This window comes from Leptonotus elevatus, chromosome 2, assembly GCF_054856555.1.
Source record: "Leptonotus elevatus isolate MCC_2025b chromosome 2, RoL_Lele_1.0, whole genome shotgun sequence".
Lineage (NCBI taxonomy): Eukaryota > Metazoa > Chordata > Actinopteri > Syngnathiformes > Syngnathidae > Leptonotus > Leptonotus elevatus.
Window position 1 is genome coordinate 15,733,594 of NC_141240.1, and position 276,653 is coordinate 16,010,246.

A 276,653-nucleotide genomic window follows, 5' to 3' on the forward strand; every position below is an offset into this window, starting at 1 on the left:
TTGTGCTTAAAATGAATCTCCCATTTATTAAAAAGTTTTGAGAAAAGTAGGGAAACTTGATGCTGACGATGCTGACGATGCTGACCCGGTCAATCAGCAGCAGGTGGTTGTTGTGGAACGGGAGCCATAACAAACAACAGATAAAATACATGTGTGGTTGGCAGAGGTTGAACTGACGGGGCTACATGAAGACATGCAGTGAGTACCAATTACATTGAACTCTTGCTATTCAAGCCCTGACGCTGGGTTCCTTCCTTCACAATGTTACTCACAATTTGCCTATATTAATAGTTTAAACCCTAGCTATAACTAAGTCCATGTTTCGAAACCATTGTAATATAATGTTTCAAACTCATCTTAAAACATTACCCATCAAAATAAATGGTGTGCAGATTATTTGATTTGGGTGTGTGGGGTGGGGGGGGGGGGGGGTGGGGTGGGGGGCAAGAAGCAGGAGAATGCTGGTGCAAGCTCTAAAATTACAAATCAATACTTTCCTGTTAGCCATTTTATAACATTTTTGATTCAGCGATACATAGTGAAATAACTTCCACTGCTGCCAATAATGACCCGTACTTTTCTCTAAGTCATCTTCAAGTTTACTACCTTGCTTTCTCCTGAGCTTGGCCTGCCTTACTGGCCATTATTGATCTTCCATCATGCTGATGTTTGCTGTCAAGGTGGCAAGTTTCCAGATGGTGGCTAATGCTAGCTTCTCATCCGCTAACATGGCGTTTAGAGTACGCTGTTTACTGAACGAGTTCCAAAATATGCGGATAGGCACAGATGACCCCAAAGTAAAAGCAAAACACACATTTTGAGTTTATCCTTTATATGCTCACTGAACTGAAATCTCACTTGATAAAATAACATCTCACGTAAACTCGAAATTGTATGACTTAAGAAGTATTCGACTTTGGACAGCTCCACTTTATGCGCTATTCCTCAATCTTCTTCCCAGCCCCCAACATCTGTCCTTGCCTCCTCTGTGCTTCAACTACCACATTTGGTTTGATTAATTTTTCAAGGTTCTTGAATATTTTGCTTCTCAGCATGAAACTCAGCCTCGAACCCTTCTTCAGAGGCAGATGCTTAATCATCGCTTTTTCCAAAGGCATTGAAAGATTCATCGTGTACCTACCAAGTCGACAGGTTTTTGTGAAGTTGAGATATCCGTGTAAAAGCCAATGGCGTTTTAATTGTTTTGACTGAGGTTAGTGGAGTCATTTATCCCCACGCTGTGCTTGTGATGAGCCACTGATTCATGATTCATGTCTCTCCTTCCATGTAAAGGAGAGCATGCCTCTCCTCTCATCTCCTCTCCAACCTACATCCCCTCCTCCAAGCTACAGTCCACGGCACAAAGAGACAGAAAATGGAGCACAGAGACATCACGGCCCAGCGTGAGACAGGAAACCAATGGGGCTTCCTGGCGCTTTAATGTGTCGATGCAGCGTGTGTGTTCGTGGTTCCTAACTATGGTTGTTGACCCAGAAATGTAGAAATGTTTCTCTTTACTCTTACTTTACAAAAAATTTGCTCTGTTATTACATGTTCATTCTTCTGGTAGATTCACATCCATGCCTTCAACATTTAGTTACTGAAGAATAGGGATGAGCGAGCCGATTGTCGATTCCAGCCTTATTTTTAGGTATTGGTACTTGCACAAGAGGTCTATGCTACAGGCCTTTCTTTTAAATTATTTGCCATTGTTTTTCTGGAGAATTTTGTGTACTACCGGTATTGGATTTTTAGATCGGTGACTACTCAAGAGTTGAGTACTCGTACTGGTATTGGTCTGAAAAGAAGTGGTATCGAACATCACTACTGTAAAAATATAATCTATTCCAAGTCAAACCTCCACATATTGCATTTCGCTGGCATCAGGTCGAAACCAGAAACAGCATCTTTGTTCAACCATTAACATTACATCATCAAAGAGAACAAGCCATTTTCAACACTTCAGGTTGGTCAAAATATTTTTAAATAAATAAATAACACCCACACAAGTGGACTGACCAATGGTATAGATTTTTGAAGAAATGTTCATTTCACCAAATTGTGCCTTAAGAGGTTTCCGCCTGATGCCAGCAATATACAATTGAATTCATAAGTGGTGCTTAAATCCCTTCAATATATGAAATCCATTGTATACGTACAAAATGAAATATAATGTAATATATTTTATACCAAGTTGTTGACATGGAAGTGGATTGTATTTGTGAACGGTAATGTCATGCGCTACGCTGCTACATGAATTGGCAAGTGGATTTTGCCCACTATGCTGCACATAGCTGGCGTTGGCCCGAAACCTCAAGTCACAATTTGGTAAATTACATATTTTTTCGAAAATCGATGTTATTGTTCAATCCACATATGCGGTTGTTATTTTTTTTACAAATTACTGACCAATCTGAAGTGATGAAAATGGCTTGCTCTCTTTGATGATGTACTATAATGTTAATGGTTGAACAAACATGCTGGAGGTCTCCTGTAAAGTGACTATTTGGGAGATACAAGGTTTTGGCCTAACGCAGGAGATATGATAATGCAATAAGATCTTTATGGGTGCTCAATTTTAGTGTGCTTGATTGATTTCTTGAAGTCAAAAGAGGAAACAGCCAAACACCAGTTAACATTAAGTGGGGCAGGATGAGGGCAGACACAAAGACAGACCTGCCTCTAAAATGAGTCAATTTCACAAAGGCAAGAAATCTGTTGTAAAATGTCTAGAATTATTATTTTGTTTAATCCTTGGGGCATTTTTTACAAGCATGACTTAGATATGTCATTATCATTAGGCACCTGGGAACTGTTTCACGTGGAAATGAATGCATAGCCTCATCACTTTTAAGTGAAAATAAATGCATACTATGTTAAAATGTTTTAAATGACTCCGAATGTTCATGTTGACATCGGACATGTTCCGTTTCTGATTGGAAGTCTTTATATCAATAATGGGTTTCACAATATTCATAGTCATAAAAACATTGCATCCTACATTGAAATCATTTACTGGTTAATTTTGCCCACCAGTTTTGATTTGGTTCTAAACGTTCATGTTACTCATCTGCTCAAAATATGACATTCATAACCCAAAGTATTCAGTAACTTTATATGCCTTTGTTTGATTGTATGGCAATTAGGAGTTCAAAGATCCTTTCATTGCAAATAATGGAGGCTCAGCATAGTCCCATACACACTGAGCAATTTTACTCGGGATGGAAGCATGGCTTCTTGGAGCTTCTAAAATATTTTAGTTGTAGTGTTCAGCCATGTTGTCTCATAAAAACAATATCACTATAATCTGTGGACCTGTCATCTCATAGAGCTTCTGGAGGGAGAGAATTTAAAGCTCATTGTGTGCTAAATCTATTTTTGCTGCACTTTTCCAGACACCGGAAATAGGTGCATCCCTCTGCCCTGAGGCACTGCCAACCCACCTGAAGGAATCTCATTAGAGGCCGATTCAGCTGAACTTGACTAATGCCTGGCAGTCGACATGCTGTTTCAGAGGATTCTCCACGCTGTTGATTTGAAAGGAGCTGCTGTGTGGTTAAAACGAGGATAAGTATGGATTTTAGACTCAACAAAAATAGCATTGTCTACAAAAAGCCAAGCTTTTTACGCCCATTAACCGAGACAAAAGGTGAAAATGTAAAGTGCCCACATCAGCTATAATGAGCTGCAGCACATGCTCCACAGTAGGCACAAGAGCCTGCACTGCTATAACTTGGTTACTGCACTATAGCTGGATGGGGCTGACAAAGCATATAGAGACAGACAGCACAGACACACAGGATAAAGAGAGAGTACAATTAAAAAAAAAAAAAACTAGTAGTCATCGGCTCTGTGGAGCTGAAATCCCCACTCTCAGCTCTGGCTGGAGAACAAGGGAGCCACAATGGCCGGCAGATTTCCCCGGATTTGGAACACAAAGGGTGGGCAGCCGTCCACCCAATAACCCTGGAAATGCCATCCCTATAGCCACATGCGCTCCATCCAACATTTTTTACAAACACACAGGAGGGAGTAGAAAACTAAGATTTTTGGAGGATGTTAGCTGTAAAAGTGTCACAATTACCTCTGCCAAGGATTTCCTATGCTGTGTTTTGTTTGTGTTTTGTTTAAATCTTGTTTGCTTTTTTTTTTTAATTAATGAATACTTAACTGGTGCCCACAGGAGCAAGTCATAGTGCTTTCACTCAAAGTCAACAAATTCTAGGTTTAAATCTCAGCTGTACCTTCTACCCTGAGTGGGTGGGGCTTGTACATTCTTCCCTGTGCTTCTGTGGGTACTTCAGGTACGCTTTATCCCACATTCCAAAAACAAGCATTTTTCATAAGTGCTAGTAGTTTGTTTGCTTGTGGTTGACAAGCAAACAAACACTGAGGACATCACTCTCCTCAAAAGAGGATGCCTTATAATCAGACATTCTCCTCTATCACTTTTTTGGTCAAAAACATATTAAGTCATTTTCTGATCAGAGAGAAATGGCTTAGAATAAAAGCAAACTGTGTAAACTCTCAGTAGTTCTCACGCTACCACAGATATGGTTAGGTTAGGGCATTAAAGTTTCACACACAAAAATGAAAGATATTTTATGGTGACCTCGCTATTATTTAAAAAAAAAACTGAACAAATGTTTAAAATGATAACTCCTGATATTTTATACAGCTAAAACAGGCTTTGGTCATATTGACCACGGAGTGAAAGCACATCTATCAGGTTAATTTTATGTTTACCCAGTTGTCGACTGTAATTAAATAGAAAACTTGAAATATTAAAACATATATTAGAGACGTTAAGCAACAGACAGCAAAGATGATAGGCGTATTAAGGTGTTTGTAGGTTACAAATGCTAATGCTAAAAACAGCGCTAACAATTCAAAAACACCACTGTCAACACACCCATGTGGGGCCCATTAGGGTTGGATATGGGCTGGTGAATGGGTCCCATCTGGGCTGCCCAGCTGGGTGCAAGTTTAATTTTGGCTAGGGATTTCATGGTGGCAACATGTGGGCCCTAGCTAAAACCTACATTGGCTTAAATGTGGGCCTCATATGGGCCCTAGCTAAAACCCACATGGGTATGGAATGGTCTGGTGAATGGGCCCCATCTGGGCTGCCCACATGGGTCCCAGTTAAAAGTTGATTTGATTTGTTTGTTTTTGAGCAGATCAAACAAATATGTCATGTTCCAATAAGCCAAACAGCAATGCAAATCAAAAAGTTGACTCCTAAAAAGGATTATCATGAAAGGGATTTAAACCAGGGAACCATGGAAACTAAGTCAGAGACCCTAACCACTGCGCTATACAGCAACATGACTAACTTGATGTTTTAAATACAGGGTGACACGAAAAAAAACGGTCATCACCTAAACTCAAATAACTTTAGAAATAATTAATCAATACTTTATATTTTTCTGATTTTACAAAGAAGATTTAATGTTCTAAGAGTCTACCAAATTTTACCTTGGAGATACCATGGACTACTGAGGAAAATACATTTATAGTTGAGGCATATTTTTGGCTGAAGTCTATTTACGCAGCTCAATTGCAATTCAAAGGACGGTTTGGATGTCATGAATTTCCTGTCCACTCAATGATCTACAGATGGGTCAACAAGTTCAGAACCCATGGGACTGTGCATAACCTCAATGGTAAAGACACTAACAGACAATCAATCACACTCTGGACGACCGAAATCATCAAGGACACCACACAACGTTGCTGCAGTCAGAGACTCTGTTGTCCGCAGCCCAAGCAAGTCTGTGTGTCAGCGAAGTCAGGAGCTTGAAATCAACCGGGAGTCTGTGCTTAGAATTTTGATGGCAGATCTGTCTGTTTGTGTCTTTACCATTGAGGTTATGCACAGTCCCATGGGTTCTGAACTTGTTGACCCATTTGTAGATCATTGAGTGGACAGAAAATTCACGGTATCCGAATCGTTCTTTGAATTGCAATTGAGCCGCGTGGACTTCAGTCGAAAATATGCCATCCATCCATCATCTAACGCTTATCCGGGGTCGGGTCGCGGGGGCAGCAGTTTTAGCAGGGAAGCTCAGACTTCCCTCTCCCCAGCCACTTCAACCAGCTCCTCCAGCGGGATCCCAAAGCATTCCCAGGCCAGCCAAGAGACATAGTCTCTCCAGCGTGCGCCGGTGGGACATCCCCGGAACACCTCTCTAGGGAGGCGTCCAGGAGGCATCCGAACCAGATGCCCGAGCCACCTCAACTGGTTCCTCTTAATGCGGAGGAGTATTGGCTCGACACTGAATCCCTCCCGGATGGCCGAGCTTCTCACCCTATCTCTAAGGGAGAGTCGAAAATATGCCTCAACTATAAATGTATTTTCCTCAGTAGTCCATGGCATCTCAAAGGTCAAATTTGGTAGACTCTTAGAACATTAATTATTCTTGGTAAATCTGAAAAACAAAAAGAATTGATTCATAATTTTAAAAGTTATTCAAGTTTAGGTGATGACCGTTTTTTTGGTGTACTTTAACATGACATCAGCCTATCACTGATCATTTTAACAGTCCAGTTTTTGGGGAAGTCTCTTCTGTAAGTAAAAATGTCTTCTTTTTTTCAAATGTCAGTGTTTCCTGTGGTGCTGGTTATGTTAACGACAAAGTTGATGTTCCAACACTTTCAGCAAATATCGATGACATGAAAGATCAAATAACAGCTGCAATTAACAACACAGTGGACTGCGACATCCTGAGGTTTGGGAAGAATTCTCATATCGGCTTGATGTTGTCTGTGCTGCCGCTGGTGGCCACATTGAGCACTTGTAAAATGAAATAAAAACGTGACTTACTGTATGTACAACACGTGTGTTCAGGATAGAGTTTTCTATTGCTTTTAATTTTTGAAATATTGTGAAATGATTTTGGTGTATTCTTTGTAAATCACCCTGTACTTTAAACAAATTCTTACTGTGCAGATGGGTGCAGTTGGGCCTCATGTGGGCGCTAGGCGCTAGCTAAAACTCACATGGGCAACCCAGTTATCTCTGGGGCCCACCGGGCTCCTTTCACACTTATGCCACAGAGTTATTTTGTTACAAGCTTTAATAAGAATTAAACCAATAATACGATAAATTACATTTTTATGATTATTGAACGCCAAAGAACAAATGGTCAGTGTTCCATCACTGACAAACTGAATTATTAATTTTCCAACTTAAATAAACCTGGAGCCTGAAGTCCTTGAGAGATGGCAAAATGGCAGACTTCCTTTAATTGGCTCGAAGAGGGAGAGGTTTTCCCATATCTTTTCAGAATGCTGTGCAGTGCTTTCTTCTAGGTTTAAATAATAATCTTGTCCTATCAAACTAGTATGAAAATTAACTCCTTATGATGCAAATGGTTCAATTTTTTTGTATTTCCTGACAAATCTGGGAAAAAATGACTTGGGCAATTATGTTAATAAGGTGTCAATATTAAGCTGAAATGTAAAAAAATGTGTGCAGTTTTTTCAAAAAGAAAATCTTACTTAATTTTTTAATTAACTTAGTAAGCTCTTTCACAGATGCTGTTACTGTACAAAATTAGAATCTTTTGGAGTGAAGCCCAGCCAGAGCAGAGCTCACTTATTGGCCATACATAGTTACGCCCATCTACTGTCCAAGTGTGGCCCAACAACGAAGCCCACTCTAAGCCCATGCCCAGCCAAAGCCCAACTACTGTAGACCAAGTGGTGCTAATATGAGCCCCAACTGTAGGTGTTTTCTGGGATGCTTCATGTATTTGTTCCTAATGTAATTTATATCTTTAACGAAAACTCAGTTATGTAGGCACATATAGACACCGTATTGCCGTCATAATGTGTTTAATACATTTTGCTTGGCCACACAAAAGTCCAGTTCTTCTGAATCAGCTGTGCCAAAATGACTGTCACAGCTGAGCAAATTTGTGACATCGGGCTCACGCGTTATAAGATTAGTATTCAGAGGCTTCTTCGTCTTCCTTTGTTTGACAGTTGCGAGCTGTTTGAAACATGATCCATAACTGCCGTGTACAAGACTTAGTGGATCAGCACCAACCCAAACACGATAGCTAGCACTCAAGTCACAGCAGCAAAATGTAACGTTTTCATTATCCACACTGACCACTCATCTCTACTTCATTTGTGTATGTCTGTATGTATTATATTTAAAGCTGAATTTGCATTGATAATTCATTACATGAAAATTCAGGTCAGCCTTGCCCTTAGTCCAGTAAACGTTACCTGTGGGTGTGACATGTGGGCTCAGCAGAGAACTAGCCCTGACCCATTTCAAGTCCACTTAAGAAACTATTTAGGTAAGTCACATCCAGGTGTTTAGCACACTTGAGTTTGATAAGATCATTAGGTTACTCACAGACAATTAAACAATAAGATAATTAAGCTGAATTAATGTCTAGTCTCACAGGAACGCTGATGCTGGTGCCTGAAGCAAATTTACGGAGCTGGCAGCAGGTGGTGAGTGGTGCTGCTTAGCCAAGTTATAACGATTATTTCTAAGTGTGTGTGGGTGTGTGCATGCATGTGTGTGTGTCAGGGAGTCGGAGACTGATTCTCATCACTCTGATTGTTCCACTTGTGTTTGCCATGACTGATAGTAATTGCAACAGCATTTGGCTCCAGTGCAAATGGAGGTGTGATGAGCCTTCAGCGGTCACTGAGGGCGTTTGGCCATTGAAAGATCTTTAATACAGCAATGATGTGCAGTTGGAAAGTAATGCATGTTTTTGTTTCATTTCATAATTCACCTGAAAAGGGACTATGAAAAGTTTCACTAAAACATGATCAAGTGTGCTAAAAATATGGAAAATTCAGCCACCTTTTCCTGTTCTTGAATCTTATGTCATTTAATGTAAGTTGATCAATATTTGAATTGTTTTTTTTCTGTTGTTTTCTTTAAAGATGTCACTTAGAATGTAGCTTAAATGCATGCATTTAGAAGCACGCACACGTGGCTCAGATAAACCATACTTCGCAAGCCTACCACCTCGCAAGCCGGATATAGCTGGAGCGAGCGGCTAGCGGGAGTTAGTCGGAGCCATAGGAGTGGCTAACAAGAGCAGCTAGCGGGAAAAGCAAGTTTAAAAAATTTATTAATTGCTTGTGAGAGCAAAGCAGACGATGACGAGGATCACAGGACTCAGCTGTGGAAGGTCGAACCACCAGGGCTAACTACGTTTGCGAAGTTGTCTTTAGGGTGTCTGTAGCAGGAAGATGGTGGCGAAACATGGCACCCTCTAGTAAATTGGGACTACAGCCATAGTGATTACTAGACTTACGATTATATGTAAAAAATTACGTTTATGTGATACAACTTTTTTTTTTGCAAACTAATGACATAGTCGGTATTTAAAATGAATGAATTAGTAGTTCACCACAAGAGGGCGTTAGAGATCACGAACTGTACCTTTAACGTTATTAAGGATGCAAAATGTTTTCGTCTTCCTCAAGATGGGGGTGATGTCACAGAAAGTAATTGAGAAGCATGACTTAACCTGAAAAATCCCATGCAAGCAGGGTGTATTTTTCAGGTATCATTAATAGCTCGTTTTTTTCTTCTTTAAAAAAAAAAACCTTTTGCTTAAGTACGGGAGTTGAATCAGCACTTTGACCAGAATCTTTTTTTTTTCTCACACATATACTGTACTTCTACTTTTTCACAGCATGTGAAAGTACGTTTGCTTTGCTTTCCCTTGACTAATAGTATTTTCTTTTTAAAAAGCATTCATGTGCAAAAAAAAGGCCTCCCACATACCAGACATTTCCCTTTTCCCCCCAGTTAAATGAAGGTACCGGTAATGTGTTTTTTTACTCCTACTCCTTCGGAAAAATTGGTGCTCTGCATACATTTTTTATAATTCCTATGTGAGTGGCATATTTATGTGACACCTCCTCAATTTAACCAAAAGTCTAAACTTCAATCACATTTTAAAATGTGTTTAATCCACTGTGGAGGCATATAAAAGAAAATGTATCAACAAAATCAAATACTGTGAATAATAATTCTGGAGCTGAGTAGCTTGTAGGTCTTGAATTGCTGAAGCGCTTACACATAACTTGCCAGGGCACAGATTCTCATTTTGACTCAGATTTTATATGCACCCATTTCATGCAGCTTCAAATAATAAATAGTGTCACACTCGTTCAGAAATGTCACACAATTGATTTTTACTGTGGTATTATCATTCGAAAAGTGAAAGAATACACGTTATTTATGGACTAAACTATTTTATTTATTTATTTATTCCTTATTATTATTATTATAGCACTCCCTTTCAAGGGTGTATAAATACGGAGGGCTGTTTCAGTTTCTCATTCATCATAGTTGAGGAAGCAAGCAAAGGATCAGAGGCTCAGCAGAGCCACAAATTTAAAAATCAGATTTTCTGCTCTGGTGTAAACGTAGGCCTCTACTAAGCGACTCAGAGCGTATGGGCTTGTGAGCTGGATCTCATTTCTAAACAGTTTCTGGGCAGCTGACCAATGCTATCAAAGAAAAAAATGCACTTTAATTCCCATGGCATGTTTATTGATCATAACACTGCCTTTTGATATGTGCTGCTAGAAGGAGCACTCTCCCTGAATATCAATGAAGTCCCACTGACAGGCAGATAGAGTGGGAATATTGCCAAGGCCTTGTTTGTATTGCACATTTTTTATTATAGCCTTCTCACTCGTGTTCTGTTTTGTCTCGCACCATTCATTACATGATGTTTTATTTGTTCTTGTCAATTTGTCACAACCTCCTCTCTCAGTCCTGTTATATTTTGTGTATAATCACATCACAATCAGCCATGGACGTCAACCCTTTTATTCTCCTTGAGCTATTCCAAAATGCTCCAATGCTGACAGCACTGAAGCCTGTTGTTTCTGTGCAGGATGATTTTGTAAGCGCATAAAGGAACACTGGTATGGAAATGTATTCAATCATGTTTTCTTGTTCTTCAAAATGGATGCACAAGCTTGACAGTGAAACTAAAGTAAATTTAGATACATGTATAATATACACATACTGTATATAATTTGTCCCTATTCAATTGGGAAACAATTGATAACATTTATGAAATATGCTTTCATTTCTTTAATGTATTTTGATTTGTATTTTGTCTTCTTTCTGCTCCTTTTCATTAAACATTGATGAATATTGTTATAAATTGCCTTCTCTTTCTTTTACAAATGAATGAAATAAATGATTGAAATTTAAATTGAATTAAAATGAATTTATTTAAACATGGTTTCGCATCGATTAATACCTGGTTTGGGAACAAGGTCTCTCTACTGAAAAATATAACTTCAGAATCATACATATTCTCATTTTAAGACCAAAATAAAATTGAGTAATGGTTTACGCAAGTGTGGATTGTGTTTCTGGCTGATGTATGGCTGGTAGTGTTGCAAATGGTGGCTATTCAAGATTCCCACGGAGATGAATTATATATTATAGTGTTTTGAGTGAAAAATTTGCATATATTTGTGGTTCCGAATGGACCTGCTGGTGATGCCGTCGCTTTCCTGATTAAAAAAAGAAAAAGAAAATGAATGGAATACTATATAGAAAACTGCACAGGGGCAGGTTAGACTGGGTTTTAGTTTTTTCACAGAGACACAAGTTGATTCACCACCAATCAAAGCGGCTCCTCTCATTCCTTTTAAAATGGTCACGCAAGAGGTACATGCATTTATAAGGGACTGAAAAACTGCAGACCTCCACAGGCAGATGACATAAAGTTGACTAGTAAGATCACAGGTCTATGAAGTGGTCACTTGGGGACTGCCTACCACCCCGATCGTTCATGTTCGTGTGACGTTGTGCTATGTTCATTGAAGACTCTAGATCAGGGGTGTCAAACACCTATTAGCTCAGGGGCCACATGGAGGAAAATATATTACCAAAACGGCCGGACAATTGCTGTCAGTTGTAAACAGATGTTTGCTATTTGCAGGCCAGCCCTAAGACTAAATTGTGGGGCTCAACTGTAAATATATTGCTCCCAAAAACGCAAATGCAACGCGGCAACACTTTGCCCGTATGAGTTCCAGGCGTCTTATATCAACCTGTTTTGTATATATGTGTGTCTGTATACAATATATATATATATACATATATATATATATATTAGGAGTGTGAATTGCCTCGTACCTGGCGATTCGATTCGTATCACGATTCATAGGTCACGATTCGATTCGATACAGATTAATCCCGATATAAATCTATAAATTGATTATTGCGATTTTTTTTTTACTCCAATTTAGAAAATACAAATCAGTAAACTTGTACATGTACGCTGTAAGGTTTGTATGAAAATGTATTTATTTATCTGAAAGCTCAGGCTTATAACTGATCCACTGCTTTTGACAAACAGGTTGCAGTCTGTTTCATGTTTGAACAGCACTGAAATAAAATATTAGGACTTAATGTTCCATCAATATAACATTCTTCCGTTCCATCAATATAACATTCTTCCATGCTTAATGTGTGAATCCTAAACCTAAGTAAGAAGTTTTGTTGAATATTTCCATTAAAAAATGTATGTTTAAAAATCAATTCGGCCGCATATTGAATCGATTTCCCCATATATATATATATATATATATATATATATATATATATAATGTCTACACCACATCTGCACATTTTCATGACCTCAGTATTCATTCTCTACTACAGTTAATGCAGCGTGTCCCTTAGAGCACACTGAGCCTGCAATTGAATATCTGTCAGCCCTTGTGGCTTCCGGAGTTTTAACTGGGAATCTCAGACTGATTGACATTATGTGGTTTAAAAGTATTTTTCAAATTTTACACGGATTGATGGTGTGCGCCGTTCCTTGTCAATGATTGGGATGTGAAGGAAAAATTACTGCATTGACTTAGTCATATCCTTTTTTATTCACCCACTCTGTCTTTACATGTAAATCAATAAGAACCATTTGCCATGCATGTGCTTGCTGTGCTCCCCCGAGCACCACAGAGACGTTTCAACTGGACACTTTCGACATCTATTTAAATGTAGCTCTACCGTCATGAGGCTCCTTTGTCATGTAGGCAATTACCCAACAATTCATTATATGACTATTTTATAGCAGCCACATTACATTACATCAGTAATGCCCAACCACAAAGTGAGACCATCAGATGTGCCGCAGGAAATTTCTGTATGTAATCTCTTTTCATTGGTTTGAAAGTGATTATTTACGACAAATCACGTATCTTTGTTCATCTATCTGTGCCAGCAACGTATAGTGAAAGGTAGAACAATTAAACGCTCTTCCACTAGATGGCAGAAGGAACAATTCATCTGCGTAAACTGTGTAGCTCCGCTATATGCAGTGTAGTAGACTGTGCTGCTATTGGTCAAGCTAAAGAAGCTAACATTTGAGGCCAATGGTTTTAATAAGCAATCAGACAACCAATGTGGCTTGTGACTTCAATATATTTCAAGTTAAAGTGCCCCGATGTCAAATGTGCAAGACCTCCTGCTTCTTTTCCCAACTGGCTTCTTCATGGTTATCAACCAGCCTGCGTGAGCACGGCGCCAGTGAAGATGAAAACATGCTGGGCTGCTGACTGAGAGCACACAACTTTGTGTGCGCGTGTGTGTGCGTGTCAGATTTGCTACAAAAGACTCAAACGTTGCACGAGATGATACATCCTATTCATATTTTGGGAGTTGAACAAAGTGATGTTGTCTCTTTAATATTTGTAGTTTTTCTCAATTCCACATCATGTCCCCACATTGTCCCACAAGAACTTAAGAGCAAATTGGACAAAAGATTTAGCTCTATTGCATTTTAAATGGACTATGGGACTTGGCATTTACACACAATGTGTTCCACGAGTCACATGTTGTATTTCATCAAATAGAGATTTTCCTTAGCTTATAGAAAACGCAATGCTCTACTTTTTTTTTTTCTTCCCCCCTCAGTGATGTGCTTTTTTTTTCTGATACGAAACTAGCTATGAAAGGGTTTTATTGTTTTTCTAGCAAGTAGCAAATATTGTACAAACAAGTACTTTCTCGTGGGAAAAAATATGCCTTCTGTCAAAACCTGTACGTAAACACAACTTTAAACAAATTAACAAAATAAACAACATTAATTTAACATCATAAAACGGCATGACTAGGCTGACACATGTTCATTGTCAAAAAGGCACACAGTTTTTGTTCATTAAATTTTTTCAGGGTCATTTCTCATAGAGTTACAGGTGTACAGTACTTGGAAGCACGTGTCCATAAATGATTTTATGTCTCTGGCAGCATTCCACAGGATTGATTTTCCATACTACTTAAGTTGAAGAGTGTCACAGGGCGCTGGACCCTCTCAGCAGACACCCTGGACTGGTTGGCAGTTGGTTCCAACAACCGTCATTGAGTGGGAATTGGACCCATGCTGCCTGCACCAAAATCCATCAAATCTCTGACTCGTGTTGAATCGGTCAACTTTATTAAAGCAGACTGACCAGAACAAATCATCTGATTCTAGAGCAAAAATAATCCTCAATGAGTTTCTTTAATGTTTAGAAAGGGGACCAGAAGGAGTTGGGACGGCTGGCAGGGGGGAGTCGGTTCCTCTCATCTTCCATCCTTCATTTCACATTTTGCTCCACTTCCTTTTTTTGCATCCACCTTTACCTTTGTCTTGTCTATCCCTCCATTTCCGTCTCCTGCCTCCCCTCATTTCTCCCTCTTCCCCTCTCTGCTCCCACCCCTCCTTCTGCTACCCGGCATGACGTGGGATCACATCAAGGAACTGTTGCCGGGAGTTACGGGGATTGAGAGCGACGCGTTGGAATGCAACTCCAGCGGAGCCCCTGAGAGCATTTGGAGGAGGGAGAGGAGGAGGTTGTCGACTATTTCCACTTCATGCCTCTCAAGTGTTTCACCTCAATACTCTGACTGCTCTCTCTCTCTCTCTCTTTAACCTCTTTTTATCTTCCCCATCACATCTCCATCCTCTCTGGGCTTCCACACGGCCTTGCTATCGCGCTCGCCCTTTTGCTTGACTTTTTGTGCTGTTTATTGGCCCTCTGTCAGGCTGTCCAACCAGGCCGCCTGTTTGTCTGTAAGCAGTGTAAATGCCAGCTAAACAGACAGTGGCAGAGGCAAGGGAGGGCAAACACATGGAGATGCAAATGCACACATGCACACACCGTGGCCAAACACACATTCTCTGTCATCAGCAGAATGAAAGTGCTTTCTAGTGTTATTTGAATGAGACAGAAAAGATCCCTATTCAGCCCCTCTAGCCAGCTTTTATTAACACGGTGAGGCGACATGAGCGCACCCTCCTCCCTATCCCCTCCCCCGCCTCACATCCCTTGTGTCTGGCTCTCTCACATACACACACACACACACACACGCGCGCACCCCCACATTGAGGTAGGTTTCCTGCACAGGTATGATCCCATCTCTCCTTTAGTTGGCCCCCTCTTACTCTTTTGTAACCCCCCCCCCCTCTCTCTCTCTCTCTCTCTCTCTCTCTCTCTCTCTCTCTCTCTCTCTCTCTCTCTCTCTCTCTGCGTAAAGGGGCAGTCAAACTCCACACACATCCACCGGTGGTTGAAGCAGCAGCAGCAGCAGCAGCAGCAGCAGCAGCACCCTTTCTTTGGAGCGGACCAGAGGACAGGACAAGTGTTCTCTCAATGCAGCAGCATGGAGTGACATGTGGACACCACGCACGGACTTGTCAGAACCAAGCACCAGCCAGGATAGACCACCCGGCTTCCCCGGCATGGATGCTCATCTCTTCTTTTCCCGTTTTGGTGCCACAAAACATCAGTCAGAAGCCAATGGTGAAGTGGTAGTTTCATGATATATTTAGTGATACTTTTGCTAATACTGTACATATTTTATATGTTTTTTTTATGTATATATATAAACAGCTCTCAGTCTCTTTTCAGCTTGTTTTGAAGCTATGATAGTCTGACAGAAGTTTATAATGAGCAGCTTGAATGACACCCTGGATTCATTTCATATACCTGTCACGTATGTCCATTTTTGTCATTCTTTACATTTTTACTTTTACGGGGTGAAACTGAATGCAGACCCCCCCCCCCCCCAAATGTAATTGACATAAGTGTTTTTCACAGGACAGCAATGATATACTTCTTGACAATGAAGGCGACGTGAATATAATTATTGTAAATACAAAATCACAATAGTCTGACTTGATGCATAGTCATTGATTTCATGCATTCAGCATTCACCAGAAGAGAAAATGTGTCTCAATTTTCTTCAAGTTCACCTTCAGCTCTGGTTGCCACAAGTGGCAGAGCGGAGACGTCAAATCCTCGTTTAAGCAAGTTGTTTTGTTAAATTACTTTTAACTGATCCTTTTGTTGGTTTGTTTGCAACATGTGATACCTTCACCCAGTGGAAGTCACTAAAGTCATTCGTGGGTGAATTGGCCCCTCCTACTCAAAAGAACAGGACAGTCCTTACTTTGATGGCATAATTTTGTTAATTTTAATTTTAATTTATTATCGCACTGGCCCATTAAGTCCCCATGTTTTTATTTGAGCTTTGGGAGAAAGGTATTTTAGAGGTTGACTCTGAAATAAAAAAAATACAGCAAACCAACAAACAAATGTATATATATGCTAATCTTTTCGAGTGCCACAGATACCGTTTTTTGGGCGGGCTCATTTTGGGGTGCTGAGCCTAAAAATGACATCTATTTCCTTAAATTGACTCTAGTTTTAGAGATATTAAATGTTAATTAGGCCTATATTTATGTAAACCATGACAATTTAGGGTAGGGGGGAATGTCATTTTTGGATTCAGCAACATCAAGATGCCTAAACCGTTGAAACTTTCTTTACGTGTTGACCAGTGTAATAATTATAACAACAGTAAATCAATATAATTTAAATTAGAATATGAATTGTCTTTGATTTGCATTTTGAGGATGTTAATTTTGGCAGTTTGACTGATTTAGCATACTGTGTAATTGTATAATTTTCAGCAGCTCAAGGAAATGCTACTTATTAAAATGATAAGTAGACGACCTTGTGATAAAAGTAAATCTGAAGTACAAAGAGGGTGTCATACTGTAAGAACAGCTCAGCTTCATGTGCACACCTTCTTATTTTTATTCATAGTCCTCTTCTATGTGTGCCAGCTTGCCCATGCAGCCCAGTCTTCCCAATGCCCAGTGCGCTGTATGGCTTTTTATTCCTATCTGACTCTACTGATGGTTCATATAGGGATGGAAGCCATGCACCGCGCTGGATGCACACACAACACACTGGAACGCACGCATACATGCACAATTCCATATTGTGTATGCATATATAAGTATGGATTCATGCGTTCAGGAGAAGAGCTGTCACACAAAATGAAATATGGACACACTCACACATTTATGGTGAATTTGTGAACCTTTGCAGCACTTCGTCAACGTACATATCTGCCACCAAACAAAATTGATATTGATCTCAACAAGGAGGACAAGTGGACTCTGATGAATCAGATCAATTTGAACCTGAGAAGCAGAACTCTTTTCAGGGGACCTGTCGCCACAATAACACAATGACTAATCATATAGGTAGGCTACTATTAGTTCTAATCTTTGGTCTCTGTAGTAAGAAGAGACCTGACGGTGTTCAAGGAAACTGGAGTTTAAAACGAAACTTACCAAAAAATGGAGGGACTGTTTTGGGTCATGATGTGGACGAGTTGATTGATTTGACTTATTGAACATATACTCATTAGAAGATATGAAAATAAAAGTTGAAGTTTGAACAAAAGTCTTGTAGCTACCTCAACATTAACATGGACGCACACAATGTCAGAGTCTGGAATGCTAAAAGATCTATACGCATACGCAAGGATCGTTTGCAACATGCGGTAAGACTCCACACTTTCATACATGCAAAAGACTGTTTACATGTCTTGCAAGGTGCTGCTGTTTTGGTTTGCAACAGAGTTAAATGGGCTTAAGCCATTAGTTAATGTTATCTGTGAACTGAGGTAATTACAGTCAACATACATTGTTGTTGTTTTTTTTCTAATGGGAAAAGGGAGGTGTTAATTTGTGTTGATGGGATGCAACCCAATAAATAAAGTGATTATCTGATTAGAAAACAATGCTGTTACTGACAATGTTGAAGTTGAGTATTTCTATGATATTGGGTTCCCTTTCATGTTTATGTTAAAGGTAAAAACTTTTTTTTAAACAAAAAACATTGTCACATACAGTCAACAAATCAGTCGACAAATAAAACACTATAAAATTCTCCCTTGTTAAAAAAAAGTGTTCATAAAAATCACTCGTGTTAAGCCGGGTGTTTTTATTGTATACATGTTCCTTTGTGCATCACATTGTAGTAAATTTACAAAATAGTCATGACAAAAATGTGCAAATGCAGTGTTTGTTTCTTTCTTTTTCTGATGCAAACCGGACAATAAACTTTTGCCATTTAACGTTGACAGTGTTGTCTTTATTGTCGTAGGGATGGGATTACACTGACCCACATGTTCAGACTTCATACAACATGAACATTAAGGTGCAGTAAAAAATATATATATATATATTATACAGCATTGTTGGTTTTAATGGGTATTTGGAGTCTGGAGTGACAACTTTGCTTATCCTCTGGCGCTACCCTCTGGATAAACTCCGCATTTTTGCTCTGTACTGCTAATACAGTACAGTAGTGCATATAATAATCATTAGTATCTCCGCCAGACGAGTATTTCTCAATTTTTTCGAGTGTCCAAAATATACCAAATAATATATCTGCGAAGTCACTAAAGGCCTTTAAAAAATATTTATTTCTTTATTTATTTATTTATTATGGCAAAACCGTTTCAGAGTTTTGTTTTGTATTTTGTGTTTTGTTCTGTTTTGCTTTGCTTTTCAAAAGACGAACAGACGAGTGACTTTTGAAACCCCGCACTTTTGATATTTTCAAATTCACTGATCTACCTATCGACCTAATAGTAAAGGTCACTCTGTTTTAGCTGGGCGGTGGGTAGTTGTTGCCATAGCCTGCAACTCGCCTGTTTCTACGCTAGATGGCAATATGTACTCAAAAGTGGTTGCGAGTCCGCCACAGAGGCCAGAAGAAAAAGAAGGTGACCGGACGTGATGACACAGCCCGCCTTCTTCATGAACAGTCTCACGTTAGTGTTATCAAAGAGGGGTTGGAATGTTAGGTAACTTCTTTTTTTATGACATCCGCCAAGGTATAACTTCACACGGGGAATTGTGAGACTTGTGTACTTTCGTACGTGTTAAAAAAAACAAACGCACAAATACATAATTTAGCGAAGTAAACAGATTATGGCAAAGCGGCATGGATGTAAGAAGACAGATGTCGATACAAAGAAGCTGAAGCAGGTCCCGAAGGCGAAGGGTGGAAGAGCAAAAGAGAAGGCGAAGAGAAAAGATGCAGGTAATCTTTAGCAAACAACGGAGAACTGCATGAGAACTCCCCACTGCAGTTTTCGGAACATGTATTTTATTATTTAATTGTGCTGTTTTGGAGACATAATGGCCATAGAAAGTACAATTAACCGTTCAGTACATTACAAAGACCTTAATTGCTATACATAGCCCTTACGATTATGTTAACTTCCTGTACTGATCTCACATTTCATACTCAAATTCTTATGGTTTTGGCATCTAGCGCACTCCCACCACACACTACCCCTGTCCTGTCCTTTCCCTGTTATGTTTGCTACAATCCACATACAGCTACAACCTCAACCACTATGTTATAGACTAGTTGCCCTAATACTGTACTATTATTGTTCACTGTTTTGCTCTGTGCTCTTTAATCTGTCTCCTTGTAAACCTTCTTTCTCACTTATAAATACAACAAATTGAGTCTAATATTGTTCCGACTTAAAAACCTAGACATACAGATCAACCACATATGACCCAAGCATACAAAACAGAAAAGGTTTAGGAAAATAAATAAATGACTATCATTACTAAACTAAATGGTTTTCTGTTGTCTCTAAGGTGATGACAGTGCAAAAAAAGAAGAGGAGATTCTCAGGAGGATCGCAAAACCACGTCCCTCCTCAGGCCACCGAGTTAGGAATGCGGCTGGCATCATTACCAGTAAACACTTCCGGTCACCGGTGAAGATGGAGATCACACACAGCAATAATGAAAACAATAAAAAGATGAGCTCAGTAGCCCCAGTGACGGATAATGTAAAGGAAGAAGAGGAGGAGAGTGACGAAGAGGAGGATGACTGGGAGGAGGTGGAAGGTGAGTAAAGAAGAATAACATTGTCCAAGTATTTCCTTTTTAATTAACATGGATTTGTGTTTTGTGAGAACTGGCTGAGCCGCTGAGTCCAGCAGAAACACCAGAACCAGTCCTACCGTCTCAGCCTGTAGAGATAGAAATTGAGACCCCAGAGGTCAGGAAAAAGTAAGTGAGCATCACAAATCTTTTTTTTTTTTTTAAAGAAGTGATGTAGAGGAAATCGCTGTCACGACTAGCTTCCTTGTGTGTGCAGCAATACATATCAAACGGCAGTAGGTGGCAATATCACTTCACAAAGACTTTGTTCTCATGCTATTCTGTTCTATTGTTTTAAAGGGTGATAAGTTACACTTTATTATAACTTGTAGTTGCATTTAGTTCTATAATGCAGAAATTAATATATCTTTATTTATTTTACTATATTACTATTATTTAACTGTTACTTAAAACAATGGCCAATGCAATCAGTACAGTATAGATGTAGTTATTATTGGTCATAGTTGCTAATATTCAAACATGAAATTCTTTGTAACAAATAGCAATGCTGACAAGTTTTTTCTCTCGGTAGTCTGAAAACTAGTTGAGCCTCAACCAAGAGTGCTGGTTGCAGTCCAGTAGTGCACTCCATTTTGCCTCAAGTGCTTGAAGGCACAATTAACCAATACTCCCACACAGTCCACCGAATTTTTAACAATCAGTTAATGGACAAATCAATGATTATAGCCTCGCTAAGTGAGAAACTGGACGGGAAACAGTCTACCCCCTGGAATATAAGGGAACCACCCTTCTAGTAACCTGATAATGAACAAACAAATGGAACCATTAATAAAACAATGGGTAAATAGTTTTTTGCACTTTAGTTGATAGCTTGGTCTTGTTACAGATCTGCACTTCATTGAGGGACATCGGTGGCCCAAGCCTTTTTTTTTTATATGCGGAAAAAATAAAGACTATTTAATTTAGTGTGCCTCGGACATGTTGCTAAGATATTCATATTTCAAATCTTTGAAACACCTTATATTAATACCACGTAAACAGTACCTACAGTATATTTTACAATAACAAGTCAAGTAATTTTAGCTTTTTAATCTGCTTACTGACAAACAAATTATGTGTTTAATAATGCTCAGTAATCAACCTTTGTGATTGTCCAGACAGAAGAAAAAGGCGGAGTTTGAGACGTACCTGAGACGGATGATGAACCGTTACAAGAAGGACCTGCTGATCGACACACACAAGGTGAACACTCTTGCATACACTATTGTTGTTTGCATCCTTCCACGCTGCCTTTGTTAGTTATTGTGAGATTCTGTTTTTGCTCTGTCAGGTGCACCTCATGTGTCTCTTAGCCAGTGCGATGTTCCGCAACCGCCTGTGCAGTGAACCTGACCTGCTGGCCATCACGCTGTCAATGCTGCCTGCTCACTTTAGTGCGGTCGTCAAAGAACGTAAAGACCAGAACTACCTCTCCGGGCTGCTAAAATGGTGTGTACACATTAACAGGACTATATGTTGTTGTCACACCCTTTAAATCATTGATTCGACCAAGCAGCCTTTGTTCAATAAAGGTTGTGAAACATTTCTTAAGTAGCATTCATTCTGCATTCAGCAAAACCTCTGAAGTCAAACACCCCTAAAGTTGAACAGGGTTTACCCCAGTGCTTTATAGGCCTGCCATGTTGAGAACAATATACTCCTGAGTTATGTAACTCACATTCATATCCTCAATTTCATTTACTATGAAACGTCAGGTTTTTTATTGTTGTTTGTTTTTATGTTTTATATGGTCATTAAACCTGTATAGCTATTGTGAATGTTAAGACACTCACTCAGTGATTCACTCAATAATTCCACTCACAATCAATCAATCAAACCATTTTATTTCATTAATTTTTAAAAGAAAAAAGACAATAAAAAGCAAAATTCAAAGTAAAGCAAAAAGAATGCATATGTTACTATTGTCTCAGCAGCGTAAAGTATTCATAATGCTGTGCTTGCCTGAAGCAGGTGAAAAGTAAAGTTTTTTGATGGAGATGTGGTGCTTTAAATATTGTAACATGACGAAGACGATATTGTGGCAATTTTAATATCGCAATATCATGATATTGCGGTTATTGTTACATCCCTAATCATTAATTAAATTGAATATATTCATCTATTTGCCGGAATGTTTTTTTGGGGTGCTTTGTAAGCAAAAAAAGACAAACTAATTAATGTTGTCTTTAATGTGTGTAAAAAAAAAAAATAGGAACAGAGGGAACAGTCTTCATGTGTCAAGCAAAGTGTAAATGTCATTGCATCTTCTAGGTTTCAAGCAACGTTCACCCTCAATCCCAATCTTTCACATGAAGAGCGTCCAAACCCTCGCACTCTGCTGGAGAAACGTCTAGCAAGCCTGTCAGCAAAGAACCACCAGGAGATGACTCATGTCGGTAGTTCACCTATAGAATAGAATGATTGAAACGCTGTTGACGTGGTCATGCTCTTTTTGTGTTATCTGTAGTTGTTCATGCTGGTCTTGAGGTCTCTTCAGCTCTTTTGCCGGTTGGTTCTTTCTCTGCAGCCTATTCCTCTCAAACCTCCACCAGCCAAGGTAACATCACCATTTTGTATACATGCAATACCGCTTAGTCTCATTAGGGTACAGTAATATTACTATAATAATAAATGCATTTGCACAGATAAAGGCTTATTCTTCAGTATTTGCAGTTCAGTAAATAAATGGCTCTGGTTAGTATTTTGCAAGTGGAGTAAATCTCTATGCATGGTCAGATCAATTTTCTTCTTGGTCTGATTCAGATTACAAGTAATGTAAAATGTATACTTACCGGTCAGTATGTCTCTGTCACATCAGGTTGTCATTTGTACTCGATTCTACACATGGTAGTATTCATTAGACATTCTGCATCTTTGCCTGTTATTGTGTTCCTGAGGGATATATATTCACCATTTTTTCATCATTTTGTAAATTACTGTCTTGTCTGCAGGGCAAAGGGGCCACAACCTCCTCTATCTCACCAGCGAGGACAAACCAAAGCCTGGAAACATCAACGACCAGCTCACTTGAACAGAAAATCTCTCCAGGCTCTAAGAGGCCAGCTGGCGGAGCAAAGAGTACCGGAGACAGGGGAGGAAAAAAAGCAAAGAGAAAATCGGTAAAGGGAGAGGAAGAAGAGAGAGCTGAGAAGATCATATCGCCAGGTGGCCCAAGACCAAAGAACTCCAAACGGCGCAGCATCGCCTCTAAGGTCAGCTACAAGGAAGAAATCAACAGTGAGGATGAGGAAGAACTTAGTGATGAAGAGTTTCAAGTGTCCAGTGAGGAGGGAAGTGAAGATTCGGAGATTGGGACCAAATCTGTCAAGGTAGTAAAGGGTAAAGAGAGAAGCAACAGCAAAGATAAAAATGACAGGAACAATACAACCCAGAAGGAATCGAGCGGTCGAGGGAAAGATGAGGAGGATCACGAGGATGGAGAAAAAGTACTGGCAGGGAGCAAAGCAAAGCGACGGAGCACGAAAAAGAACAATGGTGTCGGCGCTGACGAGTGGTTGGAGGTATTTGTGAGCAAAACTTCCTCGTGGGTGTGTGTGGATGTGGAACACGGAGTGGGCGCGCCTCACCTCTGCTCACAAAATGCAACGCGGCCGGTCACGTACGTGGTGGGCGTGGACGGAGACGGCTTTGTGAAAGACCTGGGCCGGAAGTATGACCCCACCTGGTTGACGTCGACTAGGAAGAGGCGGGTGGAGGAAGAGTGGTGGGAGGAGACACTGCAGCCGTTTCTGAGACCTGAAGATGAGCGTGACGTTAAAGAGGATAAGGAGGTGAATAATTATCAAATTTTACAAAAAAATGCCTTACTAAATTGGATCAATAAATGCTCAAGATTTATTTTATTGGCCACTCAGATGCAGAAAAAGCTGCTAAACAAGCCTTTGCCCATCTCCATCAATGAGTACAAGAACCACCCGCTGTACGCTTTAAAGAGACACCTGCTCAAGTATGAAGCCATCTATCCTGACTCAGCCGCCATACTCGGATACTGCCGAGGAGAGCCGGTGTACTCCAGGTCAGTTAAAGTATTTGGTTTGAGGAAAGATTGTCAGGGACATCATTCAGGATTACCTCTCACACTTACAATTAAAATGCTCTCAAAAACACTACTTGGCACACGCTCTCTCATTCACACGAGTCTCAACTTCTTTAAACTTAACCATTAAGAAGTAGCATCAATTGTTTTGTGTTTTTTTCCCCTGAGTTTACTTATGGTGGATTTTAGAGGCGTTTCCAAGTGCTTATTCCATTTTGCCCCCCCCCCCCCCTCACAATTCCAGGACAGTGTCCACTTGTCACATTGTTGCCCTTATACGCAATACTGAAACGCTCTCATACACAAACAGAATAAATCTCCAAATAAATAAAAGTTCACTACAGTCGTCTGTATGAGAGCATTTCAGTGTAGTGTGTTTTAAGAGCGTATCAGGCGTGTGCATGAGTGACAGAAATGTATACGACTGCTTTAGTTGTGTGAAGTATGTAAAGTGGAGAGGTAATCCTGAATTACTGTATATCCCTATCGGCCCCTTATAACTTTTACCCATTTTTCATAGATAATCACCGGGTAGTCTTTCCAATTCACAGGCTCTCTACGTGTGTCCAGACACTTTTTTAATGGTGGCAATGTGAAAATGTTGACGACTACAAGGAAGTCTTGGAGAACTGTATCAATGTTTTTGTTGTTGTTTAAGTAATGTGCAATGCAGTTTTTTTTTGTTTTGTTTATATCATTTGCTCAAATGCAGCAATAAAATATGATCTTGTTCCTTTCTGCTAGAGATTGTGTGCGCACTCTACACTCTAAAGACACGTGGCTGAAAGAAGCACAGACTGTCAAAATAGGAGAACTACCCTACAAAGTGAGACGTTTTTACTTTTTAAAATGTATTTTTTACTGTTTCTGGGATAATTGATTCAGATGTAGAAGCTCTTTAACTGGAACATATTCATTCTAAGAATTAATTAATATAAAAGAATAAAACAAGTAACAATGAATCTGACTTTTAAAAATGTATAGACAATCATCTTAATGTTTGTAATTAAAGATGTCACATTTAATTTACTTGCATTGCTCAACAGAAAAATATATATCTATTTTAGTGGCTATGACTTCTTGCCGAGTTTAAAATGGTAAAACACTGAGTTTGAGAGCTCACTAAAGTTGAGTCTGCATTAAAGTCCGTCTTGTTGCTGGATGGTCTTTCCTCGTTTTTATGACTGGTGGTTTATAATCCTTAATTTAGTTCCACCATGGATTGTTAATTTGCTTCAGACTTCAGACGTCATTTTGTGTCCATGTCAGATGGTGAAGGGCTTCTCTAATCGTTCCCGTAAGGCTCGCATGATGACCGAGCAGAAGGATGAAAATGACCTTGCTCTGTTTGGAGAATGGCAGACGGAGGCGTATCAACCGCCAATAGCTGTGAATGGAAAGGTATTCAATGCTAGTTGAATAGGTAACTTTATTTTGTATTGAAATGGAAAAGCTACCTATTCGGGTTTGAAATGTTGAAAAGCCAAGTGCTGCAAAAATATCTTTCAATAGATTCATTGAAATTACCCCAGATTGATTATTGTTTAATTTATTCACTTAGTGGTATGTCATTTACTGCTCATTTGTTGCCTTCAGGTTCCACGCAACGACTATGGCAACGTGTACTTGTTTAAGACCCGTATGCTGCCGGTGGGCTGCGTCCACCTCAGGCTGCCCAACCTGCACCGCGTGGCCAAGAAGTTGGACATGGATGCTGCCCCCGCCGTCACTGGCTTTGACTTTCATGGGGGATATTCGCATGCAGTGTAAGAGTAGACAATTGTTTTGTGTTTGATTCACCTTCAGATTTTATGTTTTGACACTGTTTAGCTACATGATTAATGATTACAATACTCTATGCAGTAAAACTGAGGAGAAACAGTGTACAGCATGTAGCAACTGCAATATGTGCATTTCAAAATGTACATGAATAAATGGATACTATAGTATATTTACAGAAAAAAACACCTTTATTACTATGAGCATTTTATAGGCTAATCCAACAATACTAAATGCAGGAGAACGCTCAAGTAAAAAAAAAAATAGAGTGGATTCCAAGTGCATTATATTGAGCATGCCAGGATATTAGTGTTAGCAAAAATTCACTCATTATTCACTGTGAAGTGTTAAAAAAAACTCCTGTTTCTAATGTTTATCAGCAGTGTTTTTGTTTCTAATTACAACACCACCCTGGACTTGAATATTAGTACAGGAGAATAGTATATTTATTGTTAACTTGGTTCCAATTTGTGCTCCAGCACTGATGGCTACATTGTGTGTGAAGAGCACGAGGAGATCCTCAGAGCTGCCTGGGAGGAAGAACAAGAGCTTCAAAAACAGAAGGAGAAAGAGGTGTGTGGGAGTTCACTTGTGGGAGTGTCATTGAAAAGTTGTTCATTGTTTGGGTAAATGGCCTTTTGGTTTTCATTTTTCAGAAAAGAGAAAAAAGGGTGTTCTCCAATTGGACTCTGCTTGTGAAGAGCCTTCTAATCAGAGAACGTCTAAAGCAGCGTTATGGCAAGAAGGGCCAGGCCGCCGGGAGCCTCCTCGCTGCCTCTGCTGCTGACGGAGACAAATGTGATGGGCTTTCATCAGATGAGGGGGGTGTTGGGGACGAGGAAAATTCCAGAGCTAAAACTACATTAGAGACACTGGCTATGTCTTGGCCCCAAAATAGGCAAGTGGAGGAGGAGAAAGAGGGGGGTTTCAGCGCACCCAAGACAAAGCGGGAGAGGAGAGGCAAAGAGAAACATTTATTTCCCTTTGAGAAAGCATGATACTGCGTGACTTTTACCCTGCATGTTTCTTTTGTACTTTTCAAGTCACGGTTCGCTTAATACTTCTCTGCATACACACCTAGTGCTAGGCATACAGTCAGACATGGGTGGTTATATGAACGGGTAAATAAATACACATTTGACATGGTGAGTTTTGACTGAAGAAAAGCTGAAAGGTGTCTTTGTTATTGTTGTATGACTTGACCACACAACAGTCATTATGGAAACACACTTATCCTCCATCTCTTGTTCTCAATATTGTGTGTATAATGTTTGTTTACTGCTGATGGCACTTGTTTTTCTAAGTGAATATTGGAATACGATTAAAATAATGTTGAACGTTATTTTAAAGTATGGTCATGTTTTCCTATCATCACAAATTCTCAAATGTTCCAGAGCTACTTTTTTTTTAAATACATGAGGCAAGCTGAAGTTTTTTTTTTTTAAATAAACAACTTTATTTAACAAATGCAAATTACAATAAAAAAGAGAATCGCATTTTGCATTTATGAAACTTAGCCAGGCACACTAGTTTTAGTGTGGACTAAACTATACGCCATGACGTATTAACTAACTTAAAAAGTGTCACTAAAGCACACTGCAGACACTGTAAATCTCGAATGGCAAAAAAACGCTGTTTTCGTCAAAATTAAAGAAGACAAATACAGTTCAATTAAGTTTCGCAACTACATAGGGTGACGTAAACATTAAATGCAACATGTAAAACAAAATATATATATATATATATTTTTTTTTTTTTAAAGGCCCGACAAGGCGTAATAATTTTCTGAGCCAAAATATTTCTCAGCCAGCCTACATATTTTTTTTATATATTGTGTCGTTTTGGGATAGAAGTTTGCTCAGGGTTAAGTTATTTGACAAGTGCAGCGTTACATCGCACTCGTATTTTACAATTTTAAGCACTCCCGCAGGTGTACGTTTTTGTTGTTTTTTACTCGTTTAAAAGTTTGCTATAAGTACAACTTATAATAATGCTTTATGTAGTTACATTAATTCGTAGAGCCTAGGGTACATTTTAGTCGCCCTTTTCTTTTTTACCTTTCCCTCGATTTGGAATTTGGAAATTCCGACTCCGTTTGTGCACATAGAACTCATCATATCGTCCGCCTACCAGCTAACACACGTAGCGGCTTTGTAGTCTAAAACACACTTTTGTATGTCACGGTGGACAGGACCGGCGTCTCTCTGAGAGGTAAATATTTCTTGAGGTAACGTAGAATCAATAGATATATATTTCCAGAATTTTATTTGTAGGCTCTCGAGTTGCTGACGGCCTTGTTTACATCCTAATCCACGGGTTTGGAGTGGATAAGGCGTATCATAACGATATCAGATGCTAATAGCAGCTAGCAACTGCGTTAACATTAATATCGTCAACTAGTATACAATTGTCTTGTTTTACTTTTCGTCATTTTTTCCCAAGAGGACCGTTTTGACCTTGTTAAACTACTGGTTTGAGCTTTGTCTCGCTGTGTGACTCAATGTAAATGTTTCAAGGCTAATCCGGCTAACTCAAATTGGCTATTCGATAACTGGATGGACCTCTGTGGCTCCTAAGTACATTTACCAAAGAATGGGAGTATATTTCGATGTTCAATAAATTCAAAGCAGGGCATATTTGTTTCACCTCGTCTAATACATTTCAGCCCCCGGGCCCTCTATCACGTTATTATGAAACTGTGCTGAGTCGTTGTGATACATTAGCTTAGCTAGATGTGTGTCACCCAGTTTAAGAGCCTGTTTTTAGCCCGGACCTGGAGCCTTTGGCTGTTGCCTGGTTGGCACCTGGCAGGTTCGTCTTGGCTCGTCTCTCCCCTTTCTGCGTAGATGTTAGATATTTGATTATATATATTTATTTTAACATTTGAAATTCACTTTACTCTTGAACGTCAGAGGCAGCAAAGTGATCACTGTCCAGTGTCGCAGGGCTCAAGGCCACTTGTGAGAAAATTCTCTAAATCAGTGGTTCTCAACTGGTGGGTCAGGACCACGGAGTCTCTGTAGGTAGTAAAAGATTGCAGGGACCTCCGTTTATTACAGTTCATACAGTGTTACAGATAGTGTAAGAATACATTTTCATGTTGTATACAATAAGGCACACATACAGTCATGGGCACCACTGTGTTAGATAATGCACCACTTATACCGGAAATTTATAGCAATTAGAGTAATAAAAAAAAATAGGTGTCAGTCATGTATGTTTATTCCTTTTGTTTGCATTTGTACAACACACAAAAAAAGAGAGATAAAAGCAAAATCTGATCATTCCATACAGAACTCCAAACATGGATGGAACAAAATTATAGGCACCCTCAACTTAATATTTTCGTTTAGAAAAAAAAAGCACTTCATCAGGTTTCCTACATATCTCTGCTGGAATTTTGGCTCACTTGTCTTTTGACACTGTTCCAGCTCCCATATTTGAAGGGTTCCTCTTACCAACTGCTGCCTTCAGATCTCCCCACAGGTGTACCATGTTCTTTAGGAATTGGATCTGGACTCATTGCTGGTCACTTCAGAACTTTCCAGCGCTTGGCCTGAAGCCATGTTGGGTGCTTATTTAAGTGTGCTTCGGGTCAATGCCCTGCTGTAAGACCCACGAGGTCTGATGGAGTGCCAGCTTTCTGACACTTGGACCCTACATTGCGCTGCGTAGTATTCCGATTTCATGATGCCATGTGCACAGTCAAGCCATCTGGTGCCAGAAGCAGCAAAGCAATCTGAAAATGTCAGTGAATGTCCACCGTGACTGACCTTAGGGACCGTGTTTTCTTTGATGGCCTCATTTAGGTTTCAGCAAACCGTATAGTGATGAGCATTACCAAAATTCTCTACCACAAGAAATTCTCCCAGATGGGCTTTCTTGATGATGTTGCTCACAGTAGACACATAAACTTTCAGATCTCTGGAGATGGGCTATCCTTGCTTTTCCACAATTTTGGTTTTCAAATCCTCTTTGCTCTTGTTTCTTTGGCATGTCTAAAGCCTCGCCCTCCACCCCCGAAAAAAAATAAAAATAAATCAAAGCTAGATGATAGATAACCTATTTAGCATGTAACTGCAAGTGCATATTGTATGTAGGTTTTTGTTGACATTTTCAGGGACAAACATTGATTTGGCTTTATTCATGCAACCAGTGTTGTTCCTATTAATCTCAAAGGGAATGTTTTAAGTGTTAAATGGAAAGCCCAATGTGTATTTGGTATCTGCATGCCAGATCAAACTATTCTTGACATTCAACATAACGTTCTGCATGTCTCAGTGTAACTACACATGAGCAAAATCCTGTTATGTAAATTGTGTGTGTGTTGTTTCTTTAATATATTTTTTTAGGCAGACCTTGACCATAAATTAAGACCAGTGGTCATGTAATCAATTAATCTGTCAGCAATAGTGCCAAACAAGCAATACCTAAACAACAATACCCAATCTGTTTTATACTGTGTGTTGCTATCGCTGTGTGTAGTACACTTCGTTCCAAGTTATTATTTCAACTCTCATTGATTTGGAAATAATGGAAATTTATCATGGCTGCAATCCAGTCTGAAAACTATGGGCCAGAGGCTTGCAGGAGTACTACCCATTATGAACAGCTAGGGTGTTAATCTACTAATTAGAAGATGTTTCAGTCATAAATGGTCAAATAAAAAGGCTATTGTAAAGATATTTTGGGCAAATTGTTACATAGAGCTGCTTTAAACTACTGTCTCAAAACTTGTGCATTTACAGCATATGAAGCATTTGTGATGCAGCTCTTGTATCTGATCTCATATAGCCATGTAACAAAAGTAGGGTCACCAAAGAGTGTATTGCGTGTTAAGACAGTCCAACTTCACTATTTCTGTTTCCAGCGGTTTTTGCTGAGGGAGTCCCCAGGTGTGTCTCTTCCTTTATATCTCCTTTTAAGCTAAAGCATGTTCCAGCTAATCCTCTAAAGCCCCAGACACTAAGACTCAACACATGTCCTTCATCTTGCGTCTGCTCATCTTAACACAACTTCAATCTAGTACATCACCAACGATCGGATAATAGTTGGAACTTAAATGAGTAGCAGTATAGTTATCCTTAAGCAAACTGTCCTAATGCCAGTTACTACTTTGCTATTAGCCAGGGCCTTGGCCCCATCTAGCAGAAATGATCAGAAAGAGCATACAAATATGTGAGAGCTATGTATATTTGAGTTTTTCAGCAATTAAAGGATTCAATGTAAAGATGTGCTTTTGTTAATAGTCAGGGGTTCATTATACTGTATTGTATTGTTCAATATCACATATTTGTAGGGGTGTGAATGCCTAGTAACTGGCGATTCGATTTGTATCATGATTCATAGGTCACGATTCAATTCGATACTGATTAATTCCGATGCGAATCTATAAATTGATTTTTATTTTTTTTATTTTTTTTTACTCAAATTTTGAAAATACTAATCAGTAAACTTGTACATGTACACTGTAAGATTTGTATGAAAATGTATTTATTCATCTGAAAATTCAGGCTTTAAACTGAGTCACTGCATTTAACAAACAGGTTGCAGTCTGTTTCATGTTTAAACAGCACTGAAATAAAATATTAAGGCTTAATGTTCCATTAATATAACATTCTTCCATTCTTAATGTGTGAATCCTAACTCTAAGTAAGACGTTTTGTTGAATATTCCCATTAAAAATCGATTTGGCCGCATATCGAATCGATTTGAGAATTGCGCGCTGTAATATCACGATGTATTGCCGAATCGATTTTTTTCTAACACCCCTACATATTTGATTCGCTTTCTTCACAGTCTTTGTTTCTTGGATGACCCTCAAACTGACCTTCCAAATGAGTGACGGGGAGTGCGACTTCTTCTGTTTCTTCCGCTGCTGCTGAGCACGCTCTCCACGCGGCTCAGACACACCGGACGCCAGGGTGGACGGAGAGGCGGCGCCTATACAAGCCATTCTAGCCAATCAGAACCGCAGAGATCCGACAGGTAGGCGTGCAGTCTACCTGTCCGGGTGGGTTATTCTGTCGACTGGATGTCTGTGGACATGAACAGCCAGGCGTCTGACAGCAACGAGGAAGACTTTGGAGTAAACTCTGAAGAGGATGAGGATGAGGATGACGGAGGGGAAGAGGAGGATCAAGGGGACATCGAAACCTACTACGATGGCGTGGCCAGCGATGTGGAGCAACAGGGCGCTGACTCCTTTGATCCAGAGGAGTATCAGTTCACTTGCCTGACATACAAGGAGAGCCATAGGGCTCTCAACGAGGAGGTGACCATTGTGGCTGCTGCACTGAAGGTGGGCCTCTTCTACTCTGCATTATTTTAACTCCTGCTTTTGTACACAAATAACAAGCCTTAGTGCAGTACCTAAAGGGAATTAAAGGGGAGTCATTTCCCACTCAGCATATTAATGCATTTACATAGTGCCCCATCGAGATCAGGCATGGATGCATGGACTGCCACCAAACCATGCATCCATGCCTGATCATAGCAAGTCTTTGAATTCCATGTGAGCTACAAATGAAAAGCATTTTGCCAAATGAACCATATCTTTTAGTCCAGTAATTGTACCAAACATATGCTTTTTGCAGTCAGCGTTCGTGCACAGCTATTATACAAATAGTGAATAAAGTTGTGATTTGAGTTGCCGCTACAATGCCAGACCTTTTCCTATTATATTTCTTGGTTCAAGTTCACAGTCTGGCTTGAAGAGTGCCTGATCTAGATTGATCTGATGTCATTTGTGTTTTCCCCAAACAAGGCATAGCTTTTTTGTTTTTGTTATTGTTTTTTTGCAACTTTGTAATTACTACTATAGTGGTGGCAGCTAACGGCTACCAACTTAATGCCATCTGGGACATTGTTGATGTGATGTTTAATGACCAAACATTTGAAGGCTGTTTGCATTGTTTTAAAATTTCCTTAGTCTCCTAAATGTGTCACACAAGCCTTATAACACTAAGAAGTAGAAGTGCATTTTCAGATTAACTCCGTGATTGTAGTCTGTGTGTACAGTAAATGGCCGGGTAAGAATTGTGTGGATTATTGTTTATGTAGTACAGATACGCTCTAGTAAATAGGAAGGGCAGATTAGGAAATTTCACACTTTGTTCGGAAAAGGCGACGCCGGCCACTCGGCCAGGTACCACCTACCTATGTTGTGGATGAACATATTTAGCTACACAGTCATGAAGAATTTAGCACCCATTCTATGTCGTTTACTTCAACACTTCTGCATATCAACTGTCAATCCATGCCAGGGACAAACATTAGTAATTATCAGAGGTCTGTTACTAGTTTGGCCTGTAATACAAGATGGTGTGGTCATGCAATGTGTTTACTGTCTAGCTTCCTGACTCACCTCATATTCAGGAAGATGAAATACATTTTAATTTCTCTCTCTTGCTCTCTTTCTCTCTGTTCAGGTTTTACCGGCTGTTGCAAAGCTCATCCTTGTGCATTTTCACTGGCAGGTTTCACATATACTGGACAGGTATTTTCCTATTTTGTAATTTTTCAGTTATTCCAGACATTTGTTTGTTTTCCCCAACTTTTCCTGTAATATTTCCCTTTTAGTGTGAAGCATGCTTGAAATGCTGAAAAAAAGGTTTCAGTTAGTTCATCAGTGACGTTGAATATGGTGTTTCAAAGTTACCCAAAAAAATAAAATAAAATAAAAATCTTGAAATTTAGCATAAGTTGCTTGCCTTGAAATATAACATACAAGTTACGGATGGATGAGGAAGAACACTTTGATTAATGCAACACATGATTTACTACAATAAACAGCCTGCCATGCAACTCTGGAAAACAAAAACCCAGATGAGCTGTTCTAAAAAGAAATGAATGTAACCCACAAATACTAATACATTAAATAAAAAATAAAAATAAATTCACAAGGGCAAGCATACACCATATTTTTTTACCATGTCTGCATCACAGTTGGAAGATTATAATCTTCTTCTGTGGAGTGTGGATGTTCTCTCTGTGCTGCTTTTTGGGGTTTTCACTGGCTAATCAGGCTTCATCCCACATCACAAAAACGTGCACGTTAAGTTTATTAAAGACCAAGACTCTAATTAGGTGTGAATGCAAATATGAAACATCCAGTCCAGGATGTACCCCAGTTCTTTTCCAAGACAGGTGAGATGGGCTCCAGCTCACCTGTCACCTTAATTTCAAGCCATCTGACCTGGGAAAGGTTGCAAGAACCTTCTGTATTCATATGTCGTTTCTATATTTCTCTTTACCATAATTTTTACTTTTTCCGTCCTCATTCCAGCCTCTCTTTTCCCCTTGTTGTACACAGGAATAAGTCCAATTCTTCTCTGGTGTTGTCTGACGCTCTGGTTCAGCCTAGCAGTACATGCAGAGCAGTCATTGTGAGTAACAAATGGACATGGTACCATTGGAGGGAAGATATTGTTTTACTGCTGGAGACCAATTCAAGCTTATAAACTTTGTTAAGGCGTACTTGTACACTTTCTTAAATTGTAGTTGTATGCATTTTTATGTAAATTCATATGCATATTTTATTTTTAAGAACAAACGTCATGAATGCAAATAGAACTCCTTGCAAGCAGACTAGTGCAATGTGTGTTTCTGCAGTTCACGATTTGTATTTGTAAATGTATTCACTTCGGGACAATGATATTGGAACTTAAATTGAATTTGTGTGTTCCAGGGCCCTCAGTCCCCGCAGTGTGGCGTGTGTCTCCAGGTCGTACGTAGAGACTCTCTGCTGGCGCTACCCTGCCAGCACTCTTTCTGCAAAGCTTGCTGGGAACAGCACTGTACTGTACTGGTCAAAGATGGTATAGGAGTGGGTAAGTCATGTGTGTGTACTTAACCGTTGTGGTCATTGTATACAAAATGATCATATTTACCTGTAGTAAATCTAAGCAGAAGTCTGTTTTCTCTGTCACGTGTATTTTTGAAGAAACTGCTTACATGACTGCACATAGAAGCCATGTGGACATATGGAAATATCTCCCAAGTGGCCCAATCCTTCATACTGAATTGGTTTTCATTTTTGAAACTTGTATTCTTGCTTTGGTGACTTGTGTTGCATTTACCAAAGTAAGGTAATGCAGTGGAATCTGTTCCTTGACATTGGTTCACTTCCAAGGGAACATTTTATTTCGCTAAAAATACAGTAATGTAAAGTGAATAAAGCCATTCCAGGCTCCAAATGGCACCATTATAAAACCATTGTTAACTCTGTAGTCTGTACATTCAATTTTAAATTACATTCATACAAGTGTAAAGTTAAGCATTGTCTAATAAAACTGTAACAAAGTAAAACTACCCGGCTTAGATGATGCCCCGGAGTCATCATTTTTTATGCTAGATTTGGCAGTATGCTTTCAGCTGTGCAATACAGTGTAGCATCTGCTTGGAAATTAATTTAATTTAGATTTCATTAGTACATGTTTAAATATACAATTTTGTGCTTGTGTTATGTAGCCCACTATATAAAGTACTTTGTGGCTGTATAAATAATGTGTTAGCTACTTAAAATTAAGGACCTCAGTTAAGAAATGCCTTTGCTACTTCTCAGCTGTCAATTGTTTGTGTGTCTGGGTGTGCAATCAGATCAAATATTTTATTTTTAATGTGCCATATCTATGTGAGAAGAATGTTTTCGTGCGTGCTCATTATTCGATGTGAGTGTTTGGGCTTGTTTATAAGTGCAACATAACAGTAACTTGAAACCTGTTGCTTCTTTACTTATTTCCTGGTGAAAAAAAGCAATCCAACTGAGTCTTTCTATGGTTAAGTGCAATTGCTAGCACACATTAAGGATGATATGGGAAATCTGTTTTTCCAATAATTAATGTATTTGTATGTGGGGTGTGTGCGCTTTTGTCTTTCCAGGCATTTCCTGTATGGCTCAGGATTGCTCCCTGGAAATGCCAGAAGATTTTGTCATGCCTCTACTGCCAGGAGATGAGCTAAAGGACAAGTACAGACGCTACCTCTTCAGAGACTATGTCGAGGTGTGTTTGTCTGTCCTTCTTTAATCTGCAATCAGATCCCTTAATATTCAGACAGCGGCACCATTCTCTTCATTTTGGCTTTAAACACCACCACGATTGATTTGAAATGAATTGAGCAAGATTTGCTTTAGCTGCAAACTTTCAGATTTAATATGAGGGTCTTTCCATCCAATTCAGGTGACCTGTGTAGAAATTACAACAGTTTGTCTGTTACTTCCACATTTTAAACAAGGGACCAAAAGTAATGGGACAAGACTGCTCAGCTGTTTCATGGCATCGCAGTTGCAGAATGCCTTAAAGGAGTTCATTTGCATGTCACTTTGTGTAGGAAGAAATTAAGCGATACTTTATAAAACATTGTTTTATATATCTCTTGTCAGTCTCAGTTGCCAGTCGAAATAATTTTCTAAGACCACTGAATGACCAATGTTTGAAACACACAGGGTTGCCCTGAAGCGCTCAGCTTTACCTGATTTTCATCTCTCCAACTACAGAGTCACTTCCAATTGCAACTGTGTCCGGGTGCAGACTGTCCTATCGTCATTAAGGTGCAGGAGCCACGGGCGCGCAGGGTGCAGTGTAGTCGCTGCAGTGAGGTCTTCTGGTAGGTCCACAACACACACACACACACACACACACACACACACACACACAGATTACAGAAACATACACAGCAAATGTAACAACTGAATTTAATTCCTGATTGTAAAAGTATATGGTGTGCATTAAAGCACGTTATGATTCTGGATGGTCTCAACTTTTTTAATGACTGGTGGTTTAACCTAAGAGGTTTATTAATAATATTTCTAATGCTTCAAGCCTTCAACTGACGATAAATTGTATGCACTTGAGTTTAAATGCTGAATTTCTCTGTTTTGTCTCTTTTCTTGTTCTAAGTTTTAAATGCCGTCAGATGTACCATGCACCCACAGACTGCGCAACCATCCGGAAATGGCTCACAAAATGTGCAGACGACTCAGAGACGGCAAACTATATCAGCGCACACACTAAAGATGTATGAGCCGCCACATGGTTTCTATTTTGACTTATAACTTTGAAAAAAGAGTTTGAAATATGAAGCAACTGTGTGTCACATTTCAGTGTCCTAAGTGCAATATCTGCATTGAGAAGAATGGAGGATGCAATCACATGGTAAGTCACAGCCGAAAAGGCAATTCCTAAAATATATCTTTTCTCTTTTGTTTGAGTCCACAACACTTGAATTTTGCACTGAAGCTCCTCTGTTTTTAGTGTAGCATTTGTATAGCTGTCAAACGATAATTTTTTTTAATCAGATTAATCACATCTCAGAATTTTGAGTAATCATGAGTAATTGCTTAATTAAAAAGGCTTTTCTATCAAAAAATTTTGCCCACCAAATTTAAAGAGCACCTGTTGTGTTAATTTTTTCAACGTGTTATGTGGACGTCTAAATGTTTTGATCCATTGCACACAATCGTCCTCCTCTTTTCAAATCAGTTAATTACTAGCATAATTTAAAATGGGGGGGAAATGACCCCAGTAGTTTGTCATGAACAATAATTCTGAATGTCATTCGCAAACATTTATTAAATGTTTTACTTTAATGCATGCAGTTATGTTTATTGCTCAAACACAACATGCGCTACCTTTATTGTAACCATCCGCTGTCAGCTAAAGGATCATCTGCGGTCAAAATTAATAGTGTGATTAATCTGCGTTAATACATGATTAATGCAATAATTTTTGCAATTAATTAATTAGTTAACGCTTCAACTTTGACAGCACTTGTAAGCTCAAGCACATTTGTTCTTTTTAATTTACTTCATAACAAATGTATCTTGTTTGTTTATTCCAGCAATGCTCCAAGTGCAAACATGGTAAGTTGAATCCTTTATACAATGAAATGTCATGTTCTGACAAATAAGGCTAAAATATTTCTGCAGGACTTTGAACTGTGCAGGAAATAACAAGTGCTATTCATATTCCTTTCTTCACTTTACCATAACAGTCAGTCAAACTGCTTGTGTATGCCAAGTGATATATATGATGAAGCAAGGATGTAGTTAGTACATCCATTAGTGGCATTCACAACTGTGTCTGCCCAAATAACACAAACTGGCCAAAATAAACGCCCACTATAAATCAATAGAATGTAACCTCTATCTACAGCAAGCAAAATAAGAGTGGGCGGCTGCCAGCAGAGTAATGCTGAGTTCACCTTAATTTAAATCAATGGGGGAAGAGTCTGACATGGCCAACTAAACTGTGTTACCTTCAATGTCTGTATTCGTGTATTACTGTATTGTCGATGCGTGTGGTGTTAATTCAGCTGCACATGCAATATTTAATGTATTCCACCAGTGATAATACTATCATATCAAATGTGTCACTTGCTATGTACATAAAAATAGACAAAAAGTCACCGTATAGGTGCTAAATTTGATTCTAAAACCCAGCCCTGCAATGTAACTCCAGCCTTACCATGTATGAATATTTGTCATTCTAATTCAACAGTGCAAAATATACCATTTATTACTAAATCATTGGATGTGAATGACATTGCCTTTCCCAACTTAAACTTTCGAATATGAAATGTAGCTCCTTTGAAAACTATTTAGTAACTTACGAGTTCAACTGTGGACTCTGTATCGGTCTGGTTGTGGTAAAGAAGGAACTGAGCCGAAAGGCGACGCTCTCGATTTATCGGTCGATCTACGTTCCTACCCTCGACTAAGATCCCGGATACAAGCGGCCGAAATGAGTTTCCTCCGCAGGGTGTCCGGACTCTCCCTTAGCGATAGGGTGAGAAGCTCGGTCATCCGGGAGGGGCCCAGAGTAGAGCTGCTGCTACTCTGAGGTGGCTCGGACATCTGGTTGGTTAGGATGCCTCCTGGACGCCTCCCTGGAGAGGTGTTGCGGGCATGTACCAACAGGAGGAGATCCTGAGGATGACCCAGGACACGCTGATTGACTATGCCTTTCGGCTGGCTCGGGGTAGCACCTTGGGACCCCTTCAGAAGAGCTGGTTGAAGTGGCTGGAGAAGGAAGTCTGGGCTTCCTTGGTGAAGCTGCTTCCCCGGCGACCCAACCTCGGATAAGCGGTAGTTAATGAATGGATGGATGGACGAGTCCCAACAGCATAGTAGTCCAACCAGTTAGGTGTGCGTTCAAACCATTGTAGTCCAACCAGTTAGGTGTGCGTTCAAAACTGACCGGAGAATTTTTTAATGAATGATTATAAAAACTGAACCTTTTGTTTTCAGACTTCTGCTGGATGTGTCTCGGTGACTGGAAGACGCATGGCAGTGAATACTACGAGTGCAGTCGTTACAAAGAAAACCCCGATATAGTCAACCAGAGCCAGCAGGCTCAGGCCAGAGAGGCACTCAAGAAATACCTCTTCTACTTTGAGAGGGTGAGTGAGTGAGTGAGTTGTGAATAATTTCAAATATTTATTTAACATATATGTACAATATATTAGACTGTATTGCTCTTGAGTATTGAAGACTACTCATGGTCACGATGTTACATTCACAGGAAAGTATGTGTAGTCAAACATTTTCTTGATCTCACAAAGCACATGAAGTGTATTATTTAACTCATTCACTCTTAGCCATTTTAACAGAAGCAATCCTTCACTCCCGGCTGTTTTACTGGATTTTTGCAAGGCCCACAAAATATTGTGTTCTATTGATATAAAAACATGGAACCTACCAAAAGAAAGATTAGAGGAAAAATATATATTTCTATCTGTTTCCGTTTTGCAGCAATTAGCATTAGAATATACCTAAGTTTCATCATTATTCACAAATCTATTGAGAAATGTGAGTAATGAGCTTTTTTTCAAGATGGCCCCTAGTTGATTTTTTTTGTTCTGCTACCACCTGCTGGCTGTTTGTGTAATAACTACCATTTCTTCAACCGTTCTTTGCAGTTGAGGCAGCATCAAAGCCTTCTGTATGGTCTAGCATAACAAATAAAAAAAATAAAAAATTGTGCCATTTTGCACTTCATATCGTGCATTCTAGTGAATTTTAAGAGTAAAAATGTTGTAACATTACTCAGTGACTCCATATTATTTGCACTTATTTTATATTAAAATAATAATACAAATAAAATAAGGCTATCATATCGGATTAGAAGTATTAAAAAAAAAACTGGATCGGGACGGATCGGACGTGAATAAACAATTCCCAAAGCAAAAACTGCGAGCATTCCATTGCAGCCTGATCATCCTGGAAGGGTGATTAGTAATCACTGATTACCACATTTGTGGCCCAATCTCAAGGTTTCTCATTTTTTTGCCTGTTGGGTTTTTTAAAAATGTTCCCTTGCTCTCTTGCGGTTTGATTAGGGGATGTCGTTGATATTTGTCAACTGTGGGCATGTGAAGCCCTTTGAGACTCTTGTCTGATTAAGAGATATAAATAAACTAGACTTGACAAAGTGCTTTGCGGTGGTTAAAGAGAAAATATTATGGGATAATTCTGGCTGAAATTAACAATGCTTACCTTACAGAGAAGAAAGCAAAACAATGAAAAACATCAGACGTCCACAATCCATTCACATAACGTGGCGTACCTTGTCCAGCCGGCGCTGCCTTCCGTTTGTTTTGGTGGAGTGTGTTCACCTTCTCTCATTGATCGCTCCCATGCTCCTCGCAACTTTACTTTCAAACCCCAGTTTCAATTACCAGTTGGAGTTCCTTCGTTAATCCTCCCGGAATGATGGCAAGCTCCAACTTCGGTTTCTTTCTTCTTCCCCTTCCGAACCATGGATTCATTGATGTGGAATTATCTCACAACTGCTCTATTCCCATGTACAACCGCGTAACTAATAGCTTGCAGTTTAAATTATGCCTCGTAAGCATGTCTCTTAGCTGATGCCATTTTCTGGAGTTTCTTAGCCAAACCGATTTTGTTTTGCACAATGCAAATACCGGCAGTATTTTGTTATCCGCTCCTGCTTGGTCTTGGCCTGGTTTTCGAATTGTCTCCACAGATAGCGCAGGGTGGCTGCACGTCGCCAAAAAGGTGGGGTCCAAATGGGGTAGACGAAATGGAGACAGGAGGTCACACTGCAAATTGATGTTTTATTTTCTCTTTTTATTCACTTTCTCGTTCCATCTCTATTCTCCACATTCAAGTACATACAGCTGCAACTCTCTTCTGCCTTCTCTCCTCCGTCCGCCGCTGTTACAAGCCAGCAGCCAACTAGCAACAAGCGTGAACCAGCCCACCAATAAGAAACGCGCGTTGGCACAACAAAATTTGCCCCCAGGGCTGTCTTGGAGGAAAACGTCTCCGAAACTCGGAGAATACATAAGAATATTTTAAGACTTAAGTATACCTTAGTTTTGAAAACACGGTAAATTGTGTAGACATTAACATGGTGTGGGAATGGCTGAAAACATATAAATACGTCTTTGGGATACTTAAAACATTTAAAATAGAACGTATTTATACGTTTTGGGAGCAAATGAGTTACATTTTGTACATTTATTCCATTTTAGCAAAGGATTTACAAACCATAGTTGACCAACTTCCTCACTTACCAATATTTGAATGCAGAGAAAATTCTGAAGGTGTCCAGTGGGATACATTGTGGTCAATACAATTGTCTTTTTTTGTGTTTCCCGCACCAGTGGGAGAACCACAACAAGTCTCTGCAGCTGGAGGCTCAGACGTACCAGAGGATCCAGGAGAAAATCCAGGAGAGAGTGATGAACAACCTGGGAACCTGGATTGACTGGCAGTACCTTCACAACGCTGCAAAGCTTTTAGCTAAGGTATTTTTTGTTTGTTTAGGTTTTAGATGATTTGTTTTTAGATGGACAAAGGGGTATCTTCTCTATATGCAATGCAGTACTCAGCAGATTTAATTGAATTTAGAGTTTTACGTACAATTAAATATTCTGTCAAAATCTGAAGCCTGCAACCTTGACTGCTCAGGTGGAATTAAAACAATTGATATTGTTCATTTAATTTAGTCTTGAAATGTCCTTAAATGTTAAATATTTATTTAAAGCAGGGGTGAGTAACCTAACCTCTGTGAGTGATACGTATATGTGATCTGGCTCGCCATGCAATTCTTCAGATCAAAGCACTTAACTCACTCATGCGTATAATATATATAATACTAAACATTTCATCGTCACTGCATCATTTATTTTCCATAGATGTAGTATGCAACCTCTGAGTGCCTTTTTTGAAGAAAAAAAATTGTATTGAATGTAACCTTAAAAATAGCCATTCAATTGTCCTTACATTTTCTATACTGTTTCACTGACTTCCCTTATCTGTTGTCTTTTTGCTTCCAGTGTCGCTACACACTGCAGTATACGTATCCCTATGCCTATTACATGTCCGGCCCACGCAAAAAACTGGTGAGAAACTGTACAGTTGCTTGATCCACCAACTTCAGTGTACTTTGTTCTGCTAGGATGCATTTTGAAAAGAGACTCCGAAGAGGGGAAAAAAGCAATATTAAAAGACAACAATAGTAAAATGAGTAGACAGTGAGAGAGTGAAAGGAGGCAAAAAGAAATATCAAATGACAGCAATAGGAACACATTATGCTTAGTTTGAGAGAAGACAGAAAAGAAGAAAGTGGAGAGATGAAAAAGGAACAACAAAAAGCACTAACACAAGTTAATGATAGAAAAATAAGATCTGCCAAGATGTGTTTTGATAGGGGGCAAATGGAGAGAAGAAAGACAAATGCTTGCGTATGTGTTAATTTGGTTTTGCTTTGCTGCAGTTTGAGTACCAGCAAGCTCAGCTGGAGGCAGAGATCGAGAACTTGTCGTGGAAAGTGGAACGGGTGGACAGCTACGAGAGGGCAGTGGTGGGAGGCGAGGTTGATCTCAGTGCCAGCGACAGAGGGGTAAGAAAGACAAGACCTTTTTGATTTATACAGTAATAGGAACAGAGCTCTATTGCGAGTCGTGAAAAAAATGCAAGTAATTGATGCCCCCCCCCCCCCCAAAAAAAAGCTTAGAAAGTGTTGAGATTCCTTTTGTCTGTGAACAGGAGCTGGAGAATCAGATGCACATTGCTGAGCAGAGACGACGCACGCTGCTGAAGGATTTCCACGACACATGAAACGCCATTGAGGCTGAAGAGCACCAGCATCTCTTTCATCCTTCCTTCTTTCCTACCTTGTCTTTCTTACTTGCCCCCAACCCACTATTGCTTCCTTCAATGACCATCCCCAGGGTGCAGTCCCGCCTGCGCCCTAATTCCTTGTCAACGCTCACTTGCTTTTTCTCTTTTTGTCTTTTTCTCTTTTCGTCTTTTTCTCTTTTCGTCTTTTTCTCTTCCTTATCTCACCCCTAAAATGCTGCAGGGTCACGGAATGGCACGATTGTATCTCCCCCCTCTTCTTCATGTTCTTTCACCGTGTGTTGGCTTTAACGCAGTCACCTGAGTTAGATCTCCTGATCAGAGGACACCGTTCGGATCAAATGTGTGTCCCAAATATCTCTTGTTACTGTCCAGCATTATGCTGGTGACACATTAAATAAAAACAACAAACAGAAAAGATCAAATCAATGTCTAGTTTTCTCAACAAAGATGTTGCTACTAATGCTAAGACCATAAAGCCTAGTAGACACTTTGTGGCAGTTGTATCGCTCACATTTACATTTGACATGTATTTGTGTTTTCATTTAGTTGGCTAATTTAATTTATAAATGCAGTAGTGAAATCCATCTGCATCCTTCCTACATGACTTGGACAAAATGCAGCATTTCCTTGTGCATGATACGCGTTCACATACAGATCATACTCTAGATGAATGTATAGTTTTGTTTTCCCCCACAATAAACACACTTTTCATGAGATTTTTGTTTTTGCAATTGCCAAACTTGACTGGCTTTGGCCACAACTGCCAATAAAAAGCTGCTAGTTGTTATGATCTTAGAAAAACTAATTGGCTCTTCGATACAATCTGCTAATGTTACTTCAAATGGGGTGGGCAACCGACAGATGTGCCGCCTGAGCAAGCGTTTATCTGGCCTGCCATCAAAGTCTGCAATCAAAATATCTCAGACGTAATGTTATAAGAAGCCCCCCAAAAAACAATCCACAAATGCTCAAAATAAATGAAGTTATTTTTCAAAATGCACAAAAATCAATTTTGATCCCGTTGAACATGTTCAGTGTATCATGGTGTATACTGGTGGTCAGCACACCTGCCACACAGTTCTCAGGTGATTAAAACCCTTCATTGGCTCAATTTTAACATATACAACAAAAGATAATACAGTAGAGTCCGCCTGTACGCAAAGGAATGGCTTGGCAAAATCTTTTTCTTCCCAGTGTGTTTCCCTTTGCGCTGTGAAGTTTGCCCTAAATTAACTATTGACTATCGGAGGACCTGAACTTGTTATGAAATGAATAAAGGTTGCCCACCCGTGTTTGAAAGTTTTTATGTTTGCTGCAGTTTAACAAGTTATGGCCTTTGCTTCACAAACTGATCATGACAGACAATAGCCAATACCATAGTCTTTTTCACTACAACACACCCCACCGACATACCACAAACACGCATTATGCATTTAACTCCACTACTCATTCATTTTTACTCCACTCCTCTCATTTGGATGCTCTACTCTATTGTGTTTGCCACCGTTTCATCATTTTCGGGCTTTGGGTTTTCTTCCTCTCTTCCTTGCTCACATTGTTCACATTTCTTCTGGAAAAAATGGCTGTTGATAGATGGTAAAAAAAAAAAAAGAATAAAGAAAAAGCTACCAAAAAAAGTGCTGTAATTTTCAACGGTTGTACATTAATACAGAAAATAGAGTTACTGAGAGAGTTTTTAAAACTGAAACCGTGTCTTGTGTGTTCATTGCAATGCTACATGTCACATACACAATCCAAAAAACAGAAGGAAGCCCTGGTCACCATTTTTCACACTGGCACCTAATAACACAGAGGTCCAAAATTACCCCACAGCCAAATGCAGTTAATGTACTTTGGTGCCAAGATGGAATTAACTCAGTCAGACTGTTGATGTGACCCACTTTCAGCCCACAATAAAGAGCATTTGGAGGAAAAGTATGCATTAATAACATAGTTCAATGGGGCATCCCACTTTTGTGCACAAAGTAGTGAAGTGTGAATGCACGGAGCATTATTATATGCACAATAAGAACAATACAGGGCCAGGCAAAGTTTTAACTTGTTCTTGTTAACTTGACCTGTTCCATTCCTTGATCCGGTCCAAACATATCAACAGTCCTGTAATATTTGTTTTTAGCTTATTCTTTTTTCTTCTCCATATAAAAGTGGTTACTTAAAATATGTGTATTTTAATTTTATTTTCTTAATTGATAAATTGCTTTACTGAAAATATTACAAATATTAGTAAAACAAAAACAAACTATTGTATATATTTAACATGTTTTATTTTATTAAATAATTGTTAGTTAAGAGTGAATTCCATCCATTTTCTCAACCTCTTATTTATAACTATATTAATATAAATGCCTTGAATCTTGTTTTTTTCTTTTTTAATGCCTTGAATCCGTTCACTGAATTCGGAGCGGACATGACGTCACTAGGAGCTGTCAGACAGGAAGCACATGGTGGAATGCGTCCCAACAACAGAGGTCTTCGCCACGCTTCTTCACGTCCACCCCGAACCGTTATGACACTTGGACCCTGCTCAAAGCAAAGTGGGGCAAGAAGAAAGTGATCGGTCTTTCCTCGCGTGGTCAATGTGTACATAGCCTTGCCGTTTTTTAAATACTATTTGGTTATTTATTTATTTAGCAATTTTCTAGTTCAGAGACCAGTGAGGGTGTCGTTGGATCTCATGGCAGGAAACCGTTTTAGCGGACAGATCGGCGATAACGTCCCAGAGGACGGACTGACGGGACAACAGTTGGTAAACCGAGGAGATGGACTTACATACAAGTAAGTTCATAAGCCTTGCGCTCCTGTGAGTAGACTCCTCACTAGCCCCTACATCTTCATTGTCATCATGCCTAACCTCGTAGAAACAGGTTGAAGAAGGTCCTGATCTAAACAACTTCAAACACATTTGGGATGAACCGTAATGAAACACATGTCAGATCAAGTTTGTTGTAGTGACCAGTGAGACACGCTGAGTCCAAATGACATAAAATGATGCGTTTACGACCACGCCATACCTTTTAACCGGGGACAGTATACATATAGGTGACATGCCTAGTAGTGAGTGCTGCAATGATCTCAGGGCATCATTCATCCATCCCTACGTCAATATCTTTTCTAAATGGCACTAAGTAGCATTGTTTTTATTAAGCATCACATAAAAAAACAAATTAAAACTCTATTTATAATCGTGGCATGTGAGGGAGAGAGTATTGGATGTTGACGTGAAAGCTGTGTTTAAAGATGAATTTCTGTTTATCTTGAACCCAAGTTATATTCTATTCTAAGGCAATCACATGACAATTATGCAAACTTCGCATGTTAGGAACTAAACATGTTTTTCTCATCGAAATGTCACCACTATACCACAAGTGTGAAGATGGTTGCATGTATGTTGCCAGTACTTCACAATCTGTAAAATATGCTAGTTAATGCTAGCTAATAAGCTATTTTATTATGCGTCTGACAGTTTTTTAAAACCCAATTTTTTGTGAAATTTCTCCGTGTGGAGGTTGCATGTTCTCTCCATGCTTTAACAGGCTTCTTCACACATTTCAAAAGCATTCATACTCGTTTAACTGAAGAATCAAAATTCTCCATAGTTGGGAATATGAGTGTGAATGGTGCCTTGTGATGGTCTGGTGACCAGTTCAGATCTTGCCCTAAATCAGCTCACCCGTGACCCTGATCGGTCGTATAGAACATGGATGGACTGTTGAACATCCTTGGGTTACTTAAAAGGCAATATATAAATCTATCCATCCTCTAGTGTAAACTATTATTATTTATTTGTTATGTGATCAATTGTTTAAAAAAATATATATAATTTTCACCAACATTTGAACGACAAGTTACCGGTAGGTTTAGAAAAGTGAAGTGGGGGTTAGAGCGACAAAATGAAAAGATGATGATTAATCGTCTACTAATCTATTGTCAAATTAATTGATTAAACTTTTGATAATTGATTAGGAGAGACCTTGTTTAATTTAAAATTGTCCACCCAAATCCTTGGAATTCAGTCTACAAGTTAATACTCTCTACTTTCTGTAGTGCTCCTTGAAAGCAGTCCTAATATATTTGTGTTGAATCAAAGTAAAACATTTGCTAATAATCAAATAATCCACAAATGTCATGCAGCAGGCCTTCTGTTCCCTCAAACTTTTGATTGTACAATCAGAGAGGTGTTTGACTTTAGAGCTCCCAAACAGTGCTTGCTGATTTGGAACCTGGGCCTAGTTATATTTCTTCTCCAGCCTTTGTATCACCGCAGTAAAAATAGAAGTGGTGCAATCGAATCCAATGTTTACATTCACACTTTTGACATCATAAAGCTAATGATTAATGCACAATAACAGGGAAATCTTCTTTTTTTTAAACTCTCTATGAACCAGGAAGTGATGGATACCTTCACATGTTACATTAATTCAACCAAGTTCTGTTGTTTGTTTTATGAGTGTCTGAGTTGATCAGTATGAATGGAAATGAATCGCACCTTCAAAACATAAGTCACATGCTTCAACAGACTATCATGGGCATCATGAGTTCTGTTTTTAGTCTTGCCGTCATCATGCATCCATGCTACTTGCGCGATGGGTCCACATGCTTTGAAAGAAGACTCAAGGAATACCGTCATTCAGAAGCGTGGTGGCCTTCGGGAATTTCAGGGCTGTCCATTTCCAGCTCAGGCCCCGCCATTGGCTGGTTTAGGCTGCAGTTCACCTGCAACCACCCTAGTCGGGTTAAATTTGATACAAAATGGATGGATAGATAAAATAAAACATGGAAATGAAGTAACACTACTCAGCCTCTAAAGATCAATAATGTACAGGAAGTTTTTATTAGTGATTGCTGGAATAAGTAAAAGTTTTACGTCAAACAAAAAAATGCAAAAGATGAAGCAAAACAAGCTGACCTAAAGTCTAAGCTTTATTGACATCTGGTGTGAGGTCAGATGGCTTGTTTGATACTTGAAAATTGTGATGATATCCACTTTTGAGATGTTCCACTTTGGATACTCCACTATAGAAGACTATTAAGAGCTAAACCTTGTGTTCTCACTTTCAGTGACTTCCTCATTCTGCCGGGCTACGTTGACTTCACTGCAGATGAAGTGGTGAGTCGAGATGAATGGCCATCGCATGTTTACCAACATGGCAAATCTGATTAACGCAAATGTGGTGGTATTAATCTGCAATAGACTGCGTATGAATTGATGTTTGGAGAGGGAGTAAAGGATTACACTAAAGATCATCATGAATGATTCATTACAAATTACAGCAGAGAATTGTATCATCCCCTAAAACTACTCTCTAATTTGGTAAGAACCTGCCCTGTTCAGTTTATTCCAAGAATTGTCTATGTACCTATCTGCTCTCAAAAGGCCTATTTTAACTTGTGATTGAAGTCACATGCATGCTGTCATTGTATGGACATCAGGGTTGCAAATATTTTAATAATCGATTAATTGATGAATCTGATTAAAATAAACCTTCAATACTTTTATTTAAAAAAAAAAAAAGTCAAATTGACAGCGCAGAAAACACACCGATATAAATTATTATTCAGATTGTGGTTTGGTCCGTAACATGTCAGAAAATTATTTGTTGTAAAAACTTATGGAATTTTCAGCAGTTAGTATGATACCGTACGGAAAACAATTTGTCTTTTGGGTTTCTATATATTTGAAGCTTCAAATATTAACAAGTCTAACAGAGCAGTCTACAAGATAGTGGTTTGTGAGAGAGTGCGCAAAAAGAATCATGGGAAGATTGTTTATGCTGCATGGTTAGGGTTTTTGGGAGGAGAAAGGAGGGTCAAAAGACAGGAAAGCAAGCAGTCTGTTCTGAGCACTGCTTATCGGTCAAGGTCGCTTCAATATTGCTTCATGTACAAGAAATGAAAAACTCATTGATAAAGAAAATACAGAAAATAATTATTTTCCATAACCAAGCCACATTTGTGAACACCGGCTTTTACGTTTGATTTTGAGAAAACTGAAAGATATTCCGACATTTTTCATGGAGGACTACAAAAATATGAGAATACCTACTGTTGAGAGGCGGTCATTCCGTGGATTTGGACAATTTTAAATGAAACAAGGTCTCTACATGATGAATCTGTTTTCACAAATATTTGTCGAATGATTTAATCCATTAATCAATTGACTCATTTAGTTACTTGTCGATTAATGATGAAGTGTTGTCCCTTTATTGGACATGTAATGTAAGTGCACTTGTCAATTCTCCTTCCGTCAACAGGACCTGACCTCGGCGCTTACCAAACAAATCACAATGAAAACTCCTTTTGTATCTACCCCCATGGACACAGTCACTGAGGCCACCATGGCCATCGCTATGGCAGTAAGCTTGGCGCCCAACACTCACTCACTCGGACTGCACTCAACTGGCCCGCACCATTAAGTCTACCTGCACCATCTCATGAGATCAAGACTTATATTCTGCCTACAGAAACATGCCAGAGACATATTGTTTTCATTATTTAACATTATGTTTGGCCCACTTCAAATCACATTGCCTCATCTCCAACCCGTTGTATGCTCTTCTCCAAGTTAACAGGCGGTATCGGCTTCATCCACCACAACTGCACTCCAGAGTTCCAGGCCAACGAAGTTCGTAAAGTCAAGGTATGGAATGGTGACTGATATGTTTGGTGTCACTGATTCCAGTAGAAATATAGCTTGTTATCCCGTTCCCATCCTCGTTTTTCCTCGCCACTGCAGAGGTACGAGCAGGGCTTCATCACAGACCCGGTGGTGATGAGCCCTCAGCACCTCGTGAGGGACGTCTTTCAGGCCAAGGCCCGCTACGGCTTCTGTGGTATTCCCATCACGGACAACGGCAAAATGGGGAGCAAGCTGGTTGGCATCATCTCTTCGCGAGACATCGATTTTCTCAAGGCGGAGGAACACAACCTGCCGCTTAGTGAGGTGGCTAATATTTCATTTTGTAATTATGAAGTTGGGATTAGGTAGGTGAATGTCCTTTTGAAAGCTGAGACAGAACTATCCTTTTGGCAAATCAAATCAGGTTTAGGCGTACAGATGCAAAAATAGAAAATGTACCTCCTGTTACGCTTGAAAGAAATTATGTTAATCAGTAGATGCCTTACTGCATCCAGCACATGGTCTCATGAAACCATGCCGATCACAATGAAATCACAAGACTGTGAGGTCATTCTGACGTGAAATGTGCCGTGACAAGTTACCATATTTAGTTAGTTAATGTTTCTGTAGCTCATTTGTGTGTGACCTTTTTGACAGGTAATGACAAAGCGAGAGGATCTGGTCATTGCTCCTGCTGGTGTGACACTGAAAGAAGCCAATGAAATCCTACAACGGAGTAAGAAAGGTGAAGACAATTTTGGATTTCCTGGTGTGTTTGTCGGTTTTTGTTGGTTGTTGTTCACCTTAAATTTGACTTACAGACAAAATCCCTGATGACAATTGACATGGAGCTGTTGATGCATGGCTGGCCAGTTGTTGTCCTTCGTATAGATTACGCACCAGCACAACAGCTCTTTGTCTTCTTGGATCCCATCCTTGAGTACCCTTTGTGAATGCACACGTGTTAAAGCTCCCATATTATTAAACTTTTCCACATGCTAAAATAGTTCTCAAATGTGTAAAAGACATGTCTGTGACATATATAAAATTGACTTTCCCTATATCAGCAGAAAAAACGCCCTGCTCAAAACAGCTTGTTTTAGGTGCATGTCACTTTTATGTAAATAGCTGTACCAGACCACGCCTAGGCCATACCATTCTCCCTCGAAGGGGCTGTGTAGAGGGCCGACTAATGCCCAGATTTTATCCGAGGTACGCTCCAGCGGCCCTGGGATGCTCGGCCCACGGCCGGTACTTTATTATCCAACCACCGCCTGCGTTATCATATCTGACCTCTTGTAACCAAACAACCTCCACACGACAAATGTAGCTCCCACTTTAGAAGTATATTCCAAATAAAATGTTAAACTTACATCTTTTACGTTTACAGTCATGTCACACACCGCTGGGACCGATCCATTATGTTTGCAAATCCAGCTCTGAACAGGCTTTTCATTAAAAGGAACCCCGACTGTCATGACAAGTTTGCTCTATATTATTAATTTGGTTGTTACTAACATAACGATGAGATTCATTTTTCAAAAATAATTTCCAGTTTAATAAATTTTTTAGAAACTTTATTTGGACGTACTCGGTGCGTAGTGATGTAGAATGGCGGCTAGCTCTCTGCCGAGCAATGTGAAACGCCTATAAAGAAAGCAAGGTAAGTCTCCGTAGCGTTCCTAAAGGGACGATCAAAACTCTTGAGTGCGCCTGGTGAATGACGAGAACACGGCATGGGGGAGGGTGACTCTCCCGATCGCATTTTGTTTCTTTAGGAACGCTACAAGGCTTACCTTGCTTTCTTGGTTGAAGTTTCACATTGCTTGGCAGAGAGCCAGCCGCCATTACGTCACTAAGCACAGAATGCGATGCGACATGAATAACAATGGCGCCGTATGTCCAAATTAAGTTTCTACAAAATGTATTAAACTAGAAATGATTTTTGAAAAATTAATCTCATATAGGTATGTTAGTAACAACCAAATAAATAATATAGAGCAAACTTGTCATGACAGTCGGGGTTCTTTTTAACAAAACAGTCCTTTGGAAATACTGTCGATACGCGTCCTTCAAAAGTTAAATTAATCTACTGTCTTCTCAAAGACTCAGACTTGTTCTTGATCGTTGTTTCCCCATTGCTCTCCACGGAGTGTATGAGCGTATTAAGGGCTAGAGCAGCCAGCTTCTCGAATTTCTGTGGGCGTGACAAACCTTTACCAGTGGCGTTGCCACTAACCCGAGGGGGCGGGTCGAGTGCACTTCCGTGACTTAGTGATGTCAAACGGTTACGGAAGTTTAATCTGCCCGTTTGAAACACAATTTTGAAAAAGGAGGAGAAAGCTAAAGAAGTCGCGGACGAACTTTTTTTTTATACCTGGTTGGATTGTAGACAGTCCGGGGACGCATATTATTGATAGACCATTATCAAAAAACCCACGTAAGTGTATTTTCATACTATGGGACCTTTAAGAGTTTGACGTGTCAATATTGCAACTCCAATGGACGCAGGAGCCGTGTACTTTGCCAGAAAAGCATTATATAAAAACAAAACAGTTCCTCTGCTCTGCCATTGATGTCTTGATTGAACCTATGTTGTCCATTTCCATGGAAACATAAAAACAAACATCTTAATCCATGCTCCTCTTCCAGGCAAACTTCCCATTATAAATGATGACGGCTGCCTGGTGTCCATCATTGCCCGAACTGACCTGAAGAAGAACCGTGACTTCCCTCTGGCCTCCAAAGACTCCCGCAAGCAGCTGCTATGTGGTGCCGCCATCGGCACGCATGATGATGACAAATACCGCCTGGACTTGCTAGTGCAGAGTGGGGTGGATGTGATTGTACTGGTGAGGACGAAGACATTTTAAGCACGCATTTGTTAAACAACAGACTGCCATTTTCCACTGCAAGGCACATACTCAGCTTGTTGTGGTTCAACTCGTTATTGACGCTGTTCTATTGGCAAAAACTGGTACGATTTCCAGTCCTTGTTTAGTCTTGGTTACACGTTTGCAGAGGTGATACAAAGACTAGGCAGTATATAAAGTTCTACCATGTTATTAGTTCCACTTTTGAATATTTTGCAGGATGGGAAATCCTCTAATTTCACTTAAATCGCTGTTGTTGCTGAATCTTACGTTAGCTTACCCTATTGGTGTGTTTTAGCTCAGGATGTAGCATTGTTGTGCGCCACTGCCTTCACATTGCTGCAGTTGTTTATTTTCTTGCTGCCTCCTCATTGATAAAATCTGTCCATATACTTTGACCAGCATCCCCGTTTAAATAAGTACAGTAAATATAGGAGACAGTCATTCTCCACTGTTTGTTGCCATGTCTGGTAACAACTCATGCATTGAATGTGGTGTACAGTAATTTCTGGACTACAAGGCGCACCTGACTATAAGCCGCGCTAGCTAAATTTGTGGAATATTTGTGTTTGTTACACATATAAGCCGCACCTGACTGTAAGTCGCAGATGTTTTAATGTTACCGCACCAGGTTCCTGCTTTCTTTTCCATAACGAGAGTGCAAATTGTCTCAATCTCGTTCTGTGTCTGTCATAGTATTTGGGCTCACTTGGTTTCTTTTGCTCTGCCTGACGCTCTTGCGCTTCCTTTATATAGCGCCCCCTTGTGATCTGATGGATAAGCTGCACCTTTGTATTAGCAGCAGGGTTGAATGCAAGTGAAAAAAGTAACGGTTTATAGTCCAGAAATTACTGTCATTTTTGCAGTGATTTCCTACTGTGCTTTGGTAAGTTGAACGCTGTCAAGGCGTAGAATTGAGCTGATAGTGTGCAGTGGAAAAGAAGCATCAGAATTTGCTTCTGATTTCTAAGTCATTTTTCTTGTCGTTTATTTCAAAATAATGAATGATGTTGCATCCTCCATTTACAGGATTCCTCTCAGGGTAATTCAATCTTTCAAATCAACATAATCAAATATATAAAGGAGAAGTACCCAAATCTGCAGGTCATTGGTGGCAATGGTAAGCATACACATTTTTCAGGATTTCCCCAAAACATATATATTGTTTGATATGAACTTTGTGTTCAAGCTAAATACTATAATGAGCTTTTAGACAGTATTCCTGGTTGTTTGACTAAATGCATCAAAAAGAAGTGTTATCATTGTAATGAACCAAATACTTAAATGAACATTAATTTAATGGTTCAGAATTGGATTTTCTGTAATTATAATTCATTTAAAATATACTTAGTGCCCAGACTGTATTTCTCAAACATTTTTTTGTTTGGTCTTGTCGTTCAGTGGTGACCACTGCTCAAGCTAAAAACTTGATTGATGCAGGAGTGGACGGGCTAAGAGTCGGAATGGGCAGCGGGTCCATTTGCATCACACAGGAAGGTAAAACTGTATAACGCACACACTGTCCATCATGGCAACATTTTCAGCCTTTTTAATTGCTCTCAGTCCTGTGTGTAATAAATTGATGGGGGGTTTGTAGTGGGCCTGCGAATGGACCCTCTTTCATGTAGTCTGACAGACGACAGACTTGTGTAAACAGAGTGTTCAACATTTGTGACTTGCTACCCACCCCCCTTTTGTGTTGAAAGCAAATGTCACACTGATATCGCCACTCATCTAATTATCTCAACGTGCCGAGCTGCAAAAACTGTGTGAGCTTGCACTTTGTTCACCGCAAAATCCTACATCAGGGAGTTCTTTAAAGGCACAGGTGGACAAATCGCAGCTGTACTGTTATGCCTAATGTGTCAACTCAACAGGAAAACACACCTTTCCTTTGTTACCTAAATATAAAAAATAATAATATTTTTAACTCATTCACTGCCATTGACGGCTATTGACGTAAAAAACTAATTTGAACCTTTTCTATTAGTTTAACATTTTTTCCCACTTTTGTTAACAAGAGTATGAAAAAAATGTTTATTGTACATTTAGAACAGATGTAAAATGTGTGATTAATTGGGAGTGAACTAGTGAAGTCATGTGATTAATTATGATAAAAAAATTATTTTTTTAGTAATCTTTTCTTTAAAAAATAAAAGATTATTAAAAAAAAAATTTAATTAAAAAATAAAAAGAAGAAGAAAAGATTGTTAAAAATTGTAATTTTTAGTAATCTTTTCTTTAAAAAAGAAAAAAAAGATTATTTATTTTTTTTTTTTTTAAATTACAAATACTTTCTTTCTTTTTTTTAAGAAGAAGAAAAGATTATTAAAAATTAGGGGCGTCAGGCGATTAAAAATTGTTGTAATTAATGGCATGACGTCTCTAGTTAACTCACTATTAATCATAATTTTTTTATATCTGTTCTAAATGTACAATATTTTTTTTCTAGGTTTTCATACTCAACAAAAAAAAACTTAACAAAAGTGGAAAACATTTGAAACTAATAGAAATAGTTCTAATGAATTTTTGACGTCTATAGCCGTCAAAGGCAGTGAATGAGTTAAGCAGTACAGTACCGGTACTTTAATTATGTGATGATGCAATATTTTTGCTTGCGGTTATCATACCATCAGAATTTAATGTTGGCACATGCTTATTTGAAGAGCAAGTTAAGTTTTATTTTTGAGACATGATCTCCAAACTGTACCACCTTTAGGGTGTTCCACTTCAGAGATTCCACTGTGTTCTTTAGAGTTGTACATTTAGCAGCTAAACAAGTTAGTGTTTGATTGATTTAAGCTTATAACCACCACATCAAAGACTTTATATACATTTTTTAAAAAGTAGTTTTTGAGTTTACAGTATGTATCTCTGCTAAGAACTCAATGTTTCTCATTACCAGTGAGGTTAGTTCACAATTCACAACATGACTCTTGATTTCACATATAACATGCCTTCTTTACAAATAATATTTTTTTTCTTTTTTCTTTTTTTTACCTGTTACTGTAATTCAATATCAATTTAAGGCTTCATCTCTGAAGATGTCAAATGAATACCATTTTATTGTGCAATTTATTTTACATGTCAAAGGCTGTAAACGCTGTCAACATGTTAAGACAGCAGACTGTGTTCACATATCTGTCGCTAAATCCTCCTCCCCTCTTATCTTCCGAACAGTACTGGCCTGCGGCAGACCTCAAGCCACAGCAGTCTATAAGGTGTCAGAGTACGCCAGACGCTTTGGTGTGCCCGTCATTGCCGACGGTGGCATTCAGACTGTCGGACACATCGCCAAGGCACTGGCATTCGGCGCATCCACAGGTAAAAGTCTGATAGACCTCCAGATTCTTCATTTTTAACCATGCTTTCCTTATGAAAAATTTGAATGATTCCAGGCAGCACAGTTGAAAATGTTTAGAACATTGGCCTCACGGTTCTGAAGTTCGGAATTTTAATCTGAGCCCTGGCCTTCTCGTGTGCAGTTTTCATGACAGTTTTCTCCCTGTGCTTGTGTGGAATTTATACAGTTACTGTGGCTTCTTCGCACATTCCAAAAAATGCATCTTAGGTTCATTGAAGACTCTAAATTGTCCAAGTTGTACCACGCTTCTTGCTCAGTCAGCTGGAATCAGCGCCAGATCACCAGTGACCCTAATGAGGATTAGCAGTATAAAATACAAGAATGGATGGATGATATATGAATCCCTTCAGAGTTCAATATTTGAACTTTCCTAACTGTCATACAAGTGTTTAAAAAAAAAAGTTTCTCTCTGTCATGTTTGAACAAAAAAACAATAAACACACAAAAGGCAAAAATGTCTTAACTTTTTGCGAGAAGTGTTTTAAGTGATAGTTACTGTACCGGTAATTATTATTATTATTTTATCGCATTGTTTATAGACTGTTTAATGTTTTCTGCATTGTGACCCCAAACTAAATAAAAATATAGGATTCGGTGGTGCATGTTAGTTTACAAACCACTTTTCTGTCACAATTCAGTTGTCCCTTGCATCTTTGTGCAGTGATGATGGGCTCTCTGCTCGCCGCCACCAACGAAGCTCCTGGTGAATATTTCTTCTCAGATGGCATCAGGCTAAAGAAGTACCGTGGCATGGGCTCTCTGGATGCCATGGACAAAAACCTGGGCTCCCAGACCAGATACTTCAGGTGTGAAAACGTACTCGTCAACCTTGTAGGAGACGAGTTCAGTATGAAGAGCACATCAAGTTGACCACTAGGTTGCAGTAATCAGCCTATGTACTCACTGGTTGTTTGATTTAAAAAATACCAACGTCATAACAGAAGCTTAAAATAAATAAAAAATAATTGTGAAATTGTCATAGTAATCAAGTTATTCAAAACAATACATAGACTTTATTTGAACTAATATTTGTTTATAGACCTCAAGCCTTTCAACATGATATTTTTTCAGCATATAGCCGAGGATAGGTTCCACAGGAAAATCTGCGTGCAAATTTACCTTATGCCACAAAATATTTGCGTTATTGATTTTATCAAAACACGCAGACTCAAATGTATACTCAACAAAAATATAAACAACCCATTTTTTTATGAAATTAACTCAAAGATTTAAACAATATCACCATTTCTCACAAATATTGTTCACGTACCAGTCCAAACGTGTGATAGTGAGCACTTCTCCTTTGCCGAGATAATCCATCCCAGCTCATAGGTGTCATATCAAGATTAGACACCGTGATTAGTACACAGGTGTGCCTTAGACTGCTCACAATAAAAGGCCACTCTGAAAGGTGCATTTTTGTTTTGTGGGGGGGGGGGTTAGAAAACCAGTCAGTACTGACTGGTCGGCAAAGGAGAAGTGCCCACTATCACAGATTTAGTGAACAATATTTGAGAGAAATTGTGATATTGTGTATGTGGTAAAAGTTTTAGATCTTTTGAGTTCATCTCATAAAAAAAGAAGAAAAAAAAGAATTTGTGTTTATATTTTTGTTGAGTATATGTAACCTAACTATGTTGACTTGATATTGTAAAAAAAATAAAAATCCAGACTTTAAATCTGGAGGCGATATACTGCCTCAAATCTCCCGCAGAATGTAGGAAGTGGCAGAGTTGTATGACACCTGTCATTGTCTGAGAGAGTTAATAGATTTGTTCGCAGGTGATTTGAACATGATCAACGTGTTAAATTGTTAATAATGTGTCCCAGTAACAGATGATGTGGAAAAAGACGAATACTATCGATTGGTGAACAAATATGAAATTTACCATATTTAGACATACAAGGCTTCCAACCGACAGTGACTATATTAAAAAGGGTCAATGAATGTCCCTTTAGCCCCCACAATTAACTCTTACTGCCACACGTTATCCAAAAAACAACCCAGACAGTGCCCGCCGATTTCGAGCATTTTAACTCATCTTTTAAGGCGAACAGAATATTGTGTACTTTTACTACATAATCGCGTTCCATTCTTTCATTAGAGAAAAAAATAAGTTTCTACCTTATTCCGTTCTCCAATAATCACCATTTGAAAATGGGTGATATCAGTGACATTGAGCGAAAATTTTAAAAATAAGAAGAAAATAAGCATTTTGTGAAAAGATACATTTTCTGCACAGCAGTGACTTTGACAATATTTTTTGTTTAGTGACGCTCTAGGAATTAGATTTAATGTGACAAAGGCTTTGATCTCTCACGTCATCCTTGAAAACGTTTTATTACATCATGTCAATCTGTTTCGCTGCAATTGCATACACCGGCAGAACATAGAAAAGAGATACAATGCTGCCAACTGCTGGCCATAGTTAGTTTTTGATTTCACAAGCCCATTGACCAGGCAGCGCTGTGCACAACACGTTGCACTGCCCATTGAGAAAAAACAACAACATAGCACACGTCAATTAACGTTTTTGGCGGCATTCATTTGGATTTTAGTCAACGTTATTAAACGTTTTTGGCGGTAAAAGAGTTCATTGTTGAAGCAAATTTAGTAGAATGCCTGTTCTTCCTCTGGGACTCTTCCTTGAAATAGTACCACCTTAAATGATCTCATTGTTGTTTATTAGAACAACTGACCTGTCATGCGTTTGTGCTTGTGTCCACAGTGAAAATGACCAGCTCAAAGTAGCGCAGGGTGTTTCAGGAGCTGTGCAGGACAAAGGCTCCATCCACAAGTTTGTCCCCTACCTGCTGGCCGGCATCCAACACTCCTGTCAGGATATCGGCACCAAGAGTCTCACTCAGCTCAGGTGCACACAGACGGCACCACAGGGAGCAGGGACCGGGGTGCATATAGTGCATGCTGTGACATCATAGTGCTCAACTTTGTGGCGTGGGAAACGTATACTTCTGCTTATTACCTCACAGCTTTCCTCCTTGTACAGAAAGTTTGCGCGGTTTACAATATATGACTTGAGTTGTGAGGTCTTGACACTGGTTAGCTCTCGGTCAAAGACTTGAGTGTGAAAATACTGAATGATTTAGGGCCCAAAAGCATTTCTGGTGTGCTACACAAAGCACACAGACCTCTCCAGTTATCTGAGGACAGATCTGTCAACCTACAAATACACTTCCTGATCGACAAGAGATTTTTTTTTTCTCTTTAAAGTATCACCCCCTATCGTTGTGGTGCAACTATGTGCTGACCAATTGTCTTTTTGTGTCTTGTGTCAGAACCATGATGTATAGTGGAGACCTGAGATTTGAAAAGAGAACGGCATCGGCTCAAATGGAGGGCGGCGTTCACAGTCTGCACAGGTACGAACTTGCACGGGACCGCACCTCAAGCGGTTTGGCAAGAGGTCTCGCCATTTGGGCACAGTACAGTTTCTTCATTTCAGCGGTTGCTCAGGCTTGCTCTTTGAATAAACACCGGAGCCGTCGTTCTTGACAAGAAATGCCGTTGTCAGTCCTGTGATTTGTATCTTTTCTTTTCATGACAGTTATGAGAAACGGCTGTTTTGAAGAAGATCCTTCAGCTCTGGAGACTGTCCTTCCAAAACAATGATGCCAAAATTCTCTGGGGCTTCTTTCATATTGTCTATTAATGTTGTCACACACATGCATGACATCAGAGCATTTCTATTCATCAAGTCTTCCAGTTATTTAGCGTCATCTATGCATCCTCAAATATTGTGTGAAGGACAACTACACCTTATCAGTCAGTGCACATGTGACTGTCCTCTAATGAATGCCTTCCATGTTGTGGTTACATGTCCACTCTAAAGCTGTGTTCATTTTCAAAGAATAAAAGTTCAGCTTTTTTTCACAAAAGGTTCTCATTTACATTTGTTTAAAAAAACGATTTAGCAAATAAAACCCTAATATTGCCTCATAAGTAAGTCTTAATTTGTTCAATGGGTATCTTCTTGCTGTAAAAATTACAAAAGACTTAAAGGTGTGATATAAATTTAAATATGTATGTGCTATTTTAATTTTAAAAAAAAAATTGGGGACACGTGGCATTTACAGCTAAAATATTTAACAAAAGGGCTGGTATAAAAAATGTTGCCCTTGCTAGGCTGGTGATTAAATGCAAAATGAATTAAGATGCTTCTTGTAACTCTGTTATGACATCATTTACCAATAAATTAATACTCAGTGAACTGATGGAGGAATAATATTAGTTTGTCTTCAAAATGATAGTTTGAGGTCAAAATATTATCTCCATGCAGTTTGTTGTGCAATCCGAAATGAAAGTTACATAAACAATTGTATGCCTTTTAATCACAAATAATATATTATCATTTCATATAGGAGCTTGAATAGGCTCCAGTTCACTTGTGAACCTAATGAGGACAACCGCTATAGAAAATGGATGGATTCATAATTCAAGTAATTATCTGTAGTAATAAAACACTTTAAAATGTATTTTTCACATCAAGTAATTGGTCATGTTCCATGACCGCTCACCTGCAACTCGTTTCCTGGAAGGATCAGGTAACGCCGACAAATCCACCGGACTTTCCAGGCCTGACATGCGACAGACCTGTGGGAATTGGAGTGGTCACACTCTGTTGGTCTCACCTGCCTCATGTCTGCTTATATCATTGACACTCACACTCACAGTTAAACGGCATCAAGGTGAGTCCAGTAGAGTATGCGGATTGTATTACAACAACTACAGTATACCATCAACGCTAATATCTAAATCTTATTTAGCTAGAAACTTCCAACTTCCATTCGATATATTTCAACTGCACAAATACTGTATAAAAAATACATTTCAAACATTTGTGTATACATCCGTTTCACCATATTTGACACAATTAGTATTGTTGGTTTCAACGACCCGCGCACGTTAAATTTTTTCAATAAAAGTATTTTATATTATATAATAATGATGATATATATATATTTATATATATATTTATACATAATAAATATATAATATGATATAATAATTCATAAATATATAGTAATATAAAAATACAATATCTAATTATATATATATATATATAATATACATTAAATTAAATTTAGCTGATTTACCTAATATTGTGTCAGATGATGAATCTCTCAATGCAACCTAAAATTAGCAATCATATTTACTAATTATTTGAATACAAAATATTCACAAAGGTGTTTTTTGAACGTTTTCTTAAATCAACGGATCAAGATAAAGTCAAAATGAAAATGTTATATATACACAAAATTAAAGGAAAGTAGAGTATACAAATTTTGTTGCATTAAATGATACAAAATTTAAGAAATTTTGCAAAATATATATATTTTTTATATGATTTTTAATATCTTTGAATTTATTTTTTTATCTCTCTAGTTTTCTTTTTTTAATATATGTGTTTGAAAAATAATATTCATTCAAGTAATAAAAATATTATACAAAATAAATAAATGGGGAACACAGTGCTTAACAAAACAAAAACTGAAAGCAATTTTGTTTACCATAAAATACTTTTTTTTCAAAACATTGTTAAGGAATGTACAAAAAAAAGTACTTTAATTAAATTTCTTCTGTGTGTTTGCTGTATATTTAAAATACATAACAAAAAGAAGAAGAAAAGACTGATGTCCCTCTCCAGCTGAGAGTTGAATCAGGAAGGAGGAGTTTTGTCTTGTGGTTAGAAGTGAAAGTGAAATGAATGCAGAGGACTTATAAAGAGGAAGTTGGCTGACAAGAAGCCACTGCACGAGGTGAGGAGAAGGACGAGGAAGAGCAGAGGGACACTACAGTGCTGGTGAGATACACGACACACATACTCTAATACAATCTCATGAATGTGTGTGTGCGTGTGCGTCATTTAGTTCTTTGTGTATGACTCCTCTGACGTCTGAGCCCTTAACTATATGCTGACTGAATCATTATTTGTTGCTCATCAGCGTCTGAGTCAGAACGGCGAATATGTGTGTTCCCTCATGTGTTCTGGACTTTCTCCTTCCAGCTTCAAATGTGGAGAAGCTCCTGTGAGTGCTCGTCTCCGTTCAAGTCTCATCCAGCTGACATCCTGTGAAGCCTTGAGTTTTACTTTCCCTTCTGCATCAACAGGTTTTTCAAGACAAGGCTGCTCCTAGTATGTCCCCAAAAGAGACACAGGTGAGTGGACAGCATTGTCCTCAGGCTCCTCATTCTTGGGTGTGTGGGTTGGTAATGTGTGCTGGGTTTCGGCTGGATATGGCGGGTGCGTTTTGAGCCGTTGTGCGGAGAGAGGAAGTCACGAGCCAAAAATGAACGGCGGCAAGACAGAGGTGTCCAAACTCTTTCTTCCAAGGGCCTCATACGGAAGAATTAAATGATGAAAGGGCCACTGATTTATTTAACACACTTAAACTATATATGCTAAGCAATCATATACAGTATATTGTTTATTGGTATATATAGCAAGGCAATTAGAGCAAAAAGTCAAAGATTTTTCAGCATAGCGGGGCGGCCCTGTACCCCACGAGAATAGGCCTACCCCTGCACTGAGTAACTGAGTCACAGCAGAGTCACATCTCTACATTGAGAATCAAAACAAGCGCAATCTGTATGAAAATGACCTTGACACACAGCTGAAAATGGAACAAACAATTGCAATCCGGGCAATTTGCTACTAAAACCAAATAGGGTGCTATGAGTATTAATTGTGTTACTTAATATTTTGTGAATCGAGCCCAGCTCTATACAGTATGCACATATTTACTATAATGCTTTTCAAGTACCGAACGGTGTAATTGTTTTCTGCACTGTGGGTTCAATTCGCACTCAGCAACAGTGGCAACGAGTGTCTCTACCGTCTCTACTGTACTTGTCTCGTAACTGATGGTGACCAATCCGGGGAGTACAGTTGTCTGCCTTCCCTTTGCCTAAAGTTAACTTGGATTGGCTCCTGCTCCACTGTGGCCCTGAACAGAATAAACCCTCCATTCTAGCAAATGGTTGGATGGAAAATTAATGAACATGAGTATCAAATAAAACGGGCTTCACTGATTTCTGACGGGGGTATAGTACCCCTTAGCAGCACAATGCCTTTCTCCTTCAAAGAGAAAGTAAACCTTACAGTTATCTTGATAATAATATGTTATATGTGACATCACTAGGCTAAACATGACATTCTGATGAACTCATTCACTGCCATTAACGGCTATAGACGTCAAAAATTCATTTGAACCATTTCTATTAGTTTAACATTTTTTCCACTTTTGTTAATAAGAGTATGAAAACCTAGATTTTTTTTTATTGTTCATTGAGAACAGATATAAAATTTGTGATTAATCGTGAGTTAACTATTGAAGTCATGCAGTGAATTACCATACAAATTTAAATCGCCTGACACGATTTAAAGAAAAGAAAAGGATTATTAAAAATTAGGGGCATCAGGTGATTAACATTTTAATCGTAATTAATCGCATGACTTCACTAGTTAACTCACGATTAATCACAAATTTTATATCTGTTCTGAATGTACAATAAAAAAATATAGGTTTTCATGCTCTTGTTAACAAAAGTGGAAAAAAATAAACTAATAGAAATAGTTCAAATGAATTTTTGACGTATATAGCCGTCAATGGCAGTGAATGAGTTAATATTACATTTGTGGAATATGAGTTATGCAGCAAAATCCGGTCAATTTTATCAGGTGGCGGCCATTTTGCCACTTGCCGTCGACTGAAGATGACATCACAGTTGCTAAGGGCTCAGGTCACGACCAATCACAACTCACCTGTTTTCTGAAGCTGAGCTGTGATTGGTTGTTACCTGAGACCTGAGCAACTGTGATGTCATTTTTAGTTGACAGCAAGTGGCAAAATGGCCGCCTTGTGATATTGATAAAAACAGCTGGATTTTTCTGCCTAACTCACATCCCACTAATGCAATATTAACCAGAATGTCGTATTTAGACTAGTGCGGCTGCATGCAAAATATTATTATCAAGAAATATTGGGGGTTAACTTCCCCTTTAAACGTAAGTACATATCAACTGAAGGTCCAAATTACAGGATATTACAATGACTAATATAGATTGTGTGTTCTGGATATCTTCTCCTTTTCAGGAGTGCTGTCAGGACAAGATGCCAACTGGACTGAGGCTTTTATTTTGGCGTGTGGGATTGTAACGGAACCCGTAATGCAGCTGTGATTGTGACCTCCAGCTGGTTAGGGGCTCCGTTTCCATCCCACCAGGCATAAGACATCTAAACAGTGAACACCTTTAATGGTTTATACCAGTAGGCTACATATAACAACATGGGTTTTTTTTTGTTCAGGGTTGTTGCATTGTAAGTATGTTTTGAAAAGAAGACTAGTTGGTGTTTTTCCTCAATGACACGCTTTCTCCCGGCTGCTTAGCCAATATAAAACAACCGGGAATTTCGTGTCAACCAAGAATGACACCAAAAAAGAAAAAAATACTTTTACTGATGAGTCCCAGCTTTAACAGCAATGTAACTGTGTTTTGCCGTATTTATCTCATGTTATTATTTTTGGGTGGATTACATTCACTGCATTACAATTATTTTATAGATGTCTATATAAACAAGAACCGATCACAAATAAATGTTACATTACTCTCTCCTTGATTGATTTGTGTATTATTATTATTATTATTATTGTTAGTTTCTCCCCGTGCTTGTGTGTGTATTATCCCGGTAGTCCTGCTTCCTCCCACATAAAAATAAAAAAATAAAAAATGCACGCTATGTTCATTGTAGACTTAATTTTTTATCAGGCCTACAGTTGGTATAAGTGTGAAACTGTGAATGTGAGCGTTAATGCTGGTTTGTCTATATCACTGGTGCCAAACTCAAGGCCCGGGGGGTTAGATCCGGCCCGCTGCATGATTGTATGTGGCCCGCGAAAGCATGTGTGCAACTTCCATGATCCTCACTAAAATCTGTACCAAAATTTAAATTGAGATTTTGCAAGATTTTTTGTTGTTGCCCATTTTACAGTAACTTGAACAATAATAATAATTAAAAAAAATCATTATCCTTGATTTATTATTTCAAAACTAATAATCCATAAATTTGTTGTGTACTGTTTATGTAAAAATACAATGAGATAAACGTATTTGGTTTCACTGTAAAAATGGCCCTCTGAGGGAAGCTGTCACTACAAAGTGGGCCGTGGCAAAAAATTTTTTTGACACCCCTGGTCTATATTGTCAGTGTTGGATGGAAACCTTCTATGTTCAAATACGGTCATATTTCCTGCTTTTTTTTTAAATTGCATATTTTTTCAGAAATGTATTATTGGTCACTGCTCGGTCCCTATGTGGCTTCACTATTGTAGCAAATGATTGACCAATCTCAAGTGTTGTAAATAGCTTGCTATCATTGACAATGCACTGTTAATGGCTCAACAAACATGCCAATGACATAGGTTGCGTTCACACTGCAGCTCAATTCCGATTTTTTCATGAGTATCTGACTTTTTTCATGCAGTTTGAACGGTACAATTCCGATTTTTTTCACACGAGACCTGGGCCTCTTTCTTATGTGGATATAAATTGGATATGTATGTGATGCGCCTAGCTGTGAACGCTCATTCGCAAGCATCCGATTCATACATCATCAAAAGCCTGATATGCACTCTGCGCGGGAGGCAGAGAGTGCTCGGAAGGGAGACTACTGACACGTCTGTGAATATATACAAAGCTGTTTTGAGTAACAGCGTTACATTTTTATATGTCTTTAATTTAATCGCACTTGTGTTGCGTTGTTCTTGTAATGTAAACAGTAAATAAAAAGATCGGAATTAACAAAAAATCTAAATTGGGCATCATGCCTTGCAGTGTGAACGAAGCCTTAGTTTCCTGAAAAAAATATGGTTTGGAGGATGGATGGATGATGGATGAAGTATTACATTCATTCATAATCTGTTACCTTTATTCACTTTGTGTGATTTTCAAGAAAAATGCATTATGTGCAAATCTTGACATGACGTTTTATGTAATGTAATTGTAAGACCTTTTTTATGTTATTTTTTAATGTGACAGAAATAGCACAATATGCCGTAATATAATAATAATAATAATAATAATAATAACAAAAACAAAATCGGTCCACCGCGGAAATATAACCGATCGGGAACACGAGCTAGAGCTATTGTTTCCGGTTGATGGGAAGAAGAAAAAAACAGCCACAGCGCCCTTTCCACTTTAGCCAATATTATCGACGAGTACTTGGCTATTCCTGTTTTCTGTCGGCCGCATCGATGCTTGAATGGACCCGGATTGCCACTCACCTCGGCTGCGTATGTATTAGCATAGCGCGGATGTTCTAGCTACCCCCGTTTGTGTTATGATAACGATGGAGAACATCGAGGAGTCGTCTTCGCCCCTCCGTATCACTCCCACCGTCCGGGCGCTGAGCTCCGCACTGCGGGCCACGCGTGGTAATGCCCACGACTCTCGCCGAAGGGACAGCGAGAGGATGTTTCCGGAGCCGGAGAAGGAGAAGCTGTGGTTCAAAGAGAGCAGCGCCAAGAACCTCCGAACCCGAGACTTCTTGTCGCCGAGTACCGTGCTCAACACGCTCTATGCGGACGGACAGGTTTGCTACAGGCTCATTACACGACCTTCTTGTTTGACACAAAATTAACCACCAAACAGCGTCCACAACCTAAATTGACTCAACGTTGATAAGAACTCATACTAACACTCCGTGTCCCATTCGTTTAGAAAATAATATTGTTCATTTAAACCCTCAAAAAGTAGGATTTTGTGGACTAAGTAAATGTGAGTAAAAATTGTGTTAAACTGCCAAATTCCAAAACACAAATATTGTTATTTATTTATTTATTTATTACAGAAAATATAAATTGTGTGTGTGTGAGTGTGTGTGTGTGTGTGTGTGTGTGTGTGTGGGGGGGGGGGGGGTCACCGAGTTTAATACAATTTGAATAAGATTTGAAGGACACTATATTGGTGTCCAAAATTAAAACAGAGAGCCAGAATCCTCATTATTCTGTCAATGTAAGTGAAACCTGGAATTTCAATACATTTCCAATGAGAACAACATTTAAAAAAGAAAAGAAAAAAAGAAAAACTAACAAAAAGAGCTACGCAAGGTCATATTTAAAGGAAGGCCCATCAAGATCGACCATGAGATATTGTGCTTGAGGCGGTCATCATGGAGCCATGAGCGGCAGATCGCAATATGGGTCAGACAGTCACGCACAACTGTAACTCTGTGTATAAATGTGTGTGTGTGTGTGTGTGTGTGTGTGTGTGTGTGTGTGGGGGGGGGGGGGGTGTGTGCGCGTGTATAAAAATCAAACTACCGTTTCTCTACTGTGTCATGTTCGTTAGAGCCTATCCCAGCTGACTATGCGTGAGAGGCAGACTACACCATGGAATCCGGCCATCAGTCAATTGCAGGGCATACAGGATAGCCCAGTGATTCACAATTGTTTTACAAGTACCTCCTCAAAAATTTCATGACAAATGATGCGGATGTTTTTGGATTTGTCTCTAAAAAGTGTATTTAATATTATTATAAGACACTGTAACATTATGTGCAGGTTGAACATTAACACTGCACTTTCAGAATGATTCCATTTAAATATACGTATTATACAAATTGTACCAAAGCAAATGTTTGAAATCAAATAGTTTTTAGATTAAATGAAAATGTACTTAAAATTGAAATACATTCAAAACAAAACATTTAAAAGTTCAAGCTACTGTAGCAGTATCCACACTCCACAGTGTGAACATTTAATCCACCAATTCTTCACCACTAGATGTAGTTAGAGCCCGTGTTCCACATTTTGAGAGTCACTAACAACCATTCACACCTGTGGACAATTTAGAGTGTTTAATGAACCTAACACATATGTTTTTGGTATGTGGGAGAAAACTACAGTATCCTGAAAAAAGGCCCGAGCTGAGATTCTAACCTAGAACTTCTCCACTGTGAGACAGGCGTGCTAAACTCACACTTTGATGACTGGTCTCTATGCAGTGAAGATGGTGAGGGGATTTCTCATGTCAAGCCAGTTTAATGAACATTACATAGCTGCTGTACAGTAAAGATTATGTGCTACTGTTCACCACTATCTTGGATGGTGTGTGTTAGAGCTGGAGAAAAAAAAATCTGATTTGCGATCTTATCTTTTGTTTGCAATGACATTATATGACAATGGCATTTTTCAAAACAAGTTTTTCTTTTAGTTATTTTCCCCCTTCTGGAATTTGTTTTATTTCTGTTAATACCAAAACTATGCAAAATGCTGTTCTTTTTTCCCCCCCTCAGCAAGTGTTTTCCCCAGCATTAGATAGCAGCAACGTTTACAAAAGTAAAAGAAATGAAAATAAAAATACAAATGAGTAAATAAGTGCTTTCCTTTGGAAACACGTCCCTTTAGTCAAATTATAATGTAAACATGATCGTGAGTCAATTAACATTTAAAGTGTTCACCAATTTAACATAATAAAATGAACCATCTAACCGTGTGACTCGGCAGGTTCATATCAAGTCAATGTCAAAGAATTGATGCCACACCGCTCTCGCTCTCTCACACTCTTTTCTCGTGTAAAGTACAGGTGGTGCAAGACGAACCCCTGACGTATACCTCGGACAAACATTTCCAATAAGTCTTGTCAATACAAATCCCTTTTGCAACAATGCTTGTTTATACACCAAATACCATACAATATTTTAATAGTTTTTGTTCCCACTCAGGTCCCTCCGGCGGTGATGTCCAGAATTCTGTCTGTCCGAGGCCGTGGCGTTCTCCCGGTGGCGGGAGGGGAGGTGATGGATGAAGGTCTGAGGGTGAGGGTGGACCGAGCCGCCGCATTCAGGGCCGTCCTAGACGGCGGCGCCGCAGAGTACCTGGCACCCGCTGCTCAGAGGCAGGGCTGCGTGGTGCTCAACTGTCCGGCCCTGCACCCGAAACCCGAACCCCCGACTCCTGATTGCCTCACTCTGGGACAACTAAGGACCATTCTGTTGGCCGACCACATGGGGGCGCTGTTGAGAGGGCAAGGGTGAGTTCCTTTTCATAATTCCTCACATCAGCCCGTTTTGATTGAATTAAATTTTTTTACTTGGGATATTTTTTGTTTAAAAAAACAAAACACTTCTCATTTCAGAATATTGTCCATTGCATAGTATCTCCCGTTTTTTCCCCCCAGTCCTCCTACCACCAACAACATGACCACAAAATATGATGATGATGATTATAAAATAACTAATGCTGTAAATAAAATAAAAAATACATTTACAATTACTGTCCCTTAAGATATGGTCCATCTCAGATTTACAGTGTCCCTGTGCCCCCTGCTGCCCGAAGACAGCAGCATAGTCACCTTCCTCCGCACGCTGGGCATCGATTGGCCGACATTCGCGGCCAACTGGACCAATGAGGAGCGGGAGGAGAAGATCCAGGAAGCGCTGGAGAAGTCGCCATACAGAGAGAGGGAAATTGAGAGAGACAGGAGGACGAACGGAGGGCCGGGCACGAAGAAGGCGGAAAAGGGCGAGAATGAAGGAGCAGTCAGGATAAACTTAAAGCGAGTGTTCCAGGATGAGGGGCTGCAAGGATATGACCCCAGCCTCGGAACCTGCACAGGTAAGGTACGGCCAAGTAACCTCAGTGGCTTTTCTAAGTGGACCACAAATATTGTGAGGCATGCAAACGCGTGATTAAAACTTATTGTCATTTTACAAGATATTAAGGACACAGAACTTTTTGTCAAAATGTGAAGATCATTTTCTCGCTTAACACAACTTCCAGTTAAACAATACATATCAAATAAGAAACTACCTATCTCATCTTCAGCTGTCCTTGTCAATTAAAGGCACCCCCACCCCCAAAATAATGTTGAAATTAATGGTAATTTTAAATTTTTCTAATTATTAGTTCCTGATTATAAAACAGCCACAAGAAGGCTGCCGATGCTTGTATCACTCACTGAGTACCGATACCTTGAAATAAAGCTGTGTATCAGCCCGATACTGCTACCTGGTATCGGTATTACAGCCTCCCTAGTTCTAATTAAAAGGTGGAATTGTAAGTACACAGGGTTATGTTAATGTTTGTAGATCTGGAATTACTCTGTTTTAACAAACAAAATTGCCTTCTTACATAAAACCCCCCAGCTTTATTTTTGTCATGCTTTATTTATTCATGTTACAGACTGTTTCTGTACTTGCATGTTGTATTTAGATTTTGGACTCTATTTTGAAGGGCTTCGATGTTTCTGTGCTGTAAAACGTGGTGGAACTTGCTCGGTGCACTAAAGGGCTTTCCCCAACTGTTTCCACAAAGTTGGAAGTATCCATCCATTTTCTCTATTTTATCTATGTCCTCATTAGTGTCGCAAGTGAGCTGGAGTCTCTCCCAGTGGACTTTTTCTGATGGGTGGGCTACATCATCCTGGACTGGTTGCTAGCCAGTGAATCACAAGACACATATAAACATACAAACATTTGCACCTATGGACAATGTAGAATCTTCATGGAGCTAATGTATGTTTTGGAATGTGGGCGGAAACCGTTAACCTTGCTCTCGCAAGATGTATTTGTGAGTTCACAAACTCCCAAGAATCCATCTTGTACCGCTCCCATTGATTTCCACCAATACGAACCACTGGTGGTTCGGACCAATCACAGAGCGACATTTTATTTGGGGGCGGGATATGCAGCTGTGACGAAAACAAGAAGCGCCGAAGCCGTTGAGAAGGAACAAACCAAACGTGGCAACATTCTGTTCTCGCTGAATTAGTCTCTTGCATCCGCATATGAACATTGCAAAACTGACAACATAAACTCAAGTCACAACAGTCGCATGTTGGTGACGACATTTTCATTCTTTGCCGTGATTGGTCGAAACAAAAGTTAGGTAGGCGTGCACACGATTCTGCTTCGTCCAATCAGCTCGAAGTGTTGTACAGCATGCCCCGCCTTTCCCGAGCAAATCAACGCGGAGCAGTCCCAGACTGATTTTGTGGAAAACCCCCTTGAGTGAAGCACAAATCAATCTGGCTATTGCCAGGCTAGGAAACCGGAGGACCCTGAGGAAACCCGCAATCACGAGGAGAACATGCAATGGAAATGTGCAATGGTCCAAAATGTCTTGGTGATGAGATGCTGATTCAGATGGAATGAAAGATTGATGAAGTTAATTAAGCAGTGTGCCCTTTAGTCCATATTTGCTACTAACAGATTATTGGTGCATGCGCGTTCAGTCCACAGAGACAGCGTTTCCCATCTGGCACAACTGGACCTCGCCACAGCTGACTGCACCGTAAGACAAGCGCACACGTGATCACAGAGACACGCGTCTTATTAAATGGAATGACCTAACGACAGAGCACGAGTGAAATATTTCTACACACCATTTTAACATTGTGCAGGTCGCCATGGCAACAGCCTTGCATGTGACTTCCTGCCAGGATGAGTTCCGCCAGCAGCAGATAGCGATGCTGTGGAGAGCCAGTGGGGCAACGCACACACAGGTAATACACATGCCCATGCGCGCTCGCTTGTGTTCCTATTTTTACCTGCTCTTCTTGGGTGTTTGCAGAGACATCTGGTGTGTGGGCCTGTCAAGACTCCTTCTTCTCAACTCTCTTCTGCACAGTACTTGCAGTAAGACACACCGTCATCTTCAAACAGGGTTTCTCATCCTCGTCCTCCTTCTCATCACATTCTGTCCTTATTTTTTTCTTTCTGCAGTAATATGCGCATGCTGTTCGTTAAAACTCCTTTTACAGGATTGTTGCTGATGTTTCTTTTTCTACATTAAGTTTTTTTTTTTTTGTCTTTCAACAGGCTTAGAAGAGGTCAAATGAAGGAGGCCTCGGAGATGAAGTACGGAGATCAAGTAGAAGGTGCGAGTGTGCGCGTGCGTACGCGTAAGACTAATAACGATCATTTAAACTTAGCTGCAGTAAATTAATTGCATTTTTCCTTCACCTCATGTAGGTCAGACATGGGATGACATTATCAGGGTCATGAGCTCTGCTACGATCAGATTTGAGCTGCTCTCGACAGTCCACACCAGTCCGGTGAGTCTGCAACACGACGCAGCGTAATTATTTTAATGGGCATTCATTAAAAAAAAAAAAATAATCCAGACTTTTTACAATTAGTAGGAGTTTAATGTATTATTTCAATCTGCTCCTCACAATATAAAACATGAAATGTCTTCTTTAAACAAGGTAGTTGGGTAAAAGATTGACAGGTTAATAGATAGGAAAAAAATTATAACTGATAGATACAGTAGATAAGTGTTTCTCAAACTTTTTACATCAAGTACCACTTAAAAGAAATACTTTGCTCTCCAAGGAACACCATCAACACATTAAAATGCAGTAGCATTATAGGCCCATGTGTTCATCAAGAATGAGACGAGGCTTTTTGTTCCCCCCCCCCAAAATATCTATGTAATATTGGTGCAAGCCACTGTAACATTATACACAGTTTGATCATTAACACTGTGCCTAATTATTTTTGTAAAAAAAAAAAAGCTATCCTTAATTAATAATTCAGTTATGATATATTATTGCACATAAAAATTAAATACAGTGGTGTGTAATGCATTTTAAAAAATGAACAGTGAATTTAAAAGTTAAATACAACTTAACCGTACTTTGGCAGTGTGTATTTTGCATACCTCGAGAAGGGAGCCCGCCTTTCACTTTACTCGTTCAGCTAATAATTATCATTGACTGAACAGCAAAAAAAGCAGACTAGTAATGAAAATAATGTGTTGATATTGAGTGGTAGAGTAATAAACCTTTCACATATCATGGTGAAAGTAAGGAACTTACAATTTCACTCGAGTAGACAGTCACACAGAGGTAATCAAATGGGTGGGTGGGGGGTTGTACTATATTTGTTGTTGTTTAAATATTGTAAACTCTATGGTTAATATACATATTATATACTTTTTTTAGCTTGTTAAAAATAACAGTAAAAATATATCTATGTATATACTCAAAATTTTTTGGGGGGGGCTATTTTTCACTTTTGGGCTAAATACGTGTCTGGTTGCCGCCATCTTGTGGCATCTATTGGCAATTACAAACCTTTTTGGGTAGGTGTCAGATTTTCACTATTCAAGGCAGGGGCTCACTGTAGTATACAAACCCCTATGGTTCTTTTCAGGTGACATTGGATGTCCAAAGAGAAGGGGGCGTGTCCACCAAAGGGCCGAGAGGCGGCGTGTTTGTGATGTATAACTGCGCCAGACTGCACACGCTGTTTGACAGCTATGACCGAGGAGTAGAAAAAGGTGAGAGTTCAGACTTTGAATCAATATGAATTAACACTAATACTTACAACTTTAGATACGAGGCCTGAGGAATGATCAATGTTGGACTAGCTGTACTGTAGACTTTAAATGCTGTCTCATTAGAAAACACAAGCAAAAGATTGCAGATAGTCTGATGACGACAGGAAGAACATGACAAACCATTAAAAAGTATATTTTACATAGTATAGCCCCATTGCTATACTCTAATAAAAGCACAGAAAAAAAAATGCTTGTTCTTCCAAATGTATTTGGTGTACTTTCCAACTTGCAGGTCTGTACCCAGAAATCCCTGATGGCTCGGAACTGGACTTCTCTGCCCTCAAAGAAGAAGTACCCCTTCTTTACATTCTTATTTAGTGAAGTTCAAAGTCACATCTTCATGCTTTCACGCTATGAAAAGACTTTGCAGCATTGCGTCTGTGTTTGCATTTGCAGGGTGAGTGGCTCCTCCTCTTCAATTACCTTATTCCCTTCTCTGAGCTGCTGGACCAATCAGGGCAAGTGTTGGACTGCGAAGGGGGAGGGGCAAGAGTTAATCTCAAAACGGAGCAGGTCAGAAGGCACCAGTGATGACATTTTGCAAAGATTCATTTACTTAACTGCTCTTTTAATTTCTTCCCCCCCGACTCAGATTTGTAAGTTTCTGGTGTCTCTCAGTAAAGACTTCAGCTCGTACTACAACAGAGTACACGTCTTGGGGGTGAGGTCATGTTTTAAGTTTTTTTTTTCTTAATAAAATGATTTTAGTGACGCTAGCGTCAAACATATTTCACTCCCTCATTTGTTCATATTTAGCAATAGCTTCAATGATGCTACACAGAATTTTTTTTGAATATTGAGCATGAAGGTCATCGACGTAGCAGGTTCCACTGTATGTGCGATCTGTATTCTTCTAACGTAATGTTTGTCTCCCTTTGCTGTCTTTCCTCCTAGGAGCCGTTGCCTCATCTCTTCAACCAGATGTTCTGCCGCCTGTATCTTTTGAGAGCCTTGCGGGAGCTCTACCACAGCGCCCTGGAAACCCTCAACCTTCCGCCCATTCGGCAACTATAGCCTCCGTGTTGTGCCAATCACTCGGCCCCGTCTCTACCCGCCCGCCATTCACCTCGTGTTCCAACAGGACACAATATTGCACCCCTGCCCTTTTTTAAGGATCAAATGAAAGTTAGTTGAGAGTGGCTCCTGAAGCCCGATGCCGCTTAGTTGTGTGCCTAAACACACATTATAGCTGTTTAAGTCTCTTTTTAATATGATGCCAAATTTCTTCCCTAAAAATGTATTGTTTTTCAAATCCTTCTCCCTGTGCCAAGTATATTGTATAACCATTCATTGTCTCAACACAACACCAAACTCTGCTTTTAATGAGCCGTATTCCCAAATTCATGTGATTTATCTACCTTCTATTTATGAATGCCGTATAAATATTTATTACAACTATATAAAAAAATGCGTGTACAGAATAACTATTCACCATAAGAGTATGAATCATATGATTTCTACTGGTCAAATCAGGCTGTTAAGATAATGCACGAAATAGCATGAACATATTGTATATGAAGATTTTTCTTTTTCAAAATAATTCTTTATAAATGTTGGGAGGGGAATGTTGTGATTTATTATTGATCTGTCAGTATTACTGATTATTAGTGATTGTGTTGCCATTTCACCTTGGCTCAAATGTGCCATTGCTTGTTTTCAAAACGACACTGCAACTAAATGTTGATTGTTCCTACTTGTTCACTCCATCTTTTTTTAAATGACCTTTTCTCGTTTACATGACGATGGGGGGATGGAGGCAGGGAGGGAAATGACCAAAATATGCTGATTCATTCACAGTAACTATTGGCCTCCACAACTATTCTCATATTATTAAAAACAGGTTCTGTTTTATTTTCATCCAAATGTTTCAAAACAGATTATTTCTTATGTTTATAAATGCTCGCTCAATATTTTTCCTTCACAAAATTGCTGTCTTGTGACCGACCTGCCTTAACTGGGAGTTGAGGTTAACTGTAGTGTGCCACGTTCAACGTAAGGGGGCGACATGTTTTCAAGCGGATGGCAATAGGCAGGTAGGATTCTGGTTCTTCAATTTTCACCCGAAGTCAACGCAACCTGGCTGGGGTGAGTTCCAGCTCCCCGAGTGACCCTGAATATGACACATGAAATAGAAAATGGATGAATGTCCCACTATGGATCAGTTAAAGTATTACCCCTTTGGTCCAACACTTCAAATTGTAAACATGATTTAATGGCTGACATATGTCTTTTAAAATACATGATATAAAACGCAGATCTCCTGCATTTGCTCACCTGGCTCCCTTCAAATTTCACAAATATAACGACAGTGTTTCTTTCTGTGTGACAGTGGCTCCACGATCTTATTGTTCTTAGTGCTCCACATTGTAATTTTGTCCATGACGCTTCAAAAAACAAACATACAAAAACTACTGCTACTAATGCTACTGGGGGTAGGGAAGGTTAAAAATGGGACACAGAAATGCAGTCACGCAACAGGAAGTAGGAAAGAGTTGTGAAAAAGTTAACACCTGTGGGGTGGGAACACACTTGAAGGTAGCATGCTGAAGATTCAGAAATGGGAGAGGTAAGTCATGTGGCAATAACTTGAAGAAGAAACTAGAGAAAACATATTCCAATTAGAGCTGTCAAACGATTACATTTTTAAATCAGATTAATCACATCTTAGAATTTTGATTAATCACGATTAATTGCTTAATTAAAAAGGCTTTTTTTTCCAACAGTTTTTTGTCTGCCAGATTTAAAGAGCACTTGTTATTTGTTAATTATTTTGACATGTAATATTATGAGGATGTCTTCAGTCTGTCGGGCTGCAGTAAACATTTATCGCTCACTGAAGCAGCCAAAGAACCAAGCTTTTTTTTCTTTTTTTTAAAATGCCGAGTTCCATCCAGTGCTGCCCTCCACATTTCCCAAACTGCACAAACACCTGCTCTAAGAGTTTGTTGTTTTCATTAGCTGTGGCTGTAACAGGCCTTGTGCCGCGTGGTTTGTCAAGAACAGATCCTGTTTCAAGAAAATGTGATGGAACGTGTCAATAGTGCATGATGGAGCAGTGTGATGGCTGTAAACGTTTCGCCGTAAAGCCTCTTAGATTGGTGCTGAACTTCAGTCGGGTACCGAGTACCTCTTGTCAGGTTGCAATTTTGCAATGCAGCTCAGTGTCAACTAGTTACCCACGGGCAAGGGAATGATATGGTATGCTTACAAAAATAAGAAGCGTACATATTTACTTTTGGGACTCCTTATGTAAGGTATGTGTCTTGTCTCATATATATGTTGAATGAAAATATAAAGTGTACTGTACTTGGCCTATATATTGTTTGTATATGTGTGCGAATACATAGTGTCTGAACCACCAATCAAAAAGTCCTTTTTTACAAGCCCTCTCTCTTGCTTGTCAATCCCTCCCCTCAGGCGATAGGTTGGAGCGAGACAAAGGGGGAGGGGAGCATAGTGAAAGGGAGTACAAAACGAGGAGGATGAAGAGAGAGAGATGTGATGCTGGTGGGGGGCCGTGAAAGTGGTTGAAATAAAAAGGGGGGGGGGGGAAACAAAGACAGGAGAGAGAGAGTGCTGCATGTAGAGTAATAGCCGATCTAGTGTCGTGAAGAGAGATGAATGAATGAGGTCAGGGCCACCCCTGAGAATAGAAGAAGCAAGGTGGGGTGGGGGGGGGGGGTGTTGTAGAAAAAGATAGAAAAGGATGAGGAAAGAAGTTAAGATGTGGTGAAGGAGAAATGAGTGGGCAAAGGGTGCAAGGAGGAGTAACAATGTTTAGCTTTGAGGTATTGATGTATAATGTCATGTTGAGAGGTAACTTCTAATATTCTGTCTGGCCCTCTTCTAGCTGAATATTTAAAACCTTCTTTTCACGTTTTAACTATTTCCAAAAGTTTTTCTAAATTATACAGACAGACTTGTTTCTCAGTCAAAAATAACATCTATAACAATTTAATCACAGTACAACCATCCATTTTGGGACAATGTTGGCTTCTTTACTGCTTTGAATGAAGTGGTGATCCAGGCATTTGTTACTTGGGTCTTCAGTCCAGTACTTTACCTAAGTGGCAGAGAATTGGTCATTTTATCATTTGTATTTTTCAGAAGTGTGTATCAAACTGGTAACCCTTCACATCAATCAGTACCCAAGATGTTTTTGATTGTGAAGGCCCAGGGCAGATTAGATTGATACACGACAACATAACGACTGAATCTGATTGGACAAACAGTAAAGTCAGGAAAAGTGCTATGAAATGAAGAGATTGACTGTTGTGAAAAAATTCGGACAATTCCTGCAGCAAATATTAGAATTCAGGTTATAAATGTAGGTCGGTTCTTTTAATAATGTTTAGACCAGCAGAGAAGGCATTCGCGGCCCTGATGATCCGACACGGTTAAAATGTGATTTAGTTAACTTCACAGGATGTGGGGGACAAGAAAACAAATGAGGGCGAGGGGCCGAGGATCCTGAAGCGAAGCCTGCGTTCTCCATTAATGGAATAAATTGAGAATTTAATTAAATGAAGTCATTTAAATTAAGAGTCCATGTATTCCTAAATGCAATCCACTGCTGTGGCGTGTTCAAGGCCAGACTACTCGTTTTGGACACGGATGCTATTCTCTGCCCTTGGGAGGAATTAGCCCTACAATTATTAGTTCTTTTACAGACATCATGAGGAACAATGAATACCCCCAATGTGTATTTCACTTTTTTTTTTTAAACATGAAATTTGACCTGTAGAATGAAATAGCAGTTTTCTTTTTCAATGAAATCAATTTTGGTGACTAATATTCGAATGCAGAGCAGCTTGCAGAAGTCTGGCAGTCCGTTTGGTTTTTGTTTCTTTACTAAACCTCCCCGGCCTAATCTTCAGCAGATGTTCCGCTGTACTTCATCAGCCAAATGAAACAGACCACTCATGACTGCATCAGTGCTGTGAGATCGCAAACAAATACAGGATCAGGTGCTCCTCCCTGTTTTAGGAACCTTTTTGACCCATAAAATGTGTTACTGTCAGTCTTGCTATTTGGAAATGAGTCAAATTTGGTTAAAGGCGTTTAAGGCTGAAGTTGAGATTTTATTTAATTATATATTTTTAAATGGCCACTGCTACTTTTACGACCACTATAGGTTTATATACCGTAAGCAGTGGGGGTCACCAAACGTTTTGAAGCTTTGAGCGACAGTACTTCTTGGGTACAGAAGATTGATGCGAAGGGCTACCAGTCATACATAGCCTACTTCTGAAAATAATGCATTTGCTTCATTAACTAGACTAATTACCTAAATTGAAAGATAACTTATGTGAAAAATACAAAGTATTAATTGTAGTTGAAAGATAAATTAATAAAAAGAACACTTGAACCCAGGAGGCGTGAATTTTTAAAGTTGAAATTTATATGGAAAAGGGTTATCTGAAAGTAACCTCCATTCATTTAGATAGAAAAGTGAAACTAATGATATCCAACGGAAAAATGCAAAAAGAGACAAATTCACTAAATAGCGCCACCTAGGCATGCAGTACCCTCCATTCATTTAGATGGAAAAGTGGAACTATGATAGTCAGTTGGTATACATGTATATCCCCTGGCATATTTGCCACGGATATATTTGCAATGTACAGTCGGTGGTGGGATTCGAACCCACAACCTCCTGGTTACTTTTTTCAAATGCGCCACTGAGCAGTATCAGAGAGCTGATAATGATGATCAGTTGTATGTATAGAAGTGGGCGTGGAAAGTGGGACTTATTACTTAAGCATTCCCACAATAATATATGCTCTTAATTTATGTGCAACAACTGATCATGATTTCTCCAAGTAACTAGGAAACAGACGATAATCAATATGCAACACTTTATTTCTAAAAAGCAGCCGTTTTTGCCGAATAAACTACAAAAAGGGTGTAAGTGTGTGTGGAGCCTTTCATATAATCTAAAATCTGCTTTATTCAGCAGCTGTCATCCACGCTCACTCTGTGTTTTTTGTCCAGAACACCATTTACACCCCAACTCTCCCTCTGCCACTCATTCCCCTTTTCTCTCTACCACAGCGTTTCTCCCCAGCAGACCTCTGTGTGCACTGTTGCATGTCTTTCCTAAAAAATGACATTTCTTTTGTTTTGCTTTGGCGCTCGCAAACAAATTGTTGTCTTCAACCTGGCTGGCTTATTGCGCTTGTGAGGAAGGTCTGATGTGTTTGTAGAGTTTGGTGGCGTCAGGATGGCTGTCATGACAGTTATTTATAGGCGGGTTACAGGAGATACGTGTACGATTTCAACACTGCGGGACTTTTTGAGATGTCGGAAAAGGACTCAGGGAATGCACGGAAGTGTCAAGCTGAACTGCCAACTCTTGCTTTTGTGGGTTGTCTTCGGGTACTCTGGCTTCCTTCCACATTCCACATGCTAGGTTCATTACGACCCTTAAATTGTTCATAGGTGTGAATTAGGGTTGTAATGATGCACTAAACATGTATGTATGTATGTACAGTAAGTATTTTATGTCTATTAATAATTTATTGAATCTGTCATGGCCCACTTTCAGGTTGGTGTCTTTGAAGGTACATTTACATGTTTGACGTGAGCCAGGGCCGTTTTTTTGAGAGCAAAGTCTTGAGTTTTGTGAGCTCCAACAATTTCCATCTGTATTCTCAACCGGGTAGCTGAATGCTCTCATACTGCTGGCCTAAATGTGATTGAGCGCCCGCAATTTCAGGGTTATTAGATATATTAACTGTGTTTCCTGCTCTTCTCACGGTGTCGAATTACCATTAGCGTTAGCGGTAGCCCCAGAAGACCGTCACCGTGAAAAGGCAACAGATTTACTGTATGTCTTATTGCTGGGATTTTCGGTTTTGTTATTGTATTGTTCCAGGCTTATTGTGGACTGTTGTCTATATGCGTATGTGTACTGTGATTGACTGACTCTTGCTCAAGGGCAGCTGGGATAGCTCACAATAACAAGGATAAGAATTTTATAGAAAAAGGATGGATGGATAAAAAAAAAATCTGCCATGCCAAGCATGTAACCACTGGCAGAAGGGCTAGAATTTTTTTTTAAAGTCAAATAAACATTTGAAGCAGTAATTTAGACAGACTTATCCGACAAATAGAAATGGTTGAGGGAATGTAACACACTTTTAGTTGTTGAAAGGTGGTAAATGGTTCTAATTGAGGCTTCTTCTCCTCCTCACTGCATTCAAGGTATATAATCACCTTCCTTGAAAGGCTTTTTACGATAACATGATCATCTTTTTGGACGCTCACCAATCCCGCTGACTGCACTTATGATAAGTGGTGTCGGGCTGGAATGCAAATGCAGAAATGTAAATGCCGGCACAACGCACGGCTGTCTGCAGATATCCAATAAAGAATACAAGGTGGAAACGTTCCTAATGTTGAGCGCTTTAAAAGCACGTCCCAAGGCCGTGTTCACTATTTTAGCGATTATGTTCAGAGGTCTCGTACGACACGGAGCGACTGCTGGGATTAACTCTAATTACACTGTCAAGACGGCGCTTGCCTTGAATTGTACAGTACTTTAACGGACTGCTTGAAGTGGCTTAATAGGCTGAAGTTTGCATTAATCGTGTGTGCTTCATTCCCAAGAAAGAAGCTGAAGGTCACGGGGCCTTACTGTGACAATGATGTTATAATCCAACACAGCCGTACAGTTAAAAGACACGTTGGCACTTCTTGTTCTGTCCTTCAACACAGCGATTGAAAGCTATATTCGTTTTTGGGAGGACATTATTGCATTTTAAAATGAAATATTGAGCTGCAATAAGAAGACCATTTTCCTCCTGCTGGCCTCAATATTGATCCAATTTCTGTGAGTGTGTGAATTCAGACTCGCCCGGTGCCAACCAGACAGACTGCGTGACAGCCGAGGCTCCCTTCAAACAAAGATGTGCTTTTTGAACATGAATGCAGTTTGACAGGAGTCCAAATCGAGAGAGAGAGAGACATCTCAACAGGGTCCAGTCATAAATGTCATTAAATCCAGATTTGATTTAGACCTTGATTACCAGTTGATTTTTTTTTTTTTGTCCACTGGTAGCTTTTAGTGCGCTACTGTACTTGTAACTAGCAGAGGTGCTGTTGAATCAATCTCAAATCCTTTGATAAGGATGCACAGAAACGGAACCAAATAAATAAATAAATATATGTTTAATTGATCATCAGACTCGGAAAGAAGTTATGATTTGAAAATCAGATGCATCCTCCTGTCATGATCGATGTGTTTTCTTTTCTTTCCAACATATTTTTGCATTACTGAAATAAGACTTACTGCAGCTTGCCGAGAGAACATTATTTATAATGAAAAAGGCAAAAAAATGCTGTGACACACCATAATTCCATCGTAATGATACATTTCCATCCCATACGCAGACGTACACGAGATCGTTATTTAATGTTTGTGGTGAAATGAAAACAACATTACATTTGTGTTTTTCACCATTTTCATCCTACAGTGAGAAATTGAATGCAGGAAACTCTCATCTTCTAGACCATTCTTCAATAGTGTAGGTCTGCTATACTGTATGACAGTTATGGATGGAGCCACACTGCTGGTATTATATCATTTTTACTCAGTGGTGAATTTATTATTTATTTAATAATTTATGGGTGGGGGTGAATCCTAAATTGAAAATTGCTATTCTGGAAATTTTAAGAGAAAGAGTAAATAGTTAATTTTCTCTTCTTTAGTTACATCTTACTTACTTACTGGATAATTCAAGTATTGTGAAATCCTCAGTTATCAAATATACTATCAGACTTGAATAGCTCCTGTGAAATTCCAACCCGTACTTTGAAAGAGGACAATACTGTTTATGTAGATGAAGTTTCCGTGAAAATGCAAAAGAGGCTAACAAGCTCCGATATTTATATCTCGATAGCTGCCTAATTTCTGCCCCGCTAATATCATCCAGCACCCTCGGCCCATATCCAGCCGACGTTTGTTATGCTTTCTTCAGTCGTGTTTCGAAGTTGCCCCCTCCCTCCCAGGTTGCTCTTATTCTTACCCCGGAGTTGATCTGCTCACCCCATCATCCCCCTTTCACACTCAGGCGTTTTCAACCTCTCGCTCTTTTTATTCAGTGATTTAGGTCAGTGGCTGAGTAAAAGACGACACACATCTGGCCTATAAAGCGCCCCGTCCTCCTCCCCTTCCCCCTCATTTAAAGCAGTCAATTCTGAGTGTGTTTACTTTGGACCACGGTTGTGTCTGTGCGAGGCGACAACCACCAGTCTCCCCCGGCGATGCCATCTTTATTCTCCTGCTTCTTCTTATTTTTTACGACTGCTGCATTTTCCACTTTTACATTTTTTTATGTGAATCAAATTTTTGTTGTTGTATTATGTTATGCATCTTCATGACTGAAAGATGTATTAACTCATTACTCTTTGGAGGTACAACAGTGGAGCATAAAATGTTACATCGATTCCATGACGCTGGTTGACTATTGAAACAATTTCTTCCAGCGGATATGTAAATTGGATTAAGCCCCAGTGAGTGTGGGTGGCCTGGTGGGGCATGTATTTAGTACAGCTGCCTCACATAAAAAAAAGAAAAGAAAGAAATCCAGTTTTGAATCTCTGCTGAGGCCTTTCTGAGTGGAGCTTACATATTACACAGTTTTCCTACATTTATTTCTAACAAATTTAATTCACAGAAAACACTGACAACCACGCCTTTAAGTACTCAACAAGTCTTTGTTTTATAGAATAGTTATTTTTTTGTGTGGGGGGGGGGGGGTCTAATCTCTGTAAAAGGTGAACAAAAATAGCAATTTTGGTAAAGCATTTCACAGAACAATAAAAATATTTTACAGATGCTAACTCTTAAAAAACGGGGGGGGGGGGCTAAACTCATCTTTTCTGTTCTAAAAACCTAATGTGACCCTTAAACAGTAAATTATGCCCATGCCACAAATGAATGTCTCTTAGTGCCTATGGTGTGAGTTTGCAGCAAACGATTGACACCTCATAGGTCACGCCTTCCGTCTGTGATTGGTTGTTTTTCCTTGGGCACAGAGGTTTCTCAAATCAGTGGCACAAGATGGGGCCAGACTGACATGCTGATGTTTTCATAGATCATTTAAATTATGCTGTACTAGTTCTGTCATTTCATGCACACGTACATATTTATATGTGAGTTCCAATAAATATGTAGTGATTTTGTTTAAATAAATACATTGCCACCCTTTATTATTCATGCATAATACAGCGAAACATTAAAGAGGATCTTAATATACCTAGCAATGACGACACAAGCAAGAAAAACTATCCAGAGTGGAAATATTTTACATGGTGGCTAATCCTGAAAGAAACAAAGCAAAATCCGTTACTTTTTTAATGCAAGACATGATTCCATTTAATTCTGTTTGCATGCATGCTCTCCAATCTAAATCTAATCAAGGGGCCACAAGGAAGAGCGCGGAATAACACATCGACATGTTCTACAGGGCGAGTTTAATCACATAATCTCAAATCTCCCAAATAATTAATGACATCATTTTGACTGAAGCTGTTACAATGTCAGCCAATTGGGCGCCAGTAGTAATGAGCGAGCGGAAGGGAGGGAGAGAGAGAGAGAGAGAAGGGAGATGGTGAACAAAGAGTGTGACTGTTAAAAAAAACAGATGATGAAAAGATGCAATTTAAAGGGACGGAAAAGGGAGGAAAGTATTACATATACGAAAACATGTTCATGTTCCATCACTTTAGGCTCAATGCTCCCTTTTCATAGATTTTTCTAAGCTTTTGCTGAATCAGACAAAAATGAGCAGAACTAGGCAAGAAAGCAAATGTTGGTGTGGTACGCGAAGATTTTAAAGTCCCTCATGAGAGCTCAATTTCAGTGTGTGTGTGTGTGTTTTGCCCTGGAACAGATCATTTGTATTCCTTATTTCCAACGGGAATAAACCGTTTGAAAATACAAACAAGGTTGACTTGCATTCTGGAAAGGATTCTGTTCCAGTTTGGAGAGTCCACAGTGTTGGTCTCAATCCCACAAACAAGAAAAAAACAAAAAAACGTCATACTATCATACTAATGCAATAACCTAAACGTATTCTCAATGGATTATTGAAGAGAAGATTGACATACTGAATCGACTCCAACGGTCAAATGGAACACCTCATATGTTGGAAATGTTGGACTTTGTGACCTCGCTTCTTTCCTCTCCATCATTCTTTCGAGGTGAAGCGAAGGCTTTTTAATCGCTGGTTTCCAATTTAGACTATCACGGCACGCGCCCGTCCTGCTGCTGACGCCGCCATATGTCGCCCTCACACTCCGTGGCTGCATGGAGAGATGGGTCGAGGTTGGGAGGGGTGGGTGCGAGTGGTTCTTCTGTCATTGACTGCTCCTCCGAATGGAAAGGGAGGGGGTGTTTGATGCGCACACTTGAATATGCATCACTTAGAAAGCGGACAGATGAGCAGCAAGCCAGTGACCACCTGCTGGCCTGCCGCTCACGATCTCCCCAGGCTTCTCGTGGTGGGTGTCAGGAGGGGGGTATCAGGGTTACAGACAGCCTGTGGCAGCATGTTCCTTCCCCCCCATCAATCAGGCCCTCCCCCAAAACCCCACCCGCCACCCTGTGGGATAGAGCAACAGAGGGGCAATTAGAGGGGGCTACTATATGCATGCACTGGGAGCACACTATGACGACATAAGCGTGTGTGTGTGCGTGTGTGTGCGGGGCTCTGTCAGCTCCGTCACAACCTTTGTACTCATCTTCTATCTTTCTAACCTTAACACACACACACACACACACACACACACACACACACACACACACACACACACACACACACACACACACACACACACACACACACACACACACACACACACACACACACACACACACACACACACACAGCAGTGGCCATAATCCGCCAGTGCCGGTGTACCCTAAAACACACACACACACACACTCGCACTCTCTCTGTTACCATGGAAACCAACACTGACAGAACGCACACAGGCCCATGCCTGCAAGGCTCAAGACAACAAGGAGACTTCCTGTATAAGGAGTCAGCCAGTTATTGATCTTCTGAGTGTACAAGTCCATATGAGTAGACCACCCCCCACCCACCACCCCCACCCCCACCACACACACACGCATGTAAGGGCGAAAACATCCACTTGCTGTCCTTTGCTCTCTGTTCTTCAGTCAATCAGCAGCCCTTTTGACCACAGTGACTAAAGGGCCCTAGGTTTGATTCCCTCAACTTCCATAGCAACACACGGGTGCACAGGCGCAAGTGCTTGAGTGGGGACATCTAAGGCTGCCAAAAGCACCTGCGGCAGAACCACACTTCCAACCCAGAGGGGGCAATTCACCCTTTAGCCACTGAACACATGGATTGGTCTCTCAAAATCAGCTTTAGACACGATTAATTTTTGTTGTTTATTCTATTCCTCATCCTTAGCAAACGCTGAAGCCCACAATTTAGTGAAGCCATCAGGACCACATAAGAATTGGTTCTCGTAGCCTGTGTTGCATCCGGGACGCCCTTTGGACTAAACCTGATGGGCTGTTTTTGTTTTTAGGCCGTCTGCTATCCAGCCTTTGAGGGGGAGGTACTGTTCTGTCTTAGTTATGTAGGTTTTTTTTCCTGCAAGCTTTTCATATGATCTGTTAGTGGCCTATATGTGGGGCAGCTGAGCATGGAGGTGCACACCTGTGGGCAATTGGTAATTGGTTCCTAGTTTTAAGGCTCCCCCAGCATACAAGCAGGATGCTGGATTGTCAAAAAAAATCATCTACAAATTTATATTAGCCTGTGTTTTTTCTTTTTTAAGACAAAAAAAGGTTGTGCTTTATCTACGCCAAAGAACACCAAATGAAAAAAAAAAAAAAGAGCAGGAAAGAAAAGGGCCACACAAGGAAACCTAAAATCCGCCATATCAGATCACTGCAAACGAGAAAACCACATCATGGACTGGGACAAGGCAATCATTATTGGGAACAGAAGAACAAAAATACAAAAGATGGATAAAAGAAGCAATAGAGATCAGGAAACAGGGATCGGACATACTAAACGGGGACGAAGGAACTTTTCAACTTTCCCACACATGGGATCCACTTAGTAGGCGTAGTTGGCGTGGAGCGCCACATGATAGCTCCGCCACGCCGGCTACGCCCAGGAACATCAGCTGATAAGACGCGTCACAACTGTCAGTTTGACCGCTTCTGCCGAAACTAGTCAAGGTAAAGCACAACCTTTTTTTGTCTTAAAAAAGAAAAACTACAGGAAGGTTGCTGGATCATTCCTCTGTTTGGAGTGTGCATTATGGTTTTCGTCTTTTTGGGTTGCAGTCCAGTCCTCCTGTTTGTGGCAGTGAGTTTTGTCTAGCATTATTAATGATTTGTTTTATTTTGTAATTTATTCTCCTACCCAATTGGTAGCACCTTTTTGCTCCACAGTTTTGTTCGTTTGTACTTTACAGTTTTGTTTGCCCCTTTTAGAGTTTTGTAATAAAGACTATTGGAGTTTTCTGACATCTTGTTGCTGCTTTGTGGTCCAACTAGTCAAAAACCCATAACATTTTGTACCCATTTTCTAGTCTGCCTGTCTCTATACATCACTGATACTGATGCAATCTCTTTTTGTGAGCAGTGTAGACAAACAAAGATGCCTTATTTGTGGTGAGTAAACAATCGTTTTTAGACCAATCAAAATAATGTACCGCATCACAGTGTTTGGGAATCACTGCTCTATAGTTGGAGCAGACCATCGAGTCCACCTTCCCAATAAGTAACGGCATCCTAATTGGCACATCTTCTGTATAATATGTACAGCACTGAATCCAGCATCTTCGTCAAAGGAACTGACTGGAAATTAAATTGACATCCTTTTGCTTGTGAGGGAAACATGGTGCACCCATATAAAACCCACACACGTTAGACATGGGGCGACTATACTGACAGAAATAAAGAACCCCATAGAGCTAAGCGTGCCGAGCCGGAATTGAGCCTTGTTCCGCTTAAACTCCATTCATGCTTGCTGTCCCTGACTCCCACGAAACGTAGAAGATACAGACGTGTTAACAATGACAGCAATACCTCATCGAGAACCTTGAGATATTCTGTGTGAACCTCATGCAACAATGGGCCCTGTCACCGAGACATTTTGTAACTACCGCTGCGAGCGAAGCTCCAGCCCGTCTGCTTGCACAATCCTACTTGTCAGATCATCAGTCATTAAAAGATGACGTTTTGGATTCAATAATCTGTCCTTTTCAAAAGTGTTCCGAAAAATGGATTGTAATGCAGATTGCAGCTGAGCGGATCAGCACTTAACCTGGACTAGACTGAGAATATGATTATCTCAAGAGATCCACGCAAGTCTGATTGTGACCTCCACGCCAATCATAAAATGAATTGCAGTCTGAAGTTCATATTTTACGATAAGCATTTAGAACAAAACTGCTCATTCTTTTATTGAAATTAAAAAGCAGACCTAGAAAACATTTTCATAAGCAGATTGTCTACAGCCCTAAGAGAATGCTAAGCATACATTTGGTCTCATTTTCTGTCCTTTGTCTCCGCCCTCTTCTACAATTAAGGAGTCCCTCTCTGATGTCAACGCCCTTCGGGGTCTTCCCCTGACTGTCAGTCAGTCACTTTCGTTTAGTGTTTGTACTCCGTGGAGTCGCTCTGATCCATTATAAATAGCGCTAAGTGGCACAAAATAGTCTCAGTGCTGTCACTCAGCACCTCCTGTTAGATTCTCCCACTTGTTATCCTGACCAGGTTCTCAGAACGGAAATGAAGATGGGCATGAAACATTTACTACGTGTCATAAACAATTTTGTACATCGTTACAGAATTACAATGATGCTGTTCTCACGAAGAGTTGTAGGATGATTTCACTGTCCGATAGGAAAAACAAGTACCGGTATGTCCAAAATTTAAGGCCTTCTTGAAATTGCTGCATTTCATCATAGTTATTATTTTTAGGCCAAAATGTTTTTTGAGGTCTTTCTCATACTCAAAAGGTTAATGAATTTTATTCATGTGAGTTCAATTTTTACATTTGGTAGGAGGACCCCACAAACAATTTAGAATCCCGAGAGCAATTTTTTGTACTTTGTGCTCGACTTTTTACGCAGGTTTGTAATATATTATCTTGAGAGCACATTGGTCTCCATGACGTCATCTACATATGGTCATCAAAAACAAATTCATTGAATTAGATACAGTAGCTGCAGCAAATATAGATTTCCATGAAAAAATATATATATTAAAAATAATATTTTATAAAAGATAAAAATATTGTTATTGAAAAAAATTCTGACATAGCTAATGATTTTAATGAGTATTTTGTTAATGCTGGCAGTAATTTGGCAAAAGAAATCCCTAAGCCAAGAAACAAACATGAAATAGATAAGCATATCAAAAAAATCCATCCACTATGTGGCTTAGTGCTGTTAATGATACAGAAGTATTAAATGTTGTTAAAATATAAAAAATAAATAAAAAGTCCACTGACTGCTTCAATATTGATATGACATTAGTAAAAAGTATTATAGAATATGTTGTGCAACCTTTCACATACATATGTAATTTGTCGTTTAAAGCCCGTATATTTCCATCAAAAATGAAAATAGCAAAAGTTATTCCTATTCATAAAAATGGAGAAAGACACATATTCACTCATTATAGACCAATAACACTGCTGCCACAGTTCTCTAAAATTTTAGAACAATTATTTTCATACAGACTGGACAATTTTATTGCAAAACATAAGCTTTTAAGCGAAAATCAATATGGGTTTAGAGGAAAACGGAACACCTCAATGGCAGTCATGGAACTCAGAAAAGCAATATCTACTAACATAGATAATTAAAAAAATACTGTTGGGATTTTTATAGATCTAAAATCAGCTTTTGATACCATAGAACATTATATACTAATGAATAAATAAGAGAAATATGGCATAAGAGGTTTAGCAAATAAATCGATGAAAAGTTATTTGGACAATAGATATCAGACTTACAGTTTAACAATATACAATCAAAACACTTGATGATTACTCATGGAGTTCCCCAAGGGTCTGTGCTAGGCCCGAAACTAATTTATATTGTATATAAATTATATATTTTGTGTCTCAAAAATATTCAAAAGTGTCTTATTTGCTGATGGCACAACTCTCTACTGTTCAGGAGAGAACTTGAAGGAGATTCTGACTACTGTGGAGTATGAATTGAACACATAAAAAATCGGTTTAATATGAAAAAACTATCACTAAACTTAAATAAAACAAAGTTAATCGTTTCTGGCACTAGACAAATCACACATCAAGTCAAAATTATGGTAAATTTATTTGAAATACAAAGAGTGTACGAAAATAAATTTCTTGGAGTAGTTATTGATGAAAAATTATGTTGGAAGTCACACATAGATAATGTCAAAAGGAAAATGTCTTTCGGAATGTGTTTCTGTTAAAGGTGTTAATTTGTGGAAGGATTTTGGAACTGACCTGAAAAGATGTCAGTCACTTGCTGAATTAAAAAAATTGTTTAAAAGTAAAGTAAAAAAATAAATAAAAAATACTTACATCGGTCATAAGCTGTTAAAAATGTACATATGCTGTAATTTCTTTAGATGTATCGGTATGAGTGTAATGAAAATTCTATATGTGAGTATGAGGATGTGATTTATAGATGCATTGTGTTATATGTCTGTTGATTTTGTGTGCATATGTCACTGGCAAATGTGCGTATGTGCACTTGTATATATGATTAGGTTTATACATTTCCTTTTGTTGACATACATTACCTTATTATTTTATTAACATAAAACGAATAAGGGGTAGGACTAGATACGTTTTTAAATTCCTCCTACCCCTTTTGAACATATAAACTCTTATCTTTCTTCCTTTTCTTGTTTTCTTTTTTTACTTCAATTTATATTTTCGACTTGTAATGTGTTTTCTTTGTGTTTATATGTTCAATAAAGAACCAAATCAAATTAATCAATGATTAGGATAGTCATATTGGCTCTTATTGTTTTTTATTGGCCCCTCGTGTATTATTCAAGCAGAATGCATACTCCCGTCCTAGTTCCACATTTTTTATTATTATCTTAGATTAGATCTCATTTATTATAATCTATTTAATTAAACTTCTGTATTCCAGAATTGCAGTCAAATGACTTCATAGAAGGAATGTCGTGGTATTGGAACATTATTCACCATAATCAACCAGAGGTCAAAACTTTCAAGGGAAAATCTGAATTAAGCTTTTCAATGTATATGATGTGAAGCAGCTTCTTTTTTTTAAATGAAACTTAAGGGGTATTTAAAATATTAGTCTTTATTTAACACATAGAGCATCCTGCTTTGGTTAACAACATATTTTGCTTTTGTTTTCCCAATGAAAAACTACCAGTTAATGAGGCAAAAAGGAAAAGTGTAATGATAACTAATAGAACCAGAAATAAAACAAAAATACCAAAAACAAAAGGGGAAGTCAACCTCCAGATTTTCTTTGCAGTGTTGTTGGTGGCCATTTTACCACTTTTTTTTTTTTTTTTACTAAAAATGAGTTCCTCAGGGCTCAATGACCAATCATGCTGCAGCTTGAGAAAACAGGTGTGCTGTGATTGGTTGTTACCTGAGCCCTGAGCAACTGTGATGTCATTTTCAGTCAATAGCAAGTGGCAAAATGGCTGCACTTGGATGGATAAAAACGGCTGGGTTTTGCTGCTTAATTCACATTCCACAAACGCATTAAACAGCAGAGGTGGGCATTCCATAAAATATTGACGGAAGGTCCGTCAATGACGGACGCCCATTTTGTTGATGATTCACGGGAAACTTCTAAAAATTGACGAATTTAGCATTGATGAAAGTGAGTTTTCAATCAATTCAGTCAATGACGGACGTCCCATTTTGGTGACTAATGACAATTGACGTAACACTGGCGGACGCTGTTAATCAGAATACTGTGTTTAGACTGGAGGGACTTCATAGAACATATTATTGTAAAGAAAATCTTAGGTTGACTTCCAATTCAATGCAACGAGGGGTGTGTCCGCTCAGTACAACATGAGCAATTCAAAACATAATCAATGTCGTCTCAACTACCTTTTAAATGCCTTGTTCATCATACCAACAAAAATAATCACAAAGATCACAGCTTACAAAGACACACACGCACACACAAAGAAGAATATTTTTCACAATTTATTTTGTGCTTTTGAGTGCAATTTCTCTCAAATGTTGGTGTTTTTTTGGGGGATGGAACACTTTAATCGCACGATTGTTGGGCGATACGAGCATGGTTGCAAAACCAATTAAGTACATATGTCATCTCAAGGCATGGCTGTATTATGAATGACATTACCGTTGCAGCAATACTTTTAGTGCTTTACTAAAAGGCAGTATTGATGTCTGGTCGGTGCTGGATTTCACTTTCCTTTCTTTTCTTTGATCCTTCCTCGGGTCTCCTGACAACCTCACGACTCTAGCTGGATTCTGAAGTATTCGGTTTAGGTGAACGGTATGGGATTTTTAATAGGTTTTAGGTGAATTAATGAGGACACACTCACACGCACGCACAAATGCACACACACATCCGCACATACAAAAAAAAAGAAAAAGAGAGAGCAATGATGATGACATGTCGAATCGTAAGATTACCGAATGAACAATACCGAGCTCTCTCTAGAAAAAAGAAAGAAACAAAGAAGGCAGTATTACATACATTTCCCTCAAACGTTCAAGGATGAGTTATTGTTTTTTTACATTTTATAATACAATGGTTAACTTCCTTTTTACACATTCAGAATGTTAAAATGTTACTTACCTTTTATGACCCTGCAATGGATTCATTCCCATTACTTTATTGCCTATGGAAAATGTGTTTTGAAGTTAGAACAGCATAGCACAATAGCACATACAGATTGTGTTCCACTATGAAAGCAAGCTTCTTCTTTTTTAATGAATTCTGGTGACATAGAAATTATACTGAACTTTTTTGCAAAAGTCTCACTGAGCTTGTCTGACAGTTAATGAGGACACCGATGAAGGGAAACTTTAATTACTAATTTATTGCCTTCACTAAAACCGAGAATACTCGTGTTCATTTTCCATTTTTGTCATTCGAGTTTGACGGATCTCGTGGTTAGCGCGTCTGTCTCACACTTCTGACCTTTGGCGTTTGAATCTCGGCTTGGGCTTTCCTGTGTGGAGTTTACTTGTTGGAAGGAAAGTAGGAATAGTTGTTTGTCGACATTTGTCCTGTGGTGACAAGTCCATCACGTAAAGTAAGTGCGGATGTTCTCCAGATCACTAGTAGTGACCTGAATGAGGACAAGCAGTGCACAAAATGGATGGATTTACATTTCGGAACACAGAAACACCTTCCACTCACCTTGAGAAATTTCGGTCCAGGCAGTGCACCGTCCATGGCAACAATCAATCATGATCAAATGACCTCATGCGTGACATTGAATGCTGCCGGAGGAAGAAAAAAGGGACAATTTGCCCTCTGACTTTGCACACCTTTGGTGGCAACGCTGAGGAACGTTGGCTTCTTCTGCATCTCAACTCCTTCTTGGACCAGCAGCACACAGTGTGTAAAGATGCGATATAGATATTTTTACTTATTGATTTGAAATAAAACAAGCAACCAATCTCTACTCTAAAGCGTGTGTGCGAGAAGAGAACAACACTTGGTTTTACAGTACATGCGAGCTTGTCACACAACTTGACTAGACATCCTCCGACGTGCTCCCTCGACACGCACCCAATCCAAATCCTATTAAGGGCACCAGCCAGTGCCAAGTAACCTACATTCCACTGTAATCACACTGTGTGACCGAGGCATGCCTCGCTGTTGCATCCACATTGGGGAAAAAAATGACAACAAATCCTGTTGGCGAAGCAAAAGGCTGCAGGCATCCCGAGGCCGAGAGAGGAGAACATTATCTTTTGTGCATTTAAATCGTCTTTAGAAATGGAAAATGTGCTTTTGGGAAGGGCGTATCATTGGTGATATGCTCCAAGTTTCTATTAGTGCTAGCAGAGGATAAAAAAGGGGCTGTGGTCCAAGGACTGCTATTTTGTTTAATCTTAGTTAAGAGTAAGTGAAAGGATTTGGAAACGCCTTATAATATTGCAGATGATATTGGTCAGTTTTGATTAACACTATCAATTAACACTATTCATATAAAAAAACAAACACTCATTTAGTTTTTCCCCCCCAATGTTCTACTAATTATAAAACACACACACACACACACACACACACACACACACACACACACACACACACACACACACACACACACACACACACACACACACAAGTTGGCATTTCCTAGCCCCTTCCCCTAACCCCAACCATCAAAAATGATTGCCTACCCCTATTCCTTACCCTAACCTCAACCATAACCCAATTCAAACCTCAACTCTAAAACCAAGTCTTGACCCTCAAAAAGAGGTCTAAAGTTGTGGGGCCCAGCAAAATGGCCCCACATGGACGGGTGGGCCCCACAACTCTGTGAAATCCCGAAATGTTGGCTCCACTATGTAACAAAAACAAAACCACAGACACACACAGCCTATTCAGATTTTAGTTACTGATGGAGGTACAGTGGTTTACTTACCTGATTTCAAATTAGTTCTTTCCCACAGTGACCATGTGAATGACTGTTGACAAGACCATGTGTAGACTGCCTTTTGCCCAAATGAATGGGTTTATTTATTTATTAGTTTGTTTTTTTTACTTTAAAAAAAACAAAAACTTTTTTTATGTATTAAAGTATAGTGAGGTTTTAGGCTAGCACCTAATTGTTTGAAAGGTTGACTCCCCCCCACCGTCATTCGGCTGCATGTTGTCACGTGGCGCTCTGAACCCCAGGTGACATCTTGTGACGACATACACATACACGTACACACACACACACACACGCTCGCACTCATGCGCATGTTTGGCTACTGCTCAGCTTATTAGCGTTTGGCACACGTTGTGTGTTTTCCTTCCCAATCATCCACGCAAGAAAATATGCGCCATCCCACCTATGTCCCATAAGGGCAAAAAAAAAAAAAAAAACCCCTGAAAATATTATTATTATTATTATTATCCTACCCACGCAGCCGGAAGCATAAATTGGTATTGAATGTGGGATGGTAAGCGATTTCCTGCAGAATTGTGCAGTTTGCGTAATTTGCATAATGTGATTTAATTCCTTTCTCAAATAGTCAAGAATGGAATGCGCAATTTGGTGTTAAATTGATACGTTGCGCGCAAACACTAAACTAATTAATGCAAGTACTACAGTGACAAACGATAGTATAGTCATTTACATCTATCTATCTGTCCCTATCCATCCAGCCATCCTTACTCATCATGGTCAATATAGACGATGACGTCACTCGCGAGCTGCCTGACATCTCTGAAATTACGTCACCCTACTGGAATTTACACTGTGGGTTTCCTGAAAAAGGCACATGATATTTTAGCGAATCGTGGACGAGCAGATTGGAATTAGCATTAACGCATGAGCACATGCGAACACGCACATCACATCACAAAAGCTTTTAATGGGCAAGGGCGCGTTTGTGAGATATTATATATATATATATAAATAAAATAAAACAATGCAATGAAAGGGAAAAAAACAAAAAACTAATAGAATTTTGAAAAACTGTGATACCAGGGGATGTTTTATAAATTACAAAAGTCTAAAATAAAAAAATTAATAAAAATTAATAAAATAAAAAAAAGAGAGCAATGATGATTACATGTCAAATCGGTAAAATTACCGAATGAACCATACTGAGCTCTCCAGAAAAGAAAAAAAAGTTACAAAAGCCAAGGAAGCCAGGAAAATACTCAAATTAAAATAAAAGCATATAACAACAACAAAAGCATTAACAACGGAATACTACGCATGTTTAGGCTACTACTTCTAATAATTTACAAACAACAGTAACATAATAATAATCATAATAATAATAATAAATAACTACAATCATGACTGCTTTCCATTTTCAAATGTTTCATTAAACCAGTTTGTAAACTTTCAGTGCAATAGTCTATACATAATTATGTCCAATATCCATCTAATTTAGGTGATATTATATTTCCCCTTCAATGGAGGGAAACGTGCCGGTTGTTGCAAGGAGTTTACAATCACCTGGTCGAGCCATGTAAAGACGCTTTCCGTAAGGGGGAGGGGAGAAAGTGGAAAGAGGAGAGTTTGATTGTGTGTGCATGTGCGGATGCTGGAGGCGTGCACCGACGCCAGGGGTGTGTGTTTGTGGGAGAGTGTGCCTGTGTGCGTGTGAGTGAGAGAGGCAACCAGTGAGAGTGTGAGCCATGTTGGATGTGAGTGAAGGTGTGGAGAGATGCTGCTGCCGCCGCGCAGCTCCTGACGCACACAGCCTCAGCATCACGCACCACAGCGGGTAGATGCCAACTCTCCCGGCCGAGGAAGAGACGGGGGAGCCTGGGGGAAGGGTTCGGGCGGTGCCGACACTCCTAGAAGTGGAGTGGGGAACAGAGAAGTGACCGGGGAAGAAGGAAAGACGGTCTCTTTGCCGAGATAGGTGGAGGAGGAAAAAGGAGGGGAGAGACCGAGAAAGGAAGAGACTAAATGGCTACACGGCTGCCGGGCTTCTCCCCGCTCTCGCCTCTGGGTCTTCACCTGCTTTTCTTCCTCGGTTCTTTGTTCGCCCTCACCCCGCGGACGGTATATGCAACGGGGACTTCCGACCTGGGCACCCCGGGCCCATGCCACAGGGATGCCGGTAAAGCGAGCGTGCGCTGTGAGCGAGAATGGGAGCCGCCGGGGGACGGCAGGACACAGCTGGAGGGAGGAGGACGACCAGCTGCGGGAGGGATGCCGGGGCCAAGGAAGCAGGCACCGGAAGGAGTCGGGACGTTTTGGAGTAGTGGAGACGAGCCACCGATACTTCCTTCTCCTTATCTCCTCCCCGGCGTGACACACAGGAGCCGCGCTGGATGGGGGTTGGAGAAGGGCGTTGTTCCGCCTTCCACCTCGGCCGCTTTCAGCTCTTCGCCGGTTCAGAGTGGTAAGAAACGGACAGTACAAAGGGCTACCGGAGCGTGCGCGCTGTCACGGCCACACCTAACTCAACGTGGCGCAGCCTTTGTGAGAGCATTTGGCCTGCGCGACGCACCCGGAAGTGGAGGAAGATGTGGCGGAGGGGTGTGGGAGAGGGATGGTAAGGTGAGCGGACTTGGTGCCCCCTCCACGTTTTGCAAACCATCACCGGACCCCGTGCCTTCTCGCATCCTTTCTCGTTTTGGATACAATCCAACGTGGACAGAGGCTTCTAATCCTACATTTGAATCACACTCTTGTTTCAGCAACAATTCACTTTGGATCCAAGCATCGAAATTGGGTGACATCTTAAATCACCCAGCATTCAATGTTTTCCAACATTCAACTTATCTGCTCCAAAACGCATATGATGATGATGACGACGATGATGATAGGGATAATGATGGCGGTGGTGGCAGCATGGTCAGGAGGAGAGCTGGTAATTGTTCTTATTTAGGCAGGCACAGCATTATCGACCCAAGCGGCATTCGAGTGGGGGCTAAGGGAGGCTGGACCCAGCGCGTTAGGGGGGAGAGGGAAGACTGGTTGGAGGGGCAAGAAAAGGACAGATGTAGTGCACTGGCAACGTTAAGGTGCCGAGAAAAGGGTGAGAGGAGAGCTGGAAGAGGAGGAGGGGTGAGCCAAGGCAACAAATGCATTAACTTATCTAATTATGCGGATAATGATTTGGCTTTTGCGAGTCTGACTCGACAATGTAGGGCTGATAATGAGGATAATACTGCACCTACAACCGAGAGACGGAGCAATGAATTGCTGGTAGAGAAGCGGGATGCTACCAGTGGTTGTTTTTGCTATTTGAAGGGACGACTAACCTGTTTTGGATTGTTAGCTGACTTAATGGGTCTCTGGGGAGGGAGAACTCAGGGAAATCCCATCCTCCAATTTAGACTAGGCAGCATAAGAGAGGCACTAGGTCAGCGTTGTATATGTAACCAAATGCATCAAAGCTCACAAACAGGCCATGATTCAGAAACTGAACCCACTGAACTTTTCTTTACGTCTCTTGAAAATGTTAAAGCAACTTCAGAGGCAGCTGAGTCAGCATTTTCTATGCAAGAGAAGTTTCCTGTTCACCCAACCAAGCTAAGTCCTTTTTTGCAACATGAGCTAATTTTAGCAAAACATCTCCCTTACCCTTCACAAATCAACCTGACTACTTGGTTTAGTGAATCTCCTATTTTGCCCCTCTCTGAAGGTGACAAGGAGGATTCAGTACTTGGGACAGCTCCCCTGGATGTTGGAGTATTTTTGTGGCGGGGATTCAACATGAACAGTAATAACAACAATGAAGAAGAGGAGGGGGAGAAGGCGATAGACGCTTTGGGTGAATCAGAAATAACTATGTCCAGTGAGCAATGGTCGTTAGATGATGTCAGACCATTAGAAAGGCAGCAGATGGGGGTTGAGGGAGGACAGAGAAGGGAGGGCGAAGCTGAAAGGGACGGGCTGGAGGGCCCTGCTAGGGGAAGAAAATTACAGGTGGGGGAGGGCGAGTTAATGGGAGGGAGAGGACCGTGGGGAGAAGAGGAGGATGAGAGACTGAGCGAGAGGGGGACAACAAAGCCAGGCCAAGCTGGGGAAAGAGAGGTAGAGGGAGGGAAGGGTCAGGATAGGTTCAGTAGCACTGCCACCATCACACAGTCAGATATGGAAAGATGGAAGAAAGAGCTCTGGGCTGATGAAAGCCACGATGGTGAGAAGGAGCCAGAGGGGCTAGTCGAGGAGAGGCACAGTTCAAGGGGAGAGAGGAGCCTGGAAAGGTTGATAAGAGAGCCAGATGATAAAACCTCCCTGGAAGAAAGGGCGGACAAGGTTTTGATGCCGTGGCCTCGCTCTCGACGGGCTGCTAACAGACATCCTCATTTCTCCCTGTATAACTACCAAGTACAAGTGGCAGAGAACCAGCCACCTGGGACCTCTGTTATCGTCATGTCCGCCACAGACCCCGATGCAGGGGATGCAGGCAGAGTGAGCTACAGCATGGCTCCGCTGATGAACAGCCGGTCGTCCGACTACTTCCACATCCACCCTGATACTGGTCTGATCACCTCCACGCAGATTTTAGATCGAGAACACATGGATCTGCATTATTTCCGGATCACGGGAAGTGATCATGGCTCCCCTCGTCTCTCTGGCACCACAATGGTTGCCATTACTGTTGCAGATCGCAATGATCACTCTCCTATTTTTGAGCAGACAGAGTACCGGGAGACCATCAGGGAGAATGTAGAGGAGGGATACCCCATCCTTCAGCTAAGAGCGACAGATTTAGACTCCCCGTCCAATGCCAATATTCGATACCGCTTTGTCGGCGACTCCATCACAATTGGGAGATCTGCTTTTGAGGTAGACCCACGATCAGGGCTCATAACAACCCGTGGAGTTGTTGACCGAGAAACAAACGAGCACTACACACTCCAGGTGGAGGCAAGTGACCAGGGCAAGGAACCAGGCGCACGCTCAGCCACAGTTCAAGTTTTCATCGCCGTGTTGGATGAAAATGACAATGTGCCACAGTTCAGTGAGAAGCGTTATGTGGTGGCGGTCAAGGAGGACGTGAGACCTCACTCGGAGATCCTCCGTGTGAGTGCCACAGACCAGGACAAGGACAGTAACGCTGCAGTTCACTATAACATCATCAGCGGAAACAGCCGTGGCCAGTTTTCCATCGACAGCGTCACAGGGGAGATCCAGGTGGTGGCGCCTCTGGATTATGAGGCCGAGCGGGAGTACACGCTCCGTGTCCGTGCGCAAGACAATGGCAGACCGCCACTTTCCAACAACACTGGCATTGTAAGCGTGCAAGTGACAGACGTCAATGACAACCCACCCATCTTTGTCTCCACACCATTTCAAGCATCAGTACTTGAAAGTTCACCCGTCGGAAGCTCTATCCTCCACATCCAAGCCATCGATACCGATGCTGGCGACAATGCGCGTCTGGAATACAGGTTGACTGGCACCAGTTCCGACACACCGTTCATCATTAATTCTGCGACGGGCTGGGTCACTGTCAAATCCATTCTTGACAGAGAATCTGTTGAACACTATTTCTTTGGTGTGGAGGCCAGAGATTATGGAATGCCACCTCTTTCTGCCACAGCAAGTGTTACCATAACAGTTATGGATGTTAATGATAACCATCCAGAGTTTTTGAAAAAAGAATATTATGCCCGCTTGAATGAGGACGCTGTGGTTGGAACAAGTGTGGTAACTGTAACAGCTATGGATCGGGATGTCAATAGTGCTGTGACTTATCAGATAACAGGTGGGAACACTCGGAACCGCTTTGCTATCAGCACCGCAGGGGGTGCCGGGCTGCTCTCCTTAGCCCTCCCACTGGACTACAAACAAGAGCGGCGCTATGTTTTAACTGTCACGGCCTCAGACCGCACGCTCCACGACACCTGCCAAGTGCACATCAACATCACTGATGCCAACACACACCGACCTGTGTTCCAGAGCGCACACTACTCTGTTAGTGTGAATGAGGACCGGCCAACTGGGAGCACTGTGGTTGTCATCGGTGCGACAGATGACGATGTTGGTGAAAATGCCCGTATCACATACTTCCTGGAGGACAATATCCCTCAGTTTCGCATCGATCCTGCATCAGGGGCTATCACGCTGCAGGCGGAGCTTGATTATGAGGACCAGATGACCTACACTTTGGCTATAACAGCTAAAGACAACGGCATACCACAGAAATCGGATACGACATATGTGGAGGTGAATGTCAATGACGTGAATGACAATGCACCTCAGTTCCTCAGTCCCAGATATCAGGGAACTGTGAGCGAAGACGCCCCTCCCTTCACCAGTGTCCTCCAAATCTCAGCCACCGATCGGGATGCACACGCCAACGGCCGCGTCCAATACACCTTCCAAAATGGCGAGGATGGAGATGGAGACTTTACCATTGAACCGACATCTGGCATTGTACGAACTGTTCGCCGGCTGGACCGCGAGAGTGTGCCATTTTACGAGCTCACAGCATATGCCGTTGACCGAGGCATACCCCCTCAGCGAACACCTGTCCACATCCAAGTGACGGTTCTTGACGTTAACGATAATGCCCCGGTCTTCCCAGCTGATGACTTTGAGATTCTGGTGAGGGAAAACAGTGCCGTGGGCTCCGTGGTTGCCCAGATCACCGCCACGGACCCAGACGAGGGCGCCAATGCCCAAATAATGTACCAAATTGTGGAGGGTAACATTCCTGAGATATTCCAGATGGACATTTTCTCAGGGGAGCTGACATCACTTATTGATCTTGACTACGAGGCTCGCAACGAGTACGTCATTGTAGTCCAGGCCACCTCAGCTCCTCTCGTCAGCCGGGCTACTGTTCGGATCAAATTAGTGGACCAGAATGACAACAAACCTACCCTCCAGGACTTTCAAATTATTTTCAACAATTTTGTGTCAAACCGTTCAAACAGTTTCCCCAACGGGATTATTGGGAGAGTCCCCGCCAACGATCCTGACGTGTCGGACCGACTGTACTACACGATCGACAGGGGGAACGAGCTTCACCTGCTGCTGCTCAATCACACCAGCGGGGAGATCCGACTGAGCCGTAAACTGGATAATAACAGGCCGCTGGTGGCTCCCATGCTGATCACTGTCACAGGTAAGAGAACACGAATGGGGACACGGGAGGGAAGTGTGGGTGGGTGGGAGGTATAATCGTCCACTGTGACAAATACCACGAAGAGAACTGACTACTCCACAGGTTTGTAAGCATGGAGGGGAAAAGCTTAGAATACTTTTTTTTCGGTCTTCATCTATTGAATGGTGGAATGGTGTGTGAATGCAGTTGTTTCATTGTTGGCTATAGATGGAATAATTCCTTAAATATAGTTAAACTGCGCTTCGCGCTAGACTGGTGCAGGGTCTGAAACAGGCCCCACAGTATTCATTTTGCTGTGGTTTGAGTTTGAGATGAGTGAGACAATCAAATGAGGTATTTAGTAGATGAATGACTACAGGTCAAATAATGAGTAGGTTGTTAAGTGAATTGTTACATAGTGCTTGAATTATTTTACCAGCAAAACCTTTGTTATTAATGTTACAAATTTGACCTTATAGGTCTTTGTAGGGAACCCATTGAAATGCTATGAAATTCAAAAATATAACATTTTGAGTGTTATTGGGGGCCATAGCCAGAGTTTATTTCTTTTTTGAATATTTTCAAAAATGTTCTATGCCTTGCAGAAAACCATAGTAAACAAAGGTGCCATATTTGGTTCCTCGCCCTTCAATGGTAAAAACCCTTCGGGTATGTAAACTTATTAGCACAACTGTAAAAAAAAAAAAAAAAAGCAAATAAACGTCACTTAATGACGCAAAAATGCTATGAATTGTCACCAAAATTTACATGCGCATCTCTTTTCATGTCAACCTCTGAACATATCAAAAACAATTGCCACAGTAAATTGTATTTTATGGGCATTAAGCTTTTGTCTTACCGTACAGTGCACTGATAAGTTTACATACCACTAGGGTGTGTAAACTTTCAAGCACAACTGTATGTAAATTGGTCAACAAAAACACCTCTTTTGTGAAAAGAACATGCACGTTTCACATTAGAACATAAGTGCTGATACTGATTCCATTCTAGATAAATAACAGTATAACACACAGTACAACTTTATATACTGTCTCTGAACAGAAACGTCTTAAAGACACGGTCGTTGGTGCCAGGGATCTGAGTGTTGACATTGAAGTGTGGTCATAGAGCAGACTTCCCCAATCCTGGTAATTGAGTGCTGGAGACCTGCAGCTTTTGGAAGTTTCTGTCCTCCAACACACCTGATTCTAAATATCAGGATCGTTATCAGGCTTATGCAGAGCTTGCTGATGAGTTGATTATATGAATCAGGCGTGTTGGAGGACAGAACATTTCTACACACTGTCTCTTTAGTAAATTCAGAGGTGCACATAATATAATACTTTATAATAAAAAATATACTGTAAGGCCATCCTTTATGATGAAAAATCGTAAGTATTTCAACGAGTGCCTTATTTCCCTTTAGCTGGTGTTTGTCATTGCATGTGGTATTGTTCATATTTCATTCATAAGTGGCATGAGCTCATTTATTGTCTCCTGTCCAGTGGAAAATGTGAGGAAGCTTCATTTAGAGATACTAAATAAGCATGCGCGTTGTGGACTTTTAAATGTGCCAAAACGCTGCCCCTCTGACTTGTTCCACAGAGCATTCAGCTTGCTTGAACTGACTCACAGTGTGTATTCATATGAGATTCTCCCACTATCTTACCCCTCCAGGATGTGACAGTTATGAGATTATAATGAAACTACAGTCAGCGCCAGTCAGGCTCGGAGCAAAGCTGTCACTTTTTCTCTCTCTCTCTTGCTCTGTGTGCGTGTCTACGACTCTCGCCTTTTTTTTTATTCTATACACATACACAGTCTTCACTCTGCTCTTATCTCACTCACCATATATATATTTTTTTGCTCTCATGCATAGACCAACTCTGCATCCTTCCTTCACATTGAGCCATGCTTCCGACTTTCATTTGAACTCACCTCTCACTCGTCGGAACTTCACTGTTCTTCTCCAAACGACTCCTGGGTAGCTGCCTTCTCCTACATGACACAACTTGGCTTTCCATACCACTTCCTAGATGGGTTGTGCATATGCTTTGAGTTTATGCAAGAGTTGTGTGCGCTGTGGCTGTGAGCAGGCAGAATTTCTGCATGTTTTTTTTTACATTATGCATGATATTTGTGCATGTTTTTCATTTTTAGATCACAAGTGTGTACTCTCAGGTGGCTGAAAAGCTTTGTGCTTCAGAGGGTATTCATGTCTTTTTAGTCAATAGTATCTGTGCATGGCAGAGAGCGCTCGGGCTGCGCTCCCCTCTTTTGTCTTGGCCGCTCCTCTAGTTCTTTCTCTCAGCTTCTACTCTATTGATTGTCTGCATAAGTCCCATGTTTTTGCTTCATTGTAGTTTAAATGTGTTGCCCATTTATGTTTAGACAGTTTTTACGCACATGATTATGCTCAAATATCTTGCTGCAGGGCCAGCCATTGTACTGTAGACGAATCATGTTTTTATTGCAGTTTGGCACCACAAAGGAAGTCAGCTCAAGGTGACCTTGATCAAAGCAAAAAAAAAAGAAAAAAGAAAAAAAATATCTAGTGGCCAAGAACGGCTTTGGTTGTACTCGCCAACTCTCAGGGGCAAGGCTCTGCTGGAGGACAAAAAAAAAAATACAATTTGTTCTGTGGGACATCAGTACTAATAGTGTTAACTCAGAGTGGTGAAGCACAATTTTGCCTGATGCATAAGGAAACAACGACAAATGCTCACAACAGCGTATTTACAATATAAAGGGTGTCATTTATGATGAATAGTTTGCACATGCCAATACATTTTTTAAGTTGTCGTTCTGGGGAGATTCATTCCCTCAATACAGTAATATTTGTGATTCAAAAAGAATTATCTAAGTTTAAAAACAACTCATCTCATTTGCATTGCACAGATTAGAATCAACACACTTAAGTAAAATGATTTTATACAATATCATATATCCTAAGAAAAAAAAAATCCTGTTTTGAAAAGTACACTCCTCATGCCCCTAAACATGTTTGCATGGAGAAATGAGCATTTAAAACAAACAGCAAAGAAGATGCCACCGCATTACAAGCTGCAGATTCAGCATTTTCCTTTTTCCCCCCATTTAAGTTTGTACTGTGAGACTTTTAGCAGTTCTCGATGCTCATCCAAATAAGCCTTGATGGAGGTCTATGCTATGCTTTGTTCCATTCTCGTTTAACATGTTGAGTTTCATTCAGGGAGAGGAGACCATAATGTGAAAGCAAAAGCTGAAGCCTCATGGGCATGCTGACTCTGCAACCACAGCCGCCCGCATGCATTGACTGACTATACTGTATACATACTGTACAGGTCAAGCCACTATAGAGCGCTTTTACCAGCCCATTAGAAGCCATTAGGTGTGCTCTTGGACCACAGTTGCTTGCCAGGAGTTAAATGTTTCAGGTGGTGCACAGAGAACCAGATGGCCTTTTTTTTTTTTTTTTTGAGTAGTTAGAGTCCAGCAACCGTGCCAGAGCCTGAGACCTGTGACCCTGTCAGGAGCTGCAATGGCCTGCATACTCCCTCATGTTGCTCAGCGGCTCACATTCTCATTGCGTGCTTCAACGCAAGCAAGCAAGAGTCGTCGCCGCCGCTGCACTAAAACGGCAGCTAACAATTCAGATTTCGACATGCGGCAGGAGGGCTTCACGATACAGTCCTTGAAAAATAAGTACTGTAATCAAGTATTTTTACTTTGTTATTTCCCACCACTGGTGGTTGCACATTTGAAAGAAAAGATTTTCAGCAGAAGAAACAAGCAGGATGTTGGCAGCTGCCTCAACCCAGCTGCTAACTGCTGTCACGTGCAGGTCAGCGAGGTCAAAGTGGCGCGGATTTGTGCGAGGCTGCAGATCAACTTATGAAGTACAATAGACGGCATGTGTGTGTGTACGTGTGATACGGGCTAATGGGCAGGGACTTAATAGGCGAGATGGCTTTTGTGTCGGCGCAAGTATCCGGTTTAATGTAAAGGATTAAAGCTTCTGTTGTAAAAGGCTGCTTTGAACCCGAATGTTGCCAGGGTCGCTCCGTCTGTGTGTGTGTTGCTGTTTTTTTTCAACTGAGTTCTACTTTTAGTATAATGACTGACCTGAGGGCTTGAAAGGCTTTCAAAACAAACAGAGCAGAAATCAGCAATCCAGCCAGTGGCTGAGCTGGTGGTGTGTGTGTCTGCGTGTGTGTACATCGACAGTACTTTGACTAGAAATTGATACTACCACATAAATTGCATTTTCGTGTTGACGAACAAAAAAAACAAAGCCCCCATAACGTTGGATAATACATCACAACATATATTACTCCTGTCCGATGTGTTTGTATTCCAAACAATTTTCCGACAGAAAATGAAAAGCAGAAATGATCTGTTCCAGGATCAAATAATAAAAAATAGTTGACTTTTATTAATGTACAGCCAATGATTTCAAACAAGTTGACCATAGTGTCAAATGAAGAGCTTGCGTAAGTTGTCTCTCTATGTATTTTTGTTGGGAAGGAACTGTCACAGCAGTCATTTATGAGGTCAACCTGCTTGTGCACTTGAGGGCTTTTCCGGCTGCAGAGGAAAATCACATACAGGCCCAACAAAACCATGTTGACAGCGCAGTGTGAAATAGGATTGAACCCATCCGATGGCGTTGACATGGACTGTACACTAATGGGCTGAAGGCACCATGACAGACATTTTGTGTATTTCTGAGAAGCAGCAAATGGCTTTTGTTCACCCTAAATCCAATTTTGGCAGATTTCTTTTTTTTTTTTTTTAAACGGTTTGCATGCTATTTGTAATAAATCTCCCCCTTTGGGCTTTTTACTTTTAATCCCAATCTCTTAAATGAGCAAGAGAGCAGATACTCAGCCAGACTCTTAACCACAACAGTACCAATGAATATGAATGAAGCAAGAGGGGCTTTTAAGCATTTAATCCTGTCAGACGTGTCTGCTATATCTACATCCTATGAATTTGTGAGCATATGAAGAGATATTAATTTACAAAAAATTGATTAACACCATAGTAACTTCAGTGACCTTATCTTTGATTGTAGTCATTTTATTCTGATATTTGGTACATTAATTGAGTGCATTTGTTTTAGTTGTCAGTCATGTATAGGTGTCCACCTGAAAGTGGGGGAATGGCTGCATTTTATGCAGCACAGGTAATCAAGGTGTTTTGTTGACTCAAGGATGCATTTACTTGCACTGTATTCATTGTTGTAGCTTTGTCACCATGCATTATTTACAATACAGAACTCACTGATCAGTTGACCGTTTGAATTGCTTGATGACTCACTGCATCATTTCGCACGTGTCAGTTTTACCACACTACGAAATACCTTATATTGCTGTATGTATGTACTATATGTGTTTATGTCTAAAACTTATTTTAATTTTTTTAATAATATGTTCTATGCAGCCCCACTAGTCTAAATATAGCATTCTGGTTTATATTGCATTAGTGGAATATGACTTAAGCATAAAAATTCAGCCATTTTTATCCATCTCAGGGGGCGGCCATTTTGCCACTTGCTGTCTGAAGATGACATCAGTTTTGAAGTGTTTGTCTTCTTCGCTGATTCTTCTTCTACGCTTTCCGATAACTAGTGATAGCAAAATCGAAACTGTGTTTTGGTACGTACCGGAACCCAGGCGGATTCGAATCGCGTTCCTAAATCTGTCTCAGAATCAGGATGTCATGTGACAGTTGCTTTTCGCGTTCAATTACGCCTCCAAACGTCAAGTGCCTTTTCTAAAATCAAATCAAATCCGACCATTGCCCTATATTAAAATGTCTTGAATCTGAAATAAATCCAACCTAAGTATACTTCGTATGTAAAATTGCCCTGCTGATTCATCGCACATGATAAAATATCAACATCCTCTTGAACGCTTTGAACGCGGTGGTTGGTTTAGTGGTAACGCACCCGCACAATGGGCTGAGAAAAAAGTCCGTTATCCAGCTATAACCCAGGTTCACTTTGTGCTACGGGTGTCATGTTTTTCCTCTTTAATACTTTCTGTCAAAACTTGATGCCCTGTCGCAAAAAAGCCTTTGAAATGTAGTTTTTGATGAAATGTGATAGTACTGGGGGTTTCCTCAGAACATTTCAGTCTTGTTCAGAGGCAAAATTAAAAACAAACCAAGTATCAGCAACAAAAAGCTCATTTGTACTTCTATACTTATTTTGACGGGGTGGGGGTTATTCCGTTTTTGTTTCCCATGATATTATTTCTCTCTCTTATGGCGTCCAGTACAATTATAGCCCGATTGCTCGTTGTGTAAATGTTCCAAAAGATCAAATATTTTTGTGAATCAATCGTTTCAATTGATTTGATCGTTTCAATGTTCAATTTCTGCCACTCCTACCGTTAACTCCCTGTGGCTGCGCTACAGCGCCACTTCAGATTTGGCATATACATTACAGCCGTTAAACATCCTCAGCGTCTTCTTTTGGACTTACGCAAGTCTTGAAATACTTCTCATGGGGGGGGGGGGGGGGATAAAATAAAATGGTTCTGCGTGTACAAGATTTGTTCGAGAAACAAAAGCTTCCGTCTGGACGGGGCCTAACTACACCAACACTAATTGACAAGATGAGACACACCTGGGTAAGACACAAGTGACAGGGGGCACTGATTGGTTGACACACGAGGAAGGTCAGGCAAACACAGGTGGATCACATGAAGCTTGACGAGACAAGGGAAAAACTCAGGGACAACATAACAAAACAGATGACACAGAAGGACACAAACACCCAAAACTAAACAAAAAACTCAACCCCACAAAACCGAAACATAACGGAGTGTTTGCCCACTATTTTCTTATTTTACCAGTCAAAATTATATCCTTAAGATACTAAAGTTGCTTTTGTCTATTCGCAAACTAAAAAGTGCGGCGTTATGGGTTTTAATACCAATCTACAGTGGAATTTTTTTTTTTCCCGCATCAGAAATAATGGAAATCAGTTGTAGGGCAAAACGCTTTCCATTATAAATATTTATTATCTGTAACGTTTGAAGTACCTTTTTCTCCATTCGCCACAGCCATACAAGTATAAGGATATGAATATTCGTAATGTGTAAACAACAATCAACATTTCCTTATGTAGGCGGATTTATGATTTGCATTGCTCACGCATGTCATTTATAACATTCTTAATTGTCTTAGATGTGTAAAACAAATTGACCACTGTAACAGCAAAATAACAACCAGAAAATACTTTTAACTTGATGCATGCTGGGAGTTCGAGGCACAAACTTGGAGCAGCAGGTGACTTGGCATCCGGGGAGCAGTTCAGGGTATCGGTGTCTTGCTCAAGGACACCACAGCCGGGGGTCTGGAGGCTTATGGGGGTTGATGGTCCCTTGCTGCATCCTGTCAAGCTCTGTCTGTCCACACTTGCTGAATCGGATGTTTTAGTTGTTGCCCACAATTGTCTCCCGGTCGATGACTTGACCGGGATCCCTGCAGTTTCAAGCTGTGATCTTAATCACTTGGTGAAGGTGGCCCCACTTCATTCCTTTTCAGATTTCTGTTCAGATTTCTCTTAACTTGACATACCTTGTTAGGTCTACTTCTCTTTTGGAAAACAAGTTCTAAAGGTGAAACCACTACATGCAGAGTTCATCTCATTCTCATTCGTTCTCGGAAATTTTGGTTGAATTTCAAATGACCTCAAGGGCATTCAAATGTGCAATTTTTTTTTTATAACCGTATTAGCTAGATGTTACATTTTCATGGCGGCCTAGTAAAAATATATTCCCATGTATGCTTTCAGCTCGAGCTTCCGTTTTGCACGACTTTGCAGACTATTTGCATCCGGCTTTCCTGGATGTGAGCTTGGAATGCTCTGACATTCAAGAAGCTTTCAGTGTCCTATTAGTCAGGCTACCTGGCAAAGTGAGATAGCGGAGAAATCCCCACTTGTCTACCCACCAAGCAGACCCACTTAGCGGCAGAACACTCATCGGTTCTTATGTCGAACTGGTGTTCTGGCACCAGCGGGACCTCACTGGTGATTCCGCATCAGCATGTTCATTCTTTAAAGGCTTTATGAGCGCTCGCCCCGCTTTTGAGGGGGGGAAGATGATGTCGTCAAGTCCACAGGGGTTGAGAAAGCTTCTTCCGAGTTATTTACAAAATCCTTTGTTCTTCCGTTGTGCAACAAAATAGCAAAGTAACTTTCCATTTGTGGACTTTGTGAGATATTAATGTTTTATTGTTTCCATGCATGCTAAAGCGTCAGAAAGGCTGATACAATATTTATGACTTGGATGCTTTATTAGGAAGTTATATGCAACATCACCTGTCCTCACATCACATCACCGCTCAAGAGTGTTTCACGAGGGTTGCATGGCTTTCTATTCCAAAGCCGGATGTATATTTCTGAATAAATAAATGATGGTATCAGTCAACAGTCATGTTTTTTTGTCATCTCTTCTCTACAGCTTGTGTGCAGGCTATTCTTTGTACTTTCACATTTGGAGAGACGTCTGTTGCTCGGCAGGCACACACGTCTCCACTTGAGATGGATGTTTGTCTGACCTTGTTTGTTCAAGGGGGATTGTCCGACTGATGGTGGATTTGCAATGTGTCAGTCAAAGTCCCATGTGCTCCTGAGGCAAGCTTAGACTTCTTAACCTTCATCAGAGTGAGATAACTGATTGTTGTGTTAAGTCAGAGAGCAAAGTGGAGGACATTTTTTATCTCATTATAATTCCAGAAGATATTACCTATGGTGGGCGGCACGGTGGCTGACTGGTTAGCACGTCCGCCTCCCAGTGCAGAGGATGTGAGATCGAGTCCGGGCTTCGGCCTTCCTGGGTGGAGTTTGCATGTTCTCCCCGTGTTTGTGTGGGTTTCCTCCCACATGGCAGGTTAATTGAACTCTCCAAATTGTCCATAGGTATGATTGTGAGTTCGTCTCTGTGTGCCCTGCGATTGGCTGGCAACCAGTTCGTGGTGTGCCCCGCCTACTGCCCGAAGCCAGCTGGGATAGGCTCCAGCGCCCCCCGCGACCTTTGTGAGGAAAATGGATGGATTACCTATGGTTTGTTTTTGCTATTCTGTGCTATAGCAGAGGATTTCGCTCATGATTTTATAACGTGACTACAATGAATGTCCAAATAAAAACGCAAATGACACTTTGTTGTGTGGTGTGCTGAAGATGTAATAAAATGACAGGAAGGTATTATATTTTATTCCATGACAGGCAGTACGAAGTCTTATCACTGGCAAAAAGAGAAAATAATGCAGACAAAAAAGTGACAGAACTTGGTATTGTAAGCAGGATGCTTCTTGCTTTTGGAGAAAGACTCAATAGGGTAGATGGGACTCGGCATTCTGACTGTGGCTAGGGGAACAATTCCATAGTTTTCTAGCACCTAAATGAAACTTAATTACCAAACAAAACAACTCAAAACATTTTACGCTTGGCAGTGGTTATGAAAACAATCAGTCTGCTCAATCAATACCACCAATTGTCCTTGGGAGAAGAATTTTTTAAATTGTGGCTTGGAGCTTTTTAAATGACCTCCCGACAACTTCAAAATGTAATAAATAAATGTACTTTATTATTGGAGCGTGAGCAAAGTACCATTCTGTATAATGTAGGAAAAATACATCGACAATCAAGAGCGGTGTCAGGAGATTTGTAATTACACTGTGTTCTGTAAACACGCTGGCGTGAAATGTATACACGACGTGTGCGTGCGCGCGCATGTGTGTGTGTGTGTGTGTGTGTGTGCATGAGTGATTAAACCCTACTCCAGCAGATTATCCACAGTCATTCCCAAGATTTCTGTCATTTAAATGACAATAGGAGATCAGCTTCAATTTGTGCTACATGATGTGCAGTGATGACAATAATGGAATCATGTTGCCCTTTGGCCCTCGGAAGTTGACGATGATAAGATGCAGTTTATTGAATCATACTGTATGCAGTGTCATCAGTTTGTGTATCAAGACTACGTAATAGGTCTATGTCGTCTGTAAGTGTTCATCCATATTTTAGTGACTTACGCCTTAATGTCCTTCCTCCTTCTGGCTCCTTATTTGTCACCCTCGTCTGTGTGTGTGTTTGTGTGTGTGTGTGTGTGTGTGTGTGTGTGTGTGTGTGGGGGGGGGGGGGTGTGTGTGTGTGTGTGTGTGTGTGTGTTAGAGGTCAGTAGGGAGTGAGGCTCCTCATAATCCGGTAATCAAACCAGCTGCCACCCCACCCAACCCCCTCCTCGCTTCCGCCTTTCTCTCTCTTTTTTAGCACACTCTCCTTCTCTTGCTTTTGCTTATTGTTTTTCTTACTTACTTGTACTGTATACATTAATGATTGATTCTCAGTTCATCATTTTCTCGTGATTAATTTTTTCCTATTCATATTTAGGAAGACATATTTTATTTTATATTCTAATGTGCTGTTTTTAATTAAAAAAAAGAAATCCTACATTACCCTCCATTGTCTTTTTCTTCCTTCCGATGTCTACAAACTTCCTCTTTCACCCGTCAGCTTCTATTTGTCTTATTTTTGCAGTCATGGTTGACATTTTGCACATTTTAAACACTCTGGGCCTGATTTACTAAAGGTTTGCAAACTTGTCAGTTTTCAAACTAAATTGCGCATGCAAAATGTGGTGACTGTCAAACTCACAAAATTGCCATGCAGTTAAATTGTCACGTTGTGGGAGGTGTATAATCAAAAGTAATATGTGCGTATATGCAAAAGTGTATATATAATATATAAAATCAATATAACCTAAATATAGAACAAAACAAAAAGAACGATGTATTTCAAGTCAAGGTGTCAGTTTGTGGAGCGATCTGGATTATAAAACAACATCTTCTCAGTCTATCTGTAGTTTTCAAAAATGTATAAAAGCACAATTACTGGAAAAATATATATAGCACAAGGACATGCTGTTGAATTATTTTTTATAGAATTGTTACATTAAAAGCGACTTGACCGCTCGCTGTCATTCATTTTGTGTTTATTTTTTTTATGTTGATCAGGGGCTAATGCAAGTTGTCACTTCTTTCTGTCCCCTTTTCTTTTCTTTTATTTTAAAGAGTGAAATACATTTGAATTGATTTTTTTTTTTAAAGTAGTGTATATGCAAAAGTGGTGGCTGATTTTGATACTCTTTTATATGGCAAGTCTGAAAGGAAGGTACAAAAATCGGTGCCAGTGTAGGGCAAACAAAAGGAGAAACTTTTTTGCTTGTTTAAACATTTTTGCAATGCCCCCAAAGATCTCTTACAACATATCGTCCATTAAGAAATTAAATTCTCGAGCGTCATAAGGATGTAAGCAGGGCTGACTTGGAGCAAGTCATAAGAAGGAGTCACGCTATCTCACCTATGACTAAACGACTTTCAAGTTACTTTGCATTTCTGTGCATGTGGGTCATTTTACATCACTAGCCGCATTTTTAGATATTCCGAATCAATTCAAATCATTCTGAATGAAGATCTCCGGTCACCCGTTTACATGTGACGTGATCCATTCCAATCTGCCGCTTACATGCTCAGCTCCTTTAATCAAATCAGCTCCGCATCAGATGTTGATCACATGATTTATCAAGATTGAGTTCATGCGTCATTTAGCACCGTAGTGCTAATCTTGATAGTTCCAAGTACTTTTAAAACAAGTTCTCCCCTCGAAGAAAAGCTCTTGGAAAGATGCCGCCATTTTTATGTACGGAAACGCCGACATCGCGATGCATTTACGTCAAGCATACCGGATGCAACCTCGCCATTTCGATTGAAGTTTTACATGACGCTCATTCGGATTGATTCAGCCTTTTCATTCCGATTGAAGTGTTTAAAAGGAGCATTTTCCTTCCGTGTGGCCGTTGGGATTCATTCTAATTGGAATACATGGCTCCATGTAAACTCGGCTATTGTGACAATCAGTGCTGCCCTGTGCCAGAGCAGTTCTCCGAATGTGCTGCCCCATGTTGTTGGACATGGTTACAATGGCTGGTGATCAAACCCACAACCTCTGGGTTGGGAGACAACCACTCTACCACTGAGCCATGCCACCGTCTAAGTGAGGGATCTGCAAGTTCGGTTCATAATTACGTTCTGCAGAAGCCTCTCAGCTGTGTTCGAGGGGGGAGACATCCAAAACATGCAGGACTGCGGCTCTCTAGGACCGAACTTGCCTACCCCTGCGCTAAGTGTAGTAAATAATTGTAACTGTAAGTGCAATACTATGCAAGATAGGCTCCATCCAATTACCACATTTTCAGGACCAGTGAAATAAAACAATATATGTATTTTATGTAGTTGCCGTTCTCAAAATTATCAGTGTTATTTATTTTCTTTTGCCTCCACGAAGACTTCCAATTCCATCACTTCAAACTTAATTTTGCGCTTTTGGTGCTCTCGCAAATGTGCCGTGTAAAAAGCATCAGAGCTTCCTAAAGAGCAAATCCCTCTTTTAAATATTGTCTCCACCACTTTTACAACTGTTGCCAATGGTGCGCACATCCTATCAGAGTGAACACACAATTGAGAACTCACTATTTGGGATCTTAAATCAAGTAAATCAGCCCCCCTCTGTGTCTTCGGTCCCATGCAAAATGGCTTACCTTAACCAGAATCCTGCATTGCATTGTAGCCAAAGGTACAAGAGCTTTCCCATTCACACTCTTGGTTTTTGTAAAACAAATTTCCTCTAAAAAAGAAAAGAACAAGAAATTTATTTTTGTTGACTGGTCCTACTTAGAAGGAAGAAAAATGGCAAGAGATCCAGAAAATAGCGCGGTACGACGACAATAGTCGAAGTTATGGTCAATTGAAAACCTGCAATATTGAACCACAAAGTAGCTGTTTTTCCTCCCCCAGTTGTATTACTCATTGTAATCCATGGGCAGATATGTTTTTGTTTAGAACACATAGTCACATTTTGTATGTAACAGTACTTGAAATCTTAACATGGACCAAGAGTGATATTGCACTCTCCATGTTTTGCTGATGAGTTAATGAAGGGGAGTCCTTCAATCTAAAAACAGAATTTTTGAACCGATTTAAGATTAACCAGAGAATTGGTGACCAACTTAATAAAATTGCTGGTAACATACGATTGAATTAAGTTACTCCATAGTGAATATATTAAGCTTAATTAATTATGAGTTTGTTAAACTTGGCGTGGCGGCCGTGGCTCAGGGTGTAGAGACGGTTGTTCAGTAACCAGAAGGTCATCTGTTCGATCCCCGCTCTCCCCAAGTCATGTGTCGTACAAGGCACTTCACACACATTGCCTCCAGTGCTACTCACACTGGTGTATGGAAGGTGCGAATGTTTGGTGGTGGTCGGAGGGGCCGTAGGCGCACACTGGCAGCCACGCTTCCGTCAGCAGTTTGGATGTGTAAGTGCATGAATAATGTATCCGTTCCATTGTAAAGCGTCTCTGAGTATTAGATAGAAAAGCGCTATATAAATCCGATGCATTATTATTATAAACTTAATATACTCACTTTGGATTAACTTTCAATTCAATTCATTTGTGTGTGACCACTTGAAGCAATTTTATTAAGTTGGTCAACAATTCTGTTAAATCTTGAATTGGTACAACATTTTTCTTTTCAGAGTGTGAAGGATACCTTGTGATTATCTATGAGCGAACATTCCTACTTCTTTGTGGTGTATTTGACCCGTCAAATTCTGCTAAGGCCCTGCTAGCACCATCTTATCGTAATATTGTTGTTATTGTTTGTTTTGTCATTTTTGTGACATAGCCTATTTGTAAACCATGTTGCACGTTGCAGTAATTACCAGTTCTACATTTTCATTCCTTCCAACATTTTAATTCATTTTCTTTTTCTTCTTTTTCTTCTTTTGCTTACAGATGGTGTTCACAGCATTTCTGCGCACTGTGTCCTTCGTGTCCTCATCATTACCGAGGACATGTTGGGCAGCAGCGTCACCGTCCGCTTGCAGAACATGTCCCAGGAGCACTTCCTCTCACCGCAGCTTGGTCACTTCCTGGAGGGCGTGTCGGCGATTCTCTCGGTGCCCGTCGAAGATGTTTTCATCTTCAACATCCAGCCGGACATGGACGCGGTGCCGGGAGGGATCCTGAACGTGAGCTTCTCCGCGGCGCTACCTGGCGGACACTTCTTTCCTTCCGAGGCGTTGGAGGAGCAACTGTACCTGAACAGGCCGCGGCTGACCTCGCTCACACAGATGGAGGTTCGTAACCTTGCAAGATACTCCAAACCTGGTTGCTTCTGTTGTATGTTTACTTTTGTTCCAGTGGAAACGTAAACCCTAATGGAACGTATGATTGAGACGAGCATAAAAGATGTTTAACCTTGAAGGAACAAAGGCGCTATTTGAATGCAACCGATTTACGTTAGAATGCATAGGCTACGACAGTGCGCGTGTACTATTGTGTGTCTAAAACAATACAGTCCATATAACAATATTATATACTGAGAGACGTGCATTTATCAGAAAATAATGAAGAAAATATGGGATGAGCATTCACTCTAATGCTGTTGTGCATCAAGCATATTTTCATCAACCTATTCATTGTTTTTCTTCCTTTAGGTGAATATTCAAAATAGAGTGGCAGCTTTTAACAATCTTGTTATTCTGTCATATGACATTATTGCCCCTGCATTTGATAATTATTTTGATGATGGATAACCAGTTTTGAACAGAAGTCAAGGAAAAATTCTGGCAAGCTTTCGCAATGGAAAGGCTCTATACTGCCCATGGCCGCGTAGGGGCATATCTACATAATATCTGAAGATGCCTTGACATGCTGTGATCAATTTCTTTCTTTCTGTCTTTGACACTTTCTGGCCCTTCAGGTCCTTCCATTCGACGACAACGTGTGTCTACGTGAGCCGTGTCAGAACTACATGAAGTGCATCTCCGTGCTGCGTTTCAATAGCTCCGCCCCCTTCATCTCCTCACCATCCATCCTGTTCCGACCCATTCACCCCATTGCCGGCCTGCGCTGCCGCTGCCCCGTGGGCTTCACCGGTGACTACTGCGAGACGGAGATCAATCTTTGCTACTCTAACCCGTGCCTGAACGGAGGCGTGTGCGCCCGCAAAGAGGGAGGGTACACGTGCATCTGCCGTGAGGACTACACTGGTGAGTTGTCATGCATTCTATTTGTATAAACAGAATTAAAGAGGAAGTCAAACTTACATGGCATTCTGATTAATGTTACATTTGTGGAATATGAGTTATGCGGCAAAATCCAGCCCTTTTTATCCATCTCAGGGGGCGGCCATTTTGTGACCTGCTTCTTTTTTTCTTTTTTTTTAAGAGCTCAGTATTGTTCATTCGGTAATGTCATCATCATTGCTCTCTCTTTTTTTTAAAATTATTATTATTATTTTTAAATTATTTTGTATGTGGGTGAGTATGTGTATGTGCGTGCGTGCGTGCGTGCGTGCGTGCGTGCGAGTGTGTGTGTCACTTGCTGTCGACTAAAGACGACATCACAGCTCAGGGCTCAGTCAATGACCAATCACAGCTCACCTGTTTTCTGAAGCTGAGTTGTGATTGGTTGTTACCTGAGACCTGAGCAACTGTGATGTCATTTTTATTCGACAGCAAGTGGCAAAATGGCCGCCTCCTGTTATAGATAAAAAATGCTGTATTTTGCTGCTTGACATATTCCACTAACGCAATATGAACCAGAATTTCGTATTTAAACTAGTGGGGCTGCATATAATATATTATTGTCAGGAAATTTAGAGGGGGGGGGGGGGTTGACTTCTGCTTTAAGCACTTTATTATGCTGCAGCTTCTTAAACGGCAACTCAATATGGAAGCTATTCAATAAACTGTTTTAAACTGATTAATTGTCAGGGTAAGAGCATAGCCTGGGTGGGTTGGTAGAAGAAGTAGAAGCTCTGGAGTGTTTTTCCGCACAGGGAAGATTCACACATTGGAGCTGCTTATGACGGCCATGCTGTATAATTATTATGGTTTTTCATTTTCATATAATTACTCTGGAGCTGGTCCAGATCTAAGACTGATAAAAGTGTGTTAGGCCACTCATGAATTTCAAATCCGGATCACCTCCAAATAAATGAAATGGTGGCCTCGGATAAAATATGTTTTGTTTATTGTTGGAACGAGCTTATGTGAGCTGAAGCCAACTGTCTCTTTTGTTGGCGTCCCGCATTGACATTGTTTTTGATCTGCGGTGTTTTCCCTCTTTTGTCATGTTGAGCCTGACAACATGAAACAAGCACCATTGCGTCGTGGGAGAATTTCTCCTTTGCAGTCATCTACCTGTTACTTTGTCATTTACACACACAAAAAATGCACAGCATGACTTCTTTATCCTTCTGCTTTGCTTTAGTCTATAAACTGCTGTTTCTTTTTTTGTTTTTGACTTCCTTTTGTGTTTGAATTGAAATGGTGCCGTGCAGCGCCACATCAGAGAGGAAAAGTAGTTTCAAACTCCCACCGAGACATTCAGGAAGAGTCAGAGAGAGAATAGAATGAAAACTGAGCACAATTGGTTGGAAAGACATGATATCAGTGAGGCAGCCAAGAGAAGCTATGTGGGTGACTGATCAAATAAATTCATCCCACCAAATGATAAAGAAAATTCAGGGCACACCTATTACTGTTTTATACCTTACAAGGATAATCAAGGGAAGGGTTAGGGGAAAAAAGAGAAAACATTTATGTTTTTGTCTGGACATGTAAATGTGGTTGGAACTCTCCATTATGAGCTGAAGAAGTTTGAAAATGCTCCAAAGTTGGATATTTTCCATCAGAAATAAAGGAAGTAAAATTGGGGGTTATTTATACTCATATACATTATATACACTATGTCTTGTATGCCACGTACCATACAACAATAGATATGAACATTATACTGCGAAAAAATATTGTTTTTTTTATGCTCTAATTTTGTAACTCCAACTGTATTTGAGGTTCTTTAATACGCAAACCATGAACATTGAACTATATTATGCTCTATTATACTTTTTGTTTTAACCAGGATTATGAGCCTTCAATTATGCAAATATCCATTGTACTTCTTTTAATTCACTTGGATTGCTATATATTCTTGTGAATTGTGACGGAATCCTTTTACTTTGCACTTTTTCATTTTTCTTCAATTATTTTGTCACCTGCCACATCATACAAGGCACTTGGCCCCTGCAATTTGTACATTTTGTTCTTTTTGGATCCCAAAGAAGTTCTACACATGGATAAAACCTTTCATCCTTATTCTACATAAGATCCCACATAAAAAAATAAAAATAAAAATAAAAGATTAGAACCTGATCTGAGGAAATCTGGCTGGCATATCTGAATCTGAGCAACATGGCTACCAAATGCAAAAAAAAGGAGAAAAAAAAAGTGTCGGACATGTCACTGACCAACCCAACAAGGAAACATTCATGTTTGCGATTTGCTCAAGGTCATTTTTCTTTTCAAAACTAGGGCGGCCCAAGACTGTGGATGGTGCCCGTATAGAGGTGTAAAATAAAGTGATAGATGGGACAGATGAGGGAACACACGAGATCAAAGATATGAAAAAATTTGGAGAGAAGGATATATTTATGGAGGAAGCACTGTAGGCGAAAATGGGTTGCGAATGTTTTCAAGTAAGTGAAATAAATCCAAAGGAGTCTTGGGGTGTTGGTGTGTGTGGGCGTAAAGAGTTGGGTTGCGGCGTGAATAATCAGGGACTAATTGATTTCCCCCCAATTCAATGTGCTTAGTTTTGCATTTATTATTACCACACAGCATATCTTTATTATTCTTAGCAAACAACTTAATGGCAAAAATGAATGGCCTTTTTATAAAGTACAAACACCATCCTCAGCAAATTCAATTCACTCACTGTAAATGCATTGCGCAATATACACGGTGGAGCGCGTGGCCAGCACATCTACTTCAAAATCATGGTTCGAATATCCCATCACACCCTTCTCTGTGGCGTTTGCATGCCTGCTTGGGTTGTAAACGACTACTGCAGTTTATTTCCACGTTCCAAAATCAGTGAATTGAGGATTCTAAATTGTGTAAATGCGAGTGTAACTGTTTGTTTTTCTACGCCGTACAATTGATGCCGACTCGTGCAGTCCTCTGCATCTTGCTCAAAGTCTGCTGAGATTCCCTTTAGCTCAAATCCAAATGAGGACATGCCGGCATTGAAATTGTATTTGTTATCCTTAAAAATGATTGAATGTCCCTAAAGTAGATCAGACATTCAAAAGGTATACTCTACGAACAAAAATTAAGACACCTCTTGAGAAAGAAAAAAAACAAAACTTTATGGTCCTGGCTCGGCTCAGATGTACTGGTACATTTGTGTGATTCTGCTGAACTCATCTGAATATTTAGCCAAACTGTAGTGTGAATGTGGATCCCAAACATTTAATAACTCTAATGCCATGAAAAAGATACAAGGATGAAGGATAATGATCTAATTTGACACTTAAGATGGTGATACATAACGCGGTAAATGCACCTTTTAAGGGAGTGCTTTGAGCTGCAAAGAGGAGACGAGACACAAACAGGGATGCAGACTAAATTACTTTGTGAGGCGAGCGAGAGAAGACGCAAATAGAATTGAAATCTCGTGGTGGTTGTGCAGCAGGCTCTATTTCATACACAGAGTAGCTGAGGCAAAGCTAAAGAGAGACGGCAAGGAAATACAGTATAGGAAAAGATGAGATTCGTTTTGGCTGATGTGCGTGTTAAAGTGAGAAATGTAATCCATCTGACAGAGGAGAGAGAATAAATGTATTTTCTCAATTGTTTGGTGTGTTATGAAGCTAGTCGATTGTTTCAAGTGTTTGCATAGTGGAAATAAAGAGCAGCATACATCTAGTGCAGTATGTTTTGGTGAAATTGAAGCATGTAGTACAATCCCACAATTTACAACTGGATGGAAGAGTGCTTTGTTTGGAACAAAGCAAGGTGGTAGCTGATGAAGGGAGGATATTTGAAACGATCTTTCAAAAGGGAAAACTACTGCATGCAAAGACCGGAGGGATGGGAAGTACAAGCACAAGACGCTTTGAATGTCTCAGGGCACTCATCAGCACACATCATCATTATTGCTCAACCATCTTCCGCGCCATAGTCCTCAGTCATGTTCCACAAACGTTTCTCCAGTATCCACCCTCCATTCACAAGTCTCCACTGCGTGTGATGTCATCATTACGTCACGGCGAAATGCCGGGTTTTTCAGTAAAAAATATGCTGTTACTGTCCCTGAGCAGTTATAGAATGCAGTGATGTGCCAGGTTGAATGGTTGTCTATTTCTCTAATTGCTAATATTGCTGACTATGAAAATGTGGTTTGGGTAAAAACGGTTATTTTTAGGATTAATTGGTTTAGGGGAGGGGCCTGCGTGTCTAAAAAGGGGCCATCGTCTGTCTCTCGAGTGTGAGAGTACGTACTATAGAGCACTTTTTTTTTTTTGTATGTGAGTTTGACATTTCTGATTTTAGGAATGTTATTTCAACATTTTTGTAAATAAACTGAAAAAGCCACAACATCATTTGGCTAGGCCATACTTTTAATAAAGACATTCAAAGACCAACTGCACACAAATTTCTTAACAAGTAACAGCATATATGATCAAGCTGGACAATCACATTGGGCCGCAAGGGTTCTATTTTCTGGAATGGCATAAATGGCCTGTGGCGTGTGGTGTAACTCTGCCCAGAGGTGTGTTAGACCCAGTGTTGGTCATTTCACAAACAAGCACAGGCCAGCAAGAGAGGGATATCTGCACCATTGTAGAATCATGGCATGTAAAACAGCTCATCTCCCTATCTTTAAATGTGTCATGCACGGACAGTCTCAACATGGGCGAAGTGGGCATATGGGGTCCAAAACATCTGCCCATCTGCCCCCCGTAGTTCTACCAGTAAGTGGGTTGATTTGGAAAATATAATAATAATAGTGTTGTAGTTGTAGTAGTAATGTTAATAATAACAACCATAACAATAATACACTCATCTATGGAGCTTAGTATGCCTGTGCCCCAATCAAATTCACTAAAATCTTGTTAGAGCAGAAGTCGACACAGTCAATTCTGTAGAGTAAATTTTACTCTGAAAAAGACTATAGGCTACTCTGTCCCAGTCTAACTAGAGTAAACCTTTACTCGCAAGAGAGTAAAATATTCAACAAACAAACCCAAAAACTCCGCAGTTGATGAACAATCACAGAACCTTCAGGTTGGGAGGCAGCCAACCGAACCACTGACCCATGCCACTCCTACGAGGTGTTAACATATCGCAGGTGTCAGGTGGAATCCTCGTATACCTCCATTTTTAGTGTCCTTTGGGACATATCAGCAACATGTTAGCTAACAATAACTCTAGCGTAGCTCAAGTGGTAGAGTTGCTGTCTTCCATGCTGAAGGTTGTGGGATCGTTCCTCAACCCTTGAACATTTTATTGTTGTTTAAAAAAGAAAAAGAAAAAAAAAAGAAGGTATTTTACTCTCTTCCAAGTTTAAAAGTTCACTCTTTTTAGAGAGGGACTAAATAGTCTTTTTAGAGTAAAATAACTCTACGAAATGTACTGTGTACCCTGCGCCAGCCCTTAGACATGTAAGTTTAGATCAGAAGAACTTTCTACCACCATAGTGTCACTCTGCCAGGTGCATCTCCAATGACACTCATTTTTACTGCGACGGCATGCCCAGCTTGGTGGACACGTGTCTGCCGGTGTTTGTGTCCTACTGCAGATACACTGTCTCAGAAAATGCTCTCCCCCGCCAAAGTTTTGTCACTGAGAGACCACTCACAATTGTGTCCTATTTATTTTCATCATTTTTTTCCACATTCTTCTTCTCTTAACAACCAGCTATTGAGGCTGGCCCATTTATAATAAGTATATAAAAAAAATCCAGAGAAAATCAAAACATGCAGATTTAATCATTTTATGGCCGCTGATGTGAAAATGAGTGAGATATGTTGAAGGCTCATGTGATGTCATGCACAAAGCCAGTTAGAATTTCATGATGTTTAGTGTCTTTCAAGTCAAAATTTCCTTCCCAGTACTTAGTCTGTTGTTCCACTTGTTATTAAATTGTGATATATTGTTTACTGTTGACTGTTTGCTGCTAAATCATCTGCAAGTGGTAGTTAAAAGACTTATCGTAATTGTAAGTTTCAAACCCAGACAATGCAGCAAGTGGACACATTGCGGTTAAATCCACAGTTCATTGGGAGGACTAAAAAAAGGATCAATCAAAGTATGAGATGAAATAAAAAAGATAAATATTTCAAAAGAGATAAAACGATTCATTTTCCCTTTGAACAGCTGTTGTCAAGTCACCCAACCCGGCAAATGGAAACTGCCTTTCACCATACAGCTAGTCCTTGTCGAGACTTAAACGATGACAGCAAATATTGTTTATTTATGCGAAAAAGTCCCAGATTAAGCAAATTGGGAGATTTGGGGTTCATTATGCATTTCTTGAGGGGCTACAAGAGAGAGAGAATGAGAAAGAGAGGGTCGATTTAAACAGGCAGCGAGACCTACAGAGGGAAGACAAGAGGAAGGAGAGAGGGATGCTGCATGGAGTGTAGTGGCCTCCAGGGATGTACCATGTGGTCGGGAGAAAGAGGAGGGAGCGACCAGGCGGTGGGAGGCGAGGCGGAGCAAACTAAGATGCCGAGGGGTGCTTGAAGAATATAGTGGCTTTGATGAATAAAACATCTGCATGAATGAAGGAATGGTGTGAATACATTAAGCCAAGAATGGAGGAGGAAGAAGGGATGAGGAACTAAAGATGAGGCAAGATGGATAAAGATCTAGAGGGAACACAGGTGAGGAAAGGGAGGCTGAAGCAACAGACTGGAGGCAGGCAAAGTGGAACAAAAACAAAACTGAAACAATTAAATGATGATTCAGGTCGAAGTACAATATTTCCCAACTTCTCAAAATTGTATTCACAATCCACGATATAAACGGATACTTCAACACTTGATTTACAGTGCGACAGCAAAACTAAAAGAATACATTACTTAGCCTACTTATAACAGCTTTTGACTTTTAAGCTTTCATTATCATCCTGTAATACACTTTTTTTTCAGATGGCGTGCATTCTTCAGCTATGTTAACATTTGGCTTCTATTTAAATCATTTCTTATAACCTAATAATAATAACCCAAATCAGGTTAAAATAATGGGCCGACCCAACTTTTTGAGTATTTAAATTAATAATTCACAAAGCGACCTATTTTTTGGCTTTTGTTGGTTATTTGTTCACTCAACTTGTTGGGTAAATTGAATAACCCAATTGAATTTGGTCAAAAACGAACCGACCCAACTTTTTGAGTTATTTAATCCAAAATGTTGGGTCAAATTAAACAATAGCAACCCGATCTGTTGGGTTGTTTTTTCAGTTATTCATTTGTCCCAACTTGTTGGGTAAATTGAATAACCCAATTGAGTTGACTGAAAAATTAACCAACCCCATTTTTTTAATTATTTAAGCCAAAAAGTTAAAATTAATTTAATAACCCACAAATTAACCACATTTTGGGTTGTTTTGTGGGTTATTCATTTGAACCAACTTTTTGGGTTAAAGATAAATTGGCATGAACATACAGTCCATGTCACTAAGCGCTTGTAAATGTGGTTAATCCTTACATTTGCCGTGTTAAATTGAATAATTTTGCGGCCAAATGTTGAATAGAATACAATTCAAATCTATGGATGCAAAAAGATGCATGTGTAATTATTCCAATTTGGGGGAACAAGTGCTTTGAGATCATCAATATTGTATCATTGACATGTGAATGTTTTTTGACTAAAGTACTGAGAATGAAAGTGTTGTTCTTTACTTCTTCTAATTGGGGCGTGTGTATGTTTTCTTTTTTTTCTATTCATTCTACAATTTCTTCCCAGCCTCTGCCTTTCCACCTATTCCCAACTGTGTGTGCAAAATGAACCAGACTCTGTATTTGACTTATGCACGTGCGTGTATTTGCAGGTGTGTTATGTCTCGCCACACGCATGATTCATGAGTATTAATGTCTATTTGTTTATTTTAATATTAATGAGTCTGTGAATAAAAATGGTCCAAGAGACAAAAGCAAGACAAGCAAAAGTGTGTCCTTGTTTAAAAGGTTGCCTTGTGCGGACGCACTTTTATGTTTGTGTTGTGGAGAGCGTGACAGCAGTACTGGAAGACGTGCTAAGATGACAATCATTCCGTTTTTGTCTCAAGACCTTTGCGGCGTGTGTTCACCTGTCCTTCCTTCCTCATGGGGGTTTGGTAGTGTGTGAGAACACATTCACCAGACAAAATGGTCATCCTTGTGGGAGCGATGATGAGGGTAGGACGATGGTGAAGACTTAAAAAAATAAATCAAAAGTGGTCATGAAAGCAAAGTGGTGGTGGGAGAAACCACAAGCATAACTCAAAGACCACTTGTCATCAGATCCAACCATATACAGTATACAACATACTTGATATCTACTTAAAACAAAAGCAATGTTAAAACAATGATGTAATTACAATGCCTGAAAACACTCACAAATGCTCCAAACAGATTCCTCTGCAGACAGTCTCTATGCAGGTTAGAACCACTTGGAGGGAAGAATGTGTGCGTGGGTGTGTGTGTGTGTTGGGGTCCTTACTTGCCCTCTAAACATGTGTGGCTGTTGTTTGTCTCAATGTCTTTTGTGTCTGATGATATTTTCATCCAAACTATCATGAGGAAAGGCGAAGGTTTCTATTGACTTACAAATGTGCATGGGAGGGGCTTCTTGCCAGTGGGCTCCTGCTAAAAGCAGCACAAACAAAGTGCCAACAGAGACAGTTACACGATCAAACCTGACAGCCTCGAGGGCAAGGGCGATGATTCTTTGTGATTGTGTGTGTTTGTGTGTGTGTGCAAATAAGAGAAATACTAATAACACCATTAGATATACATTGCTTATGTATGTAATGAGAATGCCTTTCTCCTTGCCATCTTGCGTAGTGTGCACGTTTGAAAGGCCGTCGTCAGGTTCTAAAGAGAGTCCTTAAGGAGCAATCTATCTGGAGGCCTGTTTGCTCTTTTTTTTTTTTTTTGCCAAGGGTAAAGTGTGAGTGTGAGCAGCTGCTGTGTCAGAATATATTTGTGTCCAAAAGTGCTCTAGGAAAGGCGGAAACTGAACATCGATGTGCTTCATTCTGTGTGTGGTGATAGAGGACTTGCGTGGGTGTTTCTTTTCATGGGTGTCTGGAGACGTACTGGCAGATAAAACTCTATTTTGATTTGTTGCCTCCACCATGGAGACTGTTTTCATCAGTCTGTTTGTCTGTGTGCAACTTCCAAGCGCATGGCCATTAAACTATAGCAACGCTGAGGGTGTCATAAACACTCATCGAAAATTCAACTACTTTGAATTAAATAGTCATGTCTTACCAAGTTTGTGATCCGTACTGAACATTCATAAATCTAATACTTAGGCTAGTTTGCACCTAACCGTGAAGCCCAAACTTTCCAAAATGCGACACTCGAATGAGGACACCCTGTTGGAATTTTTACTTGCAAAATTGGCTACAATGCTGTACAATGGGTGGTGGTTGCTGCTACATTACGTATGGTACATACGGTACATAAAAATAAGGGTGACATTTATTTTTCTTTAAATATATCGAAATCCAACATTGTCAGTCATTTTGTAAGATGAGGTTGTTTTATACGGTTTTCTCAAACGGAGGCACTCGATCTTTATCGAATCTAATCAGATATGGTAATTTGTTGTGCTATTAAAAAACGTCTAACCCAATTGCTCCTTTTTGGAGGTCATATTGCCCATTACATTTGCCATGTTTTTCCATAATATCCCGTGTTTGCTACATTTGATCTCCTATAAAGGTCAGTCCTCTACAAAAGAAGCTCTTACACCTCCTTACGGAATCGGCATCCTGCTGCTGTGCTCCATAATGAAGGAGACATTTGCATAAAAAGGAGAGTGTAATTGGCTGCCTGATTGGGAAGAAAAACCACCAGTCTATGAGTATGCTGCATAATGGCGGTACAATCAGTGCTGTTTATTGCACTACTTTTAGATCCTCAAAACTTGCAGGTAAAACTTTCTGAAGGTTATAGTGCAACAATACTATAACTAATTACGGTTATTACAAAAATAGGTGAAAAGCTGTGCTGTATTTCAGTTAGCGTATATAATATTCACTGCAGAGGTGGGCGCGTCAATGAATTTTGAGCGTCCGTCATTCGACAATCGTCAACAGTCTGGACACCCTTCCGTCATCATTAATCCATCAATATTTCAAGCCGAACCGTCAATCCGTCATTCGTCAATTGCACAGCAAAATGAGCATCCGTCAATGTTTCCGTCATTTGAGGTGGGCATCCATCAACGTCCCGTCAATCGTGGTTCATTGCCAGATTGATGATTACATTGACGGACAAAAGCCTACTTCCGTTCAGAAGTTTCCAGTCAATCGCCAATCGTCAACAAAATGGGCGTCGGTCATTGACGTCAATATTGACGGAATGCCCACCTCTGATTCATTGTAACTCTTACATTCTATTTCTTATTCCCAGAGTCTTTATATAAAAAATACACAAAGTAAAAATAGAGAGATGCTGAAAAAACACTTGACAAAGAAACCTTGACTTAGAAACCTCGATTAAGAGAGCAGGGCTGGATGTGTGGAAACCCTCAAACACATTGATGAACAGCATAAGTGGAAGAAAGCTTGCATCGAACCTCGACATACTGACAAAAGTGTCATTCAGTAGCTCTCGCTAGGGCAAGGCACAATTCTATATGACAAAATTAGGGCCTATATGACAAAACAAGAGTGACTAAACAAACTAAGAGTGACCAATACAGGAACGGCATAGCAACTACAAAATAAGCGTGACTCAACAAAATAAAGAGTGATAAATACATCATCATCACAAGAGACATAGCGACTGCACAACTGACAACATCATTATCATCAGGGACATAGCAACTGTATAGCAACTGACACCATCATTATCGTCAGGGGCATAGCGACTGCATAGCAACTACAAATTTCATCAGGACATTATAACTGCATAGCAACTTAAACCATCATTATCGTCAGGGACATAGCAACTGCATAGCAACTACAAAAAAGAGCGACAAATACAACATCATTGCATAGCAAATACAAATATCATCAGAAGGGATATAACAACTGCATAGCAACTGACACCATCGTTATTGTCAGGGACATATCAACAGCAAAAAGAAAGAGTGACAAATACGTCATCATCATCATCATAAGGGACATATTGACTGCATAGCCACTGACAACATCTACACAATAATCCCATGACCCAACCCAAAGCACAGTCTTCTGTGTTCTTTATAGGGAAAAATTGCTGAACGTATGTCTACAGTTAAGGGAAAGCTACAAGATAATTGCTAGCAAGCTTGACAAACATATTAACTCACCGTGCCAAGCTGACTTTCTGTTTGGAATTTGCATATTCTCCCTTTACTTTCCTGGGGTTTTCTGTGGGTCCTCCAGTGTCACCCCGCATTCCAAAAACAGGTTTCTCCAAATTGTCCTTGAATGTGACTCAAGACTCAAGTGAAAGCAATTTTTCTGATGGATAGACATTTACGTTCACTGTACTGCATCTTTGTATCTTGTTTTTGTTGCAAAGGTGCAATGGTACAGTTTCACATAAAAAGCGATGCCCATGTGCATTTCCTCCCAGGTGACCAATGTGAGTTCGACCGGCGACACGGCGGCTGCGTGCCGGGCGTGTGTCGTAATGGCGGAACGTGTCGGGAACTCTCGGGAGGCGGCTTCCGCTGCGAGTGCCCTGCCGGCGGGTACGAACGACCGTACTGCACCATCACCTCCCGCTCCTTCCCCCCGAAGACCTTCGCCATGTTCCGGGGCCTCAGACAGCGCTTTCACCTCTCCATCTCCTTAACGTAAGTAGATAAGAAAGGCTTCTTTCTGTTGCTATCGTGTTTCCTTGGGCTCTCATCTTTCAAAATCCAATTTTGCTCATCTAGACATCTATAATTACACCTCTTTGATTCTCATCTCTCACTGTTTCAGTCTTTTTATTTCATATCCATCTCGTAGATCGATGCCACGAGCTTTCCCTTTCACTTGTCTCCATCACATACTCTGGTAGACAGTGTGATTTCTCCTCTCTCGACTTTCATCTGTTCATCTACAGGTCTCATTAACATGTCTTTTTTTCATCTTTGTGATCCCCTTCTCAGTCTTTCTTTCAGTTTCAGGTGATCTTATTCTTTCTTTGTGGGGCATCGCAGTAACTTACTTTACCCTCGTGACGTTTATGGTTTTCATTTACGACATCGATCATAATGTGGGGTGTACGGGGGCAGCATGGCTCAGTGGTAGAGGGGTTGTCTCGCAACCCTCAGGTTGTGGGTTTGATCCCCAGGCCATTGTGACCATGTTGAAGTATCCTTGAGCAAGACTCTCAAATGGATATTATGATTGGACAAATAATACACATTATACGTTCAACCACTCTACTATTCTTTTCTTTTGCATCTTGAATTTATAACGGTGTCCTTAAGGAGGGGCCTATTTTTTCTCTGTAGGTGTCCATAAATAGTCACACATGGGAGTTTTTCACACCAGTCAATCTTAAATCTTGTCCCTTATTTCTAGGGAAAATATTGATGAGCTCGACAGTCAAATACGTTGTGAAACTTAAATATGACTGATTTGAGTGTCTTCACTCTCCACTGACATCGTTACCCTAAATCCCCATCTTTTATTCATCACCCTTTTTGCTTCTAGCAAGAATGTTTGGCCTGATTTTGCAGAACACAGCATTGCAGAACTCTTTCTCAAGTCCCCCACCCCTACCCCAACAATTTTGTATCCCCTTCTTCATCAGTCACCCTCAGAGGTACACGATTTGTCATTGCCACGGGGCCTAAAGACAGATAGTGGGTAAATATGCCGTGTTCCCTGGGGCTGCAGCATGCAACTAGATTTGTTTGTGTGTACAGCCCAGCTGGAGGAGGAGAGTGTGTGCTGAGCAAACATTAGTCGAGAGAGTCTAAGGGCGAGTACATCAATATGTTTCGCCATCAGGATAGACAAATGTGAACTAAAACATGTTTTCATGCTAAATTTGTACAACTTATTTACGTAATGTCGTCCAATGACATCATGCACTAGTAATAGACATATTGGGCACACAGTATAGTGTTTTCTACAACCTTTCCTATCTGTCTGAGCTTTAGCTGGCTACTGCGCAACTGCTGGTTGGTTAGCAGAAACTTGATAGCTCTGCATAATGCTGGCAAGCATGGTGCAGTACTGCTGCACTGACTGCGGAGAAATGCAAACAATAGATACATAAAGCAATATTTGCACGATTTTAAGACATTCTTATTGTCTTCCTTATTCACTCATTTACAAGAATTTCAGATCATTCATCGATTATGTGAGTGAGAGTGTGAGAGAGAATTTGTTGAATTACAAATGAATTACAAAAAAAAGAAAAGAAAAAGAAGGTCACAATAATTATTGTGGTAGTAAAGTAAAGGACAATTCCCAAACAACTGTTCAACCTTCCTTGTCTGTATGGCCGAACACTAATACTGAAATAAGTACACAGTAAATTCTGTAGAGTAAATTTTACTCTATTTAGAATAGGACCAAATAGACTTCGTTTTAGAGTCAAATTTACACTTGGAAGAGAGTAAAATAAAGCATTGGGGAAAAAATGTAAAGTCACTCAAGGGTTGAGGAACAAATTGAGCTATGCCACTCCTACTGTTTGCTTATCTCCATGAGGAAACCCCCCCCAAAAAATTGGGCCTTGGAGTTAGGAAGATTCCAGCTGACACGAGCGATATACTAACACATAGCAAGAGCTGCGTGGCTCAGGGAGTATAGACTGTCTCTCAACCTGAAGTTGTTAGTTTGTTCCTCAACCTTTGAGTGACTTTTTGTTTTTACTCTCTTCCAAGTGTAAATTGTACTCTATTGACTCAGTTTAGAGTAAAATTTACTCTACAGAATTTACCCTGTGTAGATTTTAAATAAATCCCCAAAACTCACATTTGAAATTATTTTACACATATCAAAAACGCAGGAAACTTTCACTATAATTACAGCTTAGTTGGTTTTATAATGAGAAAATGTAGTTTGTTAAATTTTCTTTCTTTTTATCTTTCTTTCTTTCTTAAAAAACACTCAATTTTTAATTGTATTTGATTAATGAAAATGCTTCGTCAGTTTTAATTATAGTTCTTTCATTGTTTTTTTTATTAACTATAATACCATTGGTGGGAAAGTTAAGTCCAGGTTTAAAATGATGCTTTTTTTTAAACTCACAAGCATTTTAAAGCATTTTTAAATACATTTTTCTTGCACTGCATTCTTTTAGTAATCTATGTTTTATTTCTGCACTTTGTTTTTAAATGCCTTAAATTATTTTCTTTTTTTTTAGTATTGTACTTTTACCCATGTAATGCACATTGGGTTACTTTGTGTGTGTGCTGTATTTCCCTAAAGCAACATTCGGAGTCAGCAAAAAAAATGACTTTGAATTTATTAAGTTTTCAAAAGAGAGCATAAAATAGCAACAAAACAAAACAAAATCACTGCAATTCACAACTTTTTTTTGTCTTCAACTGTTTTTGTAATCACACCAAAGCTGGGAAAAAAACTAATACAGTACAATAAAAGTAACAACTTAAAATCACAGGATATAAAAAAAAAAAAAAAAGAACAACAACAAAAGAAGCAACAACAGATCACAGCAAAAACAGGAGGCAAGAACTAACTAAGCAAGCGCAAGAAGCAAAAAAACAAAAAAAAAACAAAGCATGGACTCTTGGTAATATGAAAGAACGGTCAAGCTTACAACACAGAAGTCTCCCTGACAAGGCAGGATACAAGGTGAGCTGAAAAGAGGACACGACGAGATGCAGGAGGAGACCATTACCATGACGAGGAGACACAAGGACAGGAAGTCAAGCTTCTGAAACAACATGAAAGACAGGACTAAAAACTGACAACTTCATATAAACGACGAGACGTGACATATAAATAAAGCTTCCTTGCAAGCCCTGCCTTGCCTTCTGTCCGAGACGGATGCCCCTTCCTAACATTTGATGACCCTCCATAAATGATTGTTGACTGGAGGGCGGATGCTGTGGATGCGCCCCTCAGGTGGATTCCCAGTTGCCCTCCCCATCCACCCCCTGTTTTGCACACCACAGGGTGTATTCCTCTTCTCCAGCCCACTCACCACCCAAGTGAGGATAAGCGGCATATAGAAGACGGATATACTGTATAAACTTGTTCAGCTACATTAGTGGTGGCAGTAGCTCATTCGTAAGCGCTTCCAAATTGACGGGGGGTGGGGCTCACTGTTTGATTGATGAATTGCAGCTCGTTGTTGGAGAGATGCTCGGACAAGTCTATTACTCTGACATCCCTTCTTGCATGCCTACAAATAGTGTGCGGTGTGCAACAAAATGATTGAGCAGTGTAAACACAAAGCAAATTGAATTTCTCCTTGAAAGATCATAATAAAAAATAATATCAGAATAACAAGGCAAAATGGATCTGTTTTGAATTCTTGCAATGAGAAAGGAGACAGTGAAGGAGAGCAGCAAACATTTTGAAAAAGAGAGTTATACACATTGAATCCAGGCTGTTTTTGTGCTGTTGGCCAGAATACTTTCATATCGTCACACTCGTAAAATAATTGCCTAGTCACGTTTTCAAACTTTATGACTGTCATTTTCCTGGAACGTCATCTGAACATCTGATTTTGTGCTAGTGACAACTAGTCAGGTTTACTAGCATATGCTACCCAAAGCTGAAATACTATGTTTCTACGTGTATGTCTTTTGTAGTTTTGCAACACTTGAGAGCAACGGTCTTCTGTTCTACAATGGACGCTTCAACGAGAAGCACGACTTTATGGCTTTGGAGATCCAAGAGGGACAAGTGGTGCTCAAATATTCCACAGGTATGTTCGTCAGTTGGATTCAGACTTAGTACAAACACCGAGCACTCCATATTGAACACAAAGAAAAGACAAGTGCGAGGTGTTATCTTTAACTTTTTGCACAATACCTGCAGGTGAATCGTCCACCCAGGTGAGTCCTTTCCTGCCTGGAGGTGTGAGTGATGGGGAATGGCACACAGTTCACATCCACTATTACAACAAGGTGAGTTTATCACAAAATCTTTATACAGTATTTCGTTGAACAATTATGCTACTTTATTGTTCTCATTCACGCTTCACATTTAATTGCATAATGACTTCATATTATTTGGCTTTCTTCCGAATTTGAGTTGCTTTTCTGGCGTCTGCAGAGTTGATTTTAAGATTTCATGTCAACAAACGTTTATACCATCGCGTGGGTGTTTGCTTGTCATGCTGGCCGTGCAGAATGAATGCACATCATCTTTAATTTTCTTTTGTTCTTTTTATTTTCCTCAGCCAGCTTTACGCTATGTGAGTATGACTGTGGCAAAGTCCATATACATGCTGTCTGTCTTCCTTTCTTACCCTGCAGATTGTGTGTGAACTATCAGTTTACCGTGTCTTGCCTGACCAATAACTCTTTTCCTCTTTCCCTGCTATGAGATATGAGAAATGTATCCCACTGGTAGGCTACATGTTGGACTAAGAGTAAGACTTTTAAGTGCAGATCACAGGTCACAGTTTTATTTGAAACATGCTCTCTATACGTGTGTGAACCAAAATGGTATGCTCTTACATTTTTGCAATTTCTACTATACATTAATTGCTATATGTGGTTAGTGGAAGGGATAACAGAACTAAAATGTAGCTTCCACATCTGAGAAGTAAATACAGCATGCTCTAGTCCTCCATCATTGTTGTTGTTGTTTGTTACTGTTAATGTTTTATTTCGTTTTGACAACTTCCCACTATTTTAATAATTTTCAACTGGAAAATTGATGAAAGTAGAGATGAGCTTGAGCAACTTTGCAACATTCAAACACACAATTCCTATAATAATAATAATAATAATATTTGTATCATTTTTTTCCAGAAAACATGAAAAATAGAACAAATGACTGATTATATTATATTTATTACAAATTTTAATAATAATTAAAAAAAACTTGTCAAATTATGACTTTGGCCATTATTTTAATGAGAAGATGACAATATGCTATCACTGTTAGCAACTAGCCACAGTGACAAGTAGCTATTCTATCTATACTGACAAATAGATGAGCTATAGCAATTAGCAACACACAATGGAGGCGACCAGCTACATTGTCACCAGTATCAGCTAGCACAGGTAGCAATTAGCCATGGAGCTAACTAGCTACAGTACATGACCACCTACTTGTGTTGACCCAATAACTTGCCAACTTGCTTAAATGGCAATTAGCTACAGTAGCAACACGCACTACCAATAGCAATTGTGGCAACCATCTTATTTTAGGTAATTAAACATTATTTTTTATTTTATTTTATTATGGTTCACACTTGTGTCTTGAATTTGGATGTACAATTTAACTGTCCAGTCATCCTTGATAGAGTATATCGCGAACTGTTCGACTCTATTGCGGAAATGCTGCAGTCCATCCACTTGCATGCATGCAAAGTTTCAGACAATATCCAGTGGGATACACAGTAGTCAACAAAGGCTATGCATTTCTAGTTGATCATTTAATTATTTAATGTGGTCTGTGTATTGTGTTGTACAACAAAGTTTAAAAATAAATAAATAAATCCCCTTCAGTCTTTAAATTTTTCTCCTTTGTGTGTTCAGCCCAGGCGCAGCATGGGTGGCGAGGCTCAGGGTCCCTCAGATGAGAAGATTGCAGTAGTGAGCATTGACGACTGCGATACAGCCTTGTCACTCCGCTTTGGCACGCAGCTCGGAAATTACAGCTGTGCTGCTCAGGGCAAGCAGACCAGCAGCAAGAAGTGAGTGTGTCTTTTTTTTCATACGAGAATGTTATGTTTACACTTACTGGGCCAATATCAGATATATGCATGTGTTTTTAATTTTTTAAATCATGTACTCCTGCTCCCAGAACGAAAAGAGCTTGAAATGAGGATATTAATTCGCCTTTCATGAGACCCGACAGTTCACCAGTTGACTGCATGCTCCCTGGTGATTAGCTGTATCTCTCTAATGATCTTATTACCCGTTTCATACTTCATCTTCATTTCTTTCAGCAATGCCTGCTCATATCGCTCTCCTATCTTTAATAAAACACCCTAAAGGGCCATTGTGTTGTCACCAGAAATTTGCAGGGAATTGTATGAAGCGTTTGAGCACAATATTATTATCATTAATGAAGTATTTTCCACAAATATGCCCAAAACACATTTGAAGTTCCCCATGACAAATAATGGAAATACCTTACAAATAGTTGTGGGGGTACATTAGCCTGACTGGCTTCATTTCCAATTCAGTGATGTGGTGAATGTGATGAATGCGTGTGTTTTCCTTTATGTGCCCTGCAACTGACTGGCGACCGGTCCAGGGTTTAGTCCGCCTTTCCCCAGAGTCAGCTGGGATAGGCTCCAACCCACTGTGACCTTGAACTAGACAAGTCAGCTCCAGAAGACATTGAACGCTATTTTCTTGCCCAGTGCAAGTCTAGCACCAAGTGCAGTCTAACTATGCACATTGATGAGATTTCTTTCTTTTGGTATTTTCGTAGATGGGAAAAGGGTCTTTGCACCGTTGTGGGAGTAAACACAGCTGAAATAGACTCGCTGGAGTCCATGCAGAAGATTTAAACGCACAAAGTACTTTTATAGCTATGCCACGACCCAGGGGGGTGTTTTAATAAATATAGTATAAATGATGATATTATGTTGTGTTCAATGAATTGATTTCTACAATGATTCAGAGGGTTTGATGCACATTGTCATATTCATGAATGAAATATGATGGCATCCACCACACATACAGTATCATCAGAGCGCAGAATCTGTCACACTACATGCACCACAATTTAGACCTACTCTGAGCTGATCTCAAATCTAGTTCACGTTAATCGAATTGCTCGAACGGCCAGCATGGCGCAGCACGGTTTGCAAAATGAACAAACAAAGTAACTGAGACTTGCTCCGGCATGAAAATGAAGATTTTTACACGAGTGCTCTGTCTACGAAAATAGAGCCCAAAAAGTTGAGAAACATTCTGACCTTTTCAAGTGTAAAAATTGTACAACATGTACTCAACCTGAACATAAAATCAGTGTAAGACTGCTTAGACTCACTTCATGCATGTCACTCTTTCATATTCACAAACCACTACTTTTTACTGTCTTATTGGCAGCTTCACCATATTGTACTAAGCAGCCACATTTACACCTTGACAATTTATAGACTTCATTCAACATAACAACATGCATGTTTTTTGGAACATGGCAGGAAGCCAAAGATCCCAGAGAAAATCCACGCAAAAATGGGGAGAACATACAAATTCCGCGCAGGAGGGTTGGGGCCGAGATTCAAACCCAGAACCTTTCGACTGTGGGCCAGATATGCGAAAGCTAAACACTACGCCACCGACGCTTAAAAAAATGTCTGCTGTAATCACATTGGCTGCGTCACGTAAGCATGAAGAAAAGCCAAAAGGATCAAAGAAACATTGTCGAGATCTCCTCCATGGCATGTCTTATCGTCTTTTACTCACCGCTAGCTTCCAATGATGCTTTTGTTGTTGTTAATGTTTGTCAAAAGTACATCTTTTGTTTGTGCTTTAATGTCATTCTTCTGCATTTGATTTACGGCGTTTTAACAAAAGCCAGCGTTCAAAAGAAAATAAAGGGGGAAAACTCACACTGGAGGGCAAGGTTGCAGCAGCGACAGCGCACGAATGTCGCATTTTTTTGTAACGTGACATCTTCTTTTCCCCCCACACTCTCTCTGTTCACCTTCTGTCTTTTCATCCACCTCTACACTTGTACTCTCTTGATATTTGCTGTAACTCACACTTAATCTCTGTTTATTCATCTGTGTCCCCAGCTGCCTCCTGTCGTTCTTTTATCATATTTATTATGATTATTATGATTATTATTATTTTGTTGATTTCTCCCTAGTAATTTATATTCTGTGTTTGTTTCACCGCTTTGTCCCCCCCCCGCCTGCCTTATAATCCACTTGATGTTTAATGTCGCTCATATTCAATCTCTTGTTCCTTCATATATCTCCTTGTCTTATTTTCTGTCTCCTCTTTCAATTTCTCTTTCTCTGAGGTTTTTTTTTTTTTTTTTTAGAGACCACCATTATCTTTTGATTTTGCCCCAAAAGCTTTGCTTATGCTGCCACTGTTATTTCTCCGACAAGATATTGAATGGATTTGTTTAATCCCTATCTCCTGTCCTTTCTTATTACTATCTGACAATGGATGTATCCAAAAAATATATATTTTTACACATCACCTTTACTCCATATCTCCTTATTTCTTAGATCTCTTGACCTGACTGGTCCATTGTTCCTGGGTGGGGTTCCCAACGTTCCGGACAACTTCCCATTTGGCGCCAGGGAGTTTATCGGCTGTATGAAGGAGCTGCACATTGACAACAAGCCGCTGGACCTGGCCGGGTTTATTGCTAACAATGGAACACTGCCAGGTTAGCGATACTATTCAACCATAGCTAACTTTAGCGACAGCTATTTTCACACATGGTGTATTTAAAAAAAGGGCAGTTTTTGGCTTTGCGGGTGTGAACTCAGCCAATTTGCCTCCAATCAACACATTTAAATGCTACAAGAAACATCAAGAAAATTCGCGCGGCAGTGGCCAATGCGGCAACCGACAATGTAAGCAAGTCATTAAATCATTAATACTGTACAGAAGGAGATGTTGAATTAAATAAATATGTCCATAGACTTCATGTATCTAGCCCCAACACCAATTGTTCATGTATTCACTTCACCCCACCAAAAGCTGTATACTGGCCAGGGGGATGATTTAAAAACTTTAATATTGAAAATAAGATTAAAACATTCATTGAATCGATTTCTAAAATGATTCAGGGGGTTCAATGACTGCTATTCTCATATTTATGAATGAAATACAATGACATCCACAACAATGTCCGCAGAGATCAGAACATGTCTGCAAGTGCACTGATCAAATTCACCAAAACCCTTTTAGACCAGCATTGTACCTACTACACTGGATTTAGACGTGGTCCCAAATGGTGAGCAGTTATTATGACTTTCTGCCACCAAATTGTCAGATGCTTTGTGTGCATGTCAAACAACACAGAATACACCCTTGCTATGTTAGAACACCCAGCTTGGCGCAGAACAGTCTGCCAAATTCCCAAACAGGCACAGCGAGGCTTCCGCCTTCTTGAAAATCAGGATACGCCAGCAGTTCTGCATGCGCCGTCTATGAAAATACAGCCCTTAGATTTTCTTGTCTCTACAGTATGTGTCATCAACATTTTTTTAATCATAGTCCGACTCCTAATGATGCCAAATTGATTATGACCAGGATAGATAGATAGATAGATAGATAGATAGATAGATAGATAGATAGATAGATAGATAGATAGATAGATAGATAGATAGATAGATAGATAGATAGATAGATAGATAGATAGATAGATAGATAGATAGATAGATAGATAGATAGATAAATAGATAGATAGATAGATAGATAGATAGATAGTGTTTTCTAATAACATATGATGTTTACCTATGTCTATAATAGGCTGCAGCGCCAAACTTCCCTTCTGCAAGTCCAATCCCTGTCAGAACGGAGGAACCTGCCGGGTAAGCTGGGAGACGTTCTCCTGTGACTGTCCTCTTGGGTACGGAGGGAAAGACTGCAGCCATGGTGAGAGCCCATTTCACTTTCATATTTAATCCATTTTGCGATGTAATTCACAGTATAAAATCTATTAGAATTGGTTATCAGTGGGCTTTTTTTTTTAAAGCAGGCTTTTTAGTGGGATGAGCAAAAGGTCAAATAGGTGCAGCATTGGTGAATTTATTAATAAACGGATCATTGAAAAATTGTTACTTTCTACCAAAAGAAAATTGAGGCTGATGGTTGAGCTCGAGGGTGGAATACATCAGAGCAGTGAAGAGACCACAAGGGATTCTGAGCAGAACATGAAAAGCTGTTACAAGGATGAGCAGGGGCGGAGTGGGGGCAGAAGGCAGGCTGGAAAATATGATCAGGGTTAGCAAAATGTGTTTATAAGTAAAGAAGTAAAGAATACATTGACAAATGGTAAATGCAACTGTTTGAATACTGTAACAAGCTGTTTGATAAACGTTAGGTGGCTTTTTTAATGTACACATGTGGACAAATTTGTTGTATCGTGTCATTACATACTGTACAACAAATTTCATGGCATTCTAAGTCAAATTCTGGGGCATTTACAGTAAAAAAAGGATTTTAAAAAGTTTTAGAAAAGTGGTTCTTTCAACTGACGTTGCCAAGGGTACCACATTTTCCCACTGTATAATTTAGTATTATTTAGTGTAGCTTTCATATCGATTGTTTTTAATTAGATTTTCTATTTTTCATTTTTGAAACACAACCTGGAGTTGCTCCCAATTTCCTTGTAGCTGCTCACGCAATGACAATAAAATATCTCTATTCTATTCTAAAACATACATACACATAATTAGGTTATAGTGATAATGTAGTTAAATATGTCACATCAAAAGTCAGTCAGTGGACTCCTGAAAGACTGTTTTTTAATATAAAAACAATTATTTATATTAAGTCAAAAAGGCTTTCATTATTTAATTTTAATAAAATCTTTAATCCTAAACTTCCAATAAAGTATTGTCAAAACCAGTCGTCATGTTAAGTCAAGTTACCAAAGCATGTTGTAATCTATCTTAGTTACTTTTTCAAATCAAGTCATCAGTAATTAGATTACTTTCTTAAGGTAACTGTGGCAACACTGGTGATGACCTTCCATGTAAGTTACTGTTTTAGAAAGTGTCATTTTTAGTTTCTGTCTAAAGGTTAAAAACGCTTGTTTGTCAAATTAATCTTTGTCTCGAAGTCTTTATTTACGTAACAAATAACAATAACAATGTTGCGTTTGAGTGCCGTGCTATCGCCAACTACTGGCCTGGCATTCAAATTATAGTATCATCGTTTTTGCAAGTGTTGGCTTGTTTCGTATTTACTCTATGCTGACCCTCCCTGACTGCCCGGACAATCATTAATACATGTACTGTATTATTCCCGCGCTTCTGCGATTATTCCAAACACACACACACAGTAATGTTGAATTGCATCATATTTCTCCTCAAGTCCAATGACTCACCTGATGACTCATCATCATTATCGTCATCCGGACCATCCGTAACCATCCATGCATGATTCTTTCTCATCCTTTCTGCAGTAATGCCACACCCCCATCGCTTCCTGGGAAACAGCGCCCTCTGGTGGGATCTAAAGAACGACGTGACCATCTCCACACCCTGGTACCTGGGCTTAGTGTTCCGCACCAGAGCCCGAGATGGGACGCTGCTTCAGGCCCAGGCCGGCCAGTACACCAGCTTGCTATTCCAGGTTAGGAAACAAGTCTTTCAAAGTTGTTTCATGTTTTCTTGGCTCGCCGATCATTTTTGCTGATATGTTCCATTCAATTCCAGGTGACAAATGGTCAGCTAGTGTTCTCCGTGACCCGGGGTTCTACCAGACCAGTGAGGTTGAGGCTGGATCAGGTTCAGGTGGCAGATGGGCGGTGGCACGACCTCCAACTAGAGCTACGGGACGTTCGCAGTGGCCGGGAAACTCGCTATGTCGCCACACTTCGCCTGGACTTTGGACTCTATCAAGTAAGAGATGTGAAGCCAAAACAGATGATCACTTTCATTTGACATTTTAAAGCTAAGCCTTGAATCTTGATAATGAAATGATGGTGCAGACCTCCACCAAGGCACAATCCATTCCAGCTACAAGTTCTGGTTGGTCTTATGGTGTAAGTGAAAATAGATTAAAATAAAGAGTCACCTCACCTTGCATTTGCACCAAATTCAAATGCTAAAATTTATCTTACCAAAACAATTACTAAATTGCATTGGCATCACATAGCATGTATGATTCATTATGAATTTTTAGCTATGTTTCAGCAGAGGTCAACAGAGGTCTTTTTCCTGCTCCACTTGGTTGCTCGGTCGAGTTCTTAAGGCTATATTTTAACCAATGGATAGGCTGAGGAAAAGTATGTTGGCCACGCCCACAAGGCTGTTTGAATGACAGACTTGGAGCTAATAGGGCAACAACTGTCACCTCTTCTCATGCACTGAACGAAGCAAACATCGGAGCTCTTTGGTAGACATACTGCTAAACTGTCTGGCCCACACCGAAGGGGAAAATTGGTAGTTTGGGTTTGAAATTCACCCGTCCTGGAACCTTTCTGAAACATGTTTTTTAGTGTACAAGCCAAGGAAATTAACGATTGACTATATATAATACAAAATTGAATAACCAAACTCTGTAAAGAAATAAAAACATTGTCTATGATGATGCTCTGCTCCAAAAAGTAGCCTTTTTCAAAAAAAAATCTCCGAGGATGATTTTTCAAACAAGACCACTACGAATGATCAAAGGTTGTATCAGAAATCATCTATGTGTGTTGATGTTTGCAGCAGTCGAAGTTTGACATGATGACACACTGCCTCCATTAATTAGACACTGATTACCTTTGAAATTGTTTGGCAGAGACTGTCGGCAAAACATCAATTCAAAGACTAGCACTGTAAATGGTACTCATTGATTTATATTTCATGCTTGATGTTTAATGTTCCCATCCACGGCTGCTTCACGACCGTTATTATTCGAGCATTGGCCCTCTGTGGATCGATCTTATTTGATTGTTTTCTATTTTATTTGATCAAGGCAATTGTTTTGTCTGCCCTGCCTTTAAATGCTACTCTTTTAAACTGCCACAAAGTCGATTACAGTACTTGGTAATACAATCACACATGAAAGTATACTTAGTTAGGACAATTCTATTTTAAACATTTTTTAATTCATCTTTCTTTCTTTCTTTTATTTTTAATTTTTTATTATTTTTTAAATATAAATAATAATATAATAATAAAAAAATAATAAAAATCTTTCTTTCTTTTTTAGACTTGCATTAAAAGAAACTGCCAGCTTTGATTTCTTCATTACTAAGACATTTCTGTTTTACAAGGTTAAACACTGCTATTCAAATGAAGTCCTTATCTGTCATTGTTCAAGAATTCACTTTCCGTCTATTATTAATGATGATCTTTTGCCTTTTCTGTCCCACTTCAACCTCTCGCTATCTTTTCCCCTCCATTAGGGAACAGCAATAGTGGGAAATGAGATTCATGGATTGAAGGTGAAACATCTGCATGTGGGAGGAGTGTTGGGCTCAGGAGAGGTCCAGAATGGGATCAGAGGATGCATACAGGTGAGACTGTACGGATGAATTATTGATGAATGGGTGAGCTCATAAGGAGAAGGTTATTTGTTAAAAAAATAAAATTAAAATGTGGTCTTTCTAGGGCGTTCGGTTGGGTGTGAGGCCAGATGCCCCCCCACTGCCGCGCCCCTCCAGAACTGTCAAAGTGGAGATCGGCTGCAATGTCGGGAACCCTTGTCTCTCATCTCCTTGTCCCGCCCACAGCCGCTGTTCGGACCAATGGGAGCGGCACACCTGCTTATGTGAACCTGGTGAGTGGCTGGGATAACCTTCACAAACTTAAATGAATCAAAGTTGGATATCCTCCGCTTCCACACGGATTCAGCCAGACATCTGTAAAAAGTGTACTAGACCACTCAAGCACTTAATTCTGGTGTTAAACGATGATGTCAATTTTAGGTTAGCTTAGCAATTAGCATTGCTTCCCTTTCTTCTGTGAAATATGTCTTGTCATCCCATCGTGAGAATGATACTGTGTCACAAATGCCGTTTATTTGTCGCCCTGGAGGCGATGATTACTGACTTAAAAGTCCAAAGTAACGAGCGCATATAAGTAGAAAACATAGATATCTGTTTTCAGATGTGAGGAGCGATGGTAAAAAGTTTGCTACAATGCTCAATTCAAGTACATATACAGTGCCACTACTGCATGTGTCTACCTAACCCTGAGGAGCAGTTTAAGTTCTCATCCACATGAAAAACAGAGGAAGAAACTGGAACTTCTGACAGCCTTCTGAATAGGCTCCATCTCATGAGACAGATGAGAAGAGATTAAAGGAGAAGTAATCACAACAGCGAGAGCAAATACAAGAAGAAATGAGCCAAAAAAGAGAGTTACAGAAATGTGAAACAATGGGAGAGGAGGAGCAGACGGTTCAAAAAAAAGTTAATGCTTAATTAAGTGAAAGTGATGGCAGATGGAAATAATGTAAACAGCAGCGGTTTGGGGCGGTGAAACAAGAGAAGAGAAGAAAGAGAACTTGAGAAAGTTTAATCAAATAGCCTGGAAACACAGGCGGCACATTTCATGAATAGATCTGTTGGGGGGAGCAGAATACAATCATTAAATAATTAAGCAGAATATGTTGTGGGTGAACCGTGTCAGGACACAACTGCCACTCTCAGTTCTGTTTAGGATTGTTTACATGCAACATTCTGTCAGCACATTGGTGAAATTTAAGAAGACAAAGTCATTGAATCAAGAAAATAAAGTCCGAATTTAAAAAAATACTCATACCATTAAGTTGTATAATGGAAATATAGTCAAATCATGAGGATTACAAAAATGAATCAGTGGGGGTAACATTTTATCTTTAAATAGATATTTTTTTATTCTGTGCATGAATTTATCTGTGTTATGTGTTGTTATCAGGGGCGCAGATACGATTTTGGAACTGGTCAATGTCTAGGAAAACCAGATCGTCAGTCTTTGATTATGTCACACTACACGAGGCATCAACGCTAACTAAAAAAAATAAATCGGCCACGACAGTGATAGTTTATTTGCGACGTGTCTGCCGGGTCCAAATCAGGCTACAATCGTGTGCCTGTGCTCTCAGCATTAGTAGTAAAAATTCTGACATTCTTATGTCTCAAACATATTAGTAGTTGTAGCACAACATAAGTCCTCTCTTTTACTGGAGATTTTTTTTGTCACCATACCTGGCAAAAGATTGTGTGGTCATTATAAATCTGGGTGGGACGTGTTAAAGCAAGAAAGTTGGAGGGGAGTTGCGAAACAAGGAAAAGTTGGGAAATGAGAGCATGTCTTGAAGCAAAAATGGAGGGAGGGAGCAAAAGAAGAGTGAGTGTATGTGTGTGTATTGCATGCGGGATGGAGAGGATACATATGTGTTTAGATGCCTTGGGCCTGGCAGCCTGAGAGAGGAAGCACGGATGCAGTGCTGTTCCTGTAGCATCCTTCACTAGCCCGTGAGCTAATGCTAACACCTTGGCTTCTTTGCATGGAACACCGCACACACACACACACACACGCACACAAACAGAATCATACACACCAAACATTTGTTAAAAAAAAAAAACAACAACAAACTTCCAGCGCATGCTGTTATTTTAAACTACAGCTCTCATTATCTTTCATCAGCACGATCATTAAAAATGAAGAATGTTGTACAATGAGTGCAAATCAAAGTTTAATAACAGCATAGAGGGAAAAAAATAAAAGAGAGAGGTATGCAGCTGCTCAATAATTCCCTTTCATTTGAGAGGCCAACATGCAAATTGACTGTGTATGCAATTGGGCCAATACAATACAGTACACCCAATTTTAAACAGGGAAAACAAACTTGTTTACTTTACTTTACTTTCATTTACTTTTGTTTACTTTTTTGATTTTGAATAAATGACAAACAAACTAATATAGACAATAAATTAAAACCAATCCAAAACATACAAACAAAATCAACATGTAAGGGAAGACTTTTATTTGAGGTTTACATTAGTGAGCAACCTGTGAACTCAATAAAAGGGCCTTATTCTATCCCAAGGTTCACCAAATTATTTTTTTTATTATTATTTTTTTTTTATACAGAGGTGGCAAATCCAGGTCCAGAAAGTAAAAACCCAGCTACAGTTTGGGTTTAGCCCCAGGTGCTAGCTAGCAAGCTCCCTAGCTAGCTCCCCGGGTGCTTGTTTACCTGCTAAAGCCAAACAATGGCAGGGTTTTTACTTTCTGGACCTGGATTTGCCACCTCTGGTGTTCAACATAGCCCACAAACCATCCCCAAACTCCATGGACCATCTCCAGAGTCTCTTTCGAAATGTGAAAAAAAAAAATATGTACAGAGATAATTCTTTAAACCGTTTCATAATGTTCTGCTTCTGTATGGCCATCACTCTCTTTGCTTGTAATTTATACATATCTATAAATAAATAAAAAATGCAAATATTTTCTTATTTATGCTCAGCCGGGTAAAGACTGGGCAAAAACAAAAGTGTCTACTTTGACAGATTACTTCTGCACATGAACAATGATTGCTGTTTTATTATTTTAACTAATACAGTAGAAAAAAATAAAACATGAAACCTAAATAGGAGTGTGACATCTTAGCAACATGCTGCAATAACTGCAACCCGAGCTCGAGAAAAAACTGATATGGCAATCACTGATAGCTGCATGGACTCTAATTAAAATGTCTCTTTAGAGTTTTTAATAAAACTGCTGCCAGTCTCCGAGCGAGCATTGCCGCTAGCATAGCAAAAGAAATTAGCCAATGCTGCTAGCTGGATTTGATCGATATCAGAGGACAGCCTGAATCTGAATTTTTAATAATATATATATATTTTTTATGTCTTTCGTAATTATACATTATCGACTCGTATTATGCCCTGCTTCTTTGTTTGCATAGTCACAAATCGGTCCACATCTGTGAGCGAGCCCTCTCTTTCTTCTCCCATATTGTTGTCTCAACGCCCGTGTGTCATTAGAAGTGCGTGAACAAAGCCAAGGCCGTCGTCACGGTACTCTGTCAGTTGCCATGGTGAATGAGTGGAGATGTATAAGGCTGATAGCGTAAGTGTGTGTGTCACTTTGCACGTGTGTCTTTGGATGTGTTTGTGAGCGCTAAAGCAATACAGGTAGTATTAAATAAAATGTCTGACCGGCAGAATACCGACATTGATTGTAGGCATGTGTATTGCCAAATAATCTTCTTCTTTTTTTTGTCTCCTTGGAATTGTGGTACAATTAAGTAAAATGTGAAAAGAAAAAAGATAAATATGTGTACATTTAGGTGTTTTTGATTTTTTATGCACATCCTTTCTCTCTTGCAGGTTACTATGGGAAAGGCTGCACTGATGCTTGCCATCTCAATCCTTGTGAAAATGAGGCTCGGTGCCACAGGAAGCCCAGCTCGTCACATGGATACATCTGTGACTGTGGTGACAATCACTATGGACAGTACTGCCAACACAAGTAGGTGTCTCATTGCATATATTCACTGACAGGATTACGCGACAACTGCGGGACCGATTTTTGTCAAACTTTGTGCAGGGTTCTCAGAGCCCAAGGTTCAACCCATTAGATTTCAGTGCTTTAATAACCGTGGTGCTGAGTGCCATTCATCTCTTTCTGTAATCGTTCTCTCAGAATTTCAGAGAGAGAGAGAGAGAGAGAGAGAGAGAGACACTGAGAGAAAGACCAACATAAATATTGTGAAAACTTTTACAGTTAACCCCTGTCCCCTAAACACGTGACGAAACACTGCTTATCACCAAAATAACACCATACTTAGAGTGAAGCTTGGTATTTTCTTCAGCTGGAACTGGGGCCTTGTAAAGGTAGAAGGAATTATGAACATTTCCAGATAGTAGTCAGTTTTAGCATAGGAAAAGTCTACTAAAATATGTGATATGTATTTGGAGTAGGAATTACGTTACTGCATGCTGATTTTATTTAACCTAAGTTAGATTGTGGTGGTATAATTCTGAAAACGGACACATCTCTAGTTGTGTAGACCAAGAAAAATATAGCTGATGAAAACTAACAAAAAAACTCAAATTGAAATAACGTTTTTGTTGATGAAATAAAAAAAAATGCTAAAAATTCAAATAAAATTGAAAACTAAGTGAAACTACTAAACCTACTACTATATATATATATATATAACTATAACTATATTTATATATTTTTTATATTCCTGTATGTCCATATAAAAGGAGGATGGTCATTAGAGAATTGTAGTTTCCTTTATTGTCTTACATAATACTTAGTGACGTCTTTTTCTATGGCTAAAACTAATAATAATAAAAAATAACAACTGTTCTAAAAACGAATTAAAACTAACTGCATTTTTTTTTAAAGGCAAAATGAAATTAAAAAAACTGTAATTAAAAACTTGGTGCAGACCTGTATAGCCACACTATTACAGTTGTGCATTTTTACCTCATTGCTCAAAAAGATTCTATTTTTTTAAAGGAAAAAAAAATGGCGTTCATTCAAAAGTGTATGACTTCTTATATCCACGACAGTTGTCCCACCCCCAAAGTGACTGTCATGTGTGCATATTTAGGATTGACCACCAGTGTCCCAGAGGTTGGTGGGGGTCTCCCACCTGTGGGCCTTGTCATTGTGATGCCAATAATGGCTTTGACCCCGACTGTAACAAGACAAGTGGACACTGTCGCTGCAAGGTAGGACATTCACATGTGGCGTCTACAGGCCATTATACTGTAGGTTGGGGAATATACCATTTATACATGAATACACACCTTGTAAATCACTTTGGTCTACTCTTACCCAAATACCCTAAAAGCTTTAAACATAGTAGCCTATGCTGTTTTCCCTGTTGAGTGAAACACATGTAAATGCCATGATGTCCATGTCTTTTTATGTTCCTAATATAGTGCTCAAATCTTCTTACAATGTCCTATTACATTTGCATGAGAAATGTATTGCAATCTGACAGACTCAGAGGCTTATGCAAAAATGCCACCGACAAGTCAGGCATGATACAGTATTCCTACCTGTTTATGTTGTATGTGTGTGTGTGTGTGTGTGTGTGTGAGCAGTATTTCTATCCTGGATATAATCTCTTCTGTAATCTCTGTTATTGACCTCCGGTCTATATCTCTCGGGAACTGTGTGTGATATCATGGGAAAACTTTCATGTTTTATTCATGTCTCTGTGTCTGCTTAAATGATGTGTGTTTATGTGTGACACAAATCATATATGTAGACACAGACACATGAATATCATAGTCATTATTCTGTCAGTTGTTAAGAGGTGACATATCTTCCTATTCCTGTCAACTTTCTGTCCCGCAGGCCGACACTCGCAGCCCCGAGGTTGTCATTCAAATTGCCTTGCGGGCATATGGCTATTTACAGGTTATTTGTGTGTGAAAGTAAAAAACAAACAAAAAACACACATTTAGACAATAAGAGCATGCAATAATTTTCCTGATCCAAAAGTGGTTGGCGACAAGGTATGGAAGAGGATTAGGGCCAGCGAAGAGAGGGGGAAATTTTTTTGGCAGAATTCTGACTTTATTCTCAGAATTCTGACTTTAATCTCAAAATTCTGACTTTAAAGTGAAAAATCTCACTTTAAAATTCTGACTTTAAAGTGAGAATTTTGACTTTAAAGTGAGAATTCTGACTTTAAAAATTCTGACTTTAAAAATTCTGACTTTAAAGTGAAAATTCTCACTTTATTCTCAGAATTCTGACTTTAAAGTTTAAATTGTCACAATTCTCACTTTATTCTCACTTTAAAGTCAGAATTCCGAGAATAAAGTCAGAATCATGCCAAACTTTATTCTCTCTTCACTGGCCCTAATCCTTATAATAGTTTAGGATTTTTCATTATAGTTAGTTTTTATTTTGGTTTGCCTTTTTTTTGTCCCAATTTCAGTTAGTTTTCATTTGTTTTAGAGTGGTTTTGTACATCTTATAGAAGCGTCCATTGTTATATATGGATATGTGTTGTTGTTTTTATTAGGATTTTTTTTGCTTGAGTTGAGTTTTTATTAGTTTTACTTTTTTTAAATGTATAGTACAACATTTTACTGTGTGTGTATTCAGGAGTTTCACTACCGTCCGCGGGGCTCAGAAAGCTGCCTGCCATGCGACTGTTACCCCGTCGGCTCTTTCTCACGAACATGTGACCCCGAGACCGGCCAGTGCCCATGCAGACCCGGCGTGATTGGTCACCAGTGCAACACGTGTGACAACCCTTTTGCTGAGGTCACAAACTCAGGGTGTGATGGTGAGGGCCATGTTTTAGTTCTCACATGGTTAGGAATGATTTCAATCAAAATCCAATATACTATACCTGTATATATTTCACTCTCTAATTAGATAGAATACATTGTACATGTAATGTGTTTAAATAGCCCAGGATGCAGAAAGTCAAAATTTGCAGACAGCAAAATGTCCAATTACAAAACAATGTGTACCATAGACTCACGTCTCTATTTTGTCTTCCAATATTTGAAGATATCTCCCTTTTAAATGATTGTCACTGGTCCAAAGGCCTTCATCTTCCATATAAGGCAAAACAAGTTTTCTACATCATTCGTGAATTCACGCTTTGCTCCCGCTCTCTTTGCGCAGTCATTTATGATGGCTGCCCAAAAACTATCACTCAGGGGATTTGGTGGCCACGGACCAAGTTCAACCTGCCTGCTGCAGTGCCCTGCCCTAAAGGTTCTGTGGGTAAGCCCATACTCATCTCCATTCAATCCTTGCAGGTTTGGATCGCAACAACAACATACAGCAAAAATCCTTCCGTTTTTTGTTTTTTTGTTTGTCTTACAGGGGCTGCCATCAGACATTGTGATGTTGAGAGAGGATGGATGGAACCAGATCTTTACAACTGTACCTCACCTCCATTTGTGGAGCTCAATGCTGCTGTATGTCGACAAGTAGCGCTTAGGATATAAAAAAAAAAAAAAAAAGCATACAACATTTTGTATCTAACTGTAGTTAACAGTGCCATATTTTTTTGTTTTCATCCAGCTGGATTCACTTGAACGCAATGAGACAGAGCTAAACACGATCATGGAGAAGAAGCTCGCACACCAACTCCGTGATGTCACTGAGGCGACCGGCCGCCTCTATGGGAACGATTTGCTGATCGCAGAGCGTCTGCTGTCACGCCTCCTCACCTTCGAGACCCTCCAAAGTGGCTTCGGACTCACCGCCACTCAGGATGCGCATTTTAATGAGGTAGGAAATGTCAAGTTTTTGTCAAGTTTAAGGTTCAATAGATAAATAAAAGAGGAAGATAATGAGTGTTGGAGGTGCATAAAAGTGTGTTGAAGAAAAGCATGTGTCAATAATGTGCTTTTACAGGTTCCGGATATCCAAGTCTGAGCGCTAACAAGCTTAGTAGAATTAAATGTATGCACGGTGTATCATCATTGCTTGCCTTGCTTTGTCAGATACAAAAAAATTGATGGACCAAATTCAAATATTAGGTGCTCGATTCTTGGATAGAAATATTTTGATGTTATTTTTGGTTGAAGTTCTGTCTATTATTTGGCAGAGCTCAGGAAGGACGAAAACAAGCCACATTAGAAGATCCGAGGGAAAATTGATCTCCAGTCTCTCGTAGTGAAGAATCAGTTTAATTAAATTTGAGATTTGGTTATTCAGGGATGTTCGATACCACATTGAAGATTCGTAGATGTGACAAACTGCCGCCGTATAGCGCCAACTACTGCCAAGGAGGATGTACTCGATGCTAGATTTTCTTTGCCTTAATTAGCATTGTATCAGCACAGAGTACCTGATTTATCGGCCAAATGCTGATATCTGGTACTCACACATCCCTAATTTTATTATTAAATTAGTTTACAATGGGTGTATTTTCTTTTTATTGTATTATTGATGTTTTAAATGTTTAGCACCTTGAGTTGCATTTTAGAGCTGTCAAACGATTAAATTTTTAAATCAGATTAATCACATCTTAGAATTGTGATTAATCACGATTAATCGCTTAATTAAAAAGGCTTTTTATAACCATTTTTTGCCTGCTGTTACCTGTTATGTGTTAATTATTTCAACGTTTAATGTTATGAGGACGTCTTCAACATTTTTTGATCCATTGCACACGCTCATCCTCCTCTTTTTCTAAACAGTTAATTAATTGCATAATTTAAAATGAAAAAAAAAACGATAGTTTGACATGAACACATATTCTTAATGTCATACACAAACATTTATTAAATGCTTTACTTTAATGCATGTAGTTATGTTTTTTGCTCTAACACAACCTGCTCTACCTTTAACGTAACCATCCGTGTGTGTAATGTGTAATGTGATTTTTTTTTTTTATCATAGCAGTCCGCCTGTTTTTATTGTTTTTAGGGTTTTTTCTCTCGACGTGAAGCTCTTTGTAAGACATGCGTCATCTCCTGTCTCCTGCGTCACTCTCCTCTATGACACAGCCCTTCTCCCTCCTCTACACATGAAAATCTGCTAGCTACCGTAATGTATGTAGAATCAATGCAAAGCGCTACTCCTCCGCTCTCAGCAACCGTTGGAATTACATTGCTAGCACAAATAGTTCTAGAGTTACGGTACTTTGAAGTTACTCTTCTCTATGACGCGGGACTTCCCACTCCTCCACACGTGACAATCTGCTACCGTAATTTATGTGGTATCCACGTAAAGTTCCGTTTCTCTGTTTTCAGAAGCCGTTGGAATTACGTTGCTAGCGCTAGCGGTTCAGGAATTATGGTGATTTCAATAACAAGTGTGTTGTCCTATCGCCGCCGACAGTTTAGGATTTTGACAGCACTATTTTTAATGTATAAATAGTGCTATATAAATAGTTAGTATAAAGTTTTTAGTTATAAAAAGTTAGATTGATCGATCGATTAATAGTATAAACAATCAAAGAATATCTATCATATTGCACCCGTTCTCTATTTTGCATCTCCGCTCACAAAGAAGCAATTGAATTCATTCTGTCAAAAAACATAGCCACAAGGAGCTTTTATGTGTGAAAATGTAAATACGTTATGAAATTCCGCCCTGCCACAGTGCCAGTTATGCCTGCCGGCATTGTGAACCGTGACAATTGTATTCCAATCTGACTGCATCATCAACCACTGTACAGTAGATTGAAGCAGCATCTCTAATCCATGCAAACGCAATTTGTGTTTGATTTTGGTTTCGCAAAAGGGATTACTGCCATGCTACTGATACTTTCGTGTTGACTGTACATGGTTACACTAAACCTCTGTATTAAATAGCTACACATGCAACAACAGCGCTTACGCTTGATGCTCAAGACTAAAGTAGGCAATGTTGCTATGGCAATCTAGTGACGCTTGCCCATCTAAAATTGCAAATGTCATCCCGCTGTAGTACGGAGTCTCATTTTATCATATATGATAAGAACTTGTTGGTATTTGAACATGCTAACAGTCTTTCCAGACATGCAAACATTCTGCGAGTACTTATCTTCCTCATGTTATTGAATGATTGTTGTGTGTGGCAAGGTGGATTTTTTAGCGGGCTCTTTTACTTGCTGCTGTGGCTACACCCTGTGCTGTTAGAAAGGGCTCCATCATTGTTATACCACCAAAGATGTGTTGCTATAGAAACTGACATGGTTGAGGAAGTAATATATTATCATCAGTGAAGCCCTTGTAATTACAGTGGTTTGAATTATACTTTAAGGAAATGCTGACCTTTTAAAGGAGGAATATTCACGGTTTTATAATGTGTTGATGCATACACATTTTCTCCTTGTTTTTCATATCTCTATTTTCATACAGTAATGTCAACAATATTTAGTTTTCTCTCTCACAGTTCTACACACACAATAATAACATTCATGTTTATGGATGGAAATTGTGTGGTTTTTTTTAAGGGGTGCTATTAAATAACTATTAAATTATATTATTATTAAATTAGTGCCATTTAATGTGATTCTCTTCTTCTATTTTCATAAACACTTGTGGCACATGCTGAATACTGTGTCACTCCTTCCAAGAAATGAAACAATGGAAGACGGATACCAACATAATGATGAGGGATTTATTGTTAGTTTTGGGATTTGTGAGGTTTGGCCATCACACTTCAAGTAGCTTTCATTACCTTGAATGATCAATGGAGACTATACAGTTGTCATGGCAACCCAGTGCCATCTTAAATGAAATCCTATAGTGAGTGAAATGAATGGCCACCTATGTCAGAACATGTGCTATAACAATAATTCCAAATGGAACACTTTTACTTATACTGTCTGAATAAACTTAATGACTTCTCATCTATTTTATTCATCATTGAACTTTTTCCCCAAAATCGACCATGTGCATGTTTTCAGTGCTTTTGTCTATGTATGTGCGTTTGTAAGCAAACAGCACTGTAGTTCACATAATACTGCAGTATCTTTTTGTTAACTTCATTCCCAAGTAAGATATTCATGGCATGGGTAATTCCATTTTACGTTAGATATTGTTTTTGCAAATGACTCAAAGGGATTCTGTTATGTCCAGAGATGTATTTATTTTTTAAATAAAACTCAATATTGATCGATTGTAACCTTAGTTTTTTTTCTTCTTCACCATTTCCTACTTGTCACTCCCTCCGCAAATATATTCAGCCAACCTTTGTCTTTTTCTTCTTCTTTTTTTTTTTTTTACAGTTTATTGCTTTCCCCCTCCACGGCACTTTGTTGCTGCCTTCTCCCCTAAGCATCATGACGCTCCAATACTTTATTGAATCTGGAGCAGTATTATGACTCTTCGCCCCCTCCACGCTCATATATGATCCACAAACAGAATGAGAAAAACAGCCAAACAAAAGTCTCTCTTATAGTGTCTTTTTACACACATTAAACTATATTTCTTCTTCTTTCTATCCACTATTATTGCATGTCATGTACAAACCTTGTCAGTATTCATTCAAATTTTACACCAAAATGCACTTCTTTCTTTGCTGGCTCATTCCAGAACATCCTGCGAGGCTGCAGTGTGCTATTGGGTCCTGGGACAGAGGGGCTTTGGCGTGCCCTCGCCCAGGGTCAGAACCACATTCCGAGCGGTCCGGCTGAATTGTCGGAGTTGCTGGAGCAGTATACGCAGAATCTGGCCCAAAACATGAAGCTCACCTACCTCAACCCCGTGGCGCTGGTGGCTCCCAATATTGGTGAGTTGAGAATGACACACATACAGTACAAACATGATCCAGCTAACCGTCAGTCAAACACGGTAACGTTGAGTACTAAAGCAATAAGATTTAAATCCTCACAGATGACCTGCTATGAAATGGGCTCCAATGAATCCTTTTACAGCAAGGGATGCAAATGATAAGAGCTGGCAGCAGCATAAAGATGGCGACGGACACACGCACGCTCACACAAACATCCATAAATAAGAATGGACGCTTCCATAACATGTACAGCCCCTGAAGCATTTTAGCACTAGCCTGCATTTAGATTTAAAGCTGCCAAGTGAACAAATTCACTCAGAGAGAAACTGATGGCTAGGCGAGGCAAGGCAACGCACATTGCATACACAAGGTAACTCAATTTCACATCATTAAAAATACAGTACAGCAGTTAAAAGCATTTAGATTGATTTCATTCTCAGGGAAATTAATCGATCGCCTGCTCTGTTTGTGGCTGCCATGCTGAGCGATGCACTTAACACTCGCACAGGGTGGGGTTGGGGTTGGGGTTGGGGTTGGGGTTGGGGTTGGGGTTGGGGTTAGGGTTGGGGTTAGGGTTAGGGTCTGTCATTTTCTGTGATGCTCCGGTCCTAGTCTGATTCTGAAGCATTGTGCAGTGTGCGGTGGCCTCGAGCATCACTTATCACTTATCACACTTTAACACAAAAACCTGTTATTCTACTGGGACAACTGGGTTGAATTGTACTTTGATATTAAAAATATTAAGGTACAATTATAATTGTTAGATTCTAATTTGCGAATTTTATGTGACAGTGGTTTGAGGCATGTCTCAGGTATTCAGTGGATATGCAGAAGTTTGAACAAAATTATGAAAACAAATATGCATAAACACGCACACGCACGCACGCACAATCAAACGAAAAGTGAAATGAAGTGGTTTGCTGAGTATAATGAGTGAGTGCCCATTCACTTCTGTTTGCAGGGTGAAGTATTCACTCATGGACACTCCGCATTAACTTTTTCTATAGCAGGACATTCTGTTTGCTCTTGTGTTTAGTTAATGGATTTTATATTGGCTCCTCACATGCAATACATATTTTTTTTCATATATAGGTTACAGCTTGTTTTTGTCATCTAGTGTGTGTGTGTTTTTTTAGGAGCAATGTCGGAAATACTGTGACCTGACGCACCAGATGGTTTATTGAGCAAAACCTATTTTAAAGAATTAAGTAAGGCAAAGTTTGCATGTCACAACCACGAGGGTCCATGAAGTGCTACCAAGGAGTGGTTAAACTACATACATTTAATAAGATCCCAAAAAGTGGACGATAAAGTGAGTGTTCATGCTGTTTGTGCCGCGTGATCTATTAAGATCGCGGTGCAATTGGCGACGGCGTGATGGAATTGGAAGTGGTAGTGGAAGAGGCCTTTGTTGTGACCCTTTTTGATTGACACACAGCTTGCACGTTCAAAGGAAGTGTGTGCTTGCATGTGATGTGTAAACTCCACTTCTGAAAGGGGTCATTAGATGTACATGAGTGCAATCTATTGCTCTGATCATTTTGAGGAAGTGCAAGTGGCATGTTTTGTGTGACTTATCCTGACTTTGTGGCAATTGGATGTCTTCACCCATCCAGCGTAACATTGCGAAAACCTGTTCTGGGAGAGGACAACTCCAATTGTTACAGTGTACTGAAATCACCCAAATGCAGAGTTACACGCGTTTTGTAATACCTGATAAAGCCTGACGCCTTCTTGTGACTGCCTACTTGTCAGTCGTCAGATCATTCAGAAGCTCCAAAATTGCATTGCTAAATAGCCATTCTGCTCATGTGGCTGTGCCTGGTTAATACATGAGCTTTCATATCTGTTTGGACGAGCAATCAAGTTGAGTAAATCAGACCCATAATGCTAATTATGTTGACAAGCAGATTCCATTCCACTTGCTTGTACCATCGCTGGCTTCTAGAGGGTGGAGCTACACATAGTACTGTCTGTTGGTTGGTCAAAGAGGATTGCTTGAATGAATTGGTGACATAAGTGGTGACTGTGTGGGATCTGTTTTTCTTCTCTCTCTTTCTCTTTCTGCACTTTAGTCATGAACCTGGATCGGGTAGAGAATCAAACCCATGTGCGTCGACGTTTTCCACGTTACCAAACCACACTGTTTCGCAGTCAGGCCGTGTGGGATCCCTCCACCCATGTGATACTGCCCCCTGCTGCACTGATGCCACGACAACAACACTGGAAGGAAAAGGAGCGCACAGAGAAAGAACGTAAGTAATGATTAAAACGCGAAAGTTCCTGACAAAGAGAAACTACTAACACAGAGTTCTCCCTTTCAGTTGTCCCTCCACCTAACACTGTTCAAGCGCCAGGCAGCTCCTCCTTAGCCAATCAGACAGAGTACACGGCAGCGCGGCGCACAGTTGAACCTTCCATCACCATCGTCATTTTGCTCATCTATCGAAGTCTGGGCGGAGCGCTCCCTCCCAAATATCATACGGACAGACGCGGAGTGAGGTGAGAATCGTCAAGTTTCACAGTCTTTTGTGGACTTTTTGGTTACGGTTAATGAACCGGCCTGAAATGCTCTGCCTGTGTCCCCCAAAAATGCTCAACTTCAAAATCTCTAAAGACCATTTTTAAATGGATCTTTCAGGTCTATTTTTTAATGTCATTTTAGAGAGAACCTAGTAAGTTACATAATTGGCATATGAAGTTTAAGGATAAAGGAGAAAGATGATCTTGGCGCATTATGGGAAATGCCTTTGTAGTCTTGGCCTATCTACCGTATGGTAGAGTAACTAAGGAAGTCTTATTATTTATTTACATATTATTAATCATTTATCAAAACAATACAATAAAAACCTTTAAAGATGTTACAGTAAAAGATGTGCTAACTTAATGAGGCTCATAATTAACCCTACACTCTCTCGTTTCCAGACTTCCCAGACACCCAGTCATGAACTCCCCAGTCGTCACCATCTCTGTCTACACCAATCAAACTTTTGTGGGCGGACATTTGGACCAGCCCATCCTACTGGAGTTTAAACTACTGGAAACGGCCAATCGTAGCAAGCCGCTATGTGTGCAGTGGAACCACAGCAGCCAGTAAGTTCGGAATTATGTTATCTGTGCAGTTCTGTTCATTCATATATTCGGTCTTTAACCTTTAGCGCAGTGGTGGGTTTTGTGCTCAAGGGCTGCTGACTTTTAGAACAGACAGATGTGCCATTTGTGGATGAGGAAAAAAAAAAAAAAGTGTACCACAGCAATTACCACATTTATTTATTTATTGATTGGATTTACGTGTCCAGCGCCTCGTATCTTCATTATTAAAATTAAAATTGTCCGCCTCGAGCTCTAGTAGTGCCAGTTGAAGGTTCAGCGCGCCATCCGCCACAGCTCCACGGCTCACGGGCAGTCTCCGGCCACGCAGCAATGCGCTCTCGGTCAAAATGGATTTCTAAGCCTCGTATCGTCATCATTAAAATTAAGAGTGTCATCTCATTTCTAACAGCTGTTGTTGATTTTGTAATTATTATTTAAAAAAAAAAAAATTTGGGAAAACATACCGGCCCGGAAAAAAATGGATGGATCACCATTATATTTTTGTTTCTTAAATAAATGTTTTGGATGTTAGTTTAATTCGATTTTATTGTGTACACACACTGGGTCAAAAATAACCCAACTATGGGTCAAAAATGGGCCGATTCTCTACTTGGGTCGATTTGACCCAACTTTGAGTCTTTCAGTGTAAAACAACTCGTAAATATTGGTCAGATCCTTTACTTGGGTCAAATAAATTGGGTCATTTTGTATAAAACAACCCTTAAAGTTTGGTCAAATTGACCCATAAAGTGGATCGGTCCTTCTTCTTTTTTTCTTTCTTTTTTATCCATAATTGGGTTACTTTTGACCCAAATGTTTTTAAGAGTGTACAGGCCTACTGTATTTAAATAAGAGATACAGCATGTGAGAAAATGTTCACGCCTATCGGAGGAAAGTGCATGTATAAATTGTGTGGTGAGGTGTTTTACAGCCTTTACAGCCTGTATAATAAATGAAAAAATATATAGTATGAACGAAAAAACATTTAGAATAAATGAAAAAAATATATATGTATATTAAAAAAAAACTGTATTCAGAAATGACCTGATGCACTAGGACAGCAGATTCATGCCTCCTAGACAAACAAGAAAGATAATATTCATGATATCATGTTTAGCTTCTCGATTTATTGAGATAATAATGTGTTTGCTAATGCGGATGTGTTTGTTTGTAGGTGTGAGATTGGAGGCTGTTGGACAGTGAGGGACTGTATGGTGGTGTACAGGAACACCTCACATGTCCGCTGTCAGTGTCAAAGGCTTGGCACCTTCGGAGTGCTGATGGACAGTTCGCAAAGAGAGGTTTGTCATACGTACACAGTACTCAGTCAGATGGCGGCGGAGTGGTATGCAATAAGCTTGGAAGCAACACTTAAAGGCTTCCGGCCATTGTTTTGAATTAAAAACTAAAGCAAATACTGTACAAAGATAAGATGGGCCACCTTGCCTTTTTACTAACCCACAGATTTCTCTCTTCTTCCTTCCACAAGCAGCAGTTGGAGGGTGATTTGGAGACGCTTGCACTTATCACCTACTCCTCTCTGGTGCTGTCCATGCTGGCTCTGCTCCTCGCCGTCCTGGTGCTGTCCTGCCTCCGAGGGCTCAAGTCCAACACCAGGAGCATCCATTCCAACACGGCGGCGGCCATGTTTTTGTCTGAGCTCGTGTTTCTGCTGGGTGTCAATCAGACTGAACAACAGGTTGGTACTTGAGTTTTTCTTTTTAGATCACCTTCCCGTGTGATGCCATTTTAACCAACACTTGCAGGCACCAAATGTAAAATCTGTGGAGACATTTCAGTTTGTGTTTTTTGCATCGGCGTTGTAATACTTGTCAACTTTGGCATCATTCCTATAAGTTGACTTGCCAGATGGTTTGTTTCACAAATCCGGCTGAAAAATAGACTTAAGAAAAAAATGCTGGCAAATGGCGTGTCTGTCACATCCACTAGGGGCCAATCCAAGCATCAAGTAATGTACACAGTGTTATGGCATGCATGACAAGTGGCACTTGCTGAAATCACTCGGAAAGGAAAGTTATTAAATCCATGTATCATTCCTTCTTACCAAACGTCTTGGTTACGTAAAGACCACTATTTAAATATTGAATTTAAATTCAGTCCTGTGACCTGTTTTCCGATTTCACATTTTGACCAGAACCTAAAAAAGCTTTCTTTTTGGTGTTAAATTAAACAAGTCAAATAACAAAACAACCATTACGTTTTTTATTTTTTGATCAATAGCCTATTGAAAATGAAAACAATCAATGTTACACTGCTTTCATTGGTCCAGTATTTTTATGCTATACTTCTTCTATAATGTTTGTATATTCTTGCAAAAACACGATTACAGTATCACTCACAGCCTAATAAATCTTACAGCTCTAAAACTTTTATAACATACATTATTATCGTTTTTTCTGTTTGATGGTAAATTCCACATGCTTTCTTAGACCCAGCACCACGTGTGCTGTGCTGTGCCTCCATTTTCCCTTCTGGCTACTTCTCATGTCATTTTATTAATCTCGTCGACGCATTTGTGTGTGGCGAGGTATGTCTTGCTTTCTTACAGAGGAAACGCTGCACATATGTGCTCAGTCAGCATGAAATCTCATTAATTAAAGCACATCCTTACACAGTCGACTGTACATTGTGTATGGTTACCTCCAGCTGAACTACTCTATGTGCTGTCGCTATTAATGTATTTTGTGCATCACGCTCAGCAGAGCATGTTAGTGCTCATAGCCATTTTGCTATATATGCTATTTCTCTCACTTCTACTGTTACGTTTGTCGTGTGTGTGTGTGTGTGTGTGTGTGTGTGTTTCTAAGTATGTTGATGCACAATTAACCATCTGGGTATATAATCTTGACAACACATACTATTATGTTCTAGGTGTAGTTATTCTTTTTACGTTTAAATTGACACTTCACAGCCAATGTCTCTTATCTTTGAATAGCATCCCTTGCATCTTAATAAACAAACAGTGCACATTGAGACTGACCACTTCAATTCAGATTGTACATGTAAATGCAAGTTTTTGCTGCAGTCTAGCTTAACATAAAAAAAAAAGATAATTACATATGTTTATCCAGAATGTGAGGCCTAATATTTTGGGAATAATTCCTATGTGTTTGTGTCGGAAAAAGACTAGTCTAATTCCCCCCTTTTCTACAAAGTATTACAAAATCAATGAGTTGCAAACGCTGTGGTTTAGTGCCTCTCGCCTCAATCATAACGTCTTTGCACACCCCTGTACATTGTTCTCTTTACTCTTATCTGCTTGTTCTTCACTTATTTATTTATTTATTTATTAAATTTGTAACTTTAAGCCATCTGTCTCGACCTTGCTTCGGAGTCACCCTCTTTGCTCCTCTCCACGTTCTCTTGCAGTTCCTGTGCACGGTGGTGGCCATCCTCATGCATTACTTCTTCATGTCCACGTTCGCCTGGATGTTTGTGGAGGGCCTTCACATCTACCGCATGCAGACTGAGCAACGCAACATCAACTTCGGCGCCATGAGGTTCTACTACGCCATCGGCTGGGGCGTGCCAGCCATTATTACCGGTAATGCTTACAGTTCCAGAATTATATAAATATGTTTTTTCATTCTCGCATGAATCAGAAAAGGCACTTGTAGTCTTTGTCTATGTGATTATTATTTTTTTACTTGTTTTCTTGCAAAGGCAAAGTTATAATCATTGGTGAGTCATTCTAAAAATACATCTTAATGGGCAACAAAAAATACATTTCTTGGATAGCTCACAGCAATTGTCTCCATTCTTTGCATTAACTAAAAAAAAAATGTAAGTCTGAAAAAACGGTGCTATCGAATGGTTTTAGTGTGCTGTAACATTGCTCTGCATCCACACGCTGACAGACAAATCGCAAGCTCACACCTGTCAGACATCAGTGTCAATACGCTGCCAATATCCTACACATGCACACAGCTGTCTGTGTAGATAAGGTGTCCTATTGGCATTTGGGTGGAACGTGTTTCCCTGACATTTTTATCTCAGCAGTAGTAAGATGAAACCCGAAATGGGCACATACTCACAAGGAAGATTTTCTTTATGACACATCCTGCATGCAGTTCATTTCTGTCTGCCTTTCTAGCTGCCAATTATTTTCCATCAATTTCCATTACTGGTATACACATACACATATACATACACGTACAGACATGCAAGATTCAACAAAAAAATAATACATCCATTTTGAAAAGTGACCAATTCCTTAATGAATGCAAGAACAATTTTCAGAATGCAGGGATTTAAAAATGTATTAGAAAATTATAAACATGCTTGTGTACTCATTGACAAATTCTAATTTGCAATAAATGGTCCAATTCTGCAGGAGTATATTGCAGTCTTGTATACCATAGGAAATGAATGACTTGAAAAGAAAGAATGTGTTGTATAGGTGTACCCATTTTTTATGTTGAGCACTGTTCTTATTCAAAACACATCTCCTTGCAGTATGTAAAGTTTCTTCCAGCCATGACCATGAAAAACTCCAACCCAAAAACCCAGCTGCAATTGCACCAAAAATTTAGTGATGCTAATAAAACAATGGTGTTTTTTGAGGATATGTATTTCTAAAAAGCTTCGTATGTCTACATCACCATTGTTATTGCATGAGTTTCAATTATCTTCTTACTGTCCTCAGAAAATCAACATACGCTGGTGTTAATACCATTTCTGTTCATTAGTTTGCCAGCATTCCTCCTCCTCAGAACTAATTGAATTACATTCATTGCATGCATCATTTAATGAAATGTGAAATGATGTGCCCCGCCCATGGGAAAATGATGCATATCCACAGATCAGAAAGACTTCTCCTTATATTTTTTTCAGTGTGGTGGAGTTCACTTCAAACGTAACAGTAATAAACATTATTGCATACAGTACGTGAAATGTTTCAGTATATTTGGATAGCTGAAGCAATTTATGACTACTAGAAATGTGTGCTACTGAACAGGTAATGGGGGATTGTTATTTCCAAACTCATTGATAGGTGCCCATTTCTACTTGTGTGTGTCTTTATGGAAGGTCTGGCTGTGGGCTTAGATCCAGAAGGTTATGGGAACCCAGACTTCTGTTGGATCTCCATCTACGATAAGCTCATCTGGAGTTTTGCGGGTCCAATAGCCATTGTCCTACTGGTAACTTTTCACTTATGTCTTCTTTTTTTCCTGATATATATATATATATATATATATATATATATATATATATATTATCTGGCTGCATATACGTGACTCCATGTGCCTTCCTGTCCCTCTGTCCAGATGAATGGAGGTATTTTCATGATTGTCGCCAAGATGTCTTGTAATACATCTCAGAAGGAGACCAAGAAGCTTCCTGTCATGTGTGTACTATTTTTCATACAATATCGCATTGTCATGTATTAAATTGTATTTTTTTTAATTACATTTTTACATTCTTTTCTTACCAAATTTCTGAGCATGGCACCATAGTTGTGACACTCAGGACAACACTGTACTTGAACCACATTTATATTCAGTCAGTCTGTAACTCTTAGGGCCCTATCAAATGTACCTATTGCACAAATGTATGTAATATTATTTATCTTATTATTTTAATCAATCAATTAATGAAATTAACTTTTTTTGAGTGTGTTTCAGCTCAATCAATATCTATCAAATTAGCTCTTGTATTGCTCCATTACAGCTCCGATTCCTTTCTTGTTGCATTGCATGTAATATCTCAGCCATTTTCCTTTTCCAGTGCAACCATCCGCAACGCCTTCCTGCTGTTGATGGTGGCCACCTCTACCTGGCTGTGTGGTTTAATGGCTGTGAACAACAGCATCGTGGCTTTCTACTATATATTTGATGTCCTCTGTATAGTGCAGGTATGAGCGTTTTGCATGATCAGCAAACTGGGATCCCGTGTCAGACCGTTGCTTTGACTGGTTGCGTTTTTAGGGTCTGTCAGTGTTGCTGGTTTTCACCGTGTTCAACTCTGAGGTGAAGGAGGTTTGGAGAGTGGCCTGTTTAGGGAAGAAGAGTCCTGGAGAAGAGCCGCCAAGACCGACATCGAATGCTGTGAGTTACACACACACAGGACTGTATGATGAGAGGTGTGGCTTTAAAGAAAATGTTTCTGTACCTAATCTCCCTTTGCGAGCTTTATATTGTGGTTGTAATTTGGTACAAAATTGCACTACATCATATTGGAAGGGTTTCTTAACTCATTCACTGCCATTGACAGCTATAAACGTCATCAATTCATTTGAACTAAATATTATTTAGTTTAACATTTATTTAGTTTAACATTTTTTTCCACTTTTGTTAACAAGAGTATGAAAACCTAGAAAAAAACATTTGTTTGTACATTTAGAACAGATATAACATTTGTGATTAATCGTGAGTTAACTAAAGTCATGCAATGAATTACGATGAAAAAATGTTATCAGCTGATCTTTTTAATAAATAAAAATAAAATAATTGTAATAATTTATTTCCAATTTGTAATCTTTTTTTTTTTTTTTTTTTTTTTTTTAAGAAAAGATTATAAAAAATTAGGGGCATCAAGCGATTACCATTTTTAATTGTAATTAATCGCATGACTTCACTAGTTAACTCTCAATTAATCACACATTTTATATCTATTCTAATACAATAAAAAAATTCATACTCTTGTTAACAAAAGTGGGAAAATGTTAAACTAATAGAAATGGTTAAAATATTTTTTGGACGTCAATAGCCGTCAATGGCAGTGAATGAGTTAATGTTTTGGTCGCCTTACTTAGTTTTATAAGGAAGTCAAAATTTTAGAAACACTATTGTGAATGGCAACCACTATAACAATAACTTTTAAATGAATACCAAATGAAGAAAACTGAGCATTATCTTTGTAAAGACAGGGTTTCCATATTATCATTAGATGATGCAATTATACCAGATGATGCGCCCAATGAGGTTATATACTAATATAATATCTGTGTAGGCTAATCTCATCAGCTGCATTGACTTTACTGTGCTAATTCCCTCCATCAATTCTTCCATCCATCTTCTGTCCTCTCGCTCTCCTTATGCCTCCGGGATTCTGTTTTGACCCAAATAAAATGATATAGGGCCCATCTTGCATTGTAGTGACTATGTAGTTCAACCTTTTAACCTCCATTTCCGACGCAACTCGCTCTGTCAGATTTGAAACGACTGTACAGTACCTCTCACGAGCTATTATTGGATGCACAAAACTGACCGCATTTGAAGCGCTGCTCTGTCCAACAGTATATGTGCATTATAAATGATCTGCTAGCGCTCTGGCTTATTAAATATGAATGCAAAACATACTGTATAGATAGCTGAGGTCATGTCAAGATTCATCTGTCAAAGCTCTTTTAGTCCCATAGAAGTGGTAACTGAAAAGGGATTTGTTAAAGTGTAAGTACAAATAGGAGGTTAAGTTACATCCTGATTAATGTGCATTCACATCTTACATCTAAATGACATCCCAATTGTGTTTCAAATTGTGTTATTTTCTGTTATTGCTACAGTACAACTGCTCATAGAGTATTTTCACTTCACGCAGGTGAAGCCTCCTTGGCAAGGTATCATGAATTGTAGCCCAGTTTAGTTAACTTGTAAAAGGAACTGAGTTACTTTACTGATTACTTGCTTAAAAAAGTAACTTAGTTACTTAGCTGATTACTTGCTTTAAAAGTTATATTACAAGTTACTTTAATACCACCCTGCTTAACATAAAAATGACACCCACTTTGGCCACTTAATTGGAAAGTGTTTTTTTTAACAGTGACATTTAAGAACAAAGTTTGTTTTTAATAACAATGAAATAAAGCAGAAACCTTTTAGAGTTATCATAATTAGTTTAATTCAAGCAAATAATGTGTCTTTTTCACGATTTCACTTAACAAATTCGCCACTTTTTTAAATAAAGAACAAAATAAAATAAAGACAACAATAATTTAAAAAAATAATTTCTAGAATAAAGACAGTGTTATTCACTTGACATATTTAACTATTAATGTTTTAATTGCAAAAGCTCAACATTTAAAATGTAAATTTTTTATAAATATAACAATAACAATTGTGGACCTCCTCTTGTTTTTGGACACGTGAGTCTCAATGCACTGCAAACGATGATGTCACTCCCTCAGACGTGACTTTTACCGTAATTTGAATACTCCCACAATGCATTTCACTGTGTTCAATCCGAGAGTTCCCCTCTCTTATGTGTTCTATAATGTATAGTTATTTGCTTAGGGAATGCGTACTATAGTGTTATGAAACATGTGTCGTCCTGTATTTTATTATTCATGAATTATTAGTTTTTAATAAGAGAAGCACTGTGGCTGAGAAGTGAAGCGCAGGCTTCTGCAGTTGACGGCAAGCAGTCAGCTGCAGCTGCTTGTATTGGTGTAAAATGCCACACTCTGAAGTGCAGATGTTGCGAGCATACACATTCTAAAAAGTAACTCTTAGGGAGGTTTGAAGAATAACTTTAGACTGATTACTTGTGTGCAAAAAGTAACGTATTCGTTACTCCGAAATGTGCTTATTTCAGCGGCCTTCTAACAAAGCCTTTTTTAAATGTAACTTGATAAGTTTGTGTCTTTTTGACAGGCACAGAATCCCTATCACAATGCTTCGCTGCTTGAGCAGAGTGGCCTGCATCGCATCACCTTGGGAGCATCCACCATTTCCTCTGTCAGCTCCGCCAGGTATAAGAGCACATAAATACATCATGTGGTGTACATACAGAAATACATCCCAAAAAAAAGATGAGACATCAATCATTTAGGAGGAACGAGCACTGGTTCCTTGTGCCACTGGATATGGGGGCAGTGTTGCTTTAGGGGGTACTGTAACTGCAGCCATTAAAAGCCCGTTGTCTGTTTTGTGGGTCAGTGGGGTAAAGAGAGAATACACGTCGGATAAAACAGTGTACTGTAGCGAATGTAGAGCAACGCTAATGTTGCCGGGAGTGACTTTTTCTTTGGCTGTGGCTCGCTGCTTGTCTCCTCGTTTGTAAAGGACATGCTGTATCTGTGCGGATGTCCTCTATTAGTCAGCATGAGTAAACATGCAGTGCATGCATCTCCAAGTGTGTTGTCACTCCTCTCCCTGTTTGCCTTTTAGAGAGAATCTTTTAGCACGTCAAACTCTTGAACAAAGCATTGTTCAAACCGGGGCAACCGACCTGGACGTCGCCATGTTCCACAGAGATGGAGGTAAACAACCCGAAAGCGCTTCAATAAGTATAGGTCAGCAAATTCCATTTATCAAGTACAGAAACACACATGTACCAGGTTTGAACATTCGTTTTTGCTACAAAACTGGAAGTTACGATTACTTTGGAAGCTAATCATTTTCTCTCTCCCACCTCCCTGAAAGGTGAGGATTCCGACTCTGATTCCGACCTCTCCATGGAGGAAGAGCGCAGTCTGTCCATCCCATCATCTGAGAGCGAGGACAATGTCCGTCTACGCGGGCGCATCCAGCGACGTTTCAAGCGCTCTAATCACGGCGAGCGCCTGCTCACTGAGCCAACCCATAATGGTACCAAAGGTAGACAATTGTCCAATACGTACAGTAATAATCATTTTCCTGTTACGGTGTGTGTAGGGTGGAGGATCCAAATGCAGGAAACAAGGAGGCGAGGCAGGCTTTCAGGAGGTTGGAACAAAAAAGGGATTTTATTTCCCAAGGAACAAACCAAGAGGCAAACAAAGGATGTGGAAAAACTACTGTTAACCAAAAGACCAAAAATCTGAAACAAAGTAACAAAAAAACTCACTAGACTAATCAAGGGAAGGACAGGATGATTGGCAGACTCAGAACCGCAAACAAATGATCCAACAAAGGCCCTGTCCAGACGGAAGCAAAGCCGGCTTTGTTCCTCAAACAAATCTCGTACACACAGAAGCATTTCAAGACTTGCGTGCGTCCAAAAGAAGACGCTGAGGACGTTTAACAGCTGTAATGTATATGCCAAGTCTGGAGTGGCGCTGTAGCGCAGCCATAGGGAGTTAACGGAAAGCGTAGAAGAAAAATCAGCGAAGGAGACGGACACGTAAAAAAAACCCCACTTTATTGCAATCTACAGAACAAACATGGCTTTGCATGTATCAAAACAACAAAATAGGAATACTGTATCAGAAAAGTCCAGTGAATTCGTAAAACATTAATGATCAAAACAAAACATAATGTATGAGCATGATAGAAACAACTATGCAGAAATAAATTCAACCAAAAAAGAAAAGTATTAGTGAATCTGTGTCTTACATTTATTTTTGCATTTGCCAACTTACACTTAAAGGACATACAATGGAAATATTTAAAACAAGCTTTCTACAAATGTGAGGAATGAGAAAAGGCCGCAGAAAAAGGAAAAGCACTCTACACATTTATAAAGTAAATCAATTGTTAAGCCTAATAAGCCAACGGGGTTCTGTAGACCAGAAGCTGTCAACTGTGTAGAAGAGAGCAACATGCAGGACAACGTGGATCCAGGAGAATTTCAATCAATTCATCAATGAGAAGGACCACAACATCGTTGACCGACGCAGCTTTTTACTGAAAGGTCAATTCTTTGAAAAGATCTTGACGATTGACATAACATGAAAGCTTCCATTGATTTAGGAAAGACATTGAATGGATACCATTCGAAGACCACAGAAGGAATACAAATTATGGACAACCACATCTGTGACAAAGAACATAAACATGAAATACTTGTCCTCGTCAATACACAAATTGTGACATTTCATTTTAAAAGCATGTATTTAGGTGGTATATGTTCAGCAGTGGAATGGTGTTTTAAGCTTTAATTTCATTGTTGGGTTTCCCGTGAGTTGCGTTTTCGAGGTTTGAAAAGTCAAGTAAAAAATAAATACTGGTTTGTCTAAATCATATGTGCATATACTTGTACATGTTGTGTATATGTCTTTCATTTCTTCTCGCCCTACAATGATTAAGTTTGTATATACCATCTCCTTCACTATGATAAAGTTCAATACTAAAATGCAACATATGTAAACGTAAATAGAAAAGGATTACATTTGATCCTGAAAGTGCTTTTAAAGTGCTAAATGTTGACTTAACAGAAAGTGTATGATTAGGAACCCTCATTGTTTTACTTCTCTTGGTAATTATGCGAAATCTGTGTTGTTTGGATAATGTAAGCAAATCCTGACTGGTCTTTTGTGGCGTGTGACAGATCTGGACGGCAACGACCTCCTGTCCTATTGGCCCGCGCTGGAGGGATGCGAGAAGCACACCCTGCAAAAGTGGGGCTCCGAGCGCCCACTCGGGGCCGATTACAGCAAGGACGCAGCCAACAATAACCAAGCCGACGCAGCGCTCACCAGCGGAGACGAGAGCGGCCTCACGCAGCCGCACAGGCACCGCAAGGGTGAGTTCGCAGACACCGTTGCGCTCATCAAATGTGTAAGACCCCAGCCCGATGTCAGGCTCATGACACAGCTGCACAAAATAAACAGCTTAAGTAATTATCAATATCATTTTATGAATGTGGAAGCTCTGATAAGACCATGACACATTTGTTAAAAAAAAAAAAAAAAGTGTAAAATGCCCGGATTGGCTGGCAACCAGTGAAATAAAGCCACACTGCTCTTAGTCACAGTTCGCTATTCACAAATTTACTTAGTTGTGCTTTTTACGAGGCTAGTCGCTGCAAAACTAACTCTAATACAATTAAGCACTGTTAAAATTAAAGCGTTAACTAATTAATTAATCACAAAATTATCACATTAATCATGTATTAAAGCAGATTAATCACACTATTAATTTTGACCGCGGATGATCCTTTAGTTGACAGCGAATGGTTACGTTAGCGGTAGCACAGATTGCGTTTGAGCAATAAACATGCAAAATGTTTGCGTATGACATTCAGAATATTTGTTCATGCCGAACTACTGGGATAAATTTTTCCCATTTTAAATTATAATTAATTTGAAAAAGAGGAGGGTGAACATGTGCAGTGGATCAATTTTTTTTGAAGACGTCCTCATAACTTTAAATGTCAAAAAAATTAACACATAACAGGTGCTCTTTTAATTTGCTGGGGAAAAAAGCCTTTTTAATTAAGCGATTAATAGTTATTAATCAAAAATCTAAGATGTGATTAATCTGAATTAAAAATGTAATTGTTTGACAGCTCTATTGTATATACACAATGACTCACACACTGTGTAAGAAACTGTCAAACAGCATGGAAGCCCCTGTCCTTGCACTCGGCCGACGCAGTTTTGCATCATTAATATATTTACTTGTGTGACGATGTCACGTGACCGAGACAATTCCTTTCAACACATGACAATGTGGAAAGCGAATCTCCCATGTTCACCCATTTCCTTTTAACAGTTAGAACTTCATTTGGGAGTGCCTCACCTTGGGTGTATTACAAAAACCCAATGCGGTGATTCATAAAATGTTAACATTGCTAAGAAAAAAATTGTTACAAAAGTTTCTTTCCTCTTTTCTATCTTTGCTTCTTCTTCCCTTCCGTTCTCATGGCTCTGCTGCCTCCTGATCTTTTCTACCTTTTGTGTCATGTTTTGATGTAGGTATCCTCAAGAATCGTCTTGGCTGTCCCCCCGCCCTCCAGGGCCTTTCTACAGTGGGCCGGGGTGCCAGTGAGCTCAACTGGTACCGCACCTCGACCCTGGGCCACCGAGGTGTTCCTGCGGCCTCCTACGGCCGCATGTACTCAGCCTCAGCCGGTGCGGGAGGGGGTACGGGTTCCCTCTCGCAGCCAGGTTCCCGCTACTCATCCAGGGAGCATCTGGACTCGCTGGCCCGGAGGCAGCTGTCTCGGGATCCTCTCGGGAGGCAAACCGTCGGGGGCTCGAGGGACCGGCTGGACTCTCGGGGATCCAGGGACAATCTGGACCTCTTACCCAGGAGGAGAGAACTGGGCCAGCAGAGCTTGGGGCTGGATCACCAGCGAGTGTCGTCATCCAGGGAGAACCTGACCTCCTCCAGGGACAGACTGGACAACCATCACTCTGGCGCTATCCACGCCTCGCGAGAGGACTTGAGGGGAAATGGGGGCGCTACGGGAGGCGGCATGGAGGGAACCCTGAGCGGGTCCCGATCGCAGTTGAACATGCAAACTCGGCGACAGGCTTCATCTCGGGAGCACCTGGCAGGTGCCCTGATGAGCAGTAAGTCGAGGGAGCAGCTGGAGGCCAACGGAGTGGGAGCGCAGTCCCAACCTTGTCGGGAGTGGCTGCGCTCCCTGCCGCCCCGCCAGCCCGCGCACCCCGACCAGGCTCCGCCGTCCTCCCCGCCTCCGCCCATCTCAGAGGAGCCCCAGCAAGATCACTTCCCCTCAACGCCGCACGGCCGAGGGCGCCTGGACTCTGCATGTAGGTACCCCGGTCAGACGGCCGCGCCCGGCACGGGTATGAACCCTCTGGGGAGACAACCTTCTAGTGAACACCTGGATATTCTCTCCTCCATCCTTGCATCCTTCAACCCATCTGTGCTCACTCCTCCAAACGCTGCCTCCAACTCTGGGCCCAACGGCTCGGCCCACTGCCCCGCCCCTTCCCTGCCGCAGTCTGCCACCTCCCACAGTATATCTGAAATGTCACCTGACTCGGAGTAAGTGTCCTCTTCGTTTGTCCACATGTCCTTTTTATCAAGTAAATGGCATCTTATTATAATTGCACACACATTTTATTTATTTATTTATTTTAGTGCACAGTACAAGTTTAGCACAAAGCGCAGTCGACCTGCGCTCATTAGTGGAGTTTTCTTCCTTTTGTTATTTTCTAGGACTGGCACGGGTAGAAGTGAGTGGAAGGAACGCAGCCAACTCTGGGACAATCGAAGCGGCTCCCCTTATTTGCTTTAAATTATGCACAGATGCAGGAGATCAGCAGGCACCAATATATAAAAATATATTTAAAAGGAACTGCGTGAAGATGTCCACTTGTGGATGATGTAAAGTAGATCGCTGTTTTCAAACTTGAGCTAACCCTGACATGAAATCAGCAGAGCTGGTAATTCCATCTCAAGTGAAGGGAGCAAATTGTATCTTGTGCCCCTTTTAAAATAAACCTTCAAAAATTGCTATCATACCTTCCAAGATGTTTGTTTTCTGATTTTTTCAAAATATTTATAATGACGTCAAAGTTGCATCAACCGGTGCTAGACCAGATGTACTTGGGTTGCCAGATCGACTCGGGGGGCCTGCGCTGGTCGATGATGTCACTTTCATCATGTGCATGGCAGCACAATGGCCGAGTTGTTAGCCTTGAGGTTTGGGGTTCGGATCTCACCTCCGGCCTTCCTGTATGGAGTTTGCAATTTTTCCTCGTATTTGCGTGGGTTTTCTCTGGGTTCTCCAGCAACCTCCCACATTCCACACATGTATGTTAAGTTTCTTGAAGACTGTAAATTGTCCATTGGTGTGAATGTGAGTTTGACTGCTCATTTGTTTATGTGCCCTGTGACCTGTCTGTCCTCTCAGCCGGGTCACTCTAATGAGGATATGCTTTAAATAAATTGGTGATTATTTGTAATTTAAGTTTAAGCATTATATTCGATTTATTTCTTTTATAGAAAATCTACTATATCTGTGTGGCTTCAGCATCATTCAGTATTCATTGCTCATTTTTAACTCATTCACTGCCATTGACGGCTATTGACGTCAAAAATTCATTTAAACTATTTATATTAGTTTAACATTTTTTTCCACTTTTGTTAACAAGAGTATGAAAACCTAGAAAAAAATATATTGTACATTTAGAACAGATATACAATTTGTGATTAATCGTGAGTTAACTATTGAAGTCATGTGATTGATTACAATTCAAGATTAGCAGCGTCGGGCAATTAGCATCGTAATTAATTGCATGACTTTGTGAGTGAACTCATGATTAATCACAAATTTTATATCTGTTCTAAATGTACAATAAAAAAAATCTAGGTTTTCATACTCTTGTTAACAAAATTGGGGAAAAAATGTTAAACTAATAGAAATAGTTTAAATGAATTTTTGACGTCTATAATCGTCAATGGCAGTGAATGAGTTAAGGTAGACTATCTGTTCAAATTGTATGCATGACCTCATCTCCTCATTTTAAGTGCATTTTTTTTTTTAAATACAATTATTTGCAATTGAAATGAATCTTATCTCGTCTCCATCTCAGAGCCAACAGAAGCGAAGGACAGTCTTGATGACAGCCCCGTTATGCATACCGAGGATAAGGTGAACCAGCGAGGCATCGCAGGACTAAAATACAACTTTGGACACAAGGTGACATTGTGTGGAAAAATAAGAAGATGCGGACTTTGATGGTCCAGCGGACAAAAACTGTTTACAAAATATCACACTCAGTTCGATGCAGACAGAATCCATCTAAAAGACTGTACATACTAAAACATTTTTATACATTTTGTATCTTTTTCATTGGAGACAAAAATGTCTCTTGTGAGGTTTTCTTTTTTGTAACGTCCGTGTGAGTGACGTTGGTACGAGTGAGATGTATTTAATTCACAGGAAAAAACAAAAAACATTTCTCTTCACATGTGCGTGGTAATTGCAAGTGGCATAACATCTGACGACCGCAAAACATAGTTGGAGGGAAACCATCAACATATCGATGGCTGATGTGTAAATAGAGGGCCGTTATTATTATTATTATTATTATAAGTGAAGAGATTTGAATGGAACGAGATGATTGTAACGAGGAAGACTATGTTGTGGGTGCCACGCGAGGTTTCAGGGTTTGACCATTAAAGCTCCGTCACAAGTTGTCATGAGATTGTGATGTTTTGTGATCTAAGTTCCTCCGTTAAATGAATGTGACCTTGTCGTCTGTCTACCTCCCGTGCCTGGACCGTGTCCGTGTACGCACGGCGTCATATCCTCAGTAACACCTGCCTGACTCTCTTCAATGGGGTTACATCCACAACCGTTTTAAAGCGGAAGTCAAGTCAAACATTTCTTTACAATAATATATTCTTTGTGCACCCAAAAGTCTAAACATGGTATTTTGATTAATGTTGCATTTGTGGAACATGATCTTTACCTTTTTATCCATCTAATGGTGTGGCCATTTTGTTTTGTACTGCCACTTGCTTGCCTAACAAATGACCAAACCCAATTGGCAGCAAGTGACTAAATGGCCCCTCTAAAACGGGGAACCGAAATGCAAGTGAAGCCAGGGCTCTTCTGAATCTCACAAAAGTGAAAGAACAGTCAGTGTGAACTCTCAAACATTATTCCAACATACTGTTTTCAACACCTGCTGGACGTCTACCCTGAAATCAAATCACTACTGACTGCTACAGTAAATTTGAATGACCATGTTTGGCGTAAACAAGTGTACTTCAGTTTGGCCTGTCAGTTTAAGTCGATCAGCTGTTGCCAACAAGTTGAGAGTGATGAAGTGTTCCTCGGCAGTATATAAATTTAGTTGCAGTTTGAACTGCTGTTTGAAGGCCGCTTTAGTTTCCCCGCCTGGCGAATTCTGCAGTGCGGCTGCACCATTTCGCACAGGGGATGATGTCAGGTGTGTCTCTACGTGCTTTTCAGTTGCAGCTCTCTTTCATCACAACAGCTGCTGCCGTTCTCACTCCTGCTGGAGGAAGCAATAACACTCAGATGTCAACACAAAAGAACCTCTGGAGTGCAAAAGGTACCATGTGTTTAAAAAAAAAAAAGACAAATTATCATGGGATTATTGTTGAAACAGGAAATTTTCTTTTATTAGGTTGAAGATGTACGGAAGAGGATTAGGGCCAAGGAAGAGTAAAAAAAAAATAAGGGTTGGCAGGATTCTGACTTTATTCTCAGAATTCTCACTTTATTCTCAAGCATTCTGATTTTAAAGTCAGAGTTCTGAAAAAGGCGCTTTTTATTTATTTATTTATTTTAGAGGATCAAGGCATCTTTTCCAGAATAAAATGTATGGTATTACGAGTGTAGATTAACAATATCGTATTTTGACTTTAATGTCAAAATATTGAAAAATACTACTTTATTCTTATAAATTCCAACAAAAAAAAATCCATCTTTGTTCTTGTAAAGATATTTTTTAAAAATTCCTCCTTGAAAAGCCAGGACATAAATGTGTGCAGCATCGTTATCACAGTTTTCCTCTTTGATATCATTGGTCCCCTCCTGTGGTGGCATTACACACACACGCACACACACACACACACACAAGAAAAATTCAAACATGTCACAGATGTAACCCAGATTTACAATATTGGCGGATGCATCATGATGGAAGTTTTTGTGCAGCTTTCCACTGTATTTGAATACACAGGACCAACTCAACCGCTCATGTCCTCTTAAATCTGAATAGATTAAAATCTCTTGATTGTTCACTGACAGTGATCAATTATGTAGAATGTCATTTTTTTCTACAATGATGTGTAACATTTGTACCTGTGACGTCTCTCGCAAACCAAATTGCCCAATCCTCATTTACACCTAGAATTAAAACTACCAAATCAAAAATAATCAAATAAATTCATGACAATAATATTCAGAGTATTTGCGTCCATGCAAATTAAACATTTTTCTATGATTATTTTTTTTATTTATTATATATCCTCATTAATAATGGATGGAAATATATTGTTTTATGTTTTTTTTTTACTCCCTCTTGATTTCATACAGATCCAAAGTTGACACTGAATCACATTTGTTTTGTTTTAATGCAGTATGGTTAGCATTAAACAATTACAGCAAGGAGGCAAATTGGTTGAAACAACAGAATATCTAGGAAATAAACAAGAATGAGGCAGTATAATAAGTGGCAATGTCATTGATTTATTTGTGTTTATGATGGGATGCCACTTTCCCAGCACTCAGCAAGCGATTGCAGCATGACTATGGATACAATAGAAATGTTGAACTTTTTTTTTTATGTATTACTACACAGTTGTTTTTATTTTGTGTGTGTGTGTTCAAGACATGAGGATCCCATACGATAAAAACTGCAGTAGCTGAATGGGGAAAATGTACATACAGTATATATATATATTTTTGTAGAATGGCTGATCCATTACATGAATACTGTACAGTAAAAAAAAAGTGTCTGAAATCTAATATGGCTAAAGCACGTGAATGTGATGACATACAAGTAATAGTATAATATAATAGTATAATATATATTATTATTAATATCATATATATATATATATATATATATATATATATATATAAAATATGTAAAATAATATAATGATATATACTTAATCATATATATATATATATATATATATATATATATATATATATATATATATATATATATTATATAATAATAGTATAAATAATGGGTTTGGATGTAGTGGTAAAATGCCTTTAAATTTGTCTCAATATTTACAGTAAGGTATGAACTTCTTTTTTCTAACCACATAACATTTAGTACATTTCAAAGTTATACATGCACATACAAGCCGCACTTTGTAGCTAGATTGTCCATAATAATATACAGTAAGAATGCTGGCAGAAGCAAATATGATGTCAATACTGCAGTCACAAATGACAAAACAAACATCAACTGCCATATAAAACTTGAAAAGCTGTTCACTTTCCTTTTTGGTTGTGCAATGCAAAGGAGAATAACACACATCAGAGACAGCTTACAATTGTCATTTTGATAGCTTGGAATCAACTGCATGAGTGCAAGCAGTTTGGTCCCTTTAAAGAGCAAAACTGGTCATCCAAACCTTCCTCTTAACTCATTACAACGGAGCTCATAGCTGTTTTGCTTAAATCTTATTAACAAGCTAGCATTAGCAAGCTTATTAGCATGATGTCATGTGAGTTTAGTTGCTTCAGAAATTGCTGAGACAACAGTTCGCATCTTAGCATTCGGTTTATTATTTTCTATCGGTAATAATTAGTACTAGAAATCGTCTGTTCCAGGGTCAAACTGTCAACACAGACAATATTTGAAGAAACAATGAACATTTAATTCATTAAATTAACCAATAGCCACTAAGTTGAAGTTCTAATTCTAAATTGTAAGACATCAGGGGCAGATTCCGATGTATCTACCGAATCCAGAAAAAAAATGTTCATTTTATGTTTGAGTTCGAGGACTACTTGGGTGCCAATGTCAAGATTGACCCAAGGCAGTAAGCTGATCAAGTGGTTAGCATGTAAAAGCGCACAGTTCTGAAGTTTGGGGTTCAAATTTTGCTTCCGGGATACCTCTGTGGAATTTGCATGCTTTCATGGTTGTTTTTCTAGAAATTCCATAAAAATGCATTTTAAGAGAAGATGCTACATTGGTGTCCAAAAGTGTGAATACGTGTTTGTTCTTCAATTAGCTTCCTTTTTTCTTTCTCAAAAGTCAGCTGGGAGAGGCTCCAGCTCATCTGTGGCGCTACTGAGGATAAGCAGGAAAGAAAATGGATGTATTTTTACCCCTATTAACTTCTGAAGTCTGAACTCTTTTTTTGGGGGGGGGGGGTTCTTATAAAGAGCTCAGTATTGTTCATTCGGAAATGTCATCATTGCTCTTTATTTATTTATTTATTTATTTATTTTTATTGTTTTTATTATTTTTTTGTGTGTGGGTGAGAATGTGTATGTGCGTGTGTGCGTGTGTGTATTTGTTAGCTCACCAAAAACCTATTAGAAAAAATCTCATACCGTTCACGAAGTCTGAACTCTTGAGACTTCTCGACCTTCTGGAATGCAGATTAAAAGGAGCTATGAATCTGTCGTCTAATAGCGACAAATAATGTACTGGTAATCGGTGCCTTCTAGCTCACTTAGAAAGTCAAGTAAAAAAAAAAGTGGGCCTAATGTCGTACCTTGCCCTACTCTAGCAAATGTTCTTCGTGTACAAGAAAGGCTGATGAGGCAAAGGACAATCAGCATTTAGGTACAAATCCATGTATGAAAATAGTTCAGTGGCATGTGGGACAAGCGCTAAAATGGCTAATCGTCAAACCTTGGCTCATCCCGTGGGATCGGGGCCACTTTCTTCATCGCTGCTGGAGGACGGCGGTACATGCTCTCCCATCCTCTTTAGCTTGGCCTTGTAGTAGTTCTTCTTCATCCTGAAGGCTTTGGCTTTCTGGCAAGCGGCTCGCGTCTTCTCCCTCGCCAGCTCCTGCTCCCAGGCCAGAACCTTCATCCTGTTCTCCCACTCCAGCAGCCTCATGTGCTGCTGCTGCTCCAGGACGTCTGCCCTCTGCTGCTGATCGGCCGCTTCATGTGATCGGCCGCCTGACGGGACGAGACGCTGGGTGAGGAAGCCCGAGGTGCCTGGGGAGGGGACGAGTATTCAGGATCGGTGTGAAGCTGTCGCTTAGAAAAACTGTGAAGTTCATGTATACCTTTCTTTGTGGATTTTTAATGATGAATAAAGTTAATGTCTAGTTGCAAACGCCAAATAGCATCTGATTTGGTACCTGCTGCTGTGAAGTAGGCAGCAGGGAAGGATGAGTCCTGCAGCTCAGTATTGTGGAGGCTGGAGTTTGACGCGGGGCTGTGTTGCAAATCTGACCAGTCCTTCCCTGGTAGCCTCTCCAGGTCGTGACGCTGCAGGCAGATGGCCACGTGGTCCTTGCTGTCTTCAGCCTGTGCATCACACCGAAGTTTTACTTCCAGGTGAAATAGGACTTCATGTATTGTTATCGTTTAGAGCGATTGTTGTGATACCTGATTCAAGCTGCCATTCATTTGCCCTGCAGCATTTATAATCCTCAAGCTGCCTGTTTGACAGAAAAAGAGGGGAGGGTCTGCTGGTAGAATGAGCACATCCTGCTTACACATAAACTAAAAGTAATTAAAAATAAATGGCTTACAGATCATCGATTTCCTAAAATTTTACCAGACGAGCGCACGCACATGCAAGTTAGAATATGCATATCCGTATCACTTGAACAATACTTCTTTGACACCAATTATGACTTTACTTTTATCACGGACTTTGGCGCCATCTTGTGGCACCTTGGGACATTACAGAATGTGCATGTAGGTTCCACAGAACAAACCGTGGTGTGAATAGTGTAATTTGTTTATAAAACAAACAAGAAATGCAGCTTTTCCTTAGTTCTTGATTATTATAGTATTTTGACAAAAAAAACGTGGCACTATGTTAAATTGTACGTGTAATGCAACTACCGCCATGACCTGTGCATGGCACATAACGTTGTGATCTGCTATTAAGAAGCACTGCCTTGATGAATGTGGACATTCCATTGACGGCATCTCTTGCCATTCATTAATGCACCATTTCTGAGATGAATAACAACTGAAATGTACGCCTATTTTGCAGTGTAAACCTTATTTCGCAGTGCTTTGTTGACCTATCCCAGCAATAACAACGCTAGTTATAACGCATGGTACGGCATACTGTAACACAATGTTAAATGTGTCCTCCCCGTCAGTTCCGTAGTTTGACATGTAAAGCTGATCTGTACCTTCCACAAGCTTGCGCACCGCCGCTTTGTGGCCAGCTCCCCCTGCGTGGCTGGTAAGAGCAGCCTCGCCCATGGTCTGAAGTTTAATGGATTTGCAACAGGCCCGACATCGGGCGAAGTGAATGTCCTGGGTATCCTTAACCAGCCAGTCCTTGTATACCTCCTTGGAGAGCCAGGACTCCTGGAATTTGCACTTCCCAGGCATGGTCGAGGAGAAGTTTTAGCTGGACCGCTATTCCACGCAGCCTCACCTTCCACCGGTACGTTCAGGTTGACTCGGAAAGGGGGATATTATTTGATTCACTGCGCCATTCGTTTAATATTTGTAGAGTTTTATAAACCCCCGCGCTATTATTGCAGCAAATCGGCCCAATAACGTCTACTTTTATTGCTCATTAAACCACGGATTTGCTCCTCAAGTTGAAAAGAATGCAAAAACGAATTTGTGTTTTGTACGAACGTGCCGCATCATGGATACAGTCGACTGTACCGTTTTAACCAAATTTTCCTAAAAGCATCACAACGCTGTTGAACTCTTGCACGTGACTCATTGTGCCCAATAGAAATTACGCTCGATTTTTTTGTCAGCCAATCAGCAACCAGAAAGTCCTGTGAGAAGTCTGATTGGTCAGAACGGAACGGAAGACGGAACAGACTCACGTTTCCTCTTGTTGGAAACTTGTAAATGGAAATGTTTTGAAACGTTGCATAGTTTTTATTCAAGATTATACTGCATATTCTATGAAGGTCCCGATCACTCAGACATGGAGACAGCAGCATTAGTAGCCCCAGTCACAGCCCTGGAGTTCCTTCAGGATACCTTTCTACTGACAGGTAGGCTTTGTTTGTGGTCAATGGTCACAACCTTATAGATCAGTGGTTCCCAAACTTTTTTTTTTGGCTTGTCTATGTACCTCGAACCTTTTTGTCATACATGAGTGCCCCCCAACCCGTTCACTCATAATACGTCTTGAAGATTCTTCAAAAGTCGAATTTAACACAAATCTTGTTGTTATTTTGCCCTTGTTTGAACATGTAATTATTAGCCATTGTTTTCTTTTTAACTGCCTATAAATATAAATGTGGCCTTGAAAATCATATAATTAAAAAAATATGAACCAAAATAGAGAAATTAATTTCTCATAAATCTTATAACATTTGCTGTGTGTCCTGCCAGGCACATATAGACAAGCAACCATTCACATTAACACCTAGGGACGATTTAGAGTATTCAGCCAACCTCCCATGCATTTTTGGAATGTGGGATGAAACCGGCATAAACCCACAACGGCCCGGGGAGAGCATGCAAACGCCACCCAGGAAGACAAGATTAGAACCCATCACCTCTGCACTGTGAGGTTGATGTCCTAACCATTCGGTAATTGTGTTCCTGGTTAGGAAACACTTTTATATATCACAATTTCTTGAATTACACAAGTTCACAAGACATTTTGGGTAATTATATCATCACCATCATCAGCAAACAGGTGGGGGGCGCTTTTCTGTGCCTACTGCTCAGCGTGCACGAAGCAATAAAGGCATGCTAGAATCTGTTTGTTTTGGAAGAACACCACCTAACACCCTAGGGATTAAATAGAATAGTGGTTCTCAACTCAAAAGTGGATCACAGTCACACAGCCATTTTGTGTGGGTAATAAAAAATAAAATAAAATACTGGGTGTCAGCAGTTTTCAACAGTATATAAAGTTTCAAGGTTGAGAATGGCGTACAATCAACAAATTTGCTGGCAAGCAAATTGCTACACACGCTCACTAATTTCAGTTTTTCATGTGATTGTTTTATATTTATGGCCTATTCTTCTGCCATCTTTGTTATCAGGTGAGGGTCCAGTGTTGACGGTGTACAGTCTTCAACCTGAACCTAAAGCATGGGCCTCAGTACCTGTCCTCCAACAGCACCGCATCCATGGGATGAGGCCAAGAGTCTTGTCGACTGCTTCGCGACAGAGTTCACTCACAGAAAGTTGCAAAGAAACCAAAGGTAAACTTGATGTTAGCACGCATTTGGCTGCCTCTAGTGTATGTCTACGTATTTAGTTTTCACATAGTGCTGTGATGCATTGCATCAGTTATCTGCTTTGTTTTATTCACCACAACTGATGAGCATAATCCCCCTCTCCTCAATCCCCAGGCCTGAGCTCCAGCCCTGAACCCAGCTCCTATGACCTAGCTGTGTTTGGCGGGAAGGCGGTCACACTGGTGAGACTTCATTTGGATGCCTCTGGCCTGGAGTTTGCACGCTTGGAGAAACGGAGTCCCCTGGTGGAGCTTCAGGACTGGGTTCTGGATATCCGCTGGCTATGCGACGACAAACAGCCTCTCCTGTGTGTGGCGGTAGCCCACAACGGTGCCCTTCTCCTGGACATCAGCTCAGGGAATGTCTTGGCTCAGCGCTCGTGTCTGGAAGGGTGTCTGCTGTACTCTGCACTCCTTGTGGTGCACAAATCCTGGGCAGATACTGTTCTGGTAGGGGGGACTGTTTTCAACCAGCTAGTCCTCTGGAAGCCTGGAGGAGAAGAAAGTAATGACAAAGCTCCAGTGGAAAGGCGTTTGCTTGGACACAGTGGTGTTATCTTCAGCATCTCTTACCTCCAGGAGAAAGGATGGCTGGCATCAGCATCAGATGACCGCAGTGTCAGAGTGTGGGCTGTCGGCGCTTTGGGGGGCTCTGGAGGGAACTGTGGGGACTTAAAGCCAATTTGCTTAAGGGTGCTTTTTGGACACCAAGCAAGGGTCTTCTCTGTGTGCCTCTCCCCAAGGAGAGTGTTTAGCGCTGGGGAAGACGGGGCTTGCCTAATTTGGGACTCTGCTGGAGTTGGGACAGTCCTTCGCACTTTGAAGGGACATCGAGCGGGTGGGATTCGAGCGCTGGCGATCAGTGCAGAGAGAGATGTCACAGGCAGATGGGTGGCAACCGGGGGTGCGGATGGAGGGGTGAGGTTGTGGAAGGTTGAGGACAATGAAAAGGAAGACACTGTGACAAAGACGATAAAAGACCTGGAATTTTCCGGCAAAGGCGTACCTAAAGTGGTTTGTGTCGTAGAAGGCGAAGCGCACAATCAAAAGTGGAGCCAGTGTAGGATTGTGGTTTGTACTGACCAAGGATTTGTTTACCAGTATGGTGAGGGCCACTGGGACTTGGTGTGGCAAGGTTCTCCTGAGTTTCAGTCCTACTGTGTGATGGAAACTGTTGGTGTTAAAGTGAAAGACTCGGCGAGCGGAGCTAACTTATGTGCTGTTGGGAGCCTCAGTGGAGTCTTAAACGTCTTTCACATCTCTCATCCCCAGAATGGGATTGTCCTCCAAGCTGGATCAGGAAAGATTCACAGTCTTATTTGGCAGCACTGTGATAAATATGTGTATTTGCTTGCATCAGGTGCCGAAGGACGCGTCCATCGCTGGTGTATTGATGTGAGAGTGAGTGAAATGGGTACTTTGTCTCTCTGGGTAAAACGCTGCCCTTCATTTGCCTTGCCTGCTTGTGCAAAACGTTGGCTGACGGCTGCAGTGCGCCTCCCCTCCAAGTCTGAGAGGGCTCTCTGGGTGTGCGGGGACCGGAGAGGGTCTTTGCTTTTGTTTCAGGAAGACCCGGAGCAGGGGTACGAGGACGACTTAACTGGCTTTATGCAAGCATATAAAACAAGTCATGAGACTGATGGAACCCTGAACGAGAAAGTGAGGCCAGAGGAACAAAAAGGCTTGACGTTGTCTCCGCAAAGCTGCTTGTTTGGGGTGCATGGAAAACAAGGTGTTACATCAGTCTGTGACTATCAGGGACTTCTCTACAGTACTGGGAGGGATGGATGTGTGCGTGTTTTCAGAGTGCATTACACACAGAACGAAAAACATGAAGCAAGTGCTAAGGGTCTCCTGCAGCTGGTGGTTCTGAGAGTCCAGCGGGCTTGCAAAGGCATGGAATGGCTGGAGAGGGCTTTGATTATCAAGCATAACAATTCGGCAGTGAATGGCGTTATAAATGAATTTGAAAGCCCAAATACCATACAGGAGTCTTTGGCAGAAAGTCCCAAGGACCAAGAAAAAGGGTTAACAATCGAGAACAAGGGAGCAGAAGCTCGGTTTGTCATCTTTGGCTTTCATGCCACCCAGTTTGTGGTTTGGGACCCGGTAAGGCAGGAGAGGCTGTTAGCGGTGCCTTGTGGCGGTGGCCATCGCTCTTGGAGTTTCTGGCCGAGCCACATTGGGGCGTGGCCCGGATATGGCGCTCTGGTTTTCATCAGGCAGGGCTCCGTCCTGGCTTCTGAGTACCCGCTGGAGTCACCAAGCTGCTCAGGCAGGGCAGCATGGAATGAAGGATGGCGCCTAAGGGAGGGCATACATGGGAGGGGGATCGGGTGTGTTTGCCGGCTGGGGAGCATTTGTGTTCAGAACGACATAACAGCAAATGTAGCAGGAGTATTGGCGCCGGATGGGATTCAAGTTGAAGGCCCATGGGAAGTAATCGTGACGGGTGGGGAAGACACAAGCTTAACTGTTTTGGCCATACGTCCCAGTTCTGGTAGCGTCACCGTCCTCTCCGTTATTACCGACCATATCTCAAGTGTACGCACCATGGTGGCACTAACTCATGCGAACGGACAGAGATTTACGGCCCCATCCCAGTCCCTCTCTGCCCTGCTGATATCAGCCAGCGGGCGAGCTCAATTACAGTGCTACCGGCTGTGGATCGGTTGGGACAAGCAGAGACTGGCCCCCTTCTGCCAGGTGGTGCAGGTGGCCAGTCACCGATTGGACGAGCACTGGGAGAAGAGGCGGAACAGACACAAGATGGTGAAAATGGACCCAGAAACAAGGCATGTCAGAAGACTGATTTGGCGTATCAACATAAATTGTAAATACTTTTAAAAAGTGTTCTCATCATGGCTGTGTGTTTTCAGATACATGTCCATGGTAGTGGTTGACCACAATTCGGACTGTGTTCTTGTGGCTCTTGCATGCAGTGATGGAGCTGTCAGGTTAGTGATGTTCCTGCCAGTCTTTTTAGGTAATATTGACTGATAAATGATTACCGTGCAACTGTGTATAATACACCCCGACTGCCCTCAAACGCAGCTTTTTTCCTTTATATGTGTGTGTAATACCTGATATGAGATAGTAGCATTAGTTTTAGCAAAACCTGAATGACTGGTGATGTTCATGCATTAAAAAATATATATATATGTTTAACTCGCTGATCGCCTATCGTGATCGGTCCCAAAATTCCTGATTGTGTAAAGTCTAATTTGGATCATATTCTAATTAATTATGAGCTCATTTTGTCATATGTATGCAGGATCAAAGACTGCAATGTAAACCAAGGTTCTGATTCTGATTGCACATTAGGTCAATCTTTTTAGCAGGTATTTACGGTAGCCGTTCCGGCATCAATATAACAGGTGTTTCAACCCTGTCTTTTTGTTTCTCTGCTCTCATATTTGTTTTGCCTCAATAGCAGTTGGATCGTTCCTCACTGTATTGATGTCTCTTCTAGATTGTTCTCTGTCAGTGAAATGAAACGCCATATAGGTTTGCTGTGGGAGACATTTTACCACCAGCGCTGTGTGCTCAGTGTCGCCACCTGCAGCCTCCAGGATGGAAAAGGCAACAGGTGAGAACATCATATATTATTTATGTGTATATTTAATTTGTAGAATTTAATTGTGGGGATTTTTTTAGTTTGTATTTTAAATAAAAATATCTGTTCCGTATGAATGAAATTGTAAACTGTATAGCGATAATGGAAGGAATAGTCATGACAATTCGCATTTGTATGAATAAATTCATTGCAGCATTCTAGGGAGTACCTTGCTATGTAAACATTCAGTGTTGTGGAGAGTAAAGAGACATGACTCACCTTTGTTTCTCGTCTCATCATTTACTGCATCTCCACAAAGCGATTGTTTTTTTTAAATGGGTTTTTACAGTATACTTAATTACTGCACTGCGCTTGCATGAGGGAAAGGAGAGCCACAGTCGTCGCCCATGCAACTTTTAGCCGTTTTTGACTGCCAGGCGAACAGTAAATCACAATACGCCACAGCTCACGACCAGCGAATGAACTTGCACGCAGACTTACTGATGTCACATGCCATCCGACACGCCCCGCCTCTTAAAGCCACATGCGTTACACGCTACAATATATACAGTATTTTCTATACGTGTCATGCTTGCACTTTTGTTGTTGTTCCAATATGTTTAAAATGTGTTTAAAGGTATATTCTAATCAGATTAATTGTGGAAACTTGATTCACTAAATTCATAATTCCAAATGTATTTCTGCAGGTATGTGCTGCTGTTCAGCGCTGCAACTGATGGCAAGATTGCAGTGTGGGATCTGACCCATGCAATCTCTCGCTCTCCGAGTGGCGCTCCAACGCCACCAATCCACTGCCTGACCATTGCCGCCCACCAGAGTGGTGTCAACTCATTGGCTGTTTGGACTCAAACACAAGGGCCCCAAGATGGCGGTTGCCTCATAACGGTTCCGAGCGGCGGGGATGATGGACAGCTGATGGTGTCCACCCTCCGGGTGGACTACCTGGAATGTCGTGGCAGGACTGCGGGCTTTGCGCAGGGCCAACCACAAAGCCATCTTGGTGTACATCTCCTCTCCCAGTTGAATATCCCTTTGGCGCATGCAGCCCCTCTGACTGCCCTGAAGCTCCTCAGACCAGGCCTGATCGTCACCACCTCTTGCGATCAGAGAGTCTGCCTGTGGGAGCTCTGCAGTACTGCCATCAAACACAGAGGGGTGCTGTGCTCCCATGTTGCCGATGCTGCAGGACTTGCCGTGTGGGAGGAGCAGGTGGCGGGAGATGGAAGGAGAAAGGCCGAGCCTGAGGCTGACAAGGTTGTTGTTTATGGAAGGACGGAAGGTCAAACAAGCTTCGAACAAATGGGAGGGAAAGTGGGAGGGCTGGGATGTCAGGAGCAAGAAGTTGCTGATGGGTCATGGGAAAAGACAGAAGACACATCAATTACGGATGAACAGACAGAGTATAGCGAGAAAATACACACTAAGGACCGAGCTGGAGATGAGACGATCACAGAAATTGCTTTGAGGTCTTCCTGTGAGAAAAAAGAAGGGAAAGAAATGACAGGATGGGTGCTGGTCTGCGGTCAAGGCTTCCAGCTGCTGCAAATTCGAGATGAAGACAATAATGAAGCCATCCAGATGCATGAAAGGAAGAAAAGCGAGGAGGAGAAGAGCACACAGTAGCTTTTAGTGCAACAAGAAGTGGTTTTTACAATCATGTCACTAAAGACTCATTTTTGATCGCACATTGCCGCAATCAATAAAAGCATCTTGTGTTATATTTACAGACCTTTAAAATAAAGTTAATTTATTCTATCTCTTTATTCATTCATCATCTGACTGTGAGGTAGCTCCAAAGGATGTTTATTACTTGAGTGGCTCAAGACCTGATAATAATCAAGGAAGCTTGTTTTTTAAGTGCTGTATAAATGTATTTGTTTTTGTTTGCAAAGAATGTTGACAGCGTTAAATTTCTGGTCATAAAATGACATTTGGTGCACTTCACACGCTGTTTTGTGAGACAGGCCTCCCTCAGGAATTAGATATACATTGTTTAAAGGGGAAGTCAACCCAAACATTTTTTGGGATAATAATCTGTTTTTCTGTGTTTGCTCTTGCGTTAATGACCGGCGTACATCACGTGATCGACGGCGGTCATTAAACCGAATAAGGGCATATTGCGCGTGTTTACATGGCCTTTCAAACCCCGAATATTGGGAATGTTCTGGTTTTAAAAGGGTTATTGCCTGCATGTAAACGTAGTCATTGATGTCATCTTCAGTCGACAGCAAGTGGCAAAATGGCCGCCCCCTTAGATGAATAAAAACGGCTGGATTTTGCTTCATAACTCATATTCCACAAATGTAATATTAATAAGAATGTCTAGACTAGTGATGATATTATTGCCAAGAAATGTTTAAGGTTGACTTCCACTTTAAAAATAGCAAAATATAAGTTAAAAACATTTCTTATGCTAAGCACTTGACTTGGCCGGCAATGACTTTTTATTGAAAGTTGTGCAAAAAGTACTGAAACATTGAACAACTGGACGTGCCTCAGAAGTCTAGAGAAGATCAAATTAAGTGTAAAGGTTCTAGTCTAGTGCATTTTAGGCTCATCCTGATATTTACCATCAACCCCAACTCCCAAGTATATGTACTGTAAAGTGTGTGTAGGGCAACTGTATGGTACTCCGACTGAATGCACCATTAATATTTTAATGTATTAATCTCGTCTCGTGTTGCATTTTGTCTTGTGCCGATCTCACAAGCTGTCATCACAAAGAGAAAAGAGGAGGAGGGCGGGAGGAAAGTGAAAAAGGTAAAGATAGCAAGGAAATAAGTCAACAGGTGTGTGTACAAGTGCTGCTGTGTTGCATACAAGTGCATCGCGAAAAGGGGCGTCAGCTGACTGAAAGCATTGTTGCTGTGCTGACACGGTGAAGGTCAGGTGAGCTGGTGGGGGGGGATTGTGGGAATATGAGAAGCTGGCCAGCATTGCTGTTGATGTTCATTGTGAGGTCACATGAAGGTGTGCCGTGAGAGAGCTGCGAGATGTTTACACCTCTTGTACTTTTTCATCATGTGTCGTTCCACAGATAAGAGAGCATCATTTGAAGACTGACTTGTTTCATTTAGCAAGCAGCAAAGGTAGAACTACTGTTATGCATTTAGTTTGATAGCATTTGCTTGCTTTGGTGTGCCTTGAGAGCTCTTTGCCAGTTGATTGGGGTCTGTTCGTTCTTGTCTCTACAAATTGAAGCCTCCTCAGCAGATGATGTCGCTTAAATGATTAGTATTTTTGATTATGTACATATCAGACAAATATAACCCAAGTATAAATATAGAATTGATTTTGTTCCTCCTCTCACATGCATTCCCTTAAACCAACTCATCGTGCCACATTATTTCCTAGAAAACTTGTCACTAAAGGAATGTATCATTAACCCAGGAATAAGGATAACTGATGTTTTTTCAACTTCTTCCTCAAAACATCCGCGGTGATGCAGCACAATAAAACAATGCTCTAATATGACACTGCATTATTTGAGTTTGAGTAACTCATTAACCACACATTAGTGTTTACCATGGATTAATTTAAAGAAAGAACATACATTATGTGCATCAATGTCATAGTCTTTCGGGGCTTTTAATTTGTTTCATTTCATGATCGTGGTTTTCCAAGATATATTTATTATACAAGTATCTTCAATTAACAAAAAAACTGATTATTGGTAGTGAATACAAAATAATTTTTGGACCAGTTAAATGGAATAATCCATGTAATGAGTAATCTATCCACTCCCATGGTAGCCGACATCCAGCACACTTTGCATCACTGCAATTACGCATTATTTGGCTGACTTTATGTTTATTAATACCAAATGCCAACTGACAGCAAGCGACATTTGCTAATGTTCTATCAATTGCAGTCTTATTTTAGTGATGCCGCGGGAACGCTTTCCTCTCATTGGCTCTTCCGGGAATAAAACAGGTGAGTCACGCACAGCGCAGATTTTTCTAATAGTTAAAGCTCCACCGGGAAGTTATGTGAGATAATGTTTGGAATGACCCGAGTCAGACCCATTTCTATCTTGGTTTCACAGCCAAGCCTCATCTCCCGTCACGGACCCCCCAGCGTAGCAAACGCAGGAAGCGCAGCCATCAGCAAAGACCCTCTGCTCATGATGGGCCGCTTCCACTCCTCTCTGACTCCACCATGACACCCTGGAGAGCCCTCCTTCTCTCCGACTCATCTTTCACATCCATTCATGGAGGCCCTTCTCCAAAACCGCCTCCGGCGACCCCTTATCATGGGAATCAGAACAAAGCGTTAACTTTAAGTTTCAGCTCACAAGGTATCATTTAAGAACCGCTTTTTCCTTGAAGAAATCACATACATACTTGCGTATGTAAACCTAGTTATATTGATACTGGCGCTCAATCTCTCTCTTTAGATGGAGAATGCATCGAACTAAATACACAACACAAGATGTCTGTGACACCTCGCCCAACTCGCCTCCCTCCAATGCGTCCCATCACCGACCTCAACTTCTCTCGCAGCTTCACCTTCTCTTTCTTTGAGCTTCCCCTGCACCAGTCACCCCGATGGCGTCCCGAACGCATGAGAAACCTGATGCAGCTTTTGAGGGAGACGCACTACTGATTCAAAACAACAACAAAACCATTGAGTGTTGTTATCGCTTTCTGAATCGACCAAATTTATACGATACGAATATTCACGTACTCTTATTATGTGTGTTTTCATCTTGACCCATCAGTTAATAAACCAGCAGGATGAGCAACTTAAATGATGAAGGGGCCACAATTTTTCATAAATTTCACTTAACTTGTCTGACAATTACAGTACAGTGGTAACTTGGAGGAAGAACATAATTGGTTCCTGCGAAGTGTTCAAAGTCTCAATTGTTCAATCTCAGAAACATTTTTTCCCATAGGAAATAATGGAAATGCAAATAATCCGTTCCCAAGCTCCAAAAACAGAAAATTCCTATTTTCATTTCTATTTATGTTTTTTACATGTATACCCTGTATAGTATTTAAACAATAAAAAAATACCTTACCTTACTTACAGTATGATGGCATCAGTGGATGATAAACGCTATGTTAATGCTAGCTTTAGTTCAGTGCTGAGTTTGTGTATTTTACATTGGGCATATTGTTAGAAAACTAGTTACTTGCGTCCTTGCGTGCATTTTTTAACGTCAGGCACGTTGTTGAACAGTTAAAGGGGGGTCCTCGTATTTACAGAAGTAGTCACGGTAGTTACAACTGCACGATAATCTCCTTTCGTATTCCACTGTGGTTTGTAGCACTGTATGTTTTTCTTTGCTGCCACTGGCATTGTTGTCTTTCTTTGGGCCCATGACAAAGAAAACTGTCGTGGAAAAATCAAAATGCGCTCGCGAGTATGGAGCACCTCCGGGAGTATTCACGATCTGACTGGAAATGAGCAGTGCATCGTCTCAACTACCGCAACGTGAGCATTCGGCATCGCTCGGCTTCACTCGGCTACCAGTTTTCAAGGTATGTTCAGCTTAGCTTGCTTTGCTTGGGTGTTCGAACTTCGAAAGTGAGTTGAAGTCCGAAAATGTACGAGTTCCGAGACGTTCAAACTCTGAGGTTCCATTGTGTGTATATATATATATATGTATATACACACACACATATATATATATCACATATATATATATATACACATATATATATATATATATATATATATATACATATATATATATATATATATATATATACATATATATATATATATATATATATATATATATATATATATATATATATATATATATATACATATACATATACATATATAGACTCTGAATCCTAGCCTGTAAGACAAACCAAAATCAAAATGAGCGTTTATGGGTTCATCAGTATCTAATTGTGTTCACCAGTGGAAAAAGCTGTAGTCATGTGTACTGAAATGTCATTGTGCCAAATTGGCTCAAACATGCAATCACATTCATCAATACAATATGTGTGTGCTCTCTCTAGCATGGCATAGCACTTGGCCAGGTCATAATAGTTTGCTGTGTGTATGCTTGCTTTATTGTAAATGATGAAATTCGATGTGTCATTAGGCGTTGCAAGTTATATTATAATAATAGCTGCCTTTTATTGCAGTCAGATGTACATGTAACTATCAAACACGTACATGTAGGAAAGGATATCGTACAGGTCTACTGAAACATACCCGGTCACTTGCAATCCTCTGGGCTTGGAGATTTTGGACTCTTGCTATGGCGTCCTGAGACAAATTTCCTCGGGAAGTCACGTTAGTTGGCTTGTATTCAGAGTCAGACTCAGAAGTCTCATAAGTCTCACCTTCGAGGCTCTAACAACATACCAAATATTGCAAAACGTGACAATCGATATGCTGTTTATGTAGAATAATATAATAAAATATAACTACTACAGAGCAAAAAAAAAACAAATGCAAATGGTAGCTTCCGTAAAGCTAACTTGTACGTTAGCATCACAACATTATATGCTATAGCTAGTTGTAGAGAGTCACAATAATAGCATAGCTTCATGAGCATCCTAAATAAGCGATTTTTAGTAACAACTGTAGGTAGATACCAAAGAATAGTACGACATGTTAGATGTACAAAAAAATAAAATGTTATAGCTGCAGCAACGAATCAGACCACTGGTTGTAAACAATATACGAGACTCCTGCGCAAGTTTTCAGAGATTAGAGAAGGACCAAAAGGCGCACATTTGAGAAAACCACGTTCGCCGCAGAATCCTCTCTGAAAACTTGATTTTTTTTTTCCCTTTTCCTTAATACAGCTGCATTAGTGGCACGAAGCTCAGGTGGTAGTACATCTGCCTCAGTCTGAGGTCAGAAGTCCGGACTCTGACATTTTAATGTTCTCCTCCGGCTTATGTGTTTTTTTCCCCATTGAACTTCATCCCACATTCCATTAACAAAAACGTGCAAGCTAAGTTTTTTATTTTATTGTCCTTATGTGTGTATTCTATTAATATACCCTTTAGTCACGGTTACAGGCAGAACAATTAAATGCTCTTCAATTAGATGTCAGAAGAAGGGTCAATAATTTTAGGTAACGTTGTCATACAACAGAATAAGTAATGATGGATACCTGCAAGTATTTGTGTTCAATTAAACACTTCTTTTAAATTATTATTTATAGGTAAAAATAACAATCACATCCTTAAAAAATAAAGGTATATATTTCTAATGTAAAATAGGTGACTTGGCTCATTGAATGTTAATGTCAAATGACCCCCCCCCCCCTCTCTCTCTCTCTCTCTCTCTCTCTTTCTGGAAACGACCGTTTTTCTCCACGAACGCCTTCTATTGCAGTGCATTCTGGGACTTGTAGTATATTTTATATACTGTCGGGCTCGTTCTAATAGATATGTTATTTGTCCCAAATAAAGTAGTATCGCATCGAAACTCTAATGTTTCTCATGATTAGAAGGTAATATTCAAAATAATAATAATGGTAGGGATCTCTTTACCGTGTCAGTGCCACGTACGGCTACCGCTACTGACAGGCTTAGCAGCTGGCAAAGAAGTGTGTGTGTCGGGGGTGTTAAAGAAGTGTGAGGGAGATTTTATTTTTATGTTATTTTATTAATAGTCTTCGCCACAGATACTGTAGCCTACTGTACTACTCCAATTACAGTATACTTGTATACTTAATATGTTCTGTTTTATTGGCGTGACGACTCGCCACGAACCTTCCTGAACGTCTGTTTGTTGTTTTGACCAGTCTCCGAAGAGGCGGAACAAAAGGTCGCACTTACTTTCGTAGTGTATATTTTGTATTAAGTATTTTATCTGTTATGCAACGCTATAACTTATCCTAGCGCATGGGGAATTTGTTATTCAGTTCCCTAATTGTCCCGATGTGCTCGTTGTTTGTTTTTAAGATGATTATTTTATGTTACAGTATTTTATTTTATTTTTGACGGAGTAGCCGTGTTTCAGTGGGGAGCGCGACATAGATGACATCACTGAAGAAAGGTGCGCTTGTAACCCACCATTTTTGCGTTCTTTAGTTAAGTAACTAAAGTGCCCCCCCCCCCCCCCCCCATTCATTTCCACACAAACCATAATCGAGTCATCCAGAGCAGGATAATGAGTGTGGTGGGGTAAGACAAAAGGGGGGTTGTAAACTTTGCAGTGTCCAGAGTTCAAGGCTGTTGCCCACCCCCCTCGACTCACGTGTGCTTTGCTCCCCACTCTCACTTTGGCATGTGAACTCTTCAAGATACCGGGAGCACTCAAATAGGTCATCCTTTCTCCCTCATTTGCTTGATTTGCAAAGCCTCCCATTTCATTTATGTGGCCTCTTTGCAGACAGAAAAGTGCTTAGGACACAATTGCAAGCACACTTTGTTAAAAGTGAAAATCCTTTTTTTTACCAGAAAGCCCTAAACTTGGTTCTAGATGGATGACACGCAGCAAAATAGCCATCCTAACAACATGCGTTGTCTTGTTGTGGCCCTGGATGAGGCCCAGCTGGAGGTAATTGGACAGCGAGTAGACACGGCCATGTCTTTTTTGGAGAGGGTCAAGATGCAATGTCGGTGAGTCAAATAAGGACGAGTTTGCTGCATGCTCTCAACTACAACTAAACTGCGGGTTTGCATTCCGTTCAGGTGTTCAGTCTCCAGGTTAAAGAGCAATCTGCTGGGCTTTTTTCCCATCCTGTCATGGCTGCCACACTACTCCATCAGAGAAAACACAGTGGGAGACCTGGTGTCTGGGCTTAGTGTGGGCGTCATGCATCTGCCACAGGGTGAGCAACGTTTAACAGAACAGGAAAGTACCATTAAAAATTGCATGTAAGCATGGCACTGCGACGACACACTGGTGGTTAGTAGTTCACAGATTGAAAGTTCCAGTTTTGAATCTGAGTTCCAGCTTTCCATCCAACTGAGATAGACTCAAGTCCTTTCCCACTGCAATGTATTGTAGTGAGCCACGACTAGGTAGGCATGGGCCCGATGTTAGATTCTGACATTATGATAACTGTGAGCAAAAATATTGTGGTATTACGGTATTAAAATCACATTTTCTAAAATGAACTTTTTTTGAAATATTTGGGTGAATAAAAACATTTCCCCCCATTTAACACAAGCTGTTTTATTTTAAAGCAAAATATACAATATTTAGTACAGAAGACATCACTTGTGAGCTATTTTGAGAACAGACCTGTGAGCTGGCCCTTGCTGCTCATGTCATTGGGGCTAACTAGTACCCACTGGCACTTATCTATTTACCTACTGTTGTGTGTAATTAAGTATAATGCTCTTTTGTGGATGTGACCATATCTGTTGGCAAAACTTCACTATAAAATTAGATAATAATGATTGAGTAATTAATCAATAATGAACACATTTACTCTATGCAAACAAACACCTGTACGAGTGGAGACATTTTGCATTCATGTTCCATTCCCTAAAAGGCATGTGTCCCCTTTCTCTTTCCTACCCAGGTATGGCCAACGCCATGTTGGTCGGCATTCCTCCGGTGTTTGGCCTCTACACGTCTCTCTACCCGCTGATCATCTACTTCATATTCGGCACATCTCGACATCTCTCCTTGGGTGAGTGTCACATTAAAACCAAAATGGCCACAAAGTATATGTATATCCTCCAGGTTGCAGGTGGAAATGTGTGAAATGTATTATGTGGATGAATGTGCTTAAAAATATCAATTTTGAATGTTAAACTTTGATCAGCCTCGTGTTTTTCACCACCATCCTGCCTGGATGGCGTACATACTTGTCAGTGTGATGTCATCAAATCAGCGATACCAAAAATGATGCAACTTTTGATCATGGAAAGCCGTAAAAATGGCACAGTGCCAAACTAATCTCCTCAGTGGACATGTAACTTTTAAAGTCACCTCAGCAAAGGGTGTGTTTATGTTTCAGGAACTTTTGCTGTCCTGGCCATCATGATCGGGTCTGTCCCTGCCATTGCGGAGTTGCCTGACGATGGTGCTGATGTGGTGGCAGCTAAAGTAAACATAGCTGTCCAACTTACCTTGCTCTGTGGTCTCATACAGGTACACACCTTGATGATACATTTTCATCTATTTTCTGACCCCCCCAAAATGCCTTTTGAAATTTTTTGCACATTTAAAAGTCTGATACTACATACTTCAAAACCTTTCACATGCTGTATGTCAATAAGTAATATTGTTTTGTAAGAGATCAACAGCTCATATTAATTCCAGGTTTGAAAACTGCTAGCAGTGTTTATGTACTCGTGCATGCGTGTACTCATCCAGCTCCTGCTGTACCTGCTGCGCTGCGGAGATGTGTGCCGCTGGTTGTCCGATCCGCTCATCAGAGGCTACACAACAGGTGCCGGTCTTCATGTGGTTGCCATGCAGCTGCCCCTCATGACTGGAATAGTTGCACAGAGACACACCGGACTGATGGCCGCCGCTTGGGTTGGTTGTAAAAACACACACACTAGTAGCACGCTACTTGGAGCAGTGGCAAATTTTGCTAACAATATATACATACTCAGTTTAGTGCAAATCTGGATAACTGGTGCAAATTAAGCGAATATATATGTATATATTTTTCATTATTTTGGTCCACTTGTGTTGGGGCCAGTGAGGTGTGAGTAGAGAGAGAAGTGGGTAAGATAAATAAATAAATATATATATATATATATATATAGGGGTGTTAGGCGATTACATTTTTTCATCGTAATGAATCGCATGACTTCAATAGTTAAAGATTAATCACACATTTTATATCTGTTCTAAATGTACAGTAAAAAAAATTATAGGTTTTCATACTCTTGTTAACAAAAGTGGAACAAAATGTGAAACTAATAGAATTAGTTCAAATGAATTTGATGAATGTACAATTCTAAGTTTCATACTCTTAACTCACTCACTGCCATTGACGGCTATAAACGTCAAAAATTCCTTTTAACTATTTCTATCAGTTTAAATTTGTTTCCACTTTTGTTAACAATTGTATGAAACCTGGAATTTTTTTTATTGTACATTTAAAACAGATATGAAATTTGTGATTAATCGTGACTTAACTAGTGAAGTCATGCAATTAATTACGATTAAAAACTTTAATCGCCTGACGCCCCCGAATTTTTTATTATCTTTTCTTTTCTGTTTTTTATTCGTTCACTGCCATTGACGGCTATAAACGTAAAAAAAAAATCATTTGAACTATTTCTATTAGTTTCAATTTTTTTCCCACTTTTGTTAACAAGAGTATGAAAACCTATATTTTTTTTACTATACATTTAGAACAGATATAACATTTTTGATTAATCGGGAGTTAACTATTGAAGTCATGCGATTAATTACAATAAAAAAATGTAATCGTCCGACCCCTAATTTTTAATAATCTTTTCTTCTTTTTTTTTATTAGGGGCATCAGCAAGATTTTTTTTTAATTGTTATTAATCACGACTTCACTAATTAACTTACGATTAATCACAAATTTTATATCTGTTCTAAATGTACAGTAAAAAATGTTCTAGGTTTTCATACTCTTGTTAACAAAAGTAGAAAAAAAAGTGAAACTAATTAATAGTTCAAATGAATTCTTGACATCTATACCCATCAATGGCAGTGAATGAGTTAACATAAAAGTGAAAAAAAAATTAAACTAACTAAGAAATATAGCTGCATCTTTTAGTCATTGAACCAGTAATTTAATAATAATTCATAAAATTAAGTTAAAATTAAAAATATGTACTGTACTGTAAAAAACGAGTGTGATATTGATTTGTTTCATATTTTTTTCTGCCACCAGATGGCATAATAGCATTTGTAAGATGTTGGTGACAGCTCAGTGCATAAGAACTATCTAACCTTTGCATTATTATTAAATGTATTACTGCTAAATCTTTACGTGGTCATGTCTGCTGATGATTGGAATCCGCCCAGTACAGGCTTTCCAAGAAAGGGCCGTTGATTTTGTTGGTTGTATGATGTGACATTTTCGGCAAACATGGAACATCCAGGAGCTTGTTTACAAATTTCAAACCTGTGACAAAGTTATTTTTTTTGTTTTTTTTGGGGCAGCAGTGGCTTCCTCTGTGGTGTTCTCTCATGACATCCATTCTTTTTTTTAAAGCTTTACTTATCATTGATTTGTCAGCAGAGATGTTAGCTTGTGCCAGAAGTCTCTATAAGATTCTTATTTACCTCACTGAGCATTCTGCACTGTACTGTGCCTGTTATCTTTATAGGATGGCCACTCCTTGGGAGAGTAGCAAGAACCATAAACGTTCTCCATTTCTTAACATCAGGAACGATAAACATCAAGGCTTTGAGGTGTATTGTACAGTTTTTGAAACACTTTCCAGTTCAAGTCGTCTTTTTGTGCAAGGCATGATTCACATCAGGCAATGCTTTTATCCTGACTCCAAGTCATTAGCTGAGGAGTTCACATACTTTTTCCACCAAATTCAGAAAAAACACACTATGAAATAAATGCACTATAAAACCATCATGAGAAAAGTTTAATTTGGAGCTTTGAAGTACTCTATATTCATTTTAAAATACATACAGAAAGTTACATGCGCGTGTATGGCTTTTAAATGTGTTGCCTTATTGATTATGTCCTCTTCCCTAAGACTGTATACGATGTCTTGTGTGGGATGACCAGCGCGATACCAGGAACTCTGTCAGTCACCGTGGTTTCCATGGTGATTCTCATCAGCGGCAAAATGCTGAATACACGTTTTAAAAGCAAGCTGCCAGTGGCCATACCTTGGGAAGCTATATTGGTGAGAACACATGCAATCACCCATGTGAACGAATGCGCCAATGACAAATTAGTTAAATTAATTATGCGTAGTACAGTACAGTAAGTACAGAGCATGTTAGAATGTATGAGATTCATGTATATGTATATATATTTTTTATTGTATTTTTTAACATGACTAATTTAGTAGGTGTAACTATATTCCACTCACTATGGATGATTTTTTTAAAATGTTATTTTGGCAAGCTTGCCCCTCAATTAATTTATTTTCTTTGTTCCATTACTGCATATTTTGACGAATGTGTTTACTTTATAATGGAAATATAATACAGCACTTCAGTTCATAATGTTTATGGGGGGGGGGGGTGCTTACAGATTGTCCTGGGAACTGTGATCTCTGTACAGATGGACCTGGCTGGACAACACAGAGTCCAGGTGGTTGGAGACATTCCCTCTGGGTCAGTAGAATAGTCTTATTATTGCGAAGCAAGCAGGCACATATTACTATCCTAGAAAAAGTGTTTATTGTTGTTTTTTTTATATCATCTTCCACGGATTTTTCCGCAAAAATGCGGCCCGTACCGTAGATCGCACCGGGACAAATGAGGTATCAAACGATGCGGCTCGATCTGACTCACTGCGCTATTATTTTTCTAGGAATTCCCAGTTACCATGGCGACGCTATTCCCAAAAAAATTCCCTAAAAAGTCCCATAGGAATGAATGGGAAACCGAAAGAGATCAACTCCAATCAAGCACCTTTTTCCAAGACACGCTGCGCGCGCATACGTTTCCTGACCGATATGAATTTTAGCTCATTTTGTTGCAATTTTTCTCATCTTTAGCTCAGTGTCAAAAAAAAATTTAAGGAATGAAAGCTCTCTCCCCTGTGCGGGTTCAAAGACAGTGAGTGAAATAGCCTTATAACATTGGTGTGTATTGCATGGGCTTGAGTGGAGCAATTAAGCTTTGAGTGGCGGGAACCAAAAAATCTATTTCCAAAAGTTTCACTTCAACTCGTCACCATGGCCACAATTTTATTTGGCTGAGGTGTCATTTAGTACCTTTATTTTCACTTTAAGCGAGGAGAAGTCGGACTATTTCGCCTCTTTTTCAATGTTAATTTCGCCGTTTTTACCTCTTCCTTTTCGATCAATCATAAGTTTTCAACCTGCTCTCATTTGGTCATTTTTCATCCGATTAAAAAACTGAGAACATGCTCGCGTTCCCCAAACCCTTGCCGTTCTAACGAGCCATGGAATTCTGGAATCTACATCTTCAACCGTTAAGTCGTGAGAGGCTTTTGTTTGAGGTGTGCGTATCCTATACAAAATCAATGGAATGTTGGTGCGTGACGTCTCCCAACAAGTTACAATCAAACGTCAGACCACAGCACACTTTTCCACTTTGAGTCCAACCAAGAGAAGAGAAGCCAATTGTGTGTCTGGGTGTTCTTTGATATATGGTTTTTGCTTTGCATGGTTGAGTTTTTACTTGCATTTATAGCAACAAACTTTGCTAACTGATAATGGTTCCTTAGCCCAAGTGTATCCAAGATAATATAATATATCACTATGCCGTTGTTGTTGTTTTTTTAATGCAGTGCCAGTTGAGAGATGAAAGGTACTCACGGGCATTTAACTCATTCACTGCCATTGACAGCTATAAACGTCAAAAATTCCTTTTAACTATTTCTATCAGTTTAAATTTGTTTCCACTTTTGTTAACAATTGTATGAAACCTATAATTTTTTTTATTGTACATTTAAAACAGATATGAAATTTGTGATTAATCACAACTTAACTAGTGAAGTCATTTAATTAATTACGATTAAAAACTTTAATCGCCGGACGCCCCCGAATTTTTTATAATCTTTTCTTTTCAGTTTTTTTTATTCATTCACTGCCATTGACGGCTATAAATGTAAAAAAAAAAAAAATCATTTGAACTATTTCTATTAGTTTAATGTTTTTTCCCACTTTTGTTAACAAGAGTATGAAAACCTAGAATTTTTTTTATTGTACATTTAGAACAGATGTAAAATGTGTGATTAATCATGAGTTAACTAGTAAAGTCATGCAATTAATTACAATTCAAAATTGTAATTGCCTCTTGCCATAATTTTTTTTTTTATGAATTTATGGCAGCAAATGAGTTAATGTTAATATTTTTTCGCCTGGCTGCTTGCAAGCAGAGATTTCTCCTGGTTTTCTGAATCTTTTGCTGATATTATGGACTATAGATGATGCCTAAATTCCTTGCGCGTTTTTCTTAAACTGTTGGACTATTTGCTCACGTAAGTGGTGAAGCTCGCCTCATCATTGCGTGTGAATAATTGAGCCCTTCAGATTACATTGCTGAATCTAAAAGAAACCCATAGCTTTCAATGGTAAGAGTATTGATTATTGAGGTCAGTGATAAAATGACGTTGTTTCAATGACATTCTGAATTGAATTGAACTGTCATTCAACGGGTGTTTTCTGTTGTCCTTCCTCTTTTGCAGGCTGTCGGCACCCGTCCTCCCGTCTCTCTCAATGGTCAGGGAACTTTTCATTCCGGCTCTGTCGGTCGCTCTGGTGGGCTTCAGCTTCCTCTCGGCCATGGGCTCAGTGTTCGCCCACAAACATGGTTACCACTTTGACTCCAGCCAGGTGCAGTAGTTCTTCAATAACAACTGAACGTTATTCTTACTGATGTACTTTGCACCCGTGTTCACCCGAACCCAAACGAAGTGTCCAGGCTGGTCAATCAACTTTAGGGTATCTCTATTATTTCACATCATGCAATCAGTAGATATTTGGGTCATCTTCTGCTGGTGTTTCATAAGCTGCATTTTTATTTGTTAGGTAAGGTAACAAAAATCCCCTTAGATACATCACAGTATTTTTGAGTACATTGAGGATAATTCATTTCAAGGGACAGCAGCATATCAACATTTGATCCATACAGTACATTACATTGGCATCAATATTTTTGTTACACCCCAAGTTACAAGTCATTTTGGAATTTCGTCCTGATTTGACCTAATACCACTTCAATTGCAAAGTGGTCTCTTCCATTCACACCATACGGACTCAAATAGAAGATTTCTGGACTCGTTGATATCCAAACTGAACACCACAGCAGTTTTCCAAACACCTCTTGAAACCCTCTCCGAACCTGCGCTGATATTTTTGAAAGATTATCTGGATATTATATATTTAAAAAACACAAACTATCTTTGTTCCTCCCTCCTTAGGACCTGCTGGCTCTGGGTTTGTGTAACTCCATAGGAGCCGTGTTTCAGTGTTTTGCTGTCAGTTGCTCCTTCTCACGCAGTATGGTTCAAGAAAGCATCGGTGTCAAATCACAGGTATTGTTCCCCTCAAAGACTCTTTTTGTTGGAAAGACAACATGATCAATTCTAGCTTTGACGATTTTCATTACAATACACTTTTTTTTCTTTTTCTTTTTTACAATTCTAATCCTCATGTTTGTCATTGTTCATTTTAATCTTTGGTTTTGCTGTTTAGATGTCAGGCTTGATATCAGCCCTGCTGATTTTAACTGTTTTGCTGAAGATTGGTCATCTCTTTGAGCAGCTGCCGAAGGTAAATTCAATTTATTTGTAATAATTGCAGCTATTTTTATTTCTGGAAAATCATTTTCTGTAGTCATGCATTAATATTCAGGCTCTGTTGAAAACAACATGCAAGTGTTCACTTTTGGCTTCCTCGCACTACCAGTACAAATATCGACATTTTAGTTTAATTGTTAGAAAAACACACACAAAGTGAAGCATTCAATAACATAAGACAGAAAGAAGACAGTACAGAAAGTCACAGGGTCACTGCTATACTACGCAAATATGAAAATATAAAGCTCGGTAAAATGCTGGAAAGTCTGTAAGGATGCTGACATTGGACACTTTATGTTACTATGGTACACACAATTTCCTGGACAAACTGAGTCGTCACCAAACTATTCTCTATGCCGAGAGGATTCGTCGACGCTCACCCATAATCCTGACCAGGACAAGTGGTAGAAAACGGACGGAATTATCACGTCACGGCAATGAATGAAACTTACTGTGTGTTCCAGGCAGTGTTAGCAGTAATCATTGTGGTGAACCTGCAGGGGTTACTGGCTCAGTTTAAAGATGTGGTTTCGTTATGGAAGTCTGATCGCATCGATCTGGTAGTATACAAACTGCACCCGATTATCATGACACTACTCACCAGTGCCTTCCTGACCATGAACTTTTGACCTCTGCTCTACTCAAGCTTGTGTGGGTGGCATCACTGATCTCAACCCTAGTCCTAAACCTGGACCTGGGACTGGCAGTGGCCATACCTTTCTCTCTGCTTATGCTCATCTACAGAACACAACGGTCAGTGTTTTTATTTTTTCCTACCTTCTACTACTTCAGTTTTTTTCTCTTAAACTGCTGTCATTTTTTTTTGCATGATATTAATTATGACTGAACTGATCACCTCACAACTGAACACAGCAAATGACCTTACCCTAAAATAAATACAGTCCTGCCTTGCAATACATGTGACCCGATTTACTAGTTAAAAAAAATATATATATATATATTTTTTTTTTTTGCTTTGACCTAAATACAAGCACTGTATGGTGTCCAATTAACTCAGTCAACTTTAAACCAAGCTGCAGTTTGGCAAATTGTGAGCACTTCTTCAAAAAAGAGGCTTCAAGATGTTTATTGCTACTCCTACTTATACTTTACTGTCAAAGTAAATATTAAACAAAGAGAAATACATATACCGGTACATGTGTTTTTAAAACAATCAAACATGGAAAAGTTCGCTTAATGGTATCAATGCAAAATGCCTTAGATGGACTAACAAAGAGCATTTGTGTTGCAAACTTGCAGTCAAGCAACGGATGTTCAAGCACAAAAGTTGTAACAAAAAAAAAAAAATAATAAAAAAGAACACTATGGCAGCTTATTGAGTCAGTTGTGAAATTCTTCTTCATGTGTTCTCTATGTCTATATAACACTCCCTTCCAGTGGTCAAGGTTTGCACACTAGGAGGAGCTGCATATCTATTGATATGAAGCAAAACTTGTCAAAATGTCTTTTAATTAAGTACATTACAGGGTGCTATTTTTCTTATTGGAAAACACGCTACAAAAAATTTTTGTTTATGGGGAGAGGTGGGAATATCTTAATGGCATTTTCATTAATTTCAGTGGAGAAAGAAATGAAATGGTTACGGATTATTATTATTTTTAACTCGTATTTCATGGTGTAATTGTATATCAATAATGATAAAGTATATTCATATTGACATCAGTTTAATATGCTTGTACAATTAATAAAATAACCTAAGCCGTTAATAGGATTACATATGTTTGTAGAAATTTACAAGTACGTTGTACTATTATTTTAGTTGTAATTAATTGTGTGGAACAGTTGACATAAAAATGTTAATTGCATTTGCATTGTGTTGTTTGAATTATATAGTAGAGCTTTTATACCTTTTTAGCTTCTCTCCCCAATTAGCTGTGTGGTCGTTTGTGTCATGTTGTCCTGATGAATATTTCTCTCATGTGTCCTTATCTTCCAGCTTCTCCACTTCTGTGTTAGGTCAAATTCCTGGTACAGATTGTTACAGAGATGTGCAACTCTACACTCAGGTGTTTTCACTGTTTTTTTAATACCTGTTTTATTTTTTCAAAGACCTTTTTCATCTTTGACCAGTTATATGTTTTGCTTTTGTTCTATGGTTGACTGGATACCATCTTAGCCAATCAAGAAAAAAATAATGGCTAAAAATGGTATAAATCTGAATTTTTGGTTCGACACGTGGGCATAGAAAATATAGGAAGGAATGTCCATGATATCTACTGTATGTTGGATCAAGGTTGCATCCTTCTTTCTTGAGCAGAAGTGATTATGATGTGTGTATGTTTCTCAGGCAAAGATGGTTCCCGGAGTTACCATAATCCTTTGTCGCAGTCCAATTTATTTTGCTAACTCTGAACTGGTCTTCACTGAGATCACACAGGTGGAAAACACACACAAACAAACTCAGCGTCATGGAATTGTCTCCAACTTTTCCCTTCTCCGCCCAGATAGTGCGTCGAGCTCAGGAGGAGAACCCGGCAGGAGTCCGAACCCCCTTGATGTCCTCCTCTGCCCAGGCGCCGACACGCAGCCACGCCTTGATTCTGGATCTCAGCTTGGTCAGCTTTACGGACTCGGTGGCCATGACAGCACTCTGCGAGGTGATCCATCAATTGTTTCCATATTGATCTTGTAAAAGCACAGTGGAGGCAAGATGACGCGACTGACGTCAGCCTTCTGGGTCAACAAACCGACACCTGTCACATTTGTGGACCAAGATTTAGAGAGCACTGAGATGTGTGTTCTCACAATTGGTCTTTATTCATAGGTTATATGACTTAAGACTTGATGTTTACGAGCGGTGGAGCATGATTACAACATGTATCCAATTTAATTTGAGGCAATTAGAAGCAATTCATTGCATATTAATTTAGGATATTTGATACCACTTTTTTCAGACAGAGTACTCAACTCTTGAGTAAATACCGATAACAAGCGCGATACCACTTTTGATACATAACATTTCCAATAAAATCAATAACCAAAAACTGCATGACATTAATGACAATTTACTGTGTTCTTTTGCTATTTCTTTACATACTGTTTGCTTACAGAAATGGCATCTTAATGGGCATCTCTCAGACGTGCATGCCTTTAGTTCCCGTTTGTAAAACAGCCACAAAAAGGCAGCCAATACTAGTACCGGCCGCCATCATGAGTACCGATGAAATAAGGCCGAGTATCGGCCGATACCTGATATCAATACTCGCCCAGCCCTAATTTTAATCATTGAATTGACACAATAAGTATGGTAACGTCCTCTGAACAATGTTTGTTTGTTTTTTCTCAACTCATTCGCTGCCAGTGACAGCGGCTATAGACGTCAAAAGATTGATTTTCACTGGGCTGGCAGTGAATGAATTACAGATCCCAAAATTTCCCGTATTGTACATGGTTGATCAAATTTACATTTTTCTTTGCTTGAGCTGGGGTCCCTACGGTGGCAGGGAAAACAATTGATCTGCAGCAAACTCCATTAACTCCTACCTCCTATTTGATGAGTACTTTCAAGGTATGTAAGTAATGTTGTCAATATGTCCTTATATGGTGATGCAATAAAAAAAATAAAATAAAATTAATCATGTATTATTTCCTACCGCGTATCCTGTTCAGGGTCACGTGTGAGCAGAGCGTGGGCTGGACTGGTTGCCAGCCAATGGCAGGGTATCAAAATAATACCCACCTCATATTTAATTTACAAATAAACACCGTATTCACTGTAAAAATTCTTCTTAACTTTTTGAAAATGTTATTTTGAAATCAGACTAGCAGGCAACAACTTGAATTGAAGTGTCCAACTTGGTGATGTGTAATGATTTGATTTGTGGAGCACAACTTTGTTTTTTCTTCCCTTTCAGAAAATCCTTTCAAATGTTCAGTGGTCACATGATCATGAACATATGACACACACCCTGTTGATTGCACACCATCTTAGATTTCACGGCTTTAGATGAATGGCTAACCAATCTTACTGTTACAACTTTATCACCTCTTTGACCTCACTGATAAGCAAAATAAGAAATGCACAAATAAACCAAAAGCTATCTATTCACGTCATCCTCTCAGGGTTTGTGTTCTTTTGTGTGTCCAACAGCTTGTGGAGAACTTTGAAGCTCAGAGTGTCCGTGTTTTCCTGGCCTCGTGCCCAGGTCAGTTTTATTGTATGTGTTGTTTTTTTTTACTTACTCATTGTGACACGTGCTCAAGATCGCACACACCCAATTCGGACATAAAGAAGTTGCCGACACCCGCATGTGTGTGCATGATTCTTTTTTTCCCCTGCATAGGTCTCAGTGGAGTCACAAACATATTTATCTATAAATGTGATTTTTGATGGCATGACCATATGTGAAGTAAACTTGAGGTGCGCTGTGTGTCGATAGAGAGCCTTTTATCCCAGCTTCGGTATCAGGGTTGCATCCCCAACAGCCTGCCCCGCTCCGCCATCTTCCCATCAGTCCATCATGCCATCCATCGTTGTGTCAGCTCTCCGCCTGCGCTGTTTGAGGTGTGTGAATGTTTCGGAACATATGTTACTCTTTTTAATTATCGGTGTGTGTGACTTTTTTCTCCTTAAACAAATGAAAACAGTTCCCACATGTTTTACACTTCGATAATATAGAAGACAACTTGCCTGTTTTAGCCTATCACGAAATAGGTTTGATTTTTTGTATTTGTCTTTTCTCAGGAAATGACCTCGGATGCAATCTAAAGTTGAATGTACAACTTGGACTGCTGTACATCTCAAAATTATGGTGCCATTAAATGTGGATGCTGGAAAAATAAGTTTATATGTTATAGTACAACAATGTATTCATAGCATTTAATTTTTTTTTTTTTTTTTACAAAATGTTAATTATTAAGTGTGTGTTGTAAGGTGTCAGGGATATATTAGAGTTTTTGAATTTTGATAATGTTGTTTCCTGACTATTTTCTTAAGAATAAATAAATAAATAAATAAAACATTACTTCTGAACTCATGTTTTATCGTCGTACAGCAAGTGTTTGACAATATGTGCCACAGCATCTTTGGATGCCCGCCCCAAAAAATTATAATCTCTTCATATCATTCTTTATCATGATTAGAAGTTAATTGAGTGCAGTCATGAATTGTGATTGCACTATCAGTTCCATTATCGTGTGCTACTTATTCCACTTAGTGTAACAACACTTTCATGTTCAGTCTCAAGAACTACAATATATTTTGATCAGGGGGGTCAAGTTATTTATTTAGAAAACAAAACTCAACAAATCTCTCTCTCTCTCTACACACACATACACACATATATATATATATATATACAATATATGATTATAGTATAGCAGCTATACTGTAAAGGAAAAACTGGTCATACACCACTCTCTGAAAATAAAACTAAAATGTGGCTCAGTTTCAGTATTAAAAAAACTCCATCAATAAACACTTCCCACATTAAAACGTGACTTTGTTTACAACCAAATAAAGTGGACATGCAAGTTGATAAAAGGCATCTGATCGTTAAAATATAGAGCTGAAGAGAAGCAATGAAAACGACATGCTACACAATGAAGGCTGTCATCATCAAGTAGGAAAAATGGAGAACCACGCTGACTCCGACACCTCCACAATTGATTAAAAACAAGACGATGTGTGGCAACAAATAAGTGGCGAAGTTTGTTTATTTGAAAAGCTTTGTTTTATCACTCATCAGTTCATCACGATAATAACAATGATGGAGTGACAGCGGTGAATTTTACTGACAGTCCTAAAACAGTGGCTGTAATTTAGTAACGACAGAAGCGTTGTTAACATAATGTTGATGGATTGATTACAGTTTGGTTCGGCTTAAAATAATGGCAGATTGTCCCGGCAGTTGACGAATGACAAATAACAGACCGTCAAAATTCATTGATGCACCAAAATACATAGGCTACTATAAAGTGCTAGCTTCCTTATTAAAATAATTTTATGAATACGTTCTCTTTAAATTTGATTGGAATTTTTGGGGGATGTTCAACAGGATCTTAGATAGTGAGAAGATACCTGAGGAATGGAGGAGAAGTGTGCTGGCGCCCATTTTTAAGAACAAGGGAGACGTGCCGAGTTGTGGCAACTACAGAGGAATAAAGATGATGAGCCACACAATGAAGCTATGGGAAAGAGTAGATGAAGCTAGACTGAGGGCAGAGGTGAACATTTGTGAGCAGCAGTGTGATTTCATGCCAAAAAAAGAGTACCACAGATGCAGTATTTGCTTTGAGGATGTTGATAGAGAAGTACAGAGAAGGTCAGAAAGAGCTGCATTGTGTCTGTGTATATCTGGAGAAAGCTTACGACAGGGTGCCCAGAGAGGAACTGTGGTTTTGTATGAGGAAGTCTGGAGTGGCAGAGCAACATGTTCAAGTGGTGCAGGACATGTATGAAGACTGTAAGACAGTGGTGAGGTGTGCTGTAGGTGTGACGGAGGAGTTCAAAGTGGAAGTGGGTGTACATCAGGGATCAGCTCTGAGCCCCTTCTTGTTCGCTATGGTAATGGGCAGGATGGCAGACGAGGTTCGACAGGAATCTCCATGGACTATGATGTTTGCAGATGACATCGTGATCTGTAGTGAGAGCAGGAAACAGGTGGAGGAGAAGCTAGAGGCGTGGAGGATTGCCCTGGAAAGGAGGGGAATGAAGGTTAGCCGTAGCAAGACGGAGTATCTGTGAGAGAAGAGACCAAGAAGGTGGAGGAGTTTAAGTATTTAGGGTCAACAGTCCGGAGCAAAATTCGAAGATGTGATTGATTAAAAATGTAAATGTTGGAATTAAGTCATTTCAAAGGACTTTTTATTTTTGGAGTGTTGCGCGAGGCTGTGAGAAGACAGTGGTGTAACGGTAACCTTTTGACTGCTTTACTGTTTCTCTCCGGCTCAGTTAATTGTTATCTGTTTTGAAAGTAATTCAGCTGGCATCATATCTTCTTCCGTGTGGTGTAATCATTGGACAAGAAACAACCCTCACTGCGCTCCAATGGTTGACTAATCTAATCTCTCGCGGATACAAGATATAACAAAGAGCTCGGGTTAAAAGAGGGACGAAGTGTGCTCGGCTATTTCTTGTGAATGAAGAGCTGCCCCACTTGAATCTGATGGAAGACTCTTCAACAAATTGGACTGAAAGCCTGGGGGACTGCTTTGCACATAACGAGGAATAATTTGTCATCAAGTGGACCTCATAGGACAAACTTTATTTTATTCAGTTGGATGAGTTCATCAAGCACCCATGTAACCTGATTTGGGAAAAACAAACTGAAGACTCCTTTTTTTTTTATCATTTGTTATTTTTCTGGATACAGCAGGAAAGCACAAGGTAATTGTTGCTACGTACATGCTCTCTGTGCTTATTAAGTATGGAACCATAATGTGTATTTTTAGGAATCAAGATCCCAGCAGGTGTTATTGTAAACCTTCTTTGTTGTTAGTCATGGAGCAGAGGAGAGAACTAGTCAACAGAGTCCACAGGGAGATCATGGATGAAGAAACTGTGGAGAAACTGGCCGGGGTTTTGCCACCAAAAGCATCTGTGTGTGACCGGGTCAAAAAATCACTCAGGTACACTTTATTCATCCTCATGTTGGCATATTACCAAAACTTTTTTTTCTATTTTTTTGGTCCACAAACAAATTCGAGAAACCCCTATAGCCGCGTTTCCACCGCAAGACGTTCGGGTATGGGGAGGGGGGTAGGAACTTTCACAGAATCCGTCCTCTCAGCCGGCCCGCTTGTGGCTGTGTCTGCACTGCGGAGTACGACCCATTTCGCGACGTTTCGATCGACACGTAAACGCCGTGCGACGGTTTCTCGTCTGACGTCACCCAAGCACTGCGCGACGAAAATCACGAGGAAAGAGAAAAACTTTAGGTGGTTGCTAATTTTCTCTGCTTTTTATTTATGTACTTGGCGTGGATGGATGGTTTGAGTGAGAGGAGACGGCGTTTGGATGAAGAATTTGAAAAAGCTGACTCGCAAGTCGACACGTAATCGCCTTGCGACGGTTACTGTGACGTCACCCAAGCACAGCATGTTTCATAAAGTTCAAAGAAATCCTAATATTGTGATTGATTGGAATACATGTAACATCTTTAAAAAATGTCATCTGATTTGATGTTCATAATTTCTTGTTCATACTGTTTTTCAATATGTTATTTATTTATTAGTTATGTTGACAAAACAAAAGCACATTCACAATAATGTCTAAAACTACTGAATTGGAGTGATTATTAATTAACATTTTCACAGTATACCCACTTGTTTACAAAGGCAGGTTTTGGTGGACTTCTAAGGATTTTCAGATTTCCAATTGGGCTCTGGCACTCAAAGTCTGGAAATGCCAGGGGTTGTCTTTGATTCAAAAAATGTCCGAAAATGGGCGAAAATGTCATTGATAATTTTTCCTAAATCCAAGTTGATAATCATCATGCAATTTGTTTACTTTCATGGAAGGCTATAAGGAAAGCAGAAAATATTCATGTTTGATATTTCAAATGGGAAGATTTTGAAAAACTGTTTTAAAATCCAACCATCTATTTTCTATACAAATGATCTTGTCATTGTGTTTTACCTCAAACAGACTTTGACACTTTTACTTAGAGTATCTCTTTGGCCTCATTGGAGAGGAGTACTGTTGTTAAATGTAAAATAAAAGTTTCCTTAATAATTTATCCAACACAATAATCTTTTCAATACTGTAAAACTAAAGTTTGCACAACAATAAAGTAATACAGGCTGCTACCGGTATATTAATATTTGCATTAGAAAGACACATTGTTTTCATACGTGCATAATTGTGTGTGTGTGTGTGTGTGTGTGTGTGTGTGTGTGTGTGTGTGTGTTTGCATGTGTGATGTATGTAATGTGTATTTGTAGAATTCATAATAGTATAATATGAAAAAAAAATTATGCACTTTTTTCATTGGATTATTTCAAGAAATTTGAAAACTCCCTTACTGTTGATTATTGTCCAGTACATACTGTACTCGCATGAAAGGAAAATATTTACATTCGCCATTTCACATCTGCTGCTCCACACAGAGACCACAAATTAAAGTATACAGGTACATGAAAACAAATGAACCATGTCTGCCCCCCAGGTCCAATCTTCGTCTCAGGTCTTTAAGTTCCTGCATTAAGAGCTCCCTACTGGGTAGCATCCCTATTCTGTCTTGGTTGCCTCGTTACGCCATCAAAGAAAACGCACTGGGTGACCTCATCTCTGGACTCAGTGTGGGCATCATGCAGCTGCCCCAAGGTCAGATATGAATACTGTATAGAAACATATTGCAGGCATTTTTGCGCTTGCTGAACGCGTAAAACTTCAACTTGTCACTTTAGATCAACTAGATACATTTGGTCTTAAAAGGAACCTCAACTGTGATGACAAGTTTGCTCAATATTATTTATTTGGTTGTTACTAACATAACTATAAGACAAATTTTTCAAAAGTCATTTCCAATTTAATACATTTTGTAGAAACTTTCTTTGGACGCCATTGTTACTTACGTCGCAACGCAGTGCGTAGAATGGCGGCAGGCTGTCTGCCGAGCAATGTGGAATGCCTATAAAGAAAGCAAGATAAGCCTCATAGCGTTCCTGAAGAAACAACCGGGAGAGGAGGATTGGGAGAGTCACCCTCCTCCACGCCGTGCTCTTGCCATTCACCAGACGCATTCAAGAGTTTTGATCATCACTTTAGGAACGCAACGGAGGCTTACCTTGCTTTCTTTATGGTGTTTCACATTGCTCTGCAGAGAGCCTGCCGCCATTCGACGTCACTACGCACTGAATGTTTTGCGACGTAAATAACAATGGCAGCGTATGTCCAAATAAAGTTTCTACAAAATGTATTAAACTGGAAATTATTTTTGAAAAATGTATCTCATAGTTAGTAACAACCAAATAAATAATATAGAGCAAACTTGTCATGACAGTCGGGTTTCCTTTTAACAAAGTAATCGGTTGATATGCTGATTGTTTTTTGTTTGTTTTTTGTGGCCCTGAAGGTATGGCCTATGCCTTGTTAGCGGCCGTTCCTCCCGTTTTTGGCCTTTACTCCTCTTTCTACCCCGTCCTCATCTACTTCATCTTCGGCACCTCCAAGCACATCTCAATAGGTTGGTAATTCGCCACTCACAGTGTCTAACGACTTTTATTGAGCACATATTTTACATTAGAAAGATCTCATCGGACACCACCACACAAAAATGTCACAAAAAGTATAGTGTACACTCAATTTACTCACAATTTTACAAATCCCAATTCCAAAGAAGTTGGGACATTGTATAACATTTTAATAAAAACAGGATAACATGATTGCATATAATTTTCAACCTATATTCAATTGAATACGCATAAAAGACAAAATACTGTATTTAAAGTACAAATGGATAAACATAAATGTTCACTCAAATTTACCACTGTGTTACATCACTTTACCTTTTATTAACACTCAATAAACGTTTGGGAACTGATGTTCTTTCCCATTCTTGCTTGATGAACAACTCCCAGGGTCTTCATTATCATATTTTGCCCATCATAATGTCACACATGTTCTTTGGGAGACAGGTCTGGACTGCTGGTAGAGAGTGCTCACACTGTTTTTTGTTGTTGTTGTTTTTTTACTACAAAGTCACGCTCTTTTAAAGCTGCTGAATGCATAAAATTCCATTTGGAATCACTACTGCCATGTGTTGCTGCAAAATGAAACTGCACACTCCCTTGTGCCATAAGCACTAACAAACACCCATTCTGTCACAGATGCTAGTTTTTCAACTTTTGCACTGATTATAATCCGGATGGTCCTTTTTCCTTTTTGGCCACAATGTCCATGATTTCCAAAAACAATTTGAAATGTGGACTCGTCAGACCACAGCACACTTTTCTGCTTTGCATCAGTTCATCTCAGATATGGGCCGTAGATTATGAAAAGCCTAAATTCCTTGCAGTGGTTTGTTGAGAAATGGGCTTCTTAAACTCTCAACTGGTTGGATTATTTGCTCATGCATTCGTTCAGGGGGAATCATTTGCCTAAAAAAAACTATCGCATTCATCAGTTTGAACACTGAATATCTTGTCTTTGTAGTGTATTCATTTAAAAATAGGTTGAAAAGGATTTGCCAGTCAGTGTATTATGTTTGTATTTACGTTTTACACAACTTCCCAACTTAAGTGAAGTTAGGGTTTGTACTTAGTGTGAAATCTGGGCCCGTTGAAGACAAAGCTGATATACTCCCAGGAAACTTAAATTATTTGGTTGTAGGAATCAGTGGCGTGCAAGATTTTGGGGGGCAAGTGCTCCGGGGGGAAAAAAGGGCACTTTTGTGCACAAGGAATGAACCTTACTGACAATTCCGAGGTAACGTCAAAGGTCAAGACAGCCGTCAATTTTGGTGAACAAAATCTATCTGCTCATTGAAAAGCGTTGGACTTTAGATTGTTGTAAAATGTGATGAGATGTCGTTTGTATGATAGTCACAGGAAAAAGCATTACAATCTGCTGTTTGTTTTCACCGTATAAAGGAAGTATTTGCATTTTGTTGCATTGGGGACAGAGAAATGCTCGCATGTTCGGAAATGTCAATATAAGTTTTTAAATAAACATTACACACACATAATAATAATTAATAATACCCCACAGCTAGTTTTAATACCAGCCTGTTAGGGCAACATGACTGCAAGACTTGTAGCATAGAAGTAACTTACAGTTATGGTTTGTACTAAATAATAGCTAATAATTTAGCTAATAATAGCTTTATGTCTGCTGATTTAGTACAAATTACTTAAAAAAAAGATGTTTCAATACAATTAACCTTAAGGAGCAAATCAATATTAAAATGGGATCGTTAAAAGGTGCTAAACTCTAGTCAACATGACTCTCTCTGGCCTTGACTCTGAGCCTGACCTTTCATCTTCATATGTCTTTGATTTTATCCAAGAGAGCAGAGAGATGATTCCCCTGACTTCTTTTTTTCCCCCTTTTCAGCCTCTCCTTTCTAGGCATTATGTTACAATTACTAAATAAATAGACCAATTGTAACCAAACAGACCAATGGCATGAGAATGAATACGACTGACTTGTCATTACAAGAAGGCAAAGGGTATTTTTCACAGGCAATTGACAATTCCAAACATCCGGGCATTTCTGATATTTCCACAATGCAACTCAATGCAAATGGTTCGATCACCAATGACGTATTGGATTGTTTCTGCTTGTGACTACTAGCATAATGCAAACCAGACACAAACAACAGTTCATCACATTTTAAATCAAAAATAATCCCCACAAATCAAATTTCAATGATCCAAAGTCCAATGCTTTTCAATGCATGGATCACAGAGAGCTTCCATTCACCGTCATTAGTCTTACTATGTGGTGGTTATCATGTTATCTATTATTGAATTAGCATATAGCATTTTAAACTAGGTGGCTAATATCGGCTAATTTATGCTTAGTTGTTTGTGCTGTATGAGACATGCTACTTCACAACAAAATGATTACAGGTAGAGAATAGAGGGCAAGCAAACAATACCATTTCACTGGATTCATAACACAGTTACCTGGCTGGGGTGAAGCAGCAGGGGAAGGAGATGCGCGTGTGCGTCCCACACCGCGACCGTGGGTAATTAGCGGTCACGTGACAAATGAAGTGAGCGAGAAAGAGATCTAGGTCGGGTGCGTGCGCGCAGAGGACGCATATTGTTTTTGTTTTTTTCCCACACGCGATTAATCATACAGCTTTTCTAAAAGATTGTATCAATATTGACCTGTCCTCAGTAAAGTGTTCATTAAAAAAAAATTAAAAAAATTAAAAAAATTAAAAAAACGAACTTTCCAAAGGGCACTTTTTTTGAGAGAGGGCAGAGGCTCTCTGACATGCACATATTTTGCACATTTAAGTACAATAAATTTAAAGTCTGATTGTTTGAGCAGAAACTATTGATTAACATAAAACTAACACTGTCAAATAGCAATAGTATTTGTAGTTGTGTAAAACAAACAAACCAGGAGCATGCAAATTACAAAAAACAACAACACTCCTCCAGAAGAAGTTGAAAGTGAAATTATATCACACGGCTAATAATTGATAACCTTTTTCTGAATTAGGTTCGACTGTATTTTCATGATATGCAATTGCGAGCCATCCACATTTTGTTGTTTCTCAGAAACAACTGTTTTTTTTAAAGTTTCTTTTTTACTTTCTTTAAAATCTTTTTTTGCACTGTACATTATGTCAGTAATATACAGTGTAATATACAAGATAAATATGATTTCTATATAGATATATATAAGGTATATAAGATATAAGTTAGCATTGTATAGTATAACTATAGAACGAATAGTACAAACAAATTGACAAGATCACCTGGACAAGACACTGAGAAATATGTGAGACCTTATCGAGATATCATCTAAAACTCCAAAGGAGACTAATTTGAGATGAAGTGCATGCCATTGCTCCTGAGAAAAAGGTGAGACACAGGAGCGACGCACTTTAGTCGAAGTTTGGTCTCACACCAATCTCATTGTTATCTAGGAGAAGTAAATGAGACATGATTGAGATCTCAAACAAGCACCACTAGGGGTCTGCCTGTGCACGCCAGTGGTAGGAATGTCAATAAGTAGATTTACTGTCGAGCAGGGTTCACCAATTCTAGTCCTCGAGGTGCGGAGTCCTACAGGTTTTAGATATATCCGCTCACTAGCACACCTGATTCATATAATCAGCTCATCAGCCTGCCTGATAACGATCCTGGTCTTGAGTATCAAGTGTGTTGGTAGGCGGAAGCATCTAAAACCTGCAGGACTCCGGTCCTCGAGGACCGGAATTGGTGAACCCTGCTGTAGAGGTTTAATATTACTTTTTGACATTTTATCTCGGAAATGTACAGTATTTGGATTATGAGTTGTACTCTTCTGTCCTTCAGGAACATTTGCAGTGATTAGTGTGATGCTCGGTGGGGTTACGGAGCGATTAGCTCCAGACTCGGACTTTATGACTTCATGGGACAACGTGACCAACACGAGCGTGTTGGACATCCCTGCTCGCGATGCAGAACGGATCCGAGTGGCGACTGCCGTTACCTTCTTAACAGGATTATTTCAGGTGCACTATTTGCTTCCATGCCCAGTTGTAACGAAGCCTGCATTTCTGAGTTCACATATCTTGTTGTCCAATCCACGTAGATCGCACTCGGCCTGGTCCATTTCGGTTTTGTGGTGACCTACCTCTCGGAGCCGCTGGTCCGAGGTTACACCACAGGTGCTGCAATCCACGTTATCGTCTCCCAGCTCAAATACACCTTTGGAATCAGTCCCTTGAGACACAGCGGGCCACTCTCCTTGATATATGTATGTTAGGTCATCGTGCTCATATGGAAACATGTTGTGATTACAATTTAGAAAGAAAAAGTACCACCGTCTAATGAGCCTATGCTATGTAACATTCATAACTACTATTATCAGAAATGTGATACAAATTAGTGCTGTCAAAATTAAAGCGTGAACTAATTAATTAATCACAAAAAATTATCACATTAATGTATTAACGCAGATTAATCACGCTGATAATTTTGACCACAGATTATCTTTTATTTTGACAGCGGATGGCTATGTTAAAGGTAGCACAGGTTGTTTTTGAGAAATAAACTTGTACATGCATTAAACTAAAGCATTTAATAAATGTTTACATATGACATTCCGAATATTTATTCATGTCAATTTATTGGCGTAATTTTTTCCCCATTTTAAATGATGCAAGTAATTAAGTGATTAGAACAAGAGGAGGATGAGTGTGTGCAGTCCTCATAACATTAAATGTCGAAAAATTTAACACATAACAGGTGCTCTTTAAATTTGGTGGGCAAAAAATGTTGCTAAAAAACACCATTTTAATTAAGTGATTAATCGCGATTAATCAAAATTCTAAAATGTGATTAATCTGATTAAAAATAATAATAATTTGACAGCTCTAACACAAATGTAAACAATAGCATATAACGTATTTAGATGACGTTGACATATTTTTCCTCATACTGAATGTGATTCAAAAGTTTCATTTGAGTTGATTTTAGTTTGAGTTTACTGACAAACTTTCATAGTATTGTACATAAACAGGGACATAGACATTCACTGAAACTTACATTTTCAAAAGTTGCAAAATGTTTTTTCTTGCCTTTGCTTATGCCACATCACATACTCTTTTTTATCTCCTTTATCATTTTATTACAGACAATGGTGGAGATATGTTATCTCATTCCAAAGACCAACGTCGGGTCTCTGGTGGTCAGCATTGTCGCCATTGTTGGCCTCATCCTTGCCAAGGAGCTCAATTCATACTTGAGTCAAAAAATACCTATCCCAATACCTGTGGAATTGCTTGGTGTGAGTATAAAGAACCTCAGCTCACACAAATATATCCATTTATATCAATTTTAATAAACACCTCCGCATCAGATCACCATAGCTACGTTGGTATCCTGGCAAGCCAATTTACAGGGGAAATATGGAGTGGATGTGGTTGGAGAAATTCCGTCAGGGTGAGAAACAATGTTTTTAATCAGCATAAGCATATGTTACGGTGATTTTTTTTGTCTAGATCCTTGTCTTTTATCGAGCAGCCTCCAGCCACCTGTTTTCCCGACCACCTCGCACTTTGGTCAGGTGATTGGGGACGCCTTCGCCCTGGCTGTGGTTGGCTACGGCATCGCCATCTCGCTGGGAAGGATCTTTGCGCTGAAATATGGATATAAAGTGGACAGTAACCAGGTAGGACACAAGCATGAAGACCAGGGCCTTGAAATGACCAACTTAAAATGTATCCATTTTATTCTCAAGGAACTAATAGCCTTGGGGCTCAGTAACTCCATTGGAGCAGTGTTCCAGTGTATCGCCGTCAGTTGCTCCATGTCCCGCTCTATGGTTCAGGAAAGCACGGGAGGGAAGTCTCAGGTGGGCAGGATATTTTATATCAATTTCATTTTGCTCTTATGCCTTTTTCCACTCTGTTTAAAACTGTTGACGACCAGCAGACCTGCCTTATATTAATCAAATATGACAAAATATTAAACTTATACCAAAAGTCGAACTTGACAAGATTCTCAACAATCCTCAGCTACAGCACTATCTTTATGCTCATAAAATTAAGCGCCTTTCTAGCGAAATTAATATTTTATTATTGTAATACCTCAACTTTACTTTTGTAGTGTTGCATTGTTACCTCTGCTCATGTCAATATCAAACTTGATTTTAAAAAAAGAATAATGTTTTTGTGTGAGAACTCAATGTAGCCCAAAATGTTTTTCTTCAATTTTGATGACGTGTTATTATAGCACAGCATACAATGCAGTATAGGGTACTCTGAGCAAATTCTGGGTCAAAGTGAATTTTTTATTTAAAAAAAAAAAGCTGGCAAATGAATCAACATTAAAGGACAGCTAACATTTTCAGTGGATTTTGACAAAAGGTTCAATGTCTAATCATTCATACTCTTTCTGCAAACAAGCACATCTAGTAATCTGATTTCATAATTAATTAAAAATGCTCTAGTCCACATTATCTGAGAACGTACCAGGATTGTCTATTGTGGTGCAAAATGTTGCAAAAAGTCCAACAATATCAGGGACATTTATCATGTTGTTTGCCTCTTTCGATTTGTTTATTCAATAATTTAAAAAAGCATATCTAGTAGGATAGATTTTGTCTGGCTACAACCATACATTTGTAGAAATCCACAATTATACCTTTATGAAATCTTGTTTCTGTTGTCTTCTATCTTATTGCAGTCTGTGTAGAAAATGTGTCTCAGGATGAAATGTTACTTCCGTTTATCTATTAAGATGTCAGATGTATTGATTTTTCAGTTGATGAATCTCAAAGCCTTGGCGGAGGTCTGCAGTTGAGTAAACTTTTCAACGTCACACAGTACCTTAAGCGCTAAAAGGACAAATGATCATTTAGCGTCATTAAAAGAAGAAAGGCAGGGCCTGATTGATGTTGCGTCCCTCTTGCATGCAGGTTGCCGGGGCACTGTCAGCCATTGTTATTCTTTTCATCACCCTGTGGATTGGAGCTCTGTTTGAAGACTTACCCAAGGTGTGTGTGTGTGTGTGTTTTTATCTTGTGCATGTGTAACAGAGAAGTGAATGAAAATGTTTTATCTCGAGAGCTCGAACTCGAGCCCAAAATCTGCGTTCACTATTCATGTTGAATATTAACGAATGAGTTCTGGATCAACTCAAATGTGCTCAGTTATTTAATAATCAATTGACCCAATTTACGCTAGTGCTACTTATTGTACTTTTGCTATAAAAAAAACAAAAACAAAACACATCAGTACAAGAAATGAACGGCAGAACCCAGGATATTATTTTGGTCCAATTTTAAATCTGTCCGCGTTGTCGTACCAGCTGCTGGCTAGCCTAGCACGAAGCTAACCTTGGTTATTTGATCTCGAGTCTGCCGTCCAATATCGCAAGTTCCCTGTGTTTGTTGCTAGGACGGCTTGAGAGGCCAACAGCAAAGTAACGGCCAAGGTGATGATACTTTCTAGCTGGGCTTTATCGACTGATGGCTAACAGTTGAATTTAACGCCCATTGCTACACTGCTTGAGTGGCTGACATTTTGTACAAATACGTAGACCCTTTTATGTCTACACAAATACAAACAAACCACAGCGTTCTCATGGAGAGAAGATGAGAGCACTTTGATAAAGGTACTTGATCAACAACCTTCAAGTGTAGAGGCAGCCACTTGACTCCACACAACATGAGTCACACGCAAGCTGGTCATTCTGTTGTTTTACAGTTCAAATCATATTCAAGGATCACATGCAGCATGTGTGGCGCATCATGAATCACCATGCTTCATTATTTGACTCACTGTTTGTGCTGGAGAGACAAAGACAACAAATCTTGCGGGTACTTCTGTTTTTATTGTTTTGTTTTTATTTTTTTTATGCAGGCAATGCTGGCTGCCATCATCTATGTGAACTTACATGGTATGATGAAGCAATTCATGGACATACCAGCATTGTGGAGGAGTAATAAAACAGACATGGTGAGTTGAAAAAAAGGGTCGTCAGTCAGGTAGAGTGAATGACACATGTTCACAAAGTAACAGAACTTGAGTGAACATTTGAATTGGGACATAAAGAAAACGGACTCTTTCCGATAATGTGTCTGTAAACGAGCCGTTCAGAATTTTAGGTGCTCATTAACTGGCTAACTATTCCCACTCCTATACCAAGTTTCTTCGCATATGACTCGGCAGCTAGGTTGGGCCAAATGTCTGCCATTTCAATGCTACTACACTGCACCAAAGCAAAGATAAGCAGAGCTGCGTTGGTAACAAAATCAGTAGAGTTGCCTATGTGTGAGCATGATGTAATTTATTAAAATATTAAACATAAGACTTTTGTTTCTTTTTTAAAATCTTGGTCTGAAGGTCTGGGAAAAGGTGCATGGTGATAAGTGCGCAAGACCGTACAATACACAACCAAGGCTATGTGATATTAGCATTTTGTTCCCAGGGTAGAAATAAAAAGCTGCCTTTAATGTCTTCTTTGCAGGTGGTCTGGATAGCCACTTTCCTCCTCACCGTGCTGTTGAACCCTGACCTGGGACTCGCTGCCTCCATTGGCTTCTCAATGCTTACTGTCATCTTCAGGACACAGTTGTAGGAAATATAATAATCATCCATTATTTCTGCAAGGTGGAAATGTATGTAAAGAAATATTGCAGTTGATTGACATTTTCTTTGTTGTTGTTTTTGTTTTTTCAGACCCAAGTACTCCAAATTGGGGCAGGTTCCAAACACAGAAATATACAGACCTATGGAGGACTACACTCAGGTAAAGATTCTGATATTTCAGAGTCAATGTAGTACAGTGTAGTAAATATTTGTAGAGCACAACGTTCCAGCTCTACACTTTACATAAATAATCAATGTATGATGTACATTATAAACTGAACCAACATTTGTTGCGTTTTGTCAGCGTAAGAAGTAGGATTTAAGAGATTTGACGTTCAATAATCTTTAGCAAAAACTATAGGATGAGCTGAACCACTCACATTTAGATTTTCTTAAAGACACAGTGTGTAGGATTTAGCGCCATCTAGTGGTGAACTAATAATTAATTTGGGAAGGGGGAGGCGGGGTTAGTAGTAATAGTAATTCAATTACGCTTCAGATAATTGTACTCTACGATTACAAAATTGGCAAAATTGTAAAAGAAGGATTAATAATAATTTTGATTTGTTTTTGAGGTATGCGCCCACGAGTTCCTCTGCCACGCTAGCCTCTCAAAGCTAGCGAGCTTGCACTTTTTTTTTTTTAAATATCTAATTTTATAAATGTTGTTTGGTCCAAAAGGAACTTACAAAAAATTACAGTATAGTGTTTCAAAGAATTGTATTTGTCTTAATGTTTTTACATTTAAACATTTTATTGTTTTGTACCAATAAATAAAGGATCCGTTTGAATATGGTAATCATGTTTCCAATTATTAATAATTGTGATCAATATTTTTTCCATAATCGAGCACCCTTAGACGGGAGTTAACTCGATATTCTTCATTTATTGTGGTCATAATGTTGTAGCTTGTCAGTGTATATTGTTTAAAATTGGAGAGCATTGTGAATGTCTTTTTTTCTTTTCTTCTGACTGCTGTTAGTTGAGAGAAGTGCCCGGTATTTTGATATTTCGATCTTCTGCCACGCTCTACTTTGCAAATGCTGAAATGTATCAAGATGCACTGGCCAAGAAGGTGAGTACACGCACACACACACACAAGAAAAAAATAACAAAAAAATCTGCAACACAGAAAGTTTATGATAGGTGAACGGCAATACAATGGTAGTTAACTGTATTTGTGTTCATATGGACACAGTCCCCTCACAGTCATTCACACTAAAATGTCCACATTCTTACAAAAATGAAATCTCCAACATTGTTCAAAATGTCAGCCAAGTCTTTCCTCCGCATCACTTTTGTTTGAAAAAGATGAAATCCGGATCTAAGAAAAACATGCTTGACAAAAGATCATAAGCTTCTAATTCATTTACATGTCAACTTGTCAATGAGACAAGCAATGGTGAGCTTTTTTTGCTTCCCAATCTTTGGAGCATGAATAAGCTTTCACAGAAATGTCACTCACTGTGAAATGACTGCAGATCTCTGTTCTTGCAATATTGCAGTTACTTTATTATCGGGTGCTTGCAGGAAGGATTGTTTTCAATGAGGAAGTCGATGTTTCTCGGTGCATAAAGCCATCATTCAGCCGCAACATACAATAGACTGCACTTGTTCCCAAAAATAATTGCTTTACGAAACTCTTTTCATTTCCTCATGCAGTTTAGTTGCAGTTAATCACATACGTAAATAAACTGCAGTTAATCACATATGTAAATAAAGTGGCACCCGCCCCAAAAGTAGAGGGGAAAAGAATAAACATTACAGTGCTGAGATTTCGTGTTAAAAACAAACAAAAAATGTGATCAAAAACTAAAGTGAAAACACAGCAAAACATCACCACATTAGCTTCCCAGGCTGTAAAACGTATTTTTATTTTTTACTTTTTCATTGTTTATCTATGTATCCTCACAATTGTACATTAGATGTCAATGTGAGTGTGAATGGCTGTTGTGGACTGGAGACTAGACCAGAATGTTCCTCCTACCTGAAGCTGGACTTCATCTTCATAGTTTTATCAGTCTTATTGGTGGATGCGGTTTTGTGCAAAAGACATTGAGAGTGCTCAATGAGCAAACAAACAAAAAAGGTTAACAAGTGTTTTTGTGTATTTCATGCTGTGTATTTTAGTTCGGCTTTGACATTACCAAAATTCTGTCAGCGAAGAAGAAACTTGAAGCCAAAAGGAAGAAGAACGAGAAACAAAAAGCCAAAAATGCTGCAAAAAACAATATGGTGGACATGGTGAGAATACCACCAACAGAATAAGTCCATCTCATACAGAATTGCATTTTGTCATCCCACTCGCATAGGAAACCAAATTGTCCACATTTACCCTTCGCTCTATTTGGAAATAACTAAAACATGCCTTGCATTTGCCTTCTCCTGCATAATCAGGAAGTAGAGCTGGAGGAGCACGAGAAGAAAGTAGCCACCATTGACGCGCATGCTGAGCCTGATCCATCCCTGCCCAGAGCCATCATCCTGGACCTCAGTCCCGTCAACTTCTTAGACACTGTGGGAGTCAAGACCTTGCGTAGTGTAAGAAAATAACACATGCGCACTCATCAGGACAGAACCTGGTAGGAGATAAACGTAAAATACCGTATTTCCATCAATTAGAGGGGCAAACTCATTAAGGCTATGATCATGTGCACCATCAACTTCAAATAAACATTGCCTTCTAATATACACCTCATTTTCCCCATCAGAAAAGAAAGGGCAGTAACTAAGTATATCATTCATAGACACTAGAGCAGTGGTTCGATCGAACCCCGGGGATTCGGTGAGTCAGTCTCAGGGGTTCGGCGGAGGGCGAGACACACACCCGACTCCAATATTTCGCGATGACACGCCCTGCTTGGCAATCATTGACTGCAGGTGATCACGCTCCATTGCTTGGCATATCTGTGCTGCACAGAATTTGGTGCACTCACTTATCGACTTGCGGCTGTTGTGATTGTACGTCGTTTGGTTTCTTTATTATTGTAATCCCTTTATACTATGGTGAGCAAAAAAAGAAAAAGTGGTCAGATGATTATGTGCAATTTGAATTCACAAGTATAACGAAACATATGGTGTTCCACAGGGATCAATTCTGGAACCCCTGCTGTTTTCATTCAATCTGCTGCCTCTGCGCTCCATTAAAAAAAAAAGAGCAGTGGTTGTTTTAAAGTGCTTGTAGAGTTGAGTTGATGATGGGAGTCAGCATCCAAACTGCATGAGTTGCAATGCAAAGTTGAGCAATTCTAGTCCAGCACAATTAGCTAGCAAGCAAAACTGAAGGAGCACTTCCTTAGAGTTGCATGGAGATGAGGAATACAAGAGCACAACACTTTCTGAATTCAAGGTGAAGAGAACCAGATTCCACAGAAATAGTTTTTTTTTGTCTGTCAGTGTGGAAACTACAGCTTGCACTCGTACAGTTGGACTGTGATTGATTTGTGCTCCATTATTTTTTTTTGGGGGGGGGGGGGCAAGGTATGTGAGGTTAAAAAGTCTTCATTTTAAATTTAAAATAACCCTTAAAGTTGCTACTTTACTTCCATTTATTGCAATCCGCAAGACATTCAATCACTGCTAATTCAATTAGTGGACTACTAAGCAACCTCATGTACGAACCCCTTTACTGTTTTTGTCTTTTTCAGATTGTGAAAGATTACAAGGAAGTTGGTGTGGAGGTAGCGCTTGCGTCTTGTCAATGTAAGTTTCCCAGCATCACTCGGAAAGCATCGAACTGACCGGCCAGCAACAGATATTTTTTAAATGCAAACGATACTTTTTCCATTCAGTCTTTCTTCTTTCTGTTTCTCTCTCTAGCTGGCGTGATCGCTAATCTGCACACCGGCGGGTTCTTCAACGACAAAGTGACGTCTCCTGTCTTCGCCACTGTCCACGACGCAGTGCTTTACTGCCAGTCTGAGCAAACGCACATCTCTGAGGTGATGTAGAGCGCAATGACACACGACCAACGTGATTGTTTTAGGCAGTGAAAAATGATTATATTAAGATCATTTTTATCATGAAAGTGCATTCAATTATATAAACGTGTATGTTTAAAATGTAAAAAAAATAATTCAAACACCCTTATGACGATAATGACAAATGAAGGTTAATAAACATTGTGCAGCTAAAAGCTAGTGTCGCCACTAGGGATGTAACAAAAACCGATAGGAATCAGGAAATCTGTTTTGATTTGGCAAACTGAATCAAATCATTACATTTTAAAATTAACACATCCTTGAATCATATACCCCATGTACAGTGAATCATTTTGAATTGTGTTTTGTCGAGCACACCTCTAGTCACCACACAAGGTGAAATGGTCAGGAGTCTCGGCCATTGATTTTTTTTTTTTATAGGCACTTGGTGCAAACTTCAACGAACCACACTTCTATATCTAAAAACGGAACTAATGAGAAACATGCAAAACTAAAATATCCAAATTGCTGACTCTTTCATTTGGAAATGTTTTGGCTGGAGAGTGTGCTTTTCAAAGCAGTAGTCAACGTTTAAAGTGTACCTGTGGGGGTCAGAAGGAGGAATGGATATATGGATTATCAAGAAAAACTGCATCCAAAAGTGTGCTTTGTTACACTAGCAAGCTTTAGCTCCCGGAAGGTAATTTGTTTGAGACACCATGACAGCTTCTGCTCGAAGCCATATTCACTGGCGAGGAGCGAAGCCGTGACATCACCTTGTTGCCACCTCGGCTCAACCGACTCCCCCGATTAAACGTGACATTTTTTGACAAATCCGAGTCGTTCTTGCAACGCTCCAGAGTCAATACTCACAGAAGGTCCATCAATCAGTGACTGGCAATGCCCGTTTGCTAAAGGCCGAGATACACCAATCCGACGTTGGGAGTCGGACAGCGTTGGGCCGACGGCATGCGCCGTCTAAATAGTGTATAAATTACTGTCGTGAGGTCGGATCGAGTTGGAATACGTCGAGGGGGCGGGGGGATTGGGGCGTGTCCAGCAATTCGACATGCTGAATCGGCGTCGGGGGCATTTGATCACTGTGATTGGCTGTTAGCTAGTGAATCAGCGCACGGGGCAAGTGACAATGCGGATAAACAGTACTCAACTCAACTTTATGTTTTTTCAAGACAGCACATTTGAAGATTAAAGTCCCCCATAAAAAGGATATGATCATATTTCAGCATGATTTCGGCAAGAAGATTTGCAAAGTCGTTTAAAAAGTCCTTGTATTGTATTTTGGAGGTCGGTAAATCACACAGCACAGCAGTGACAGTTTGGCCGACTTCAAAGAAAGTGGCTTCAAAGCTGTAATCCATGTGGTAAATGAGACATCGTTTACATTTAAATGTGTTTATTATATTTTTTTAATAGTCGCCGTTCCTCCACCTCGGCCTGACGTCCTCGAAGCGTCCAAGTAAGAACAGCCAGGCGGTAGTAATTCAATTATAGCAGTGGACTCACAAGCGACAGTCCAGGTTTCCGCAAGGCCGAGGAAATCCAAGTTGTTGGAAAGGAAAAACTCCCTCAAAGTAAACGTTTTGTTTGTCAATGGCCGCAAATTTAAAAGCGCAAACCTTGTGAGAGCAGCAAGGGTGCATGGCCCTTCCGTCCGGCAGTCTCGAGGAAGCTCCTTTTGAAGCTGGAGGTCGGCACCGCGTCCAAAACGCGGAAGGCAGCACAGCCGAAGCTTTTTGGGTGAAACGACGATCGGTAGCAGCCAGGAGTCGACAGGGCCCAGGATACGCCACAACGGAGTACATCCACGCGTTTGGGAACGAGAAGGGGACGAAGCTTGTTCCAGTGGCCGTTTTCGCTTCACCAGCTGGCCGCTACGTTTACCCCGGCGCCGCTGTCAACACCGGTATGAGTTGTTTACGTTTTGATATCCCGCCCCCGTAAAGAGGTTGCCGGTTGCCTTTAGGAATAATGACTACCGCCGCCGATGGTACGGAGAATTACTTCTCGCGCATGCGCTGAAGGTACGTAATAGTCGGTGCGGTGTGTATTTATGTAATTTATCTGCGGACGTTGGATTGGTGTATCTAGGCCTTAACAAACAAGATGAGACAGGAGGAAGCGCTGTCGTGTATGTCAATATTCTCATGCTGTTTGTAAACCGGAAGACGGGTCAGGTTATATCATTTCCTTTTAAATAACATAGTAAATAAATAATCGATTCTGGATACCAGATTTGCATGCATAGACAAGCGATCTGGCATCTCACGCAATAGTAACTAATGGGTGCAAGTGACGGCCTGTCAACGTGGTGAGTCGTGACGTCACATCCGCCCCAAACATGGTGACAAATATTAAAACTAACGAGCCAAATTATTTTGGCAAATACAAAACTAGACACAAAAATGGAAACACCAGGTATTAATCAAACTTTACAATATATGCTATGTTTCCCTTGAAATGTTACTCCACTGGTACACTTTAATTTGCAACAATAGCATATCCTGTAAGCCAAAGTTGACCCCCAGTTGCTTATCTCGCTTACACACGAGAGCATTGTTGGTATATCTCTCTTTTATTGAAAAAAAAAAAAGATCAGATGTCTGCCTATGGCTGACGTATCTACATGGGGAGTGCACATGCTTGAAAACTATACGTACAATATTCAAGCAGCATTTATTTTTGATTTCTTATTACTTTTGGCAGATTTAAGTTATTTCTGACCACTGACCACCACCTTAGAGAGGGGTACCAACAATGTTTGGGGGGAGGGTGGGGGGGGGGGGTGAATTGGCTTGTCCCCAGGCATCTAGTCCACCTTTTTGACTCTCCGCTGGCAGACAAAGCAAGCTGTACTTCCTAAGGAACTTTTGTAGGCTACAAATACCACCACGTGCTCCTGCTAGTAGCAATGGCATTGGAAAAATGCCAAACTAGCCAGGAATGAACAAGAAAGAGGAGAGAAATTATAAGTGACATCAAAGATTTTAGTTAGTACATCATACCCATCATTTTCTTTGCTTATTTTAAACTTAATTAATGAATTAACCCTAATTAATTTAACCCTAATTGGCAAATAAGTGAGACTACTGTTGCACGGAAGGTAGCACAATACAATTAAAGTCATGCATAACAAATTCAGATTAGGAATAAAACGAAAATTCTTACATTGGGTAGTGTGTATCTAACAGAACGGTTCATTTGTTTTACAGGCGATCACAGGAACACATTTGTGAGTGCTGTGCGTGATTTTATCATATCATGAAGATGAAAGACTGCAAGAGGTTTGTCCTCACTGGACTCAGTCGCATAAGTGGGACTCATATGCACAGCCAAACCTATTTAGAGGACCCAGTGAGAATTGATTTTATTTTTTTCGTACTAACAGGCCAAGTTGGGAGGGGTTATACATTAGAATAAAATGACACATGATGGATCCTCAGACAGAATAGTTCTTAGTCCAATTGGTGTATGCATTGCCATTAAGAACGAATGAATGAATGAATTTATTTCGAACATGTATAAAATGAAAAAACTACAGTACTTAGAACAAATCAAAACAACAAAAACATCAACACTGCTTAGCATTTACCCGTTTGGAAGGAGTAAGAAAAAGTATACTCTTTTTTTCTTTTCTCACTACCCCTTAACACATTTCCTCTTCTCTATACTTATCTATAAATGCCTTCTTTCTTGTACTTCTTTTCAAACACATTTGTTTGTACTTTGTTTTAAATTCATCTTCAAATTATTCCACAAATCCCCCCACCATACCTATATGCATATGCTTTTCATTCTTTGAACTTTAGTTTGTTGACATTTATATCCCCTTATATTATACCCTCCCTCCCTCCCTTTCTCAGACTATTCATGCGACAGCATTGTTAAAAACGGTTAGAAATGGCTACTTTTAAAATATAAAATATACATCTACAAATGTGGATGGATGGGAAACTAAATGTCAACGTTATTTTGGGGCAGGAAATGAGCTTCATACCTAAACAAGTGGGTAAACAAAAAGAGTAAGGCCAGGAAATCACACCACAAAAATAAACAGGAAATACTGAAACCTTCTGGACTGCTTTGAATTTTGTTATCAAGATGCCAGCCGTTGTATAACTGAAAGATAAATGATTTATTTTTTACTTTTTCCTACTCCTTTTGGGACTAGCCGCATATGATGTTTCATTTTGGGATATTTGAATTGTAGATTTTTTTTCCAGTTCTTTTGTACGGTGTGTTAGAAATACATTTTATCAACCCCACCCCCCAAAAAAACTATTTTTTTTTAAATTGTTATCACCAATAAACGTGACAAAATACAACTAAACCATGATACTCTCCTTATTGACCAACTGTGTTTATTTTAAATTCTGTTAATGGATTTAATGTTGAGTATGCCTCATGAAATGTTACTTTTAATTGTTACTCAACTGGGTTTATTAAGATTTGTGTGTGTTTTTAAACCCATCAAGTTGAGTTTATAAAAAAGAAAGGGCAAATCATTGGTTTCATGGCTTACAAGATTGTATCTAAAGCCAATCTCTGGCAGGGTTTTGACTTTCTGGACCTGGATTCCCCAACCCTGCACAAGCGTCAGCCATGGCACCTTTCTGGGAATTTAAGAGGGCCAATTTTCAATGCACTTTAGCATTGCAAATGTAAAGGATAATTAGTCCGCATAGGCAGTGCGGGGGTGGGTGCGTACCTAATGATGTCAGAGTGAGTACCCACTCCTTTTCTCAGGTTTGGGAGGTGCTGGTGCATGGAGAGCAGAATGACCTAGAATTTCTCATAGAGGGGGGGAATGGAGGAAAACACCACTTCAGTGATGTTTTTGGTGAGGAATTAGCCTTTTAACATGGCTAAAAGCTCCAAAAAGTTGATTTTTTCCCCATTACTGTCCCTTTAAAAAGTGTGGCTTTTGAAAAAGTGGGGGAACATAAAAGATGGGGACTCCCGCTACTACTATTAATAAAGATTTTTTAAATATGCAATGACACAAATAAATGTACAGTTAAAACAGTAACAATTTCTGTGGAGAATGTATAATACAGTTTCAGTAACAAAAATGGTTTTCTACACTTTCTCCCTTGTTTCAAGGTCTTATTTGTGACCATATCACATTATTGATCCTGAAGTATGGTCACATCTGACTACAGATTACTTTTCATTTGATCCTGAATGGAGAGATGGGATTCAGCTGCTAGTAAGTGGAGGTGGGTGCCGATCTATTCTAGTGGTATGCAGGGGCCGCGGACCACTAGCCTGGCAAGCCACACCCACTTTCTTGAACGAAAGAAAGTTGGTCTGGTACTCGGCCATATAGATCCGGACATTTTGGCAGTATAGAAAACGGGTCTGCCACTTTGAGTAAACGGCAAACGCCACACTTTAACAATGATTGGTAGTTGTTGTGGATCAGCTGCCACAAAGAGAAGAGGTAAAAAAAAGGGTTGACCCTTGGGTGGAAAGTTGACGGATAAACGCTAATTTTATCCCTCCTCATCATTGTAGTCTGTAGCGCTGTGAGGGCGTGTTCAGAGAATTAGTCACGTGACGTGACGTGACATCCGGATCGCTATTGACCATTTGCATCGACGTCACGTGATCACGTGACTGCCCTAGGACGGACGGTGGAAGGAAATGATTGTTGAATGGAAGTGGACGTGACCCGGAGCGATTTACTGACTTAGCGACTGCTATTTTACAAATTAAAAGTTATTATTGCCCATAGAGCCATGGAATCTATTACTTCAACCGAAGTTCTCTCTGTCAGTCGAAGTTACAGATTTAGTCGTGACTCATAGAGCACGATATTTACTTTAGTTGGAGATCGCTAGTTTGAAAACAGCACTTACCTTCTGTTGCGTGCTGTTTTTACCAAGTTAATCAAATCGCCGACTTTGCCGGAATTCACAGCGCACGACCTATATCATTATGTAGTCAATGCCGTCTCTTTTCCTTACACCGGGGCTGATTCAAAAGCTTGTCGCTGGCTGAGTCTCTGGGACGAGATGCTACGCTCACACCGGGGGACAATATACCTTGTAATGCAAAGGTAAAACTTGCTAATCATGCTAACTGTCTTAGTTTTACATAGTCGGTTCTATGTTGAAACGCTGTGACGATGTTATGTTACTACGTTTACTAGCATGGAACGAATGACTATCGTAGTGGCAAGCTATGCGGTAATTTCATGAATATGACTCCGCCTCCAGAGTGAAAAACACCAAGCACAAAGACGAAATCCCCCATTATTAAATAGTCAAATGCACTTAATAGTTTTAAAGAAGGTGCATTTTAAAACTAAGCTGTGTGTCCGTGCAGTTGGAGTGGACGTTAACTATCTGGCTCGTTACTGTGATTTGAAACACGCAATTCGACACCTCTGTTACAATCTTTGTTAGAGTGTTTGTTTACTAGTAAAATGTATGAACATGTATCTACTAATTACAACATGTATCTACTGTTAGAATTATTAACATTGTTTTTCTGTTTTACATATATATTCTTCAAAGTGTTTTTGATTTTAGTTAGATAAATACAACTGTGGTAGAATGTGGTCTGTTTTCCCCCTAAGGAAGTGAGGTGTCGGAATCCACAAGGCAGGTATGCGGGAATCTGGGGTGCAAAGCGCTACAGAGTTCAATAGTTTATCTAGGAAGCCAATTGTTTACCTCACATCTGTTAAGGACTGAAATAACTCAATAGGAGATGGCCAGATTGTATTCCACTCTGCTGACAGGACAAGATCAAAGGGGGGGGCACAGTCTCTTCCTCGGGGGCTGTGCTCTGTGTGGAGTTTTAGGGGGGGCCAAGGTGTTTGCACACATCCTTTTAGGAAGTGTTTAAGATAAGAAGAGGGGGTGTGTAGAATTGTTGTGAGAGAAAAGGTCACATGTTCGGATAGACCAAAAGGTACTTTCTTTGTCAATGGAGGGGGAGGGAACGATTTCGGTATATATGCATGCATGAACTTTGAGAAGAACACATTTGTGGGTGAGCTGCGATGATTGAGCAGTAGCTCCAAGTGACTTTCAGAATCTGAAATAAAGCTGGCAAACTTGTTCACAGATTTCAACTTTGAATTTATTTGAACACGCAGAAACAAAAGGAATGATTTGCAACAATTGGTGACGCCCGACGCTGGAAGGAGGTAAGAGGATTTCGAGCTGCAGTGATTGATGAACGAATGGAACTTCTAGGCGCCTAAATAATTAATTACAGTAAGTGGAGACGTTGATCCACGTAGAGGAGTTCTGTCTGTTTGAAATCATTGCAACTTGTTTTCGTCTGCTAAATTGTGTAAATTTGTACATGAGATCTGTTTGAACAAGTTGTAGTTTGATGTCGTTCTAAAAATTTCTGCGACATTGAACTATAAACACGTACGTGAGGTGGTGCATTTTGTACAGCAAGGTGCAGGCCTGGATTGCGCATGTTTTGACAGGAAGAAGCAGCGTTTTATTAATTTGTTTGTTTTGTTTTTGCGCTGTGAAGGATTCGATGGACTATGATATTTATTTTTTGAATATAAGGATAAAGAGGTTACGGGGTTTCGTGGATATTTGAAGATCCATTGGTAAATCTGAAGATCATAGTAGACGCGCCTGCCCTTGGCAGTTTGGATGGTTCAGGATTGTTCTTTCAGGTAGGACATGTCGCCTGTATAAGAACGTCCATTTTCACGTAATAAGTTATTTTAAAAGTGCGCGCGCTGTTGAAATTGAACAGTTGGGGGAGTCAGGTCGATTGCAACGGACATTGGGTTTTAAACGTTGTATTTGCGATCGCTAGATTACGTGTGATTTTGTTTTGGTTTTGCGCTGAACGAGCGCCTTGAAAAGAGAGACAGTTTTGACACTGCGGAATTGGATCACGTGATTCATTGTGTATTCGTTGTCTGTGTACGTTATATGTTGTGCTGTGCGTTCTGTGTGTTTTGTGAGCTTCTGTGTTGATTACCCTATTTGAACTATCATATTGTAAAGTGAGACGTCACTGCATTGATAAATATTAATACTAAATGCGTTAAGTAGAAACCGAAAGTAAAACTGGCCTATAAACAAAATGGAGGCGATTTCGACCCGGATACAGTATGGTTTGTCCTGAATGCGCTTCCAGTTTAGAGTCGGGACTTGTGAGTCGCCGTGCGGAAAGAAAAAAAACGTCGATATACAATGAACAAACAAACTATGGATCGATTGTATAAAAAGCTTTCGCTGGACAAAATGGTATGTCAGACGTTTGTATTTTCTTTGTTGGTAATGAAAAAAGGCTGAATTTGGTGCTAAAATGACTCCAGCATTATTGGAGCAGTTTACGGGTGGTTTGTTCGTAGTTAACCCATTTACTGAAATCACCGTATGGAACTGCGGTTTAAATGCTATAAGATTTGTGGACAACGAATTGATAGAATAACACCGTTTATTATTATAATGACTAAAGAGTGTGTGCGTATGCATTTGAGTGAGGGGTAGAGAAGTACGACGAAATTGTAGACATGTGGATCAAATGATGAGGAATGCTAGAATGTTGGCGATGGGCAGTTCGGTTAAAAAATGAGGGTTTGGTAGTGAGAAATGTGCATATGGGGATTTTGTTTGATTGTCTTCAATATTCTTAACTGTAAGTTGGTTTTGGGTGAGTTTAGACTGGTGAGATGATGGCAGATGGAATAAAGTAATGAAAAGGAATGTGGTAAAATGGGTTTTGCGATGTTGAGGGATGCTAAATGAAGAAATTTTCTCTCCTCCTCTGTATGGAAAAAGAGGGGGTTTGAGTGTGAGTGGGGGATTAGTCATGTGTCCTCGTATTGTGAGTTTTTCTCTTTCATAGGTAAGAGAAGGATGATAAAACAAAATAAGTAACAGTTTTTTAAAGCTGTTGCTAAGTTCTTGTAGGAAAATATTAATTTAGTGTTTTTATTTTTAGTGACTGCATTTGACAGTCTTTTATACTATACTATTTTTGATAAAGACGAGCCAGGTTAACTTTTTCTTTTTTGGGCAATTGCAACAAAAGGAATAATGATGAAATGATAGCATTTTGTATTGAGCTATGTTGAGTTAAAATAATTATCCCTATATCCGTACAGCTGTGGCTGGATTTAGGATAGTTGAATGAGAAGTTATAAATGTTTTTTTGTCAACATAATGATTATGATGTTTAATATTTGTTTTTTTTTCTGTGTGTCATTTCAGAAACTGATGCTTAAGTTCCAAAGCGGATGGGGTTTGATGACTATCTGCGAACGGGATGCGCCCAGCTCTACGGATACGTTGTATTTGCAAGTATTTCTAGTGGCTGTTTTTGAGGGGCATTCTAAAAAGAACAAGTTTGAAATAAGATAATAAGAAAACTGGAAGTGAAATATCTTGCTATAATCCCACATCCTCAATCTGGCATTTTTAATGCATTGCATCAACGAGTGTGCTTTTTTTGGTCAGGTGAGCTCTCAGAAGGACTATGTGTCATCGAGTCCGCCATTGCAGACAGCAATTTCCAACGTTTGGATTGACTTCTCCCCTATGGCTGTTGTGCATCCAGAGGAAATCTAAATGCCTGCTTTGAACATTGCTGACACAACAACCGCCGTCCTGACATCTGCTGGCCAATTGTAAAATGTCACAAGGAGTCAGAAAGCAAAGCAGCGATTGGCTGCCGTTGAGAGAAATCACATCAAGAAAAGCAGACTACTGTTGTCCTCATAGTGTTGGGCCTGCCTCCTCACCTGGCTGGGAAAAAGGACAGAAAGGAGCCTTCAAAGACACGCTACGGCAGGACTGCATGTTAGACTCGTCACACAAGGAGGTTTGGCAGCTCCGACGAAGGCTGAAGTGGCAGCTGAAATTGTCACCAAGTGGAACAAGGAAGCGCCGGTAGCGACTGCAGAACTGGAACATTGGAATCGTTTGGAACAATCGATTGGCAAAAAGAATCCATCCTTTGGAAGGTTGCAAATGGCAACCTCCCCACAGCGACATCTGCTGGAGGACTGGACAAAGACTAAAAAAGATGGAGGTCCGAATGGGGTGTGATCTTGCTCAAAGAAATGCTACACGAGTGGTATGCAAGGCATTTTTAATGTGTTGGATTGGGGAACTGTGATCTATAGCAAGGTATTTCAGGAAATTGAACACGACATATGTGAATTTGGAATGAGGGATTGGAAAAAAATTAATTTCAATCTTAGTTCCTCTATTTTATTGTTGAGAAGGGCCTACTAAATGTCTGCCTATTTTCTTGGGATAATCAGTTTCTGAATTGGTACAATGGGAATTTAACTAATACGATACGATTTACTTTTGTTTTCCCTGTGGGGAATTTTTTTTCCTGGGCTCCGTCCAGCTGCAGTTAGAGTTGAATACGAAGTGCAGCATTAAGTAGAAGTCTTCCCAGAAGTCTTCACAATAGTATATGTTATAAATATGTATTATCTCAGTATATGTTCTATAGACATAATATTGAAACTTACATCTTATCATACTGAGATATTGTTATTCAACAAATAACTGATAATTTGATGATTCATTTTCGATTATTATTTTATTATTTATATATAATATATTATTTATTATTATTTTTCTCACAGCACTGTGATTTGTAAATCCCAGAGATATTTTTTGTGCTGTGTTTTTACGAGCCCCACTAATCTGTAGAAGAGGTGTGCTAATTATTTGCAGTGTCCTGCGGCTATCTCGGTTGCCTCACAATCTGATTTTGAGAGTTGTGAATTTTACGACGTCTTTTGCGGGGGCTGTGGTCTGGCAGTCCTTCTTTATGAGCTAACGGGGTTTTTTGATGTGTCTTCCTTTGAAGTGCAATGCGTGTTTGTAAAGATCTGTAGATCTTTGCCAAAATGAGGGAGGAATGAACAGAGGGACAGTTCATGTTTAAGATATTAACCAATGTAGATGAATTAGAAAATTCAATACAAAATTAAAAGGTTGTGGGTTAGAAAATTAAAAACAAACTTAAAAACAAAATTAAAAAGGTTGTGGGGTATCGGCCTGCACTCCAATTGACAGGGTGAGTTTGAAAGTGATAATCCACAGTTTGAATATGAAGAAATCTACCAGAGGAAATCGATCGCAAAGTAAGTCTGAAGCAAGCAAGGACAATAATGCATATTCGCCGAATGAAGGTAATTATATTATATTATATCTTTTATCTCAGAATCACATGTGAAAAATGTAATGTTTGGAGCCCAGTGTTTGCAAAAGAGTATAGATAATATGAATATATGTGAGTTTTTCCCAGCATGCCAGGATTCGGCCGATCATGGGATTCTGGGAAGAGAATATATGATATGAAAGGCAAAGTTATGCAAATTTAGAACGAATTTAGTCGTGGTAAAAAATTACCTATTATTGAACAAAACCTATTTGAAAACTAAATATTTACAAGCTCTGTCTTATATTAATGAATGAGCGAATGTCATTCACCTCAATCAAAGGCTGGGCTCTATTTTAATGTCACAAAAATAGATATTTTCTTGTTCCAACAGTGCAGGACCTACAGATCTTAATCAAATAACATTTACTAATCCCAACTAACAAAAACTATCAGGGTTTTTCCTCCAAATTAAATTTATGTGAGTTTATGAGAGACTAAATGAAAATGTTCTGCACTCAGGAGAACGGCCCCAGGGGGTGACGGAGAGGAAATCTTGTGCAGTTCGCTGCACAGAAAGGAGGATGGAGACGACATTCCACATCTGGTCTACAAGGCTGCCGGAGACGTGCCAGGCTCAGCTATCTTATCAACTGATGATCATCAATCTCATCAACTCCAACTGGGAAAACAACGTCAGCTGATGTCCCGATGTCCAATTCCGGAGCTGGCGTTTGAGGACATCATTCAATCTTATTGTACGAGGATCAAGAGCAAGTGCCTTTTCTTGGGCAATCATTCCTTGAACAGTCACATTTTGGGCAGAATAATCCCAGGTGGCAAATCGAAGAATTTGGGTAGTCTACCCCAAATTCTTAAAAGAAGAGACGAACTATTGCGACACTCTTTTCATTCAAAAAAGACCTTCAACGAGCTTCATCACAAGATGGCTGAGAGAAGAGAAAACATCTACAAAAGCTGTGACATCACGACACTTCTTTCAATGTTAATCTGATTTGGTATTTTCCTTTAAAAACAATGTCTTAAGGTGTTGAACTATAGAATAGTTCAAATGAGGGAATGTTAGAATTATTAACATTGTTTTTCTGTTTTACATATATATTCTTCAAAGTGTTTTTGATTTTAGTTAGATAAATACAACTGTGGTAGAATGTGGTCTGTTTTCCCCCTAAGGAAGTGAGGTGTCGGAATCCACAAGGCAGGTATGCGGGAATCTGGGGTGCAAAGCTCTACAGAGTTCAATAGTTTATCTAGGAAGCCAATTGTTTACCTCACATCTGTTAAGGACTGAAATAACTCAATAGGAGATGGCCAGATTGTATTCCACTCTGCTGACAGGACAAGATCAAAGGGGGGGGGGGCACAGTCTCTTCCTCGGGGGCTGTGCTCTGTGTAGAGTTTTAGGGGGGGCCAAGGTGTTTGCACACATCCTTTTAGGAAGTGTTTAAGATAAGAAGAGGGGGTGTGTAGAATTGTTGTGAGAGAAAAGGTCACATGTTCGGATAGACCAAAAGGTACTTTCTTTGTCAATGGAGGGGGAGGGAACGATTTCGGTATATATGCATGCATGAACTTTGAGAAGAACACATTTGTGGGTGAGCTGCGATGATTGAGCAGTAGCTCCAAGTGACTTTCAGAATCTAAAATAAAGCTGGCAAACTTGTTCACAGATTTCAACTTTGAATTTATTTGAACACGCAGAAACAAAAGGAATGATTTGCAACACTACTAACCTCGCAAACAATGACCGCTGCAAATCCGTGAATACTTTCTGGGCTGCCAGTCCTTTCTGTTGATTGCTGCTATCAATCGACGTCTTTTGTCTTCATTAGTAAGTATGCGATAAAAAGCAACATTTGGTTTACTCCTTTGTCTGTCTGTACAACCGACCGCAAAGCAAGATATGGCCATTTTATAAGATAATCGATTAGATAAAGGACTTGACGCTGTATGAGATTCAATGGTCACAATACAGGCAAGTGGCTCTTTTGCCGTCCAGTGTCCCGTAGAGGGCGTTCTCATGAGGGCTGTGACGTCACGTGCAAAAGGTCAATTGAAAGTGATTTCAGCCCAGCTCAAAACGAAACATGAAATCAAATCGGTTTATTTGCTGTGACGTATTCTCCGTGAGCAACGTCACTCTTCACACGCACAGCAATGACATAAGTCATTCACTATTGTCTCTCTTCAAGTAGCCATGTTGAATTTACTACCCACCACTACAATATCCGTTCCAGGAAAGGTAATAAATCGATGACATCACACTGCCCAGTGATGTCACCACCTCAAACCCATGTGGTGATGCCACACCCTGTGTGTCTACAGCTGCCGTGACACAATGACTGTCATCATCGGGGAAGGCCTCAGAAAGCCATTTTTTTATTTTGACACTGCTCGGCTCTCCTTGCAGGAGGCGATTCAGAGTGGTACATGTTTAAACAAAGCAGATGAAACCATCTCAAGGAAGCTAACATCACATATATATATTTTTTTATAAATGGATTCCAATAATCCTTCGCCGTATCGTACTAACAGCCGAATTGAAAGTACGTCTAGATCAGTCATAGTGGTTGACTCTGAAAACGGCCCAGAATGTATAGAAACACATATGACCCATACGACACAAATTGAAGGAGAGGACTTAACAGATATAAAGAAGGTTTCCCTTCACTATGAAGAGCAATTGGGTAAGTCAGTGTGGTTACTGGTACTAACAAGGGGGGTGGGGGTGGGGGGGTGCTAGAAACAATGCTACACTGCCCTCCATAATTATAGGTATAGGTACCCCTGGTTAAGATGTGTTCTTTAACATCTAATATATATATATTTGTAACCCAAATTTCGACTTAAGTCGGATTTCCCCGTCGATCTTTACATTAAAATATTTTGTACAATAATCTTAAAAAACATAGTTGCGCGACCCGGAAGACGCTGGAACCAATATTTCGTGTTTCCGCACGGACATTCATAACTGACAGACGGCGGAGCGGATCTAATTCAAACTTAAACACGGAAATGTGACGTGCCTGATGGCGAGCCGACCGGCTGATGGACGTCCGTTGCTGGAGGTAACAAGACAACTTTAAATAACTTTAAAATGCCGTGATTACTGTGGGAAATTAACGAAAAACTCCCTGTATATATATATATATGTATAGACTGTTAGCACTTCTTCGCATGGAGCAAAAACATGACATGACGATGAATGCGGCCTTTATAATACACAGACTTTCATATCGCTTGTTTTGCACATTCTCACCCTTTGCATTTGAAGAAAAGATTAATTCATCAGCATATGATATATCACACAACTGGCTATATCAGGTAGGATTTACTTTTTTAATAGTCAATACTCTGTAAAGAGCATGAGGTTGTGCTTCGCGTGGGAATTCATAGTGAGTATGCATTGTTTACGTTTTAATATCCCACAAGATTATTCCGGTTGCCTTTTTCTAACTGAGAAATAGAGACTATTGCCGCCAATGGTATGGATGGGGATTAGTTCTCTTCCAACGCGACGTGCCGACGGCCAGTGTCACATTTGGTCGACATCGGATTGGTGTATCGAGGCCTTTACACATCACAAGCCCCCCACGCCCGTAGCATTTAAAAATGTATTTCGCAGCTTGGGAACTTGTTATGCTGTTGGCGGATGTACTAACAAGAAGTTGAGCCTGTGGCGACGAAGAACAATATTTTTTACGTGCACACCGGCCGAGGAAAGAATCTATAGTTTCCAACACCTACTCGGAGATGAGGAATATAGAGAATATAGTTTGAAAATGACCTCCTAGACTGTACGTGCGCTCCTTTCATTTTGTGGACAACATTCGTATTGAACTTGTGTTAAGCACGACAAACCACCGAAGAAGAATCAATAAATGAATGAATGTCAGGCATACAGGCATAATACATCATTAAATGATTCAGTACTGTTATCTTAATCTGCATTAAAATTGTTGCTGTTATGTTCCAGGTTTTCCTTTGTTTTTTTGGGGCATGTTATATGATGTGTTTGCCATGCAGTGGGAAAATGTGGGTTTCATATAAGATTAAAGGCTTTGGCTGGGTCCTAAGACTGTTTTAATCAAAATAAAAAAATAAAAATAAATTAATTAATTAATTGGTACTAATAGGTGTTAGAGCCTTTGAGATTCCTTATCGCCGATTCCTTATCGCCTCACCGTCACGAGTTGAGAAAGTAGCAAAACTTAAGACTGTACGCTGTTGCTGGACACTTTTTTGGGCATCCTCCGACCCCGTTACATTAGTAGGATGCAGAATGTTTTTTTTCTTTTAAGCTACAACAACAGATGTCAGATACATTTGTATTATAGGGGGGAAAGTTATCGGTTATCAGTATCAGTTTGGAGAAGCAGTAAGTTGTCGGTTATCGTATTGGTGGAAAACAGTTATCCGTCCTCCCTAAGTTTAAAGCAACACTAAATACTAAATAATTTTTGAACGTTCAATTCATATTTTCATAATTCCCAAAATTTATTTAGCTAGAATAATGTCATGTCATTTTTACTTGCACTAAACAACTTTGACGAGGATGGTGGGGACATTGCCACACACACACACAAATACTACATATGTGCAGACTGCTTTACAGCATACGTTGCGTCCCCTTCCCCCATTTGTTCCAAAACATGATTACTGTTGTCATGGACAAGCTGCAAAACTACCCAAGGAAGGATGAATTTTGCGTAAGGAGACAAAAAAAATATATATATAGTACAGTACAAGATTAATATTGGCTCCGCTTTCACTCGCTGGCGTGTGGTCAAAGACGAGGGGCATTTCCAACCGACGCTGCCTTTGCTCTTTTCCTGCTGGATGAGTAGGTAGCTTTCCATGCTCAAATCAAAATGACTATGCTAATTTTAGCTATCAGAAATGTGTGTTGTAGTCATTAATGGCCAGCAGCTTGGTAGTTTGCCAGTCAGGTCATTCTTCGGTCTGCTACTGGTACCCTGTAACCCATTACTACCTGCCGTAGGGTCGAGTGGCCGGCGACTAAACCGGCTCCTCCCCACTAGCTCTTGCAAGAGGACTGGTGAGGTTGGATGGCTAGACGCCCAGTAGAAATAAAAACTAAATCTATCAATGGCCGCCGGCTCAGGAGAGCCTTCAGCAGCCATCTAGCACCCCCAACCATGTATAAATGGTCCCACTGCCTTGCGGGACTCCTTGGGAGAGGAAAAAGCTAAGGAGTAAACCCTACACCAATCCGGAGTGGTGCCCTAAGGCAGTTGGATGGTGTTCTGCGTCACCTTCTGGCAACTCCTGCAGCTGCGCTGGTGCCAACTGTATTGGCTCGTTCCTTTCCGTTGGATCCAACCGGCAATGCCGAGAGGGCGAACCTGTCGTTTGCTCATAGCGCCCTGTAGAGGACACTCCAGCAATGTTGCAAGGTATCGGCACAACACGGGAAGTGGCACTGGTTAAAATCTCGCTCTGATTGGCGTAGTTTATGAGTGACTGGTGTCACTTCAGACAGTGGGAAAGATCATCGCGTCTCACTGGACAACTACTGCCCGCCTTAAACTGGGCAGCCCCCAGCCGTAGGGCTTAGAGATTGCATAATCTTGACAAGCGAGCTCTAAATCCCTGCACCGGGCAGAAAAGAAAGAAATAATAAGATTCCAGCTCTTCGACTAGCAAGCTGGAACGTCCGGACCATGTGCCCTGGACTCACAAACAACCCTCAAGTGATTAACGACACACGCAAGACTTCAGTCATAGACAAGGAACTGGCAAGACTAAACATTGACATTGCCTGCCTGCAGGAGATCCGCCTGGCTAATAGTTGCTCCATCAGGGAGACCAACTGCACCTTCTACTGGCAGGGCTTGCCACAGGCTTAGTCAATCTATGTGCCGACAGTCTGCTCCACCCCAGAGGCCAAGCACCAGTTCTGCGAGGCACTAGATGAGGCAATATCCACGACCCCCACTACTGAAGGACTATACCTCCTTGGAGACTTCAATGCTAGAGTGGGAGCCGACTGTGACACCAGGGCCTCCTGTCTCGGCCACCAGGACATAGGCAGGATAAATGCACGGGAAATGCAAGATGGCATCAAGACAGCTAGTGGCCCCACTGCTGCGCCGCTGAAGTCATCACAGACCAGTGTGAGCAGCTGGATCGCTGGGTGGAACACTACCTGAAGTTGTACGCAACCCAGAACGCGGTGGCAGATGCCGCCCTGGATGCCCTACCCAACCTTACGGTCATGGAGGAATTAGACACCCTGCCCACCCTGGAAGAACTCGGGACAAGCCATCGACTCCCTATCCAGTGGGCAGACGCCCGGGAAAGACGGTATCCCCCCAGAAGTCCTGAAGAGTGGAAAGCCGACTCTTCTACAACATCTCCACGAGCTCCTGTGCCTGTTCTGGGAGAAAGGCCATGTACCCCAGGACATGTGCGACGGCAATATTGTCACCCTCTATAGGAACAAGGGGGAGCGCAGTGACTGCAATAACTACTATGGCATCTTCCTCCTCAGTGTCATGGGCAAGGTCTTCATCCACGTCATCCTGACATGCCTTCAGAGTCTTGCCTCTCGTGTGTACCCAGAGTCCCAATGTAGCTTCAGGGCTGGGCGATCTACAGTGGATATGTTCTTCTCTTTACGTCAGCTCCTGGAGAAGTGCCGAGTGCAGCAGAAGCCCCTGTACATCGCCTTTTAGACCTAATGAAAGCCTTCGACCTGGTCAGTAGAAGCAGATTCCTGAGGAAGATTTGATGTACCTGAAGACACCTTCAGATGGTCACATCCTTCCATGAAGACATGCACAGCACAGTCTGCTTCAACGGTGGTACATCCAAAGCCTTCCCTATGAGCAGCGGAGTAAAGCAAGGCTGCGTTCTTGCGCCAACCCTCTTCGGGATCTTCTTCTCAAATGCTGCTTCAGTATGCCTTTGACAGCTGCATTTAAGGCATCTACATCCACACCATAGCCAACGGAAAGGTTTTTAACATCACCTGTCTGCATGCCAAGACCAAAGTGCAGGAGGTACTGAGCTTCAAGTCTACCAGGCCTGCGTTCTCAGCACTCTCCTGTACTGTAGTGAGTCCTGGACTACATACACCATTTAGGAGAAGTGGCTGAACAGCTTACATCTCCGCTGCCTTAGACGTCTCTTGCAAATCAGATGGCAGGACAGGATAACCAACGCCGAAGTCCTCCAGCATGCCGGCATTCCAAGCCTGTTCGCCCTCCTCAGCAAGAGACGACTGAGGTGGCTGGGCCACGTTTGTCGCATGGCTGCCGGCCGCATCCCCAATGACATGTTGTACGGGGAACTGTATGAGGGGGCTTGCCCTATTGGAAGGCTGCAGCTCCGCTATAAAGATGTTATTGACCCCCAACTCATGGGAAAGCACAGCAAACGTCCGTCCGCTCTCGGAGTGCCACAGTCATTGACGGGGTCAAGAGTGCAGAGGAAACCAGAAACAAACAAAACTGGCATCCAAGAGAGCCAAGGGGAAGGCAAGGGAATCATCATCAGAATCAACATCATACATGTGCATCAAATGCTCTAGAGTGGGATTGCACAGCCACTCCAGACGCTGCCATTCTACATTATAGAAAACTTCTATACCAAAATTCAACACCATCATCACCCGAGATGAATGGATGCCAGAAGAGAGAGTTAGTTCTTCCACACTAACCTGACCATCCATGCAACACTCAAAAGTACTGTAAGGATCCAGGTTGTGTTGTGTGCTTTCTTCTTGTGAATGCATCGCGGGAAGGAAGGGGGAGCGCAGCCGATTGTGTGTTGACAATAAAGAAGTAAAACCAACGTCTGCTGCTAACTTGAAAAATGTTACAGTACTGTATAAAGAAAAACATTCGCCAATATGAATAAAGGTTGACAGATGTCCAGAAAAGCTGTATTTTGTGTGCAAGTTAATATTTAAGTGCGCGCAACATCATACATTATGGTACAGAATTGTACTGTAGTGCCCATCTCTGCCACAACCCCGCCGAGCAGCACCGCGACATACCTCTCTGTTCGGCGATGAACGGCACAGCCTGGAGACACGGCCAGTGGCCACGACGCACGCACTCTTCATGCACTTAATATTGGTGCCACACTCTGAGTACATTTCAGATGCTCTCCAACTGGAGGATATTCAAGAAAAGCAGCCCTTAGTCGTCTTCTTTATCGGCGTAGTAGCAAAACGTACAATATCTCTTCAGCTTCGAAATCAATTGAATCGGACTCGGCGGTCGCCATCTTAACTCATCATATGCGCCAATCACATTCATGTGCACTTCAGGGACAGTCGGAAAACATAGTTTCCTGAGACCGTTACACCCAATACGTAATGCGTTCCACTTCAGCAGCCTCACATGAACTCAACTCAATAACTCCTACACCATCTATGTACAGTAGGCCTAAGCATATATATTTTGTTTTTATTGCATTGTTCTGTGTAAAAATTGTATGTACTGTGAGGAAAAGTGGTTCAGCTAATGGATGGATGATGTAATCTAATGTATGTTTTTTAATTTAATTTATGTACTGTATAGAAAGCCACAAATGCAGGTTAACAACTTTGTTCTGAAAGGAAAACACGTGTTAAGAAAGGGTATGAACAAGCATTCAACTAGCTCAATCACCAAGAGTTTTTGTTGTGGTAGTTTAAATCTTTGACAAACAAGCAAAAATAGAAAGCCAAATCCTCAGAGGGAATTGATTTAATTCTTTATTTTGTTGTTGTTCATGTCTTTTGATAGAATTGCGCACGGAGGAGTCACCCTCATTCTCTGTGTCAAGTTCTTCGAGTGTATCAGTGATATGGAAGAAAAGGAAGGAACTCCAACTTGAAGAGCTCCCTGTGTTTGATAAGTATGACCTCTCCAGACCAGTCACACCACCACATGAAAAGACACAAGTGGATGAAACGGAGGGTAAATATGGTATTCAGGATTTATCTGGATCATCAGCATCCAATAGACCTGGTATGTCTGGAACTGTGCCACCAAAACACAATAAGGTCAGTGCAACTGGTCGAAACTACCTATCCAGATCAGTGACAACAACAGTAAAACTATTTGGACCACAGCCTCAGGGTGTGTCACACAGAAAAGGCATATCTGAACTGGAAACTCAACCACATGGAAAGATTAATGTGTCTGTTCTCGAGGAGTCATCTGGACTTGGAGACAAATCAAATACAGAGACACCACGTGAATCAGTGCCAGAATCTCATGGCATAACTATTATGGACCAATCTGATTCTGAACCTAGAGCGACCATTTCATCTATTAGTGAGGAGACATCTGAATCTGTGTCACTACCACACAAAACGATTTCCTATTACACAAGGAATGTGTTTGAACTCATGCAGCCACAACACAAACAGGATCTACCTCGTCTTGTAGTAACAACAAGAAAAACACCAAAAACAGAGACTGCTAAATCTGGTACAGTAGACGTACCTGAACTAGGCACGCCACAACAAACCACTGTGAAAGATACAGAGAACTCATTAGAAAATAGTCCAACACGCCATGGAAAGGACCTTTCTGAACCAGTGCAAAATCCAGAAGACATATGTGGAGTAGTGTCATTACCTCTGGAAGAAATCATTTTGCCAGATATAATGGATTCATCACTGTTGCAAAAAGAGTCCACAAAGTTTAACATAAATGACGTAGAACAAAGGCCACCTGCATCAGGTGCAAATTACATTCCTGGACCTGTCCCATCAACACTCAGAAAAATCACTGTATCTGATCATGAGAGCCAGTCAGAGCTAGTGCCAGATACAGAGATAGTATCAGGTACAGAGGCATCACCACAAAAATCTTACTCTGAATCTGGGTCAGGTTCATCACCACTCAAAGACACATTTGTGACTGGTGTGGAGAATTCACATGAATCAGGTTCAAATGTCAGGTGTACAGATGGATTAGTCCTATCCCCACATGGAGGCCCCACTGAATCCTATTTGGAGGACCAGGCTGAACCAATGCTGATTGTAGAAGACATATCTAGACTAGAGACGCCACCACCACACAAAGAGGCTGTATCCGATACAGAAGGTCTGTGTAAGTCAAAGCAAGTTACTGAGAACTTATCCAAACTGGTTTCAAATATAGAAGAGTCATCAAGACCGCTGCCATCATTTTTCGAGGCAGCAACTATATTAGACACAAATGTCCTACAGTCACATGGACAGATCTCATTGTCTAATGTAGAGGATCTAGCCTTACCAGTGCCAGATAAAACAGACATATCTGGACCAGGACCGCCAACACTACATAAGGAGACCTCTGTGTCTAACATAAAGGATTTATTTGCCTCGCTGATATCACCACTCAAACATTCCATTGTGTCTGATATAGATGGCTTATCTGGATCATTGACACATGAAGGTATCACAGTTTTGGATCTTGACAATTTTTCTGGATCACTGCCATTACAACTTCAAGAGGCTGATGTGTTGAATAATGACAACTTATCTGAACTACAGCCAATTACTGGTAACATTTCCGGACCCGTGTCAACCCCACAAAAACATTGCTCTGAGTCTTATGCAAGACCTAGTAAAGAGACCAGTTTTTCTGAAATAGAGGACTTACCAAGACCAGAACTACTAACTCATAAGGAGGCTATTGTAGCAGATAAACAGCAAAAACATATACCTGTGTCTTCTATTGAGGACCTCATTGAGCAAGGACCTTCACAAATTAAAGCCAGTGTTGTACCTGATACAGAAAAACATTCCTATATAGCCCCCAAACCTGAGAAAATATCTGAACCAGTGATGTCACAAAACATAGGTGTCCCTTTGACGGATTCAGAACCCGCATCTAAAGTGGTTCTAAAACCACACAAATATACTATTAAGTCTGATACAGCAGAATCACACCAACCAGCACCTGATACAGAATACATAATATTGGTATCACCACAAATTGAGAACACAGAGATTAATACAGAAAGCGAACCTACACCAACATCACAACACAAAGAGCCGATTGTTTCTGATACAAAAGTCAGGACAGTGCCATCACCACAAAAAGAAAACATTGACGTTGACTTTGGTGCAGAAGGTATTGCTGGAAAAGTGCCATCACCACAAAAACAGACCCTACTGACTGATGCAGATGACATGTCTGGACTACTTCCTTTTCCACAAGGACAGACCCTTGACTACGATAATGACGTTACAGAATATGTGCCTTCAGCACATATAGAAACCATTGAGTATAACATTGAACAAATATCTCAACCAGTTTCTCAACCACATGGGGAGACAGTTGACTCTGATACAAAGGAACAAATGGAAAAAAACAAGTCTGAAATGGAAGACATAACTGGAGCAATTCGATCACCACAAAAATACACATTTGACTTTGATACAGAAGACATTACTGAACCAGTGCATTTACCACAAATAGAAAGCCCTTATTCTGAAATGGAAGCCAGGGCAAAACCAATGCCATCATCACAGGAAGAGACTCTTGACATTGCTGGAAAAGTGCCATCACCACAAAGGGATACATTAGCTCCTGATACAGATGGAATGTCAGAAGCAGTTGGTTTACCACATTCTAAAGAAGGCGTCAATGAACCAATGTCATCAACACAGAGAGGAACCATTGAAAATGAAACTAAAGATATAACTGGACCTATTCAATCACCAAAAAAAGACATGGACTCTGATAAAGAAGACATAACTGGAAAGATGCCATCACCACAAAAAAAGACAACAGTCCTTGATGCAGAAGACATATCTAGACTAATTCCACAAGGAGAAGCCATTAACTGTGAGACAGAAGTTATGTCTGGACCAGTTTTGTTACCCCAAGAAGAGTTGATTGACTCTGGGTCACTTCCTTTACCACAAAAAGAGACCATTGGGTTGGATACAGAAAACATCACTGAACCACTGCCATCAATACAAAGAGAAACCACTGATTATAAAATAGAAGATATAATTGGACCAATTCAATCTCCACAGAAAGAGAACATCAACTCTGATACAGAAGATAAAGCTGGAACAGTACCATCCTCACAAAAGTGTACCACAATGCCTCACGCAGAACACATATCTGGACAATTTCCCTTACCGCACGGAGACGAGGCCATTGGTTCTGATGAAGAATACATATCTGGGCTTGTTTCTTTACCACATGGAGAGACCCCTGACTACGATGAAGATGACATCACAGAATTTGTGCCTTCACCACAAATTGAAATGTTTTTAACTGAAATTGAAAACATATCTCAACATATCATACCAGTTTCTCAACCACATGGGAAGACAGTTGACTTTGATACAGAAGAAACCACTGAATTAGTGTCATCGCCACAAATGAAAACCATACGGCCTGAAGTGGAAGACATAACTGGAGCAATTCAATCACCACAAAAATACAAATTTGATTTTGACACAGAAGACATTACTGAACCAGTTAAATTATCACAAATAGAAATCACTGATTCTGAAATGGAAGACGAGACAAGAACAACACCATCACCACAAAATGAGACCATTGACTCTGATATTGAAGTCTTTGCTGGAAAAGTGTCATCACTACAAACGGAGACCTTAGATCCTGATACAGAAAAAATATCAGAGACTGTTCCTTTAGCACATGGGGAGACAACTGCCTCAGATACAGAAGATATGACTGAACTAATTTCATCACCGCAGGTAGAAATAATTGAAGGTGAAACTGAAGATATAACTGAACCAATTCGATCGCCACAAAATGAGCACATTGACTCTGATACAGAAGACCTTGCTGTAAACATGCCATCACAACAAAAAAAGACAGCAGCACCTGATGAGGACGACATATCTGAACTAGTATCTTTTCCACACAGAGGGGCCAATAATTTGGATGCAGAAAGCTTATCTAGACTAGATCATTTACCACATCGAGGGACCTCTGACCACGATGCAGACAACACTGAATCTTTGCCTCCACCACAAATGGAAACCGTTGAGCCTGAAATCGATGAAATATCTCAAGCAGTTTCTCTACCGCATCGGAAGACAGCTGACTCTAATACAGAAGAAACCACAATATTGGTATCATCACAACAAATTGAAGCAATTCAGTCTGAAATGGAAGACATAACTGGAGTAATTCGATCATCACAGAAATCTACATTTGATTTTGATACAGAAGACATAACTGAACCAAGAGCATTACCACAAAGAAAGACCACTGATGCTGGTAGAGAAGGAATATCAGAAGCACTTCCTTTATCACATTGGGAGGCAAATGACACAGATACAGAAGACACCACTGAAGTAATTTCATCACAGCAGGTAGAAACTAATGAAAGTGAAACAGAAGATTTAAATGGACAAATTCGATCACTACGAAAAGAGAGCATTGACTTTGATACAGAAGACATAGGTGGGAAAGTGCCATCGCCACATAAAGAGACTGCAGTGCCCAATGCAGAAGAAATATCTGGACTAGTTCCTTTACCAGAAGGAGTGCCCATTGGCTATAATATGGAAGACATATCTGGATCAGTTTCTTTAATGCAAGAAGACACCATTGACTCAGGACCACTTCCTTTACCACAAAAAGTGCCCATTGATTTTCTTAAAGAAGACATTAGTGAACCAGTGCCATCACCACAAACAGAAACCACTGATTCTAAAATAGAAGATGGAATTGAACCAATTCGATCACCACAGAAAGAGAGCATCGACTCTAATACAGCAGACAAACCTGGAACAGTGCCATTACAGCAAAAGGATACCGCATTTTCAGATACAGAAGACATATCTGTGCTTCCTCCTTTACAACATGGAGAGACCGCTTACTATGATAACGATGACATCACAGAATCTTTGCCTTTACCAAAAATGGCACCCGTCGAGTCTGAAATGGAAGACATAACTGGAGCATTTCAATCACCAGAAAAATATTCATTTGACTTTGATACAGACATTACTGAACCAGTACAATTACTACTAATAGACACCAATGATTCTGAAATAGCAGACAGGACCAGATTAGCACAATCACCACCAAAAGAGACCATTGACTCTGGCATTGAAGACATTACAGGTAAAGTGCCATCACTGCAAAGAGGGAGCACGAATGCTGATACAGAAGACATTGCTGGAAAATTGCCTTCACCACAAAGGAAGACCTTAGATCCTGATACAGAGGAGTTATCAGAACCAATTACTTTCCCACATCAGGATGCCAAAGAAGATGTCAATGAACATATGTTATCACCACAGGTAGTAACCATTGGAAGTGAAACAGAAGATATAACTGGCCCAATTCGATTGCCACACAAAAATGACTCTGATACAGACGACATAGCTGGAAAGGTGCCATTACCACAAAAAGAGACAACAGTACTTGATGCAGAAGAAATATCTGGACTAGTTCCTTTTCCAAAAGGTGAGCCAATTCGCTGTGATATAGAAGTGATGTCTGGATCGGTTTCTTTGACCCAAGAAGACACTATTGACTTTGGGTCAAATCTTTTACCACAAGAAGTCAATGATTTTCAAACTGAAGTCACCCCTGGACCACTGCTATCAATACAAAGAGAAACAACTGATTCTAAAACTGAAGATGTAATTGGACCAATTCAATCACCACAGAAAGAGAACATAGATTCAGATTCAGAAGACAAAGCAAAAACAGTGCATAAGCCTAAGGCAGAATACATATCTGTTAAATTACCACATGGAGAAACCACTTCTTCCTATGACATAGCTGGAACAGGGCCATCATCACCAAAAGAGACCACAGTGCCTGATGCAGAAGAAATAGCTGGACTCGCTCATTTACCACAAGTACAGAGCATTGGCTTTAAGAAAAATGACTTATCCGGACAATTTCCTTTACCACAACAAGAGACCATTGGTTTTGATGAAGAAGTCGAGTTTGGATCAGTTTCTTTAACCCAAGAAGAGACCATTGACACTAGACCACTTCATTTACCACGAGAAGAGACCCCTGACTATGACAAAAATGTCATCAAAGAAACTGTGCCTTCACCACAAATGGAAACCGTTGAGTCTGAAATTGAAAAAATATCTCAACCAGTTAATCTACCACATTGGAAGATAAATGAGTCTGATATGGAAGGAGTCACAGATTTAGTGACGGCACCACAAATGGAAACCATTGACGACTTTGACATAACTGAAACAATTCCATTGCCACAATATTCATCTGACTTTGGCACAGAAGACATTACTGAACAAGCTCCATTACAACATGTAAAAAACACTGATACTGTAATACAAGAGATGACTACACCAGCACCACAAAAAGAGATCACTGATCCTGACATTGAAGACATTGCTACAGAAGTGCCATCACCACAAAGGGAGCCCTTAGATCCTGATACAGAACTTGTTTCTTTACCGCATGGGGAGGTAATTGACTCAGTTAAAGAATACGTCAATGAACTATTGCCACAAAAAGAGCACATGGACTCTGATATAGAAGACATGACTGGAAAGGTTCTATCACCACAAAAAGAGACTACAATGTCTGATGCAGAAGAAATATCCGGACTGGTGACTATGACTACTGACTGTAAAAAAGAAGAGACCAGTGGTTTTGAGGCAGAAGACATATCTGGACTTACTCCTTTACCACATGAAGAGACCCCTGACTATGATAAAGATGATGTCACAGAATATGTGCCTACACCACAAATACAAATCATTGAGTCTGAAATTGAAAAAATATCTAAACCAGTTAATCTACCACATTGGGAGATAAATGAGTCTGATATGGAAGGAGTCACAGAATTAGTGACGTCACCACAAATGGAAACCATTGACTTTGACATAACTGAAACAATTCCATTGCCAGAATATTCATCTGACATTGGCACAGAAGACATTACTGAACCAGCTCCATTAAAACAAATAAAAACCACTGATACTGTAATACAAGACATGACTACACCAGCACCACAAAAAGAGATCACTGATCCTGACATTGAAGACATTGCTAGAGAAGTGCCATCACCACAAAGGGAGCCCCTTGATCCTGATACAGAACTGGTTTCTTTACCACATGGGGAGGTAATTGACTCAGTGAAAGAAGACGTCAATGAACTATTGCCACAAAAAGAGCACATAGACTCTGATATAGAAGACATAACGGGAAAGGTTCTATCACCACAAAAAGAGACTACAATGTCTGATTTAGAAGAAATATCCGGGCTGGTGACTTTTCCACAAGGAGAAACCATTGGCCATGATACAGAAGTCATATCTGGATCAATTTCTTTCACCAAAGAAAACACCATTGATTCTGGACCACTTCCTTTACCTCAAGAGGTGTCCATAGATTTTCATACAGAAGACATCACTGAACCATTGCCATCACCACAAAGAGAAACCACAAATGCTACAAAAGAAGATATAATTGAACCAATTCAATCACCACAGAAAGAGAAAATTGACTCTTCTACCTATGACATAGATGGAACAGGACCATCATCACCAAAAGAGACCACAGTGCCTGATGCAGAAGACATAGCTGGACTCGCTCATATATCACAAGTACAGAGCATTGGCTTTAAGAAAAATGACTTATCTGGACAATTTCCTTTACCACAACAAGAGACCATTGGTTTTGATGAAGAAGTCGAGTTTGGATCAGTTTCTTTAACCCAAGAAGAGACCATTGACACTAGACCACTTCATTTACCACGAGAAGTGACCCCTGACTATGACAAAGATGTCATCAAAGAAACTGTGCCTTCACCACAAATGGAAACCGTTGAGTCTGAAATTGAAAAAATATCTCAACCAGTTTTTCTACCACTTGGGGAGAGGGTTGACTCCGATACAGAAGAAATCACAGAATTAGTGTCATCACTACAAATGGAAACAATCAAGTCTGAAATAGCTGGAAAGGTTCCATCACCACTAAAAGAGACTACAGTGTCTGATGCAGAAGAAATATCCGGACTGGTAACTATGACTACTGATTGTAAAAAAGAAGAGATTAGTGGTTTTGATGCAGAAGACATATCTGGACTTACTCCTTTACCACATGAAGAGACCCCTGACTATGCTAAAGATGACGTCACAGAATATGTGCCTACACCACAAATAGAAATCATTGAGTCTGAAATTGAAAAAATATCTCAACCAGTTAATCTACCACATTGGAAGATAAATGAGTCTGATATGGAAGGAGTCACAGATTTAGTGACGTCACCACAAATGGAAAACATTGACGACTTTGACATAACTGAAACAATTACATTGCCACAATATTCATCTGACTTTGGCACAGAAGACATTACTGAACCAGCTCCATTAAAACAAATAAAAACCACTGATACTGTAATACAAGACATGACTACACCAGCACCACAAAAAGAGATCACTGATCCTGACATTGAAGACATTGCTAGAGAAGTGCCATCACCACAAAGGGAGCCCCTCGATCCTGATACAGAACTGGTTTCTTTACCACATGGGGAGGTAATTGACTCAGTGAAAGAAGGCGTCAATGAACTATTGCCACAAAAAGAGCACATAGACTCTGATATAGAAGACATGACTGGAAAGGTTCTATCACCACAAAAAGAGACTACAATGTCTGATTTAGAAGAAATATCCGGGCTGGTGACTTTTCCACAAGGAGAAACCATTGGCCATGATACAGAAGTCATATCTGGATCAATTTCTTTCACCAAAGAAAACATCATTGAGTCTGGACCACTTCCTTTACCTCAAGAGGTGTCCATAGATTTTCATACAGAAGACATCACTGAACCATTGCCATCACCACAAAGAGAAACCACAAATGCTACAAAAGAAGATATAATTGAACCAATTCAATCACCACAGAAAGAGAAAATTGACTCTTCTACCTATGACATAGCTGGAACAGGACCATCATCACCAAAAGAGACCACAGTGCCAGATGCAGAAGACATAGCTGGACTCGCTCATTTACCACAAGTACAGAGCATTGACTTGGAGAAAAATGACTTATCTGGACAATTTCCTTTAGCAAAACAAGAGACCATTAGTTTTGATGAAGAAGTCCAGTTTGGATCAGTTTCTTTAACGCAAGAAGAGACCATTGACACTAGACCACTTCATTTACCACGAGAAGAGACCCCTGACTATGATAAAGATGTCATCAAAGAAACTGTGCCTTCACCACAAATGGAAACCGTTGAGTCTGAAATTGAAAAAATATCTCAACCAGTTTTTCTACCACTTGGGGAGAGGGTTGACTCCGATACAGAAGAAATCACAGAATTAGTGTCATTAGTACAAATGGAAACAATAGAGTCTGAAATAGCTGGAAAAGTTCCATCACCACTAAAAGAGACTACAGTGTCTGATGCAGAAGAAATATCCGGACTGGTAACTATGACTACTGATTGTAAAAAAGAAGAGATTAGTGGTTTTGATGCAGAAGACATATCTGGACTTACTTCTTTACCACATGAAGAGACCCCTGACTATGATAAAGATGGCGTCACAGAATATGTGCCTACACCACAAATAGAAATCATTGAGTCTGAAATTGAAAAAATATCTCAACCAGTTAATCTACCACATTGGAGCATAAATGAGTCTGATATGGAAGGAGTCACAGATTTAGTGACGTCACCACAAATGGAAACCATTGACTTTGACATAACTGAAACAATTCCATTGCCACAATATTCATCTGACATTGGCACAGAAGACATTACTGAACCAGCTTCATTACAACAAATAAAAACCACTGATACTGTAATACAAGACATGACTACACCAGCACCACAAAAAGTGATCACTGATCCTGACATTGAAGACATTGCTAGAGAAGTGCCATCACCACAAAGGGAGCCCCTTGATCCTGATACAGAACTGGTTTCTTTACCACATGGGGAGGTAATTGACTCAGTGAAAGAAGACGTCAATGAACTATTGCCACAAAAAGAGCACATAGACTCTGATATAGAAGACATAACTGGAAAGGTTCTATCACCACAAAAAGAGACTACAATGTCTGATGCAGAAGAAATATCCGGACTGGTGACTATGACTACTGACTGTAAAAAAGAAGAGACCAGTGGTTTTGAGGCAGAAGACATATCTGGACTTACTTCTTTACCACATGAAGAGACCCCTGACTATGATAAAGATGATGTCACAGAATATGTGCCTACACCACGAATAGAAATCATTGAGTCTGAAATTGAAAAAATATCTAAACCAGTTAATCTACCACATTGGGAGATAAATGAGTCTGATATGAAAGGAGTCACAGAATTAGTGACGTCACCACAAATGGAAACCATTGACTTTGACATAACTGAAACAATTCCATTGCCAGAATATTCATCTGACATTGGCACAGAAGACATTACTGAACCAGCTCCATTAAAACAAATAAAAACCACTGATACTGTAATACAAGACATGACTACACCAGCACCACAAAAAGAGATCACTGATCCTGACATTGAAGACATTGCTAGAGAAGTGCCATCACCACAAAGGGAGCCCCTCGATCCTGATACAGAACTGGTTTCTTTACCACATGGGGAGGTAATTGACTCAGTGAAAGAAGGCGTCAATGAACTATTGCCACAAAAAGAGCACATAGACTCTGATATAGAAGACATGACTGGAAAGGTTCTATCACCACAAAAAGAGACTACAATGTCTGATTTAGAAGAAATATCCGGGCTGGTGACTTTTCCACAAGGAGAAACCATTGGCCATGATACAGAAGTCATATCTGGATCAATTTCTTTCACCAAAGAAAACATCATTGAGTCTGGACCACTTCCTTTACCTCAAGAGGTGTCCATAGATTTTCATACAGAAGACATCACTGAACCATTGCCATCACCACAAAGAGAAACCACAAATGCTACAAAAGAAGATATAATTGAACCAATTCAATCACCACAGAAAGAGAAAATTGACTCTTCTACCTATGACATAGCTGGAACAGGACCATCATCACCAAAAGAGACCACAGTGCCAGATGCAGAAGACATAGCTGGACTCGCTCATTTACCACAAGTACAGAGCATTGACTTGGAGAAAAATGACTTATCTGGACAATTTCCTTTAGCAAAACAAGAGACCATTAGTTTTGATGAAGAAGTCCAGTTTGGATCAGTTTCTTTAACGCAAGAAGAGACCATTGACACTAGACCACTTCATTTACCACGAGAAGAGACCCCTGACTATGATAAAGATGTCATCAAAGAAACTGTGCCTTCACCACAAATGGAAACCGTTGAGTCTGAAATTGAAAAAATATCTCAACCAGTTTTTCTACCACTTGGGGAGAGGGTTGACTCCGATACAGAAGAAATCACAGAATTAGTGTCATTAGTACAAATGGAAACAATAGAGTCTGAAATAGCTGGAAAAGTTCCATCACCACTAAAAGAGACTACAGTGTCTGATGCAGAAGAAATATCCGGACTGGTAACTATGACTACTGATTGTAAAAAAGAAGAGATTAGTGGTTTTGATGCAGAAGACATATCTGGACTTACTTCTTTACCACATGAAGAGACCCCTGACTATGATAAAGATGGCGTCACAGAATATGTGCCTACACCACAAATAGAAATCATTGAGTCTGAAATTGAAAAAATATCTCAACCAGTTAATCTACCACATTGGAGCATAAATGAGTCTGATATGGAAGGAGTCACAGATTTAGTGACGTCACCACAAATGGAAACCATTGACTTTGACATAACTGAAACAATTCCATTGCCACAATATTCATCTGACATTGGCACAGAAGACATTACTGAACCAGCTTCATTACAACAAATAAAAACCACTGATACTGTAATACAAGACATGACTACACCAGCACCACAAAAAGTGATCACTGATCCTGACATTGAAGACATTGCTAGAGAAGTGCCATCACCACAAAGGGAGCCCCTTGATCCTGATACAGAACTGGTTTCTTTACCACATGGGGAGGTAATTGACTCAGTGAAAGAAGACGTCAATGAACTATTGCCACAAAAAGAGCACATAGACTCTGATATAGAAGACATAACTGGAAAGGTTCTATCACCACAAAAAGAGACTACAATGTCTGATGCAGAAGAAATATCCGGACTGGTGACTATGACTACTGACTGTAAAAAAGAAGAGACCAGTGGTTTTGAGGCAGAAGACATATCTGGACTTACTTCTTTACCACATGAAGAGACCCCTGACTATGATAAAGATGATGTCACAGAATATGTGCCTACACCACGAATAGAAATCATTGAGTCTGAAATTGAAAAAATATCTAAACCAGTTAATCTACCACATTGGGAGATAAATGAGTCTGATATGAAAGGAGTCACAGAATTAGTGACGTCACCACAAATGGAAACCATTGACTTTGACATAACTGAAACAATTCCATTGCCAGAATATTCATCTGACATTGGCACAGAAGACATTACTGAACCAGCTCCATTAAAACAAATAAAAACCACTGATACTGTAATACAAGACATGACTACACCAGCACCACAAAAAGAGATCACTGATCCTGACATTGAAGACATTGCTAGAGAAGTGCCATCACCACAAAGGGAGCCCCTCGATCCTGATACAGAACTGGTTTCTTTACCACATGGGGAGGTAATTGACTCAGTGAAAGAAGACGTCAATGAACTATTGCCACAAAAAGAGCACATAGACTCTGATATAGAAGACATAACTGGAAAGGTTCTATCACCACAAAAAGAGACTACAATGTCTGATTTAGAAGAAATATCCGGGCTGGTGACTTTTCCACAAGGAGAAACCATTGGCCATGATACAGAAGTCATATCTGGATCAATTTCTTTCACCAAAGAAAACACCATTGAGTCTGGACCACTTCCTTTACCTCAAGAGGTGTCCATAGATTTTCATACAGAAGACATCACTGAACCATTGCCATCACCACAAAGAGAAACCACAAATGCTACAAAAGAAGATATAATTGAACCAATTCAATCACCACAGAAAGAGAAAATTGACTCTTCTACCTATGACATAGCTGGAACAGGACCATCATCACCAAAAGAGACCACAGTGCCAGATGCAGAAGACATAGCTGGACTCGCTCATTTACCACAAGTACAGAGCATTGACTTGGAGAAAAATGACTTATCTGGACAATTTCCTTTAGCAAAACAAGAGACCATTAGTTTTGATGAAGAAGTCCAGTTTGGATCAGTTTCTTTAACGCAAGAAGAGACCATTGACACTAGACCACTTCATTTACCACGAGAAGAGACCCCTGACTATGATAAAGATGTCATCAAAGAAACTGTGCCTTCACCACAAATGGAAACCGTTGAGTCTGAAATTGAAAAAATATATCAACCAGTTTTTCTACCACTTGGGGAGAGGGTTGACTCCGATACAGAAGAAATCACAGAATTAGTGTCATTAGTACAAATGGAAACAATAGAGTCTGAAATAGCTGGAAAAGTTCCATCACCACTAAAAGAGACTACAGTGTCGGATGCAGAAGAACTATCCGGACTGGTAACTATGACTACTGATTGTAAAAAAGAAGAGATTAGTGGTTTTGATGCAGAAGACATATCTGGACTTACTCCTTTACCACATGAAGAGACCCCTGACTATGATAAAGATGGCGTCACAGAATATGTGCCTACACCACAAATAGAAATCATTGAGTCTGAAATTGAAAAAATATCTCAACCAGTTAATCTACCACATTGGAGCATAAATGAGTCTGATATGGAAGGAGTCACAGATTTAGTGACGTCACCACAAATGGAAACCATTGACTTTGACATAACTGAAACAATTCCATTGCCACAATATTCATCTGACATTGGCACAGAAGACATTACTGAACCAGCTTCATTACAACAAATAAAAACCACTGATACTGTAATACAAGACATGACTACACCAGCACCACAAAAAGTGATCACTGATCCTGACATTGAAGACATTGCTAGAGAAGTGCCATCACCACAAAGGGAGCCCCTTGATCCTGATACAGAACTGGTTTCTTTACCACATGGGGAGGTAATTGACTCAGTGAAAGAAGACGTCAATGAACTATTGCCACAAAAAGAGCACATAGACTCTGATATAGAAGACATAACTGGAAAGGTTCTATCACCACAAAAAGAGACTACAATGTCTGATGCAGAAGAAATATCCGGACTGGTGACTATGACTACTGACTGTAAAAAAGAAGAGACCAGTGGTTTTGAGGCAGAAGACATATCTGGACTTACTTCTTTACCACATGAAGAGACCCCTGACTATGATAAAGATGATGTCACAGAATATGTGCCTACACCACGAATAGAAATCATTGAGTCTGAAATTGAAAAAATATCTAAACCAGTTAATCTACCACATTGGGAGATAAATGAGTCTGATATGAAAGGAGTCACAGAATTAGTGACGTCACCACAAATGGAAACCATTGACTTTGACATAACTGAAACAATTCCATTGCCAGAATATTCATCTGACATTGGCACAGAAGACATTACTGAACCAGCTCCATTAAAACAAATAAAAACCACTGATACTGTAATACAAGACATGACTACACCAGCACCACAAAAAGAGATCACTGATCCTGACATTGAAGACATTGCTAGAGAAGTGCCATCACCACAAAGGGAGCCCCTCGATCCTGATACAGAACTGGTTTCTTTACCACATGGGGAGGTAATTGACTCAGTGAAAGAAGACGTCAATGAACTATTGCCACAAAAAGAGCACATAGACTCTGATATAGAAGACATAACTGGAAAGGTTCTATCACCACAAAAAGAGACTACAATGTCTGATTTAGAAGAAATATCCGGGCTGGTGACTTTTCCACAAGGAGAAACCATTGGCCATGATACAGAAGTCATATCTGGATCAATTTCTTTCACCAAAGAAAACACCATTGAGTCTGGACCACTTCCTTTACCTCAAGAGGTGTCCATAGATTTTCATACAGAAGACATCACTGAACCATTGCCATCACCACAAAGAGAAACCACAAATGCTACAAAAGAAGATATAATTGAACCAATTCAATCACCACAGAAAGAGAAAATTGACTCTTCTACCTATGACATAGCTGGAACAGGACCATCATCACCAAAAGAGACCACAGTGCCAGATGCAGAAGACATAGCTGGACTCGCTCATTTACCACAAGTACAGAGCATTGACTTGGAGAAAAATGACTTATCTGGACAATTTCCTTTAGCAAAACAAGAGACCATTAGTTTTGATGAAGAAGTCCAGTTTGGATCAGTTTCTTTAACGCAAGAAGAGACCATTGATACTAGACCACTTCATTTACCACGAGAAGAGACCCCTGACTATGATAAAGATGTCATCAAAGAAACTGTGCCTTCACCACAAATGGAAACCGTTGAGTCTGAAATTGAAAAAATATATCAACCAGTTTTTCTACCACTTGGGGAGAGGGTTGACTCCGATACAGAAGAAATCACAGAATTAGTGTCATTAGTACAAATGGAAACAATAGAGTCTGAAATAGCTGGAAAAGTTCCATCACCACTAAAAGAGACTACAGTGTCGGATGCAGAAGAACTATCCGGACTGGTAACTATGACTACTGATTGTAAAAAAGAAGAGATTAGTGGTTTTGATGCAGAAGACATATCTGGACTTACTCCTTTACCACATGAAGAGACCCCTGACTATGATAAAGATGGCGTCACAGAATATGTGCCTACACCACAAATAGAAATCATTGAGTCTGAAATTGAAAAAATATCTCAACCAGTTAATCTACCACATTGGAGCATAAATGAGTCTGATATGGAAGGAGTCACAGAATTAGTGACGTCACCACAAATGGAAACCATTGACTTTGACATAACTGAAACAATTCCATTGCCACAATATTCATCTGACTTTGGCACAGAAGACATTACTGAACCAGCTCCATTACAACAAATAAAAAACACTGATACTGTAATACAAGACATGACGACACCAGCACCACAAAAAGAGATCACTGATCCTGACATTGAAGACATTGCTAGAGAAGTGCCATCACCACAAAGGGAGCCCCTAGATCCTGATACAGAACTGGTTTCTTTACCACATGGGGAGGTAATTGACTCAGTTAAAGAAGACGTCAATGAACTATTGCCACAAAAAGAGCACATGGACACTGATATAGAAGACATGACTGGAAAGGTTCTATCACCACAAAAAGTGACTACAATGTCTGATGCAGAAGAAATATCCGGACTGGTGACTATGACTACTGACTGTAAAAAAGAAGAGACCAGTGGTTTTGAGGCAGAAGACATATCTGGACTTACTCCTTTACCACATGAAGAGACCCCTGACTATGATAAAGATGATGTCACAGAATATGTGCCTACACCACAAATAGAAATCATTGAGTCTGAAATTGAAAAAATATCTAAACCAGTTAATCTACCACATTGGGAGATAAACGAGTCTGATATGGAAGGAGTCACAGAATTAGTGACGTCACCACAAATGGAAACCATTGACTTTGACATAACTGAAAACATTCCATTGCCACAATATTCATCTGACATTGGCACAGAAGACATTACTGAAACAGCTCCATTAAAACAAATAAAAACCACTGATACTGTAATACAAGACTTGACTACACCAGCACCACAAAAAGAGATCACTGATCCGGACATTGAAGACATTGCTAGAGAAGTGCCATCACCACAAAGGGAGCCCCTTGATCCTGATACAGAACTGGTTTCTTTACCACATGGGGAGGTAATTGACTCAGTTAAAGAAGACGTCAATGAACTATTGCCACAAAAAGAGCACATGGACTCTGATATAGAAGACATGACTGGAAAGGTTCTATCACCACAAAAAGAGACTACAATGTCTGATGTAGAAGAAATATCCGGGCTGGTGACTTTTCCACAAGGAGAAACCATTGGCCATGATACAGAAGTCATATCTGGATCAATTTCTTTCACCAAAGAAAACACCATTGATTCTGGACCACTTCCTTTACCTCAAGAAGTGTCCATAGATTTTCATACAGAAGACATCACTGAACCATTGCCATCACCACAAAGAGAAACCACAAATGCTACAAAAGAAGATATAATTGAACCAATTCAATCACCACAGAAAGAGAAAAGTTTCTCTTCTACCTATGACATAGCTGGAACAGGGCCATCATCACCAAAAGAGACCACAGTGCCTGATGCAGAAGACATAGCTGGACTCGCTCATTTACCACAAGTACAGAGCATTGGCTTGGAGAAAAATGACTTATCTGGACAATTTCCTTTACCACAACAAGAGACCGTTAGTTTTGATGAAGAAGTCCAGTTTGGATCAGTTTCTTTAACCCAAGAAGAGACCATTGACACTAGACCACTTCATTTACCGCGAGAAGAGACCCCTGACTATGATAAAGATGTCATCAAAGAAACTGTGCCTTCACCACAAATGGAAACCGTTGAGTCTGAAATTGAAAAAATATCCCAACCAGTTTTTCTACCACATGGGGAGAGGATTGACCACGATACAGAAGAAATCACAGAATTAGTGTCATTACTACAAATGGAAACAATCGAGTCTGAAATAGCTGGAAAAGTTCCATCACCACTAAAAGAGACTACAGTGTCTGATGCAGAAGAAATATCTGGACTGGTAACTATGACTACTGATTGTAAAAAAGAAGAGATTAGTGGTTTTGATGCAGAAGACATATCTGGACTTACTCCTTTGCCACATGAAGAGACCCCTGACTATGATAAAGATGATGTCACAGAATATGTGCCTACACCACAAATACAAATCATTGAGTCTGAAATTGAAAAAATATCTAAACCAGTTAATCTACCACATTGGGAGATAAATGAGTCTGATATGGAAGGAGTCACAGAATTAGTGACGTCACCACAAATAGAAACCATTGACTTTGACATAACTGAACCAATTCCATTGCCACAATATTCATCTGACTTTGGCACAGAAGACATTACTGAACCAGCTCCAATACAACAAATAAAAACCACTGATACTGTAATACAAGACATGACTACACCAGCACCACAAAAAGAGATCACTGATCCTGACATTGAAGACATTGCTAGAGAAGTGCCATTACCACAAAGGGAGCCCTTATATCCTGATACAGAACTGGTTTCTTTACCACATGGGGAGGTAATTGACTCAGTGAAAGAAGACGTCAATGAACTATTGCCACAAAAAGAGCACATAGACTCTGATATAGAAGACATAACTGGAAAGGTTCTATCACCACTAAAAGAGACTACAATGTCAGATGCAGAAGAAATATCTGGGCTGGTGACTTTTCCACAAGGAGAAACCATTGGCCATGATACAGAAGTCATGTCTGGATCAATTTCTTTCACAAAAGAAAACACCATTCATTCTGGACCACTTCCTTTACCTCAAGAGGTGTCCATAGATTTTCATACAGAAGACACAACTGAACCAGTGCACTCAACACAAAGAGAAACCAATGATTCTAAAATAGAAGATACAATTGGACCAATTCGATCTCAGCAGAAAGAGAAAATTGACTCTCATACAGAATACAAACCTGGAACAGTGCCATCACTACTAAAAGGGACCACAGTGCCTAACACAGAACTCATATATGGACTAGTCAATTTAAGTTTAAATTTAAGTGAGACCATTGGCTTTGATAAAGAAGGCATATCTGGACCATTTCATTTACCACAAGAAGAGACCCCTGACTATGATAAAGATGATGTCACAGAATATGTGCCTACACCACAAATAGAAATCATTGAGTCTGAAATTGAAAAAATATCTCAACCAGTTAATCTACCACATTGGGAGATAAATGAGTCTGACATGGAAGGAGTCACAGATTTAGTGACGACACCTCAAATGGAAACCATTGACGACTTTGACATAACTGAAACAATTCCATTGCCACAATATCCATCTGACTTTGGCACAGAAGACATCACTGAACTAGCTCCATTACAACAAATAAAAAACACTGATACTGTAATACAAGACATGACTACACCAGCACCACAAAAAGAGATCACTGATCCTGACATTGAAGACATTGCTACAGAAGTGCCATCACCACAAAGGGAGCCCTTAGATCCTGATACAGAACTGGTTTCTTTACCACATGGGGAGGTAATTGACTCAGTTAAAGAATACGTCAATGAACTATTGCCACAAAAAGAGCACATAGACTCTGATATACACGACATGACTGGAAAGGTTCTATCACCACAAAAAGCGACTACAATGTCTGATGCAGAAGAAATATCCGGACTGGTGACTATGACTACTGATTGTAAAAAAGAAGAGACCAGTGGTTTTGATGCAGAAGACATATCTGGACTTACTCCTTTACCACATAAAGAGACCCCTGACTATGATAAAGATGACGTCACAGAATATGTGCCTACACCACAAATAGAAATTATTGAGTCTGAAATTGAAAAAATATCTCAACCAGTTAATCTACCACATTGGGAGATAAATGAGTCTGATATGGAAGGAGTCACAGAATTAGTGACGTCACCACAAATAGAAACTATTGACTTTGACATAACTGAAACAATTCCATTGCCACAATATTCACCTGACTTTGGCACAGAAGACATTACTGAACCAGCTCCATTACAACAAATAAAAACCACTGATACTGTAATACAAGACATGACTACACCAGCACCACAAAAAGAGATCACTGATCCTGACATTGAAGACATTGCTAGAGAAGTGCCATCACCACAAAGGGAGCCCCTCGATCCTGATACAGAACTGGTTTCTTTACCACATGGGGAGGTAATTGACTCAGTGAAAGAAGACGTCAATGAACTATTGCCACAAAAAGAGCACATAGACTCTGATATAGAAGACATAACTGGAAAGGTTATATCACCACTAAAAGAGACTACAATGTCTGATGCAGAAGAAATATCCGGGCTGGTGACTTTTCCACAAGGAGAAACCATTGGCCATGATACAGAAGTCATATCTGGATCAATTTCTTTCACCAAAGAAAACACCATTGATTCTGGACCACTTCCTTTACCTCAAGAAGTGTCCATTGATTTTCATACAGAAGACATCACTGAACCATTGCCATCACCACAAAGAGAAACCACAAATGCTACAAAAGAAGATATAATTGAACCAATTCAATCACCACAGAAAGAGAAAATTGACTCTTCTACCTATGACATAGCTGGAACAGGACCATCATCACCAAAAGAGACCACAGTGCCAGATGCAGAAGACATAGCTGGACTCGCTCATTTACCACAAGTACAGAGCATTGTCTTTGAGAAAAATGACTTATCCGGACAATTTCCTTTACCACCACAAGAGACCATTGGTTTTAATGAAGAAGTCCAGTTTGGATCAGTTTCTTTAACCCAAAAAGAGACCATTGACACTGGACCACTTCCTTTATCACAAGAAGTGAGCCTTGATTTTCATACAGAAGACACAACTGAACCAGTGCACTCAACACAAAGAGAAACCAATGATTCTAAAATAGAAGATACAATTGGACCAATTCGATCACAGCAGAAAGAGAAAATTGACTCTCATACAGAAGACAAACCTGGAACAGTGCCATCACCACTCAAAGGGACCAGAGTGCCTAACACAGAAGTCATATCTGGACAAGTCAATTTAAGTTTAAATTTAAGTGAGACCATTGGCTTTGAGAAAGAAGGCATATCTGGGCCATTTCATTTACCACAAGAAGAGACCCCTGACTATGATAAAGATGACATCAAAGAAACTGTGCCTTCACCACAAATGGAAACCATTGAGTCTGAAATTGAAAAAATATCTCAACCAGTTTTTCTACCACATGGGGAGAGGATTGACCACGATACAGAAGAAATCACAGAATTAGTGTCATTACTACAAATGGAAACAACCGAATCTGAAATAGCTGGAAAGGTTCCATCACCACTAAAAGAGACTACAGTGTCTGATGCAGAAGAAATATACGGACTGGTGACTATGACTACTGATTGTAAAAAAGAAGAGATTAGTGGTTTTGATGCAGAAGACATATCTGGACTTACTCCTTTACCACATGAAGAGACCCCTGACTATGATAAAGATGGCGTCACAGAATATGTGCCTACACCACAAATAGAAATCATTGAGTCTGAAATTGAAAAAATATCTCAACCAGTTAATCTACCCCATTGGGAGATAAATGAGTCTGATATGGAAGGAGTCACAGAATTAGTGACGTCACCACAAATGGAAACCATTGACTTTGACATAACTGAAACAATTCCATTGCCACAATATTCATCTGACTTTGGCACAGAAGACATTACTGAACCAGCTCCATTACAACAAATAAAAACCACTGATACTGTAATACAAGACATGACTACACCAGCACCACAAAAAGTGATCACTGATCCTGACATTGAAGACATTGCTAGAGAAGTGCCATCACCACAAAGGGAGCCCCTTGATCCTGATACAGAACTGGTTTCTTTACCACATGGGGAGGTAATTGACTCAGTTAAAGAAGACGTCAATGAATTATTGCCACAAAAAGAGCACATAGACTCTGATATAGAAGACATAACTGGAAAGGTTCTATCACCACAAAAAGAGACTACAATGTCTGATGCAGAAGAAATATCCGGGCTGGTGACTTTTCCACAAGGAGAAACCATTGGCCATGATACAGAAGTCATGTCTGGATCACTTTCTTTTACCAAAGAAAACACCATTGATCCTGGACCACTTCCTTTACCACGAGACATGACCACTGATTGTCATACAGAAGAAATTGTGCCATCACCACAAAGACAAACTACTGATTGTAAAATAGAAGATGTAATTGGACCAATGACATCACCACAGAAACAAAACACTGATTCTGATACAGAAGAAAAAGCTGGAACAGTGTCATTACCACAAAAGGAAGAAGACACGCCTGATGCAGAAGATGTATCAGGAATATCTAATTTACCACAAAAAACGACCATTGGTTTTTATGCTGAAGACATATCTAGACTTGTTCCGTTACTACATGGAGAGAACCCTGGCTATGATAAAGATTACATCACAGAATATGTGCCTTCACCACAAATGGAAACCATTGAGTCTGAAATTGAATATATATCTCAACCAGTTGCTCTACCACATTGGGAGATAGATGAGTCTGATATGGAAGGAATCACGGAATTAATGACGTCACCACAAATGGAAACCATTGGCTTAGACATAACTGAATTAATTGCGTCGCTACAATATTCATCTAACTTTGACACAGAAGACATTACTGAACCAATTCCATTGCAACAAACAGAAACCACTGATTCTGTAATAGAAGATAGGACTACACAATTACCACAAAAAGAGATCACTGAACCTGACATTGAAGACATTACAGGACAAGTGCCATCACCACAAACAGAGACCACTAGTGCTGATACTGAGGTGATTGGTGGAAATGTGCCATCACCACGAGAGACCTTAGATCCTGATACAGAAGAAATATCAGGGCCAGTTCATTTACCACATCGGGAGGTCAAAGAAGACGTCAATGAACTCATGTCATCACCACAGGTAGGAACCATTGAAAGTGAAACTGAAAATGTAACTGGACCAATTCTATCACCACAAAAAGATGACATGGACTTAGCTGCAAAGGGGCCACCACCACAAACAGAGCCTGATGCAGAAGACGTATATGGACTAGTTCCTTTACCACAAGGAGAGGCCACTGTTTTTGTTGCAGAGGGCATATCTGCACCAGTCCCTTTATTTTATGGAGGGATCCTCAACGATACAGACATCACAGAATATTTGCCTCCTCCACAAATGAAAACCATTGATTCTGAAATTGAAAAAATGTCTGAACCAGTTTCTCTACCATATGGAGAACCCCTTTACGCAGATACACAAGAAATCACCGAATTACTGTCATCACCTCCATTGAAAACCATTGAGACTGAAGTGGAAGACATAACTGAAGCAATTCAGTTTATCCAAAAATATGCAATTGACTTTGATACAGAAGACATGACAGAACCAGTTCAATTACCTCAAATACAAACGACTGTTTCTAAAATCAAAGACGGGAATAGACCAGTATCATCTCCACAAAAAGCGACCATCGACACTGATATTGAAGACGTATTAGGAAAAGTGTCATCACCACAAAGGGAGACTATAGATTCTGACACAGAAGGAATATCAGAACTGGTTCCTTTACCACATGGGGAAACAACTGACACAGCTAAAAAAGACATCACTGGCCGAATGCCATCACCAAAGGTCAAAACCATTGAAATTGAAACTAAGGATGTAATTGGACAAATTCAATCACCACAAAAAGTAGACATGGATTCTGATGCAGAGGACATAACTGGACTAGTTCCTTTCTCTAGACTTGTTCCTTTATCTCATGGAGAAACCCAGAACTATAATACAGATGACATCACACAATATTTGCCTTCACCACAAATAGAAACCGTTGAGTCTAAAATTAAAGAAATACCTGAACCCATTTCTCTACCACATGGCGAATCAGTTTACTCGGATGTCACCGAATTAGTGTCATCACCTCAAATGAAAACCAGTGAGTCTGAAGTAGAATACATAAGTGAAGCAATTCAGTTACAACAAAAATACAAATTTGAATTTGACACTGAAGACATTACTGAAGCAGTTCAATTACCACAATTAGATACTACTGATTCTGAAATAGGAGATGAGACTAGACAAGCACCATCACCACAAAAAGAAACCATTGACTCTGACATTGAAGACATTGCTGAAAATGTGCCATTACCACAAAGGGAGACCTTAAATCCTGATCTAAAAGCAATATCAGAACCAGTGCCTTTACCACATGGGGAAGCAATTGACTCAGCTAAAGAAGACATCATTGAAATTACATCATCACAACAGGTAGGTACCACTGAAAGTGAAACTGAAGATATAAATGGACAAATTCAACCACCACAAAAAGTTGACATGGACTCTGATACAGAAGACATAACTGGAAATATGCCATCACCACACAAAGAGACAACATCTTCTGATGCAGAAGAAATAGCTGGACTAATTCCTTTACCACAACCAGAGACCATTAGTTTTAATGTAGAAGACATATCTCGACTTGTCCCTTTATCACATGGAGAGACCCCTTACTTTGATACAGATGACATTGCAGAATATTTGCCTTCACCACAAATAGAAAATGTTAAATCTGAAATGGAAACTATATCTGAACCAGTTTCTCTACTACATGAAGCCACAGTTTATTTGGATACAGATGAAATCAATGAACGAGTGTCATCATCACAAAAAGAAACCAATGAGCCTGGAATGGTATACGTAGCAGGAGCAATACCACAAATGTATACTTTTGACTTACATACAGAAGATTTTACTAAACCAGTTCAATCATCACTAATGGAAACCACAGATACAAATATGGAAGGCAGGATTATACAGGACATGCAGGACATATCTGGAACAGTGCCAGAAGGCATATTTAGAACAGTTCCTTTACCACGTGGCGAGACCACTGACTCAAATACAGAAGACATATCTGAACCAGTGTTATCATCACAAATAGAAACTTTTGAGTCGAAAATGTTAGACATAAATATACCAATACGATTAGAATCCAATACGGTGGACTTATATGAACCTATCACATCACCACACAGAGACAGTGCTGAGGTTGAGGACTTGTTTGAACTAGTTCCTTTCCCAAGTGAATATATTGTGTCGGAGGACATATATGGCATTGTTACAAGTAAAGAGGAAGTATTTGAACCAAGTACATCACCAAAGAAAAAATTGGATATAGAAGAAATAATAGAAGAAATAATAGGACAAGTGCCATCGCCAGAAGAAGATACTACTTCAGAGGACATATATCGACCATTGTCGCCATCAGTCAAAGAGATACCTGAACCAGTGATACCAAAGAATGATGATGTTGTTGTATATGATACAGAGAACCCATCTCATCCAGTACCAACCACAGAGGACCCACCAAGGTCAGCAACACTGTCAATATCTTACAAAGATATAACTTATTCTAATATAAAAGACCTATCTGGACCACTGCCATCAGGAATTGATGAAACCACTGAATCTCATGAAAATGAATTATATGGCAAAGTCGTTGTATCTGATATGGCGAAACTCAATGAATCACAAAACAATGACCTTTATTTGTATGATACTGACTTCACACATGAACTTGTACCATCACCATGGAGGGAGATGGATAATCAATGTGAATCACTCCCATTTGCGTCATCAGCAGTAGCAGCAGGCAATGAGACCTATGTGTTCAATGTAGAGGACCTTAATGGATTAGTGTCTCTACCCCATGCAACAGATCTATCTAATACACCCCAAAACATAGATGAAATATCACTATCACCATTTTCTGGACCACCACATAGTGCGATCACAGTATCTGACATATTGGAATTATCCCAGTCATCTGGACTTGTAACATCACCAGAGAGAAATGCTATTTTATCTGATACCGATGACCTCTCTCAAGCGTTCCCAAATGCAGCAGAACTTATTGATACTGGGGGCCCATCTAAATTAGTTCCACTACATTACAAAGAGCCCACATTTTCTGATGTAGACAAGTTATCCATATTAGTTCAATTGCTACAGAAAAAGACCACTCTGCCTGATACAGTTAATGTAGCTGAACCTGTCCTAAATCCAGAGGTTTCTACACCAATATTGTCACCAAACAAAGATATGTTCGTATGTGATACAGACGGATTTTTCAGACCAATGCCAGCACTACCTAAAGAGGACTTATTCGACCCATTGCCAGAGGATTTATGTGAACCTGACACACTACCAAATGAAGAGATCTCTGTTTTGGATCATGACTATCCTCTTCAACCCGTCATTGAATCCTCTGTGTCAGATATTGAGCACCTATCGGGAATGGTTCCTTTGGAACTTGTGGAAAAGACCACAGCATTGCAGGGTACGGAGGGAATACCAAAACCCATGCCATCACCACCCAAAGAGGCCCCTTTGTCTGATAGTGAGGATTTAGCTCAGGGTTTCCCTGTCAAAGAGTCTCATATGTGTGATGTTGAAAACATATGTGGACAAATTCCACAAATACAAAGCAATTTTACTGAGTGTGAAAGAGAGGACACATCACCATTCCAAGCAATCTCAGTATCTGACAATGAGGTCCAACCTCGACTAATATTCTCACCAGAGAAAAACATACTGCTGGAGGGTGTGTCTGACATATGCCCAAATGAAGGTAACATATCTGGATCAGCGCCATCTCCGGTCAAAATAATGACATCTGATACAGAAGACACATGCAAATTTAGAGCTATCACTGTATCTGATGAAGAAGATCTGTTCAGCATGATGCCATCAGCACACAATAAAAAGTCAGTTTCTGATGAGGAACTATCTAGACTAATGCCACCACTAAATGGAGGGATCAATAGACCTAACATAGAAGAGCAATTCACATTTGTTGCAAATATGGAAAGGGTAACAACAGGAATGCCATCACAGCATCATGGTGAGATCACTGTATCGGATGCAGAGAACAGATGTGAACCAATGCCCAATCCTGAGGATGTACTTAGACTAGTACACAAAGATGGAGAAACCATTTTAAATTATTTAGAGGATTTAAATGGACCCTTGTCACCCTCATCAGAGGAGACTATTGTATCTGGTACAGAGGTTATATTTAATCCTTCCTCATTAGTATCAAATAAAACATGTGTGCCAGAGACAGAGGACAAACAATTGCATCCGCAACAGCAAAAAGAAACCACTGCATCTGATACAGACAGCAGTTCTAAAGCATTCCCAAAGTTTGATACTGTGTCAGGACAAGTGCCATCACTACACAAAAAGACCGTGGAGTCTGATACTGAGGGCTCCACTCGTATTTTTTTACCACACAAATTGATTAAATCATCTGATAGTGGGTCTGAAAGGTCCTCAATATCATCCAAAGGGGATCTTTCTGAACATGTGCTATCATCATTAAAAGAGACAACCATGTCTGATGGAGATGACTTACTTGGTCTAGTCCGACTATCACCAGGAGAGAGTACTAAATTTCACATACCTCGACCGGCGACAATGCCACCACCGCATGAAGAGAGGCGAAAGAGAAGGCGGGCATTTTGTCTGAGGATACCTGATCAAAATAAAATAAAACTCTCTCTGAAGTCTATAGTATCAGATATACAGTTATTCCCATGCCATGATCATCAGGGACCAAAACCAGAGGGTTTATGTGATGATTTGCTTAAAATGGAAAGCAAGGAGACACCGACTCCTGAACAGCCAGACCAAGAATGCTCATCTGTCCTGCCCAAAGCCTCTGCACAAAAACAGCTGAGAGGGAAAATATCAAAAAATGTCAGTTCTTCATCATCACCCAGTGACCACTTTTGTTACAAACCAAAGAAGTATCAAGGTATTAAAAAAAATGAGGCAAGTCCTAAAACTGAAATAAAGTCTCCTTACAGGCCTAAAAGAAGGCACATTGTTGATCAGCATCAAACGTCATCTTCAGCTATTAAAACATCACTATCATCTAAAGAGTACAATACTAAGAGTTCTTCTGATCTATCCAAAAAAGAAACAAATGTACAGGACACATCGAGCTCAGGAACCCCACCACACGAAAACATCCCTGTATCTTGTATACCTCAACCAGAGCGGCCGCAAGGACCACTTCATGAGGTAAAAACAGTACGACGTGCATTTACTTTCAAGATACCCAATCAAAAGGAGACACAGCTTTCTCCATATGCTGTAAGCTCAGCCATCCTACCTAAGGTGCGCAAAGCGCCTTTTCAGGCACCAAAATCTGGGGATGTCTGTAGAGAGTCCCTAGAAAATGAAGGGAAAAGGCAATCTGTGTCTAAAACAGTCCACCAACATGGGCCTCAGCCACCACCACCGAAAGAGAATACTGTAGTTGATAGAACTCGACCTGGACCAATGTCTTCCACACGAGAAAGGAAAAAAACAACAAGGCCATCATTTACAATCCGAGTTCCTGATCAAACGTCCACAGTTGTCCCCCAGGTCCTGAGCAGAGCTGATGTCTGTGGTGAGCTAAAGAAAGAAAGAAAAGGGTCTCAAACCAGTGAAAATTCATGCCCAGAACCCTCAACAGCTTCACAAGCTTCACAAAAGCAAGTAAAAGGAAACAAATCAGCGGTGAAAAGTGTCAACTTACCACCAATTAACGATCTATATCACAAACCGAAGTCTAGCGCTGACAGCTGGTGTTCGGATACCAGAATAACAGAGGAAACGCCAATGCCGGAGATCCATCCACTGTCTCCATATAGAACCAAACGAGCAACTTCTCTCCCTCCAGTGGTTGACAGCAAAAGTCTAGATATTAAAAAAAGTGACTTAGAGCTCAAACCTGAGATCCAGGCTTCAAACGGTCCTGGAGAAGGACTGCTTGTTGATCAAGACCTCAATCCGCTCAAAGCCAAAAAGTTCACTATTCTGGCAGATAAAAGAAAGGAAGTAGGGTCTAGATATGAGATACGGGGTCAGTACAAACCCAAGGGAGGAATGATTATTGATAGAGAACTCGAACCCCTTAGGCCGAAAGCAGATTTGAGACAAAATATGGCAGGGCATGGATCTGCGATACGGGCTACATACAAGCCCAAAGAAGGACATATGGTTTATCATGACCTCATTCCACTAAGAACCAGGGCACAATCAAATATGGGTTTAATACAAAAAGGGCTAGGGCTTGGATCCATCAGATGTGCTCCTGTCAAGCTAAGAGAAGAAACCATATCTGACCCACTGAGATTTAAGTCAGAATGCCGGAGTCTGGTAATGAGACAAAATGAGTCTGTATCTGTGATACAGCCATATAGACAAAGGGAAGGTATGCTTTTTGATAATACCATGCCACTAAGAACCAAGACAGACTCCTTCAAAAGCTTGACCACTGATTCAGTAAGACTCACACTTAGCACTGCCAATAGGAATGCCACCATGCCAGAATCTAAAAAAACCCTACAAATCACCAACATATCTCTTCAGGCCTCAACAGTCACGTGCTCTGACTGTGGACATAGTGCCTCTTTGATTCAATGCAGACAAGACATAATGTTGGGATGTCAAATGCAGATTCCTTGGCCAACAATTTGTGGAGATGCTGCTGTGCCGTCAATGAAAAATATAGCCACGTACCCCCATCAAAGACTAATAACATGCAAAATGGGTTCAGTGGAGACTGACACTTTCAAGCAACTTAAGTACACTCCTGCTCGCACTTTCTAATGCTGATGTTGTACCCTCGCAAAAAAAACTCACAGACAATTTTCTATGCACCACTATGCCAAACTGCCAAACCTCTATAGTAAAAAGTATTTTTGTAACTTGATATACAGAACAATTTATTTTTTTATTCATTCATACTATATATTTTTATATGTGCACTGTTGCTAGGCAAAGAACACCATCTACACGATGTGTAGTAATTTTTTTAATACATTTTATATGTACATGTTCAAACTTTAGGAACTTTTTTTTAACACGTTTTGTTAATAAAGCATACCTAATTCTTAAAATTAGTACTTGACTGAAATTGCTTGTGTGTGTGTGTGCATTGTTGGCTCCATTAAATGGAGGTAGATGCCATTTTTACACAAATTTATAAGAAATTTGCTCCCTGAAGCAGTCATCTTCATCAAACCTTTGTTTTTATTTTGAGACTACTTTTATTCTGTCTGGCATTGCATCTTCTTTGTATTCAATCCTCCAACACAATGCCAGACCTCAAGTCAAAGACTTATAGTATGTTTTGATTTAGCAGTGAGGAGACACAGAATATGACCATCCAAGTCAAGTCAAGTTTATTTATATATCCCCTAATCACACAAGAGTCTCAAAAGGCTTCACATACCCACAGTTGACAAATATTAACAACATCCTCTGATCGAGCCACACAAGAGGGCAAGGAAAAACTGTTTTTTTTTTTAAAACCTCATCAGGGGAAAAATAAGAAACCTTAAGAAGGGACCGCAAACGTGGTAATCCCCCTTCAAGGATGCCGAATGGGAAACAATTTACCTGCTAATTTTTTATTAGTTAGTAATGTAATCCAAGTACCATAATATAATGTAACTGGATTACTTTTGGATTACTCCAATATTGAGTATGTTCATGAAGACAAAATAAAAATAAATATCACCACAATATATATTCTATACAATGTGTCCTCGCTATTTGCGGGTGATAGAGACACGGGCAGCCTACAAATAGCAAAAATACTTGTGTAATTAAAAAGCATGTAGGATAGATAGATAGATAGATAGAAGTTTAGACCTCTTATTGAGGGTCAAGACTTGGTTTTAGAGTTTAGGTTTGAATTGGGTTATGGTTGAGATTAGGGTAAGGAATGGGGGTAGGAAATCATTTTTTATGGTTGGGGTTAGGCTAAGGGGCTAGGAAATGCATTATGTCAATAAAATGGGCCCACAAAGATAGCACCGTGAGGATGTTTGTGTGTGTGTGTGTGTGTGTAGGGGGGGGGGGGGGCAGTAATCTCCCCTCATCTGGCACCTTTCACCAGGTGTTTTGGCCCACTCTTCATGTGCAAACTGCTCCAGTTGTCCCAGTTTTGAATTGTGCTTTCTCTAGATGGCATGCTTCAGCTCCTTCCCCAGATGTTCAACAAGAATTAGATCACGGCTTTTGCCGCCCATTGATTGGATGCAAGACTGCAGTTCCTTTTACAGTTATCCATCCATCCATTTTCTTAACCGCTTGTTCTCACAAGGGTCTCAGGGGGTGCTGGAGTTTATCCCAGCTGGCTTCGGGCAGTAGGCGGGGTACACCCTTAACTGGTTGCCAGCCAATCGCAGGGCACACAGAGACAAACAACCATCCACACCCACAATCACACAAAGGGAAATTTTGGAGTGTTCAATGAAACCTGCCACGCATGTTTTTGGAATGTGGGAGGAAACCGGAGTAACCGGGGAAAAACCCACGCAAGCACGGGGAGAACATGCAAACTCCACCCAGGAAGGCCGAAACCCGGACTCAATCTCACGTCTTCTGCACTGGGAGGCGGACGTGCTAACCAGTCAGTCACCCTTTTACAATTACAATAAGTTCTTATGTGTTTATTGCGCCAAACTAAAACTTAAGACATACAAAATGAAAACAACAACATTAAAGCTAATCACGATAGACAATGCAAAACTAATACTGAGCACTTTCGGCCTACTTTCAACCAACCAGTCTTCTTTGAGATGTAACCCTTAAAGTCAAACAAACTCACAACAACTCACTCGGCTTTAGCAAAAGAATAGGGCTCACAGAAGGTTACTTCAAAATAATCCAATGTTGCGGGGCTCTCCCTGGTGTCCGGGGCGGCGCCGCTCCGGCGCGGTCCGTCGCTCTGGGCCCGGCGACGCGGTTCGGGGCCTGTGGGCCGCCGGGGTGCCCCGTGGTTCCCTCTCCCCTCCCCCTTCCTCCCCCTTGCTGCCTCTACCTCCTCGCCTCTCCCCGCCCGTCCTCCGCCTCCCTGTCCCTTCTTCCTCATCACCCTTCCTCCTCCTCTCCCCCTCTCTCTGCAGCCCTGCCGCTGCCCCTTGCCCTTCTTGTCGTCTCCTTCCCCCCTCCCTTCCCCCTCCCCTGTACGCCTTCCTTCCCCTCCCCTGGGCCGGGGGCTCCATCCGTGGCCCGGGTCTCGGCGCTCCGGGGGCCGGGGGGGTGGGTGGGTTTGGTGTTGTGCCCGCCCCGCTCCGGTGGACATCCTGGCACCTCGGGCGGGCCCCAGCATCCGGGGGGCGAGCCCTATCGCCCCGCCGGGCGGGTCCCATATGCCCGCCGGGGTCCCGGTGGGGTGGGTGGGGGATTGGTGGGCGGGTGCGCCGCCTGCTCCCGCCTGGTTGGGGACCGCAGTATAGAGCAGTGCTGCGGTCCCCTGTCCGTGTCCCCGCCGCGCCGCCCCTCCCCCCTTTTTATTTTTTTAATGCACCACATACACTCCCTGACATGCCTGGGAGGTGGGTGGATGGGGGGCGGGGGGGGGGCGGGGGCTGTGGATCGGTGGGGTGCCTGGCAGGCCTGCAGTGCCCCGTCCTGCTGCGTTGGGTTGGGGGCGCGGGCCGTGTTGGGGCGGGGGGCGATCCTGCTCCTGGGTTTGCTCTCCGGTCGGTGGCCCTGGCGCGGCCCGGGGGTCGTCCTTTGGCGCTGCCGCGGCCTGGGGGGCCCTGAGGTGTTGCACTAGCTCTGTCCTGGCGGGGGTCGACGGCTCCCCTCTTTGGTGGAGATTTTCATGCATGCCAGATCCACCACACCAGCATCTATCGAAACTCAGACCCAATCTGCTTCTTCCTCAGGTCATTGAATCGGTGGAGGCTGGTGTCTGTGGATCTCACTCTGCTTCGTTTGTCCTTCCTTTCCTCAGTCTCTCCTTTGGTCTCTTGAGGTCTCCCTGATTTTTTGGATTTGTTGGAATTTAGATGTCTCTGGGGTTGGTGAAGAACTCTGGTTGGTGGCCCGGTGGGTGGTGTCTGGTCGGTGCTGGATTTCACTTTCCTTTGTTTTCTTTGGTCCTTCCTCGGGTCTCCTGACGGCGGTGTTCGGTTTAGGTGAACGGTATGGGATTTTTTTAAATAGGTTTTTGGTGAACTAACGAATACAAACACACTCGCACGCACGCACGCATGCACACACGCGCCATATACATACTCACCCACATACAAAAAAAAAGAAGAAGAGCAATGATGATGACATTACTGAATGAACAATACTGAGCTCTTTAAGAAGAAGAAGAAAAAAAAAAAAGAATAATCCAATGTTTTTCTCTTTGCCATTCTTGTGTGATTTTAGTTGTGTGTTCTTACTTACTACTTATGGCTACTTTTTCTCCATTAACTAAGTGTAATGATGGTGGAAGCTTTGGCCATTGTGTCTTTTTTGGTATGTGTTCTTTATAGACAGTAGTGGTCCTCTTAATACCTAGTCTTTTTGTAGACTGGTGCACGTGTGTTCAGCATAAAAACGGATGCATCATTTTCATGGCTAACTCTTGGGCATTCCGGTGAACACAGCTACCACACCTCGGCTACCACACCTCGGCTACCACACCTCAGCAAGTAGTCTATAATTTTCTTTACAATCTCCCGAGACAACACCCTCCTTCAGTTCCTCTGCTCATGTTTTAAGTTTGTTTACACACCATGTCGCCAAACGGCAGAGTGACTGACTACCTGTCACTCCGTAAAACAGGAGGGCTGACTGCTTACAAGTTTGAGGGCACCTGTGATGCTAATTAGAGGACTTACTTGGTTCCTATGGTCAAATTATTTTGCTAGCGGTACCAACATTTTTGTCCAGATTTTTAATATATATATATAATTCTGTTGAACCACAATTCAAAAGAAATGTCTGATTGTCCATGGTGAATTTTCATGACACTATTATTATTATTAATTTCCTCTACAGTGGGGTACCAACAATTTGTCCTATGTGTGTATGCATAAGCATGTTGGCAACAGCTTCTCCTCATGTCCATGTTTGTGCTGCCTATTTTGCCTATCATCAAAGGGTGATTATTCATTTGTTTTATTTCTGTTTTTCATGCATGCTTGTGTGACAGTTGTTTTGTTGGGCTTATTGTGGCTAAAATAATTTATGACTCACTAAAAAAAAAAAATTGCTGTGAGAAATTGAATGTGTGTTTCTTAGGAAATGCTAATGTTTTGCCATTTTGCTTAGCTGCTAAACGTGAATACCATTTTACAACTGTAGGGGGAGCCTGAGAATGAATAGCAACGAGAAAGGATGCACTGTGGGCGCAATGTAAGCCTTTAACTTGACTTTTATTTCTGATAAACCGTGTTTATTGTTTTGACACCTTGGGATTGTGTAACAGTTTACCCAGTGAACTTAGAAGTCCTCACGTTTCTGTTTTGTTGGCTTTAGTTTTACACTATTCAGTTCTTGCAACTTCTTTGCACAATATTCATCCAAAAATATAAACACCCAAAAGCTGTTGAACCAGTTTCTAGTTTATATTGTATACATTGATGAAAAATAAAAAGATAGTGACTGTTTACTGCACTGTTATTGCATTTTGTTAGACTGCCCAAAAATAT

At 40.0% G+C, this 276,653-nt stretch overlaps 10 protein-coding genes across 15 annotated transcripts; 9 read left to right on the top strand and 1 right to left on the bottom strand.

The window, feature by feature from the left end:
• The first annotated feature begins 19,105 nt into the window (after positions 1-19,105).
• Positions 19,106-27,454, top strand: xpc (xeroderma pigmentosum, complementation group C). The gene is made up of 14 exons (XM_086069941.1): positions 19,106-19,413; positions 19,986-20,240; positions 20,309-20,405; positions 21,395-21,479; positions 21,568-21,725; positions 22,548-22,668; positions 22,744-22,833; positions 23,228-24,067; positions 24,152-24,312; positions 25,078-25,159; positions 25,603-25,734; positions 25,930-26,099; positions 26,592-26,685; positions 26,769-27,454. Exons 1-14 carry the CDS (start codon positions 19,302-19,304, stop codon positions 27,108-27,110), a joined length of 2,739 nt encoding a protein of 912 aa, XP_085926067.1. The 5' UTR covers positions 19,106-19,301; the 3' UTR covers positions 27,111-27,454.
• Positions 27,455-28,192: 738 nt separating this feature from the next.
• arih2 (ariadne homolog 2 (Drosophila)) lies at positions 28,193-44,933 on the top strand. 2 transcript variants are annotated; one of them, XM_086069280.1, is made up of 15 exons: positions 28,193-28,323; positions 31,912-32,413; positions 33,543-33,610; positions 34,427-34,499; positions 34,802-34,943; positions 35,995-36,116; positions 36,611-36,720; positions 37,014-37,131; positions 37,218-37,268; positions 37,954-37,975; positions 39,362-39,513; positions 41,743-41,886; positions 42,418-42,483; positions 42,858-42,983; positions 43,130-44,933. In XM_086069280.1, exons 2-15 carry the CDS (start codon positions 32,147-32,149, stop codon positions 43,199-43,201), a joined length of 1,533 nt encoding a protein of 510 aa, XP_085925406.1. In that variant the 5' UTR covers positions 28,193-28,323; positions 31,912-32,146; the 3' UTR covers positions 43,202-44,933. The 2 variants fall into 2 exon arrangements, with proteins under 2 accessions (XP_085925406.1, XP_085925407.1); XM_086069281.1 differs by having other exon boundaries at positions 28,219-28,339.
• A 742-nt stretch (positions 44,934-45,675) lies between these two features.
• impdh2 (IMP (inosine 5'-monophosphate) dehydrogenase 2) lies at positions 45,676-59,996 on the top strand. Its single transcript, XM_086069798.1, has 14 exons — positions 45,676-46,021; positions 48,305-48,353; positions 49,498-49,599; positions 49,809-49,883; positions 49,980-50,186; positions 50,520-50,607; positions 52,515-52,714; positions 53,765-53,855; positions 54,137-54,232; positions 55,916-56,059; positions 56,761-56,905; positions 58,829-58,972; positions 59,397-59,480; positions 59,666-59,996. Exons 1-14 carry the CDS (start codon positions 45,921-45,923, stop codon positions 59,685-59,687), a joined length of 1,548 nt encoding a protein of 515 aa, XP_085925924.1. The 5' UTR covers positions 45,676-45,920; the 3' UTR covers positions 59,688-59,996.
• A 6,258-nt stretch (positions 59,997-66,254) lies between these two features.
• dalrd3 (DALR anticodon binding domain containing 3) lies at positions 66,255-75,160 on the top strand. The gene is made up of 13 exons (XM_086070125.1): positions 66,255-66,713; positions 68,847-69,154; positions 69,425-69,738; positions 71,357-71,415; positions 71,525-71,626; positions 71,695-71,759; positions 71,943-72,001; positions 72,096-72,178; positions 73,281-73,407; positions 73,700-73,758; positions 73,864-73,980; positions 74,060-74,128; positions 74,362-75,160. Exons 1-13 carry the CDS (start codon positions 66,462-66,464, stop codon positions 74,479-74,481), a joined length of 1,734 nt encoding a protein of 577 aa, XP_085926251.1. The 5' UTR covers positions 66,255-66,461; the 3' UTR covers positions 74,482-75,160.
• Positions 75,161-95,711: 20,551 nt separating this feature from the next.
• On the top strand, positions 95,712-172,089 carry celsr3 (cadherin, EGF LAG seven-pass G-type receptor 3). 2 transcript variants are annotated; one of them, XM_086069451.1, is made up of 37 exons: positions 95,712-101,222; positions 115,054-115,397; positions 116,024-116,312; positions 127,889-128,111; positions 132,045-132,160; positions 132,274-132,362; positions 132,638-132,652; positions 133,947-134,104; positions 136,610-136,773; positions 137,865-137,990; positions 139,525-139,694; positions 139,778-139,963; positions 141,460-141,570; positions 141,665-141,833; positions 145,375-145,516; positions 146,613-146,733; positions 148,127-148,310; positions 148,658-148,759; positions 148,862-148,956; positions 149,063-149,272; positions 153,013-153,208; positions 155,287-155,466; positions 155,536-155,713; positions 156,137-156,304; positions 157,479-157,605; positions 157,797-158,003; positions 159,695-159,869; positions 161,354-161,466; positions 161,593-161,672; positions 162,053-162,179; positions 162,253-162,372; positions 164,917-165,014; positions 165,433-165,524; positions 165,688-165,861; positions 167,513-167,707; positions 168,882-169,923; positions 171,477-172,089. In XM_086069451.1, exons 1-37 carry the CDS (start codon positions 96,098-96,100, stop codon positions 171,502-171,504), a joined length of 11,439 nt encoding a protein of 3,812 aa, XP_085925577.1. In that variant the 5' UTR covers positions 95,712-96,097; the 3' UTR covers positions 171,505-172,089. The 2 variants fall into 2 exon arrangements, with proteins under 2 accessions (XP_085925577.1, XP_085925578.1); XM_086069452.1 differs by lacking the exon at positions 132,638-132,652 and having other exon boundaries at positions 98,132-101,222.
• A 2,535-nt stretch (positions 172,090-174,624) lies between these two features.
• Positions 174,625-178,018, bottom strand: fsbp (fibrinogen silencer binding protein). 3 transcript variants are annotated; one of them, XM_086069458.1, is made up of 4 exons: positions 177,727-178,018; positions 176,963-177,042; positions 176,713-176,881; positions 174,625-176,566 (listed from the first exon to the last, which is right to left on the bottom strand). In XM_086069458.1, the coding sequence occupies exons 1-4, from the start codon at positions 177,929-177,931 to the stop codon at positions 176,256-176,258; spliced, it is 765 nt and encodes a 254-aa protein (XP_085925584.1). In that variant the 5' UTR covers positions 177,932-178,018; the 3' UTR covers positions 174,625-176,255. The 3 variants fall into 3 exon arrangements, with proteins under 3 accessions (XP_085925584.1, XP_085925583.1, XP_085925585.1); XM_086069457.1 differs by having other exon boundaries at positions 176,963-177,045; XM_086069459.1 differs by having other exon boundaries at positions 176,963-177,015; positions 177,727-178,016.
• A 348-nt stretch (positions 178,019-178,366) lies between these two features.
• wdr6 (WD repeat domain 6) lies at positions 178,367-185,094 on the top strand. Its single transcript, XM_086069453.1, has 6 exons — positions 178,367-178,560; positions 179,566-179,727; positions 179,878-182,557; positions 182,642-182,719; positions 183,235-183,351; positions 184,026-185,094. Exons 1-6 carry the CDS (start codon positions 178,491-178,493, stop codon positions 184,960-184,962), a joined length of 4,044 nt encoding a protein of 1,347 aa, XP_085925579.1. The 5' UTR covers positions 178,367-178,490; the 3' UTR covers positions 184,963-185,094.
• A 1,163-nt stretch (positions 185,095-186,257) lies between these two features.
• On the top strand, positions 186,258-187,944 carry LOC147178585 (uncharacterized). Its single transcript, XM_086066911.1, has 4 exons — positions 186,258-186,316; positions 187,211-187,272; positions 187,385-187,636; positions 187,736-187,944. Exons 1-4 carry the CDS (start codon positions 186,258-186,260, stop codon positions 187,942-187,944), a joined length of 582 nt encoding a protein of 193 aa, XP_085923037.1.
• A 2,898-nt stretch (positions 187,945-190,842) lies between these two features.
• On the top strand, positions 190,843-204,660 carry slc26a6.1 (solute carrier family 26 member 6, tandem duplicate 1). The gene is made up of 19 exons (XM_086069456.1): positions 190,843-191,319; positions 191,724-191,885; positions 191,958-192,097; positions 192,797-192,907; positions 193,238-193,371; positions 193,597-193,761; positions 195,930-196,082; positions 196,436-196,518; positions 198,563-198,710; positions 199,298-199,411; positions 199,572-199,649; positions 200,140-200,235; positions 200,322-200,428; positions 201,633-201,702; positions 201,984-202,073; positions 202,141-202,293; positions 203,787-203,841; positions 204,076-204,200; positions 204,381-204,660. Exons 2-19 carry the CDS (start codon positions 191,746-191,748, stop codon positions 204,402-204,404), a joined length of 1,986 nt encoding a protein of 661 aa, XP_085925582.1. The 5' UTR covers positions 190,843-191,319; positions 191,724-191,745; the 3' UTR covers positions 204,405-204,660.
• A 1,737-nt stretch (positions 204,661-206,397) lies between these two features.
• Positions 206,398-232,925, top strand: slc26a6.2 (solute carrier family 26 member 6, tandem duplicate 2). 2 transcript variants are annotated; one of them, XM_086069455.1, is made up of 21 exons: positions 206,398-207,023; positions 207,136-207,265; positions 208,804-208,961; positions 209,713-209,823; positions 213,635-213,813; positions 213,894-214,058; positions 214,938-215,090; positions 215,163-215,245; positions 215,327-215,474; positions 215,544-215,657; positions 216,723-216,800; positions 217,669-217,764; positions 218,276-218,382; positions 218,488-218,557; positions 219,380-219,472; positions 220,528-220,641; positions 220,795-220,938; positions 222,045-222,099; positions 222,217-222,338; positions 225,548-225,619; positions 231,542-232,925. In XM_086069455.1, the coding sequence occupies exons 2-20, from the start codon at positions 207,138-207,140 to the stop codon at positions 225,569-225,571; spliced, it is 2,142 nt and encodes a 713-aa protein (XP_085925581.1). In that variant the 5' UTR covers positions 206,398-207,023; positions 207,136-207,137; the 3' UTR covers positions 225,572-225,619; positions 231,542-232,925. The 2 variants fall into 2 exon arrangements, with proteins under 2 accessions (XP_085925581.1, XP_085925580.1); XM_086069454.1 differs by lacking the exon at positions 231,542-232,925 and having other exon boundaries at positions 225,548-226,132.
• Positions 232,926-276,653: the final 43,728 nt, after the last annotated feature.

Coding starts and splice junctions, on each gene's coding strand:
- LOC147178585 (XM_086066911.1), top strand. CDS start 186,258: ATGAGAAGCTGGCCAGCATTGCTGTTGATGTTCATTGTGAGGTCACAT. Junction 187,273..187,384: donor CTCTTCCGGGAATAAAACAG/GTGAGTCACGCA, acceptor TTGGTTTCACAG/CCAAGCCTCATCTCCCGTCA. Junction 187,637..187,735: donor TTTAAGTTTCAGCTCACAAG/GTATCATTTAAG, acceptor CTCTCTCTTTAG/ATGGAGAATGCATCGAACTA.
- slc26a6.2 (XM_086069455.1), top strand. CDS start 207,138: ATGGAGCAGAGGAGAGAACTAGTCAACAGAGTCCACAGGGAGATCATG. Junction 208,962..209,712: donor CATCATGCAGCTGCCCCAAG/GTCAGATATGAA, acceptor GTGGCCCTGAAG/GTATGGCCTATGCCTTGTTA. Junction 214,059..214,937: donor GGCCACTCTCCTTGATATAT/GTATGTTAGGTC, acceptor ATTTTATTACAG/ACAATGGTGGAGATATGTTA.
- fsbp (XM_086069457.1), bottom strand. CDS start 177,931: ATGCCTGGGAAGTGCAAATTCCAGGAGTCCTGGCTCTCCAAGGAGGTA. Junction 177,046..177,726: donor GGTGCGCAAGCTTGTGGAAG/GTACAGATCAGC, acceptor TCATTCTACCAG/CAGACCCTCCCCTCTTTTTC. Junction 176,567..176,712: donor TGCCTACTTCACAGCAGCAG/GTACCAAATCAG, acceptor TCCCCTCCCCAG/GCACCTCGGGCTTCCTCACC.
- celsr3 (XM_086069451.1), top strand. CDS start 96,098: ATGGCTACACGGCTGCCGGGCTTCTCCCCGCTCTCGCCTCTGGGTCTT. Junction 136,774..137,864: donor TAACAATGGAACACTGCCAG/GTTAGCGATACT, acceptor TGTCTATAATAG/GCTGCAGCGCCAAACTTCCC. Junction 139,964..141,459: donor TGGACTTTGGACTCTATCAA/GTAAGAGATGTG, acceptor CCCCTCCATTAG/GGAACAGCAATAGTGGGAAA.
- slc26a6.1 (XM_086069456.1), top strand. CDS start 191,746: ATGGATGACACGCAGCAAAATAGCCATCCTAACAACATGCGTTGTCTT. Junction 196,519..198,562: donor GTTGGAGACATTCCCTCTGG/GTCAGTAGAATA, acceptor CCTCTTTTGCAG/GCTGTCGGCACCCGTCCTCC. Junction 200,236..200,321: donor AGTCTGATCGCATCGATCTG/GTAGTATACAAA, acceptor GCTCTACTCAAG/CTTGTGTGGGTGGCATCACT.
- wdr6 (XM_086069453.1), top strand. CDS start 178,491: ATGGAGACAGCAGCATTAGTAGCCCCAGTCACAGCCCTGGAGTTCCTT. Junction 179,728..179,877: donor AAGTTGCAAAGAAACCAAAG/GTAAACTTGATG, acceptor CTCAATCCCCAG/GCCTGAGCTCCAGCCCTGAA. Junction 183,352..184,025: donor CAGGATGGAAAAGGCAACAG/GTGAGAACATCA, acceptor GTATTTCTGCAG/GTATGTGCTGCTGTTCAGCG.
- impdh2 (XM_086069798.1), top strand. CDS start 45,921: ATGGCAGGAAACCGTTTTAGCGGACAGATCGGCGATAACGTCCCAGAG. Junction 49,600..49,808: donor CCATGGCCATCGCTATGGCA/GTAAGCTTGGCG, acceptor CTCTTCTCCAAG/TTAACAGGCGGTATCGGCTT. Junction 49,884..49,979: donor ACGAAGTTCGTAAAGTCAAG/GTATGGAATGGT, acceptor TCGCCACTGCAG/AGGTACGAGCAGGGCTTCAT.
- xpc (XM_086069941.1), top strand. CDS start 19,302: ATGGCAAAGCGGCATGGATGTAAGAAGACAGATGTCGATACAAAGAAG. Junction 20,241..20,308: donor TGACTGGGAGGAGGTGGAAG/GTGAGTAAAGAA, acceptor GTGTTTTGTGAG/AACTGGCTGAGCCGCTGAGT. Junction 24,068..24,151: donor ACGTTAAAGAGGATAAGGAG/GTGAATAATTAT, acceptor TTGGCCACTCAG/ATGCAGAAAAAGCTGCTAAA.
- dalrd3 (XM_086070125.1), top strand. CDS start 66,462: ATGATAACGATGGAGAACATCGAGGAGTCGTCTTCGCCCCTCCGTATC. Junction 71,416..71,524: donor TCGCCACAGCTGACTGCACC/GTAAGACAAGCG, acceptor AACATTGTGCAG/GTCGCCATGGCAACAGCCTT. Junction 72,179..73,280: donor CGACAGTCCACACCAGTCCG/GTGAGTCTGCAA, acceptor GGTTCTTTTCAG/GTGACATTGGATGTCCAAAG.
- arih2 (XM_086069280.1), top strand. CDS start 32,147: ATGTCTGTGGACATGAACAGCCAGGCGTCTGACAGCAACGAGGAAGAC. Junction 37,269..37,953: donor ATGGAGGATGCAATCACATG/GTAAGTCACAGC, acceptor TGTTTATTCCAG/CAATGCTCCAAGTGCAAACA. Junction 39,514..41,742: donor ACCTCTTCTACTTTGAGAGG/GTGAGTGAGTGA, acceptor TTCCCGCACCAG/TGGGAGAACCACAACAAGTC.